General features: G+C 37.7%; 2 protein-coding genes across 2 annotated transcripts; both read left to right on the top strand.

The window, feature by feature from the left end:
- Positions 1-23,250: 23,250 nt before the first annotated feature.
- Positions 23,251-29,553, top strand: LOC145978121 (uncharacterized). The gene is made up of 4 exons (XM_083110560.1): positions 23,251-23,285; positions 24,553-24,970; positions 27,601-27,854; positions 29,381-29,553. Exons 1-4 carry the CDS (start codon positions 23,251-23,253, stop codon positions 29,550-29,552), a joined length of 879 nt encoding a protein of 292 aa, XP_082966686.1. The 3' UTR covers position 29,553.
- A 69,888-nt stretch (positions 29,554-99,441) lies between these two features.
- On the top strand, positions 99,442-225,920 carry LOC145978120 (homeobox protein HMX2-like). Its single transcript, XM_083110559.1, has 3 exons — positions 99,442-100,237; positions 218,049-218,152; positions 225,570-225,920. The coding sequence occupies exons 1-3, from the start codon at positions 99,754-99,756 to the stop codon at positions 225,918-225,920; spliced, it is 939 nt and encodes a 312-aa protein (XP_082966685.1). The 5' UTR covers positions 99,442-99,753.
- Positions 225,921-284,276: the final 58,356 nt, after the last annotated feature.

Genomic DNA, 284,276 nt, shown 5'->3' with positions numbered 1-284,276 from the left:
GAAGCTATGCGTCGCTTGTAGAACTGGTTTCCGCCGCCAATTAATATTCCGCTCAGGGTTGCCCCAAGGCACAGGACGCTTTAGCGCAGGTTTTTTTTATCTGTACTATGAAGAAGGGAGAGCTATCAGGGACGGGGCCTACAGTTTTCACCATTTGCTTTTATCACGGGGTAACGAACCTAGGGCCTTTGATTATTGATTTAGGTAGTAAATGTAGTACTGTGTGCTATTTAACATATTATTGAGCTTATTTTTTTACCGAACTTTGACTTTATGTCAAACATTTTCCCAGCTTATCTTTATTTTTACCAAAATAACACTATTTATACTATTCAGGAAAGACTTTAAGTTACATTTTCGACACACAAAGTGTGTGTTCTCAACTTCTATCTGTTTATTTCACAAGTTTAGGCTTATTATTACTCAAATAACACTATTTATACTATTCAGGCAACATTTTGTTATTAAATTTTGGACTCACAAAGACATATTTCGCAACTTTTAAGTTATTATTTTACAACTTTATGTTAATTGTTTACCAAAATAACACTATTTGTACTATTCAGGCAACATTTTTTATTAAATTTTGGACTCACAAAGACATATTTCTCAACTTTTAACTTATTATTTTACAACTTTATGTTAATTTTTTACCAAAATAACACTATTTGTACTATTCAGGCAACATTTTGTTATTAAATTTTGGACTCACAAAGACATTTTTTACAACTTTTTAACTTATTATTTTACAACTTTAAGTTAATTTTTTACCAAAATAACACTATTTGTACTATTCAGGCAACATTTTTTATTAAATTTTGGACTCGCAAAGATATTTTTACAACTTTTTAATTTATTATTTTACAACTTTAAGTTAATTTTTTACCAAAATAACACTATTTGTACTATTCAAGCAACATTTTTTATTAAATTTTGGACTCACAAAAACATTTTTCAACTTTTAACTTATTATTTTACAATTTTAAGTTAATTTTTACCAAAATAACACTATTTGTATTATTCAAGCAACATTTTTTATTAAATTTTGGACTCACAAAGACATTTTTTACAAAACTTTGACTTTATGTCAAATCTTTTACAACTTTAAGTTAATTTTTACCAAAATAACACTATTTATACTATTCAAGCAACATTTTTTATTAAATTTTGGACTCACAAAGACATTTTTTTCTACGTTTAACTTATTATTTTACAATTTTATACCTATTTTACCAAAATAACACTATTTATGCTATTCAGGAAAGACTTTTAGTTATATTTTCGACACACAAAGTGTGTGTTCTCAACTTTTATCTGTTTATTTCACAAGTTTAGGCTTATTTTTACCAAAATAACACTATTCAATCTGTTCAGGAAAGACTTTTAGTTACATTTTCGACACACTAAGTGTGTGTTTTCAACTTCTATTTGTTTATTTCACAAGTTTAGCCTAATATTACTCAAATAACACAATTTAATCCAGTCAGGAAGGATTTGTTATTATATTTTGGATGCACAAAGAGATGTTTTCAACTTTTTTACTGATTTTTTGCAGGGTATGTATTAATTTTTATTTATTTTGTTTTGTATTATATATACATTTACAAATTTTTAACTTAGAGTTTAGTATTTATTTAAATTTTTTCGAAAACACTAAAGAAAAAGTACTTTTAGCTAAAATGTAAGCCACAGAATATATTATTATTATTATTAGGGTTTACTGATTTTTACTATGCTATTTTTGGCTCTGTATTTCTATATGTATTTATTTAGGTCAGGTTACGCCTGCTACGTAGGAAAGTTTGTTTATTTTAGAGTTTGCTGAGTATTTTGTTACTCTTATACTAAGTTTTCTAAATATATCAGGTAGGGCTCCATCCATATACTTTTGCTTTTGCTGTTTGGAGATGTGATCAGCATCACTCTCCATCTGCTTTTTATTTTATGTACCCAATATTATTTTGAGGCTTAGTGAATTCTAGAGCCTATTTATGCAGGAGAGAGGGCTTGAAAATTTTGATCTCAGATAACCCACAACTATTTGTCAGTGTATTTTAAAGGATATTTTATATTTATTATGTGCCACTAGAATATCAAAGCTTGCTTAATTTTTATGTCTGTAACGCTGTTATTGTATTTCTAGCTAAGGTTTACTGGATAAAGTACACGAAATGTTTAACATTTCGACTATTTGCCTAATTTTAGTGTAACGAAAATTATTGTGTGTCTATAAAGACTGAAATGCCTTTACCGAAGGGTCCATAACTGGACGCTTACCAACATTGTTCCTTTTTTTAAAAAATATAACCATTTATCAATATATTGACAATTCACAGGACAAGACGAAGTTCACAGACGACTGACTACATATATGAACCATAGGTCCATTTGCTAAACTTTTTTTCTATGCTAGAAGAATAATTTAGCCTTATAAACTTTTTCAAGGTATTTTTTAAGTATTACTGGATTTTTTGGGTGCATCAACATTTGGGTTATTTCCATTTGGCTTATTATACGAGGCTACAATCACTATTTGAACACTGAAATCCTCTGATTGAAACTAAAAGCTTAGGCTGTAACTAGGGATTTAGTATGTATATCGACAATTTATAGGACAACACGAACTTTACAAAGGATTGTAGGTGATGTAGGCCCACACGCCAGAGCTTTGTTAACCTGCAAGAAGCATTTACAGCTAATGCTACGAGGAAATGAGGTTGATTTTTACTGTTTCACAAGAATGCTATTTTTTATACACCCAATATTTGCTTTTTCAAGTGACTACATGTACCAGAAGCACTTACAGGCCAACTCTAACTAGACTTCGACTTATTCTATATCAGGTGCTAAATTTATAAAGAACTATATTTCTGAGGAAGTACGCAAAAGCAGATTACCTGATTAAAGTATCTGAAAAACAGATTTTTCTATGCAAGTATATTTTTATTGACTGGATTATTTAACAGATCAAACAGGAAGACTGCAAAATTCATTAAATGTAGTTCTATAGTATAGGTGGTTTCAGAGATATAAAAAGAACAAATATAAGATTTAGCTTTTTTTGCTTATGAGGCTAATCGCGACGCTAAGGGTAAATGGCGAGGAAATGTAACGGAGGAGAAACAGTCCCAAAAGTTATGTTCTGCATGTAAGTTAATACCACAGAGATATTACAGTAGGTGTAGGTTCTACCACCAGAACATTTCTATTATAATAATACTGGTTATGCTGTACTGTTAGCTAAAGATGCTGATAATTGAGAAACTTAAAAGCTTATTTGCAAAATTTTAGATAAATAATAATCTGTTAGACTGTAAACATATTTTATATCCATTCTGCAAAAGATCCGATGACAAAATTTAAAAATTGTAATCGCCCAGACAGGGACTCGAACCCTGGACAGATAGGTTAAAAGCGTAACGCTATACCAACTAAGCTATCTGGGCACAAGGTATTATTTTCTTGAAAAGTTAGTTATGTTAAGAAATATATTGAAACACTTGAGAACACTCTTGGTCTGGTTCGACAGAGAAGGAGACAACATTTCCAAATTTTTACAGACTAGGTGTATTTTTCCACTATAGAGGCCTTCACTATATGTAATTCGAAACGCTAAAGTTCAGCTAGCTTCCAAAATTGAGGTAAAGATTGTGTTTGGCGAGATTAACAAGTTACAATTATATCCAGTTACGGACAAATAAAGCTAAAACTCTCAGATTTACTGTACTAGCCAAGTTTTAGTAACATTTTCCTTCACTATAGTACTAATACCAAAGAAATAGATATATTTTATTTATAATTTGACCAAATGTACTAGTATGTAATTCACAAAGTTAGGTAAAAAAACAGTATTTTTTAAATATTGTTGCTGCCTTCAAATTTTATGTTATTTAGCCACTAACAACTGGTTTACACTGTTTGACATCCTTTAAATAGCAAAAGAAGGAATTATTTGTTTAGTATTTATACTATTTTATATTTATTTAAGAAAACAATTCTACAGTTTAACTTAATTTTTAACAAATTGTTACTAATTTATATATCAAAGTTATGTTATTTAGAGTGTATGAAGGCGTATAAAGTTAATATTTGTACTTATCAGTGCAACTAACAATTATATTTTACACACAAAAGATAATGTATACAGTTAAATCACTTGAATCAGAGAATAATATTTTACAGTAATGGATTCATTCAGCACTAGTGAGTACTTTTATGCATCAGAAAGTTTTTTTTAAATTTTCTATTATGCATGCTATTTTGGGCTTTTCTTAAAATGTATTTCTAGGGCAAACTGGTTTAATTTTCTGCTTATAATGCAAAGTTGACATAGTTTTCGCACAATTCATTGTACATTTGTTATATTCTCTATTTACAATCCAAATATTATGCTTATTTAATGTATAACTAACTAACTCTCTAGCCTTCTTAAACCCGAATGTTCATGGCTGCAGCAACACATGCCTTTCATCTGTCCCTGTCCTGAGCAAGATCTATATACTCCTTTCCTTCCCTACCAATTTCCTTTAGGTCCATCTCTACATTATCCCTCCATCTTTGTTTTGGTCTTCCTATTGGTCTTTTACCATCAGGTTTCCCAACAAGAATTCTGTATACTCTTCTTTCCTCTCCCATTTGTACCACATGATCTACACACCAGAGTCTTCTTGATTTAATTATTCTAATAATATCTGGACATGAATACAAATTATGTACTTCTAAATTATGTAATTTTCTCTACTTATCTGCCTCGTCATCTGTTTTAGGCCCAAATATTTTCCTAAGGATTTTATTTTCAAATACTCTCAATTTATGTTTCTAGCTTATACTGTAGTTATTATATCTTTTTCTATCAGCTTATTTTGAAATTAATATTATTAGGTATAGTCTTTGATTTATAACTATATTGCTTTTTATCAATTTATCTAAGAGTACATGCAGGCAAACACATGTGTACACACTTTTATGTAAATAGATATGCCTTTTTTCAATATTTTAGTATGAAGATTGCACTTTAGCTATTTAAGCAAGGGTAGGAAAGGTAGGATTTCTGAGAATTTGTTGCAGGATTTTGTTGTCCAAGTATAGATGAGAACTGAGCTGGCAGACTGCTTTGAACCTTTTCATGATAGTTTGCATATGAACTGTATGGAAATTCAGCACTATTGACTGTGCATGCTTCTAAGTTTTGCTGTTATTTTACATCAAGTCTGTGAGACTGTAGACAGTTTTTCCCTTTTCAAGTAGTTTTTATTGATTGTATTTGTATATGTTTTGGGGACTTAGCAGTTTTATGTTATGAGGCAGTTTGTTGTAGAATATTTTTACCGGATTGTTTTGAGATATTGAGTGTCTGCTGTTTTACTTGTAATTATTTTTCTTCTTGTGTTGTGTATTTGACTATATTTTGTCCAAGTTCGTATGCTATGTCGTAGTATTTAGAATAATTGTTATTGACTTGTAGATGTAGGGAGAAATAAACCTTTGCAAGATGCTCTATACTTTAGTCTGAACATTATTCTTAGTGTTCACTTTTGAAGCCTTAGTATTCTGGTAGTATTATTAATGTAGAGGTAAATTAGGCTAAAATGTAGGCATTTTTCTGATAAATTATACTCACTTAGTTGTTTCAGCAGGTAGAAGTTGCATGATGGTTTACTGCTGATGATGTTAATTTGCTCTTCTTATGTACTACGCATGATGTAGCTTACTTGAGTAATTGGAATTTTCTACTGAAAAAAGGATTGCTTGTCTATTTTATTCCTATGTTGTTGAGTTTGTCCATAAGCAAGCCATGTTTTTTACTCTATCCTATGCCTTGAAAGAATCTAGATATATTGTGTTTGCAGTTTTATGTTTCTCTAAGGTTTCAGCTATGTAGTTTTTTAAACTGTGCTATGGGTGTGACTATTGATTTCTCTTTCTGGATGCCATGTTGGTTTCTGTGTATTCCTCTTGCTGCTTGAATTTGACTTAGGTTGTTTGCTTTTTTTCTTAGATCTTTATTTGTTTATTTGTTCAGTATTTTTTATTTTTGTGAATTTTAATTACTTTAATTTTACATTAACTAACACATTTTTCTTTAACAACAAAAGAATTTACTCTAGTATAAAAACTTCTACTAACAAAAATATACAATTATAACTTTTAATTTTAGAAAATTGTATTTTTAAAACTTTAACTTTGAAAAATTGATTTTTAATTACTTTAATTTTACATTAACTAACAAATTTTACATTAACAACAAAATAATTTGCCCTAGTATAAAAACTTCTACTAACAAAAATATACTATTATAACTTTTAATTTTAGAAAATTGTATTTTTAAAACTTTAACTTTGAAAAATTGAATTTTGACACACTTTGACTTTAACAATGTACTTTGAATTTTTTTTATGTAAAAGAATATTAAAAAAATTAAAAAATACTGAACAAATAAACAAATAAAGATCTAAGAAAAAAGCAAACAACCTAAGTCAAATTCAAGCAGCAAGAGGAATACACAGAAACCAACATGGCATCCAGAAAGAGAAATCAATAGTCACACCCATAGCACAGTTTAAAAAACTACATAGCTGAAACCTTAGAGAAACATAAAACTGCAAACACAATATATCTAGATTCTTTCAAGGCATAGGATAGAGTAAAAAACATGGCTTGCTTATGGACAAACTCAACAACATAGGAATAAAATAGACAAGCAATCCTTTTTTCAGTAGAAAATTCCAATTACTCAAGTAAGCTACATCATGCGTAGTACATAAGAAGAGCAAATTAACATCATCAGCAGTAAACCATCATGCAACTTCTACCTGCTGAAACAACTAAGTGAGTATAATTTATCAGAAAAATGCCTACATTTTAGCCTAATTTACCTCTACATTAATAATACTACCAGAATACTAAGGCTTCAAAAGTGAACACTAAGAATAATGTTCAGACTAAAGTATAGAGCATCTTGCAAAGGTTTATTTCTCCCTACATCTACAAGTCAATAACAATTATTCTAAATACTACGACATAGCATACGAACTTGGACAAAATATAGTCAAATACACAACACAAGAAGAAAAATAATTACAAGTAAAACAGCAGACACTCAATATCTCAAAACAATCCGGTAAAAATATTCTACAACAAACTGCCTCATAACATAAAACTGCTAAGTCCCCAAAACATATACAAATACAATCAATAAAAACTACTTGAAAAGGGAAAAACTGTCTACAGTCTCACAGACTTGATGTAAAATAACAGCAAAACTTAGAAGCATGCACAGTCAATAGTGCTGAATTTCCATACAGTTCATATGCAAACTATCATGAAAAGGTTCAAAGCAGTCTGCCAGCTCAGTTCTCATCTATACTTGGACAACAAAATCCTGCAACAAATTCTCAGAAATCCTACCTTTCCTACCCTTGCTTAAATAGCTAAAGTGCAATCTTCATACTAAAATATTGAAAAAAGGCATATCTATTTACATAAAAGTGTGTACACATGTGTTTGCCTGCATGTACTCTTAGATAAATTGATAAAAAAGCAATATAGTTATAAATCAAAGACTATACCTAATAATATTAATTTCAAAATAAGCTGATAGAAAAAGATATAATAACTACAGTATAAGCTAGAAACATAAATTGAGAGTATTTGAAAATAAAATCCTTAGGAAAATATTTGGGCCTAAAACAGATGACGAGGCAGATAAGTAGAGAAAATTACATAATTTAGAAGTACATAATTTGTATTCATGTCCAGATATTATTAGAATAATTAAATCAAGAAGACTCTGGTGTGTAGATCATGTGGTACAAATGGGAGAGGAAAGAAGAGTATACAGAATTCTTGTTGGGAAACCTGATGGTAAAAGACCAATAGGAAGACCAAAACAAAGATGGAGGGATAATGTAGAGATGGACCTAAAGGAAATTGGTAGGGAAGGAAAGGAGTATATAGATCTTGCTCAGGACAGGGACAGATGAAAGGCATGTGTTGCTGCAGCCATGAACATTCGGGTTTAAGAAGGCTAGAGAGTTAGTTAGTTATACATTAAATAAGCATAATATTTGGATTGTAAATAGAGAATATAACAAATGTACAATGAATTGTGCGAAAACTATGTCAACTTTGCATTATAAGCAGAAAATTAAACCAGTTTGCCCTAGAAATACATTTTAAGAAAAGCCCAAAATAGCATGCATAATAGAAAATTTAAAAAAAACTTTCTGATGCATAAAAGTACTCACTAGTGCTGAATGAATCCATTACTGTAAAATATTATTCTCTGATTCAAGTGATTTAACTGTATACATTATCTTTTGTGTGTAAAATATAATTGTTAGTTGCACTGATAAGTACAAATATTAACTTTATACGCCTTCATACACTCTAAATAACATAACTTTGATATATAAATTAGTAACAATTTGTTAAAAATTAAGTTAAACTGTAGAATTGTTTTCTTAAATAAATATAAAATAGTATAAATACTAAACAAATAATTCCTTCTTTTGCTATTTAAAGGATGTCAAACAGTGTAAACCAGTTGTTAGTGGCTAAATAACATAAAATTTGAAGGCAGCAACAATATTTAAAAAAATACTGTTTTTTACCTAACTTTGTGAATTACATACTAGTACATTTGGTCAAATTATAAATAAAATATATCTATTTCTTTGGTATTAGTACTATAGTGAAGGAAAATGTTACTAAAACTTGGCTAGTACAGTAAATCTGAGAGTTTTAGCTTTATTTGTCCGTAACTGGATATAATTGTAACTTGTTAATCTCGCCAAACACAATCTTTACCTCAATTTTGGAAGCTAGCTGAACTTTAGCGTTTCGAATTACATATAGTGAAGGCCTCTATAGTGGAAAAATACACCTAGTCTGTAAAAATTTGGAAATGTTGTCTCCTTCTCTGTCGAACCAGACCAAGAGTGTTCTCAAGTGTTTCAATATATTTCTTAACATAACTAACTTTTCAAGAAAATAATACCTTGTGCCCAGATAGCTTAGTTGGTATAGCGTTACGCTTTTAACCTATCTGTCCAGGGTTCGAGTCCCTGTCTGGGCGATTACAATTTTTAAATTTTGTCATCGGATCTTTTGCAGAATGGATATAAAATATGTTTACAGTCTAACAGATTATTATTTATCTAAAATTTTGCAAATAAGCTTTTAAGTTTCTCAATTATCAGCATCTTTAGCTAACAGTACAGCATAACCAGTATTATTATAATAGAAATGTTCTGGTGGTAGAACCTACACCTACTGTAATATCTCTGTGGTATTAACTTACATGCAGAACATAACTTTTGGGACTGTTTCTCCTCCGTTACATTTCCTCGCCATTTACCCTTAGCGTCGCGATTAGCCTCATAAGCAAAAAAAGCTAAATCTTATATTTGTTCTTTTTATATCTCTGAAACCACCTATACTATAGAACTACATTTAATGAATTTTGCAGTCTTCCTGTTTGATCTGTTAAATAATCCAGTCAATAAAAATATACTTGCATAGAAAAATCTGTTTTTCAGATACTTTAATCAGGTAATCTGCTTTTGCGTACTTCCTCAGAAATATAGTTCTTTATAAATTTAGCACCTGATATAGAATAAGTCGAAGTCTAGTTAGAGTTGGCCTGTAAGTGCTTCTGGTACATGTAGTCACTTGAAAAAGCAAATATTGGGTGTATAAAAAATAGCATTCTTGTGAAACAGTAAAAATCAACCTCATTTCCTCGTAGCATTAGCTGTAAATGCTTCTTGCAGGTTAACAAAGCTCTGGCGTGTGGGCCTACATCACCTACAATCCTTTGTAAAGTTCGTGTTGTCCTATAAATTGTCGATATACATACTAAATCCCTAGTTACAGCCTAAGCTTTTAGTTTCAATCAGAGGATTTCAGTGTTCAAATAGTGATTGTAGCCTCGTATAATAAGCCAAATGGAAATAACCCAAATGTTGATGCACCCAAAAAATCCAGTAATACTTAAAAAATACCTTGAAAAAGTTTATAAGGCTAAATTATTCTTCTAGCATAGAAAAAAAGTTTAGCAAATGGACCTATGGTTCATATATGTAGTCAGTCGTCTGTGAACTTCGTCTTGTCCTGTGAATTGTCAATATATTGATAAATGGTTATATTTTTTAAAAAAAGGAACAATGTTGGTAAGCGTCCAGTTATGGACCCTTCGGTAAAGGCATTTCAGTCTTTATAGACACACAATAATTTTCGTTACACTAAAAATTAGGCAAATAGTCGAAATGTTAAACATTTCGTGTACTTTATCCAGTAAACCTTAGCTAGAAATACAATAACAGCGTTACAGACATAAAAATTAAGCAAGCTTTGATATTCTAGTGGCACATAATAAATATAAAATATCCTTTAAAATACACTGACAAATAGTTGTGGGTTATCTGAGATCAAAATTTTCAAGCCCTCTCTCCTGCATAAATAGGCTCTAGAATTCACTAAGCCTCAAAATAATATTGGGTACATAAAATAAAAAGCAGATGGAGAGTGATGCTGATCACATCTCCAAACAGCAAAAGCAAAAGTATATGGATGGAGCCCTACCTGATATATTTAGAAAACTTAGTATAAGAGTAACAAAATACTCAGCAAACTCTAAAATAAACAAACTTTCCTACGTAGCAGGCGTAACCTGACCTAAATAAATACATATAGAAATACAGAGCCAAAAATAGCATAGTAAAAATCAGTAAACCCTAATAATAATAATAATATATTCTGTGGCTTACATTTTAGCTAAAAGTACTTTTTCTTTAGTGTTTTCGAAAAAATTTAAATAAATACTAAACTCTAAGTTAAAAATTTGTAAATGTATATATAATACAAAACAAAATAAATAAAAATTAATACATACCCTGCAAAAAATCAGTAAAAAAGTTGAAAACATCTCTTTGTGCATCCAAAATATAATAACAAATCCTTCCTGACTGGATTAAATTGTGTTATTTGAGTAATATTAGGCTAAACTTGTGAAATAAACAAATAGAAGTTGAAAACACACACTTAGTGTGTCGAAAATGTAACTAAAAGTCTTTCCTGAACAGATTGAATAGTGTTATTTTGGTAAAAATAAGCCTAAACTTGTGAAATAAACAGATAAAAGTTGAGAACACACACTTTGTGTGTCGAAAATATAACTAAAAGTCTTTCCTGAATAGCATAAATAGTGTTATTTTGGTAAAAATAGGTATAAAATTGTAAAATAATAAGTTAAACGTAGAAAAAAATGTCTTTGTGAGTCCAAAATTTAATAAAAAATGTTGCTTGAATAGTATAAATAGTGTTATTTTGGTAAAAATTAACTTAAAGTTGTAAAAGATTTGACATAAAGTCAAAGTTTTGTAAAAAATGTCTTTGTGAGTCCAAAATTTAATAAAAAATGTTGCTTGAATAATACAAATAGTGTTATTTTGGTAAAAATTAACTTAAAATTGTAAAATAATAAGTTAAAAGTTGAAAAATGTTTTTGTGAGTCCAAAATTTAATAAAAAATGTTGCTTGAATAGTACAAATAGTGTTATTTTGGTAAAAAATTAACTTAAAGTTGTAAAATAATAAATTAAAAAGTTGTAAAAATATCTTTGCGAGTCCAAAATTTAATAAAAAATGTTGCCTGAATAGTACAAATAGTGTTATTTTGGTAAAAAATTAACTTAAAGTTGTAAAATAATAAGTTAAAAAGTTGTAAAAAATGTCTTTGTGAGTCCAAAATTTAATAACAAAATGTTGCCTGAATAGTACAAATAGTGTTATTTTGGTAAAAAATTAACATAAAGTTGTAAAATAATAAGTTAAAAGTTGAGAAATATGTCTTTGTGAGTCCAAAATTTAATAAAAAATGTTGCCTGAATAGTACAAATAGTGTTATTTTGGTAAACAATTAACATAAAGTTGTAAAATAATAACTTAAAAGTTGCGAAATATGTCTTTGTGAGTCCAAAATTTAATAACAAAATGTTGCCTGAATAGTATAAATAGTGTTATTTGAGTAATAATAAGCCTAAACTTGTGAAATAAACAGATAGAAGTTGAGAACACACACTTTGTGTGTCGAAAATGTAACTTAAAGTCTTTCCTGAATAGTATAAATAGTGTTATTTTGGTAAAAATAAAGATAAGCTGGGAAAATGTTTGACATAAAGTCAAAGTTCGGTAAAAAAATAAGCTCAATAATATGTTAAATAGCACACAGTACTACATTTACTACCTAAATCAATAATCAAAGGGCCCTAGGTTCGTTACCCCGTGATAAAAGCAAATGGTGAAAACTGTAGGCCCCGTCCCTGATAGCTCTCCCTTCTTCATAGTACAGATAAAAAAAACCTGCGCTAAAGCGTCCTGTGCCTTGGGGCAACCCTGAGCGGAATATTAATTGGCGGCGGAAACCAGTTCTACAAGCGACGCATAGCTTCAAAAAATTTGACCCTTGCTGCGCATCCGCAGACTTCCTTTGTTGTCTGGATCAATCCCTTCGCATGCCCTACGGCGTTGCATAGCTTTCTCCTGTTCTTGCGTACTGGTTAACCTTGAAAAAACCGGTTCTGAAAATCTACCGACGCGTTCTCTGATTGGTCAATCGGGTTCCTTCTTTGTTCTGACGTAGTGACGTCATTTGACCTTGAACGCACACTCCCCAAATTCCTTTCTCGTCTACCTGCGCGGAATATTAATTCATTCTCTCTGTCTGGCATCAGAGCCGAGTCGAAATTCTGAGACAGTATTCTGTCTAGCGTGTGAAACCAACGTGTTTCATAATAACATACATTATTGCATAGTACTAATTATTACCGTTACATATCGCGGGTTCGAGTACCGGGACCGTCCCAAATCGTAATTGGACCTGTACCTACACCCATTACCACCGTTCATAGCGGTTCATAAACCATAGAAAACTTATTTTCAATATTATAAACATTAATATTATCGATTGATACATTACATACTTTGCAGTAATGAATATAAAACCATATGCATAGCGTTTAGTACCTCTAATTACCTTCTATATACATATTTTTCATAAAATAAATAAATATATATTCATAAAAAGTTATAAACATGCAAATACATAAATGTAAAGTATTCTAAGTACGTGCAAATAAATTCTAAGTACATGCAAATTAATTAAAACCCGTGCAAATTAGTTATAAGTACGTGCAAATTAAAGACCACCCACGCAGTGATTGAGCTTATCTCATTCAACCTCTACTGAGGTGTGGCGATGAGTGATGATACGCAGTGTTAAAGCAAAAAGATAAAAGGGGGAATTCGGTAAATATTTCGCGTAACTGACGTTCCTGGATAGTTTAAGGCACCGCGACAATAGCGCATACCTCCGAATGTATGCGGGTAGAGGAGGGCATTTCTTTTGTTTTGTTCGTTACAAAGTTATAGTGAATTTAAATGTGGGACGGACTTTTAGGAAACCCTGCATAGGTCTTCTATCCGTCCTATACTGAGCAAGATGCACCCGCTCGTGGTCATCCTTAACAATTTCTTGCAAGCCCATCTTAATATTATCATTCGGTCTCCTTCTTGACTTTCTTATATGTCTCTTACCACCAGGTTTCCCAACTCCCGTGTTTTTTTATCTCTTTTAGGTCCTAATATAATTCTTAAGATTTTATTTTGAGAAACCCTTTAATTATGTTCCTCTTTTAATGCCAGATACCATTATTCCATCGAAAAAAAACTATAGGCATAATTACTCTTTTGACAAGAAGATCATAGTTTCTGAATAGAAACTAAAATGCATTTCTCAAATAAAGTCAGTCTACTATGTATCAACTGGGTTAAGTGAGAGAACAGCCATGGGCATAAAATAAAGAAAATTGGAATTTCAAACTGTTAATCTTCTGAGGATTTTGATTGATTAAATTAGAAATTTTGGCTTTGTCAGCACTTAGGCTATTTTGCACCCGTCACATTATACGGGGTCCAGCCCCTTACCACAACTAACTAATATAGGATAATATTATTGTAATGTCAAAATATTCGTACTTGGGTTAAAAGCTGAGGCTATAAAGAGGTACTCAACGCACATAAGGGAAACTCACAGGAAGGAAAAATTACTATAGAGCTACCACAAGGAAAATAACCTTCGGCCAAAAGTCTCTGCGCACCATCGCCTTCATCGGTTATACTCGGGCCATAAGGAAGCATGCTTCACTCTGCCCCTCCCCTCCACACGGGAGTAAGATGCACAGGACTCGCGGGTCTGTACAGGTTTCTTGCTTGTGGTTCTACAGTACTTTTCCCATCAAAACTCTGGCGCCTGGACTCACAGCTAGTAAAATTCACTGTGGGGTTATGCGTTGTTCTTACGTGTGCCGAGTGTCTCCTTAGCTTTAGCTTTAAGCAATGGTACAGAGACTCTAAGAAAGTTCTATGGGTCTTAGTCTTGGTACTTCCCATGAACGTGTTGAAATCAGAACAGTATATTTTATAAGGACCCCGCTAACCCGCGATGCAAGGGCTTCTCAAAATGTTGGTTTATATTCTGTCATTACGTTCTTCTAACTTTGTTCTAACTATTGGTAATTTTCTATATTTAAATGATATGATTAAGAGAAAGTCTTGAACAATTAAGAACTTTGATTTACTAAGGAGCCCCTCTACATCGTGACGTGACCTCAACGAAGCTGGTATTGCCCCAATGTATACATGCATGCATCACAGTTTAGCTAACACTGAGAATAAATGCAATTAAATACGTCAAGAGTATATATCACCACTTGTTTGTGTAATTATATTCCCTAGAGCGGAGAGGACGATGGGAGCAGCATCTCTAATGTAATCTAACATGTAATATAAATTACATGAATATATATATATAAAATAAAATATATAATTATTAATATATATATAGTGTTGTAAGCCCGTTTTACCTGGGCTCTGAGGTCACAGGGAAGTTTCATTTAAACATTTAGGTAGAGCTTAATAATATCTGATGGCTGAACCTGCTCCGTTAGGAGGGTAGAGATATGGAAAGTTGGTGTAAAGGGTTATTCACGCTTGTTCATACCTGGTAGATGTGTGTGTTGTCTTGTCCTAATGCTTCTCGCAGACCGAATCGTGATAGTTCCAAGGTTCTATCCAGCGACCCTCAGTTCACCAAGCCAAGCGATCCCTTGCGCCTTGTAGCATGCTAGGCAGCGGTAACTCCGTGTTCCATCGTCGTAGTTAGCAGTGTAACGTGTTGTAAAGTAATCGGACTAGTTATCCATGTAGCGTCGATGAGTGTCAGAATCAAAAGAGAGCGAGCTCCGGGTAGGAGCTTGCTTTTATCATTCTAGGCGTCGAAAGGTTGTTAAACCTTTCAAACGCGGTAGATCCTGTTTAGATCCACGCGTTTGCCTTTCCAGTTCCTTGTTTTACGGAAGTTACAAGCTAGCGCATTCTTGGGATCACTCGCTGGTCGGACAAGTTCAGGAAATAAACAAGTGTGAATATTAACATGACGAGGTTTTCTCGGTTTAATGGTCTCCATATCTCTACATTCCCCTTGTTGAAATAATCGAACCACTCTGTGATGGTCGACTACCTCGTCCGGAGTAGATTATATTTAAAAATTAGGATTTATTAACAAATCAAACTCGTAGAAAGCCAATACAGTAAATCACTAGAAGAATCGCATCACCATAAAAAAAAATTGAAATCACCAGAATAGTCATATCATCGAAAATAACGTGGCACTAAACACTGTTGAGAAAAAAATATAAAAACACGTAGAATAAAAAAAAATTAAATTGTAGGTCATAGCCTCTTATAAACTCAAAAAGTACGAGCACAAATAACTAAGTTCTGAGGCATGGATAAAATAATTACTTAAGTGTGACACTGAACTAGTTTTGGTTGAGTGATGACAGCACAAGAATAATAAAAAAACAACACATGTCAGCACAGTGTGAAGAAACGCCGGCAACCGCACGCGGTTGTATTTACTGTTTGCTGAGTTCAAAGTACACTCGGCGGAACATACACGATGCTGGGCGGAGCCTTGAGGTATGTTACCTATGGCAACTCTGTAAACTGCATGCCGCCATAGGCTGGACGTTCTGTGCAGCTGAGGATAAAATAAAACACAAAAGAAAGAGACGTATCTCTAATCCAATATGGGTAGCACCCATGGGCACAAACTTTGGCACTGTAAATGACATATGTTTGTATTAATTGCGTGTGCCTTACGGTACTTGAAGTAGCTGAGCACCGGAACACTTGTAGCCGATGTAAGATAACAATAAGTATCATGTGTCGTCAGTAAACACAGGCAGTACGCACGGAGTGGGCGGGGCCTTAGCAGTCTGGAAGTCAAATTTGCGATGGCGCTTTGGGTCAACAAACGTCCTGGGTAAAGCGCTCCACATCTGGGTCGCGGCGTGGGAGATGGAAAAATCAGCCATGGGGTCCAGACGGGAACGGGTCCTTGTTGGTGCTGGAACTCCACAAGATCATCGTCGGTCTCTGCGATGAGCCTAGGTCTGTCGCTCGATGGTACAAGCCGGTGGTCGTCATGGGTCCGGTAACATCCGTGGCGATGAGAATGAAACAAGCGCAAAAAAGGGAAAAATTAGGAAAAAGCAAAAGGTAGTGGAGCAGAGTTACAATAAGTGATGACGGGTTATAAAATCGATTGAAAAAGGACTTTCAGTTAAAACTGGTGAATTATTTTGGGGGGGAGGGGAGGTAATATCTGATTTGAATGACGGCGAAGGGGCGTTATTACTTGTATGGTGTAGAGTTTTTAAGGGGACCTGTTTTTGATTAACAGGTTTACCTGAAGAAAAGTTCGCCGGGGCAACGGGGGGGGGGGGAAGTAGGTGGAATAATTCCATGTTGTAAGGAAAGTTCGCCGGGGGGGGAATGGGGGGGAATTAGAATAGTCGGCTTAGCCGGGAATGAAATGAGAAAAGAAAGGAGAATTCAGCGATAATAGAACGAACTAAGTGATTACGAGACATTTCCTTCTGTAATATGTGTAAATGTCGTTTATAAAAACAATTGCAAGAATTTTACGTGTATTGTGGACAAAGGTTTAAGCGCCTTCGATTCGCTGCTAATAAAAAAAATTGAAAAAGAAGTGAGAAAGAGTAAGTAATATATTTGTGTAATAGTTCATTGAAAAATAGAGTAGGTTGTAATTTCATGGGATATGAGCTATACCATGTTGTATGCTATCAATATTTGAACTATAAAATTAAAGGAGAGAGTGGGAACATTTGCCTATTTTATTATATGCTTTATTAACATATTTAGTGCATTGCAGCTTTCAAAGAAGCAGTTCGCGTTACACCTAAGCGTAAATAAAAAAAATTGCTATGGCCAAAAAGCCAAAAGTTCAAGCAAGTTCTACGCAGTTCATTTGTTCTTTAAATCATTGATCTTGTTCTATCTTAGTTCTTTCGTTCTTTATTTCGTTCTTTGTACTTTTTCTTCATTTGAGCGTATATGTACCAGCAAATGGGGAAAAAAATATTTGCTAGTTAGGATCATAAACACACTAAGTACTTATTAGTCAAATCAGCTAAGTGATATGTTCTGACTATTACTATGCGTTGAAACGCAAATTATAAAATAACATTAAAATATCAGTAAAATTAAATTATTAGGCAAGAGATGTATTATAAATGTTCCGACGATTGAGATAGCATTCTGTAATCCTGATCTTGTTAAAAATAAAAATTACCATGTTGTATTAAAAAATAAAAATGAGTTCGTTCTAACGCAGAAATGCAGTGCGAGCACTGGAAGTGGAAAGAGGGGGGAGGGGAGTCGATGAGCGTGAGAAAATGCTGGATCATGGGATGCTGGCATGTGCAATGTACGCAACGAGAAGCGAGGAGGCTAAAGCGAGTGACAACGGAATGGCGTGTTAATGAATGTTAGTGGGGTTATCATGGCACTAGTCGTAGCGGGCTTTGAGTCTAGAAATAGTAATAGTATCAGTCTTTTGTTTATTCCTGCCGGCGATGTAAGTTACTTCGTAGGAATTCTCATTAACTTTGCGAAGAATAGTTCCTTTATACTTATAAGAGGACGCAAAAGCTTTTGACACGCCTGGAGTTGAGGTGGCATCTAGAATCCATACATGTTGTCCTGGTGAGTACTGCATTTTCCTAGAAGTGCGGTCTACGTACTTTTTCTGCTGTTCGTAACGCTTGTTCAGGTTGTCATGTGCTGTCTTACGTATGGAAGTCAGGAGTTCAAGTCTCTGTGCGTTCGTCTGGGAAACATTGTCGGGGTTTGAAGGAAGGACAGCGTCTGCTAAGATCCTTGGGTTGTAGCCAAACAAAGTAAAATACGGGCTCTGGAGGGATCCAGAATGGATTGTAACGTTGTGGCTGAACGCTGCGCTAGCTAAATAGTCACACCATGAAGCTTTCTTTTCTAACACAAAGACTCTCATAACCTTTTTTAAGTAACTAAATGAACTCTCAACTAATCCATTCGTGAAATGGGCACAAGTATCTACATATTTTAGTTGTACGCCTGTAATATTAGCTAACTCTCGTAAGAGTAAACTTGAATTGGGTGTGGAACGATCTAAATAGATCGTTTCCGGGATGCCATGGACTAAAAAGACTTTCTCAACTAGGGCTGTTGCTATGTTTTGTGCATCGTGATTAGCCAAAGGAGCTATAATTACATACCTTGTACAACTATCAACTACCGATAGGAAATATTTGTATTTGTGCGTTTTTGAAGAGACTAAAGGATCACATACGTCAATATGAATTCGTTGCAAAGGATTTTGGGCTGGTTGAAATGTTTGCAGCGTATGCGGTTTAGAACCTTGTGGTTTCTTTAAAATCTGACAAGCGATGCAATGTCTAACCTTATCGTACACAAATTTCTTCATATTGGGGAAAAAGTAGCGCATAAGCATTAAATTATATGTCTTCTGAGCACCTTGGTGACTTCCATTCATTTTGTGTGCATGAATAAGGTCGAAAACTTGATTTCTTAATGCATGAGGAATACAAAGTCTATCCCTATTACCAGTTTTGATTTTATTAGTCCTGTATAAGACTCCATTTTTGAGTACATAAGAATACGAAAGCTTTTCTAGTTTAGGGTCACTAGCTTTATCTTTGTTTTCTAATACATCAATAATGTCTCTGAAATAGGGGTCTTTACGTTGTTCTGAACTAATATCAAAATCTGCTGCTTGTGCATGAAATACTTGATGAAAGAATAAGCCATCATCATCATCATCTTCTTTCTTGTCAAGATTAGTCTTTTCTATAGGGTTGTCTTTGGGAATGACAGGTGACTGAGTATTTACTGTATCATTGGGAAGGACAACTGGATGCTGGCTCATAAGGGAAGCAGATGGTGTAAAAAGTACAGGCTTATGGGTATTAGGTGTCGTAGTGGTAATGTTCAAATTGATATAAGTCTTGGATCGTGGACTTAACTGAACTGTGTTTGAAAGGGTAGCGTTTCCCTCATACACATTTACATTCTCAATTTGGGTAAATATGTCATGCGACAGCTGGTGAGTCTTCTACTTTGATCTTAAAATACTATAATTTGGAGTACGTCCTAAATGATAAATAGTTATTGTATTGTCTTTCAACGACATTTCGCACCTCTGCGTTCGTAAAAAGTCATTTCCTAAAAGGGGAGGGACATTAGTTGAATCTACTATTCTAAATGGGTGCGAATATTTACGCTTTCCAATTATGATAGGAAGAACTACAATTTCAGACACACTCAGTTTCGATCCGGACACACCTTGGATTGTGGATTGTACCTTGTATGTTTTTCTTTCAGTAGGGAGAAGGTGGGAAGGATAAATTGAGATTTGGGAACCCACGTCAATAAGTAAATCTACCTGTTTTCCTTGTATGCTACTATTAATAAAATATAGGCCATTTCTCTCAATTATAGGAACTTTATCTAATCTGGTATTATCTTCGATTTCGTTCCTGCAAGTCGAAGACGATTTCAGTTTAAACTACTCTCTCGTTGTGGCTTGTAAAAGCAGTTGTCGCTCTCGTGATTATAACGACCGCAAAACTTGCAGGCTGAGGTATTTGCATCGTCGCGATTAGCCTGATCTCGACGTTGAAACCTCTTGTTACTATTACTTCTGAATTGGCCTCGTGAGTTCGATCGAAAGTTACCTCTGTGATTAGCTCTCGAATTACCTCTGTAGGAAGAGTTAGTATTCCCCTTGTTGAAACCTCTGTTATGTGCGTTTTGATTAGCCATTTTCGCAAATTCCAGTACATTTGAGCAAAGATTGAAAAGAGAACTCGCGTTCATCTCTTCGGTTGAGTGCAGAGCTAAAGTCGAGATTTGTGACGAAAGTTTGTTTATTTCGTCACCAGAGGCGGCATTTGGAGCGTGTTTCTCTGTGGCTACGGCTGGTGGCGCCGCGCAGCGGACACTATCAGAACTCGGTACATGATACATTCCTTGATACACTGTGTGGGAATTATTTACGGAAGCGGGATTGGACTGTAGACTTTGGACTTGATGAGTCGATGGTGGGAAAAAAGGAGACGGACACTGGTTGTATGGTACAAACTGTTGACTCGGGTTCAATGGATTACTGGGGAGGGGGGAATAGACCTGTGCATGCGAACAGCTGTGAAGTGGTGACGGGGTGAGTGTCTGGGGTAAGCTTGCCTGAGCGATTGCCTGATCAATTTCCAATTTCTCTTCCAACATACGGGAATTAATTAATGACTGCTGGCGTTCGAAATTCTGTAGGTGGGCAATTAATTCTTCTGTTCTGGCAAAATGCTTGTTGGTTAAACAGCCAATGTATTTGGCTCGCAGTCCCGTGATGATGTAAGAGAGAGTTTGTTCTTCAGTGGCGTTCGGGAAGTATTGCTGGACTAATGCCTTTTTAGCAATAACATAGGTATGGATGGGTTCGGTTATCACTTGTTTTCTTTGGAGTATTATCTGTACAGGATCTGCTGACAGGTATGATCCCTTGAATAGCGTACTTAGCTTGTCTTTGATATGGGTGTATGTCAAGTCTACAAAATTGGGTTGTTTCTGTATGTCATGAAAATAAGTTAAAGCGGTGTCAGTCAAAAATAAAGGTAACATCTCTTTACGCTTAGCTTCCGTCCATCCTGCGGCGTGTGCTACATTTTGAAACTTGAGGAAAAATGAGTCAATGTGCTTAGGGTCATTTCCGCTAAATGGTGCCGGGTATAATGCAGTGGGGATTGGGGTGGCCATGTTAGTGGTGGAAATTTGTACAGCTACGTTACCAGAATTATTAACAGTGTTAGAGGAAGTTGAAACGGGAGCCGGGGTACTCGCCAAGGGTTGGGATCGGTTTCTGTCGGGTGTTGCTAGTCCAAGGACAAATTGAGGGTAATTTCTATTAGCAGACCTTAACCGTGTTAGTGGAGGGGAGGGAATTGGGGTTAAAGGTCGTGAATTTATTGGATTTGCCGTGATTGCGGTTGCTAACTCTATGATTTGGTCGAGGGAGGAATCTAGGTGTTCGTGCAACGCTATCTGTGACGTATTCATAAACGAAGGTTCGTCGTGCTGACCAAAGAACAAATGAAAGTATGGGTATACAGTTATTTATGTCATTAATATATCGCTGGTCAAATAAGTATAAGCAAGTGTTCTCATTCCTGTGTGAATGATGCTTGAATACATGTTATGCAGAAGAACTAGATTTTGTTGAAAAAGGGGGGGGGGCTCGGCATAAAAGAAAAAGAGGGGTTGTTTTCCATAGGGTAATACACAAAATTGTCACTGGGTCTGACGCATCTTAAGCGTACTGTGGGAGTATGAATTGGAGTTACTAAAAATTTACTTTAAAAATGCTCCCAAAGTGGGAGGGAGGGGTAGGAGGGAATAATTTAATGTAAAGCAATTCGTACAGGAGGGTACTTAATTGCAAAAAAAGGGCCTGAAGCACCTCCACCATGTTGTAAGCCCGTTTTACCTGGGCTCTGAGGTCACAGGGAAGTTTCATTTAAACATTTAGGTAGAGCTTAATAATATCTGATGGCTGAACCTGCTCCGTTAGGAGGGTAGAGATATGGAAAGTTGGTGTAAAGGGTTATTCACGCTTGTTCATACCTGGTAGATGTGTGTGTTGTCTTGTCCTAATGCTTCTCGCAGACCGAATCGTGATAGTTCCAAGGTTCTATCCAGCGACCCTCAGTTCACCAAGCCAAGCGATCCCTTGCGCCTTGTAGCATGCTAGGCAGCGGTAACTCCGTGTTCCATCGTCGTAGTTAGCAGTGTAACGTGTTGTAAAGTAATCGGACTAGTTATCCATGTAGCGTCGATGAGTGTCAGAATCAAAAGAGAGCGAGCTCCGGGTAGGAGCTTGCTTTTATCATTCTAGGCGTCGAAAGGTTGTTAAACCTTTCAAACGCGGTAGATCCTGTTTAGATCCACGCGTTTGCCTTTCCAGTTCCTTGTTTTACGGAAGTTACAAGCTAGCGCATTCTTGGGATCACTCGCTGGTCGGACAAGTTCAGGAAATAAACAAGTGTGAATATTAACATGACGAGGTTTTCTCGGTTTAATGGTCTCCATATCTCTACAATAGGAAAATATATTTAGAAAAAAAAATTGTTGGATTTGTGAACACTTCGAAATAAGTTCCGACGTCCTTGTGCAGAGGTTGTCAGGAGCTTTTTCGGCATTTTGTTGGAATTCTTGAAGCTCTGACTTGTAAAATAAAATGCACCACGTAGACAATTTGCTTAGCAATACTTATGCATCCCACTGCAACATTGTCCACGTAGAGTTCTTATTCTTCTTTGCCGAACTTCAAACAGCTAGTCAAACGATATTCGAGTTAACACACCATGTATCACACAAACCATTGCCTGCCAAGAGCCATTACAATTTCCGCATATCTTACCAGTTTACCACTGTTTACTCCACCTCGGCCATCTTCGTAACATATATGCATAAAGTTTAACTGAGGATTATTTTTGCAATTTTATTTCGATTGACAACTTTAACGTATCTATCTTTGTAGGAAATGCATATTATCACAATTGTACCACAGACAAAGAAGTATACTTCTTTGTCTGTGGTTGTACTGGGTGTACTAGGCATTGAAAATTTGCTGTAGTTTTTGTAATATTTAAGCAATCTCAATGAAACTTTCTGTACATGTATTTTAAGGAATAGAATTACATATGTGCATACGAATTTCACAATATGATAGCCGATAGGATCGTAGGTCCATATTTTCTGCATGACGCCATGAAAGGCAAACGCTACCTGGCAATGCTGCAAAAGTACGTTTGACCCATCGTATCTTGCTAGGGAAACATTGGTGAGCTTGTTTTATGCAAGACAGCGCGCCGACACACTTCAAACTTACCGTACGGGCCTGGTTGGACCACAATTTTCCGGGACGTTGGCTGGGACGACGACGATCTCACGAATGGCCTGCCAGAAGTCCAGACCTCACGCCCTGTTACTTTTTTCTGTGGGGCTGGGCAAAGGAGGAAATGTACAAGTCAAAACCCAGCAATGTGGAACAATTGGAGGCAGGGATTCGAGATGTTATCACAAACGTCCCAAAGGAATTCCTACAGAAGACTGTGGATTGCATCTCCGTTCGTTGGAGGGCTGGTGGATGCCACCAGGGCCTACATTGAATTCTGAGCTGGTACATATGCAATCCTATTCAAAACAACGTGTCCACCGCGAGACTCCAACATTTTGAAAGTTTATTTCATTTAAAGCCTCTTGTGATTTCAATAGGAGCAGAAGCAGAAAAAAACGTGGTAATGTTGTAAGTCACGCTACACAGTGTCGCTAAAACAATTTATTGTTACTAAAATGGCGATTCCATACGAGCGTTCACAGGTTGTGTAGTGGTAAACAAAATCCATTACTCAAGTTCAACGAAACTTTCGTCGTGTGTACAATAAGGACAGTCCGACATTTAAGAAATATAGAAGTGGTGTGATCAGTTTTTGGCGACCGACAGTGTTGTGAAAGGACACGGTTGTTGATTTGGTGTCTTAAGCCCATTTTATGCACAGTAAGGCTAATCGGGACTGGACCTACAGTTTTAAGTGGGATCCGAACCACTATGTTCCTCTTCTGGGTCTCGAACCCGGGACCCCTTGATTACAAGGCGACGATGCTACCACTGCGCCATCGGGGAGGCCCGTGAAAGGACACGGTCTGTTTGAAATCCCGGCATCCAGGAAAAGGTTTAGACATTCTTCGTGCCACCAAAGGCGCCCATGTGCAAGTGCACTGAACTTGATTTTGTGAGTTTTGTGAGTTAAACGGAAAACTTTATGGGTCACTTTATCATTTTCTAGTATAGTAATGATGGTATACAAATTTTCCTTTCCACTATATTTGTTTAAATTGTTGGAGTCTCATGTTGTACACACTGTAGGTACAGAAAACTTCATTGAGATTGCTTAAATATTACAAAAACTACAGCAAATTTTCAATGCCTAGTTACACCCTTTAGATTAACGGGAAATTAAAAGTGTTTTAATTTGTAATAAACGTATTATGTCATGAATTTGCTTTCAGGAGTGCAACATTGGAAGACTTGTACAAGCAGTACGAGAGTCTCTCGGATTCCTACCCTGACTACGATGGCGAGGTGACAGGATACGCAGTTCAAGCGACGCACCAGCCGTTCAACCCCTACTCGGTGGGAGGAGGGGGGTTCGGGAAACTCGGTGGCGGCGGTGGCAGCGGGTACGGGGCCAGCTCCTTCGGCGGGGGCGGAGGCCACTCGGGGGGAGGCTTCACGGGCTACAGCGGCGGCGGCGGCGGGGGAGGAGGCTACCACGGAGGAGGAGGAGGGGGCGGAGGCTACAGTGCAGGCGGCAGCTCCAAAGGGGAACTCAAGTTTAATCTGAAGGACCTGTTCGATCTTGCATTGACGGCCTTGGCCTTCTTATCCTTCGGAATGTTCGTGATGAATATGGCCATGCACTTGATGGTAGGCATAGAATAGTTACTTTACTCCTTTCATTTTCCATACATACTAATGTATAATCTGTAAAGAACGACATCCGTGGGATAAAAGGGGAGGACTCGAATTAAATACACAAGATAGGCCATACATTACAAGAGTCAATTGAAAACCTTAAAAGTAAACAAAATAAATAAATAAATAAAAGGCAGACTGTATACAGCTCTCATTTACATGAGGTATCAACTGTTAATTACAAAACGACCTCAAGTTGCAACACTGCTTAAGTGAGCTTCATATCGCAATTTTCTATGCACCAGTATAGAGGAGTGGTTTCTGTCAGACTAAAACGTATAGAAATTTCTCGACAAATGAAAATTCAGTGTCTCTGTGCATGCTCACCACACCAGTAAGTTTACTAATGGAGGAGAAAGGTCGACAATGGCCTCAGTTCGCAGGCTGGGAAATTCCTTCGCAGTGGCTCATAAGTGACTGCACGTGGATCCCAAAGACTTATTCTTCTTAAAGTATACACGCACTAACAGTCAACAATAGGTCTGTGCTAAAATGCAAGAAACTTGTGCAACCCTACAGAACAAAAAAAAAAAAATAATTAAGGTTTACATTTGACTCTCCCCTGTTAAAACACTCACAAAATTATTTTCCACAGGAATTAGCTTCAAATCAATCCTTTCATAAAAAATCGTAAAAGAAGCACTTAACAGGGAATTTTTAATCACATTGAAACGTCACGTTTATCATTGTGTTTATGTACTTGTAAGGACAGCAAACCTTTCAAGACAAATAATAAGTCTGTGCATTTATTTCCATGGTTGTTGTTCATTCATGATTTTTTTGCTCGATGTGTTTAGTCACATTTGTGCTTTCATTTACAAACACACTTTTCTGAAGAACAATACTTAGATAAGTGTGCCTTTTGTTTCTCTCTTCGTAACCTCTAAGGTGCTCATAAGTACCGAGAATTAAACTGTGGAAAGGCTACAGAAAAGTACAAGAAAGGATTTCTATTTAATGATGTTGGAACGCGTTGATACCATACCAAGAGGATATCGGGTACATAATTCATATCACGTGTTACACCTCTACATATTTTACAATAGCTATTAAATGTGTAATATGTTAATTGTAAAAAGAAACACTTTTGTCACAGTGTGTGACGTCATAATTTGTTTGACAGAATTTTGTAACCTGTTCCACTGGTTATTGACCAACCTTAAAATTTCAATTTTGGTTATGAAAACGGTCCAGTCAAGGTCAAGCCGCTCACCTACATTGTTGCCAATAAGCAACAATTTCAACGACGAAAACAACCGCATACGTACAACGCACGAAGTGTCGACCGAGCAACTTAGAAGTGTGGCAACCCTGGAGGGCCACGGGTGTGGAAGAGGCTAGGGGAAACCCCGACCTTGAGTGGACTGTTTTCGTGGAGAGAGCAATAGGTGATGTGATTTATTGATTCGGTGGTCGATATAAGTTGATTTGAAATGTGTGACTTTATTAGTGTAATCAAAGACACTTTATCTCGAACTAGAATTTCATTTTGTGAGTGCAGGTTGTGGCAAATAGCATCAGCGGTTTTATGGACTCCTGACTGTGTAAGATTGACATTTTTTATAAAAGACCTAATGCATCGCACTTCTGAGGTGGTCTCATGATAGGCTGGAACGTCTTGTTTTTTTCCACAAAAGGGAGTAAGCTTATTTATAGTAAGAAGACCTGAAACGTAACACATGTATTTACATAATATATTTTTATGGAGTAATTGGACACATTTCCTTATCCAACGCGTGTGCTTGAAACCATGCAAACTAGATCAGACTATTTTTTTTGATAGAGTAAGCAACCGGGATGACCCAATTTTTGTGTCCTGTGCACAAGGTTATGCTTTCCTCTGCTCTTTCCCGGATATCTATCTATGGTATATTTATATTCATATAAGATCGAAGTCAATGTAAAGAAGTACACGTAGCTTCTGAGAAATTCTATCGGTTGATCGAACGGCAGCTGTGCAAGAATATTACGCGTAGGATTATTGTGTCATGCGTGCGCATGCCCTCTGATTAAGTGGGGGAAAAGCCTTGATGAAAGTTCAGTCAGGGAAAGAAAAACCCTAATTATTGTATTGATGGGTACTAAACAGAGGCGCATATAATGTGTGTCCGGACCCACAGAAAATCACTATATTAGAAGAATTCCAGCATCAGTACACAGACGTTCTCTGCCCTCCCTCCCTTTATTTTCCTTCTCTGTGGTTCAGACTAATTCACATTGGTCATTTGAAGACAAGGGTTGTTAAAGGTGCAGGAATTTTAAATTAATTCAATTCCGGTCCAGGAGAGACCATCAGCAAGCGTAAATGGGTTCTGAACCTTAAAAGACCTTTTTATCTGTAAAGTCTTTCAATTCGGTCCAGGAACATTTTTTCCGGATGCATTTAAATCCGATTCAGAAACAATACGTAACTTGGACCGAATTTAAATTGTGCGAGAAAAAAGGTTCCGGTCCTGTTGCGGAACCCAATAGAAACCATTAGAATTTATGGGTTCCTCTACCTTTAACAACGCAGTTGAAGTCGCCAAGTAACTTCCCTGGGACGGACTACTTTCACTGCGTAAGGATTATGAATCTTTCAGACGCCGTATCCTTCAACGACGATGGTGATGACGGCGGTTCCAGGAGGGAAATCAATCCTCAACGAAAGAACGAAGAGAAGCGAGACTGAAGGCGACGACAATCTGAACCGAATGGCGTTCTACGTGCTGAACTCCATCGACGCTTTCCTCCAGCGCCACCACAACGAAGAGTGCTTCAGGAAGTCTCTCTGCACCGGAAACAGGTGGTCGAAATCAATCAAAGACTCACAGAAAATTTGGATTCCAGTCTTTAGGTAAGTTTGCGTTCCACACATCAATTACTTGCAATTATAAAAATGTAAAGTGGAAAGATAAGAAAACATTAGCCAGCATAATTATTAACTAGCCTTTTCTAAGATAGCTGCTGATAATGCGACGAGCATAATTTCTTTGAGCTTTTGCTGATTATTACCCTAAAAATTGTAACGACATCATTGAAATGAGCTGAAGCTACAATCAAGAAATACATTTCTCAAAAACGTTTGCAAACACTGTTTCAGATGAAGCTGTGATAAGCACGATCTGTTAGTAAGAAAGCCAGGGTGGATAAAAATAATGATTTTTATTTAAAAAAATATTTTTGATGATTTTTAAAATTGTATTCTTAAAATTTAAATCTTTCTTTATTTTTTTAAAACACGATTAAAATGGCTTGCATGGTTTTCGCACCATAGATAAAATAAAGACTTTTTCTGGTAAACGGCCCTGTAAAATATATGAACAGTTTGATAAAAGCAAATAAAAAAATATATGTAAATATACATCTTTCTCTTTCTGATACTGCTTATATTAACCTACTAGGGAAATGTTTGTTGAGTGTTTTAATAAAACTATAATAATTTCAGTAATTTTTCTTCCAGTGAAAATAAAACATTCTGGATGTTGTATAATTGTAACTTAAAATATTTTTATAGTCTTGATAGCTGAATTTTGGCAATTTTTAAAATGATAGTTTGCAAATATCAGTTGCCATGTTTATTTACAGTTTAATGATAATTACACTATTTACGGTTTAACATAATTAGTATTTTGTATTTTATTCTACACAAGATTTTTGCTATTTTTGCCCATAAAAATTATTGAATTTTAAATGAAGAGTGTGTTGACAGTTTACATATTACATTAGCTTTCGTTTGAGCTTCACATCATCAGTATACCTATATATTTTGTTTCCTTTCTTAGAGCCTAATAAATAAACACCATTACATGATTACGATATTAATGTACTTTCACAAAAAAAATATGATATCTACAAAATCCTTATGTACATTATTCTATCAATTATTCCATTAAAGTGATTCAAATAAGTGATTTTAAAAAAAATCACCTTATTTAGATCTTGATTCAAATCGCGATTTCAATCAATGTACCTTGCTAACAACCCTTAAATTATAACTCAGTTTTTCTTTGATATTCCTCAGTCGTTAGGGCGTCTGACTACCATGCGAGAAACCCGGGTTCGATCCCCGGCGGAGAGAACCGGGACTTTTTCAACCTGTTTAAGCGGCGCTCATCCAGCGTCATATAAAGTGGGTACCTGGAGGAAACTCTGGGGGATAATGCCGGCCAGGGGCGTGATGCTGATCACATCACCCCCAGATCGGCCGAGATCAAGAAAGTGTTGGGCCCTAACCCCACACCCCCTATACGCCTTCATGGCGTGGTGCAAAGCACAGGGGAGCACTTTACTTTTTTTATTCCTGAATTTATTGTATCGCAAATTATTTGTCCTCTTTACAGGAAATTAAGATGGATTTATCGTCGTTTATTCTCGTTTCAGCTTCGGCATTAGTTGGGTGGCAGGGCACTTGAATAAAGGAACCTCCCGTCTGCTAGAATACCTGAAAGCCTCTCTCCTTGGCCTGGGGAACGCCAACTGTGACATCGTATTTCCTAAATGTGAAGTCGATTACTTCTACAACCCTGAACACTTTCTGAATAACAATAAATGATCTGCGATAAATACGTTTCTACTTTTTTGTTTAAGTTTAAGTATATCCTCTGAAATTGACGAAGGCACAATTAGAAATAATATTCATGCTCTGACCGGGATTCGAACCTAGTGCCCTTGGCGTCGTAGCGTGAATGATGATGCCCGGGACACCTGAAATGAGTGAGTACATGCTTTCCACCGGGATTACAAAAATATTAACATTTGAGAGAGATGATCATAATGTTCAGAGCTAAGAGAAGGAAACAAAACTTTAGACTACCTAATAGCCTACCATTTTGAAAGAGCTATTTTAGCATCCGACCTGTCATTTCAATAAAAGCTGGTGCTTCAGAAAAGTATCCGGATTTTAATAGTCTGTTACACTTGCAAGTAAAATTATCGCCTTCACGTTGAACAGTGCAAGGGTTCAACATGCTAAGCATCCAGAGCCTGACGGGATCGGGGAGAAGCAACATTCCTAGGCGCTGAGTCTCAAGGGCCGCTGAACAAGGTTAATATTTACTACTAAGATACAAGAGTTTTGTTGTTCTACATTTCGAACACAATTGATATCATTTTTGTAATGATTTCCTTACATGGTCGGCAAGTTGCTATTTCAACTCAGATACGTGAAGGGTGTGACATTCTAACAAATCTACATTACTCTTTAATTATTGTCTTAGCACCTTCAAATATATAACTCTACCAATTCATGTAATTTCATCTTCCTTCGTGAAAGTTCCTCCCCCATCTCAATTTTCAGCTACAGAAACATGACATGACTTTAGGACCTTCCACAGTCTTTCAGAAAACTTTGTGAAATAAGAGGCACGTCCAGAAAGTAAGTTTCCCTGAGATTGTCAACAGAAAGCAATTGCAATGGAAATTTTTATTGGAACAGACACAGCAATTGTTCAACTATTTTTCAATATAAACCCCACCGGAATTGAGATATTTGTCGTACCGTGGGATAACACTTTTCTAACCTTGTGTCGTAGAAGTCTGCCGCCTGCGATCGGAACCAGTGTGTGTCAATCGTCTTCACCTCCTCGTCACTTTGCAAATGCTAACCGGACAGGAATTTTTTGAGGTGTAAGAAAATATGGTAATCGCTGGGAGCGAGATCCGGGATATAGGATGGATGGTCAAATACCTCCCAGCGGAACTCCTGCAGAAGGTCTGTTGTGCACTGAGCTGTATGTGGCCGAGTGTTATCGTGCAGCATGACAACACCGGCACTATCATCCCGTGCCGCTTGTTCTGATTGGCGCGTCGCAACTTCCGTAGTGTTTCACAGTAACGTTCACCGTCTCACCTCTGGTCAAGAACTCGATTAGCATAATGCCCTGTCTGTCCCAGAAAGCCGTGCACAATACTTTCCGCGCCGCCAAAGTCTGCTCGAATTTCGTCTTGTGTGGAGATCCAATGTGATGCCAATGCATAGACTGCTGCTTGGTTTCTGGAGTAAAGTGTGCCACCCACGTTTTATCGCTGTGATTATCCGGTTCAGAAACTCGTCATCATGGTACCGCTGCAGAAATGTCAATGCTGTTCCCATGCGTTTTACTTTTTGTTTGGGTGTCAGTTACTTTGGCACCCACCTGGCACACAATTTCCGGAATAACAGGTTCTTCGTAACGATTTCGTGCAACAAGGAGCGAGAAATCTGCAGAAAATTGCTGCGGAGTTCCGTAATCGTGAAGCGACGGTTCTCCACAATGCGCTGCCACACCTGCTCCACAAGGTTGTCCATAACAATGGAGGGCCGCCCACTGTGCTCCTCATCATGGACATTTGCCGACCTTCTGAAAATTGCCTGCACCAGCAACGCACCATCTGCTTGCTCATGATGTCTGTCTCATACACCTGAGACAGCTGACGACGGATTTCGAAGGTGCTATGCCTTGTGCGTTCAAAAACTTTATCACCGACAGAACTTCACATTCGGCGGGAGATGGAATAAAAGCCGCCATCTTCAACCGCTACTACGGTGCTACTGTGAGTTCTCGTGGAGTGCTGCCTGTTGCATACGATTGCCACGTCATTCATCTCTCACGCATGCGCACTAACCTTTCGCAACGCATGGCCTTCTATCTATTGGCCATTCGGGAAACTTACTTTCTGGATCCGCCTCATATATGGATTTACTGAAACAATTTTATTTTATTTTCAGAGAGCAAACTTTAGTCGACATTTAGATGCTTTTAGTTTAAATAAAATATTACTACATACTTTTTTTATAAACATTTTTTGCCTGTGGCGGGGTGACATCATGCTCACTATTTACTTTGTAGGATTATGGAACAATGAAAAGGCTGTGAGAATTATCATAAATACAATCTTCATACTAAAGTCTGTTTCAGAAATGATGTATGATACTTCAGAGCTTAAGATATAGAAACAATCAATTAGAACGAAATTGGAATTAATGCAGGGTGATTTTTTATACATGGAACCATTTGAATTAGCTATAATTTACGAACTACGTGTCATACACCTTTCAGACTTAAGTGGAATGTTCTACAGACTTGGGAGTTTAAACAACAATATGTTCAATGTCTGCCCCTTGCCTATCACGGACATGGTGCAACCTGACAACGAAATTGCTCTCCACTGCTGCTAATGTGTCCTCAGAAATATTGAATATTTCTGCTTCTACGGCCTTTTTCAGTTCTTGAATTGTTGTAGGGTTAGTCTGAAATACTCTGTCTTTAAGGTAAGCCCATTAAAATAGTCACAGGGGGTCATATCCGGTGACATTAGTGACCATTCAAACACCTTCCCGTGCATTTGGGGATAACGATTAGACAACACACGGTGATCAAACATCTCCTCAAGATAATCAAGAACTATTGTTGCCGTGTGAGGTCTCGCGTCATCTTGTAGAAACCAGCAGGTGGAAGGATCAACAACAACATTCAGCAACGGTTACATATGGGTGCACCATTATTCTGCACAGCTCATCTGAACTTGTGCGCCATCCTGTTTTGTGGAATGATAGGTGTGGTCGCAGCTACAATGCAACGATGCTTTCGAATATGGTTCTCACCACATTCCCCAAACACTCTTCTTCCTGAAAACACCAATATCAAATCTACATACTGCATTTTCTACTTTCTGTACACAAAACAAATGGTGCCATGTATATAAAATCACCCTGTAATTTTCTGGTGGTAATGAAACTAAATTAAGGGGAGATACCACACATAAAATCTCATTTCTACTATAAAAAGTAATAGGTTTGAAACAATATGTTATTTAACGTTTGAATTAATAATTGCAAATTCTGCATAGTTTTTCCTTTAACTTCATACATAATAAATAAATAAATTGAATAAAAATTAAATTAACCTTGTTTGTGTACTTTCACATGGAATGACTCTGTAGTAAGAAGGATGAATAAAGAAAATTTAATATCCACGCTCCCACCACTTTTAGCCTCAAATGATGAAACTTGAAGAAATGATCCATATAGAGTGACGTGTACAATGGCTTCATAATTATTATTTATGTTGTTTATGCATATGGTTTTATTAACCGCAATCCGTGCTTTTCCCATTCACTCACACATTACAGTCATAATGCAAATCAACAGAACAGAATATATCCTGACAATGTGTCTTCTTCCTCTTAACATTCTAATGTATCATTCCTCTACGGAGTATAATATATATTTAAAATGTACTTAACAAATAATTGTATAAAATTCTCTATGTCGCTGCATTATATAAGAACCGTTAACATCTAAAATGCAGGTATGTAAAATAAACTTACAACATCAGTAAACCATTGTAATAATCAGAGCGATTTCCTACATGTCCCTTGCATTGTATTCATGCACAACACTCAAAACTAAAGTCGAAATTTCTCCTCGATTCTCTTGATGTATGGCCTGTCGTTTTATATATTTGATCCTCTTGCCAGTCGCGAATTGCTTGTCCGAAGAGGGAAAAATTCTTGAAAAACATTCCGAGAATTGAACTCGTATCTTGTGTGCCAGTTAGGCACTATAACTGGATAAAATGCTCTCACACCATTCGAACCTTACTGTTGAATTGTGTAAACAATTAGTATCAATTCATTTTCTATGCAAAAGCTTAAGTTAATAGTAAATCTCATCCATTTGCAATATTTTACTTTTTATGAATTAAACTGGCCTCAGCGTAACACGCTATGTAACGAAAATTTTAGGTTCGAACAGTGCACCATGCTGTTTTTGTCCCATCATACATTTCATCAGTTCATCATTCATCCTCATCGACGAGATTAAACCAAGATGTAGAGAACCGACGTAAAATAACCTTTCTGGATACAAATGATAGAGTAGTGTCTAATTAATTAGTGTACTCATATTTTAGTTTCAGGTGGTCGAGAAGTAAGAAAGAATCACATGTTGGAGAACTTTGCTGTGCGTTCAACAATAAGAAAGAACGTTTAATACTACAAAGGCTGGAGGGGTGAAAATGACCCCTACCTTCAATGTTCTTTAATAACTATCCCGATACCTTATTTTTTCCTCGAAATTTCGTGACTTTTCATAATTCTTTGTCCTTTTTAAGATGGTATATTGAAATCTACAAAATAGGGCCAATCCATATGAAGTCATACCACATGGTTGCTTGACCATTTTTTTAAAAAAATATTTTTTGTGTGGTGTGAGCCTCATATGTTGACAGTTCAGAACCACTGATATTTTATTTTTACCATCACCGATTTGAAGATGGCGGGCATTCTTTTTATCATGGCGCGCGTCATTTTCTCCATTCGTAAGCATCAGCGGCAACTTTTTTATCTCAGATCTGGTAAGTCCTACGACAATGAGATAAAATATGTTATGTTACGCACATTATAGGCTACAATTATATTTCTGTGTATTTTTCTAAATATTATTCCTTCATAATAAATTTTAAGGTCAAAATTGTGTATTTTAATCGCTCAAAATGACATTTTCGGACATTTTTTTTGGTAGGAAGGCAGTTTGTTTGACACTTGAATTTTTTTATGCAAGTACCTGTGTACTAATAGAGTATGTCAAAATTATTTGAAGCTTGAGATTTTAATTATTTTTTTCTACAGGGTCATAAACATGTACTTTTTGTTAAAAAATTCCAAGTTCAGGGTTAAATATCTCTAATGGGCAGTTGTTTAAAAATCTGAAATTTGTTCACAATAGAGTACTCTATGATAAGTAACTTCAGTAAAAATTTTAAGTTTGATATTCAATTGGTTTAAGAGATACAAAACTCGTGAAAAATTCAATATTTTGCCTTAAATATGGTATGCCTAATTTAATTTCTTATTAACATTTTTGTTAACATTTTGAAAACCGTAATTTGGAATGTCAATGAACAATATTGCAATCCTGAAATGGATCTACAATAAAGTATATATATACGAGGGCGTGCTGAAAAGTAAAGCTTCCTATATTTTTCTTTTTCTTTGTTACCTTGTAAACGCATTTTTTATTTTGAGCAGCCATACATTGCACTTATAAGACTTTCCCGCTTCTCCATTGAATGTTTCAAACTTCTATCGCCAGGGGGTGCTGAACTATTGCGAGGAAAATGGCAGCATGTAACCATGCAATGTTGGTGAAGCGCCTGAATGGAGAAAATGACGCGCGCCATGATAAAAAAAAAATGCCCGCCATCTTCAAATCGGTGATGGTAAAAATAAAATAACAGTGGTTCTGAACTGTCAACATATTAGGCTCACACCACACAAAAAATAAACTTTTTAAAAAATGGTCAAGCAACCATGTTGTATGACTTCATATGGATTGACTCAATATGAATTATTTCTGTGAAATTTCACATTATACTCCTAGAACAACGGAAGGGGTCAATTTGACTCCTGTAAAGTTTCATTTATGTGTGCTGCAGTATCAGCGTTCGGTTGCGGTTCTGTCATGAGCATGTTCCCACTACATGTACATTGTCATATAGGTAGTGTTCTTGGACCGGGAAGAACGTCTTCGAACATGTCGCATCGTAGTGAAATATTCCGTATTCTGAAGTGTTCAGTTGTTGGTCATTATCATTTGTAATCAAAATGTATCACAAACCACCAAACACTTTGACTATAATACATAAAACACAGAAAATAATTTAAAATGAAATAAAATTCCCATTTCAAAATAATTTGGAATTTTAAAATGTATTTCTTATGAGAGGTCAAAATTACACTTTCCGCTGTTCTAGGGGTATTGGATGGATCCTCCGCCGTCCTAGTGTTAAAAGTGGTTAGCTTTCTTCGGAATTAGTAAATGCATAATGTCCTATTTTAATTGTTGTGGCGTACGCCGAGGTGGGCTGAAGAGGCTATGGCCACCTCCGAAATTCTGAAAGATGAACGTTTTCAAATAAAAACACTAAAAACTCAGGAAAAACAGAGTGGTAAATGCAAGCACCAAAAAATGCCCCAAGTTGCTATTTTCGAGTGTGGAATGTTCTAAATATACGAAATATCTTATTGTGTGTGCCGCCCACTACAAAGCAGCCAAAAAAAAGAAACAGTGAAAAAACACTGGGTTCTTATAAGAAGAATAAAAATGAGGGATATAGGACTTTATTAACTCAATTTTAAGACTTTTAGGTGCTTATAATAAATTAATAGGCCTAATTATTAATTAATAATAATTTTATGAAATAACTGGTTTTAGATGTAATTTGCATACAAAAGTTAGTATTTCTAATGAAATGAATACTATTCTTTGAATTTGTCCATGTAAAATCTGTATCATATTTTGAAATACTGCATCATATGCATTTGAATGTTCTCTGTTGTGAAGTTCTTCCAGTCGTCCGTGAGTAGGCGCTTGTACAGTCACGGACACTTTTGGGTTGTAACAGTCCCATTAACTTTGAATGTGATCGTTACATCCCAAAAGTGTCCATGGAGAACCTTCTCTCCACGCCTCAGGAGGTTATTGGTGCAAACATCATAAATGCAACTGCTCCTGATAACCAAGGCAGGCTTGGTTCTCCCCGAGGCGTAGTGGTAATGTCGTCGCTTTGTCACGAAGAGGTCGTAGGTTCCATATCCGTTGGAGGCACCTAATGCTTCTGATCGCACCTTAACACTAGAACAACGAGGAAATAAACCATCCTAGAACAACGGAGGGAGTCATTCTGGCTGCCATAAGGTTTTAAATGAAAGCTACAGCATGAAGAGAGAAAAACATTTTATTGTATTGTAGTACATTCCATTTTTATTTTTGCACTCTCTACACAGTCGTCTGGGCGTCTGCCTACCATGTTTGATCATCGGCGGAATTTTTCCACCTGTTCAATCGGCTCCGGTGCCTACCCAGCATCGTATAATGTGGTTACCTGGAGGAAACTCTGTGGGGTATAGGCGGCCAGAAGTGTGGTGTTGATCACATCACCCCAACTTCGGCCGTGTTCAAGAAAGTGTGCGGCCCTAATTCCACACCCCTATACGCCTTCACGGCGTGGTGCAAAGCACAGGGGAGTACTTTACTTTCTTTCTACACACACTCTACATTTTTCCCCAAACTTCCGTCAGCACTGCATGACGGTCTTTAGTCTTTCCTTTCGAGACGTCTTTTCATCGATACGCAAAGTATTTCGATTGTTCCTTGATGCGATCTCTTGACAAGAAGCTGACTCCCCAGCTATGAGACTACAGATCCTTGACTAATATTCCCCTTGCACAGTGAAAACCTCACAGAGAGATTGCAGCTTCCAGTTCCTCCAAAGTTAAGGTACATTCGTTTGTTCCAAGCTGACGTTTTGCATCTTAGTTCTGTACACCTCCGAATTAGACGCAACATGGCTTCATCAAAATGTAGGCGAAAAGCGTTTGAAACCTTCTCTTCACAAATACTTCTTTTGGTGAAGCTTGTAGGACCACCCTGTTCTTCAGTACATTCATGGCAGCTTTTCTGCCAGCCACGGGATCTTTACCTGTGACGATCTCCCAAACCGAAGTGTCTCTTCCAAACCATGTCTTCCTCACATCATGCCCTAGCAACTCCTGTTTCTTCTTCGGTATGTAGAGTGCATCACACATAAATTTGTCGTTGCGTAGAAACGAATTTTCGTTTCGTCTCCCTCTCTCTGAGCATCACGTGTTCTACCCTGCTCGAAAACCTTCGCTATTGTTGCCATATTGTCATTCCATTCCTGGACACACTCGCGCAAACATCATAGAAAACAATTGAATAGCGCTCCAGCTCGCGGTTCCCACCGTTCGGCAGGGACGGTAATGTGGCAATATAGCACGGCGTAGTGGTTGCTTCTTTTATGCAGTGCATGTTCATTGGCTAGCTAGTAACTAGTGTTGCCAACTGTAATAATGAAGCACTATTTCTGTCACGGAAGGGGAAAGGCAGGTAAAGTGGCGGTGAGTTTTGTTGGATTGGAAGCACCATATTTTTATTTTATACTAAGTATTTGACCGGTTTGACGTTGTGTGCGTGTATTGCGTGTGTGTATGTAAAAGTGTGTGTTTGCTAATTAACGTTAAATTCCATAATGCCTCCAGTTCTGTCGAAGTTGAAATCAAAAACCTTGCATAGCCAAGCTCGGGAAATTCTAAGCAACGTGCACGAGTTCATGAAGGAGGAAGCCAGTCATGGTGTTAGCATCCCAATAAAGCATTTTGGCAAGAGAGCAGCGAACAGCAGCAACAAATTGTTCATATTTCATAATTTTGGAATTATTCAAAATAAATAAATTATGTGGCTCCAACATCATTTCAACTCTGGCTCCGGCACGTGTTCTTGTAGAAATTGCATAGAGGAGGCTGTCATTTTTGCTGCTTAATGCGATACATATTGTTTTCTGTGTTAAAATTGCCATGCTTTGATGGGTGACCAAGTTCATAGCAGGGCCGGCGGAAGGGGAGGGCGAACCGTGCCATCGCCCAGAGCGGCAAAATTTGAAGAGAAGAAAAAAATAAGCCTATTGAAAACTGTGATCGAGCGAGATATTCTTTTGCGCTGAATAGTATTGAAATAGCATAAGAAGTCTCATTATTTATTTCATATTTTGATGTTTTAGTTAGGTATATATTGATTTTCAATTTTCCGTTGCTGCGTAATGACCGGGGGGGGGGGGGGGTCGAAATAGAGCGGCATCTGCCGCCACCTCCCAGGGAGAAAAAATGACTAGCGCCGGCCCTGGTTCATAACAAAAGAAAAAGCCGCGCAGCTTATCGTCTAGTGGCAGTATATGTACTTGTTATTATACCCGGGTTCGATACCCGGTGGAGGCACAAGTGGTTCGGATCCCACTTTAAACTGTAGGTCCAGTCCCGATTAGCCTTACAGTGCATAAAGTGGACTTAAAACAACTCAAACCAAACTCAATGTACTTGTTATTGTTGTGGAAGCCGGCATCCTTTGTAAATGTACAACAAAGGCAACCGATCACAGAGAGGAAATAATAATACTGCTTGAGGAGGAGTGTTATGGTGCAATTGTAGCGGTTTAACACGTTGGCATGCTATTATCTGCCGTTGCAGTTTCATACCAGTGTATACGGGTTTTGAGATTGAAAAGTTAGAACGCCACCAGTGCATTAATGCAATGAAAAATAATATATATATTTTTTTATTTTGTTTGAAATCACTCAAATAAGGAATCGTATGAAGAAGTCTTATTTGCAGCATTTTTGGTAATTTTACTTATGTGTTAGTTCATATTTTGCGAATTTTTAGTCCATATGTATGTAGCTACATACAAAGCCACTTGTTAGTACATATTAATCCTAGTCCTGGTATAATGCATGACGTTTAAAACTCAACGTTAGATAGACCTGAATTCTCTAATTTTATTGTTGTACGTAACAGCTGTGCATCGGCGGACTGCAGCGATTTTTCTATCTGCTCCATTAGCAACACTGCTTCTTTAGTTGTTTCGCGCATCGCACGGCAGAAATATCTGCGCTGGACCCTAAGAAGACGTTGTTGCCGCTGTCTCGATGGCCATGTCGTATAGGTACTCACCACTGCCTGCTCATCGGAAGATGGTGACAGAAAATAACACAATATTTTTTGGATCTGACCCCTGAATCTACCCTCGAGAACCCTCCTTCTTCCTCAGATTGCTCGAGAAACCGCCCAATTTGCTGCGAAGGCAACCCACGTGACGCGACATCATATCAAGTCGAGGACTGACTTGTGAATGAATAGTCGAAGAACAAAGGAATCCAATCGCGACAATTACATAAGTGGAAAACAAAGCTGCGACCAACAATTAGGTAACAATCGTTGCATGCAATCAAACATGCTACAGAGAGAGAGAGAGAGAGGGGGGGGCGGGGGCGAGAGCACCTGTCGAAAATAACAATAACATAAGTGTGCAATGAAACGTTATCCAATGGTTCTCTTATGGCGGTCAAAATGACCGCTCGTCGTCGTTCTGGGGTAATGACCTCCCACAGGCCCTATACCTTGTACCAGCTAACTGTGGAGCAAGGCCGCGCATAGCGTCAGAGAAGCGAGGAAAATCTATTGGCTAAAGCGAAGCAGTAGACGCTAATGGGAAGGCTGCTAACTTCAGTCGCTTTCCCCCCACTCCACGCAATTCCCTTCCTATGGTGGAGCCGTCTCGGAGTATAGTTTTGGGAAATTTTAAAAACAGATTATGACCATATATAAAATAATGAAAAGTCAAGTTCTTCCAGAATTTTTGCCCAGTAAAAAAAATGGGGAGGGGAAAGAAAATTGAAAGCGGTTCAAAACAACAGCTCCCGTCGTTCTAGTGTTAAACTGTAGGTCAGGTCCCGATTGCATAAAGTGTGCTCAAAAAGCTCAACCTCAAAACTCAAATCTCTCCTTGATGAACAGCCTCTGTACTGGAGCAGTTGTAGTTCCCGGCGCAAACCCTCCCCTTTCACCTAACTGTTCTGTTAAATATAAATAGGAGATGTGATTGGCCACTGACAGGGTTGCCTTTTCTACTCGTTACAGCAGGCACTCGAAACAGCCAATCAAACGGAGGTATTGTTGGAATTTTCCCGCGCTCTTACACTGTTGGAGGCTGGGAATAATACCGACCCTGTTTTGTAACTACATTTGTAACTAGAATTCCGTCCAAAAACACCCCGCATGTTTGTTTGGTATCCTACGCCTACTGTCCCTCTAATTGCCTGTGAAACTCAGCGTTTAACAACGCAGAACCCCCTCAATTAAAAACAATTAAGCCTTTAGGGGGCCTTCAGCCATTGGCATAGAGGGTTCGTATATGCGTATGTAAAAAATAAACGTAGGTACTCAGGGGTACAGAAACGAATACAATATATACAGGTAAAGGTAAAGTTGCCTGTGAATATAGCACAATGCTATCTAGGCACATTTAGCGTATGTGGGCCACACACATTGTCGATGTCGGCCATATTGGAGGTAATGTGATCAGCACCAAGCTGCGGCCGCCTTTACCCCCATCCCCCCGGGGATCATTTGATTTGAGGCTGGGTGGGCCCCAGAGCCGCTTTATGCGGGGAAAGCCTAAAAAATTCCGACCTTAGATAACCCACCCCGGGTTTCAATAATGACCAATTGTGTCCTGCCTAACTCCTTTACTTTTTATAGGGGTTGACTTTTGCACCCTCTAGGCCCTTATAATAAACTTTGTCAACGTAAGATCAAGAATTACGCACATATATTATATATGTGTGGGGGTGTATGTATGTATGTATGTATATATATATATATATATATATATATATATATATATATATGTGTGTGTGTGTGTGTGTGTGTGTGTGTGTGTGTGTGTAATATACATATGTATAGATGGGTGTGTGTGTGTTTAAAGGTAGGTAGGTAGAGAAGAGGGAAACTTTGGTAATATTTTGCGGGGGGGGGGGGGGCAAAATTTGAAGATCCGGCACTGGTCCTATAGCATTTTTTTTAAGGTCCTGCACATTCAACGCAAAGATTTCTAAATAGCATACGTCCAGGACGTAGCAAAAAAAGTAGGTATGGACCGTTCCCTGCTTATAAGTTTAACAAACCTCAAATTCTCCCTTCCATGTATCACACCAAACTCTCTATTTTAAATCTGTTATTTACTGATTTCAAGACGCAAATATATAACACTAATAAATATAATAATAATAACACGACAAATAATTGGGTGCACTATGCCCTCACGGGCCCCTATAAGTTGGTGCCACTGAAAGCATGCACATATACAATTCCAGCCCCTCCCGAGGAAGAAAATCCTGTGTACGCCTCTGTACAGAAGTAAGAAAGAATCACATGTTGGAGAAGTTTACTGTGCGTACAACAATAAGAAAGAACGTTTAAAAGTGTTCGGGATTCTAGTAAATGCATAATGTCCTATTTTAATTGTTGTGGATCTCGTCTCCTTCGAACCGTTACGAGCGGCTAGCAAACGCTTCATTTGCGGATGCTGTTAAGCTGGGGAAAACATCAGCCCCGGATACAATCTGTGCAGAGGACCCTTTGTCACGGTCGTTCCGCTAATGAAAAGCCTGTCAGAATCAAAGGTGGTGCCATTAGCGCTTCAGAACCGAGAAAACTAATATGGGGAAAAATGAAGGGCTGGGAAATTTCACACCTGGCCCCGGCGCCGGGCGAACAAAGATCCCCTCGCTCCAGCCTGGAGCCTCCATCGACCTGGCCATTCAGGAAATTGTGCGGTAAAGAAGAAAAATGTTTCTCGAATGGGGCTCTTTGCTCATTCCGGCATCCAAAAACCACTGAGAGGGGCATTAGGCAGCACGGAAGGGGATTTATGAGCTCTTTAGATCTTGTATGACGCTCTTCCTAGCACCACTTTCGCCGAAACGAGATAAGTGTAGACAACAGTCTTCATTTAAAGTTGGTCAATAAAAGAGTCTACAGAATGGAATACGAAAGCTTCACAAGATTAACGAAATGATGCTTGAGTGAAACAATGTAGAGAATTGAATTCGAATCAACCACAGTTCTTATAGGCGAGCACCAAAGAGCACACAACGATTACATAATATTAAAGGCTATGGCAGGTGGATCATATTTATAGTTAATTTTACACTTATAGTAATTATTATTGTGAACTAGAGTACCGCATGGCACAGCTTTCGCTCACTGATCCCACGCTCCGGCGTGCTGCGCTCGAATGTATAGGATCAAATATTTCAATGTGACAATAATCGTACAAATAGACAGGGTGACTTGTAATTAGATGTATTCCCTGAAAGGGGTTAAAGTAGAGGCAATTGCAATAAATTTGACTATATGACACACTGTCCGAAAATTAGTAGTTTTCGAGATAATCGAATTTCTAATGTTTTTTTTTTTTTAAAAATGACAATTTTCCACATAAAAAGATGAATTGAGATAAAAGCTGCTCATTGTATGGCACATATTTCAGCGTTTCTGATAGTTAACAAATAAGTGGTTCGTTGAAAAAAAAGTTTTGCCCAAATAACAATCACATGCAAGTAACGGGTAAGTCTAAACTTACAAGTGGTGATAAAAAAATACACTCTTAGTTTACTAGGCAACGTATTATTAACAAAAATGGTATGACACGAAGCGTACAAATTACTTAAATTACTTCTTTGAGTCATCAGCTATCCAACAAGGTACAAATGTTGCTAACATTCATATTTGTGTACAAGAAATAATACTTGATTCAACCAAAATTTATGTATTTTACACATATAATTTAATTTTAGCCACAATAATATGTGTTAATTATAGCATGAACATCATAAAATCAAATTTAAGCAATGTTTTTTTAGGGAACAACACTATTTTCGGAGAAAATGTGCCTTGTTTACCCCCCCCCCCCCTGGAAAAAAATACCATCCTTGCCCCCCTCTGAAAAAAATCCTGCGGACTTCCATGCTTGCACGTACTAACGGCCTTAGAGCGTCTACCGTTAGTTTTGACTGTTCGAGCGTTATTGGCTCGAGCGAAGAAGCTCTCGATTCCGTACGCTATCTAGCGTCGTTCGTGTACCAGTGTGTACCAGTGTATTAGTATTAGACGGTCGAGCGAAAAGTCCTGGATGCAACACTCTATTCTGAACACAGGAAATGTCGAGATACAAAAGTGTTAAGGGGCATACCGAAAAGTCTAGATGTCATTATAAGAGCAGAAAGCTGTTATCTTAGTGAATCAAATTGAAACATTCGTTCAGCAAAAATAAGTTGCGGAGAAGGGGGTGGGGGGTGGCGAAGACCCATAAAAGAGTATAAATACTTTCATAAACAAACAAAACAGGCCTGATGTAAGGTTGGTGAACACGCGTTCATATTTTATAACATAAAATTATAATAAATAAATAGAATTAATATGAAGTTCTGTCTCACATGTAAGGGTGACAGGAGTGTCGGAAATATTGGAGAGTAAGGCACAACTTGGTCTTTTAACAACATATCTTGACACAACCTCAATGTACCTCAACAAAAGGTCTTCTATTGCCAATTTACGCTGCTTCAATTGTTTATTGATTTGGTTTATTTTACTTCTCATTTCTGCCACGTTTGGCTAATCGCAAAGATGGGGATGAGAGATGATGTGATGAAGCCTTCAGTAGCTAATGCTTACGAAGACATCCTGTACCGTAGATAAATGCATATGCAACTCACATATCGATTTTGGAACAGACCTGCTGGAAATGAGCTGGATAGCTTGCCGAACTTTATCCACTGCTTCCATCAAAGATGATGGGCGACCAGTGCTTTGACCTTTTACAGGCAACGTTTCTTCAGAAATTGAGATCAACTCTTAATGGAATTCTTATCAGTTGGTCCAAACCCAAAGTAACTCCGAAAATTCGTTGAACTGTGATGACAGATGTCGTTTTCGCATATTGTACACCACAAAACCATTTTTTGTTGTATGATCAGCCTAATTTTGCACAAGCGTTTCGCATTAGACATTTCAAATGAAATTTCTGCAGTCTAGTGACAAACAGTACTCGTTACACGTCTCTCTATACACTATAGCTAGCCGGATCGCAAGAGAAGAAATAGGAGCAATCTTATCCGGACACCCTGCACCGATTAGGTGAAAACTGATACACCGTGATTATGAGCGGATCTGAAAAGTGCAAATTCGAGATATCAATTACTTATCACAACTATTTTATATTTCTTTAGAAACAACCTAAAACAACATTATGAACGAGATTTTAATTTTTTTTTGCTTCTTCGATCTTCCGCGAGGCCAGGAGCTCCCTGCTATGTTGCCAAGTTTTTGCAGTACAGGGCGTGGACCATTTGAAGCGAAATGAAGGCGCAGGAAGTTTGTATATTGGAACCAGTGAAAGAAACAGCCGAATGTTAGAGAGGCATGAATAAAAGAATATGAGATAAATCAGCTTACAAAAGTATATCGAGCGCTCGTTGTTCCGAAACAATATTTTTTGCAATACTCAAGGCAGTGCCGGATGATGATCTAGTGATTGGCAGTCCACCATTCCAATGTCTAAATCATAGCATGAGCCAGCACAATGGAACTTCCTAGATCTCCAGTTGAACACTCGCTCTGCATCATAAATATTGAAAATAACTTTTGACTTTTTATTAGAAATTTACAGTAAATTTACAACAGCAAGAACAATAGATCCAATCCATTTGTCACGAATGTTACATTTCACCTCCATTTTTTAACTTTAAAGGGAGTTACTTTTTCTCTGAATAGTAAGAGGCAGTGGCGGCGATTAGGGGGGACGAGGGGCAGCTACCCCTCCCTTTTTGCCACTTTTGCTCCCGCAGTATGCTAAACCATATGTATCAAGGGAAAGTAAACTGTTCTTGCCCCCCCCAGTTTTGGCACCTAGTCCCCCAGTTTTGGAACCCAATCGCGGCCACTGGCTGTCTAATATGTCAACGAACATAGATCCCGAACCTAAGTTTCAGATTCTCTTCATTAACCATTTTAATTTTATCATTTCTAAATATATATATATATATATATATATATATATAAAATTCCTTCACCCTTTAAACCCGTTTAATGATCACAAGCATAATGGTTGAGTGGAAGAAATGGCTTTGTATGGCCTTAACTCGCCATTTAAAACAAGACGTTAATAAATAAATATATCATAAACAAATTCAATTGTTTAATGTGGAAATTCAAATTTTCGTAGACGGCATGTATTTAGATAACAATTCTTTCCCTTTAATATTCCAACTTGGAGGTAACGTCCACACACTCTTCAAGCATAAGTAACACGGCCTTGTTATTGGATAATTTTAATACAAAAAGTCTCATAATAATTTTGCCAAAAAGTTTCATAATAATTTTGCAACAAAATGGATTAATTATAAAGATAAATGTCGAGAATGCTTTTATCCTTGGACCATAAGAATACTGCAATATTCAACAATAATTAGGCATTGTTGATAAACTACAGCTGTAGCTGTGCAACTACAAAAATAATCATTTTTTTTTTTTTAATGTGATGTACATGATATGGCAAGATAAGTATTAGGCTTAAAGTATTGATGATAGTACCGTAATACTTTAAGGATTACTTGGAAAAGCAATATGCATGCCGGCAGTTTATTCAGTTCCCCGCTAATGTGGAATGTGAGATATCTGCTGTTTAATTTGCAACGTGTTGGTTACTTCATGTCAAGAGAGAATTTTGCTCCTGTCGATGTAGGTAGATATCGTTGCCGCAAGAAACGAATAGAATGCCTAACTTTCATATTTCGTCAGTTGTTCTGTCTTTCTGAATGTAACTCAAGTTTCCCCATTGCTTAAAGAGGAAGGATTTCCGTTGCATCCGAGTTGAACTTTATCCTTTTGCTGATGAAAGACATTTTACCATGAAGGCATTTGAAGTTGACTTTGGATATCGCTTCGAGAAGTGTGAAATACATGTGAGGGAAATTTTAAGTGGGAATTTTACAAGATGGTAAATTTCTACCACGCGGAAAAAAATTAGGAAGTACTCTAAGTAACTTGATTATAACATTCAATAAACTAATCGAGTCGTATTTGGAATGAAGTATCATAAATTAGATGGATCAATGTAATGTCTACATGTTTAATAAGAAGATACTTTACTTCTTCAAAACTGTCGTAATTCATCTCATGACTGTGTCGTTAAATTGTTAATACAATCTGACAAGGCTGCTGATAACTCATGATCGTAACTGTATGTGTAAAATACTACTTATTTCTTCTATGCTCTTAATTGACTTATTACTCTTCATATTAGATTTTAAATCTAGCTTTTATGTAAAGTTATGTAAGAAAAATATACAAAATAATTAAATCTCAATGTAAAATGCGTATAATTATAAAGGTAATCTTAATATTTATATTATTTCCATGTGATACATTTTATTTGAACTTTATAATTATCTAAGCACCAAAATATTCACTATTCTCTTCGTATTATTATTATCTATATTATAATTATTATTATCGCAATACTTATTTAGTTATTATTGATCTGTAGCTCGTTTAATTGAATAATTTACTGGCTGTATGCCTAGTCAGCTCTTATTATAAATGTTCTCTTTATTTTAACGTTATTTAAATCTTATAAACTCATATTTCTGTCATTTATTTAGTTATTAAAATTATAACTTAAATTTAACAATTGAAATATTAAAATGTGTACTTGTTTAAACCCTATTTTGACTAACCACGCTAAATCATAGAGAATTTTAATTCTCATTTTCCTTACCGAATGTGTTTAACACATTTTATTCATAAAAAATACTAAAGTCTATTATTGACTTACACTATTTATCTTTTGTAGTTCACAAAAGATTATTTCCATCAGTTCTCTGCAGGCCTACAGAAATCTGAGGAAAATTCCTTGCGCGCAATTTATATTCATCACCATTCCCTTTGTTCACTATCCGTGAATACAATAATATAAATTATTATTATTTTTGCGCGTTACTGTACTTGTTGTTCATTATTATGAAACCTCGATGTCTACGTGTTATAACTAATGATTTTAGTGTGGTAATAACTAGTTTTACACTTCCGTGCAATTATTAAGGGCTTAACAATAATATTTCACATAATTTTACTGTTTGTTCGTTTAAAAAAAATATTTACAAGATATAAAATTTATTTAGTGCATCAGAGTACTGAAAAGCAAGTTATGTACAGGGTAAAAGGTATGTTCTCACTCATTCACTCCTGACTGTTCCTGTTCTTCAGTCTCATCATCACCATTTACATTCTCATCGCCGCTACCGTGTTCCGAAGCGTAGTACTTCTTCAATCTCTGGACCGAAATTGAGTCCACGACTGTCTGTCCTCGTTTTGTCTTATATTCCACTTTGTAAACATTGGGATTTTCTTTTGCTATAATTTTACAAGGTCCTTTATATACTCCCGAAAAGCATTTAGCGGTGTGTACACGATGACTACCATCGTATACTAGAACCAAATCTCCTGGCGTAAATTCAATGGACTGATGACGTTTATCGTAGTACTTTTTTGCTTGTCGGTGGCGTTTCTGTAGAGACTCATAAGCTGCTTCTCGTGCTTTTTCGAGAATCTTGAATCTCATCTCGTTGTTTACATTCACACTGGGCGTTAAATGTAGTCCGCTCTCCCAGACTAATCTAGGCATAAATCCATGAAGAAGAAAAAATGGACTGTTCTTCAAATTCTCCTGGTAATTAACATTGTACGACCACACGGCCGATTGCAAGTATAAAAGCCAATCTGTGTGTTTCGAGTTCACGAAGTTTTTCATAAGTCCCTGTAAAATAGCATGTGATCGTTCCAATAATCCAATTAAATTGTGATTAGCTGCTGGAGCGAATTTAAGTTGGATTCCACATTTCTCCGATAGTTCTTTAAATAAACTAGCTGTGAATGAAGTACCTCTGTCCGTATCTATACGAGAAGGACATCCAAAGCGTAGAATTACATTTTCAAAAAGGAAGTTAGCTGCTGTCTCACTTGAAGTATCTGCTACTGATTGAGCAATTAAAAATCGAGTACCATGATCGATTGCACTTAGTATGTATTTATGGCGGAGCAAACCACTTGGTGGATACGGTCCGCTAAAATCTAAAGCGATTCTATCGAATGGTTTCTGTGAGTTGAACGTTAAAAGTTCTCCATATGGTGCTCCTTTTATGCGTTTATTCTGCTGACAAATTACACACTCCTTGACCATTTTCTGAATATGGTTCTTCATGAATGGAAAGTAAATCCTATCCAACGCATTCTTGTATGTTTTAGTGAAGCCATAATGTGCTCCTCCAGCTGGTAAACTATGCAATGTCTCAATAACAGTGTTGCGAAGTGACTTCGGTATGCATAATAATTTCTTAGTCGTAGCTCCCAGTTTATGTTGTCTATAAAGAAGTCCATTTTCCATAACGTAATAGCAAGCTTGCCTCTGCAGGGAGGGGTTGGGTGGGTTGTTGTCCCCCTCGTCTTCTTTTCCTTCCAAAATATTAATGATGTTTCCAAAAAAAGAATCCTCTCGTTGGTGAATAGCAACATCAATTGTCTCATCTAACAATAACAATGTACGTGGCTCTGGAAGCTCCTCGTCTTCATCCTTTGGATCATGTTCTGTTTCCCTGCTGATAGCATCCGCCATATTTTGTGTAGTTTTACAGTGAATTGGCGTAAAATCGAACTCGGCCATCAACGTGTACCATCTAAATAATTTGTTTGAAAGTTGCGTTGAGGAGCGAATGAATGTGATTGCTTGGTTGTCGGTAAATAATTCGAAATGTCTCCCAAGTAAAAAGAATCTGAATGACTTAAATGCGTATATGATTGCCAACAATTCTTGCTCGATGGTTGAAAGTCGAGTTTCATGGTCTTTTAAAACTCTACTGCAGTAGGAAATAGGCTGAAAATCACCGTTCGCATTCGGTTGTAAAATCACCGCGCCAATAGCCTTACTGCTTGCATCCGTATATACCCTTACTTCTTTTGATGGATCATATGCCATTAATACAGGAGCTGTAAGTAAAGCTTCTTTCAACCTCTCAAACGCAGTTTGCTGTTCTTCCCCCCAGAGAAATTTCTTCTTTTTTCCTATCAATTTTTGCAAGGGAAGTGCCATCTCGGAATATGATTTTAAAAACTTCCTGACATAAGATGTTAATCCGAGAAATGTGCGAACTTGTTTCACAGTTGTCGGTGTCTTATATTTCTTGATAGAATCAATGATTTTGTCATTGATCCGATAGCCAAATTTTGAAATTTTATGTCCTAAAGCAATAACCTCAGTGTAGCCGAAGTGACATTTTTCTATCGCAAGTTTTAATCCCGCGGCCTGTAAACATTGTAACATTTTCTCCAGAGTTACGAGCATTTCTTCAAAGGTATTTCCGAAGCAAAATAAATCGTCCACATAATGGGCAAAGTGATTGGGATCCAAATTTGAGCAAGCAAGGTGAATGCAACGAGTCATCGCACTTGATGAACTGACGTGGCCCTGTGGCACGACGTTCATTTGATACTGTGACATTCCTGGTATTGTAAATGCTGTATATTTCTTACTATCCTCGGTGAGAGGAATATTAAAGAATCCGCTCTTCAAGTCTGCCGTACAGTAGTATTTCTTACCCCCCATATTGTATAATATTTCATTGATGTTATTCACACCCAGAGCGTCAAATACAGACGAAACATTCAATCTGCGATAATCCTGGCATAATCTATAACCCCCCTTTGCCTTCTTTACAAGGATAACTGGAGAGTTAAAGGGTGATTTTGTAGGAGAAATAACACCTTGCTTTAATAAAGTCTCAATCTGATCTTTAATTTCATCACGAAGGTGGACTGGAATCGGGTAGGATTTTAAGTGAAATTCTGTGTCATCTTTTAGTTGAATTCTATGTTTATAATTCGTGGCTCTACCTATATCATCCTTTGACCACGCAAAAACATGTGGATATTTCATTAAAACAGCCAAAAGTTGCTCTTTTTGCTGAGGTTCTAAATTCGGATTCACATCAAACCGACTAGGGTCCGCCCGTGCGTCACTGACGTTCCCTGACTCCTCCGTCGCAAAAACCTGTGCCTGTTCACCAATTTCATCCTTATTCTCATCATTATTGTTACTCATGATTGGCCTATCCCATGTTTCAGCTTTCCCGATAATAGTGCCTTTCTTAATTGTAACATTATAATTTAAAGGATTTGTGATCCAAATGAGATTCGAATCCGGATTAATAATTGCTCTGGCAACCATCAATCCCGTTTTCTCTTGAAACTGTAGGTTCGGTTCCAAGAGTGTCCTATCTTTGTCATATGAATTAGCCAATTTCAATGGAATGCACAAATGTGTCCTGGGTTTCACTTTTATCTTTTTAGCAGCTACAAATTCTGGTTGCAAAACATAATGTAACAAATGGGAAACTTTGATTGACACGTCAAAAGCTTTCTTATTCTCATTTTTAATTTGGTTTCTAGGAGGTGTGCCAAATCTATGCAATGTAAGCTTATTTTCCTCAAAATCTAACTTAGCCTTTTGTCCCTTCAAGAAATCATTTCCTAATATAGTAATTTGATTAAAATCCTTAACAATTCTAAATGGATGAACAAATGTTTGGTTATGTATAGAAAATGGTAGTAACACAATTTCCTTAACTGTCAGTTGACTATTAGTGACCCCTCTAATCGCAGTATTTATATTAAATCGCTTGGCATTGACTGGTATGTTCTTATCTCCCGTTACCGAAATTTGACTTCCACTATCCAGGATGAACTGTCGAATTTCCCCATCTACTTTCACATTGATGTAAATCAGATCTTCAGAAGGAAAAGTAGAGACCGTTAGAGTTTTCCCTGATAGCCCTGCACCTAGGCCCCCGTCATATGCAGGTCTTACTCGTTTAAAATTGCTTCTGTTATTACGAAAAGTAGAGTGATTTGCATTAACAACCTGATTAATATGGTTATTTGGATCTTCGCGTCCCTGTTGTTGCTCCAAAAATGTTCGCGGAGATGAAGATGAAAAATGCGAACACTGAAATCGAGGGTTACCGCCATTGCGCCATCGCCCCCTATGCGAGTTTTGCGACTGTGTGTCGAGATTATTATTGTGGTTGTTATGCCAAGTATTTCTATTCTGAGCTCTATGATTACTATTATGATAATAGGTTCTTCTATTGTTTCTATCTCTATGTTCATATTCTCTAACTGGATATGAGAATGATGACTCAGTGAATGAATGTTTTTTCCGATATTCTGCAAGTGCATTTACTTTAGCCTCAAGATTCTGAAATTGCGAAACTAAATCTGACTCATGAGACTGGAGTCCCGCGTTCGACTGTAATTGATCAAGGTCTTGTTGTAGTGCATTTAATCTTTCCTCGATCTCCCGATTAGCCTGAGAATAACTTATGTCAACATGACCATTGACCGTGCGCTGCAACGTGATAGCTTGCTGAGTCGGCATGTAGGCTCGACTCGATTCAGAACACGACAGAGCTTTCATTGTCTCACATTCAGTTTCTAGAATTTTACGTTTTTGCACAAGATATTTGAATTGTTCAACATTTTTCAGGTCTCGTAACATTTCATGCACTGAATCATATTCCCTGTTATAAACTTCTTTCATAAAGTTAGGTTGTAAACCCCCGCTTATTTGCTTAATTTGCTCACTAGTTTCCATGGCAGGATCTAATTTTAATAACAATAACTGTTTTTCTCTCACATATTTTGAAACAGGTTCATTTTCCTGATGGAAGCGTAATCTGATTTGTTCTTCTAATTGAAAAGTGTCCCCCGGTTCCGTAAATTCTTCCACAATTTTAGTTTTTAAAGTTACAAAATCTATATCCTGTGCTTCCTGAGTTCGACTCCAAGTATTGAACCATTCCAATGCTGAATCAGCCAAAAATGCCGGCAGCATTTGCCCTTTCTTTGAGTCATTCCACTCATTAAGAATAGCTAAACTTTCAAATTTGTCGATGAATTTTAATACATCCTCGTGAATGTTACCTTGAAACTGGATAGTTTCGAGAATGTCGGGGTGGATAAATCTAGATTGCGCCATGATTTTATGATTAGCCTATGCGCAGGAAAAATGCTTGATTAGCTTAAAATTAGCACTAAGTTGCTTGTTTTCTTTTCTCATCCCCCCGTGGCTTTGACAGGACATTATCAGCAATCCAATTGTTTACTCTCCCGGAAATTTGATAAGTTAGGTTCAACAATCGCGTAACAGAGTGACGACAGTACCGAACATATCTTTAAAATATTTAACCAACCTTTATGCAACATCCTAATGTCAATTCTCATGTTTTCACAAGCCAATCGCCGAATAACCTAGTTAAAACTCTACTCTTATTTATTTGGGCCTTACCGCGTAGCATATTGCTAGGCCTACCTTTTGCTTTCTTTTCTTGATCTTTGGTAACAATTGATAATTAACACAACATGAAGCGCTAACAAGTGAAAATTCCGGCGCCATATCTCCCGTACTTAATTTCAAAAGCTAAAAGGCTCTATTATTTTCATCGTATTTCGGGATGAAATAGATGAAAATCGCAGGATTTCACGTACTGCAGTGTTTTCGCATCGCATTTGCAAAAAAATGGATGAGAAGCCCTAAGCAGCCTCCACCACGTAACGCAACTCCCATGCTGCGTTTGGGATCGAACCTAGAACCCCTTAGATCGTATTGGGTGGTGTAATTATTCATCGTTCATCTCTCGTAATCTTATTACCCGCTTAGCCTAAAGTGTATGCGAGAGGTTACCTTCCAAAGGAATGGCAATGGAAATTAACTTATATTAAATATGGGTTTTATACTTTCCATGACTGGACCGATATGGATAGCGACAAGAAAAGGATAATACCTGACTCACAGATAGATGATTGCTGTTCCATGGATCGTCCTCTCAATAATGGTACTTGAAATGCATCTGACCTTCCTGTCAGACATCGAACCTATCACACACCATCGTCCAATAATCGTTCTCCACTTTTCTTCTCTCTCACAATCCGCAGTCCTTACTCTCTCTCGTATTCTCGCCAACTGCTCACACCTCCTGACAATTCCAACACTCTTGCCACATATGACTTCCAAGTCAATCACCCGACCTTTGCCTGATTACTTACTCAGCATTCCTTTCCCTGCTATCTGCTAATCTAAGACTTTACTTTGTACCCAATACCTTGGGTACGATACGCTATCATGAGGGCATATTTAAAGGATTGTACACTTTCATGACCTTTCATGTTGTTGGGCTTTTATCATCTGTACATATCGTTTTGTCTTTTCTTTGTTTCTGCTTGTTCTGAAGCATTTGAAAAATATCAGTAGAGGAAAGTGACCAAAGTCGGACCTCACCCCTTAAGTCGAACCCTCAGCTTATCTTCTAAAGGAAGCTCCGCAGACTAGCAACGTGTAGAATTATTATTCTGAATGACGTCACGAGCCGGTGGTCTCGTCAATTATTATTTCGTATTGATTAGTAGCGTATGGTGAATGGATTTATCTTTACCTGCTGAAGTGAAAATGTTTTGGCTGTCAGTAATGTCATCATATTTTGACTTCTACATTTGTAAGAGTTTGTGCCTCGTTACTATGTATGTACTATGTAAAAGTAGAGTAGATCTAACAACATATGTGGTTGTATAATAGTTTCGTAAAGTTAGTGACGATGGCGACGTTTCGAAACAATGGCCTTTTCCTAATTCGGACCCACACTTTTCACGAAACATTTTGAGTAAGGCTGATTGTCTTCGTTCACTTATAGGTTACAAATAATAGCAGGAAAAGGAAGAAGCAACAAGAAATGGTCCTGGTCCCATGAGTCGATGGCCAGAGCGATAGATTCAATGAAAACAAAGAAAATTGGCTGGAAGATAGCTGCTACTACGTTACTACGTTTGTTGTCCCTAAAGCAACAGTATATATCGAGTGAGATATATACTGGAATCTTGGAAAAGCATCCCAGACAAAAATGGCTGTCCGACTGTACTTACACCAGAGCCAAAGGAGGAATTTGTTAAGCATTGTTTAGTAATGGAGAGAACGTTGTTTGGTCTAACGCGTTCAGATTTAGGACGCATGGCATATTAACGGAAAGGAACAATATTGACCATTCTTTTAAGAGAGACAGTTTGGCTTCCTTGTTCCTGAATAGACACAGGAAACGTCTGTCTGTTCATCGGCCTACTGCTAGAGCAGAACAACTGCAAAACATTGTTTTGGGGGTTATCCACTACGTATAAGTACACAAACATAACTTTTTTTTAAAAAAAACATCATCATAATTGTACGAACTTCAGTTTGTTTTATATTTTCTACTTTAAATTATCATTCAATTGACATTTATAATATTTGTTTTACAAATACTAGTAGGGGGTCCGAATTTGGAGTAGTTTTTCAAAACGCTCATTTTTGCAACCTTTTGCTATAATTGAGAATCCTGGCAGTGCTTCCTAAAGTGGATTATGACCCAGCGAGTGCATCGGCAAGTTATTAAAGAGTATTTTAACAATGAAAGACGATTGTTAACTTTAATATTATGACATATATAATCGAAAAACCAATTAGGGGTCCGACGTTGGTTACTTTCCTCTACGCGTCTTCCTCCCCGATGGAGATGTAATCAAGGGATCCGGGTTCGATACAGGTGGAGACACATAGTGGTGATCCCACTTTTAACTGTAGGTCCCGATTAGCCTTTCTGTGCCTAATGTGGAATTAAAAACAAACTCAAAGAAACAAATACGTGTACTGTTAGTTCGTGGTTCACTGCATTGCAATTAGGGGAAGAAGATTTTAACAATTATTGAAAGGCGAAGACAACTTTGTTAAATAGGTATATTTTCTTCCTTATTATTTTAACGTAAGACGTGCTTGTCTGTAGACACAACCTCGACAAAATTACGTAAGTTGAATTTCTGAAGATATTATGAAAACATTACGGCACACCCTTAAATGCTAAAGTACAATAACTACTACCGAAACCTAGGAGTTTATAATAACATTTTCCATTTAACCGATAACGAGAAATATTTCGGATTTCGTTTAATCTGCCGTAATCTTTCTAATTGTTTTCTCGAAATTTATATTTCCTCCTATTTATATGCACATATAATTGATTTCAAATTATAAAATCTAACTGGTCCTCCATCTATCTTAGAAATAAAGTATTACTTCTTTCATTTACAGGTAACTCAACTCAACAAAGTTTTATTGGACTTACAGCTTTACAGGTGGCTGTTTATGCCCAGTTTCTTCTAAGTTCACTTCATGCTCACATGGGCTAATCGGTACTGGACCCACAGGCTAAAGGGCGCTCCCTACTGGGGGATCGAACAAGAGACCCATTGATTGAAGACCACGTGGCTTCTGTTTACAAGAAAATTTCCCCATGTTACAAAAATGAGTTTTTGCAAAAACATACACTGACGTGGCAGTTCTTATTAAACGCTGTGAATAAAAGTGGTACATTTAGATCCTGAAACACTAGCTTCCCTGCAAAGTGTTGTGTGTGTTGCCTAACTCTACGGCTGTGATGAAAGTTGTCGGAAATTTGCCAACATCCACTTATCGCCGTTGATTTAAGCAACCCACATAACGCCTTGCAGGATTTAGGTGCTCCATTTTTTTGTCGGTGACTGCATAAAAACTGATAAAATATTACTAATAATATTATTAAACAGAATGATTCATCCTTTTGAACCTGCAAAGTAATTTGTCAGGTTTGGTTGCATGATGTGGTGCTTGGATTTGTAGTTTTTGGTAATCCCAGGTTCAAAATTCAGAATATACCGTGATGGTTACGTTGTACATTTTATTAACGGATGCAGTCTACATAGTTGCCAGGTCTGCCGTACAGTGGCGCCAATTAGCCATTGCGGTGTTCCTGGCAGTTGGTTCTCCAGCGCAAGGCTGTAAGGTACACTCGAAATCGAATGAAACGTCCCCCCTTACGGTTATGCAACCCGGAATTTTATATCATCTAGTTTCGCCAGGAATAGCAGCTCGCGAGAAGTGTAGTGTTTCCAACTCTTGAATCTAGCCACAGATTCACGCGACCGGGTGGAGATCTTGCTTTCCTCTTGATTTGATTTTAACGGACAAGAAGTTTATTTTGAGAATGTCTCTGGTAATAATAACAAGTGTTATTAACATTTATGCTTGAGTTTTTTATTATTCTTTTACCACTTCCGAACGAATATGTGAAGATTTTTTTTTCATTTTGCAATAACGCTTTCGGCATTTTTCCTTCAGAGTTATTCTTTTTGTTTTTAAATTTTTGGCGACATCTGATTTGGAAAAAGTTCCACGAAGTTTGTTTTAAGTGTAAATGCATCTGGACATACAGTGTAGAGTGGGATTCGAACAACAAATATGAGCTTCCGTCGCGAATCGAACCAGCGCTCCTTTCATTATGTTTTCTTTCCACGTTTATTAAAATTTGCTTCCGATTGTCGTATATTTCAATTCGTATTCCCGTTTTTTTTTCATTTGCATTGTTCGAGCCGTGATAACTTTCTCTCTTAATCTGGTTATTCGAATACTTTTATACTTAATTTTTTTTCCTTTTCTCGATTTTCCCTTCGCACTCATTACAGATTTCGGTATCGCGCTTTTCTATATTTTCAGTAATTTAATTCTTTGACGATTTTTAATTTGCCCTTAGTCCGAATCAAGAAAATATGTTAGGAAATGTTTCCCGTGTAAATCTTATTGTATGGTGGTGTAAAATTGATGCCAGCTTTTTCTTGCGATAAGGGTTTTGAAAGTGCAAGGGTTTCATTTATTAACCATGGTGGGAAGGGGGGGGCGGAGGGGTGCCAGAAACCTTCCAGTCGGAATATGCCTGAAACGAAAAGTATAGATCGACCACAACGAAAAAAATCCTTGGGACGAAAAGTACCCGCGCAGATCTCCCTTCTTCCCTTCAGTTCGGGCCATAAGGAAGCATGGTCCACTCTCCCCCGCCCCTCCTCGCGGGAGTACGGTGCACAGGAGTCGTGGGTCTGCGCAGGTTGTTTTGCTTGTGGTTCCACTCTTCCATCAGCAGGTGAGTGCTGAGAAGGCTATGCTATCTGCGAGTGAGGGGGAGGGGGTGACGAGCAACACTGCCACAGCTAGTCGCTGTAAATGATTTCATTGTCTGTGCTGGGTGAAACCGGTTCTTGGTGCTCCTACACTTTTCCGATACATTTCTGCCAGCCTTTCTAGCGAAGCGAGGTCATATGTTCCAGATTCGAACTCTGGTCAGGCATGAATGTATCACTGAGTTTGTCCCGTCACAATTTTATAAATTGATAATTCATCCATATTATCGCGATTAACTCAAGAGGCAGAAGAGTGATGTAAAATAACCGAAATAGAAATTGATGCATTTCTGCCTGGTGCTAGTGTAACGACGAAGTTAACTCTTTATAAATGATGAAATAGGTAGCCCTTGCGCTCAAATACACTTATACCTTGGCACAAAAAAATCTAACTTATCGCTGATATCTCTTACTACATTTGGAATACAGCCAAGAGCGATGTAAAGCAATGCAATTACATTGTGAATGTTTCACATCCTATAGTCTTTCTTTTTCTCGTAGCGGGGTTGGGGGGTTCATTCATTACAAATATCTAGGAATGGATTTAGCAGCAATCCGTAATATACTTAAATATCATAACATGCTGCGTAGCCAGGGTTCTTGGGTCCTAGCCTCTGATAATGAGTTTTTCTTTTTCGTTGTTTCTTCAATCTTCATCAATTTCCCTGAAGCATCATTCATCCTCTGTCGCCATTGGCTATATGTAAAAGTTGACATAAAATTAGTAAATTTTGAAAAGAAAACACAAGGATCTGCTTTTCTCATAGCTCGCCAAACATGCACATTTCTGTATTTTATGCTTTCAGCGCTATCATTATTCTTGGTAGGCAATGGAATTGAAGCAACTCTCACAACTAACGTAAACTACATATCACTCAGGCATGACAATTCTCTCGGGCAAAGTGGATTTTTTTGGCACGTGGTAGCGCAATAACTATCTTCTGGCCTAGATTTAAATCCGTACTTTTTATTCCAGTTGAGTGATTGACTCACAATTTTGCCATTGAAGGTTTGGGTTGTATTTGGGTTATACGTATTGTGTTTTTGGTGCGCTAGGAAAAAGCAATCCCAAAGGTTCGCACTGAACAGAAAATTGTGTGCTTTTCCTCTCTCTCTCTCTCTCTCTCTCTCTCTCTTCCAACATCGTCCCTATCTCTCACCCCACGTCCCCACTATTTAGGTAAACTGTTGTTAGAAACATATTTTCCGAAGAATATCCACATTGAAAATAATATTCCCCAATTGTTTTGATAGGGCATTTCTATTGCTCCGAACGAATTATCTCCGTAAGAGGACTAGGGCCTCCCCTATGGCGCAATCGTAGAGTCGTCACCTTTAATCAAGGGGTCCCGGGTTCGATACCCGGTGGAGGAACATAGTGGTTCGGAACCCACTATAAACTGTAGGTCCAGTCCCAATTAGCCTTTCTGTGCACAAAGTGGACTTAAAAAAACAACAATTCAATTCAATTCAATTGAATTATCTTATCAATATTTTTAAATCTGCATGCACCTGCTTAATTTAATAGATTATACATTTATATTCATTGCGGGCAGAAATGTGCGAGAAAACAATGCATTTTTTTCAGGGAATGCATGAGTCAATAATAATGTATATTTTACGGTATTTACTCTATTATATTGCATTGATTCAATAGTATCCTTATTTCCTAAAGCAAGCGTGAGTTTCTTTGCACACACCACGCAGGCCCTGCTTGACGTAAATCTCAGATGCAGTAACTTCACGGTTGCCTTTTGCCACCACGCTTTGGCTTTAATTCGAGCCTCGGTGGGTGCTTCGTTCGAGGTCCTGCAGCAGTTTTACTCGTATCTATGCCTTGAGCATACCACTTGCAACGGAACCAATAAAATGAAACTTTCTGCACCGGAATGGGCTTGAAACTCTACATGCACCAATGATAAGGTGTTTTCAAGAGGCATGTGCCACGTGCAGCATGTCCCTTCGGTCCGAATGTTCCTTTACGATATCATTTCATCATGCCTTACTTTCGGAATTTACAAGAGATAAAATAGTCCGCATGTTCTTGTGCGGCGGATCTGCTGCACTACAGATTGCTACGACCCTTGGTGTGGACGATTCATGCGTCAGGCGTTGGATTCGGTGTTACGAGGAAAAAGGGGACCAAGGAATGAAGTGAAGACCCAACAAAGGCCGGCCGAGGAAGGCAACCAGGGAAGAAGATGCAGGCATCATTGAGATGAGCGAGGGCAATCCCTTCATGGCTACAACGAAGATTCGCCAAGAGTTGAAACTGGAGTGCCATGCTGCAACAGTTCGGCACCGTCGAGCGGCAAAGAAAGAAGCAATGATGCATTTCCATCACGAAGCACGGATCAGTTTTCTTTACAATATTTACCAGCTCCTCAAGAATTTTGGCAGAACGTAATTTTGAGCGACAAAAAAGTATTTTCGTCTGACGAAAATGGTCAGGTTTATGTTTGGAGGCGCAACAACACTCGCTACGGCCCCGAGAACATTTCTACCCATGCTAGGAGTGGCAGGATATGCGTGGCGGTGTGGGGATGGATCAGTTCGTCTGGAGTAGGTGGATTGGTGGAAGTGTCCTCGAGAATGAATTCGCAGGAATACATCGCAGTGCTGGAAAACCACACGCTTCCCAGCGTGCGAGAGACACACCTTGAAGATGAGATTTCGCACGTGACTTTCGATCAAGACAACAGCAGCGTCCATACATCGAAAGCGAACACCACTTGGTTTAATCAGCACCCAGGAATTTCAAGAGTAGATTGGCCAGCGAAGTCTCCCAATCGAAAACATTTTCACGTGTTTGATGTTTGGGAGAGTTTAAGGAGAAGACCAAACATCTGCTCGTGAAATCCTTGCCTCGTCGACTAGATGCAGTGCTTGAATCCAACGGCGGGTGGACACAGTATGGAAACCCCGCACGGTTTAACCGATGTTCTTTGCTACATCCCAGAACAAAACTAATTACACACATCTCCATATGCAACTTATGTTTCCAATTCTTTTTTATTGATACCTTGGTGCTCATGGTTACTTTTTCACACACCTGCACCATTATATTATATTCTATAATATTAATATTCACATTATTGACAGATATGATTCACATGAAATTCAAATGCGCAGCACACATGCACCCATTCCTAACACTTAACTATTAGTTACATTACACCTATCACGTTGTCACAGTTCTAAATCAGTGGTGCCCAGGGGGAGGGGCATTATGGCGCAGACTGTGATGGAAATTTGACTGAGTAAACAGGGAACAAGTTTAATTACGTTATCAATTAGCCATTGCTGTTATACAAATAGTAATTTGTAGATTGTCAGGGGAATTGTTACGGGTAATAAGTAATATTGGTGGGATGGGAGGCGATATCCAACTCTTACATATTAGGCCTTAGATTGATAGGGAAATTATGGTGGGCGATTAATGAAGTTAGTGGGATTTTCAGGTAGCTGGATTGATAATTATTTTGGGGGCAGGGAATCCCAACTCTTGTGTATTACTATTACGTCTTAGATTGCTTTTTTGGAGGGAGCAATATCAACAGGAAGTCTAAAATTGGCATGGAAATTTTGTTGGGAAGATTGAGTATTAAATTTGAGGTGGAGGGGAGGGGAATGAAGTTTTGATAAAGTGTTATGTCTTAGATTGTGAAGGGACTCGAACCCGGAACATTCGGTGTCTGGATCGTTAGTCCATCACTAACCGCGCTTGGCCGCAGAGAAGGTTATCTTTGGTGGCCAAGCGCGTTAAATGGTCCACTTCCGATACCACGAAATTTCCGGGTTCGAGTCACGGCTTCAGTATTGGTATCATGGTGTCAATTTAATCTAATCGTCACTCATCCTCATTAGCCGAAAGTGGCAGAAGAGCGACTTAAAATAACAAAAGGTACAAAAACAACTTTAACCCTCTAGTAATTTCTGATCAATAGATGCGTATTAGCTTTGATTGTTGACTCTTTGATGATAAGCTTACGATTATTATTGTTAATATGGATTGCCATCCATCAACAGAAGGACGGACCAATCGATCATTTAATTCATGTCGTTTTTTTTGGTATTTGTTGTCCCTTCGGATCAGCTTCGAAACCTAAGGAAATGATTAGATGTCTGTCTGAAGTTAGTGACAATGGTTCTTTAATTTCCCGTCGCTCTTTCAGCCGGCGCGGGAACCACCTTTATGGCAGTGATCCTCTGTTGCCGCGTTTACCTACGAAGGAACTCGTGGCCAAACAACGAATTAGGTCTACCGCTTGGGCAAGAAGCGGCAACTTCACAAAGCCCTCTTCTCCGAAGCAGCCAGCCGGGAAACAGAATTTTGTCAAAATAACCCTTCTGCTCTGTGAATGAACACCGGTTCTAACAGCGTTTCTATACTTAATTGGACATTATCCATTGTTTTTCTTTTTGATTGACTATATATTCTATCTATATATTTCGAGACATATCAAGAGATCACCTCTTCTCTCATCTTCAGGCGATCAATTTTTGCTATGTCTGTAGTGTGATTGGAACTATGACAGTCCGTGATTTTTTCCAAATCCGGTCCGCTAAGCCAGTCTTAGATGCCCATTCGAAATCGACAGCTATAGAGCAAAATATGTTTGAAGTGAAGAGTCTTATTGAATGAAACATAGCTCGACTCACCCTCACATTTGAATTTTTTTAGATAACTTGCTTGCACTTCGTATAGAAAGCACCACGAGACTGAAAATTCACACTATTTGGCATGGCAAATAGTCCTTATTCCAGCTTCGCTGAAAGTTCGATGTAGTTGTCAGTCATTAAGTTCAACGCTCTCTGCGCGTGTGTTGTGATGGGTTACCGTGTTCCAATTTTGTTTTAATTCCATTTCATGCTCAAAAAGGCTACCCGAAGTGGGACCTACAGTTGAAAGTGGGATCCGAACCACTAGGCAGTTGTGTCTCCACCAGGAATCGAACCTGGGACTCCGTGATTATAGGGGGTTAACGCGTTCATGGCTTTACAGTTTCGTGAATTCAAGAAAGCCAAGGTGAGAAAAATGTGAAGAAATATCTTCTACACGGAGCTAACTGTGTGTATGTATGTAAAACTTTCTAGCACATCCATTTTCCTACCTTCATTTTATCATCATTACGTTGATTTTTGCACCAGTGATTTTTCACTACGTTCTAGGTCACGCCACTTTGAGTCGTAAAGTATTGTCTGTAATTCAGTTTTAGTATAGTTTGTAGCCTCTCACCCAAGAATTTTTAAGGTGGGAGAAGGGAGAAGGGGGCTCAACTTCTGGAAAAAATAGTGCGAGTTCAATTGAGAATACGAAAATAGAGCGGAATGATTATATTGCTACAATATCTTCAGGAAAGTAAAGCGTAAAATTGAATTCTGCCTCTGAGTGAGTCCATGATATTGTTTATGTTTGAAGGTAATATATTAAACATGACTATCAGCATAACCGAACGCATATAATGAGATGATTTATTAGTGTTACCAGACTAAATGTGTGGAGTGCGGCCTGTTGCCTCGTTCATTACGGAATTCCACATGTAAAAATTGATCAGCTCTTATTGCTAGTAACCATTATAGGCTTAGACCAAATTCTGGCGTTTATATTTCAATTCACTTCCTCAACAAATCCTTTCTCGATTGACTAGATTTTAAGCGGAGCGTCATTCAGTTGTTTGTGAGTGTTCTTTTTGCAGAAGGAACATCAGCTCGCTCGCACCCACAGTGCCCCGCCCACTCGACGAGACGCGTGGTCTGTGCAGTGCAGAACAATGACAGTGTTGCCTCTCTATTCGATCTTTGTATTCTCTTTTGCCTGCCACTACACACACATTTCAGACAATTCTTCCCATACAACAAATGGAAAAGCAATCAGGCAACTGTTAAATGGCTCTTTTCTAGATTTTCTATTAACACTTTCCACGGCCAAGATATGTTAACTTGGTTCTGTTTCGTATTCCCACAATTTGGCTTCGTGCAGTAGGGCTTTATATTGCAAGCTAAAAAAAACAACGTAGGCAGGTATTTTAACATTTTAATTTTTATCCGTTTCATGATTGTGTGAAAGAATATGGTGGAAAAATACACTACTTGAGACAATATCACTAATAATAATTGGCCGCCGCTGTGCCCGAGCGTGGTAAGCCGTCGGCTTTTGATCTCGCTGCCGAAATTCCCGGGTTCGAGTCCCGGCCTGGGTATGATTGTTTATGAGTGTTCCTTCATGAATTTTATCATACACTAATCCTCATCGTTGCGACTAGCCAAAAGTAAAGTAAAAAAAGAGAAAGATATTAGTAATAATAAAAATTTGAATCTAGCTCCCCATGGTTCCTTTATGACTGTCCTTTTATCAATTTCATCGAGTCATCATTCATCCTCATTGTTGCGATTAGCCAATAAATGGTAGAGAAGCTGCGAAAAGTAAGATGTAAAATAATAACAGAATTTTCTCCACAGAAGGAAAAATAAATGCTCCAGAAAACATGCAATACAGGAAAAGAGTGTCCTGTAATGTGAGTCTGCAAACCAAATGTAAATCACGAATGAAGAAGTTACGTGAAGGTTTCGTCTTCTACGAAGCAATACAGGCTTGGATGGTGCAGTGGTAGCGTCGTCGCCTTGTAATCAAAGGGTCCTGGTGGAGGCACAAAGTGGTTCTGATCCCACTTTAAACTGTAGGTCCAGTCCCGATTAGTTATACTGTGCATTGTGGACTTAAAACACCAAATCAACAACCAACCAACCAATACGGGGTTGGAAACACTACGGTTATAGGTTTGGAAACACTGCTCCTCTCGGGAACTACTCTACCAGGCGAAACTAGACGATATAAAATTCCGGGTTGCATAACCGTAAGGGGGGGCGTTTCTTTCGAATTCCTGTGTACAAATGCCTTGCGCCCCTCTTCCAACTGAAAAAAGAGGCCCTCACAGATGGTAGAAACGTTGATGTTTCGTTGTGAGGCTTTGAACTGACATCTACCTGTACCAAGGCAAAAACAAAATCTCATCAGTTGGAGTTTTAGGACCAAGGACCAGGTCTGTAGTCGAGCTGATAGCCAAATTTATTTGTTTGTGTCAATTATTAAAATATATATATATACAGTATGTAACATTCTTATTCGTACACACGAATTTTCAAAGAAAATGCTTTAATATCTGAAAGGAAATACACTCTTTTGAAATTGTTTCTTTACAATTCAATAACTAATATCATTAGGAACATAAAATCTTACCCAAATTCTGTATAACCAATGACAATAATAAAATAAATGAAACTGAAAGAGAAACATGCCATTTTTTGTACAACTTTTCTATTCGTACACTTAATAATATAAAAGAGAAAAGTACATTCAGAGCAAATTGATTGACAGTTCTAATACTTTGATGCATATCCTTTGGCTTTAATTACTGCTTGACACCTGTTCTTCATATAATTAACCAGTTTCCGACATGTTTCAGAGCTTATTTTACTCCACTCGACTTGCACAACAGTTTTCAGCTCTTGTTTGGACTTGACGCCTGCTTTATGGACTCGCCTCTTCAAAATTGCTCATAAATGCTCAATGGGATTTACTCCCTCTGTCCCATAATTATAGTCCGGTATGCCAAAATGGTAGTACAGGAATTACAGACGAAGAGGCAGATGGAAAGCACATGGATGAAGAGAGGCACAGTACATCAGTCTTCAAGATTGTGAAGAGGAACGACGTGACCTTATCGCAACGAGCAAGAAATACCGCCCAGACGATTACCAAAAGGAGGCGTTGGGTTGCAACACACCGGTGTGGCACTGTATGGCAACCGGTCTAGCAAGGCACGCTGGAAATCGTTAGTAGAGCACTCCTTCAGTGAGTACGTGTGAGAAGAACAGCCATGAACACACAACCCATGATAGGAAGCGACAGGGGTAGCAAGAACCTCACGGACAGTAAACGACAAGCAGTGTACGATTTTTTCTTTGAAAACAGTACGGCTGGGGTAGTGAAGAATGATCACCAAACCATTAACTGTTACCAAAGATGTTTACCGGGACATGCTCATCAACAAGTTAATCCCAGCAATAGATGCACAATGGCCTCGTGGACTGCGCACATGGAGAATCCAGGTGTCCGTTCAGCAGGACAATGCGCGTCCGCATATCGTTCCCAATGACCGCGCCTGGATGGATGCTGCAGCGACCAGTGGAATCACTTTGGATCTCCTATGCCAACCGCCAAACAGTCCAGACATGAATGTTGTAGATCTGCGGTACTTCCGGGCAATTCAGTCTCTCCAGCATCAGGCAGCTCCACAAACTATTGTTGAGTTGATCGCCGCAGTTGAAAAATCTTTTCTGATCTGACACGCGACAAGCTCAACAACATCCTGTCTCATTGAAATTATGCGCCTCCAAAGGTGGGGACAACTACAGGATTCCCCATATGCAAAAAGCACACTTGAACCGCCGAAAAGTCCTGCCATCTCGCTTGGAGTGTCCTCGAAATATTTACGACGAGGCTAGAGCAGCACTGCAGCACTAGATCTAGCTCGTTGAGGGAATGACAACCTTCCTGGACCAACAATCTCTTTCGTCTTGATGTTTTATTTTGTCGAACTTCTTGGTCACTTTGTATTGATCCTGGATTGATTACTTTTTATTTAGGTTCTTTTCGATACTTGATCGGCCAATTTGTACTGATCCTTGAATTATAAAGTTGTATGACTCATTCCCGTGTTTCATTTTCTTCTTCTGTATACACCAATGTCACAGTTTGAATATCGGACAATTATTATGGGACAACAAACAAAGGTGTACCGGACAATAATTATGGGACAGAGGGAGTAAGTCTGGACTTTGAACTGGTGTTTGTAGTAGTTTGGGCACATTCCATATTAGCCAATTCATGTTAACTCGCGCCTTATGCTTACTGTCATTGTCTTGTTGGAATCTGTAGATAGGCGGCATGTCAATGTTTTAAGCACTCTGCTTTACATCGTTCTTCAATATGTCCAAATAGACATATGCATCCATGATACCATCAATAAACTGGATGGTACCAACACCTTTGGACGACATACAGCCCCAAATCATTAATGACCCACCACCGTGTTTAACTGTTGGACCTGTGTAAATGTGATCATTGTCATTAGGTATTTGATTTTCTCCAGACCCTATTTATCCCATCTGACACGTATATATTAATCTTGGACTCATCTGACCATATGACACTATCCAAAAATTCCTGGTCCTTGTGGATGTGCTCTTTCGCGAATGAAAGTCTATTCCTGCGATTCACCTAATTTACATACGGCATCTTTCGTGGTATTCTGCCATGATATCCATGCTTCCACAAGGCACGTCGGACAGTTTGATCGGACATCATCTTGCCACCAACATTTTCTACTAACGGTCGTAACTGAGGAACACTTAATCGGGTGTTTTCTCGCACTCTTTTTAATTGATTGATTGATTTGTTGTTTTAAGTCCACTTTACGCACATAAAGGCTAATCGGGACTGGATCTACAGTTTAAAGTGGGATCCGAACCACTTGTGCCTCCATCGGGTATCGAACCCGGGACCCCTTGATTACAAGGCAACGACGCTACCACTGCGCCATCGGGGAGGCCCACGCACTCTTTTTAAAATAAAGCGTTCATCACGTTTATTCAACCGTCTCTGTTTTGGTTTTCTTAGCACATTCTGTGTTGAACCTTCCTTTCTAAATTTGTTTACTATGTATTAAACTGTGGAGTGTGATTTATTGACTGTTTGTCCAATTTTTCTTAACGAATAACCTCTACGCCAGCATTCCGCTTGACGGGGAGCGCGCCTGCATGTTCAAACTTGTTACGAAGTTGCAAACTGCACGAAATCTCCCGAATAGTGGTGGCGCTGTATGCGAGGAAGATTGAAACTCTTGCCTGTACGAATAACAATGTTGCATGAAAAAGCGTGTTTTTCTCTTTTCACACAAATTATATGCTCTGTTTATGCACTTTGAACATACATTTTTATTGACATTTGTTGGTGAAACCTTCATTAAAATTAATTCCCAGGTACATATGAAAATGATTATATTTACTAGTAGATATGACATCTTTTCCTCGGAAATTCTATGTGTACGAATAACAATGTTACATACTGTATATATATATATATATATATATATATATATATATATATACGTATATTATATGCACAACACTATAAATGGGCATTTGCCTGCAGTGTGAAGTTTTATAATTAAATAAATACTCATTAGTAGTGCTCGGAAGTTGATGCCTCAAAATTTTAAAAATTATCTAGAAATAATTTTCACTTTGAAAATAAAAGCCTATTTCTTTTTCATAAATTTCAACGGAGTAGTTGAAATTGACATCACGTGATTTTTTCCAAAAAATGTTCACTAAAAAGTTACTTTATTTCGTTGATATTGTTTATGGGCCTCAAAGGCAACCCTTGGTAATTATAAGGACATATTTCGCAATGATGTTTTAAAGGTATTTCAATACATGAGAGGATATATTCAGTTGCTAAACTATAGTAACAATTTGAAATAATGAGTGTATGGGTAGTAGAAAATGAAAAAAAGATAACTTTGCTAGAATTTTGCACAGTTTAAGCATTGTTCCAAGTATCAACATTGTAATTGAAGAAAAGTAACAAATGTTACAATGATTTACTATAATTACTTAAAAATCATTATGTAATTTATCTTTCATGTATAATCCATAACAAAACATGAAAGTAGTGTCTAATTAGTTAACTTATGTGTACAAATGACAGAAAACACACATCAGTCCAGTTCCATTGAACTTTCATATATGGGCCTCTGAGGGACCCCTTGGTAATCCGTGTAACAAAAAATACCTTGGCATTGCTAGGGTTAATGAAACGAACTGATATCAAGTATAACATTGTTTTCAAGGCTCAGAAAAAGATGCTTTTTCATCAACTTCCTAGCCCCACTCTTCTACGGAGGCACGTGCCCTTCCTAAAAGGAAATACTAAATACGCAACTGTAAGTAATGACGTAGTTATATCCCAAGAAACAAAAAAATGTTCGAATAACATAATATGATAGAATCCTTCAATCCTTCGGTCATAACATTTTCCAGTCAGTCAAAGAGTAAGGCGAAGTTTAGCACAATTATGCTATAAATAGAATCTGGGATGTCTTGAATACATAACAATCATGCTAATAGCTACTTCATGACTTTGAAGGCTCGCAGAGAATAAAGCATGGAGATAGATTTAAATAAATTGACACAAGTGGTTGATAATAGGGGGGCAGGGCCTCCCCGATTTTGCAGTGGTAGCGTCGTCGCCTTGTAATCAAGGGGTCCCGGGTTCGATACCCGGTGGAGGCTCATAGTGGTTTGGATCCCACTTGAAACTCTAGGTCCATTCCCAATTAGCCTTCCTGTGCATAAAGTGGACTTAAACACAAAATCAATCAATCAATCAATCAATCAATCAATAGGGGCATTTGCCCCACCACTTTTGTCACTTTTGCCCCGCACTATATTAAACCTTATCTAAGAAGGGGAAGTAAACTGTCCTGTCCCCCCTTACCTACTTGCCACTTAGTTTTGGAACCCAATCGCCGCCACTGGTAAGAGGAGCAGAAGTACTACAACAGTGATTTCCTGTAGCCAAACTCACACGAACTAAAATGAAACTTGTTAAAAAAAATCGAAGAAGATATGCTGTCACGGGTGTTACCAAATTTGTGAACAGTCTTTGCAGGTGAAAAGATTGGAATAAGAACTCTGGTCCCTGAATGATCTTACACGTTGACATATACAGTCACCGCCAATAAAAATGGGACACCTGGATCCTGCAATACTCGCTTCCCTGCATGTGTGGTGGCAGAACTTGCCATTCAAAATTTCATATGAAAATCCACTCATCGCTGTAGAGTTAGGCAACACACAACGCGCTTCAGACAAGCGAGTATTCTCATTTGTCTAGGTGGACAAGAAAATATAAACACTATGATACGACACAAAGATCTTTATTCGTAGGAAGTTGACTCACCCTTGGCCTCAATTACAGCCTGCATCCGACGTGGGGTGAACAAATGCAGGTCATGCACAATGCTCAAGGGAATACGCATCCATTCCTAGTGCAATGTTGTATCTAGTTCAGAAAGTATGGTTGGAGTTGGAAACCTTACATGCAGTTTGGCCTACAAAATACTCCAAAAATGTTCAATTGTGTTAAGATAAGGCATTCTTTGTCAATGTTCCTTCATCAGTTTCATCATATCTTCACTCATTCTCATCTTCGCGATTAGCCAAAAGTGGCAGAGAACCGAAGTAAAATAAGCCAAACCAAAAACGATTACTTTTCTTTTAATTTTGGTGTTGGAAATTCCTTTTCTTGATCCTAAAAATTAATCTCCCGCCCCCATTTTTGCTAATCATGACACCGTCAAATATGTGATTTTTTTTTTTAAAAAAAATCCTCTATTGTAATTTCCCTATATTTAATTCACAAGTCTCTGGCAATGCTCAAATTTCATGATGAGAATTGCAACTCGCGAAACTTAAGAATTATTGTTTTAAAGTTTATCTGTAGGAGTTTATAACAATTAAAATTTCTTTTCAATACAATTATCCATACTCGTTTAACATATGTACCAAAATTAAGTATTATTTTCTGGTAGCAGTGTCTTCGTCTTCTTTCGTTTTCACTCATCTACATTATCTAAAGATTTAAGCAACACATTTTAACTATCGATGTAAGTGTAAATCTGTTTATTTGTGTGAAAAAAGTGGTTGAAAACATAAAACCTTCGTCATGCAAATCTTTCGGTGCGCGACAACTACTTGCAATGTTGTTGAGGGAGTTTGAAGCCTTAATTTTTGGCGAAATGGAAGATAATAGGTAAAAACATCGAATATCTTAGGAATTACTGGTCTGTACAAGGTCTGTCCCAAAATTATTGAGACTAATTTTGGAAAAATAGTGTTATTGAAGCTAATATTTTTCAAAGAAGGATCCTTGAGCGTTCATACAGCGGTTCCAGCGTTGCTTCCTTTCAGAGCACTCGTCGCGGCTGTTTGGAGCTTCTCAATCGTCCAAAAACGGTGTCCTTTCAGGCCGAATTGAGCCTCGGGAACAAAAAGAAGTCGGCGGAGGCCAAGTCTGGGATGTACGGTGATTGGGGAAGAGTTGCCATTTTTTCTTGGTCAGAAATTCCCTCACTTGCAGGGATGAGTGAGTTGACACATTGAGTGCCACCTGCACACTTATGCTTTCGACATAGTCTCGTCCCCATAGGCTTGTCTTAACATTTCAAGCGTGTCAGTATAGCTGCAGTCATCTTTGCTCCTGCAGAATGCTTATGCGGACCTTCTAAACAGGCGCGTGTCATCGATATGCAACATTGCATGTGTCAGCGTTTTTTATCCCCTCCCCAAAAAAAAAACCAAAAAAAAACCTACGAACCAGAAATTAAAATACTTTGTCTAGTTCAAGTTCTGGAACCCAGAGCGAGTACAGAGCGTCCGGACATGCCAAATCGCATCCCAGCGTACTTAACATTTCCACAACACTTCATCCCCTTCTAACATAGTTTACGTTTGAAATGCCCCATACGTCATCTAAACCACTGTTCTGGGCCCCAGAATTGTTTATCACAAATGGATAACTATACTAAATTATCATTAAATTCAAATAAACGCATAATTACTACACTCTATAAATATTCATATTTACTATTATCTCGATATAATGTATATTAATACTAATAAATTCATGCACAAGGCCTGTTCTGGGCACCAGAATGGGTCCACATGTTGAACTATTTGTATCACCTATATATTATGTATTATATATGTTCTGTTTTGTTTCCACATTACATGTATCTGTATATTATGATTGATAAATAAATAAATATGAAAATAATAGGATGGAAACCGACAAAATTCAAACAACTGACGTCCTGGTTTATTTAAAGGCACCAGGACTTAAGCGAGAGAATGCTAGAGCCATCGGCTAGAGCGGCGGAAGAGGTTTTCACGCCGGATGTGTTCCGGGTTCTCGCTGCCTAATTTGATGAGCATTTCTTGCCAACAGTCGGAGGAAATTTCGAAATTTGAAGCATTGTGAAGATTTTATGAACGAAAAAAGCTGCTGTGCAATATAAATATATTGATATGTAGGGTTTTATTGTAAAATTAAATGGTGTGACTCAGTTGTTAGCATATGCAGATGATGTAGACTTATTAGGGGATGATGTGAATACAATTAAGAATAATGCTAAAATATTTTTCAAAACTGCTAAAGAGATAGGTTTGGAAGTTAACAAAGAGAAAACTAAATATATGCTTACAGGCCGAACCCAAGTGTTAGGTAATAATCAAAATCTAATTATTGATAACAACTCGTTTGAATCAGTTTCCAAATTCAAATACTTAGGAGTAATATTAACAAATGAAAATTATATTAAAGAGGAAATAAAAAGTAGGCTTAATTCAGGAAATGCATGTTACTTCTCTCTTCATAAACTTTTGTCTTCTCGTTTAATATCTAAGAAACTAAAAGTTAAAATATTCAAAACAGTAATTTTGCCGGTAGTATTATATGGGTGTGAAACTTTGTCCCTTACATTGAAAGAGGAACATAAATTGAGAGTATTTGAAAATAAGGTCCTTAGGAAAATATTTGGACCTAAAAGGGATGAAGAGACAGGTGAGTGGAGAAGGTTACATAATTTAGAAGTACATAATTTGTATTCATGTCCAGATATTATTAGAATAATTAAATCAAGACGACTTAGGTGGGCAGGCCATGTGGCACGAATGGGAGAGGAAAGAGGAGTTCACAGGATTCTTGTTGGGAAATCTGAAGGAAAGAGACCTGTAGGAAAGCCAAGACGAAGATGAAGGGACAACGTTGAGATGGACCTAAAGGAAATCGGTAGGGATGGCAAGATAGGGAGAGATGGAAGGCCTATGTTGCTGCAGCCATGAACCTTCGGGTTTAAGAAGGCTAGAGAGTTAATTAGTTAGTTAGCGTTTTATTGTGCACAAAAGAAAAGAAATTGAAAATTTTCAGTTTTCAGTTGGGGGTTCGTGTGCTCTGTGAACCCCTTCAGGCGACGCCCCTGGAGGATGTGATCGCGTTTATCCAGACCAAAATTACATCTGATTTTGTGCGATTTCAATTTTCGTACTGAGTTTTGTTCTCTAGTTTGGACCAATACAAAATGTATCAATAATCAAATAATGACAAAATTAACGATTGAACTAGTCTAAGTTTACTTTCGGCAGGTAGTTGATCTTGCAAACGGTAGAGGTTTCTCAGAATAAAATATGCATCTTTAAATTGTGCGTTGATGTAAAAATCAATATTTGAACACGTTTTCACATTGCAGTTCATGACGATTATCCATGTATGATTGCTACATTTGAACCCGCCTGTTCATACAGTCAGGGGCGTATCCAGAAATAAAATTTATTTGGTGGGGGTCCAGCCAGGGGTGCCCATTCCGCAATGAATGTCATAAACCCCATAAAGTTTTAAATTAAGACAATATTACAGTATAACAGTGATATATATTAAGACAGTGATATAATAATAATAATTACTAGACACGCACACACTGACAAATAGTGTTTTTTACTGCCTGGTACACAATGCAATATATTGTTTCTAGAATTTCACCACTGACTTTACTTACTGTACCAAAACAGTTTCTCACGGTGGCTGAAGACAGGGCTACATTTATCATATGACTGGCAGAGTACGCACACATTCCTTTTGGGTATTGTTGATTTATTCATGATTGCACACCATAATACGAGTATCTGCCACTCACATCATAACCTTGACTCATGAATTTTCTCATGTCAAGACCAAATATGTGACATTGTTCAAGAAGAACTACCAGATTTTCAGCTGACATATCACTACCCAGTGTGATACACATGGGTGCTCATCCTCCCCCAAGACCAATGACGCATCCTCCCCAAAATCATGTCATGCGTCCCCCTCAAATCATATCATGTGTCCATCCCAAATCATATAATTCGCACCCTCAAACCAAATCGTAATCCCTACAAAGTATTTAATTAGGACAGCGTGTGTACCAAAAGTAACTGTTTTCTTAGCTTGTTCCAAATGATGCACCTGCTTTAAATTAAGCAGTATACCAACACTAAGCATTATATTTTAAGAAGTGATGTTATTTATGAATATCGAGAATATCACTTATGTCTTGTAATGCAGCCATAGTATAAAATTTATTTACATTCGCCTCAGTAAAGCGCCAAGCACACATCCCTGTAATATATTATTCCGAGCGAAGCGAGCAAGAAAATATTTTCATCCATTTCTTTGCAGGTTTTCAAGAATATTAATTTAATGGCGTGTCAATACTTTCTTAGGATACCGAGATCTGTAGTCTTTTCTAGCTTCACCTTTGGCACGTTCGTAGTAGAAAACGTGTGGATACCATATCGCTAAATACAGTCCCCACAATTTAATGTTGGAACTCTCTCTTCACTACAGAAATCCCTTGACAATCTAAGATTTAACACTTTATCAAGAGCATCATATCTCTCGATTTATATTTAATACTCAATCCTACCACCAAAATTTCCATGCCATTATCTAAGACCTAGAGTTGGATACTGCCCCCCGCCCCCCTCCCCCAACGTTTAATTCAGAATCCCCCGCAGAACTCACCTGTCAATTAAGGCCTAACATGTAACAATTGGATATTTCTCCTCCCTCCCCTTCGATAATGCCCTTAAACACTTTCTTTTCTTTATCTAATGCATTAAATATGGTGCATTTAAGGTGTAAAATTTTTACATATATTTTGGAAAAATATATAAATGTTGAATTTTACATTATTTGAAGGGAAAAATTCCCCCCCCCCCACCAAATCTTGATGGTGCAGCCTGCGTCATAATCCCCCCTGTAGGCACCTTTGGTGATACATAAGAACTTTTAGTGGATATTATTTTCAAAATCCACAAACCATACACACAGATAGAATTGTTCTGTGTTTGCTACATCATGTGTCTCATCGGGAAGTACTATGAACCAACCATAGTGTTTTCAAATTATTATTTTTTTTGGGGGGGGGGTCCGGATTTCCTGGACCCAACCCCTGGATACGCCCTTGCATACAGTGCGACTACATACGAGTCAAAAGAGAGACCTGCATCAGAAGACTCTTGACAAAAATGAAAACAAGCAGAAAGCGAAAGCACGTTGCGTGGAAGACAGAAGGTCATTGCGTACGGTAGAGTAAGCGTTGTCACGGAGGCAAGCGTGAAGGGCGAGAATTCCTGCGCAGATGCTGGGAATCGTGTGCATCTCTTCTACTTCCTGTCCCTTTGTTTTTTGTGTGACACGCTGCTTGCACTTCTCTGTGGTTGCACAGTTACGGGTGAAGGATGGAGGCACGCAGATCCACTCCAAGTGCTTCCACAAAGAAGTACTTTTGCCCTCTTAATATTAGCCAATTAACTAATGTGGTGTAAAATTAGTATAATTCGTAATGTGGAGTCTCACAACCCCATTACTAATTTTGTATGATCAATAAAAAATATGAATCTCTCTTGTAAACATATAGTAGCTATTAGTGGAAACAGAATGTAGGAAAGACTCTAGGTCAGGGTTGCTAAAGGTCCAGGAATTATAAATAAATTCAATTCCTGTCCGGGAGAGAAAATCAGCAAGTGTAAATGGGTTCCAGACCGAAAAGAACTTTTTCACGTTTAAAGTATTTCAATTCGGTCCAGGAACCTTTCTTACCGGATGAATAAATACGGTCCAGCAATCTTTTCTCCAGATCAATTTAAATACGATCCAGGAACCTTTTTTCAATTAAACAATACGCAACTTGGACCGAATTTTGCAGCGGAACCCAATAGAACCCATTAGAATTTATGAGTTGCTGGACCTTTCACAGCCCTGCTTTACGAGCGTAATTTTACAGACCACACTTGCTATGAAAATGTTTAATTTATAAATCCGGCTATTTTGTTTATTTATCTCCATTTTATTTTTTTTCTTCATCTCTACATGCTATTCCCATAGATCAGGATGATGCAACAACAAACAAAAATCAAACTTTCTTGTATTACCAAGGATATGAGAACAGAATTCTTGGTTTGGCCAAATTTTAATTTCAGTCACAGTAATTTATGATAATTATAATAAAGGTGTTGAAGGAACATAATTTCAGACTGAAGCAGGGGGAAAATATGCCTCCTTTGCTCCTCCTGGATAAAAATACCTTGCTTGCCCCTCCCTGGAAGAAATCCTGCGGACGTGAATGCTGCGGTACGTACACTTCGCAACACCTTATTTGTCCGCCCTGAAAAAATTCAGTGTGCTGAATTCGTAAATTTGGCACTTCAGGGCCAACTATGCAACAGTTCTTCTTCGAAGATGAAAACGCTCTTCTGATTTTTTTTCATTCTTTTACATCCCATGAATTTAGAAACCCTAAACCAGTAATACAGTACACAATAACAAAAATCATAAGTAGAAATACGAATGTTGAAAAATATTGACGAATCTTCATTATGAAATTGAAAATATGGAAATTTATGTGCAGTTTGAAACACTTAAATAGGTTCTCCTCCACCTAGAGTGAATTGCCATCACATTTATGCAAAGAGGCAAATTTTAAGCGAAATTTCAGCAAAAATATCTTGCACAATACCGGGCGATACTGCGAAGTGCGTCTTTCCCTTGATTTGTGAGAAAAAATAATAATTTCGGGAGACTAGCGCAAAGTCGTTTCCGCTCAGATCCAGGTGTTTTATAGAGTTCATCGGCAGAAATCTCATGGAGCTGTTGGATAGATGGTCGCCTTGTAATACTTTTTTCTTCGTCAAGAACGAAACATCGTAGGTTCAAATCCCAGCCTCTTATTTCTTTTTGTTATTTACAGATTACGAAGTGTTGTAATAATGTCATATAAGATTACGTTAAATCACTGTTAGTGTTTATGCATTCCTTAACGAATTCTTCAGTTTCATTTTATCTCTAGCAGAGTACTCATCACAAGTTCAACGATATTCAGTGATTCGCAGGATTTTAGGCAAGACATTTCTTTCATTCAGCTGCTATAAATTACGTTAACACACATTAAGAATGTATATGTCATATAACAGGATGTTGTAGATGAGAAAGAGTGCCAGAAGGGCGGATAAACACTAATAATGAAGGAGACAGTAAACACTTACCACACGAAAAGAAATAGTTTCATATTTCGCGACCTAGTGCCTCTACACTTTGTAACCCCGATCTCTTTCTTCTCCGATGACAATGAAACCTATCAAACTATTTATTTTCGTGTGGTAAGTGTTTACTGTATTCTTTATTATTAGTATATATATATATATATATATATATATACACACACATATACAAGCAGGATGTTTTTTGTTCATTGTGTTCTTCACTGCTGACCAGAATGCTAGAGCATTGAGGATAGCTGGGTAATGCTTGTAGGATTAAACATTATGGCCATTGAATAAATCGAGTAAATTTTCCTTGCTGAGGGATATCTCCACTTTACATACAGATAAATCAGGTTCATATTTCGAAAATGACTTGAAGACAGACCAATGCCGTTTTTCACCACGAAAATAGGTTTCTCAAAGTTTTTATTTATTAATATGCACTTGTAAGATTTTCCATTGTTTTAATTTCAGAAATATTTAATATTTCAGAAGTTGAATATTCCTTTCGTCTCTTTATTTCTGCAGTCTGTGGAGATAGTGATAGCTTGAAGATCTTTGGCAACAGGAGTCTGGTTCAACTGCCTCCTTTCGCTTTCTAGATCATACTTTCATCACACTTTCAACAATCTAGATCATACTTTCAACAACCAAGAAAAAACTTCGTGACTAAATGATTGCTTGTGCAAGACAAGGCATCTACATACCATTTACAAAATGTGACAAAGCTCCAATAGAAATGTTCATCATTCTTCCTTTTCAGAGATTTTTGCTCATTACGTTTCTACTTAAAAATTGCCATGAGGAGATTATGAGCATGACTTCATATGTGCATTGGCTTCTTCAAACTGACAGCTAATTTTAAGATGAGATACTTAGAGAAATGGTAGCTTGCTTGCTTCTGACGAGGGTGATCTTAGGTTCGATTCTTCATCAGGGCAGGACTTCTATCGGGAGTATAGCAATGGGCGTAAAGTTTATCCACCGTGCTTGGAAATTGAAGGTAGTCTCTGTATTTGACGAAGTGAAAGGAAAGATTAAGAGCTGCAGCATTTCCGAAAGCAATTTCGATGGTAGGAGGCAAATCATTTGCCATGTTGAATGCGCAGAATCAAGTTACGTAGAGCTAAGTCTGAGGGTGGTTGTTTTGAATCTTGCGAATTTAGTGGAAAATTTGTTACATCCTTTTGTTGAAATAAGACAAATATTTTGGACACAAAGCAGTGGCGGATTAACGATCATTTTCAGGTCTCTCGGTCGCAATAGCCGTTTACTTACGTTAATTTGCTATTAGTTTTAGTCGTACCAGAAGATGGAGGTGAGGGGATTAATAACAGTCATAACTTAGGAACGAACATAACATAACCAATCTTACTGAAGGCACATAGTGGTTCGTATTTCACTTTAAACTGTAGGCCCAGTCCCGATTAGCCTTTCTGTGCATAAAGTGGACTTAAAACCATAATTCAACAATCAATCAATCAATTCAACAATCTTAGAAATTTGAACTCATTAAACTCTCCCCACTACACAATGGAATTATGTGTGTGTAATGTGTATCTGTTATTATATCGAAATAATTTACAATATGTTAGGTTTGCAGTGAAGAGTGTAAACAATACATATCTTAAATAACATTACATACAACATCCTGAATACATATATTGTGTTAACAACTTATGAAGAATAGTTAAAAGTAAAAAAAAAAGTTTTACCCTTAATTCCTGGCATTAAACTAAATAGGGATTAAGCTCCAAAGAAATGTGCAGATAGGACATCCCTCGAATTAATGTTTACAGTGTTGAAATATCAACGGTCTGTATTTTCTTAACAAAAATAATATGGAGCTTTGAACTCGCGACCTTTCATGCTTGACGAAAAATAAAGATACCAGCGAACGTCTAACCAACTACTCAATTTTTTTTAGGAATGCCCCTATGCGGTAGTATCCCCGACAAACACAAACATACATATCCTAACGGGATTCGAACCAGGGACCCCTGGCGTCGTAGCGCGCTGCCACGGAGGCGGACATTCTATCAAAATTTGCTGACAATATGCCCTTAAAAACACCTTGCCCTTTATGAAAACATGTGTTCCGAGCACATTATCTCCACAAGTCGTGAAAAAATTATATTTTGATAAATGTTCGATATTATTTCAAATAAAATGTCGCATAAACTTCTCAGAAATTTGCCTCTTTCAGCTCAAACGTGATAGCCATTTCGTCCAGGTGGAGAAAAACCCTATTCAATGTTTCAAACCTATCTGATTTCAAGTCGAGCACGCAGAATCGTAAAAATTCTTCAAGATTCTTAATCCAATTTACCATTTCTATTTGAGTGTGTGTATAATATTATAGCTTTATAGTTTCTAAGATCATGGAATGTGTGAAATTGGAAACATCTCACATTAGCGTTTTTGGTCTAGTAGAAGGAACGACTCAAAGTTGGCTACTCTCATCTGGTGCTGAAGTGCAATGTTGGTAAATTTACGAATTCTTTCGGGGCTGTCAATTAAGAAGTTTCGAGGAGTACATCCTCTCTTGTGAGACTTTGGCTCTCACGTGTCTGCTGGGCGGATGTTGATTTTCTCCAGGCGAGAAACTGTTGGGCTCCTGCAATGACATTTAAACTTTGGTATGTACAGGTAGATGTTGGTGGAAAGCCTCACAACGCCGTTAACGTCTCTACCGTCTTTTTTTCTGTTGGAAGAGGGACGGAAGGCCTTGCTCCAGAGAACAAACTTCAATCGACTTGGTATATCGACTTCAAATACACTCGATAAATAAATGTCGATTGCATCTGTGTATAACAAGGTCTCACTTTCACGTACACATCAACGGATGTTGTCATACAACACGGATTAATTCTTCATTTTGAGTCTGTAAATACTAAAAAATACAAATCTAAGTCCATACAGTTTAAGAAACAACTTTGCGGACCCAAAATGAAGAATGGTACAGTTATAAATAATTAACAATAACAAATTCAGACGGAGCACATTATTGTAACCTTCTTGCAGGAGATATTCTCGCTGGGTTTTGCACCTAAACAGAAAAATAAGGTGAATTTTAGCAACAATGTAGGATTTAATAGGGTGTTCTTAAACCTAACAACAAAACTGTTACAGCTAACACATGGTACTTAGATCAACTTTAAACTTTTCCTAAAGATCATACGTACAACGTCTTTGGTATGTAGAGAAATATCACATAGTAAGGTATGGAAATATTTTGCAACTAATGCTAGCTTTTGTGGTGTATAGTTATCGTAACACACTACGAAGCTAAGGGCAAGGCTTGTATATTTCTTTGTGGTTGCCTTTGTAATTTGCAACTTCAATTTAACATAAGTAGGTAAACCATTAACGATTTAATTTCAGGTTCATTCACAAGCATGAGAATTGTGAAATAAAAATGGTGAGTGAACAAATATTAGAGTAAAGAGTTTCGTCATGTTTTCAGCTATGCACTGAAAGCCCTAATCACGGAGAGAAAATTGGCTATAGTACGCGTATCATAGACGAATGTCAGTAAAAATATAGGACTTTCCCCCAAAATCTTCTAGATGAACTGACGCAGCATTCCAGAGTTTCTGGATAAAATGAAGTTCTTGATGCCGTTGCATGTTGTTTCTCTCATCATCGGAGGACCTTTGATCCATCATGTTTGGATCTGAACGCAGGACGGTCTCTCCTGGTTGAACCCAAGAGAATCCTCGAGTCCTTCGTCTCGCCTGAGCAAGAGAGTCAGTTTCTCCCTACCCGTTCGTCCTTCACAGATTTCCAGAGTTGATTGATGACTTCGTGGAGTCTGTCGATTTCTGGATGCAAGGACCAGTCCTGTAGTTTTACGTGTCACTCGAATCATGCAAAACTTCCCTCCCTACTCGGTTTCTCCTGGAACCACTTTAATCACCGCATCAACACAATTTATTCTTTACAGTGCATATCTGTAGCCACGACGACTGGGAAGCAGGATATGATGTGCAAGATGTTTAGAGAACTGTCAATCGAAAGTATGTATACCAATGCAATGGAATTGTATGTTACATCAGTTCGAAATAGAGAACTCGACAAATGGTAAAATAACAAATGGAATAGAAGTAATTTTTAAATCCAGATACTCCAGGCAAATGCTGTGCGTTATTTCATGTGTGTTGTGGTTGTCTCTAGGTTACTTTCGACATTGATAATGTGGGATGGAATAATATGAAAAAAAAAATAATCTCCTATTGTAGTTTCATATCAAGGTTTTTGCAGCGCTTTAACATTAAGAACACAGATGCTATAGGCCATGTGTAAATCTACATTTTTGCTAGTTTCTTTATTACTGAAACAATTAAAAATTATTTAATTGGTGTTCACAATAGTTAAAAAAATACACAATGACGCTCTTGCAACAGAAATATTAACGGATATGTCTTATATATATACTACAATATATACTACATCACTGCTACTGTTGTTCAACGCCATTGGACTGCAAATCACCTGATGTTCTTTAATCCTCTGTGACGAAAACTTACGTGCTATAATGCTACCTGAGAGATTCCTTCCATGAAAGCTTTGTGCAAAGTTGAGTTGGGATGTGTTTCCAAAGTTACTATAATTGTTTTAAAAAATATACATCATAATTATCGTTAAATGTTTCGGCATTGTTGTGCAGCAAAATGCGTTCGACTTGTCGAAATGTTTAATAGACATGCTCGATTTTATAATTCACAATTGGGAAAATAATTTATTCGAGTGACAGCCTTAGGAGAAGGTAACTTGGAAACTGGATAACCGTAGCAGGCAGCTCCCCGCCTAAATGTGTTATTACGACTTTGTGGATCTCCTGTGCTTCAAATTGAATTCGTGTGAGCAATTAGTTAATTACAGGTCGTGCACATACCAGGTCACTCCTCTACATTCGTAACTTAGCACGGTCTTAGACATGAGTAATTTACTTGTGAAAGTAAGTCTAAAAACTGCGTGTTAACAAGGTGTGCCAGCCACAGGGAGGGGGGGATTATAGTCCAGTCTGCGAAATCGAATTTTTCGGGGAATTTATTCCTTACAATAAAATACAAAATTCGACATTTACATGTATTTTTTTTCTAAAATAGGTATTTGTTTAAAAAGATTACACCTTACGTCCACATTTAAAATAGCAATTTGTATACTACCAAGGGAATTGTAACGGGTAATATGTATTATCAAGGGGGGGGGGAGGATGGGAGATATGCCAATATCCAAACTTACACGCGGAATCTGGTAGGAGATTGAGGATTAAAGGTGGGGGGGGGGGGATATCGAGCTCTTGGAAATCATTGCTAAGTCTAAGATTATGCCGGAAATTTTAGTTAAGGGGTACTGAACTTTAATTTTGGGGATATACATCTCTTCTGCATTGCTATTACGTCTTACTCTGTTGCAGAAATTCTGGCGTGGGGGACTGAGACTTATTGGGGAGGGGGTAATATAAGCTCTTCAATACGAAAATTGATTATTAAATTTGGAGGGGGAGAGAGATGAAGTTCTTGATAAAAGTGTTAAATCAAAAATTGTTGAGGTATTGATGTAGTTTTGGAGAGTTCAAACATTATATTTTAGAGACTAAATTTAGCGATTTAGTATGCACACGTTTTCAGCGCCGCTAGTTTTCTAAGGAGGTAAAACTTATCGAGAATTTTCGTTTCATTCATAACTAAGCTCCTAATTTCATTAATTTTGCTTTACCAAAACGAGTGTTTGTCGTTTTAATGAGGTGATTGTGAAGAATTATAAAACAGTTACATTTAAAGATATGAACAATATTCTCGATATCAGTTCTTAAAATATGAGTTGGTGTTTTAAGTCCACAGTAAGGCAAATCTGTACTGGACCTACAGTTTAAATTGCGATCCGAACCACTATGTGCCTCCACCGGGTATCGAACCCGGGACCCCTTGATTACAAGGCGACAACGCCACCACTGCGCCAACGGGAGGCCTCTTAAAATATAATATGTAGTGTTTATATAGTGCTGAATTTAAAATCATTTTGTTGATGCTTCATAATGACAACTTGCATGGTACCCGATATGTTACGCTATACACAGGCCGAGAATCCAGAGACTAAACCCAGACGGACTCGAACTCAGTCGGAGTGCAAAGCACAGAGCCTTAGACCGCACGGCCAAGGAGGACGACACAATTTTACTTTAGCAAGTGAAATTTGCACTTAAGATAAAATCCACGCAATTATTGCTATGAATTACTAAAATAATTATATTTACCCCAAAGAGAGGGAGTGAGTTCTTTGAAGGAGGCACATTATTGAAAATTAAGAATTAATGACGATAATTATGAGAAAAGTAAACACACGTAAGGAACAGAAACAGGTAAGAAACGTGAACATGACCACTAGATAAGGCTAAAAACGCACAAATGAGAAAGAGGCTACAATACGTACTTTACATTGTGCCACTGCGCGTGTCGCACATTCATGTTTTTCACTTGTTTACTTGCCTGTAATTATCGTTATAAATAGTTAATTTACCCAGTTTTGTGCGGTATTGGGATGGCAAACAGTATTCCGGGCCAAAGCAGCATGAGGGTCCTTCATATTAGTGTACGTGTGAAAATTAAACTACTTTAGATTGAAAATCACCTATTTCCGGCCGAAGCAATAAAACTCTTTTATGTTCCCAAAACTTTGTACGAGATGTTTTCATTTGACGCAGCTGTGGAAGAAATGTGGATGATGACGTTAAAAGCCACAGATATTTGTCAAACGAGAGGCTGCAACAGGGGCAGGGAAGTTACAGATAAAGATGTTCCTCTATGAAAGAACTTTCTAAAGTCTAGAGAATCTTCTAAACACTTGCCGCAACTTAACCTTCTGCTCACAAACAAGATGAAGAAATGTAATAGCTGGTGTTCATGTTCTGTGAATTTATCTCGTGAACTTGTGAACAAAATAATATATGCTGTATATATTTTCACTCTTCACCTCAAAGAAATTACAATGCAAAATATAGTTTTACCTAATGCCAAGGGATATGGCAGCAGTGGCAGGGGGGCTAAACCCCTCCGGCCCCTGCCTCGCTGGGCCTGTATTTCTAATAACTGCGGAAGTAAATATCAGCTTAATGTACGTTGATTCAAACGATATTTTATTTAATTTCTATCAGACTATCAAAATATTTTTACCACATACATTAGGCTACCCTAACCTGACCAGACCAAACCTAAATCTAACGCAACTCCAGATTCCACTGGCGTCCCAATTTTAAATTTTGTACAGTTATTGAGTAATAGTGTATGTATGACATATCATTTTTTTTAAAAAAAAGAATCAAAAGACCCATTTTTTGAGAAAATGGCTACCAAGGATTTCTTTACATCATCTTCAATTTTGTTTTACCCTGGCTATTTCTCGTGCGAAAGAGTCCTTGAAGAAATTTCCAATACCGTCTGAATAGTTTCTAGAGGTGCGCTGATGGCCGAAATATTACAATTTAATGTTAACAAGATGTTGAAAAAATGATCAAAATTGCACATTTTTCATCCCTGTAATTTCCTAAATACAAGAGGTGTGGATCGACAATTTTGCATATTTTTCTATCTCAATATACCAAATCTCTAATAAATCAAAAAATGTAAGGTTGATGACACTCTTGTTTTTAAGCTATATGGAATGACCCAATAATTGAATGTCACATGAAAAAGCTAGTTTTGGTTAAAATACAACTCCAGCATGTTATTTGGTTTGCCCAGGTTGAATTTTTTATCATAATTTGTGTAACAACTTGTGTTAAATGCTCAAATGAAGTGTGTGTTTTAAAATCGTATTTTTCATTCACAAACACTGTCTAAATACGCATTTATGTAATTTACTTTGACATTTACATTTGAGATTAAGTAACCAATCTTTCCGTAAATTCTAAAATTTGATCAATTAAAATATGGACAGTTTAACAGGCTCTTGTATTCAAATAAAAATCAATTGTTACGTATTCATCCAAACTATTTCAGGTAGTCACGTAGACAGGAGTAGGGCTCAGGGGGCTGAAGCCCCCTCCGAAATCCTACAAATATCTAATTTAAACACTACACGGTGCGAATTAATCCTTAGCAGGGTGAAACATCGTGCATAAGATGTAATATACCTACGAGGCTCTGGCGTCTGTGTTTTGTCCTTATGTGTGCTGAGTGCCCCTTTGCAACCTCAGCTTTTTGTCGAAGTTAGAATATTTTAATATTTTAGTTAACGACATTGCAGTTAATTTAGGTAAGGTAAGGGGCTGGACCCCGTATAACGTGATGGGTGCAAAATAGCCTTTAAGTGCTGACGCATTCAAAAATTGCTATTTGGGAGGAGGGGTGGACAATTCAATTTGGGGACGGGGGGACGCATGACATGATTTGGGGGAATACGCACCCCTGGCGGGGTTCCTCCACCTCGTCCCCCCCTCTCCACGGATTGCGGTTGGTTGTTGCGGTTGCGGGCGCTACGCTAGTGATAAAGATTATGTATTGGACAAACTGTATCTTTTTATAATCAAAGAATAGAATTCATTCCGCTGAAAATAGTGTATTTTTGTATAGAAATTGCATCTAAAACTAGTTATTTCATAGCATTATTATTATTCATTACTGATTACAACTATTAATTTATTGTAAGCACCTAAAAGTGGCAGTGGCAGTGTGCGAATTAACGGGGAGATTCCAGGGAATTTTTTTCCTGTCAAAATACAATTATTTCTATCCCTGCCAGAGATGTTTTTATTCTCCTCAATGGAAATGGAATTTAAAGGATCCAATTTCTTAACAATGTAACAAACACAATTGAAAAAATCATTCGTGTCCATTAATGATCCTGTCATTGAAAACTTCACTGCCGAAAAGTATGCAGCCTTGTGGTTTAAAGAAGGACGCCATTCTGCAACTCATCAACCTCAACGAGCTGAAACAACAACAGCCAGAACACTGGACCATCCATATTCCACCATAGGCGCTGAATCCATGGGGCTTGGGGGGCTCGAGCTCCCCCAATGTTAACGAATAATTTTGCTTAAGAGGATCTAATGTATTATTTTGCTTCTCTTGTAAAGTTTACTCTGAATTGTGCCACATGAACTTAACTTTAAATACACAATTGAAATGTTCTAGACCATCAAGTTTGGGGGGGCTGAGAACTCTAAACCATTAACTTTGGAGGGGCTATGACCAGAGACAGCATAACACATGACTTATTACTATATACTAAGTATATAATTATGACTATTGTTAACATTTTTACCTAAAAGAGTTTCAAAAGAAGATGTGCAAGAACTAGGAGGGTGGATGGGACGTTCGGGTTACAAATGGCTCTCACATGACATTCAGAACGAGATCATTGATATATTAGGGAGATCTGTTTTGCGCTCCGTGATAGCAGATATTAAAAGTGGGGAATATTTTGCTATTTGACATTTTGTATTCGAACTGTAAATGAAAATTTTAATATTTTTGAGGAATTCATGGGCTTTTACGAGCTTCCGAACACTGAGGCCAAAACTTAAAGGCCTCGTCAAGCGGAAAGCGATCTTCCCACGCGGTTGTCCGCCGCGATCTCGAATGCCAAACAGAACGCGGACGGGTGTAGAGCGATCCAGTGGAGGGAGTTGATCGCACAAGATCTATAAGTTTTTCAACGTAGTCATCGGCCATTTTTCTGTTGTGATCGCCGCGGTCTCCGTGAAAAATTACAACCCGAAAACTGACTGCCGCGTTCTGGATCGTCTCGCCGAGTCTGCCAGCGTACTGTTTGACTGGATAGTAGTATATCTTAATCACACAGGGACCGCGTAAAGTAGCGCGATCTGCCTGCGCGGGAATATCGCTTTCTGTTTGACGAGGCCTTAAAAAAGAGAGGGAGTGAGTAATTCATTAATTTATTTCAGTGATCAGAGGCCCCCCCCCAATAATTTTGACAAGTCGGCGCCCCTGTATTCCACCAATGCACAACATTACCTTCTTTCCAAACCGTCCCCTTTGAACAAGTGGCATTGCTTCTTGCCTTAGCCGCAACCACTGCTTACCACAAGCAGAATATAGTAGAAAGATCCACTTTTTGTCACCTGTGACAATTCGACGCCTAAACCTGTCGTCCCGTGGATTTTGAAGCATTTGTTGACAGATGGAGACTCGTCGTTCAGCCTGTTGTGCTGTCACCTCGTAGAGAACATGTCGTCGAGAGACGAAACCCATTTGGTGAAGAGAGTGAACCACGGTGATTTGGGACGATCCAACCTGTCGTGCCATTTACCATGCACTGACGTGCTGTAGAAGGGAATCTGCGTCCATGGCGTCCGGTCTCCCAGATCGGGGCTTGTCTTCCACACTCATGCCCCCAGGCAAGAACCGCTTTAACCATTTCTGTGCTGTCCTAATATTCACTGTGCTCTCCTCTTTCACCACCCAAATTTCCCTCGCAGCACTCACCCCTTTTTACCAATAACGTCGTAACAAGATACGCATGGCCAATTTGTCGATCTCCATGACGTACCGCCGTAATTGCACTGTGCCTTGTCAAAATGAGTTGTGCCTGTGTGAATGTACGTGTACGTCACGTGTCCAGCGCGAGGTGCTCTATCTAGCTTTCCAGGCTTTTTCTCCGGCTTCACTGTTTCCCATGTAAAGAAACGAACTTTTGACTCAACTTGCTATTACTAGTTCGATAGCTCGTTTTGTGTACGAGTATCCGTTTCCCTATAAAGTAAATATACATTGTCAAAATTATCTGTAAATGTTATCTTAAGATTTAATGACTTATGTTAGAACCAGTGTTCTCTAAGGTTCTCTAGTTTAGTTACTGACTGATGACATATACAAATTTAAATTAAAAAACACCTCCCGAAATGAAATCACAACTACGCCACTGAATGGGTACCCTCCTCCGAAAAGAAAAAAACTTAATTGACACGGTGGATTAAAGTAGTATTTAAGTGTGTGTCGCCCTAATTTTTCAAACTCATTTCTTACTAAAAAATAATGTAATAGATTTTGGAATTTTGCTAAAACAAGATAAAGGAAAAGTAAAGATAAAGCGCTCCCCTGTGTTTATCACCACGCCATGAAAACGTATAGGGGGTGTGGAGGTAACGCCCCACACTTTCTTGATCCCGTCGTGAGTGGGGGTGATGTTATCAGCATCACACCCCTGACCGCCTTTGCCCCCCAGGTACCCCTGTCATTGGACGCTGGTTGGGCGCCGGGATCGCTTCCAACGTTAGAAAAGTTCCCGGATATGAACCGGCCGGGGATCGAACCCGGGACCTTGAGCATGGTAGTCAGAATTTGCTAAATACAAGAAAATTGTAAATCATTGTAAAAGTTCTGTAACTATGAGATTGTATAGTGTTGTCTTGAAAAAATGCAAATAAATTTTCTGTTTAAAAGTGGAAAGCTCTGTAAACGCGGGGGACACTCTTTTGGTTGCTGAAAAACTGGTGATTCAGAGGACAGTTGGGGAAATATCTTGCCGCGCTCTTAGGGGCGGCATTGGTTTACACCAAGGCGGATGTTTCTAACCCAGACTAAGAAAAGGCGCTTCTCTGCATCACCAAAAGACAAGGGTTACGTTTAGGTTTCGGCCTACAAGTTATATCGGGTGATTTGTCTGTTTTAAAAAAGTTTATGTACTTGTATATCGTCGGAAGTTTGAATAAACCTCTAAAGAAGAGATATTAATAATCTTTTATTCCAAATAACTCTAGGTAAATACAAACAAATTCTACACCACAGACTACTCAGGGGATTTGTCCTAGAAACCCATTGACGCCCTTTGAGAAGTCCGATAAGAGGTTGTATACGGACTCACCCAGCGGTTCTCAACCTTTTTCAGTCCGGGACCCACCTTCAAGGATATTGCACTTCATGTGACCCAAAAGCATGGGTTCCGGCAGAATTGCTTGTAGCGGTATGCATCATATTTTTTAATATCGAGTACGTTAAACAAATTACACATACTTCAATCTAGAAAAGTAAGTATGTAATTTAAAATACTAATTTACTCTAGTCTAACATCTAAATAAATACATATGCTGAAATTGAGAGATGCCGGTTAAAAGCAATGGTAGAGCGCGAATAATAGAAATGTAGAGTTTAGACTAAGATACGTACAACACGGCTTGAATTTAAATTGTTTAAACCATTATCTTAGTAATTTAAATGTAATAGGTTTTTAAGACACAGTAAATACATTTTCGAGACCGACTTCGACTCACCAAATGACCCCTCGGAACCCAGCAGTGGATCGCGCCCCATAGGTTGAGAAACGATGGACTAACCTAAAGCCCCAAAGGCAGAAGGTGCGTGTCAGGTGTATACTAAATGTGATCCTCCACAGATAATATTCCCGCTGATTCTACGTATCCACTTTTTTACGTCGGGTTCCTTCACTACTCCAGCAACAAAAAGGTGAAAATAATAATAATACGAACTGAAAATGTACAATCAATCAATACGAAGTTAATATTATCTCTTTTGATTAATATAATTACAGTCTGCTAAAAAAATATAAATCTTCTTTTTCATGTACATTATTACCTCTGAAGTTCCATGAAAATCAATGTATTTTTTTTAATCTTACATAGTCCCACTCTAAACTGTGTGTTACGTACATACAGAATATATGCGTATTAGGGCTGAGCCGATACCACCATTTGTCGATACCGATACCGATACTCTGACCTATTCCAACTGATGCCGATACCGATACTTGTATAACTCTAGTTTAAAATAACAGAGGGTAGTTACTGGGTCATAAAACTCATCACATTATATTCTATTGATGACATTAAATAACTCCCAATTTATTCTCATGTAGCATTATATCACTTAAAATGTCTTGCAACATTTTATGTGAACTTCTTTCTAGACCCAGAGGAAGAAAGAAAAGATGAAGAAGACGTTTTTGATATGTTGCAAGCGTTTTAAAGTGTTGCAGTTACACCGAAAAATCGGTGGATTATTACATGTGTCCCTACTTCAATATCATGTAAAAAATATTCCTGTCCTTTGGGTTAACCTGGAGAGGGAGGAAAAATATTTACAAATACAATCATTTATGCCTTGCTGCCATTATTCTCTGTGATTTGCAATAAAAACAAGTCGCTGCAGCGTGTTGGCATCTGCCAGCAGTCACACAAAAGACTTACACAGCACTTCCTCCCCACAGCAACATTCAACCCTTTCTAAAGAACTCCGAAATCAACCCAGCATGATAATAATGCTGGTTTTAAAAAGGTCTAGCTTCTTACTACACGAGTTGATACGCACATTCTGCTTTTAGGGCTTTATGTTAGTCCGTATATCGGACTTCTGAAGGACATCAGAGGGTTAGTAGGACAGAGCCCCTGCATGGTCTGTGGTGTAGGATTTGTTTTTTTTTTACGTATGTTGATTTGAAATAATATTAGTATCTCTTCTATAGAGCTTTATTCAAGCTTCCGACGATATACATAAACTTTTTAAACAGACAATTCACCCGATATAACTTGTACGCCGAAACCTATTAGTTATACCGCAGTTTAAAACCATGGTCTTTTGGTGATGCAGAAGAACGCCTTTTCAGCTTTGGGTTTAGAAATATCCGCCTTGGAATGCAAACACCCCAAAAGCCGCCCCTAAGAGTGCGGCAAGATATTTTACAAACTGTCCCCTGAATCACCAGCCTTTCAGCAACCAGGAGAGTGTCCCACACGTTTGCAGAGCCATCAATCACCCTTTTATACGGAAAATTTGTTTACATTTTTTCCAAGGCAACAACATAGCCCACGAAATATTCTTTCTATGTATGTATTTGTGTATAAATGTGTGTGTGTGTGTGTGTGTGTGTGTGTGTTCATGTAGAAACTTTATTACTTTTATTTTTAATTTCTTCTAAGTTATATTTTTTGATTGTGTTATTAAATAGCGTGAGCAATGTACGTAATTAATGGTTAATACAGGGCTTGAATGCTCGTATTCAAGCTGTATTGCTTCCATTTTTATTTTCATTTTACTTTCATTACTTTATTTTTCTTTTAATACTTTATTTTTCATTTATCTTTTTAATTTTTTAATTGTATACAATTAACTGTAAAGAAAAAAATGATCCCTGTAATTAATGGTTAAGTGAAAGAGAAGGCATTAATGCCTTAACTTCGCCATGTAAACAAAGTCGTAAATAAATAAATAATAGTTGTTTATACATTCATAGTTACAGAACTTTTACAACGATTAATAATTTTCTTGTATTTTAACAAAGTATCAAAATCCTTTAAATTATTTTTCAGAAAGAATTCATTTTAAAAACCCTTTACATATATGATATTAATAATAACGTATTTTTAAAGAAAGAAATTTAACATCTTTTAAAGAAAACGGAGTTGAACAGGCATGAAAAAGCTGTAGTCGACTTGGGGCGACACAGAGTATGCGAGCAAGGAATGGCAATGGATGGTTTCTTTCATTTCCACATAGCGTTGATCTCCACGCGTTACATGTCTTCAATGTCACCTTTGGGTCCTGCCTTTGATCTTGTCGTCTGCTTTCGGGAAGGGTACAGCATTTTACGGAAATCAAATAGGAACTTTCTGTGTCGGATACCCAAGTTTACAAGGATGGGTGAACTAACCTTTGAAAAGGAAGGAATATTGACAAATGACTGTTTCTCTTCCCCGCTCTAGCGCACTCAAAATGGTAGGCCTATCAGCGAAGAAAATTCAACCGATACTTTCCGATACCGATACCGATACCCATAGCGCATTTGATGTAATTTTTAGGTCCATTTGGAAACTGTACTCGTTACTGCTGACATATTTCACATATTTCTATTCTACTATTCGATAGTGATGCATGAAACACGGTCCAGGACTCAGGTTCCACAATGATAACACATCAACTAGTTACTTTTCATTGTGCAAGAATGATTTTGTTCTTTGGCTTATCGCGACGATGCGGGTGAGTGACGAGATGATGAAATTGACGAAGAGATACTCACAAAGAACACCTATGCCCAGGCCGGGATTTCGAACCCGGGACCTTTGGCACCGCAGCGCGTGATGAAAATTAGTCTGCTCGTTACACAAGAAAGGGTCGGAAGTTGATGACAAATCTTTCTTTTCTGAGTCTTGAAAACAGTTCGTTTCCCTTCAGTTAGAACCAGAAAACATTATTTGCATTTTTATGTCTTATTTGGCTCTCAGGTCATTTTCAGTAATTTTTTGCCGTATATATTACATTTATCTTCACTTTTGAGGACCCCCCTCCTCTGTTGTTGTTTCGTGATTGTAAATGCATTTTCTAGCGTAACTTACATATTTAAATTTCCTGACATGATCCTTTTAGCAAGTTCGACATTAATAGAAAATACTGTCATTGGTTGCGGTAAATTTATTTTTCGTCCAGCAAACTTAAAAATACTTTGTGTGAAGCCTACTTTGAGGTTCCCTTGGTGGCCTCTATTATCGCTCTAATATGTGGTTTTAAAGTAAAATTGTCACAATAGCTATTTAAAAAAAATATGTAATCTGATGTACTCGATACACAACCGTATTTTCAGATGATGGCCGACTAGTGTATCGTGGAAGGTCCACTCTAAAAGGAGATGAATGACTTATATAGAAAAATCTTGCTTTGTATTTTTTGTAACCTTGAACTACAAATAAAGAAAAACTACATTAGGGGAACTAAGGGGAAAATGGGCATGTGGGGAATAGAGGGACACTTAAGGTTATTGCGTCACAGCATATGCAGTGTGCGGTGACAAAAAAAAATCAATTGTAGGTTAGCAACATCGGTGGAGTCTTGATTGCCACTTACAACTGCATACTCATCTGAGCTGACGAAAACAAGCGTTCTGAACCAATTGAAAGGGAAGTCCTTCTCGAAATTGAGCTAAAAAATACAGATAATGTTATTTTTTTTCTACTAGAAGTTGAGATCTGAGCAGAATATTCATAAGATCTGTGTATCTACTAACAACAAAGCTAGAACAGTAGATCACACACTCCGAATTTCATCATTTTTGTCATCTTAACACAGTAGTACCTACTTACATAAAAGTTTGCAATTCGTGGGAAACTGAGCACAGCAATTCTGTGCAATATGGGCGCTTTAGAAAGATAAGCTTCTATCCCACGTAATCGTTTTCAAACCTCATAAATTGCCAAAAGAGAAGTGTATTACCCTTTACGATCCATAACAAATTCAAATCATATTTGCATAACAGATGCAGATGTTGTCACCTTTGTTCCTTTCGGTATCATAATCATTGTGTTGGTATACAGGAAGAAATACATTTCATCTGCCCTACTTGTAAGGAGGGTGAGGGAATTTAAGGACTGACGTTTATGATCGTGGGCGTGCCAAGACTCTCTGATTAAGGGGGTCCTTGGTGAAAGTTCTGTCGGAGAAAGAAAAACCTAATGTAATGTCAGTTTCATTGCATTGATGAGTATACAAGGGCGTGTATAGTGTGTGTCCCGACCCACAGAAAATTACTATATTAGAAGAATTCCAGCTTCCGTGTCACAAAAGTTCTCTGTTCCCCTCTCCTCTTATATTCCTTCTCTGTGGTTCAGAGTAATTTACACGTAAACATGATTTCGTACAGGAGATTGAAAACAACTACACATAATTTATTCATTTCCAATGTGTGGCCAATTTGTTCTGCAACCACACAGGTGTAACAACTAGGCTAATGAATAAAAGGTTTAAGTCTCAATAACAAGTCATTTGCTGGAGAACGAAGTAAGATAGTCCAATTACGTAGGACTATCTTACTGTTTTAAAGAAAATAATATTGTTTAATAACGGTAATAAGTTTTCTCTACTCTAATTTTCTAAGTGAGAGTATTATGAATGGGGCAACTACCCTCCCCTGCCCCCCATACGCACGCCATTGTTTATGATACTTATACATGCAGTGCTAACCTGTCACTAATTTTTACGTTTACATGTCCTTAAATAATCCATTAAACGTAACTACCCATATTCCCCACCAGTGTGCTCATGTGTGTCTTCACCAGGTATCAAACCAGGGACTAGTTTATTAGGTAGCGACGACGTTACCACTACGCTATCGAAGAGGCCTCTAACCGTCAAGAGAATGAAGTTCTCGATAAAGCATTAATTATTTCTTGTTTGAAAATTATGTAGAATTTCTTTTCTATTTTACGCATGGTTGATTGATTGATTTGGTGTTTTAAGTCCACTTTATGCACAGTACGGCTAATTGGGACTGGACCTACAGTTTAAAGTGGGATCCGAACCACTTGTGTCTCCACCGGGAATCAAATCCGGGACCCCTTATTTTACGCATGTGTCCGAATATTAAAGCATCTGCGGAGATGAAGATCGATAATCTTATTTTTTACTTTACATTGTATTTATTTATATTGTGAGTTTATAGTAATGATCATGCAATTCTGTTCAAAGTTTTTTTTATTTATGTTAGTAACTGATTATGCTCTGACATAATACAAAAAAATATAGGCATAGAATATAGTTTTCCGACATCTACGCTCTATTTTTTTATTTAGCATAGTTTTTCTGCCATTTTTGGCTAATCGCGACAATAAGGATGAGTGATGATGTGATGAAATTGATGGACACTCACAAAGAACATTCATGCCCAGATCAGAATTCTAACCCGGGAACACCTGGCGTCGTATCGCACTGTTTTAACCATTCCTCGGCGGAGATCGGCGACATCTAAGCTTGCATGAGCAAAGAGTAGGGCGTCTTTTCCTCATATGCCCAGTGGAAGTATCGGCCTACCTACCAATATGCCACTTCCAACTCCTTTCCCGACATTCACACTTATTTTCTCACATCGCACATTTTCAATCCAAACCAGAAACAAGAATGTTATTTTTGCCCTTTTAATATTTTTCATTGCCAAATCTCTTGCTCCAAATTCTCAAGGACCGGTCTGAGTCACCTGTCCTGAATCTTTCTTGGCCACGAGAGTTTGTACGTAATATTGTACTGTAATGTAATCACCATGGAACGAATTCACATGTAAATACATATTTATGTATGAAGCTGAAATTAGTTATCCTTGCGCCTCGTGACATGTGGACATACCATTATCCCCATATTTTAGAACATTTCTCAACATATACTCCATATTCGCGCAATAACTACATGTCCCCGTCTGACCGAAAGAGTTGGGTGAATTTCTTGCGAACAGGCACGTATCCAAGGGGATGGGGGGCTTAGGAGGCTCCTGCCCCCTTCGAAAGTTTTAGATTTACACCAAATAAAATGAGGTTTTTTGTTTCTTGTGGTGTGAAATAAAATAATGTGACGATAAATTAAGGAGAGAAATAATTATGAACGCAAGACGGAGAATGTTCTGTAACCTTGTTATTGATAATAGCACGTATCTAAGGTGGGGTACAAGGGGGCTCGACTCTTCCTCCAGAAAATTTTTCAGTTTACGCTAGCTAAAATTAGGTTTCTGACTTCTTGAATAATGTAATATTAATTTGAGAGAAAAAAATATCGAGCCAAGACGGAGAATGTTCTATAACCGTATAATTAATAGCACGTATCCATGGTAGGAATCAGGGAGCTCGAGCCCCCCCCCCCACCCCTTCAGGAAATTTTTGTTTACACTAGTTAAAATTAGGATTTTGGCTTTTTGAATAATGTGATGATAATTCGAGAGAACTAATTATCGAGAAAAGACGGAGAATGTTCTATAACCTTGTTATTGTTAACAGCGCGTATCCAAGGTGTGAATGAGGTAACTCGAGCTCCCCGCCCCCAGTAAATTTTTCAGTTTAGACTAGATAAAATTAGGTTTTTGGTTTCAATAATGTGACGATAATTTAAGGAGATAAATAATTATCGAGGCAAGATTGAGAAAGTTCTATAACCCTGTTGTGATAATATTGAACGTAAACTTTTCTTGCGCTTTCGGTGTTGTCGCAGCGAACATGAGCACTATGTAGAGACTTCATTTGGAAGCTGCACAATAAAGGTAGTACCACACGTAGGGCGATTAGTTGTAATTTTTAATCTCTGGAGAGTGCGAGAGGGAACGTTCTTGAATAAGAGAAGGAGTTGAAGTACTGGCAATATTAACGAATCGTTTGATCTGCGGAACGTTCTATAGAATATAATGAGGCTTCAATTTTTCGGTTGATCTGTACAACATAATCGGTTAATAAGACTTCAGAGGTAAGTTTGACAAGTCACACACTAACGTGATTAGTCATTGTCCTTTGGTTGCTTTATAAGATCTAGTGATTTGAAAATGAAAAGGACTAAATACCGTAAAGTAAAGAAGTCTACCACTAGTTCCAGTTCGGATCCAAAGCTGAAGACAATGACGACAGCGAAACTTCCGGAGCCTCAGTGTAGTTCGGGTCGAGGGCCGAAGAGATCGAAGATCTCTCTCTCTCTAAAGTGAATATTTCAGCAATACCGGGTATTGAGCTGTTTATTAAAAAAAGAAATAGGCTGCGCAGATAAACTGAAAATCAAAGTTTTGAGTGATGATTTAGTTTCGCCAGGACCAAATTTTGCTTATGCAGTCCGAGAATTTCATGGCATAAAATATACTTTTGTTTAAGCCTACTGGGTTTGAAATACACTCAAACACTAAACTACCATAAAGAGACTGCCGAAAATTTTATGAACGTCCAGAAAAGAAAGCAAGGAGATGTTGCATATGTAGATATTTTAGGCGGAAATTACAGGCTCTACCAGGACCCAAATCAGGGCTCTACCAACTGAGCCACCGAACCACTCTTGACTTCGACTGATTTTTCGTAAAATTGTCTACATAGTACATGTGCTGTGTATGTCAAATCGTAAGATGTTACCTGTATAGTGAACAAGCACAGAAAATAAAGGAGAAAGAAGAAAACTGAGGGGCACTCACACCGTCTGAGGAGAAATCTTTCTTCTGTGGTCAACAAGAGCTATACCACTTCGAGGTGACGATGACAGTGGCCTACTAAGTGAGATTTCACACCGTGTCGCCTGAGGATTTCACAAGTCGATAGTTGGTTTGTGCGGCCTATGTGACGCTACGGTGTGAAACGTTGCTGTTGATTGGCTCATTCCAAACGACATGTATCGCGTGTCCATTTTGGTCTGAAACCTTCCTAATTCTTAAAAATCCAAGTCACAAGGATGGAAAATTAGGGCTTTGTTAAGGTTAGGTGTGAAGGCAGGCAACAGCATCCTAAAGGATAATATCCAAACCTGCAGGAAGAACTCTTACTCCAGTCTACGATACGCGTACGAAATGACAAAAACTTCTGGTGAGTTGATTTTAAAAAAATGCGTCCGAAATAAAGAGTGGAGTGCACAGGGTTTTCGGAAGGGAGAGGGGTTATGCATACTATTTTTGGTGGTTAGTCCTCATTTTGCCATCTCTTCCTCTCTTTACGTTCTTTGGTAAAAATGGGGTTATGACCACAACAACTCTCCATTGGACACGTCACTGGAGATAAATGAGTAAGCATTTGATCATATTGGGAGATGAAACATTAGATGTGTTTGGAACAGAAGGGTTTTCACTGTTCATTAATTGTTTCGCGACTAGCTATATTCGAGAAGACTTCCTTTGTTTCGTGCCGATATATGACAAGAAGGCGGAAGCTATGACAGACAATTTTGAACACTTCTGAGTGCTAAGGCCTGAATATGAACAATTTGGTGGGTTGCGGCTTTTATAAGAGCTGCAAACATGGGAGGACAAAACCCATTAGTGGTGCTCAGGCTCGAATCAGAGAAATATTCGAGAGCTGTCTGCGTCCAGTTCGCAGCCCATAGTTTGAATCTCCTGTCGTCGAGTTGATTGTCCATCCCTTGTATGTATAACAGCTTCGTAAAAACACTCAAAGACACCATACATGTTTTGATTCCTGATGAGAAGAAATGGACAAACACACATACTCAGATGGTTCCGGCGCACAATGTTAATGCATGGAAATAGGAGAGTCGAGTGGTAAACAATGTTCCGATTTCACATTCTGATTAAAACGACGGGCTTAAACAGTGGCGATGATTTAGAGGATAATTGCTCTAATTTTTTTTTGCCTCCACACTATGGCCTCTTAATGCTAAGCCTGGTCTACCAAGAGAAAGTAAACTTTCCTTGCAAACCTACACCCCCCCCCTCGGTTTGGAACCCAATCGCCACCAGTGGCCTTAAACATACAATTGTGAAGATATATATATACCCCTTAGTGTTACCCACGGGACGAGACGGGACAGGCTTTTAAAAATTCGAGACGAGACGAGATTGACCATGTGTCATAAGACAAACGAATATTTTCGAGACGAGACAGCATTTCCACGAGGCTCCACGAGACGAGACAGGCCAAAGTCTCGTCTCGTGGGCAACACTAATACCCCTTTAAAAAATATGGTGTTCAGCCCCCACCCCGAAAGGAATTCCTGGATACGTGCCTGCTTGCGAATAACTGACAAATTTGAAATACACTCCCATTACTTCTTGCGATATTGATCGCAGTTTTAGTCAATATGAATCCATCTTAAGAGACAACAGAAGGAAATTCACGTTCGAACGCTTTCAAGAAAATTTTGTTATGCACTGTATTGGAAACAGAAAATGAGAACACATTTTGTGTTGTTTCAGAATTAATGTCAATGTAATCGTACTGTATTTTATGTAACTCTTGTAGTGCCGATTATTATTAAAAAGTTTTGTTGTTTTTTTACAATTTTAAGCCAGCCCCGTGTTCGAATCCTGGCCTGTTCATGGATGTTTGTGAGTGTCCATTCATCCATTTCATTTTATCACTCATACTCACCTTCGTAAATTAGCCAAAAGTGGCACAAAAGCGAAGTGAAATGAAGCAAGTCAAGTCAAATTTTACAATTTTAAGTCCACATTTAACTCTATGTTTTGATGAATATAACTAAAAATGTATTTAGCACACTTTTTCTACATATACTAAATCCTTTCTCTTGTAATCACATTCTCTTCTTCAATCGAGTTATGGCAACATATTTCCAATCTAACCGTATAGTGACTGTCATTTATAGGTTTCTTTTCTTGAGTGTTTTTACAATAATAAAAGAGGAGAACCAAAGTTATAAAAGGCCTTTAGAAAGCAGTGCTTTATTGCCATAGGAGGAACGGGTCTTCTCCCTCTTAGCGCTGCGAAGGGAGGAGGGCCTAAAACGCTTTGCTGACGACGGCAAACTCTCCATTTGCCAGCACCTTTCAAATTCTTGTATGTTATTTGCACAGTGTCGAGGGTTGGTCTTCAAGCTGTTTCCCGTAGCTAGTTAGGAGTTTGCGCAAAACCCACTTTAGCTCTTTTAGCCAATCAGGCGCGAGTGAAGGAAGGAGATTCATAAAGAAAGCGCCAGGTGATGGATGACGAAGAACTCCTATCTGGGAACTGCTGGCGTCAGGAACACCTGTTCGCGCACAAAGAGCATATAAATCACAGCATGCAAGGGAATTATGAGCTGTAATAGAGCGAGACCAAGTTCTGAATTCTCCTTTTGTTTGTAATTGGTTTAACAAAGCAAAGCTTTTTAGATGGTGTCCCTTTTGACCCCGGTTCCACGTCACGTTAACGAAAACTGCAAACAGTTCCCGAGGAATGTGTGTACGTTAAATATTTCGTCACCTCCCCTTCCCGAATCGTTTGGCCACTCTCCGCCGTGCCCCATGGAGGAAGGAGAATCCAGAATCCAATCTCGGTGTGCGTGATACACACCTCGTTGCACCTTGCCATTAGGAAGAAATGCGAATACCTCAGGAGAGGTGCTAATGCGGCAATATCTTCTTCCCGAAAATAGTGAAAGCCAGGAGATGGATTTTTAGGCCTGGCACGCGATAGAACAATCTAGGTCCATGGTTGGTTTCGGGAGAATGATACTTCTGGAATTGTAAAAGAAACGTTCTTCGTGAAGGGAGGGGCAATCCCTTCGTTCCTGCGTCGCGATTTAGTTTTTAGGAACATGGAACTCTCAGCCACGGTTAACTCCTTGGATAGATAAACACAGTGTATCGTAAAGTGATAGTGTTGTCAAGTCATGGCGTCTAGAAATATCAACGGAAATTACGAAAACTCCCCGAACGATTTCTTCATGGAGGATTCCGAAATCCCGGACAATCGGGAATCGAGCCCGGAGGTACTAGTGGAACCGCCAGAGCACAGTTTCCTCAACAAGAAGTTCTCCATCGAGAGCATTTTGGGCACGAACGCTTCCCACCGCCCCCCGGCGAAGGAGAGCGAGGAGGCCAGAGTGAGGAAAGTGTTGGACAGTCCGTTTGTCCGGCCGACGCCTCTGGCCGTGCGTCCGTCGGTGCTGTGTGCGGGGACGGAGTATCTGCCATCCGGGGACCTCCTCTCGATGACCAGCCTCATCGGCCAACTGCCGGTCCCTCACGCGTGCGGCGGGGGCCTCGAAATGCTTCAGTCTCCGGCAACGGCAGCCTACGTGCCATACCCTTCCCTCGCTTTCTACGGAGGCCTCTTCGGTGCCAAGACTACCACGCCTGTCTTTGGACTCCAAGGTAAGAAAACCCTCAAGCTTCAAATGAAAAAAGGAAACAAATCTGAGATATACTGTTGAGAAGTAAGCTATGTAATATAAACTAAGAATGTCAATGAATTTGCTTTAAGATCACACTATATTTATTGATTGATATAGGCAAATTCTGTGTTCTTAGCTTGTATTACAATGTATGTAACGTGTCACAAAATATGGTTCCAAACTGTTAACCCTAGCTTATCCAAAGGGGGGAGGCTGTCAGGCCCACCACTTCTATTTTTTCGATTTTTCAACTGTCAAAAGTTTATAAAAAAATGAAAAATAAATGCATTGTTATCCAAGGGGTTCCTAATATTTCTGTATTACTTTTTTTCACAGAAACATAAATGCAATGTAAATAGTGGGCAAAATGCACTAGATGGGCCCATCGGCACCATATTTGAATCTGCGTTATTCGAGACACTCATGCTAGTGAGAGTGTACAATTGGTTGGCAATCATGCTAATTTTGGTAATGATTATAATTAATGAACAACTACACCTCAATAAACAAAAAATCATTAATACAAATTATTATGGTTTTTGCGAGTTTTAGTGAATGGTAAAACATTTTCTTATTAATGATAATAATTTTTATAATTATTATAATTAATAAATAACTGCACATATATAATTAACAAAGGAAGCAGTGATTAAATAACAAAAAGATGTCTTGAATTTTATTGATTAAAAAATGTGGGCCTGTGAGATCCCCCTCCGGTCAGTATGTATTTCTTACGGCACGGCTAAACTAGGGTTAATATATATGGTATTAATATAACAACTTATGTAAGAATGTCACCATTACTCCATGTCAAGTAAGCAAATTAAATATTTATTTTAATCCCTACTGCATAACTTTTAGTTTCTCACGACGAAAAAAACAGAAAATATGATTTCATTCTTAAAAATTCTTAAAATTAAATGCACAAGTCGTCCCAAAACGCAACAAAAGTATCACGATATAATAAATATCAATAGTAGTTCTCAGTTCTGAGAAGGAGACATTTTTTTCAGTGTATTTGGGATATGTCTTCAATTCTACATAGCTTTTAAATGATGTTTCACTGTGCAAGCCGATAAAAAACCTGCAATTTTAACTTCAAGCGGCTACCTTTCACCCCGTGCTTGAACTTTTCAATTTTTTTTTTCAATATACTCGTATATGGAGTTAAATTGTGTAACTTATGGTGTTGCTTTTGGATTACACCCCCTCTCCACCTCCAATAGCGTGGAGAGTGCAAAATACTAATACGAAAGAAATTTTCAAGGAAACAAAAGCTGGTAACGTGGAAACAAATCTTTGAACACAGGATAACTTTAGTCACAGAAAAATCCGGGAACTATATCGCCATTATTACTATCAAAATCTTCTTGAACTTAGCTAATGTATTTTACCATAGTCTTCTTGTTAAGTGTCCAAGCACAAGACTGCTTTGCTCATGGTTTTCTTTTTTAATTCGAAAACTTTACTCCCCTTCCCCCTGATATTTCCCTGCTCACTTTTCTTTCTTCTTTGATATCGGCCAGTTGTTATTCAATTTCCTGAGACACCCTCCTCCTTCTCTGTAATTTTCATGTTTCTGGTTAAATTATTTGTATACTCGTAGAATATTTTACCAAGTAAATCAACTGAGTAGGTCATAAAAGTTTCTGAGTCACAACTTTTGGCGGAACAAACTGTTCGTAACAATCCAGAAGATTTGTAAAGGACAAGCAAGAGAGAAAGTCAGATATTCTGAACTTTAGCACGGGCGTCTGAATGGGGGTCGAACTGACCCGTCGACCCTTCAGAAAATTGGCATCGTTCAACTTGCAAATCAACCAGAAAACTTGTTACTTTTAATGTTAATAACATAAATAAAGTTCTATTGAAACAGAATAACGAAGTAAAAAATGCGTTGGATCGACAAAATTGAGTGTAAAATGTAGGAATAAGTGGTTTCACCGTCTAAAAATTCCAAGAAATTGTTTTAGCTGAGAGGTCACACAACAAACATTATATATCTCATTAATAACTTTTAAAGCTTTCTTCTTGAATGAGATGTGCAAATGTTAGTAACAAAATAATAGTGTAAAAGTTAGTAACAACATAGTAATGCATTTCAGTACATAAGCTGTATGAAATGTAATAAAATTATTTTAAAAAACAGTGGTGCTGGATATTCACTCATCTGGTGGATCGAGTGTAGAAAAGTCTCCCCGAGGATACGATAATAATAAATTTGGAAAAAAAACAATTGTTCATTTTCATTAGTTTAGTAGTCATTATTTGATAATTATAATCACAAACATGCTAATACTTATTAGTATGCTATTTCTTCTACTATTTTATTTCATGAGTGGCCTGACTCCCCCAACAAAAATTTCAGGCGACGGCCATGAATACTTGGCCTATAGAGATTGAGAAAGACTCCAGTAGAAAATAATAACTATTATTATAATTATTTGCTGTGAAAGGGAGAATGTATTTCTAATTAAGTAAATATTACCGTGGATGAAAACTATTATTTTTGTTGAATATAACGATAGCACAGAATAAATTTATTTCAACCATTACTATTTGACACTGATCACATTATTTTCCTTAATGTAGCTAATATATTTTGAGTTCTAGGAACACGAACAGTTTCTGATTCATGTCGCGATATATTGTGAGAACGATATAGCCTTTGTCCGTGTCATGATGTCGTCTCCACAATAGAACATATCTAAGAGAGTGATTATGTTGACGATGGGACAAGTGGAATACTTTTTAGTTGGCGTAAATTTAGTTTAAATTGAAATTATTTTTAATGTTTCCCTTATTTCTGCATTCCTTATATAATAGTATTGATTCAACGTTCATCTACTATTTTTATTTTGCGGAAGTATGCCTCGGGTTTGATCTTCAGAGAATATGATTTGTTCATCATACCAGATACGTCTCTCTTCGTCCTTCTTTAAGATTTTTGTATAGATATCATTTAAATTTGAATTCTTCTCCCTATTGGTAGCATTGTCGTCTTGTAACCAAGAGGATCTATGATCGATTCCCGGTGAAGGTACTTTCCACGGTGATTCTCATTCCACTATAAACTGTACGTGCAACTCAGATCACCCTATCTGAGGATAAAGAAAACTTAAAACAAGTTTGTTTTCTTCCATCTTTATAATTTGGGTCAAGTATAATTTTTTTACTGTGTTATCATTTGTAACATATGCAAGAACTTGTGAAATATTACTGAATGTTAAAGAAATTCAATTTGAATTCTGATATCTTTTAGTATTAATTGCATTGTACTGAATAAAATCTCGCACAAATAAGATCGGATGTATCCAACAGCACATATCTTCAGAAATTGTGCCACTGTTTTCAGGCGATTACGTGAAAATATCTGAACTTCTAACCAGTGACGCAGGAACGCGGGTTACAATGTACTGCATAATTTTTTGAAAGTTTACAATATCCCCTAAATCCGTAGATTCGAGTTGTGCTCCTTATAAAACCCTCAAAAAAATTGACAGAAGTAATGTGCTGCTGGAGAAGCTTTTATAAAGACTCGTGTGAAACGGTGGAATGAGATAAAGTTTAACTTAAGGAAATCCATCAAAGGCTTGTGCAACTTTGTGTAAGGGTGCACATTCTAAAGAAGTAACTAATCGGAAGATAAGATATAATCTATTTCCGAAGAGTATACCTCTGACTTTCACTTTCAAATTTTTTTAAATGAAACTAAATAATGTTCAAACTAAAACGATAGAGCTTTAGTTATATTTTTGAAACTAAGATAAATTTTAAAATTGAAAATTTTGTACAGGAAGTTTCAGGAAATATACTTCAGATTAAGTAAAATCAGGATAATTTTATGAACTCATTTTAACAGGTTAAAGAGTCAAACTGAACAACTAAAAATGTCACTGCATATTTTTGACAATTTTAGCGATATGGTCATTCGAACGTTGGGCGTCCGGAAGGGGGGGCAATGAAAATCAACCAAACATTATGTATTTCACACATATAATTTCATTCTAGCCACAATAATATGTGTTAATTATTGCATGAACATCATAAATTCAAATTTAAGCAATGTTTTTTAGGGAACAACACTATTTTTGGAGAAAATGTGCCTTCTTTGCCCCCCCCACCGGAAAAAATACCTTCCTTGCCCCTCCCTGGAAAAAATCCTGCGGACGTCCATGCGTTCTTCTATACAATTATGTTGAAATGTCAATTCGATTCGCCGAAGTCGGTAAGTCGTTATACTTTGCCGACTTTCAGCAACAACCAATAATAGGCAAAACGGGGTGAAATGGGGCATTCGACGTGAAAGTACTCCCGAACCTCAATTTTTATTAAAGTATTACACATATTTATGTTAAAATGTGTAAGATATTTTACATATTGTTCGTTTATTTTAACTTTTTGATCTCCTTTGTTTTGTGTTGGGTCCCACCCGTCACACCAAAAAACAAAAAAAAATCTCCTTTAACTGTTACATTTCCCCCTCAACTCCACTCTTTGTATTAAATAATTTATTTTTCATCATTTGACAATTTACTGAAATTAAAATAAACTTCTTATTAAGTGAAGAGACAGTGTTTCGTCTGTTTCGTATCAAATATTTGATATTTTTCATGAAATAAAACTGTCCCATAGCCTCTTTTTAGTAAAAGGTGGTCCTAAAGTGGGTCGCCAATACATTTAGGATCATTATGTACGCAAAAACGGGTGCGAGTATTTGAGAGGGCTTTTGTAACACTTCTTCTGTACACGAGACTGAAGTGCACTTCACAGGTTGACTAAATTACTGAGGATCAATTGACCCGAAGGGAATGAATCCACAGAACTCATACCGCGGGGAAACTCACTTCGTCCAGTGCTTGAGCTCGAGATGTTTTGAAGATAAGTAATAGGTTATTTCTAGTGGGGCAAAATTGCCTGATTTCCGGGTGTAAGAACTAAAATAAAACAATGTGTTCTTTATTTTAATCCAGAACAATACAAAGTGATCCAGATTTCCGAAAAATCTGCAAAAATCTGGAGATCGCTATTTGACCTCTAAATCCATACAAATGTGTAAGATTAGCAATTTTAAGAGAAAATGGACACATTTGGGTCCGCAGAATTGGCGCGAGGTCGATTTTGATTTTTGTGCAAAAAGTATAGTTTGTGACTTATTTCAATAAACATTTGGAAGCATATTAATACTACGCATGACGCTTGAAGGCTGAAATACACTCCATGAAATGACAAAATAATAATAATAATACGTATAATTATCAAAATAACATTCATAATGTGCCGTTAAGATGCATTTATGCAAAGTGTGTTGAAAAATAGCGGACTTGCGTTGGTTTCAACGATCATGGAGTCTAGTGCTAGTCCTGTATGTTGTTTTTCAGCACTTTGTCGAATTCACAGCTACTGCAGAAAAAAATAAGAAGAGCAGAGACTCGCGAACGTGCCAATACTTCCTAATGAAAATAAGCTACTGAAGACTGAAATTTACGGAAAATGAAGAGGAATTCTACAATCTAGTGATAGATTCATGAAGAAGGAGAGCAGGCTGGAATTAACTTTCAAACGAGACCGGAAAATGTTTATTATTATTATTATTATTATTATTATATTTTCATTTCTTATGACATGTGCTTCCCTTACTGTAGAAGTTACGGACAGTCCCTTCGATGGTTTAGATCGTATCTTAACAACAGACAACAAAGAGTATTCATAAACGCTGCCACGCCCCCCTCTCTCTCGCACCCTGCCATTGGAAACTGGTGTCCCACAGGGATCCATTCTAGCCCCTCTCCTCTATACCATTTTTACAGCCGACTTACCTACCGTAATCAATCACAGTAAAGTTCATTTTTACGCAGATGACACTCAACTACAAATTCCTTTTCCACCGAAATCGCCAGATGCAGCCTTTGCTTTGCTAAATGATGATTTATCCAACATAAATACCTGGTGTAAAAGTAACGGTCTAAAAATAAACCCACAAAAATCAACTTTCTGTCTTATTGGTTCCCGAAATAGTATCAAACTAGACACATCTAAAATACCTTATTCAACAAATGTGAAAAATCTAGGCGTCATTTTTTATGAACACCTTAACTGGGATATTCATGTACAAGAACAAATTAAAAAAGCTTACGCTGTGCTAAGATCGCTGTACAGCTTTAAAGAATGCCTAAAAACAGAGATTAAAATGAGACTAGTCCAATCTCTTATCTTTCCTCTACTGGACTACTGCGACGTAATTTTCGGACCAAATCTATCCGTTCGAAACAAAACCAAAATCCAGAAAGTCCAAAATTCATGTTTCCGTTTCGTGTACCATATAAGAAAATACGATCAAATCCTCCCAACCCTAAACGCAAACAAAATGTTGAACATGACCAGACGCCGAAAATTACATCTGTGTTGTTTTATTCATAATCTTTTACAAACCAAAACACCTAGAAACCTATTCCAGAAATTAAAATTCAGAAGGGAAATACATGAGGAAAATCGAAACTTGAACTTCCAAAGCACACACTAGTGCTTTTCTAATCATCATTTACGTATTCAGCTGCAAGAGCGTGGAATGAGCTTCCTCCTTCCACGACGTGCCTCACTAATCGCAACAAGTTCAAAGACAAACTAAAAACTCTCTTGTTAAGCACTCACGAATAATAGCTCTCACTTCTGAACCAACTTCCTAATAACAAGTATTTTCATCTACACTTTCCTTGTTTACTTTTCCCCTTACATGTTCCCAACCCTTAACAATATTTTGTCCTTTCTCGCATATTAAGAACATTTATATGTTTTTTACACATAACATTAATATTAATTTGTATTATTCTTAACCATATCACACCAAGCACAATTGTGTCAATTAATTGTGTATCCTTGAGTATTTGTTTTCAATCTTTTTATTATTATTATTATTTTAGTGGGTAGACGAGCCTTTGTTCTCAATTTTGTATTTGTTCTTTTTGTGTCTTATTTATGTTTCTCTCTTTCTTCTTTGTTTGTTATTGTACAAACATTTAGTAGGTAGAATGTATTTAGTATGTATATGTATCCATCGGGGTTAGGTGGTAGAACAGCCGCAGGCTGAACCTCGCCCTTTAATAAAGGAAAATTTAATTGAAGTATAACTATACATTTCCGAAAATCCTCAGACAAAGCCATGAAAACAATCGGTGAGCAGCCCTCTCAGAAAAACTTAAGTAATAAGCTGTTGAATAGTAAATATAACATATATTGGTAGGAGTATTTCACTCTTCCGTTTCATTATGTTGCTTACGTTATAATTAAATTTAATTAGAATTGAATTATTTGCATTTAATGAATTTAGAGATGCATTTGGAGACAGTTGTTGGTGCTGTGTTGACCCTGACAATTGACATTTTCATTAGTCCAGAGTTGACTGTATAGAATCATAGAAATATCTAAAAACAATTTATCTGTTAAAATTACATGACATTTTAATACACTTACTAATGCATAAAATTCAGGGAGGGTGTCGAGCAATGATTACGAGTCAAACTTGTCGCACCTTCAAAAGACGAATTCAAAGAATTAGAAATCTGGAAAATCACTTCTTACTTAAACCTTTGTCCATTTTAAGCGCATGTAATTCGACTTGAGGAATTCTCCAAGGACCAAGGTAAAGACAACGTGTTGTACCGCATTCGCTCCGCTGGCACTGCAACCATTTATATAAGAATCAAGTCAAATTTGTAAATATTATTACCTCAAATCAGTTCTTATTGAATGCTGTGTTATCAACTGTCTGTATGCGAAAAATCGTAGACTAAATCATAACACATTGCCGATTTCCAAAAAATAATTAAATAATACGAAATGTGCATTTGGATCATTTCATCAAATGATAATTTTGCATTAATAAGTCTTCTTTGCTGCAGTTAGGAATCAAAAATATTTTTATTGTAGAGCAACGAGAGGCACGCACTTGGGACTAAGATGAATATTTCTTCTATGGATGTACGGGTCAGAGTTCTTTGCACGCAAATTTTAAAGAGGAGTGTAAGTTAAGAAAATAACATTCCTCAAACATGGATGCAGGAAGTTCCAAAATCTATTCTCGCCCGGGCACAGAAATCTCTGGCTAGGAATTTGAATATACGTACATGTGTCTTTCTTACTGCAACTTTCCTATCAGATAAGGACGTTTTTCAAAAGATGGAAATGCCAAATTCCGTGGCGGTATAGTTAACGCAGCGCGCAAAACACCAGGGGCTCAGGGTTCGAATCCCGGCCTGAGCATGGGTGTTCTTTGTGGGTGTCCCTTCACCAATATCATCATATCATCATCTTCGCAGTTATGCAAAATTGAAAAAAAAGCGAAGTAAGCCAAATCAATCAAACTCAATCAATAGTTGGAAATATATTTAAGGTGTGTATATGTGTTGCGGTGTGTGTGTGTATGTGTGTGTGTGTGTGTACACATACACACGCACACACACCCTCGTATCCAGGAATTTCTTTCGGGGTGGGGCTGACCACCATATTTTTAAGGGGAATAGATAGAACCTCACAACTGTATGTTAAGACCAGTGGTGGCGACTGAGTTCCAAAACGGGGGGGCTGCAAGGAAAGTACTTTCTCTTGGTAGACAAGGCTTAGCATTAAGAGGCCTTAGTGTGGAGGCAAAGAAATGGAGAGTAGCTATCTACTAAATCGTCGCCACTGTTTAAGGCTGCCATTTTAATCAGAACGTGAAATCGGAACGTTTTCTAACACTCGACTCCTCTGTTTCCATGCAATAACCTTGTTTGTCGAAAGCATCTCAATATGTGTGTTTGTCCATTTCTTCTCATCAGGAATCAAAACATCTATGGTGTCTTGGAGTGTTTTTACCAAGCTGTTACACATTCACGGGATGGACAATCCACTCGACAACACGAGATGCAAAATGTGAGCTGAGAACTGAACGCAGACAGCTCGAATATTTCTCTCTCTGAATCAGGGACGGCGCCAGGGGTGGGCACGGGTGGACAAGCGCCCACCCAAAAATTCCTGTGCCCACCCGATTGCCCACCCAATCAAATTCAATAAGTACATATACTTGGAGATATATGAATAATTCGATAAATAAGTGTATTCTGGTGTTCATAACATATATATTTTATTGTGAATATTATCTATGCTAGAAATATTCACATATTATCAACCCATAAAAAGCCAATTTTGTCATTAGAAAGTGAAAGTAAATACTAGAGCTATTGAAACAAAAACTGTGATCAAATGAATACTTCCATGATTAAAAGCAGTTAGTAGGCTTAGGAGGCTCAAAATGATGCAGGGTATGATCAAGATTATACGAATTATCAGAATTTAGGTCGAACTTGAGGACTGCAGCTCCGGGCCTCCACATACGTATATAAATCCCGGCCTGGGTATGGTTAAAATAATCTCTAAATAAACAAATAAAATCATCATCTTAGCGTTACTTCCACCGTCAACACAATACATTATTTTGACTTTTTAATTATTATTATTAGAATAATTTAATCAAGAAGACTTAGATGGGCAGGCCATGTGACACGAATGGCACAGGAAAAAAATAGTTTACAGGATTCTTGTTGGGAAACCTGATGGTAAGAGACCAGTAGGAAAGCCAAGACGAGGATGGAGGGATAACGTTGAGATGGACCTAAAAGAAATCGGCAAGGATCGAAAAGATTGGATTGATCTTGCCCCGAATAGGGACAGATGGAAGGCTTCTGTTGCTGAAGCCATAAACCTAGAGAGTATAATATAGTTTTAATTAGCTCTGCATTAAAATTCCAGAAGTGTCCCTTTTTTATTTCATTACAATTTTTATATACTTCTTATCTTCAAATAGCAATATGGTATGCGAAATATCAACTTTATATTCATTTTACTAATAAGAAGGAATCACAATAATCACTACAATACTGCAGTGAATAAATTTTAATAAACCAGTTATGTATGGAAAAAGCTACAGAATTATTCAATTGCTAATGAGTGGCTTATCCTATTTAGAAATCTTCGTTCCATACATAAATTTTGCCACATGAATCAGCCGAAAATGTCAACAGAATCTGTAGATGCAGCTGAAGTAAAGAAAAAAAGTTATGTCACGAAGTATCCAGAAGACGATTTTATTAGTTTGTTTTTAAATCCACTTTTATGCTCAGATAGGCTAATCGGGACTAAACCTACAGTTTAACGTGGAACCAGTGTGCATTGTGCTTCCACCAGAGGAGGGGGGAGTCGAACACAGGACGTCTTCATTATAATGCGACAGCGTTATGCCTTTGGGGAAAAATATACAGAAAGAACTCGCACCAAACGTGGCATTTTATCACCATAGAAGGTGCGTCAATTTTAGGAGGGTGATTGTCTGAGGCAAATATTTGAGACTTTGGGAAAACAACATCATTGTTCACGGAATTAGCTGCCTTGACTTGATCCGCTAATGAAACGCTGTGCAATTGAAACTACCATCTCAACTTTCTAAGAGGTATGAACTAATGCAACTCCATTTTTGGAACAGTAAGTTGTGGTTGATTTGTTATATTTAACCTTTAAACAGCCGAGCCGGTTTTCGAAAGTAACCACTCTCTCGCCGCGGCCTTTGCACGCGATTTTTAAATTTTTACACTTATTTCAGAAAAACGTTATATCTCGGATACTATTTGAGCAAAAATATGTTCATGTAACCAACCATACGTGTATTACTTCTCCCGCATTAGTAACATGACAGTTCAGAAAATGAATAACAACTTAGATAATAATCTCTTCAATTCTGAACAGATTTTTCGATCTTACTTGTTTGTGTGTGATATTCTGTCAAAATAGCCTTTCAATAGCCTAGGAATACTTCATGGACAATGAACAAAGAATTTGATTTCCGTGTGTGTTTTAAATCATTTCTAATAAGACGTTCATTTTAATCCAAACATTTAGTGGCGGCGATTAGGAGAACCGGGAAGTGGGGGATGCAGTTCTCTCGCCAAATTTTGCCACATTTTACCCCCGCCTTTTTATGCTAAGCCTTTTCTACCAAGAAAAAGTATATTGTCCTTGCCCCTCAAATCTTGGCACCCAATCGCCGCTACTACAAACATTCAGATAGATTTCTCAGTTGTACAAACCTTGTAAGCTAAGAAAAGTGACCCATAAGGAGTAAGAATACTCTTTCAGTTAAAAACTCATACGATGAAAATACTATGCTCAGGAACATGCATTTAAATTACGAGAAACTGCACGATTGTCTACCATCGCACTTTCTATCATTGTCGCCGAATACATAAAATCAAGTATGTGCCTTGTATTTGCAACACAAGCTTAAATCTAATTCAAATTTATTTCACTGTATTAACATGCATACATTAGAATGTATGGCTGGGGTACGGCTGCGCATGTGTAAACACTTCCTTGTGTCCATCAGAGACAAAACGAAAGGAAATGGAACAAGATGCGAGAATGGATTAGAAAAGAATAAAGAGGAAAACAAGGAAAGGAAAAAGAAGTAAGAGGAAAATCGGGAGTGTAAGAGAGAGGGGGATACATACGTACACATACATGGTCTTACATTTATACTGCCCACCCTAATCTATCAATAAGGAGCTTCTGCCCACCCGGTCGAAAATTTTTGGCGCCGTCCCTGCTCTGAATCGAGCCTGAACACCACTAATATGTCTTGTCCTACGATGTTTGCATTTCTTAAAAATGCAAAAACCCACTAAATTGTTCATATTCAGGCCTTAGCACTCACAAGTGTTCAAAATCGCCCCCTGTCACAGCTTGTTATATATCGGCACGAAACAAAAGAAGTCTTCTGGATCGCAAAACAATTATTGCACTGTGAAAACCCTTCCGTTCCCAATACAGCTAACGTTTCATCTCCCAATATGATCAAATGCTTACTCATTTATCTCCAGTGACGTGCCCAAGGGAGGGTTGGTGGGGTCATAACCCCATTTGACCCAATATTCCTTAAAAAAAAGGAAGGTCAAAAACAGGAAAAGATGGCAAAATGAGAACTGACCACAAAAAAATAGCATGCGTAACCCCTTCATTATATCTTCATTATATTTTAGAACATTCAGCAGATAAAACGATTCGTTAATATTGCCAGTAGTTCGACTCCTTCTCTTATTCAAGAACGTTTCCTCTCGCGCTTTCCAGAGATAAAAACTACTCGTTGCGCTATCTTTGTTGTACAGCTTTAAAATGCTGCGACAACACCGAAAGAGCAAGAAAAGTTTACGTGCAATATTATCAACAACAGGGTTATAGAACATTCTCCATCTTGCCTTTTTAAGTATTTCTCTCCTTAAATTATCGTCACATTATTCAAGAAGCCAAAAACCTAATTTTATTTAGTGTATACTGAAAATTATCCTGGGAGAGTGGGGCTCTAGTCACCTGATCCCCAACTTGGATACGTGCTATTAACAATAACAGGGTTATAGAACATTCTTCACCTTGTCTCGATAATTATTTCTCTCAAATTATCATCACATTGTCCAAGATGCCAAGCACCTAATGTTATCTAGTGTAAACTGAAAAATTTCCTGTGGGGGGGAGGTAGGGGGTTCGAGCCACCTGATCCCCTTGGATAAGCGCTATTAACAATAACAAGGTTACAGAACAATCTCCGTCTTGTCTCGATAATTATTTCTTTCAAATTATCACATTATTCAAGAAGCCAAAAACCTAATTTCATCTAGCGTAAGCTGAAGGGGGTCTCGATCCACCTGATCCCCACCTAGGATACGGGCTATTAACAATAACAGGGTTGTATAACATTCACAGTCTTGACTTGATAATTATTCCTCTCGCCCTTTAACAAAGGAACATTGAATTGAATTGAATTGAATCATATTATTCAAGAAGCCAAGAACCTAATTTTATCTAGTGTAAACTGAAACATTTCCTGAATGGGGGGGGGGGCGGTTTGAGCCCCCTGTACCCCACCTTGGATACGTGCTATTATCAATAACAGGATTACAGAACATTCTCCGTCTTGCCTCGATAATTATTTCTCTCCATAAATTATCGTCACATTATTTTATTTCACACCACAAGAAACAAAAAACCTCATTTTATCTAGTGCAAACCGAAAACATTTGGGGAGCTCGAACCCCCTAACCCCCCCCCCCTCCTAGGATACGTGCGTACACACACAAATGCATGCAGGCATGCTCATCGATGAACTTGGACCTCACGAAGATAAACTCCGAGTTACGCCTATGATAAAATTAGAGAAATCTGAATTATATGTATTTATAACGATGGAACATGAAATGCTCAAATTTATGTAAGTTTCATAGTTATTAAATATCCCACAATTACATCTGTGATAATTGAATCGAAGAGATGAAACAGGGATGAAAATTTGATCGAGAATGAGCAGAAAATTAACTTTCGTTATTTAATTATTAGTTTTTCCCTAAGAGTTTATGGAAGTTATGAAACAAAGATCCGTGCTTCACCATCCATGGTGTCTGTGATGTGTCAATCGTCTCTGAATTAAAAGGAAAAAATGCATTTGAGACCTTCAATTGTCACGGGTGAGACATGCGGACTACAATTTTTACATTAAATTAACTATTGCACTGATAGCTAAGCAACCTTTTTCTTACAGTTTCCGTGCAATGAAACTTAGCACTATTGACTAAGCATAACTACCCTTAAAATACTTTCCCAGATTTGTAGCTATAAGAGAACAATTTGTTGTCACGCGTGGGACAGACGAAACACTGTCTCTTCACTTAATAAGAAGTTGATTTTAATTTCAGTGAATTGTCAAATGATGAAAAATAAATTATTTAATACAAAGAGTGGAGTTGAGGGGGAAATGTAACAGTTAAAGGAGATTTTTTTTTGTTTTTTGGTGTGACGGGTGGGACGCAACACAAAACAAAGGAGATCAAGAAGTTAAAATAAACGAACAATATGTAAAATACCTTACACATTTTAACATAAATATATGTAATACTTGAATAAAAATTGAGGTTCGGGAGTACTTTCACATCGAATGCCCCATTTCACCCCGTTTTGCCTATTATTGGTTGTTGCTGAAAGTCGGCAAAGTATAACGACTTACCGACTTCGGCGAATCGAATTGACATTTCAACATAATTGTATAGAAGAACGTTCGAATGACCATATCGCTAAAATTGTCAAAAATATGCAGAGACATATTTAGTTGTTTAGTTTAACTCTTTAACCTGTTAAAATGAGTTCATAAAAATATCCTGATTTCACTTATTCTGAAGTATATTTCCTGAAACTTCCTGTACAAAATTTTCAATTTTTAAAATTTATCTTAGTTTCAAAAATATAATTAAAGCTCTATAGTTTTACTTTGAACATTATTTAGTTTCTGAATATTCCATTTGAAAAATTCGAAAGTGAAAGTCAGAGGTTTACTCTTCGGAAATAGATTATATCTTATCTTCCGATTAGTTACATCTTTACAACGTGCACCCTTACACAAAGTTGCACAAGCCTTTGATGGATTTCCTTAAACTAAACTTTATCTCATTCCACCGTTTCACACGAGTCTTTATAAAAGCTTCTCCAGCAGCACATTACTTCTGTCAAATTTTTTCAGGGTTTACAAGGAGCACAACTCGAATCTATGGATTTAGGGGGTATTGTACCCCTTGAAAAAGTTATGCAGTACATTGTAATCCGCGTACCTGCGTCACTGGTTAGATGTTGAAATATTTTCATGAAACTGCCTGAAAACAATGGCACAATTTCTGAAGATATGTGCTGTTGGATACATCCGATCTTATTTGTGCGAGATTTTATTCAGTACAATGCAATTAATACTAAAAGATATCAGAATTCAAATTGAATTTCTTTAACATTCAATAATACAGGGTGTCCCACGAACGGCGTAACTGGGAATTAAGAGTGGCGTTACTTTGTAACCGAAACTTGTACATACATAACTCATACACCAAATGTTAGCCCTGTGCAAGTAGATATTTTCAAACATAGAAACAACAAACGGGGTGCAGTGTTGTTCATGCAGTGTTGCCAAATTTAAGTGAAAGTGTAAATTTATTTTTCCATAAAGCATGGAAACTTGCATGTCAAACATTCGTACGGAAATTTGGACGTCAATTTCCACCTTGGGTAGGTGGACTATTTCGCCATCTATAGTTCAGAGAAGAAAACCGATCGTTTTCGCGTATAGCCAATCCTGAAATGCCTCGTAAAGGCGGACCGGTCCAAATGGGTGTTTTTAAAAAATTATGAGGTACAGTGGCAACACTGTTGGTGTTTGAAGGCAACAAAAGGTGTGTTTAGTGATGGTCTATGACATGGAAATACTGGAAACAGGAAAAAAAAAAAATGAAAATTATGGTGAAAAAAGTGTTACTTACCTACTCCTGGCAACCATGCAATGTGCGTAACAGGCAGTGTAGCTTTACAAAAGAGGCATTCATCAACACGTTTTATCATGTTGGAAGCAACTTTATGCAAGGTTGATTGGTTTATATTGTTAATGGGTGTGCAAATGTTTATTTTTAGATCATCAAGTGTTCTTGGGTTATTAATGTAAACTGTTTGTTTCAAATAACCCCACAGAAAAAAATCTGGAGACGTCAGATCCGGGGAGCGACTGGGCCATAAGTTTTTGCTTATAATGTGATAGCCAAAAAACTCTGCCAACATGCTTAAAGTTTCATTAGACGTGTGACATGTTGGAGAGTCTTTTTGAAACCAACAATCACGTTCATCACGTTCCAACAGAGAAATAAACTGTGTGATAAGGTCACGATAAACTATTCCGTCAACTGTTGTGTTGAAAAAGAATGGACCGATTATTTTTCTCCGCGAAATCGCGCACCACACACCGATCTTTTGTGGATGAAGTGATTGTTCATGTAACAAATGGGGATTGTTACTTGACCAGTGTCGAGAATTTTGACTGTTGACATATCCATTTAAGTAGAACCATGCTTCATCCGTGAAAAAAACCTTATCCAAAATATTAACACCATTGTCTCTAATAAAATTTCTAAACCACTGACAGTATCTTACACGTGCACCTTTGTCTGCTTCCTTCAGTTCTTGCAACAGCCTGTACCTTATATGCACGTAGGTGCAATTGTTTTAACGCTCGGTGAGTTGTTGTTTTTGATACACCTGACTGTGCAGCAAGTTTACGAACATATTTCCTGGGAGATTGTGATATTCTCTGCTCCACATCCTGCAGCACACCTTGTGTCAAAACTGGTGGTTGTCTGTGGTAGGGTTTGTCATTAACTGATCCTGTTTCACGAAATCTGGAAACAAGTCGATATATCGTCGAATTTTCTGGAACACTGTTATTCAGATATTTCTCGCGAAACACAGTTTTTACACTAGCGTACGATTTTCAACAAAAATAATGTTCCACAACGAACACCCTCTCTTCCAAAGAGTACTTCATTTCACAGAACAATTCTAATCTTTCCCTACGAACAATGCGAAATGCACGGCTCAAACAGTTCTGAGTACACAACTAACTGATTCTTTTGTTCTCGTTCGGTGGGCGCTCTTATCTCATTGCATGGTTGCCAGGAGTAGGTAAGTAACACTTTTTTCACCATAATTTTCATTTTCATTTTCTTTTTTTCCTGTTTCCAGTATTTCCATGTCATAGACCATCACTAAACACACCTTTTGTTGCCTTCAAACACCAACAGTGTTGCCACTGTACCTCATAATTTTTTTAAAACACCCATTTGGACCGGTCCGCCTTTACGAGGCATTTCAGGATTGGCTATACGCGAAAACGATCGGTTTTCTTCTCTGAACTATTATAGATGGCGAAGTAGTCCACCTACCCAAGGTGGAAATTGACGTCCAAATTTCCGTACGAATGTTTGAATATCTACTTGCACAGGGCTAACATTTGGTGTATGACTTATGTATGTACAGGTTTCGGTTACAAAGTAACGGCACTCTTAATTCCCAGTTGCGCCGTTCGTGGGACACCCTGTATTTCACAAGTTCTTGCATATGTTACAAATGATAACACAGTGAAAAAATGATACTTGACCCAAGTTATAAAAATGGAAGAAAACAAACTTGGTTTAAGTTTTTTTTATCCTCAGATAGCATGATCTGAGTTGCACGTACAGTTTATAGTGGAATGAGAATATTTACAGAAGATACAATTTAACCTTCCAATGTCTCAATATACGCTGGATAAAACTCACACTATTACTAACTTCCTTATGCATACATATGTATTTCTGATACTATATAATTAGTGACTCGCCGGCCCCGTGGCGGAGTAGTTAGCACATCGCGCTACGATGCTAGGAGTCCCGAGTTCGAATCATGGCCAGGGCATGGATGTTTGTGAGTGTTCATTCAACAAGTTCATGTTTGTGAGTGTCCATTCAACAAGTTCATCATCATGTCATCACTCATCCCCATCTTCGCAAATTAGCCAAAAGTGGCACAAGAAGCGAAGTAAAATAAAGCAAATCAATCAATCAATCAATTAGTGACTCGAAACGAGTCCTGAGATCGATCCGTGTAGAGCAGTAGTTCTCACCTTTTTCAGTCCGGGGCTCACCTTGAGAGATATTATACTTCATGGGACTCATAGTGCAGGACGCCGGCAGAATTTCTTGTAGGAGTGTGCACCCAGTTTATGGACTAATCATATTTTTGCTAACATCGAGTACTTTATGAAGTCAAGCCATCTTTTACGCTTGTATAAAAAAATACACATACTTCATTCTAGGAAAGTAAAAATGTCATTTAAAAGACTAATTTACTCTGGTCTAACGTCTAACTAAACACACATGCTAAAATTAAGATATGTCGTTAAAAAGCAATGGTAGAGTGCGAATAACAGAAATGTAGAGTTTGGAGTTTGGTTGAAGGTAAACTGTAAAAACAATATATCTTGGTAATTTAAATGTAATAGGTTTTCAAGACACAGTAAATAAATTTTCGAGCCCGACTTCGAGACCCACCAAACGCCCCCTCGGGACCCAGCCCCATAGGTCGAGAGACGATGCTGTAGAGGAATATTGGTTCGAATTCCACTCTATTCTGCAGATCCAGTCCCAAGTATCTCACTTGAGCACAAAATGGACATAGAATAAACTCTGGTAATATTTTGAGTAGAGACTAAGACCAGAACGAGAAAAAAAACAAAAAACATTTACACCTCGAAACAATAACGAGAAAGACCTCATCACGGATACCATTCCTAGTTGAAATGAAGCATTGACGTTTCTGACACATTAAAATGAATAGATGTACACATTTGCTCGCAAATTTCACATTACTAACTTATTATTATCCATTTAATTAAATTTCAAACAAGTTCAGAACGAGGTTGGAGTTTCATCTGTTCTGGAATTAAGTTTTTAAACATAAGTTAGAAAACGTGTTTAAAATAAGAATAGTACATTTGTTAAGATTTCTTTAAAAAAAAATATGTAGGTGAATTTTGCATTTAAGAACAGGAAATACATGAGCTCTGTACCTCCACGCACACACGCACAAACACACGCACACATGTGCATGTATGTATCTATGTGTATATATTTACACCAGGGCCGCCGTTAGAGAACGCGAGGCTCTGTGCGAACTATATCCGCGAGGCCCCTGTATTATGAAAATTGAAAATATCGACATCATCCGTTTCTCGTAAAATTCTACGTTAAAACAAACATGGATATTAGTATTATGTACCGGTAATTATTATCTATTGTTATTCCGACGCACGTGTTCGTACTATCCCCCTTTACTACCAATGAAATCTAAAATTTGACACCCTGAAGTGGAAGGTGACATTAAGGCAAAAAACTTTCCTTAATGACTTTTGCTGATTGATACCTTGTTTCTTCGCTATAACCCCCCTCCCCAAATATATATCGCAGCCATGTACTGCAAATTTATTGTTTAAAACAGACGGCCACTCACCTGAACCTATAAGCAGAAGCAGAACTAATCTATCATCTGGTGCAGAAGATGAAATGCACTCTTCGTCTCAGTTTGATCCAACATTGCTATCTGATTCACAGAAGAGTTACACCTGAGTTTAGAAGCAGAAGCATAACTAATCTATCATCTGGTGCAGTTTGTTCCTGCAGTGCCACCTGACTCACAGAAGAGTTAAATTTAACACGTTGACTGCCATGAGACCGAAAAGTGGGTCTCAAGTATCGCCATTCGTGAAGCCGTGATACCCACTTTTTTGTCTCACCTCAGCAATTGATTCAGGCCACGATACCCCTATATGGGTTCCACTTGTCATTTGCTCTAACATGATGAAAGATATTGTTTTGGCTCCAGAATATTATACTATACTCGTAGCCTGGTCCCAGATAGCAACCCGCGATTACAACAATGGCGTACAAATGGCCGTAACATTGTAGTAATAAACCTAGTGTTCTGTGATTATTTATGATGACTTCATTTTGTTGATTTTCAATACAACAATCGACGCGTTTTTTAATGCATCGTTGTTTGACATTTGTTGTATTTCAGGCAAGAATTAAACAAAGAAGGAGAAGAATAAAGGAAAAAGAAATTAAGACTATATTCTGTCTGATTGAACGTGCAGATTGCATTTGGTGCAATATTTTATGGAGGATGCACTTCTGTTGTTGTATGTTTTCTTGTTCTGTTGACGTTGTATGAACAAGAAGCAGAAAATGTGCGACGAAGTTCGTCATTTGAAGAAACAGAAATTATACTTTTTAATAAAAATGTGAGAGACAGAAATTGGTCTCATGGCCCTCTGATCAAAATTCTCTTCTCCAGGCCACGATACCCAAAACTGGGTTACAAATTTCAATTGAATTTTCAACGGTTTTTTTTAGTTGTTTTGAAATTTCTTGTGCTTCACAGATCTAATGACACCAACTTGATCCATTTTCACAAATTGTTTTTACTTGGTCCCACGATGTCATTCATACAATCTGGCCTTGGCAGTCAACGTCACCACTACCACTGGCACACACGGCTGCGACTGTATCACCAACAACAACATTAATACTAAACCCCAAGATTTCGATATTATTTCCGTTTTATCGATTGTGGCGAAATTGAAGCAAACGGTATTTAGAGGTAGTAACAATTTTTCGAAGGCACCTCTCTGGCTTTTTAAAACGCGTCTCCCCTTCTTTCCTTTTTTTTAATAGCCTTTTGGAATCCTGATTAAAATTTATGAAATTTTTCCCATTTCCTAGACATTTCATTCCTTACAATAATTGCGATTCTACACATCCGGACGCACTACTGTCTCAAACAAGAATGACTTCATTGACTTGAAACTTGGCACTTTGGCATAGTTAATTGCAAACGCTCCTTTTCTGGTAGGGTTTGTGAGGAAATAAAAATAAAATATCTCCAGATCTTAATTTGCATTCATCTGCTGGGGAATATGCTGATCCAAGGGCCATTGCACCCACAGTTCTCTTCGGTTATCAGCCGAAAATAAACCCTCGAAGAACAGACAAACTGCTTCTTCATAACCGGGATTTTTTACTCCGATTGGTGTTTCTGAGACAGATTCCCCAGAATCGATATCTGATTCACAGGAAGCCATTTGATCTTGAAAACGATGTTTTTGTTTTTGTTAAAGCGGCTTCTTCCGGTGGTTTGTCGACTCGAACAAGTATTTGAAGAGTAGGTCTTGGAACAAGAAACATTTCTGATGCCTTTTTCAATCCTATATCTTTGTTTCTTACAGCGTTGATCGCCTTAATCATATCTTCAGTATTCCAGTTTCTTCTTTTGGGCTTGTTTTTTGAACCTAGCACTTTTCGTGGCATCTGAAAAGACAAAGTTGAAACCACTCCTGTAGTGTATATAATATGAGCCCTGTAAGCCTTGTTGTGTGTGTGATTTCTTACCTATACATGCACAAGACATACAAAATACGTAGGTTCAAATTAAACAATATAACTTTAATACATGGAAGCCATTCACGTACATCTTACACACGGTTACTATAACAACCAATCAATAACATGATATAAAATACAAATTCTTCTTCTTCCTCTTATCATGCGTCTATCATCTCCTCCTGGAGTCTCGTTTTGTTTTAAGTGCTGGTCTCACCTAAGTCTGTTCGACCATCCTTCTTCCCTCTGCATCCTTACGTCTCTTGCTAGTTCTTTTAGCTATAGTCAAGAACTGGTCCAGACCGAAAGGATCGTCTTCATCTTTCTCAGACTGAACAGGTCCGCTGCGTGCTGCTCCACGGTCCGTGCCACTGAATTCCTTGTCTGGGACAAAACTTTTTGTTTTCATTATTTTCTCCAAATCATCTCCATACACATCCTTGTTCAGATCTCTTGATGGTCTGCAAATATGTTGGCCCAGAGTTCGTGCATGCCACCAAGGTTTATCATACACGTTGTACGCTTCGTCATCTCCGTACCCACTGTCCATCCTCTTTGATTGGTTGAACAGCTTCTGGTGTCAAACTGGGTGTCGTCACTGGCCATGCTCTTAGCAATGTCAATCTGTTCACTAATGTCCCTCTCCCTGTTGTAAGCCCATAGTGTAATATTACTCATGAATGACGTATTGAGACTCAATAGACAGGTGACTCAGGAAGGTTATGCCATTGGCTGGGCTTCTGCGCTGGGCGAGCGAGAAGATTAGCGTGGCAGATCCTTGCCGACGGAGAGAGACTTTGGACGAACTGGACACAGGCTGGACAGACTGACAGTGGCGGATTAAGCTTCCTCGCCGCCCCTAGGCACAAACTTAATGTGCGCCCTTCTCAAAAGGAAAGTAGTAACTTATTTGCACTGACCCAGTACGTAAGTTCCTTCTGAATATGTGATTGAAAATGGTTCCCCAAGGTCCCAACAGATTTCTGCCTTGTTAAGAGTGCCAACTCGCAGTTTTTGTGTTCTTCATAATTTCCATGTGATGCTAGAATATTTGAAATGTTTTTCCAGTCTGAAATGCCGTGAGTTGCGATGTTTGTCTTGCCCTTGAACAACCTGCATGATGCACAATAAACGGGACCAGTGCTGCACGCATATACCACATAATTCCGCAAAATTGATTCTCCATTTACAAGTTTACGAAAAAAGCACTATTATTTAAAAATCTTGTCTTACCTGCTATGAGTCTTTGCGATTTAGAAAAATCGTTTTCAGCATTCTGATTAATTCCACGTCTTAGAAGAATGTCAATTGCAGACTCATTGAGACACCACTCGGCAGGATCGTCACTAACGAAATTTGCACTCTCACTGTCACAATCAGGAACTCCTACGAACTGAGGGGACGCTACCTCAGGTGCACTTTCTTCCTCTACTAAACCCACAATATTTTCGACATTTTTCGTTTCACAGAGTTCACTCGGTGTAGCCGCTTCCACTTCAATTTTTAAACTGCTTTCGGAAATCACTTGTTCCTTTCGCCTAAAAAACGTGTCCACTGTACCAAGCTTTTTCTGTAAGGTTGCTTCTCTTTCACGCTTTTCGTTTGCAAGTTTACGATAAGCCGCCCCACTTAACTTTGTTCGCTTCATGCTGCCTGCTGCATAAAAAAAAAACACCAAATCGCAAACGCACTAGCAACAAACTGAATGCACCAGCCAGAGAATCCAGTAAGACAAAAACTAGTTGCGGTCCACGCGAAAGCTGCACTCACTCACTCACTTATCAGCAGTGCGTATGTGTTTATTTTTTTTTAAGAATGGCATTGTTACAGATGCGAGTTTCATACAATCAGTCTTCTTTCCTGCCTGGCCATTAACAAACGCTTAGTGGAAGATCGAGGGGTATGTATTTACAAAAGCAAACCAACAAAGGCTGGGCGGCTTGCATTGTCATTGCAAGCGATAAAAGCCACAGCACGGGTTAAAAACAAATTGATTGGCGCCTGAAGGAGGCAGAGCAACGAAACATTTCTTGATAACACATAAATCCGATACATCAAGGTTTCTTTCGTATGAAGCGAAAGTGTTGCAAACCGTTGATTTGAAACATTGGTTTCATAGGCCTAAATTGTCACTGTGTACGTAAGACACTGTTTATTATTCTTGATATTCTGGAAAAAAACATTTGCCGCCCCCAAGAGTTGCCGCCCCTAGGCACGTGCCTAGTGGGCCTAGTTGGTAATCCGCCACTGCAGACTGAGTATACTGCATTACCGTCTATCACCCTTTTGGGGCCTGCATGGCCGGGTGTAATTTACCTAAAGTTAATAGAGTTATTTTGAGTTCTTAAAAGAGCAAGAAAAGGAATTTGTTTTGGTTTTAATTTTTTTTAGGTGGATTGCTCCGGGTCATGTTGGCTGTGGGGGTTTTTGGCGGGACTGCGGTTGGCTCAGACTCGTGTAGCCGTTACTTACTGGCTGGTGACAATCAAATGGGACGAACTGTACTAGTTTAACGGGGATATAATCCATAGAAATTTCTGTTGAGTTAACTAAATTTGGAAAGTATAAGTAATAATATTATTTGTAATAAAGAATATGTGTTAAAGAATATTAAGTTTAAATTGAATAATTTAAGTACCTAATATATGATCATTACGTTCCACTGCGCCGATAAGACAATCCTCGTCTCACTTCTTTAGTATTAAAGGGGAAACAAGAGACGTAGAGGATTATACTGTCTCTCTGGAGCCTCGATCTTTTACGTTCCTCATATCGCAGTTGGTCACATTCCCTTGATTCCTTATCTTTCTGGGTTAGTTTCTTCTCCAGCTGCGCTCTCAAACCTTCACTTTCCGGTATTTTTGTATTAATATCTGCCTTAAAATTTGGGGGCTCATATACCAAGCACGATGGGGGCTCATTTTACAACCCTCGCCAAATTGGAATTGGAACACGCATAACGAATCTTTGTTACTTGCAAAATTACATAGTATCTACACAAAAACAATCTTTTAAACATGCTTTATCCAATGCAATAATGCACTACGATGAGTTTAAATGAATAAGTACTGCAATTAAAAGCAAAACACTTACCTTTCAAAGTTTTTCAGATCGAGAAAACAAAGAGAACACGTTCATTCATAAACTATCAGCTACAACTGAACGAGAACTCTCTGGCATTACTAAACTAGCAGTTCAAATCGTCACCTCCAGGTTGAGCGCGCTCCATGAACAGATATTAGGGGGGCTCATAATACATGAATGGCTCATAATACCACCTTTACCTCTAGCATTCACGTGATGCCTCTCAGGGTATTTGGTAATATCTCTCTTCGTTCGTTGTTCAAACCAAATCAAAGTCATGTTTTCACTAAGAGAAAAAGTATATTTTACTTCTTAGCAAAATAAAAATACTTCTGTGCGAAGTTCCATTAGATTGGTTATACGTCAAAACATCGACGCAAAAACATCGACAACAAAAACATCGCCTACATTTCATCGACAGTACAAAACATCGACAGCACAAAACATCGACAGTACAAAACATCGACAGCACAAAATATCGACAGTACAAAACATCGACGGCAAAAACATCGACGGCAAAAACATCGACACGAAAAACATCGACGGCAAAAACATCGACACCAAAAACATCGACGGCAAAAACCGACGGCAAAAACATCGACACCAAAAACATCGACGGCAAAAACATCGACAACAAAAACATCGCCAACAAAAACATCGACACCAAAAACATCGACAACAAAAACATCGACGGCAAAAACATCGACGGCAAAAACATAGACACGAAAAACATCGACGGCAAAAACATCGACACCAAAAACCGACGGCAAAAACATCGACACCAAAAACATCGACACCAAAGACATCGACACCAAAGACATCGACACCAAAGGCATCGACACCAAAAACATCGACGGCAAAAACCGACGGCAAAAATATCGACAACAAAAACATCGACGGGAAAAACATCGACGGCAAAAATATCGACACGAAAAACATCGACGGCAAAAACATCGACACCAAAGACATCGACACCAAAAACATCGACGGCAAAAACCGACGGCAAAAACATCGACAACAAAAACATCGACGGCAAAAACATCGACGGCAAAAACATCTACAACAAAAACATCGACGGCAAAAACATCGACACCAAAAACATAGACAACAAAAACATCGACAACAAAAACATCGACAACAAAAACGTCGACACCAAAAACATCGACAACAAAATCATCGACGGCAAAAATATCGACACGAAAAACATCGACGGCAAAAACATCGACAACAAAAACCGACAACAAAAACATCGACGGCAAAATTATCGACACGAAAAACATCGACGGCAAAAACCGACAGCAAAAACATCGACACCAAAGATATCGACACCAAAAACATCGACGGCAAAAACATCGACAACAAAAACATCGCCAAAAAAACCCGACAAAAAACATCGACAACAAAAACATCGACAACAAAAACATCGACTGCAAAAACATCGACACCAAAGACATCGACACCAAAAACATCGACGGCAAAGACATCGACACCAAGGACATCGACACCAGAAACATCGACGGCAAAAACCGACGGCAAAAACAGACACCAAAAACATCGACGGCAAAAACATCGACACCAAAAACATCGACAGCAAAAACATCGACGGCAAAAACATCGACGGCAAAAACATCGACAACAAAAACATCGACACCATAAACATCGACGGCAAAAACATCGACAACAAAAACATCGACAACAAAAACATCGACACCAAAAACATCGACGGCAAAAACATCGACACCAAAAACATCGACGGCAAAAACATCAACACCAAAAACATCGACGGCAAAAACCGACTGCCAAAACATCGACAACAAAAACATCGACACCAAAAGCATCGACGGCAAAAACATCGACAACAAAAACATCGACACCAAAAGCATCGACGGCAAAAACATCGACAACAAAAACATCGACGGCAAAAATATCGACACCAAAAACATCGACGGCAAAAATATCGACACGAAAAACATCGTCGGCAAAAACATCGACGGCAAAAACATCGACGGCAAAAACATCGACAACAAAAACATCGACACCAAAAACATCGACTGCAAAAACATCAACAACAAAAACATCGACGGCAAAAATATCGACACGAAAAACATCGACGGCAAAAACATCGACACCAAAAACATCGACGGCAAAAACATCGCTATTTTTTGTCATTAAAGCAGTTAATTTATAATGCAATCATGTTTTATTATTATTGGAGGAAGGCGGAAAGTAGGAGGAGCAGAGTAGAAAGACTGGGGTGAGTAACAGAATGGAAAGTAGAGGGGCTCTAAAACTCCAACTCGCCCAGGTGAAATTTATATCTTGATTTGCTCCATGAATATGATTTTGTGTTGTGATAATAGCATCATGAAGCTATAGCTCTTCTTGGTTTCGACCAAACATGCCTACATTCGTCGATCTTTTTTTTTTAGATTTCTTATCAGCCATGGTTGTTGTGCAAGAGCGGCATTTTCATTGATTCGATTATTTCGCGCTGCACGCGCACCTCCTGACATCAAAACAATATTATTATTAGCACCTGATTCTTGCCTCAAAGCTCAAACAATGGAATCGTAAACAATGCGAAGTGTCATGTTTCCTTTTGCTTTGTAGCAAGCTGCTTTTAACTTCATAGACGGGATAGTTGTATGCTCGTTATATTGTGGATGTGGAAGACATGTTCTTTTATGACTATGGTACGAACAGACTGAGGGCACCTTTGCTTTACCTCCCCCGCCCACCTTCACACAGCAGACCCCTTGTGACAGCCACTTCTAAACATCGTCTCTCACAAACATCAGGGTTTATCCGCAACTGATATCAATTCTGCCAGTCACACCAGAAGGGTTTCAAGAATTTTTGTCACAAATGTAGATTGTGCATGAAGTGTTTTTAACAAACAACGTGTTTTATTTTTTAAAAATACACAGCCTTATATGAACTTAAGAAAATAAGGAGAATAATTTAGCTGTAATTTTTTGCTACTAGTTTGTGTTAGACATAAATATACAGGTTGTCGCCATGCACATAGGCGGCTCTAGAACTTGTTTCTGAAATGATGTCCTCCTGCATCCACATATTTATAGGAAATTTTCACTAACACGTATCAGTTCCTCTTTCGAAATTGCTTCAATTTATTTCTTCATATTTTCTTTCGATTCTTCTGATATATGGCTTCCGGTATAAAAGTTTGGCAGCTCGCCACGATGACGTTAGAAATATGTATGTTTCTTGTGCAAGGCATCGGAGAGATTTCTGAGGAGTATGTTTCATTCGTGTTCCAACGTCGTCTAGTTTATCCTCAGTAAGCACATGCCGTTTTACCTTAACAAGAGCAGACCCTATTTTCCTAAATTTGTTCACAAGTAACAGATCACTCTGTCTGTGTGAAACAGGAACATGTGGGAATTCTGCTGCAAAACGCCTTCTGACTTCCTACAAGAATTCGTAATGACATAAGAGTCGTATATAAAAATTCGTTGTTTAAAATTGTACGGATAGCGTGGCATTATTAGACTGCAGAGAGAACTGGCAATACATAAAATAAAACAAAACAATCTAAAACACTTGTTAACAATTTAACACTTCACAAACACGTGCAAACTGGACAACAGCTGTTTGGATACTGAAGCACGGACGTGTCCAATGTCAAGGTCAGCGTACAGTTGTGGGTTTAAATGCCGGCAGATGTGCTCTTACTTTCCGACGCGCTAGCCACCGCCCAACGGCTACCTCGGCCGTGAAAGGCAGTGTATACGTATATCCTTATCGCTAAAAATTCCGAGAGAGAGAAATACGACGTTATGAAATCAAGGAGTTAACAAACTATGAATGAGAAATATTAAAATTAAGCTCCACACCCAGGTAGTCTGGCAATAAGACTGTTGCCTTGTAACCAAGTGTACCCGTGTTCGATCCCTGGTGGGGGTACATTTCATTAAGTGGCTCGAATTCCACTATAAAATACTGCAATTTGTGCAAAAGTCAGCACGCTTGGGCAAGTTAATGCTCTTCGGAGTCTTAGGAGTATGCCTACATTCCCCAAGCGTGCTGATTTTTGCACCGTATTGCAGTATTTAGTTGGTTGGATTTATATTAACCTCATTTCTGAGGTTAGAAAATAATTTGTGCACTGTCATAGTAGCCCATTTCGATTCCAGCATGTGAAAGCAGAAGAGCTACATGTGAAGATAATATTAAAATTATGATTTATTAATTTCTAAATTAAGGGAAGGCTTTACTAATTGTTAACTGGATTTGGCCGTTTGAATTCAGAAAGTTCTGAATTTATGAACTACGGAAAGCTGAAACGTTCAAAATTGCCTTTAACGAACTTTATAAGCTTTGTGTTATTCATTAACAGTTAAATGCAGTGGAGGCGATTGGGTTACAAAACTTTGGGTGGGGGGGGGGGGGGCAAGAACAATTTACTTTCTCTTCGTACATACGGTTTAGCATAATGCGGGGGCAAAAGCGGCAAAAGGTGTGTGTGTGTGGGGGGGGATCTGCACCCCCGTGCCAACCTAATCGCCGCCACTGCACTAATCGAGAATCAAAAAGTTGTTCCATCCCTTAAAAATAATATCCAGGACTATTTTGTTAAATAACTGTTACATTTGAGGGAATAAATACAGCACTCAACCTCTAGTTACCAATCCCATTACGAAGGTAACCCATGATTTGCTGCAAAGTAGAAAAATGTTCTTTCACATTTAACTAGTGGCGGAGATTATGGAAGCGTGGGGGGACATACATTTTGCCACATTTTCTCTCGCACTATGCTAAACCTTATGTACCAAGGGAAAGTAAACTGTCCTTGTCCTCCCCCACCCCCCAGTTTTGGAAACCAATCGCCGCCACATTTAGACATCATTTTGCCACGTATTATCTATTTTTTTGTTTGACGAGGAATTTCTCTATCCAAGTTCATGGGCGTAATTTGAAATCTAACTTTAGGTGGTCACAATCGAACTTGCAGCTTAAGTTTTTTGGGGAGGATTAAAAAGTTTTCTAGGCCATAAAAATAGCGTCCAAGATTATTTTTATTTTGTGAAACAACTGTCACATTTGTGAAATCATAAAAATTGCTCCTCTGGCCCGAAGAGGTCGATAAAAGTACCATTGACTTGTAAGTTTTAATAAACCTGAAAATTTTAGACGGCCAATGGTCCCCTTGCTTCCGCCATTCTCATTTGCAAAAGCAGTCCTCTTCTATTGCCTTTACTTCAGTTACTTTTGTGTTTGAGACTATTTCCTGATGTCAAATATTTACAGAAAGAATTTATGACTGTCGTAGCATTCGCACAGCAAGCCCATCTTGTTACAGATAGGATCCTTAAAGGAATAGGTTTCTATCCTGCATCTCTTAAGATGCTTTCGAAGATACCATGCCTTGTTGGACTACTTGCAATTAAGCTATATATGTATTGCATTATTAAAAAAAGATCACACTGTTTAAATTATATGTGACTTTAAATTAATCTCTCAGGTTCAGATTCAAAACAACTACACATATATATACACAATATATACTGAGCTTGAGCCTCGAAATCTCTTGGCTACAGTTAAACATGGAAGTGGTGGCGTTATTGTCTGGGGCTGTATGTCAGCCTCAGGTGTTGGAGAACTCGTCTTTATTGAGGGAACTATGGATAGATTTGTCTATTTGGATATTCTGAAGAACAATTTGCAGCAGAGTATCGATCATTTGGGTCATGGGAATGATTTTTACTTCCAGCAGGACAACGACCCTAAACATACAGCTGAGATTGTCAACCTTTGGTTGTTATATAATACTCCCCACACACTCAAAACTCCACCTCAGTCCCCCGACCTTAACACCATTGAACATCTTTGGAGCCATTTGGAAACCAGACTCCGAAAACATATCATAATAAGCAAGAATAGACTGAAAGAGGTAATTTTGCATGAGCGGCACAATATTACATCTGAAATAACCACGCCTCTTGTTCATTCTATGCAAAAGAGACTGACAGCTGTTCTCCATAACAGAGGAATGCATACTAAATTCTGACGACATGGTATTTGTTTCTTTCTTTTCTTCAAAGTGAACTTTTATGTTGGTGTATGAATACTTTTGTCCAGCCAAAGAAGCGGGTATTGAGAATGTATTGTATTTTATTTTTCTACAAGCAGCATCTGATATTTATTTTTGTTGTCAATATATTGTTTGATGCATACATGGTACAGCATTAACAATTTTGACTTCTTTATTGTTTTCCTAGCTGTTGCAATTCGTCCTTTCGTCCTTTCAGTTGGACTGTATGATTACTTTTGTCCATCACTGTATATTAAGAGCCCGGTCTCTGGCACCGTGAGCAATCAACAAGGTAATTATTCTCGTGTGACCCACGAAGGGTTAATCGGAACTGAACCTATAGTTTAAATAATCCATACCACTGTGCAACTTTCCTCCACCGGGGATCGAACCTCGGACCCCTTGAATCAAATACAACAGCAGTACTGATACACAGTGAAGGCGCTTCGTCGTGCGACACCCGGGGAAAATGTCTGGAGAGGAAGGGGGCAAGGCAATATTGCAAGGGGGCAGTGTCTCTCAAAAGTGTCTCTCAAAAGTTTTAGGACAACGACATTTTAAACTAGGCAACCCAATTTACACAAGCCGTTGGTGGGTTGCGTGCAGAGTTAGGCTCAATTTCAGGGTTGCCACATGCACAATAGATATTTATAAAATACGCGAAAGAAATATAAACAAGTATTATTGTATAAAATTATTAAAAATATCACTATTATATCGCAAGTGACAAAATTCTTTCTGAAAGAAAAAAATAGGTTTTCTAGTATTTCATCGCTGATGAGTCTACAGTAAGGAAAAGAGGTGAGAGGAAACGAAAGGTTACAAAGGAGAGGAGAAAGAGAAAGCGAAAGGAGAAGAGGAAAAGTAGAGGAGAGAAGAAAGATAGGATAGACGAGGAGAGGAGATGTAGTGAGGAGAATGGAAAAAGATTCGAGGAGAGATGAGGAAAAAAAGAACAAAAAATAGAAAAGAGGAGGAAAACGAGAGGATAGGAGAGGAGGAGACGAGCAGAGGGAAGTGGAGAGTAGAGTAAAGGAGAGAAAAATAGAAAATCGAAAAAAGAGAGTGCAGTGGAGTCGGAAATCTAAGACAGGAAAGGAGATAAGATGAGTGGAGAAGAGTGGGATGGAGATAAGATGCGAGAAAAGTAGGGAAGGCGATATGAGATAAAAGCAGAACAGAAAGAGGGGAGAGAAGAAGGAGAAGGAACTGGAGAGAAGAGGTAGTTGCAGAAAATATCGTCTGAGCGTCAAGAATGGATGCATTGGTCAAATTATCGACATGAAACATTCAATAACATTTTGAAATGTATTGGAGAATATATTGGATCGGTGCGAAATGCCTTTTGGCTGAGTTCAGAGCAAATTAAAATCTTCCATGTAAGATCTTTGAATTTACCTGCGATTACACCACTAAAAAAATGAACGTAATTTTTAATATTTATAAGAATTATTCAATTTTTCTCCACTTCTCGGTTCGTTGAAATTGAGATTTTGTAATTCAATATTTCCCCTCCGCCATAGTTAATTCCAAACTGAATCATTCCGTTTCACACGGCGTGGACAATGAACACAATGGGATATGTCTAAAAGTTACGAAAATTTTCTGCCACCGGAAGGGTTTGAACCTACAACCATCAGATTGACAATCCTGAACGGTAACCACTACCCTACAAGCTTTCGCTCCTTAAACCAGGTAGAAGGAGCTGACCAATGTGAAATGTAGATGTAACTCTTCTGCATGTAACATGCAAACAAGTATTGTTTGTAAGAAAGAAAACGAAAGTAGTACGACTCGGCGAAAACATTTAATGGAGAATTGGTGAGAACTTTTCATTCGATATTTGCGGAGGTATCCTTGCATTGAACTCGTGTGGGAAAAGGGGTAAAATTAGCATGTCCTGAATTGCCACACATATAAATAGTTATTTCATTAACATTTGTCAATGTCTTTGAAGCAGTACACAATTATCGTTAGAGTGTCATAATTCACGATCTTATATATAAAAATATCCCGTTGAACGTGTGTCAATTCATTTATTTGTTTATATTTTTCTTATAAATTCCATATGCAGAACAATGTAGCCACTATATACTGGTATTACAAATAATGTTACCATGCTCTTGTTTAATGGAAGGGATTCTTTTTTAAGGAACATCTAGTATGGAGGATCGAACATGGGACCGCAATGCTTTCAAGAACTCTAACCAATACACTACGCCCTTTGTTTTCTTGGAGCCACAGTTCCTAATTATTCTGTCGCCTCAATATTGTAAACGTTATCTGCAAAAAAAAAGATAAATACTCAGATATAGCTCTGTACTTCTAGAATTACTTTATACACATGCATTTGAAATTTAACTCTGAATTTATTTCTTCGTATTAGTATATCTAAGCTTGTGAATATATTTTATTTGTAATTTTATAACGGTTTCATGAACATCTACTAAATAGTTCCTTATAACTTGGAATATGGTGAATAGATATGAAATGTCTTGAAATTAATTTTCAACCACTAGATTTTGGCAAGATTTCCAATCATTCATTGCTTAAACAAACGTTTTAAAACTATGTGGAATTTTCATTCTGGGATAAGTTTTTTTACTTGCTACATGTATGGGAACTACACTCTGTCCCACTTATCTCTGGAGCAGGTGAACTAAAGCAAGTATCTGAGCAGCGATGAACACGTGAGAGGAATGGGATTGCGTGGAGGGAGGAAAACCACTGCAGTTACCAGCCTTCCCAGCAGCGCGCACTGATTCTCGCTCTGTCCTCTCGATCCCCTCTTCCCTCTCTCCACTTCTCTTCCGCTATGCGCGGCTTTGCTCCAGAGATTCTGGGACAGGGTACAGTTAATTGTTTCTCAAAAGGTATCATCTATCTCTGTATGCCACACATTTAATTCTTACTCACATGGAAAAAAAAATGTCAATTTGTATTCAGGGGTAGTTTCACAGTTACACACTATTTTGGCCTTGATGAGAAGTTTAGTGTAAGTAGGCATTTTGTTTATAATTTTGAAATTGAGGTCGTCTAAGGTTGAAATCCTCATATTTAGGGCTTGAACTCGTCACCTAAGAGGTTGAAGATCGTCCTCTACGTTGTGCTTGACCTTCTTTATTTTTCTATTCATAATTCATCCTCATCGTCGCGATTAGCCAAAGGTAAAATAAGAAAAGTCCTCCTCCGTGACCGTGCGGTCTAAGGAGCTGTGCTTTGGACTCCGACTGCAGGACGGCATGGATTCAAGTCCGCCTATGCTCACTCTCTAGGTTCTCGGCCTGTGTATGGGACCGGTGGCAACCCACCATCGTGAGGATGGGGAGCTACGAGTGAGTAGAATAACCCGGTCTCGGAAATCTCCTATGGGGCATGTTCCTTTGTAAACAAAAAATAATCGATCAGACAATTCGATTATCGAAGGCGATAAAATAACCTCCGGTTGACCAAGTTGCCAATATAAATGAATGGAACACAGATTGTCTTCGAGCTTACATTGTTAAAAAGGAGCGGATACACGTATTACTATCACAATAATTATTCAATACGGTTTTTTGTTTGTCAGGAATTATCACTTAAACTATTGCATGTTGAGCTGGTGCCTACCTAGCCGCCTCTGATAAATCTACCATTCTTCAGATTCTCTTTAAAATTCGACTCTGGTCACTTGTAACGTGCTGGGTGCAGACACTGTGCATCGAAGCACAGTGTTTTGCGATAAGAAGCGGCCTTGAATAGCGTGAGTGAGTCACTTTGATCGCGAGCAAGCTAGACTACCAAGCTTGTCTGCCTTTGAAAACCAAGTCATTTTTTTCACGGTTTCCGAACGCGATTGCTATTGTAGAAGTATATATTCTCTCAAAAGAGCAAGAAAGGAAATTCGACCAATGTTCTCCCGTCGTCTAAAACCAAATATTATCTTTTAAACGAAAAGTTCACGATTGTCAATACACGGTTTAACCTATCTGAGCATAAGGTGAATGTAAATACTAAATTTAATAGAAAGGTTCTCCAAAATTTCTCTTCCACTGTCTACGTAAGGTCAGTACCTAGGGGAGGGTCCATGTGGGCCATGCTCCCCCCTCGAACCCTAAAATATTTAAATGTGAACCTATAAATAAATAAATACGAAAATAACATCGTCGATTTTTGAAATGTGTAAAAATTTCAATTTTGCTCTTGCATAAATGAATCTGTTTCTTGCTCAAAAGTCTTCAAGCTGCAATATTGGGTGGTTTTAGTTTCATAATCATTGATGCAAGGCTACCAGACGTCCGATTCACCGATTTAGTCAGGACAGTGCGTTACTTTCAATCCCTGTCCCGACTTTCTCGAACTGCAATCGTGATGCGAAAATGTCTCTTTATTATTGTTTTTTTTGTTAACTCACAATTAGACATGTTCTTTATTGTATGAATAATTCTCTAAGTACGCAACATAGAATTATCATGACTTTTTAATGGCGCTCGCACTATTTGAACTATTTTGTAATATCTGTCTGTCTGTCTGTCTCTCTCTCTGGTCTACGTCAATGACAGAAATGCAACTAATATTCTTATTTATTTTTAACCCAATTAAAGGAAAGTGTAAGCATTTAAAAGAAATAAGAAAGATCATTACTGTTGCTCTTCCTTAGAAATTGTTGTTCTTCCAGGAAGAAAAATTAGAAGGATTTAGTCCAGCACCTTAACACAGTGTCCCACGAGTCTCTCTTGACTAATACTGTCAAATGTGACATGATTTTATGAATACAATTTTCCGCCTGTTTACGTATAACGTTGCACAGATTTGGTAGTTCGCACACGGTGTAATTATTTCGTGTTACCTTACGCAACAGCAAATACATTTCATAAGACTGTTCTGGACACAAGATTTGCATCAGTAAACAAGCATTTTGTCTGTTACAGTATCACAGGAAAAGAACATCGTCCTGTAATGTTCAAGCCTCTAGATATTTTTCATTAGTAATGTCTAATCACAATAATAAGTTAGAAGAAATAACTCGCATTTTCACAAATACCAATATTCTCGTTTTTAACCACTTCGAAAATTATTTCGCGAAGATATCGGTTATACTACAAGAAAGCAAATCAAAATTAAAGTAAAAGTTCAACTACACGTATACCAAACGACATTTACAATATTGGAGGGACAGAATGCTTTAAAAAAATGTTGTTTCATTCGAAGGTAAAGGCGTGGTGTAGTCCTTCTTCTACCTTGTTTAAGGAGCGAAAGCTTGTAGGGTAGTAGCTACCGTTCAGGATTGTCAATCTGATGGTCGTAGGTTCAAACCCCTCCGGTGGCAGAACATTTTCGTAAGTTTTAGACATATCCCATTGTGTTCATTGTCCACGCCGTGTGAAACGGAATGATTCAGTTTGGAATTAACTATGGGGGAGGGGAAATATTGAATTACAAAATCTCAATTTCAACGAACCTCCTCTTTTCTATTTTTTGTTCTTTTTTTCCTCATCTCTCCTCGAATCTTTTTCCATTCTCCTCACTACATCTCCTCTCCTCGTCTATCCTATCTTTCTTCTCTCCTCTACTTTTCCTCTTCTCCTTTCGCTTTCTCTTTCTCCTCTCCTTTGTAACCTTTCGTTTCCTCTCACCTCTTTTCCTTACTGTAGACTCATCAGCGATGAAATACTAGAAAACCTATTTTTTTCTTTCAGAAAGAATTTTGTCACTTGCGATATAATAGTGATATTTTTAATAATTTTATACAATAATACTTGTTTATATTTCTTTCGCGTATTTTATAAATATCTATTGTGCATGTGGCAACCCTGAAATTGAGCCTAACTCTGCACGCAACCCACCAACGGCTTGTGTAAATTGGGTTGCCTAGTTTAAAATGTCGTTGTCCTAAAACTTTTGAGAGACACTGTACCAGTGCATGTACCAAAAGAAAGTCACTACAGAAAAGTCAAGTTGTATATTGGTCCTTTCGGTCTCCTGCGTCTAATAAACAAGGAATAACAATAGTCGGTGGTCTTTTCATCTTTCACACGGAGGAGCCTTCCTTTCCCTTTCCCCCGACCACAAACGCTGCCGGCGAGAAGTGATAAATGGTTACCAGAAACTAAACAATCACGTTCACTGCGCAATCTCATTGTTTGTAATTTTATCAATAATAATAATAATAATAATAATAATAATAATAATAATAATAATAATAATAATAATAATAATAATAGCGTCTTTATTGAGAGGGCGTGTCTCGGCCTCGCGGACCGTTCTTACAACAATGACCATTATACATTGGTAGCACGGTAGAACTGTAAGTTGGAAACTTGAGTTCGCTCATTACACATTGTTCGTTTCACTGAAACACTCTATAATTTAGGGTAGCCAATCTCAAAATATTCGGGATTAGATCTGAATTCATTAGTGTGGAAAACTTTGTCGAAAACTGATTTTCCCGTCGATGTTTTTGGTGTCGATGTTTTTCCCGTCGATGTTTTTGATGTCGACGTTTTTGATGTCGACGTTTTTGCCGTCGATGTTTTTGATGTCGATGTTTTCCCGTCGATGTTTTTGCCGTCGATGTTTTTACCGTCGATGTTTTTGATGTCGATGTTTTTGCCGTCGATGTTTTTGCCGTCGATGCTTTTACCGTCGATGCTTTTACCGTCGATGTTTTTGCCGTCGATGTTTTTGTTGTCGATGTTTTTTGCCGTCGATGTTTTTACCGTCGATGTTTTTACCCTCGTTTTTTTGCCGTCGATGTTTTTACCGTCGATGTTTTTGCGGTCGATGTTTTTACCGTCGATGTTTTTGCCGTCGATGTTTTTACCGTTGATGTTTTTGTTGTCGATGTTTTTGCCGTCGATGTTTTTACCGTCGATGTTTTTACCGTCGATGTTTTTGTTGTCGATGTTTTTACCGTCGATGTTTTTACCGTCGATGTTTTTGCCGTCGATGTTTTTACCGTCGATGTTTTTGCCGTCGATGTTTTTGCCGTCGATGTTTCTACCGTCGATGTTTTTGCCGTCGATGTTTTGCCGTCGATGTTTTTGCCGTCGATGTTTTTGCCGTCGATGTTTTTGATGTCGATGTTTTTGCCGTCGATGTTTTTGTCGTCGATGTTTTTGCCGTCGATGTTTTGTACTGTCGATGTTTTGTGCTGTCGATGTTTTGTGCTGTCGATGTTTTTGCCGTCGATGTTTTGTCGGCGATGTTTTGTCAGCGATGATTTGACGCTACACCCATTAGATTTTACGAAAATAACACAGTATTTTCGAGAAAAAATATACCAATAAAGAATTTAAATAACTCAACAATCGTTAACGATAGAAATGTCAAATAACATTTATTTGGAAGAGAAAATCATAGAATTTTTTTTTAACCAAAGAAGAAGAAAAAAATTTCACCTTAGTGGCGCGACAAACATCAAGGCGGTACTCAACCTCCATCCAAGTGTTCTTCAACATTTGATGAGTGACGGAGCCACATGCATCGACAATTCTTTCACGGAGATCATTGAGGTCTTGCACAGGTATTTGGTAAACCATAGTCTTCACATAACCCCAAAGGAAAAAGTCCAAAGGAGAGAAGTCTGGTGACCGTGGTGGCCATTTAATGGGTCCACCCCTCCCAATCCAATTACCAGCGAAATTGTTATTAAGGAAGTTAGTAACACAACGGGCTTAATGTGGGGGGGGGGGGGAGGGCATCCTGCTGAAACATGTACCCATGAGGTATACGAGGTACAGTATACAGTTGCAACATTTGCAGGTAACTTGCACCTGTAACTGTAGCTTCCTCAAAGAAAAAGGCCCAATTACTATATCTTGTGTCAAACCACACCACACATTCAACTCTGGACTGTCGCGTTCATGTTCAATAACTGCATGGGGATTCTGCTCACCCCATATTCTACAGTTATGCCTATGCACTTTTCCGGAAATGTGGAAGGTAGCCTCATCTGAAAATGTTACGCGTGTCAGGAATTCATTGTCATCATCAATGCGTGAATGCACTTCACTAGCAGAATCAAACCTAGCGGGTTTATCAGTGCACTTTAGTTTCTGAACAAGCGGTAACTTGTAGGCTCTAAGCCTTAACCTTTTATGTACGATATCATGCACAGTAGAAGGTGGAATTTGAAGTTGAGAACTAGCACGTTTCACAGATTTACGCGGGCTTCTCTGGAAAGCTTCCTGAACTGTAACCACTTTATCCTCGCTCACACGCTTCCGACCACTACCTTTCTTCCTCAACGAAGACCCTGTTTCCAGCAATTGTTTATGCCATTTAACAATGTAATGACGTTCTGGTGCTTCCTGTCCATATTGTTGCCGGAATCTTCTTTGTACCGTTACAGGAGACTTCAATTCTGCAAACCAAAAGCAGCACTCAACTTTCTGACGAACAGTAAACGGCGCCATTGTACAGACTACTCACGAACAAAGTCGTGCATGCGCTTAATTATTTTACGATTTTTTCCCTTCTGGTGGTAAAAAAAAATCCTTTCTTTCCTCTTCCAAATAAACGTTATTTGACATTTCTATCGTTAACGAGTGTTGAGTTATTTAAATTATTTATTGGTATATTTTTTCTCGGACACACTGTATTACAATTCAGCTTTATCACTCTTTTAAAACTCAAAGCCCGAACTAAAAGTCAAGACAAAACACAATCGTAATTCCCATGGCAGCAGCTCATACAAGATATGTACATACAGGTCAGTCACTATTATGATATTATCAGTGATAGGTTTAAATATTAAATAGCATAAGAATTACAAAATGAATAACAGAGATTAAGATAATAACAATAACCATTTGTACAACGAGAAAGGTAATTATAAACAATAATTATTTGTACAAGAGGAAAGGACGTGTCAATTGCCCCTCTCCGAAGACAAACAAAATCGACGACGAACTGGAAAACTTTCAACAGTCTAGAAGATTTTGGTTTCAATCTCTGGATAACAGTTTATAGTTTGCAGGTTCTGGGGATAAAACTAGACGCTCGAAGAAGGAATCAATTTTTGTACAGCATGGGACTTCTGATATATCATAAATAAACGATGACACTTAATACAACTATAGAGACCAGATTAAATAAACATTGAGTAGCTTATTCCAATATGCTCTCGTTTTATAACGTGTCATAAACACCAACTCATAGAAAACGTTTCCAGTTCCAGGCCTATGGATCGTAAAGATTTCAAATTACATTGCTGCTTCGTTCCATTGTCAGTAATTAACTGGAATCAATCTTCTTTTCATATCATCTGGTGAAGGGGTTCATTTGTCATGGATAGCTTTAAATTTCGGGACGCTTATCTGCTTGTTTACGGAATTATCCTCTTCTAGCTCCTTTTCAATCGACACTCCATCCACTATTAAATATAATATTCTATGTATAAGACTGATCTCAGTTTCATACTTTCACAGAAACTAATAAACTAAAAGTAGATCTTACGGTTAATCATTAACAATGAAGATTTGCACTAGAATGGTGCTGTCAGTAGTTTTAGAGCACTGAGTTACGCTTGCCAACAACTCAAGTTCTGAATTCTAGTCCTAGCTCACTGAACTTTTATACTGAACGGCCTGCCTTAATTTACACATAAATTCTGATTTGTTACGAATATCCGCAATATATCTTTGTCACCAGACTGCAAAATCTCTCTTCTTGCTACCAGTTCCACCCAAGACTGCCTAACATAAAAAAAAAAATCTATACTAGGCGAGGGGTAAAATCCCGCACCTGATTCAGATCAGATCTGTTGTCCCAACAGAAGTTCCTCGTTAATTCCACACTACACTCTTGTTCAGCGCTGGAATACATTTTTAACAATGTCGGTCTGCACGCCACTACTCGTCATTTGAGTCCTGGGAGAATTATTGCTATCTCTCGGTGGAGATAAACGTTGTCTTGGTGAGGAGAAACCAATATGATATGGTATATCGTAAGGATTACCTCTGGATGCTGGATAATCTGCTAGTGGTCTAAACTAACGCTGCTGATGGTATTATGACGGTACCATAATGAGTACCATCATAACATGAAAAATAAAATAATTCTGTCACTTGAAATCTACGATTTAAGTTCGTATTTGGTTGTTTATATTTGTATAAAATTAATTTACATCACTTTGGCTTTGTTTTAACTGAAGTACGTATGTAAACTTCAAGCATTTAAAATATTTTTATATCTCAGCGATGTAATTTGGTTGGTGATGTATCAAGAAAATGCTTACCGTAGATTGCCAATTTATGCAAAATCGCACATATGTTTGGTTTCAACCGGATTTTACTTGATCATTCATAAGTATATGGATACGAACATGTATTTAATATGTATTACTAACATGTACAATCCATTTGAAATAAGTTTTGGTAGAATTTCGACGATAAAATTACGATTTTTTACATTGAGCGCCTTGAAGAGTAATCCTAAAGTTTTAAAGTTGTGAAACATAGCCAACTCACATAAAGGGAAAAATCTAAGTTGTGCGTAAATAACCTTTTTCCCACCAAAATTGTAAAACTTAAATAACTGTAAATGGTAAAAACAAAATACGTAAACAAGTAATAGAGTATTGTAATATCTGTTTTATTGTATCTAATTTATTTTACAAGCATTTTCATGTATTATATCTGTACAATTCTATAATTGTCACTTGAAAAATAATAACAAGTTTGTATTCTGTGCGTAAAGTTGTAACAGTGTGAGTTTGGATACACTGCTTGATCTCTAAGATCGCGGACTCGCAGGATGGAGTCGCTAAATTTGACAAGGACTTAAATTGGATCTATTTTTCTAAAAAGAACAAGATTTGTCCGTGAAATGTGATAATCCTGCTACAAAAAGAATAGTATCTTCAGAAAGGCCGTGAAGAACCTTAAAAGTGAAAAGAACATGAAAATAGTGAACTGTCTCAAAGACGTAAATTGACAGCCATCTTGTCTTCATAACGAAGCTTCAGATAAGTATTGTCGACATGCATGTAGCTACAAAAAATGCAAGGCCTAGTTTGTTAATATGAAAGAATTGTCTACTCTGAATTTGAAGATTCTACTGAACTTATAAATATACATAATTGTCTTTGTTTCTACTTCGTGATAATCGAGCATTTCGTGCAAATTGTCTCGTAAAAATCTTTGCAAGATTGGAAGTATTAATACGTGGTAATAAATTGACTTGATATTGTGCTTAATGTGAAGAAAAACCTGAAGTATGTAAAAATGATATCGTAACGCAAAATCTTGCTTCATGATATATATGAGTATGTACTAAATTTATGTGAGAACAATTTTTACGCAGTTGTTAATTTTGTTTAAATATACTGTTCGTTAATATTTGAATTTTTGGTAATTTTCCTTTATTACTTCGAAAGTTAATACAGTAATTGGGTCAGTAAGTTAATACATAGAAATTTGACTTGAACTTCTTGGCAACGTATAATGTAAAATTAAAAAAACAATTTTCTTGATTCCTTTTTAAAAAATAACCACGACTGTGTAATTCTTTGCCGAGGAAAGAGCGTCGTATTTAGGTTATAGTATCGATATCCATTTCTTGAGCCTGAACTGCAAATTTGGTTGCTGTTGTTTTTATATTAAGTATAAATCGCTCAGCCCAAATTTATACCCTGATTCTTTTGGATCTACTAGATTTTACTCTCAGGAGACAAAGAACTCAATTGCACGAGTGAACAAATCCGGATTAACGGAACCTTGTTGAGAAATGGGGGAATCGTCTAGTTCGCCCCTTCCGACAAAATTACGTACGCCCAATAAGAGCTACAGATATAACACTCTCATTCACACAGGATATCATCCATTGACACCTTAGCTATAGAACTATCAGGATTTTACTATTTGCTTCATTCTAAAAGGTACTCAATATTAATAGCAATTTATTCGTAAATAATTTCTTTGTAGAATAACATGAATGACTCGACGAAAATAAATATATATACACACACACACACACACACACACACACACACACACACACACACACACACACACACACACACACACACACACACACACACACACACACACACACACACACACACACACACACATATATATATATATATATATATATATATATATATATATATATATATATACACACACACACACACACGTTGTATATATAAAAACATTTGATCGACAAATACTTTCTGCTTTCCGTTTCACTTTGTAAAATGTCTGCAACTTTTCAGTTAGATCAGTAACAATAAATTCCGAAGTCTCAAATACATAACTTTTAACAAATCGACCAACATATTTTATGTAGCCGATAAAATTCATGTGCTAACAATGACTGGACCTCAGATATAAGTTAAATCCTCCCATTTCCTTATTTTGTAGTTATTATTTTTTATTTGCTGCCAATAATAATTAGAATTCTATTCTGCCAAAATTTATGATCTACACATTCACGCACTCAATCATGCACTCAGTTCTTCCTACAGAACACATAATTATAAAAGGACACATATACACTCTCATGGAATACATTCCGTCAATCATACTTATACTCCATGCAATCGCCGAAAGAAGTCACTAATATAAATTGTACTAATTGTTGCATGTTATTCAGCCAGGTCGGAGAGAGAGAAAATAAATCAATAGCCACAAATGTGTTTTAGTTCGTAGCGAAAGGGACTAATTAAGCTTAACTTGTTAACTTAGAAGAAATTATTAAGATTCTTAACGACAAGCATCACATTTTAACGACATTACCAAAAAAACTTGATTAAACAAAAACCCGTAGTGACCTTTTTCCTTCCCCGTTGCGTTGGTTGGCAAAATCCAGATCAAGGTGGAAGATAGGTAGCTCAAACGAACTTTCGTCAGCTACATAAGCCCTGCCAATCATGCAACGAAGGGGGGGTAAAAGGTCGGGCTATTGTTCCACAAATTGCTTGGTGAAGTTCAACTCTCTCCGGCTGGTATCTATACGTATCTGGGGTGTAAGGGGTGACCTTCCACGTAGTACACCCAAATGTCAACCTCACTTCCACGTCAGTACACCCTGGACTACAGACTAACGAGGCTCTGGCGACTGGCCCCATGGCCAGTATAATTTTGTTTGTGTTGTTCTGTTCTTTTGTCCTTATGTGTACCGAGTGCCCCTTTACAGCCTCAGCTTTTAACGAAAGTCAGAACATTTTAATATTTTATGATTTTAGTTCTGCAACGATAGAGTTGTTATTTGTAACGATAAGGGGCTGGACCCCGTATAAGTGACGGGTGCAAAATAGCCTTAGTGCTGACACACCCACAATTTTAAATTCAAATTCAAATATGCAAATACGTATCTCTGTTGGTGACTGGAATGTGTAGTTACCAGCGCTGCCCGATCCCGAAGAATATATTTACGCATGCGCAAGGCCGACTCTTGGCGGAAGCAAGCGCCCTCTGTCGAGAAGGCTGCGCAACTTGGCAACTGTTACGTAAGAATTAGTGACGTATTTTGGCGAGTTGAATACTTCAGTCACTTACATTAAGAGGATAGTGAAGTTGTGGCGGGGTGATATTTATGTATATATATCCACCGTCACAGAATGTTTTGGGGATCCTTCGTGAACGAGTGAGAAGAAGGAGACCAGACATGTGGAAGAATGACTCATGCATTCTTCATCAGGACAACGTGCCAATTCACAACGCGCTATCTGTGAAGAAGTTTTTGGTAAAACACAACATTCCAGTGTTGGAATATCTACCGTACTCGCCGGACCTATCCCCGTGCGACTTTATCTCTTCCCAAAAGTCAAGTCTGCACTAAAAGGAACCCTGTTCGAGTCTGTGGACGCTGTGAAAGCCAAAGCGACGCGACTCTCGAACAGTATATCAGAAAATGACTCGCAACACTGCTTCTAACTGTGGGTGATCCTCGTGGAGCGGGGTAGGGATCGGGGAGGGAATACATTGAAGGGTACAATATTTCGATTGTCTGATTATTTTCAATAAAAGAGTTACAGCATGAGTCCAGAAACTTTATTGCCACACCTCGTATTGCTCTACTCTACAAGGTAGCTGTCCGATGATTATATTAACTACTTCCTGCTCGATGTAATGATTACTTAGATTTTTATAGGCAGAGTAAAAGGACCAAATATATACCTCCATATTATTTTCATTCTGCTTATTGTACCGCCTAGTCCTCACAGACGCCAATTCCCTCTCTTACGCTTCTCTTGATGCACAACGCTTCTTCAACTCTCTGCAGAAATCAGAGTAAGTGCGAAAATCGTTCTTGTGGGAATAAAACAAGTGATAGGCCTTTCCAGTTAACAAACGTGGAATGATTTTAAGCCTATAATGTTGAGGAATCTGTAGAATGTCAAGGTTAGTATTTAATTCCCTTAAATATATTTCAGCTGAAGTAGCGATAATATTGCCGCAGAATTTTCTCATGGAATTTATATCTGACATCCTGGAAGTTAAACCAGTGTGTACAATGCGTGAAGGAGTTTTTCTTCTGTTCCTTCTGCTGCGAGAAGTTGATTCACCGTCTGAAGAGCTAGATTCGTTCATCTTCTTATAACTCTTCTTCCATTCGGGTTTTCTTTTCTGGTTTGTGGCTTCATCTGAACAGGTGTGATAAAATGTCGATCTTCCAGAACCTTAATCTGCACGGTGGATTTGAGGATGATCAGAGTTCGTCTGTTTCCCTTCAATATTTTTAAGTTACTTTTCAGATTCTCCAAGTTGATCGTAACGATGAGGATAAATTTGTATTTGTGTTTTTGTTATTTAGCGTCGCTTTTCTTCAATTTTTGGCTAATCGCGACGAACAGGATGAGTGATGATTAGTTTCAATTGTTGAATGGACACTCGCAGAGAACAGCTATCGCCACGCTGGGACTTGAACCGGGTAACTTGGGAAGCGAAATCGAAAGTCGACAACTTAACGTCCTCGGCTACCGAGCCGGTTAATGAATTAGATGATTGAGAAGTAAACGATGGCCTGTCGGGAAACATTCAAATAACAATACTTCTTCCAAGTGATATATCCTAGGAACTTAATTCTTGCGGGATAACGAGGCTCTGGCATGTGGGCCAACGATCTGTGTATTACTCTGTAGGGTTTGTACTCTTTGTCCTATCCACAGGGATTTGTGATCATCCCATCATCCAATTTCATCTACTCACGATTCATTTTCATCGTTGCGATTAGCCAAGTGGTAAATTATACGTAAAATAAAGCAAGAGCAATACAAATTCAAAACAAAAATTATGGAACGAACATGCTGTTACATCCCCCTGTATTTTAGGCACGTCGCACTCATCAGCCAACAGTCAGAGATTGCTTTTATTACATTATTATCATTCGATCGAAAAGTAATCTCTGACTGTTGGCTGATAAGTGCGAAGTGCCTAAAATACAGGAAAACGTAACAGCATGTTTAGCAGTGTGCAAATAGAAAATAAGGCTTGTGAAGCAACACAAACATGGCCTCCCCGATGGTGTAATGGTAGCGCCGTTGCTTGTAATAAAGGGGTCCCGGGTTCGATACTCGGTGGAAGCACATGGCACAGTGGTTCGCATCCCACTTTAAACTGTAGGCCGTTCTGTGCATAAAGTGGGCTGTAAATCCACCAATTCAATCAAGCAACACAAATATGAAATATTAAATGTACGTCACAAACATCCATACCCAGGCTGGGATTCGAACCTGGGACCCCTGGCGTAGTAGCGCGATGTGCTAACCACTCTGACGCGGAGGCCGGCTATTATATCTACGTTAAAAGAGTTTCTGCAGCATGTTTAAGTTGAGTCAAACAAATTTCATAATGTGTCAGTATTCTCTCAGCATGTATCCAAATACTAATACAGGTCTCTCTCTCTCTCTCCCTCTCCCTCTCAAAGAGAGAGAGGAAGAGAGAGCTAAGGCATAACTCCCGACTGCCAGCCTCACTTCCATCTTGCCGAGGCGGGAGATCATCGAACCTGTTACGAGGTGACGTGTGGTCAGCACGACGAACCCCAGTAATTTTTGTAAGTTTCCATGACCGGATTACGTTACTCATTCGTAGCTCCTCAATTTTCTCACAATATTGGGTAGCCATTAGTCCCATACGCAGTCCGAAACCTCAGAAGGAAAGTTGTTACGCTTCACCCTGAAGACTCGAACCTGCGCGTTCCGTAGCTGGAGCCAAAGCATGACGTCATAGACCGAACGGCCACGGTGTGGGACTAAATATGTACTAAGTATTAAAAGCAAAAGCACTTTCTGCGCATTGCAACATGCCCTGAATGATAATAGAGATTATGATTCACAATCTCGGCCATTTATAAAGGTGTGGTTCCGGTCCCCTGCTTTACACCAAAATACTATTCTTTTTAGACCCGTGGTGAACCTTAAAGTAGTTTTCGTGCGAGGACGTTCTGAGAAAATCCCACTGGAGACCAACCACCCCGGGAACAGAGTCCGCGCCTCCAGCGTGACAATCAGACTATTTACCGACTGGGCCAACGAGGCTTTTTACAGCACATATAAAATAAATTAAAGCCAGCAAAATAGTATTATATTTGTATGATATATTTAAATATATAGACTTGTTTATAAAATATTATATTGATAATACAAAAATCATTCATAAAATTTTCCTCGCTTTGGTAAGTATTCGTTACATTGAATAGCTTCTTTAGGCATTATTTACATTTACTGTTCTAACTTTATGACGAAAAGGTTGAAATGATGTGCAAGGGCAAAAGGTCTGTCTTGTAAGTCGTACATTACAAAGGGGTCCTGGGTTCGATACCCGGAGGAGGTGCATGGCACAGTGGTTCGGATCCCACTTTAAACTGTAGGTCCAGTCCCTATTAGCCTTTCTGTGCATAAAGTGGACTTAAAACTAAACGAACTCTCTAACCTTCTTAAACCCGATGGTTCAACACAGGCCTTCCATCTGTCCCTATCCTGAGCAAGATCTAATGTTATATACTCTTTTCCATCCCTACAGATTTCCTTTAGGTCCATCTCAACGTTGTCCCTCCATCTTCGTCTTGGCCTTCCTACAGGTCTCTCACCATCAGGTTTCCCAACAAGAATCCTGTAAACTCTTCTTTCCTCTCACATTCGTGCCACATGGCCAGCCCACCTAAGTCTTCTTGATTTAATCATTCTAATAATATCTGGACATGAATACAAATTATGTAGTTCTAAATTATGTAACCTTCTCCACTCACCTGTCTCCCCATCCCTTTTAGGCCCGAATATTTTCCTAAGGATTTTATTTTTAAATACTTAAAAAAACAATTAAATTCAATTCGTACATTGCATTTTCAGCACTATTTCTCAACAAACGCACATAAAATAAAGTTTCACAGTACAAATATTAATTAGTGTTGGCTACCCACGAGATGTTCAAAGTATTTGAAAGTTGCACACGTGATGATGCAGAAGGCGAGTGTGGAAGTAAGTCCTAAGTTTGAAGGAATAAATTGAATCAATCCTGCTGCGGAAGTGGCGGATCCAGAAATTACTTTTGGGAGGGGCGAATTTCAGAGTCGGGTACCCCACCGAACCAATTGCACTGTTAGTCCATTCTTCCTTCCAATCCTGGATGATCTGTGAATTAATTCTGCAATGGTAGGTGCATATCTCCTACCAATTAATTTGTAAATTCTCTCTTCTTGGCCTTCCTTGCACCAGTATATGGCGGTTCTGTGTGTGATTATTTGGTCTTCATTTGTGATGATGTTAGTTTAGTTTTGTTTGTATATTTTAGGTAGTCTTCTCAGATTGGTCCGTCGATAGAATCTATCGCGTTGTAGATTATGAATGTGTATGGGTTTGTAAGCGACATAGGGAGTCTGAATGTGTTCGAACCTATTGCTACCAATTTATTTATTACAGGCTCAGCTTTTGAAGTTACGTAATCCATGTCATCGTTGCATTTCTTGTAATTTCACACCTAGATATTTAGCTTCCTTTACTCTTCTAAGAGTTTTCTCTGAGTTCTATCTGTGGGTGTTTATTAGCATTCAGCTTACCCTTTAGGATTATAAAGTGTGTCTTCTGGGTGGCAATCGTCAATTTCGCCGTAGCTGAGAAGTCTTCGAGAGAGTTTATCGCAATACTGGTCTATCTTTCCAACTCTGTTCTTGTATTACCTTCCATAACAATTATTACGTGATCTGCAAAGTCTATTGTGCTTTTGAATATTTCATAATTTCTTAAGAGATGGCTCCAAGTTTAGATTCAACAATTCGAGACCTAGAATGGATCCTTGCGTTGTTGATTTTGAGGCCGTGAAGTTCGACGTCTGATGTGCTATCCATCTGACATGGTTTGTGGGCAATCTATGTCACTCAAGGTCCTGAAGAAATGGGGCCAACTAGCGTAGGTGCAGGTAGATGTCAGTTCAAAGTCTCACAACGCCGTCAACGTCTCTACTATCTGCGAGGGCCTCTTTTTTTCAGTTGGAAGATGGACGCAAGGCCATTTGTACCTTACAGTCTTGCGCCGGAGAACTTGCGCCGACTTGATATATCGCTTGCAAATACACTCGATATAAATGGCGATTGCATCTGTGTATAACAAGATATCGCTTTCATGTCCAAGCGATCTCTTGCAACACCATTCTTCCTTTTGAGTGTGCAAATACTGTCATACACAAATCTAAGGTAATGAAAATTGAATAAAGCACTTGAAATACCTATCACTCAACCTAATCTACAAGCTTAAGGAATTACATCGAAGACCCAAAAGGAAGAGCCATTAGTGGTCTAACATTACATACCTACTATTTGAATACCTACATACTAGCTATGAAGACTCACTTCATTACATATCTGCATTTCCTGAAAAGACATGGAAAAATCTCAAGCATTACTGTAATTGTACTGTTTCAAGCTGGTTAAGTTCATCCCACCATAACAACAGTGGATGCTGAGCAAACGTAGGATCTTCCCAACCCAGCAATGTTCCAGAACTGACGAACTCGTACTAGCTCGGAAAACGTCACACCTAGTGTAGAGAGCCAACGCAGAAGCGGGATCAATCATTGTCCTAGGTGGAACTTCCACGTCTCCTACCAAACGGTAGGATAAAACCTTATCGGGAGAGATCCTACACATTTTCTTGCCATGAGAATCCATGAGATATAGGGTGGAAACGTAACATGTAAAGTACTTTTATTTTTTCTTAAAAAAAAGATTTAAAAAAACTGCCTTGGTCAGGAACTATAGTGTGTTTAATATGGAAACAAGGCATAATCGTGTTATAGCAAGAATCCAAGTAACTTCAGGAAAATCCTGTGTGTTATATTTTGTTATTACATAATATAATACACAGGATATAACTAGTAGATAAAATAGCATATAAAGAGAATAACTAGCATTCATTCTGCAATCTAATCTATCAAGCTGTGTACAGCAGCGGTGATGGGACTCTATGAGTTGACTAGTTCGCCATTTAACTGAAATCTGGTTGGCAGGCTTTGGCCCTCTAAGACCTCTTGGCCACAGGGTTTATCTATTTTACAGACACACATATTTGAACATATATAGCATTAATAAGTGTTCCGAGTTCGAATGCCGGCCTCGGAATGGGTGTTCTTTGTCACTGTCCAATCATCCCATCTTCGCGAGTAGCCAAAAGTGGCAGAAAAGCGAAGTAAGATAAGCCAAATCAATGTAGTAGCATTAATAACACAAACACTCCGGTTCGGTGACCGAGTGTGTTTAGTGGCCGACTTTTGATCTTGCCATAGGAGGTCCCATGTTCTAATCTCATTCTGGGCAGGGGTGTCCTCGTAAGTGTCCTTTCCATAATTTAATCACATCACCACTAAATTCGCATCGTCGTTATTAGCCAGAAATTACAGAAAAGCGACTGGAAATAATGAAATTCAAAAACTTACGTACTATCCTGCAGCTGGCAGCATCTCTCCACTTTTGAATGGAAATCTGGTATTACAGAAATGTTACCTTAAGTAAAAGTTCAATAGAATCCTTAAACGTGTTGGGTCTTCAAGTGTTGGATGTTGTTTCATAGCTACTATAACGAGCTTCAACAATGAACAATAACTATTGCATGTTAAACATTGTTGTGCTGTTTTGTGTTAGGTCACGTTAAGTTACAAAGTAATATAGACTGTAAAAGAATAAGTTTCGAACCTAAAGAAAGTAAATATTGAAACTAAACCTGAAGTTAGTAAATCTCTGTACTTTTCCAATTTTACTTTTTTTTTAATTTATCGATTTTGAAATGTAATTTTATCCGTACTGGTAAAGAGGTTTGTCAGCAGCTTGTTTGAAGTTTTTTTTCGATGATTTAAGCTCTCATTACGTAAAACAAAGCTAGTGAATATGTGATGGACAATTTCCTCGCCTACTTATGCATAGCACTATACCTCTACCGGGTATCGAACCCGGAAACCATTTATTACAAGGCCCTTGAAGTCACTGTTATTTTCTTGATTGTTAACTTCTGTAAAGAATTTCTAACATTAAATTTGGATTTGGATTTTAAAATTTTGGGTGCGTCAGCACTAAGGCTATTTTGCACCCGTCACACTATACGGGGTCCAGCCCCTTACCATTACACACAACAACTCTAACGTTGCTGAAATAAAATCATAAAATATTAAAATGTTCTGACTTTCGTTAAAAGCCGAGACTGCAAAGAACACTCAGCACAAATAAGGACCAAACACAGGACAACACAAACAAAATTATACTGGCCATGGAGCCAGTCGCCAGAGCCTCGTTAGTCTTCAGTCCAGGGTGCACTAACGTGGAAGTGAGGTTGACATTTGGGTGTACTACGTGGAAGGTCACCCCTTACACCCCTTCTAACATTAAAATTACATAACAAAATGCTCTGTTTGTTGTAGTATGTTGTTGAAGGATAGTTTTCTTTGAAACATAGTTAATGTAAATAAAAGTATTGTTTCTTTCTAAAGAGCGTAATTTTTCATTTAGTAGGAAATTGCTCGTCCGCCATTTTGAAATTCGTCTTTTGGGAGTTTCCTTTTGTCCGATTTCTTCTGATTTTGGGTATGTTATTATTCAGCAATTTTGTTGAGGTCTCAATGCAAATAGCCTGGACTACAATAAGATAGGTGAACCAAAGGTGGCCCCAGTTAAGCTTGTATGGCAGTTTACAAATCTCTAATGAGATATAAATTTGTGAAATTAAAAGAAATAACAACATGTACCAAATGGATATTTTGTAACATTGCTTGTAACTTTTATTTTTTAAAAAAACTACAAATTCGTTACATCTGTTCCCAAGGTGGCCCACCACGGCTTATGGTTGGTTGGCTTAGAAAATGATGGTGCTTTTGCTCAAGATTATTCATGTTTATTCACGATTCTTCATTTTATTAGAGAAAATTGTTGGTGTCAAACTTTTGATTGTTGACATGTATTATATACAGTAACGTCGAATAGCCGACCTCCGTGGAAGACTGTTCTGCACAGTCCCTATGACGCCAGGGATTCCACAATAACCTAAATCAAATGCCTGCTGGCAGTCCGAAACAGTTCGTTTTCTGCATGGTGTACCTGAGGGAGACTGCATACATTAATGGAATGCCTTTTGTTAGCTGTTGCTAACATGATTTTTCTTAACGTGAACCGCCTTGAGAATACGAGCTACTTTTGGCTCACCTACCTTAACACTTATTTTGTTCTATTAAATATATGGCTGCACGCAACAAATTCAAACTTCATTGTTTCGAACATGTGTAATTATTTCCAACAAAACATCGCCTCGCATTTACAACGTACATGAGTGTGCGTCAAAAAATATCAGAAAAATGCTCAATTTGCAAATCGGTTTCAATAGTGAAATAGGTATATTAAAGTAAAAGTTTATGTTGTTGTCTCCAGACGAATTAGATAAACAATACATTTACAAGGATTTCCAACCATTAAGGTTCATCATAAAATCAATATCTCTGAATATTTAAAAGCAGTAAGGTGGAAGTAGTGATCTAGTCGGAAAATGAGGTATTAAAACGTAATGCTTTAGTTTTAATAAATAAGCGCTTAGGAAAGACTTGGACAAAAAAATCTAAACAATCTGCTGCGCGATACATTAGTTCAAGTTGAAAATTCATATTTTTCCGAGAATACCCTACTTACCTTTGTCATACGTAAGCGATTATCAGAGTAAATTTCTTTTCCGCAATTTGCACAGTTGAGATAAAGGAAATGTTCAGTGCAGAAAGAATAACAGTTGGAAAGCTTCTTTATCCATATTGCTTCATATTAATATACATAATGTTTGTTCCATGGCAACAATAAATAACACAAAACATTGTCAAAAGAGTAACAATCCTAAGTAATTGGTTCAATTGGCAAGTAAATACATTTCCATTTGAATTGCCATAATTTATTTCTAATCACTGTACGGTACAGCCAAATGATGGTTGTTCTACATCTAATAATAATTTTATTATTTTATTTTATTCCAATTAAGCCATGCAATATTTCTTTGTTAATCGTCGCGATTAGCTAAAAGAAGCTGAAAGATAAAAGATAAAGTTTTCCCCTGTGCATAGCACCACGCCATGAAGGCGTATAGGGGGTGTGAGGGTAACGCCCCACACTTTCTTGATCCGGTCGTGAGTGGGGGTGATGTGATCAGCATCACGCCCATGACCGCCTTTACCGCCCAGGGTTTCCCCCAGGTACGGTTATTCGACCGTTAGAAAAGTTCCCGGATTTGAACCGGCCGGGGATCGAACTCGGAACCTTGCGCATGGTAGTCAGACGCGTTACCGACTGAGCCACCGCGGCCACCTTAGCTAAAAGAAGCTACATACAATAAACTAAATCAATCAAATCAAATCACTCTTTTTCTCTCCCTCTCTCTCTCCTCTCTCTCGTTGCCTTGCATCCTTCTTTTCATTTTCCTCTTTGTCGCCGTATGTTTTATCTCTCTTTCTCTCTGTCTAAGGAATAATTAAACAGTACAATTCAAAGCTATAACAACGTGTTTCTAATTTATTCTACGTACGTAAAAATTGTTTATGATATGTACCAAAAGTTTTCATAATATTTAAACATGTTTGATTGATAGATTTGGTTTATTTTCTGCCACTTTTGGCTAATCGTGAAGATGAGGATGAGTGATGATGTTATTAAATTGATGAAGTGAGACAAGGATCACCCATGCCCAGGCTGCGATTCGAACCCGGCATCTCTGGGTTCTCCAAAGGGAATAGACTATTGCAGGTCCCGTCGTGGTGGAATTTGTTCCCGCGTCGTGTTTTATGTATCGTTCACGATATGCAGTAAAACTGACGAAGACACAATAATAATTAATAGTATACAGTTTTTATTGTGTATAGACGAAGTAGATGGCATTAAGGGGATAGACTACGGCCGCCATCTTGAAAATTCGTCCCATTCATTTACATGTTAAATTGCTACTGTGATTGTGTAGCTCTGAAATGGAATTTCGACATTCTGCTTGCAGGACATTGTTCTTCGTACTTGTCCGTGTGTGTACTCGTACCTATATTATAGATTGTATAATTACATTAAGCGCAAAATAATAATAAATCGCAAAATACAGCTCTCACGTCTTTCCACTTAATTTTCTTATTTCACAAGAAGAATATTAAAAAAACGACTACGTAGATCACAAGAGGAAACATTTATGCTGCGATTGCTATACTTTTGTTATTGGCAAGATTGCGTATTATTTTGCAATTACATTAACATTCCAAGCCTGCAACGTATTTTTATCACGGCAAATTGTGCTGCCATCTGCGACACCGCCTGGAACTTCCAGCGGGCGGAGGGATATTCGAGTTGGACAGCTTCTGCTAGCTAAACGTTTTTCGAGTCTCGCGAGTGTTGTGTTGTCAACATAAAATAAGAATATACGTCACCGCCAAGAAAGAAGAGAGGATTGTTTGTATTAGCAAGAAAAAAGAGGAGAGCAATTAACTTGAAAATTTGGCGAGATAACAAAAGCAGTATAACAGTCTTTTATCACTTTCCTAATGCAGATAATATAAGAAAGTATAATTGTCACGCCAACAATTCCGGCCGCAAATTCATAGATCCGCGAAATCTATGTTCGCCATACCCTCGAAATAGCCGGAGGGGAATGGACTGTACCGTTCCTCGACCCTCCCTCAGAGAGCTGTGTTGTCACCGCCAAAAGGGTAGTGATGGGTCGTTCGTGAACGAGTCGTTCAAAAGTAACGACTCTCTCTTGTGAGCGGTGAACGACTCGTTCACCAGAATTGAACGACACGTTCAAAGAGTCGTATGTGTGCCACGACTCCTCCGCCCGCCAAGCAACTATTATTCCATTATTCCCTCTCCTTTCCACGAATTTTGCGAGGAAGGCGCATGCGCAAGTGTATACTCGCCTGGCGGCCGGAATTTTTTAAAGAAAGCAAGTCGATTCTGCGGGCAGCAAATGGGGACTGGAGAGGAGAGGGAGGGGGGGGTCCTCTCTGTTCCTTTTCCCTACCCCTAGTTGAGTAAAGCTGGCTGAAACGTGCCGTGTACGATGAGAGGGGAAGGAGCATGCTCGCGAGTCGACTCTTTCCTTCGTTCAAAGAGTCGTGGCACACTTTAGCGACTCTTTGAACGAAGGAAAGAGTCGACTCGCGGGATCGCGACTCGCGAGTGTTGTTTGCAGAGAGAGAGAGAGCGCGCAACCTCAGCCCATGACGGGCAGCGAAGAACAGCCAACAAATTTGTCCTGTAGTTTCAAGTTCGGCCAAACCATTAGCGCTAAAATTACAAGAAATTAAATGTTAGTAAAAAATATTAGGGGAGTCTTGTAAAGATTTTGGGAAGGTGTTAGGCACAGACCTCTTGATTACAATATTCCGATTAGCCTATTTTGAGTTGTTATTGTTTAAGTCCACTTTATGTGCAGATAGGATAGTCGGGACTGGACCTACAGTTTAAAGTGGGATCCGAACCTCCACTTTGTATTGAACACGGTACCCCTTGATTACCGGCGACGTTATAACTACGCCATCGGGGAGACCCGATTAGCCTATTGGAGCATAAAAGTGGACTTATAACAATTTTTGCCAAGCAAACCATTTTAATACATGACAGCGTTAACCACTATGCTATTAAAGTGAATCAGAAAAGGGAGGCAGTAATTTATAATTTGCAACACAAAATACTTAGTGTCGAAAGCGATTGTTACTTTTAATTATTTTCTAAAGCGCCGGCCTCCATGGTGGAGTGGTTAGTACACCTCATTACTCATCCTGATCTTCGCGATTACCCAAAAAAAGTGACAGAAAAGCGAAGTAAAATAAACCAAATCAATCAACCAATCATTATTTTCTAAAGCAAGATCAAAGACAATAAACACCTTTTGTTTTATGTTACTCCAAATCCAAAAATGACGTAATACAAGCAGCAAGCACAAGTTCAAATGATAAACCTTTAGTGAAAATAACAAACATGTATTAAAACAAAAATTATAACTTACATTTTTTTATATTCAGTTAAGAATTACCTAATAGAACAAACCACATGATAATGAATTAATTATAAATGGACTCGTGAAATGAAGGTCTTTTTATATTTGAATACTACATTATGTTCTGTTTTTCTGATTTTTTAATAAAGAACCTGAGAGACAAACACACGCTCACACACGCAGTTATACATAATTTCTTATAATCCGATCTATAATAGATATTCAATTTGTTATAACATTAATTTAATATATTTTGTGTAATACAAGGAACAAATTTGAAATTATGCGGGGAACGGTGGGGATTTCCCCTCTAACGATCATATCATGCAATTTCCCTCTCTTTCTCTCTGTATGCATGTGTACATACATATACTTATATATTATACACGTGAGATTAGAAGATTAAAATTTAAATCACATTGAAATGATAACGTTATTAGAGACGAATCACAAATTTACACCAATAGAAACTAGTGTTGCCCACGAGACGAGACTTTGGCCTGTCTCGTCTCGTGTAAATGCTGTGAAATGCTGTCTCGTCTCGAAAATATTCGTTTGTCAAAGGGACACATGATCAATCTCGTCTCGTCTCGAATTTTTAAAAGCCTGTGTCCCGTCTCGTCCCGTGGGCAACACTAATAGAAACACAGCATTATATACAAAATAAAAGTAAAACACAAATGAAAAGCAAAGATAAATATGAAAATTCAGTGCGCAAAATCATTACAAAACAAAAATGCAATCAATAAAATTAATATTGACAAAACTAACTCAAGTATTCTATAATGTATGCCGGCGTGGTTAGCACATCAAGGGTCTCGAGAAATATAGTTTAAGGGATGTAAGGGATGATCCTTCCACGTAGTACACCCAATTGTCAACCTCACTTCCACATAGTACACCCTGGACTGCATTTTGCAGACTAACGAGGCTCTGGCGTCTATACCTACGGCCAGTATAATTTTCGTAGGAATGTGTGTGTGTGTGTGTTGTCCTGTGTTTTGTCCTTATGTGTGCAGAGTGCCTTTACAGCCTCAGCTTTTAACCGGTCAGATTATTTTAATATTTTAGTTACTACAGGACATTACAGTTATGTTATTTTAGTTCTGGTAAGGGGCTGGATCCCGTATAAAGTGAAGGGTGCAAAATAGCCTAAGTGACGCACACAAAATTTTAAATTCATATTCAATCATAGCCTTTAGTATAAAACAGAGATGGGATGGGGAGGGCCGGCCCCCGTGGCGGAGTGGTTAGCACATCGCGGCACGAGGGCAGGGAATCCTGAGGCCGATATTCGGTGGAAACACATAGCGGCTCGGGATACCACTTTTGCCCAGGCTTTGCTCTTCTGCCACTTTGGCTAATCGCGAACATGAAAATCAGTGATGATATAATGAAATTGATGAAGTGACACTCAATTCCGAGATTCCTCTTAGCGCACTGTTCTAACCACTCCTCCACAGAGGCGACTGAAATTGTTGGAAGTGAATCAGTTTCACAAGTAGCAGGACATTACAAAATCTCAATGAAAACAGGGCCAACCCTTCCAAAGTTGGTGAGATGATGAGAGACACTCTGTGTAAAATGTACTGTCCGAGAATCTCGTCTCATTGGAGTAACGATACCGATTTATGCTTTGAAATCGATAAGCGAACAAGACCAGACAGGTGTTTTTAACTTGAAATCAAATCGCGAACAAGACATGCATTCTCATTCACGAGTTGAAACGATGTGCCAAGTCATCTTGTCTCACCACGATACTCGATCGAGTTGCTCTTTCGCTTCGTGCACATGTAAACCTTTTAATTTACACGTTCAATTTTATTTATCCAAGAAAACAAATCTGTTAACATGAGAATGAACAGAAGAAATAAGCTACTAGTTATTTTCCCATTAAGGAACAAACAAATTTTAAAATGCTATAATTTCTTATAAATTAGCATGCAGTAATTATATTTTATAATTTATTAATTCAGTTTTAATATTTTAACTGCCTAACACGCTTTGTTGTATTTTATGCATCTTTTATACCTAATTACTTAGTATTGACAGCGAGGATGAATGAATTTTACGTACAGATAAGCTAATCGGGACTGGATCTACAGTTTAAAGTGGGATCCACCAGGTATTGTTACAAGGCAACGACGGAGGATGGATGGTGATTAGAGTAATTGACAAGAGGTTAAATACAGATTACCACTCATCTCTGGGCTGGGGTTCGAACCCGGAACTTTCGGTGTCAATAGGCTTACTTTGAGGAGGGCGACACCACTTATCTGTCACTCCAAGATTATTTCAAGCTGGCCAACATAGAAACCAAGAAACAAAGAACATGCACCATGGAGTATGTTTTATTTATGTTATTCAGCCATCCTTTCATTCCTTGTTAAATCCTGGTAAGGAAATCGCTTCCTGTCTCGGATTCGATCCTCTGTGGAGGCACCTTGCCCAGTGATTTAGACCCCCAGTTTAAAATGTAGCTTCAATCCCGAGCATAAAGTGAAATTTAAACATTGTCTGACAAAATCGATTTCATATGACGTGAAATATTTCATTAACATTAACGTGTAAATATTTTACTAATGAAAACAGCATTAAAGAATAAATATAGAAGTTTAATCATAAATCTCATCGTACATGATACTGCAAAAAAGCTTTTATTGAATGACTGCAGAATTAGGAACAACTACGTAAGATGGACATGGGTCATGTTCACGAGTGATATAAACAGCTGTTGGCCATCTGCGGTGAGCCTACGTGTTAAGGTGTTTTACTAGTAGAAAGCAACATTAAAAAAAAATACATACGTATAATTTGGCCCGCTTTATAGAAATTCGATCATACATTATGATATTGGCAGAAACTTATATTGAATGACTGTAGAACAACAAAAACATGGATATGGGATGTACATGGATAATGTTCAAGAGCGATATATATTTCTTAAACACAGCTGTTAGCCATCCGCGGAGAGCGAGCGGGTGGATCCTACTTTAAACTGTAGATCCAGTCTGCTGGCGAGACTGCCGCCGCCGCGCCTTGTGTAAGAGAGCTCGCGACTCGCGAGCGAACGATGAGTGAGGAGAAGAGTCGCTAAGGCGAGCGAGTCGTTAAGTTGCTTAATGACTCTTCGTGCCGACTCGCGAGTCGTGAACGATGAGGGAGGAGAAGAGTCGCTAAGGTGCTTAATGACTCTTCGTGCCGACTCGCGAGTCGTGAACGAATGATGGGGAAAGAGTCGTGGGACTGTGCTGTGACTCTTCGTGCTGTTTCAAGAGTCGAGAACGAGCGATGCTCGTGGAAATGCAAGCATGTGTCGCAGCGCAGATCTGGAGTGCATTTTGTTGCGATATTAAAACCAGTGATCGAATGCAAAAAAGGAAGAATATGTAAATGCACGTTATTACTAATAAAAGGTTGATATAATTATATAGCATTTCTGTGTATGCTATCGTACTGCATAATTTGCATTATCCGCAGCATGAAATGTAAACTGAAACAAGATACAAATATAGAAAATCTCACTCATGAGGCAGAGTAATGAAAACAAGTATGTGTATAAAAAAAAGTATAAATTTTGTTTGTGTGTGTGTGTGTTTACTGTTTACACATATATGTATATCCACACACATACAGAATCGTATTTGTATTTTTCTTATTTTATGCCGCTTTTCTTCAAATTTTAAGTAATCGCGACGATGAGGATGATGCGTGATGATATAGATGAAGGGACACTCGTAAAGAATATCCTTGCCCAGACCGGGACTAGATCCCGGGAACTTCTGTGGCAAGATCAAATGTCGATTACTTCAGAATCTTGGCCATCTAGTCGGCTACACGCACACACACATACACAAAAATGCAATACAATTTATTGATCTTGAAGGACGTACGTTGTGTTCGTTTACTTAAATACAATCATCTGCTTCAACACCACCTACCCCCTTCCCCCTCTTCAGGCATGTGTTTCGAGAAAAATAAGCTTGGCGACTCTTTTGAACGACTCATTTGAACGACTCTTCTCAGTGAGCGAGCGCTCATGAGTCGACTCGCACAAATGAACGGCTTGAACCCATCACTACAAAAGGGCAAGGTCGAATTTCAGAATCCTTCTTTGGAATGAATGGTCGATTACCAGAGCCAGGCCAGGAAGGAACTTTCTTCTGTTGGGAGCAGGACTATCTTTTCCATTGAAAAGGAAATATTACGTGTAAATGTACTGAACTCGTGTATTTTATGTTTGTCCAAGCTTTTGTTACATATTTATGCTGGTTGATCACATGACATAATAATAATGATGATAATAATTGACCTCCATGGTGGAGGTAAGACAGAAATTGTCGTAGGTTCGAATCCCAAGCAAATATGCATGTGTATTTGTTCCATCGCTTCATCGTTCATCATCATCGTCGCAAATATCACAAAAGTTACAAAAGCGACGTAAGCAAAATAGAAATAGAAATAACAATAACGTTTTCATTATTTTATTTACATCCGGATATCTGCTTATTTTTTCTTGTTTCCTTGAATATTTGAGAAATATTCATTATCACTAAATTCTATGAAACTATTGGCTGCGTAAGGTCCCTCTCAAGAATAATAGCGAGTAAATTCTGTTTAACTCAATGTGGGGTTTGAGAAATGAAAAATAATGAAAATTAAAAATAAAATATTATTTAGAAGCGGAAATGACTGAGTGAAAATAATGGAAAGTAGTTTACCTGCTGATAAAACTTTTGGGGGCCACGAACAAATCAACTGGATTTTACTGGATAAAAAAAATGCTATGGTCCTAATAGGTGGAACACTGACTATCATGGTCCTATGGAATGGAGGGGGCAAGGGGGGCCACGCCCTCCTGGAAAATGAATGTCGACCTAAAACTTATATATTTCACACATAATTTCATTTCAATTACAGTAATTCATGTTCATTATTATAAATTAGTTGAGGAAACAATAATTTCGGACTGAAATACTGTTTTTCGAGGGGGCATCACTATTATGGGGAAAAAATGTGCCTCCTTTGTTCCCACCTGGAAAGAAAAGTACCTTGTTTGCCCCTCCCTGGAAAGAATCCTGGGGACCCCCATGCTGACTAGTGGTGCGATTATACCCAAATGACAGTCTGGCCTAGCTCTACTAACATGTAACGCATCATCATCTTTTATGTGAACGACAGAATTAAATTTTATAGAATCTCATAGACAGTAGAATGACAATGAGAATGAAGATGCGAATGATTCTATTTCGATAAAAAGGGGCCAAAATGTGATTGGATTCAATGAATTAAATGTAAGAAATTGCTCCACGAAATTTGCAGAAAGGACCATTTATATTATAAAAAATTCTAAACGAAAGCATTTTTTTTGCTTCAATGCTTCTTGTATTACTATATATTTAATTTACATTGTATACTGAGTCTTATACGTTGTAATACAAAGTGTTCAATTTCCTTTCTCTCTCTTTGTGATATTGCAAACTTCATATGTTGTTCCACTATCCCCTTGTCGAAGATAAATGTAAGTTTTGACGCATTTAGTTTCATTGCATTTCTTAACCTTTTCACATTGAGCCGAATACAATTGTAATACAATTAATTATTACTTTCCTAGTTTACAGTAACTAAACACGCACTATATTGAGTGTGATAATATTTGTTTTTCCCATTTCCCATTTCATTTTAAACAAACATAAATATGTCATCTTACCCAGAGTTACCTTGTATGTTGTTTGTATATGTGTGTGTTGATCAGTATGCGTCTATTTGCGTAATATTATGTTTTTAGTTTCACCTCATGTCCTCCCTGTACCCCTTAGGACTGGAAAAGCAAACGATTCGCCAACAACCGGAAACGATCTATGTACCTGAAAGATCATAATAAAGTGAAAATGCACAAAATCAAATGATCCCTCAAGTGCCGGATGAGGAACTCCCTTTAGTACGTACAAAGGGGTGCTTCGAATAGTGGATAAGAACCCATGGAGCCATGTGGTTAGCACATCGCGCTACAACGACAGGGTTCCCTGGTTCGAATCCTGGCCTGGGCATGGATATTTGTGAGTGTATATTCATCAATTTCATCATATCATCACCACTCATCCCCATCTTCGCAAATTAGCCAAAAGTGGCACAAAAAGCGAAGTAAAATATAGCAAATCAAACCAAACAGCCAGTGCGGGGGGGGGTTATAACCCGGCTACCATTCTCCTCATAAGGGGATACAAATATTGGGAGGGCCAGTTGTCCCGAGGTAACAGGGCCCTAGGTTGGACTCGTAATACATGAAATATCATCTGCATAGAAGACACAACATGAGATTTGGAACATGGAAGATCGTCACTATTACTGGAAAGGATAGTGAAGTAGAAGCGATGCACAAAATATAAATTTTAGATGACTGGGATTAGAAAAAAGGAAGAAGAAGAAGAAATTGAGTAAAGCCCTCCCTGCATTGTGCAATAATCTCTGAACAAGTCGTTGAAAATCTATCGAAAGAAAGTGACGTCAAATGAAACGTAATTTTTCTCCTACTGCTCTGTGTATGAATCAATGCTTCGTTTCTCTGTAACAATTGAAACTAGAAGTAACGTGTTCTATTTGCTTGTGTATGATAATAACAACAGTAGATTATTATTATTTTCTTCAGCCACTCTAGAAATCAGTATTGACAAGAGATTCTCTCCCCGCAGGAAATAAAAATTCTGGGTACACACTTTACTACAGAGAGATATCTGTATATGCTAAAGTCGAAGATTTTGCGCATGAAATGAAAAATTTCGCTATCGAAGAGTTTTACTCATATTACTGCAGTTCAGTTACATTTTCCTTGTAGTTTAACGACCAATTCATATGCTCGATTTGTAGAATTACCGTTCTGTCTCAGTTTCCGTTCGTTCGTTCGTGTGTGTGTGAGGGGGACATGTGTATAAATTGATAATCGCGTTTCTATATCACGCTGATGCCACCTGATTTGCGTGAAAATTTAACCGCTAATTTGGCCACGACAACTGAAACAAAGCCCACCAAAAATGTTTCAACCACCATTGAGCCCAACCAAAGAAAAATTACTGGTAACGTCACTGCTTATCTCAATGAAGGGGTGGGGTTAGCACATCGCGCTGCAACGCCAGGGGTCCCGAGTTCGAATCCTGGCTTGGGCTTGGACGTTTGTGATGTCTATTCATCAATCTCATCATACCATCACTCATCCCCATCTTCGCAAATTAGCCAAAAGTGGCACAAGAAGCGAAGTAAAATAAATCAAATCAAAATATTATTATTTTTTTCAATGAGGGGGCGGGCGGTTGGTCCTATTTTCTCGAGGAACAACCGCCCCCTGGAGATAAGCAGTGGCGTCACCAGTAATTTCTCTTGGGCTGGGTTCAAGGATAGTTGAAACATTATTCGGTAGGTTCTGGGCTATCATAGCTTCCTCAGCCGAAATCGAAATTTAAAAAGATGATTTCTCATTTTGTTGATTTTCTTACAAACTGTAGTTCAGTAAAACGTGATAGGAGCTTGACTTGCGTAGGAACATTTTGAACAGGTGAAGAAAGCTGGGAGGGAAGTGACGGATTCTGTAGTGATCGTTGGAAGATAGACCTTGCTAGGATATTGCGTCACGCCACTGATTGACAGAGATTTCTGACCCCGGGGAGGGGGGAATAGAATCTGGTGTCTCGTGAACTTATTTCAGCATACTTTTATTTATGCCGAAATTATTTTTCATGGGAAAGAAATATTTGAATTGACTTACCTATTAAAAGGTTTCAACTCCTAGTACAGCGATCGAGACCATTTATCTTATTATTTGCAAATAAAAAATGATATTGATTTAACACAATATACGAGTTTCTCGCAGCGCCGCCATATTTGCGAGCCGACTTGCAAACAAAAAGTAGGAAAGTAACGCGTTGCATAAAAGACAGAATGAGTGAAAGAGTAAAATCAGATATATTCCACTTTCTGAGGTTGTATTATTTAATATTACTAGTATTATTTTACTGTTCTTGGTTATTGAAATACTGTTAATTTATAATGTTCGTAAAAATAACACTATTTCCTGGTGAGATATTTTGATTTTGCCTTGACGTTGTATTTATTTGTGCCTTTAATATATTTCTATATCTATTTTCTCCAGATTGAAACATAATTTCTATTACGATTTTTAATAGCGATATGAATGATTAATTCATATGTAGTCCCAGGTAGTCAAATGTTGCTTTCGGTGTGAACTGTCTGGCCTTTTATACCCAATGGGAGTCGCAAATGTCAGTGTTGGCCAAGCATCGTGAGGATTGAAAAGGAGAAGCCTTCGCCAAGAAAGCCAAATAACAGCGACAATTAGTTTGATTTATTTATTTATTTGGTTTATTTTCCATCGTTTTTCTGCCACTTTTGGCTAATCGCGAAGATGAGAATGAGTGACATATTATGAAATTGATAAAAGGACACTCACAAAAAACATCCATACCCAAGACTGGATTTCGAACCCGGGAATCCTGGCGTCGTAGCGCGTTGTGCTAACCATTCGACCACGAAGGTCGGCACGGCACGATAAAGACAATTGGACTCGTTGCGCTGAGCAGGTGTTATCCAAAGCCACTCGGCAGGTATTGAACCTCAGACGACATTTTCACCAAGGAGTTTATTATTCCAAAACTGGGTGGTGCAGAACTGACTTCTGTTCTAAAAGCTCTAGGTTCGAATTATGCCCATGGTTTGGATATTTTAGTGCATTTGTTCTATTCCCTGCTTCATCGGCTCAACATTTAACCTCGCCGTGAAAAGCGACGAAGTTTTTGGTTCACTAGTTGCTCAGATAGGCAAATCGGAACTGGCGTACACTGTATAATGTGTTCCCACCTGGGATCGAACCCGGTCCCCTTGATCACAAGGCGAGAGCGTTATCCACTACGCTATGGAGGAGGCCTGAAATGCAGATTTTGGAATTTATTGGTAACAACACGGAATAACCATCACCAAAACAATCGCATAGGAAATTCCAACCCAACCTGAGTCGCTGGTCAACCTAGCCTCGGGGACAGACAGAAATCAAAACAAAAGCAGTCGAAGGGTGTTGGTTGAATGCAAGGTAGATAGAGATTAGGTAAAGCCATCCGAAGATTGCCGATCTTGCACGAACGCGTGACGTCACCAGAGAGGGAGTGAGCTCGGCTGAAGCAGACGGCCCCTAGCATTTATATGGGAGATTCAGAGAGCGAAAGTATATTATTACTTTTAGGAGGGGAAAATTATTAATTGTCATCCTCCAAGATGGTATTAAGGCATCCTTTTAATGATTAGTAACATAATTGAAAACGCGCTACTTTTAAAAGGGGACAAATTACATGTGAAAAAATGTATTTTGAAAATCCATATTCCTGAAACTTTCTGACCGATGAGCTACAAAGAAAGTTGCGTGTTCTCCTTTAGAATTTTCATTTTACAAATCGTAATATAATTTTAACAAAAACGTGACATGCTAAAGAAGAATGAAAGAGTTTTAAAAAGTAATTGATTAATTGACTTAGTTTATTTTACTTCGCTTATCTGTCACATATGGCTAATCGCAAAGATGAGGATGCGTGATGATATGATGAAATTGAAGAAAGGAAAGTAGACCCATGCCCGGGCGGGGATTCGAACCTGGGGGCCCTTGGCATCGTAAAGTGTTGTGCTAACCACTTCGCCACGGAGGTCAGCATTACAAGGAAATAAACAGAAAATGACGATCATATGGCATTTACGTTTTAATATGCGAGAAACATTTGCGAGGAGGTTATTGAAGTAACAAATAATTATTACTAGACGTTGTGATGAAAATTATTAATATATCTGAAATATCGAGAGTTGACCTTGCAGTCTCTAAATGTACTTTTAGGGTTACGTAAAACCTTTACTCAAAATTGCTAGTGTAAATTTATAAGCTATTAAAATTTAAAACTTATTCCTGTTCGAAAAAAGAAACTGCCAAGTCAAATTAATATTTCGTATCAATACATATATTTTTCTTTCATGAGGCCAGGACAGTATTTGGAGGAGACTGTGGCTTGGGAAGGCTATAGCCCCGGATCTCGAACTGCAAAGGGGCTTCCAGTGGGAAAACATCGTCCAGAAGAAGGGGCGAAATGATTCTTTTTAAATGGCTCAAGAATACAAAGATATAAGTGGACATTTGACAAGCTTAGTCTAAAACTTACAACTGAAATCGTACATACGCGCGTGTGTGTGTGTGTGTGTGTGGGGGGGGGGTGGCTACGTGAGGTAACACAGTGGAATATGATTCACAATACTAAAATTAAAATAAATATGTGGGAACAATAGAAATCAAAATATGTTGTAGCTAGTGACTGCGCAATAGAAAAGATGGAAGGGTAAATCATATTTTCCCGGGGCAATCATGTTTATTATTCCGTTACAAACGACACAAAAATGCATATTTTGGCTAAAAGAGCATTCATTCATTTATTTATTTTTGTCGTTATACTGGGGGCAGATAAGAGAGAGAGAGAGAGAGAGAGAGAAATTCTCCTGCCCCCCCCCCCCTTGTAGTGTGGTCACTGTCTATAGCTATGCTGGAGAAGATTGCACCAATTAATACGTTATTAAATAAAACAGATACTTTTAAAACTTTTAATCAAATTATTTGTGAACTATGTTTAAATTTAGAGAGAGCACATACCTATTTAATTTAATTTGGATGAGTTAACTTCTGAAGCCTGGCATTTCCGAGCCTTCTTCCGGTGTAACTGCACTGCCCTTTGAGCCCTAGCTGCTGCGTTCAGGTGGCGGAACGAGCAGAATACTAATTAAAACAAATATGTGACAAATATATATAAAAAAAAACAACGTGTTGAAGCTATTGACGGTGCCAAAGAAAAGACAGAAGAGAAACGTGGAGAGTGCAGTGATATTTTACGGGAAGTAGTCACGTTTATTACACCCTTACATTTACATACAATATTAAAATGTTCTGCTTTTAGATCTCGCACAATGCCTTTTTCACAAAAATGGGCAATCCCGCATTTTTTATAACAATCTTGTCTTTTCGTTTACTTACGCAATTACCGACTGGAAAGGCTGTGATATTTTAGATTTCTTCCGTTAGTTTTCTGATAATAGTTTTCACAACTTTCCATAGCATTTAGGCATGAATTCAGTTGAGAAGAACAAAATAATCTTATTTTAAAACATAGAGCAAAAAGAAATCCAACGCGCTTAAGTTAAAACTCTCTTACATTGGAAGCCTGGAGAGAACAAAACAGGGGTTCCTTCGTAACACGATTTCTTGAAAACCATTTTACACATTTGAATCAACTTTGTGATAAATTGATTAGAACGGATTCATCTTAACAGTAAAAGTTGTAAATTTTCCCCTGTTACTATATTTTAGAAGATATTCGTTGTCAAATATCTCAATATTTGCATAAGGAACCAGCCTTTTCCGCGCCGAGCTTCTCGATGATGACGTCATGTATCCACGGACAACTGCGCATACGATCTGCGCCGCCGAACGAGCACCCCCTGGGTTGAATGTTCTGCGAGGAAGGAATTTACAGTCTCGGAAGGATGGGGAGGGGAGCTTGAACGAGGGTCGGCGCGTGTTTCTTATTTTGTGGGTGAAAGTTTTATTTTTGCGTATACTATTTTTCGCTATTTGTAAGTAAAATACAGAGTGAGTAACTTATATTTTAGAAAAGGAATCAAATGGCAACATTGTACACAGATAACACTGTATAACACTTCCTTATAGTAGTTTGGGAACATTCAACTACACCTTTCATTTTTTTTCCGCTAAATTAAATTGAAATGTAGAACAACCTTCGCATCTTGTCTAGTCTAACGCATAACATACGGCCAAAGTACATCTACGTTTCGTGTGCTGCACTAAGAATGGGTAAATTGTAGAGGAAGAACTGCAGCGACGGAGGAAAATGCAAATGAAACGGGGAACTATATTCCATCGCGGAATAAGCCATACTCTTGCGTTGGGCCCGCTCGCGAAACTATCGTTGGTGGCTGCTAGTAATTCGGAAGTTTCACCACCAGATGTCTCAGACGTAAGGGTGGCAAACTCGTCTCCTTGATCCATCGCGTTAAGTAAATTTAATATGGAGTTTACAAGCTGTTCAAAACGTCACAGTAACTATACCGGGTGTTTCATAAATAATTGAGGAGTTACAAAAATTTATTGCAAGTAAAGTATTGAACTTACGTTAATAAAACCAGTCCAGAAGGAACGAGGAACTCAAATATTTTTTCACATACAAATGTTCAATGTGTGCACCACGGGTGACACGCACACATCGACTCGTCAGTCTACTTCTTGCCACACTCTCATCAACATGGGCCTGTCGATAGTGTCTATCGCTGCGATGATATTATCCCTTAGGGCTGCGATAGCACGCGGCATCGGTCAATACCCTGTCTTTCATGATACCACACAAAAAGAAGTCACACGGTGTATGGTCGTGTGATCTTGAGCATAGGCGTAGCAACATATCGCGGAACCCTGGGCGAGATTAGAATGCGAGGCCCCAATCCGTTCTTTAAATTTGAAATCTCAAAGTGAATAGATACAAAATCATCAGGCATATGTCAGCAAAGGTATTATGAAATACAGGAGCATCCTTTTTTCGGGTTGGCATCCGCTCACCATGGCACCTGAATTTTCAAATTCAGTGCTAAAAAATTGGGGGGAAATGGGTCCAATTAAGGTCATTGCGTCACGGCGTATGCTGTGTGCCGTGAAAAAGTCAACTGTGGGTTGACAACATTGGTGGAGTCTTGATTGTTACGTTTAAATGCGTTCCCATCTGAACTGGCGAAAATAGACGTCCTGGACCTGTTTAAATAGAAGTGCTTTTCGAAATTGCATCAAAAATACAGCTGATGTTATGTTTTACTACTTCGAGTTAAGATCTGAGTAGAATATTACTTGAGATAATGACATATGAATATAGTAACAACAAAGCTAGAACAGTACTATGAATTGCATCATGGTGGTGTGGCTCGTCTAACGCAGTAGTACCAACTTACATAAAACGTTAACATTAGTGGGGAAATGAGCACATCAATTCGGTGTAATATGGGCACTTCAGAAAAGTTTCTAATCCATATAATATTTTTGAAACCTCAGAAAATTGCCAAAAAGAAGTGTATTATTCATTACCCTTCACGATCCATAACAAATTCATATCATATTCCTTTGACGGATGCACCTAACGACGACAGTAAGTCTCCTGTATGCAAACGTTGGTATCGCGGTGAGGAGTGGATTTGTTGTCACATTGGAAGAATTACAATTCATCTGCCCTACTTGTAAGGAGGATGAGGAAATTTGAGGATTTCAGAACATGTTTATGATCATAGGCGTGTAAACCTTCGGGTTCAGTGGGAAGCAATTAAAGTAAGAGGCACACTAATTAATTAATTAAATAATGTCAAGGATAACTGCACTCAAGCCATAAGGAATAATAATAATAATATCATAATAAATATTGTCTCAGGGATCGTGTTTATGCAGTTGGACCTTTAAAGCGAGGTAAATTTGTTTATACAGTTACATTATTCAATCCTGTAAATTACGTAACACAAGAAAATAGGTTTGAAATCTATATAATTAAATAAAATCAATTCACGTTATACAAACTGCCCTCTCACACACAAACCACACACTCACTCACACATTCATCGGCAGATAACACAATATTAATCCTACTACAAATACTTTTATTTTCCTGGAATAATATTGTTGTTTAGCTTTCAGTTAAATACTTTGGTCAGCAACTTTTCTTACTCAAAGCAATGTGATTTTTAAAGACTGATAATTGCATTTACAATTACTCAAATGATTATTACTTATTTAGGGTTTGGATCAATTATAAAATTACTTTCTCAGTTTACAAATGAATCATTACGGCGAAATGTTAGTATGCGAAGTAGAGAATGTTTATGTCTATTTGGCTACGGAATATTTATTTATTACTAAACACAACAGGCGAATGCCCAATTACAGTGTTCTACATTTCTTATTTATCTTTACACTCAGTATTTCAGATCTTTACCACCATGTACAGTGGGATCCATGAGTATTATCGTGCAAATTGTCCATGACTATTTTCATTAAGTTTTCTCTTATATTCTGTGTGTTTTTAAGCAATGGATTTTTATGTATGCTGATGCAGAAGTTGTGAACAGCTTGTTTTGAGTTTTCTTTTAATTCTTGAAGTTCTTATTGGACCATATAAAGTGCACGAACATGGTGGTGGACAATTTGCACGGTAATACTCATGGATCCCACTGTACAATATATATAAGATACTGATATAATATATTATAAATTACATAAAATATGGAAATAAAATAAACAAGGATAAATCAAGGATAGAAGTTATTTACATTAAAGAAATATATTAATTATGTGTGTAATAAATGACCTGTAAATAATTGACACACTAGAAAGTACGTACATAAATGTAATTGAGTATAAACTACGAAAGAAATATATGTATTTACAAATATTGCGTTTATGTTTACATTGTTGACATTTATTCATCCATTCCTTGAATAACATTTTTGAATGTCCCAATAGGCATGTTAAATATGTCTAATTTTGGTTCCCTTTCGGAACATCTGTTGTACAGTTCACACATTCTCCTGATAGGTGATTTATTTATGATGTTCGATCTTCTGTTACTACAGTAAAAGAGGCCCCCTTTGGATCGTGTCTTGGAAATAGGAACACGTATGTGTATTTGTTCTAGAAGATGTTGCACTTGAATATTATTGTTCATAATTTTGTATAAGAAACAGAGCAATTGCATCTTCCTTCTTTTGCTGAGAGAAGGCAGGTTGTGGTGTTTACAGAGGGAAGTGTATGATTCGTATCGGGGATATATGCCTGTTTCTTTATAAGTAGCGTACCTTACGAATTTAGACTGCAGCATTTCTATTTTATGCGTGTACTTTTTGTCCTGAGGAGCCCATATTTCTGTTGCATATTCTACTTTGCTTCGGACTAAAGCGTTAAATATTATTTTCATTATTTCTTTGTTCATAAACTCTTTACTCATTCTAATTGCGTACCCTAGGTTCCTGTGTGCCTCATTTACGACCCTTTCAACATGTGTTGCAAATGTAAGTTTTGAATCAAATGTAACTCCTAGATCTCTCATCTCGTTAACCCTTTTAATTTTTGTGTTATTTATTTTGTAATTGAATTCAATTTGCTTTCTGTTGCGCGAGTATGTCATCGTGCAGCATTTTTCTACGTTCAGATTAAGATCATTTATTTCGCACCATTTTGTTACTGTATTGATTTCATTTTGTAAGGATTTGCAGTCATCAATATTACAAATAGTCCTACCGAATTTTGAGTCATCCGCGTATAAGAGTCTGAACGAGTCACACAGGTACTTTGGTAAGTCATTGATTAGAATTAAAAATAACAGAGGTCCGAGATTCGAACCCTGGGGGACTCCTGAGAAAACTGCGAACTCTTCTGTTAAAATTCCATTATAAGATACGTTCTGCTTACGGTCTTTTAGATAAGAAGCAAAGAAATTTAGTGCTGGTTTGGAGAGGTCGTAACACGAGAGTTTACTCAACAAAATATCGTGGTTTACTCTATCGAAGGCTTTGGATATATCTGTATAGATGACATCTACTTGCTTTCTTTCTTCTAGATTAGTTGCAACGAAATGACTTAGGAGGGATAGGTTCGTAACAGTGGATCTACCCGGGACGAAGCCGTGTTGGTTTGCAGATATTACTGGGGATATGTGTGACAACAATCTTTGATAAATAATACTTTCGAAAACTTTTGCGGGCGCAGACAATAAAGATATGGGCCTATGCTCTTCAATGTTACCGGTGCCACTATTTTTGGGTACGGGACGCACTGTAGATGTTTTCCATTTCCTGGGAAACACAGACGTAGCTAGGGAAAGATTGAATATTTTCATTAAGGGTAGGGCTAATAAGCTAGCACAACCTTTTAACACGTAGGGCGGAATGCCGTCAGGGCCACAGGATTTCTTTGGTTTTAACTTTTTTATTGCCTTTTCAACATCATCAATACTGACTGCGTTTAGTACAAATGCTTCACCTACGTCTATCTTTTCGTGGTCTTCGATTAAATTGCAGTCGTAATTCGCGGGCGTGCTCTTATAGGTGGAAAGGAAATGCTGAACGAAGGCGTTCGCAATTGCCTCGTCATCGTCTAGTGTAGTGTCATTGTATTTGAGGAGCATGGACGTATTTTTCCTCCCTTTATTTTGGACGAAGGACCAAAAGTGTCTAAAATCGAGTTTTATATAATTTTCTGTTTCTGCTATGTAATTCCTGTAAGCTTTTTCAATTTGCCTTTTGGTTATTTTGCGGAGAGTTTCAAACTGTGCACGATGAAAGTTGGTATTACCAATTCCACGTTTCCATTTCTTATGGTGGTGGGATTTGCTTTTAATGTTTTTAATTATGCCACTGGTGAACCAACTAGGATATCGTGATGTTATGGATTTCTTTCTGTACGGGACGGTGATTTCGAAAACTTTATCAAGATTTTCGTAAAAGATATCAAGCGCGTCATTTACATTCTTTTGGTTGGATATTTCTTCCCAGTTGACGGTAGCAATTTCACGGTACATTACTTCAAAGTTTGCTTTTTGGAAATTACGCATGCTAATTGTTTTCCCTTTATTTGCTTTAACATGTTTCGTAACAAAGAATTCGATGCTAAGTTGGGGGTGATGTTCATCCTCCGGTACTAACGTTTCAGTTTCTTTACAGACCGACACGTTTTGGACGTTAGTCAGAACTAAATCTAGCGTTTTGTTGTTGGTGTTTAACACATTGTTTACACTACTTAAATTGTAGTAAGACATAAAGTTGGAGAGAGTTTTAGATTTTTGCGAGCCTTTGCTGAAATCATAATTAGAACCTGTTACTTCCGGCAAGTTAAAATCACCTACGAGGAGTATGCGTGAACCGGGAAGACATACAGAATAAATCGCTTCATAAAACGCTTCATAAATTGAAATAGTACACAAGGGTGGGAAATATACTATGCATATATACAGAGACATAATATCGTTAATTACAGTTTTTTCGAGGACACATTCAATTGGTAGGTCAGCTAATTCTATGGTGGTTGATCTGAATTTGTTTTGTATTCCTAAAATAACCCCCCCTCCATCCTTTTTTCCCAAGGTTTTCATTTTCCGGTCACATCTAGTTACGCCATATCTGTCATCAAACAGTTCACAATCCAATATTTAGAATCTCGCGCTGATATTCTGGATCGATCTCCGACGTTCATAAAAATGCTTTTCTTACCTTACGGCTGGACTTGGGTCATTGCTACCTGAAATGTCATCTCAGACGAACACTCGATTAACGGGATCACTTTCACTTCCAGAAATTAATGTACAGTTGTCAACCAGCATTCCTTTCATTCTTCCTTTCTCTGGTGTAATCTTAATTGAAGCCAGGATCTTTCGTTCGCACAACAATGAATTGGCATCTCAACAATGGATTGTCATCTCAACAATGGATTGACATCTCAACAATGGATCGACATCTCCACAATGGATTGACATCTCAACAATGGATAGTCATCTCAACAATGGATTGGCATCTCCATTCGCTATCAATAATGATTCAAGCCTTGTGTAACACTAGATCACTCGTTCTCTTTAGGTGGTTCAGACTTCTGCAACAGTCTCGTATGCTGATGCTATGCAATTATCGGGCTATAATTTATCACGGCGGTAATCAAATTCTCGTGACGACAGATGGATTTTTGTCGCAGACGTAGGCACGATCGGAAGGGGCGCTTTATCGTTCTACTCGCCCATAATGTGGCTGTTCAACCTGTCGAAAACGAACAAATACACTTTCGCGAAATCAACTAGCGCGGATGCGCTCCGAACGAATATTCAACTAGCAATGTGTTTCTTTCAGCCTCGCGCGGAGACTATATTGCCTGCATTCGATGTTCGCATGTCTACCCTCTATGATTAAGTCCTTTTCTACTTTCTCCCCAGAAAAACTTGTTATCCGCCATCTACCCCTGTATTGTTGAAGTGCACCCTTGACGAGATTAGGTGATTGACCCGTTCTTTGTCCATCAGCACGGAGAAGTGGCACGGCTCAACAGGAAATGCTACCTTCTCAAACGTCCATTTGTTATTTTCCGTGATTTTGATACTCAATTACGGCCTTATCCTTCACTCGATTGTTATTAAACTTCGGAATCTTGACTTTTGGAATGTGTTTTACTATGGTCTTGAATTTCTGCTCAATCGGTCTACTAGATCAAAAGTTCCTTTTTTTCGTTAATGTCCATAAGAACATATACAACTGCTGTTTCCCGGACGATTCGTTGTGGCCAAATGCAACATTAAACATCATCCACTTGAATCTTGCCTTAGTTTAATTTATATTAAGTGTAGAATTATACTGAATACGTTTGTTAATTGGATTAATTTAATCTATAATTATTTTAATCAGATTTGTTAATCTGTTAGGCGTGATTTTCCGTTATAGGCGTGCGCAGGCCCTCTGATTAAGTGGGGCAAAACCTTGATGAAAGTTCAGTCGGAGAAAGAAAAACCTCATTCCATCTTACTGTTTTATTGTATTGATGGGTACTAAATAGGAGCGTATATAGTGTGTGTCCGGACCCACAGAAAATCACTCTATTAGAAGAATTTCAGCATCAGTACACAGAAGTTCTCTGCCCTTCCCCCTTTTTTTCCTTCTCTGTGGTTCAGACTAATTCACATATAAACATGATTTCGTACAGTACATTCAAAACAACTACATATAAATTCTTCATTCCAATGTGTGACCAATTTATTCTGTAACCACATAGGTGTAACACAACTAGGCTAACGAATAAAAAAAATTTCTGGAGAACGAAGTGAGATAGTCCAATCCATTCACTCCAAGACAGAGAAACGTGAAAACCCTCTACATCCCAGGTTCTAATGTAAAATCTTCAATAATAAAATTGTTACGGGCAAAACTAAATAACAACAAAACAACACGGAATCGCTCCCCGTGACACACCTGCCACTCTAATTAAACATTACATGAATTATAAGACGGCCAGGATAAGTGCCTGTAGTCGGAGTTACCGAGAATAAACCTAGGAGGATTTGTTTTCAAGCACCTGAAATGACGTGACATAGTACTACGGTGGTTCAGAATATACACATATATTAAACACAGATAAATAAACAGTACATCATGCCCTCTCTCTCTCTCTCTCTCTCATTCATTCATACATTCCATGGCATATTGGGACAATATGACAATTACAAATGTTAGAGTAATTAATACTTTGACTATACTCATGCTATTTCTTGGCTTACATTGACTTTTACAATAAATAATTGTTCTTGTGCGAACCCTTTTATCTTTTCTGGAGGTACAAATATATTTCAATGAACTATGGTTTGGCTGATAACATATACTTTGATTTATAACGTTGATTAGTCCGCCGGAATAAGGATGTCTAGTTATGCCATAGCACTGAGTTAAGTTATGAAATGATTTGATTTACCCAGATTCGCGGTAGATTGGTGTCCTCTCTCTCACACACGCATATGATTGGATCTTACCTTCTCTGCATTCCCTCTGACTTGTGTAGGGTGAAAGTGGTCCTACAGTTTTGGAAAGCGTCCACACTCTGGCGTTGTACTTCGCGGTTATCATGGTTGGCGAAAGTGGATCACTCGGCACTTCCATATGGCATCATCGGATCCGGGCTTCACTCGTTCACTTCGCTGGCACGTCCATGACGGTACACGTACACTGTCGGCTCCATACGAAAACTAGCGCAGTAATAGGCCAGTCCTTCGCTGTCACTCGTACGTAGAGTACCTGGCTTGGGTGTTGAGACCCACATACGTAATGAGCCATTCGCGGTTTCACATGGACACACATGGATATTAAATGTTATTAACTTTAGTATTGACTGTTATGCACTTCGGTATTAACTTTGTTATCAATTGTTATTAACTTCTACTAACTTAGGACCTTGTTCCGGACGATTGACACAGGTGGACGTGTCTGGTGTTATTGTCACATAACCACACGTATGTGAACGGATGCGTTGACGGCGAGGGGGAAACGACCCCCTGGGTCTACTCTGCTCTACTCCATGGCTCTAAACACTCACTCGAGTCAAAAGACAAATCCAGACCACGGGTCTGATCGCGTCTCGTAGCTAGGTCGAGCGTAGCTCACACTCCGGTGTCGATTCTAGGCAAACTGTGTTCTCGCTATTCCGAATCCTAACTTTTATTCCAGATTTGAACGTGGTGACGCTCTAGCCTCTGTGTATATGTGCCTATTTATTGTTTTTGGTGCTTTGACCGTTGTCCTCCTATCCTGGTCAAAGCTCTGGCCGGTCCTTGACCTCTGCTAGCAGCCCCTCGTGCAGAGATTAGTCCAAGTCGTCTGGTATTGTGTCGGGCACGTTCAGCTAGGGCTATCTCAACAGGGTATCGTTTCCATTGTATCCAGCGATGGATCTTTAATAATTCATAACTCCTGTAGTTCTGTTCTGATTAGGCTGAAATTCTTAAATCTGTACTTTCATGATGTGGTCTTCCGCTGGTTAAAATCTCATCCCATTCGGTCCATTGGTTTAGAAGTTCCTCTTTTCCTGCTATTCTCCATATGAATGCATGTAAATCCGGATTCGGGCGAAAAACGGTGGTTGAGCAAGCTAGCGTTGGCTAGATACTTTTATTCGCGACGGATTTTAATATTACCAATTGTAATTAATTCTTAATAACGGGTAATTGCCCGTTACTCAATATTTGACCGTTTTAAAATCATTTAATAAACCATGACAAATATTGCCTGAATCTTCGTCCCAATTAATATTTTATTTCTTTGAATTTTGTAGGAAGTTCTGTGATAACCATAATATGTATTTTGTTTTTATATACTGTGTTATGTAATATTACATAAAGAAATAACAATGCATAATAAACATTCTTTGTTGTTTCTTGAACTTTGTGAAATGTTCAGTGATAACGATAATATGATTTTTAGTTATTTATTTTTATATTTATATACTGTAATAATGTAATAATAATATGTAATAAAAAACATATATAACACATAAAATAAATAAATTGTATTACATATTGTGTCTTTATTCACTTGTAGCTTCAAATTTTGTAAATTTTGCATTGTTATATGGATAACATAATAAATATAATACATAAAACAAATACATAGTAGTACAGCAGGTCCAAATGGAAACTTTCTACTTCTTCTTGTCCTTATGCTACTTAGCAAAGTGATTCGGAGAGCATGAACCAGGTTCATATGGCAAAACTTTCTACCCATCAAATGATAATGGTGTGTCTTCTTCATTTTCCGAAACGGATTCCGAAGATACGTCAGATTTTGTTACTTCTTTCCATATATGGTCATAAGGGGTGCCACTGTTTCACACACCTGCTGGTTATTACGGAAGGCAACAATAGAACCTTCACGGTAGAGCGTCCCAGAAAGAATTTCCCTTTTCCCTGCCTCAAACCAGATACCCACGTTTACAAAGAAAACAATACACTACGAACACATCATACGTGATGTGCTTGGTCTGTACGACCATTCTGTCAACACATCATACGTGATGTGCCTGGGGCTGAAAGGGTTAAACCCGCCGTAGTTACTTGGAACTTTCGTCAGCTTGAAAATACTTTATTTTTTAAAGATAATAATATTGTTCAATAACGGCAATTAGATTTCTCTACATTAAATTTCTAAGTGAGAGTTTTGGGACTAGTAACTGCTCCTTCTCCCTCCCCTTGTGGGGACGCCTATGTTTATGATATGCATTCATTTAGTGCTATCACGTGACTAATTGTTACGTGGATATTTCCTTAATTGCATTCCCTATCAGTGGGGTTAATTTGGGTTTTGCAGACTTTTATTTGTGCAGTTTCTGTTCCTTTACAGAAGGAGATTTTTACTCGATGTGTACTACCAGATAAAGTGCAACGACTTCATGCTTTATTGCAAGAGTTTATACCTTCATGTTGCAATATAAAACTTATTTTTATTTAAATAAATCTCTTAATTATTAGCAATTTTGCCTTAAGGAGGTCATAATTCCCCTTTCCAATATATGTTTCTTAATATTTCGAGTTTGATATGGAAATTTATATTACCTTTTTTTAAAAAAAATAAGGAGCAGATCTATGTGTTTTTTAATGTTTGTGTGTTTTATGTATCGATAAATAAACATGTCATTATAATCTTTTCAATTGTTGCTAGCCCAATTTTAAAATCTGCGGCGATATGCTAGAGTTGGCCACATATTAGAATTATTGCATAGTTTTTCATGCTGTTATCAATTGAGACTTCGTTAGGAAGGTCACATTGCCCCGTAGTTATCGGTTATGCCTGTATAAATGTTGCTCGAAATTCACCTGTCATTCTAATGACAGCCTTCCTTTGTGATGGCGTTATTTTGTCACACGTGTTGCATATTTTACGTAGTCTACTCAGATTGGTCCGCCGAAAGAAACAATCACGCTGTAGATTATGAGGTTTATATGCGACATGGAGAGTCTGAATGTTCGTGGTACCTATTTCGGCCAATTTATTTATTATAGGTTCAGCTTTCGAAGTTACGTAGTCTTTGTTGCATTTCTCGTATTTAGCTTCCTTTACTCTCCTAAGATTTTAACTCTGAGTTTTATTTGTGGGTGTTTATTACGATTCAGCTTACCCTTTAAAGTGGTAAAGTGGGTCTCCTGGGTGGCTTTGATTGATTGATTGATTGATTTGCTTTATTTTACTTCGCTTTTTGTGCAACTTTTGGCTAATTTGCGAAGATGGGAATGAGTGATGATATGATGGAATTGATGAATGGACACTCACAAACATCCATGCCCAGGCCGAAATTCAAACCCAGGACCCCTGGCGTCGAAGCACGATGTGCTAAGCACTACGCCACGGGAGCCGGCTGGGTCTTTTGGGTGGAAATCGTCAATTTCGTCGCATAACACAAGTCCTCGAGAAAGTTTATCGCAATATTGGACTTCCTTTCCAATTCTGTTCTTGATTTACCTATTACAATTAATACTTCATCTGCATAGTCTATTGTGCTTTTGATCTCCGAAGCATTTCCAAAATTTTCGAGAGCTGGCTCCAAGTTTAGATTCCCCAATTCGGGACCTAGAATGGATCCTTATGTTGTTGATTTTGAGACCGTGAAGTTAGGACATCTGATATGCTCTCCTGTCGGTGCAATAGATCTCCATAATTCTATCAATGGTTCCAGGGCAATCTATGTCTCCTAAGGTCCTGAAAAGATGAGACTAACTAGCATTGGGGCAGGTAGGTGTCAGTTGAAAGCCTCACAACGCCGTCAACGTCTCTACCATCTGTGAGGGCTCTCTCTTCAGTTGGAAGAGGGACGCAAGGCTATTTGCATCTTACAGCCTTGCGCCGGAAAGCCAACTGCAAACTGCAAATATCGATTACAAATACACTCGATATAAATGGCGATTGCATATGTGTATAACAAGATCTCGCTTTTATGTACGTACACAGCGATTCTTGTAATACAACATGAAATAATTCTTCCTTTTGAGTCTGCAAATACTGACATGTATAAATCTAATAATAAAAATTGCATAAAGCACTTGAAATACCTATGACTCAACCTAATCTACAAGCTACGCAAACCCAAAAGGAAGAGCATTAGTGTCCTTATATTACATACCAACTGGACCTCCTCCATGGCGCAGTGGTAGCGTCATTCCTTTGTAATCAAGGGGTCCCGAGTTCGACACCCGGTGGAAGCACAAGTGGTTCGGATCCCACTTTAAACTGTAGGTCCAGTCCGATTAGCCTTATTGTGCATAAAGTGGACTTAAAACAACAACTCAATTATTGTCAACAACAACTCAATTACATACCAACTATCTGCATAGCTACATACTGACTACCAAGACTTACTTCATTACATACCTACAATTTCCTGAAGTGACATGGGAAAATCTCAGGGTTTACTGTTATTACTATAATTGTACTGTGTAAGCTGGCCACCCCAGTATAACAACAGTGGTGGATGCTGAGCAAAGGTAGAGACTTCCCGATCCAGCAATATTCCAGAGTTGACGAACTCGTACTAGCTCGGAAAACGTCATGTACTCTCACACCTAGAGAGAGCCAACGCAGAAGCGGGCTCAATCGTTGTCCTAGGTGGAACTTCCACGACGTCTCCTACCAAACAGGTAGGGAAAACCATTATCGGGAGCGGTCCGACAGTATTACTTACCATCCGAGTAACAGGAATCCATGATATATGGGGTAGAAATGTAACGTGCTTTTAATTTTTAGTAAAACTGCCCTGTTCAGCAACTTTAGTGTATTTAATCGTGTTAGAGCGAGAATCCGAGTTACTTCAGGCAAATCCTGTGTGTTAATACATCTATCAACTACTATTAGCTACTGTGAACAATGAAATAGCAGATAGAGAGATTAACTAGCATTTACCCTGTAATCTAATCTAGCAAGCTACACATCAGCGGCGATGGCACTTTAAGACCCGTTTGCTACAGGGTTTGTCTATTTTATAGACATATTTGAACATAGTGAATGTCTCGTCATCTTCATATTTGCGAGTAGCCAAAAGTGGCAGAAAAGCAAAGTAAAATAAGCTAAATCAATAAACCATTGTAACATTAATAATATAAACACGCCCGCAGCTCGGTGGTCGAGCATATTAAGTGATCGAATTTGTATCTAGCCACCGAAGTTATCGGGTTCGAATCTCGATCTGGGCATGGGTGTCCTTGTAAATATTATTCCATTAATTTAATCACATCATCACTCATCCCAGAGGTTGTCAGAAATTTCCGAAAAGCGACTGAAAATAATAAAATTCAAAAACTCACGTACTATCCTGCAGCTGCCAGCAGCTCTACACTTTTGAATGAAAATCCTGAAAAGATTAATAAAGAACTTTTACCTTAAGTAAAAGTAGAATAGAATTCTTATACGCGTCGGGGTCGTCGGTTTTTAAATGTAGTTCCGTGGCTACTATAACGAGTTTCAACAATGAATTACTGTTGAATGTTAAACATTGTTGCGCACAAATATAAAAATCTAAAGTTCAAATCACCAACCCTGAGACCTTCTGTAAACGAAACCACGTGCATGCAAAAAGCATTGCAAACTCATAGAAGTAAAATAATCCACACGAATTCAGGATTCATTACGTAAGGTAAAACAATGGCCAATTTGTAGTATGGGATACGCTGCCGCAAATGACGTCTCACTTTAAACCCAATGCTCTTTCTTTTGTACTTATTGCTTCACCTTTATGGTTAACTCTTTGTACCAATAATCATTTCCCATAAATTTGGCTTCTTTCTTGCAAGCAAATTGAATATATTTTACTTGCTTTTTTTTTTAGACAAAATTATATAACATGGTAATGTATGTTTCTAAGGTTTGATATAGATAGGAGTGTATTTGAAATTTGTTTGTAGATTTTATGTAAATTGTTCTTATGTAAATAAAATATATAATGGGCATAAACAGCCATATGCAGTGCTGTATGTCCAATAAATATATTGATCAGTGGCGTCTCCTGACCCTGAACTTCAGGCGTTGGCAAAGAAGGAATGTTAACCCCTTCCCCTCTCATTTCTGTGAACCAATATTACAAATTTTCTCCGTACCTTTTTGGTGTAATTTTATAAATATTTAGAAAAACATTAAATTACGTAAATTATTTTAAATGAAGTAAATACTTCATTTAAAGTATTAATATATTTGAAGGGAAAGGAGAAAATTAATGTTCAATACTTCGCCATACAATTAATTTTTAAAGCACGAGTTTGCAACCAGAGGGATTGGTGGAACTCCCATCACCCCTACAAAAAAACACCGTGGACATAAGAATGACCCTTCATTGAAAAATCGCTAAAATGCACATTCCCGGTTTTTCCCTTTACCCTTCATTTATCCTTCCAAAGAGTAAATTGTGAAAAATCAACTGTTCATTACTTACAGTTACTTGAATTCCAGCTCTATTCTTCTTTCTTTAGAGATAAATGCGCTGATCACCGCTTCACAAAATTGGGATTTATCCCCTTTTCGCAGCTTAGAAAGTAATCCTTTCTCGATGGAGATAATTTAAATTCGTCATCCGGTTCTGAGTTTGAGTAGATCGGCAGAATGTGCGGATCCTCTTCAGTGACGAGAACGATCTCTCGACAGATGACGTCGTGGAAGGAATTGTTGCGATCAACACTACTAATTTATATATTTCCGTAAACCCACCCACTAGATTCGTGTCCAGTAGATAATTTACAATCTCAATTGGTGTTTTCTCTGATCCTTCAGTGGAAGCATACCAAACAAAGTTCATTCTGTAGTTTGGTTAAATTAAACAGACTGCCATAAATTTCCTGCAATTTATGTACACAAGATGGTGAGGAAAGTTTTCTCTTTTATTCAAGTAGCCCCGTTTTGTGGGATTTAGTAAATCAAAATATTGCAATTTTTCAAATGATGCGAATCTAATTGTTATCTGGTTGCTGATATTATCAATGATTTCAAAGTAAAGCCTCCGGCAGTGATCTTTCTGTGATTCGTTGTTCAGTCGCCTCCTTTTCATTTCAACAAGCTCTTCCTCTTCTCACTTTCCTTTTTCAGCTGTCGTTGAAATTCAGTTATTTTATTACTGCAATACAAAATATCAACATTTTTAGACTGCAATATACTGAATAATACGTCTGAAAAGGCAAGCAAGTTGGATAAAGCCTTTTTTAAAAATATATTTTCGAAATCCTTCAGGAAGCTAGAAAATCCTCTTGGAGTCATTGCAGTCAAATGATCGAAGTCTTCACTTTCACTAACATGTTCAAAAAACATAAGCAGTGCTTCTCTGTTGTCATTGACTGTCCACACTAGCAGTTCCATCTGGTAGGAGCTAATGACGGGAGCTTTCTGGACATGAAAGCAGAAAGTTCGTGTAACCCCTTTGGAGAATGAGGTTTAAGTGATTTAAGACCACAAAAGAACACCTTAAAAAAAAAAAAAGCTTTCGGATAATTTTCCAAAACATTACTTTGAAGGCCATTCAAATGTACACTCATTACAGAATATCCATCGTATGTCTGGGCAATTAATTTATCCCCACACTTATATTTATCCATTATTTCAGTCACGTGACTAAAAAGAGCTCCTGCACTTTTATCAGCGCTCATGTCATGAAATCCAAGAAATCTTTCAATGACTTTTTTCTGTGAGACCGAAAAAGACGTAACACTGTTGACACCTGAGATTTTTTGGTAATGTCTGATGTTTCATTGACCATGATAGCCACAGAGTCTGTGTTTTGAATTTCATTGTAGATTTCATCTCTCAGAACATCCGAAACTGAATTTATTAAATCATTTTGAATGCCTGCCGAAGTACCGCGAAAAACTGTAGAATTTAATAAATGTTCTTTTAATGAGGGATCAAACTCGGCACTTGCAATAAGGAATTCCATGTAATTGCCCTTATTTAGAGATGCTGCATTTTCCTCGTGGCTTCGGAATGGCAGTTCATGCTTTGCTAAATAGCAGACGGCGTTAATCAACCTCTTTAATATTTCCCTGTTCTCTTTTACTTTTTCATTGTGTAGCTCTATTTCAGCTTTTCGTTGAGTATCCAAAAGAACGTCAATTCTAGTAGGGGTGGCAACAGAACTACTAAATTTAAAGAAACTTTAAAGATGCAATTCAGACTCGCTATGTTTTTTCACTGCAGTATTAAGATGATTCAAATCCGCATACCCTTGATAATTCCCAACATCTTTTTTAGGCTAGAATAATAAACATGTCCAACAGTAAAATTTATTCACCACATCACACCCGCAAAGCCAGTCTGAAATTTCATAGAGTTCTTTTCGAAAATGTCTCTCAAAACTTTTTCCAGCACCACTTTTTCCTTTAACACATGTTGACATCGTGTGATTCGGACATGGGCGACCATTGTCAATCACTTGTTTCTTCTCTGAATACGAAAGCGAAGAAAATGAATTATTTAAGTACTTTTGCACATCACTTTCACTATTCTCCATCTTAAAATAATCACATCACTTCACACCACACGTTTAAAAAATAATGCACAACAATTACGAGCAAAACAACGCGGAACGCGGGATGAATGAAAGCCAAAGCGTTGGAAACAAATACAACGCCTTGAGAAGATAACCATGGTGGTGGGTGGTAGGGTGCACATGCGCGGTCATCCTATGTTTTGGCAGTGGTAAGACGTTGTATTTCCTCTCCAACGTCCTGGCAGTCCGGGACCGATCTGCCTGCCTGACAACAAATGCGCGCTGCGCCGCGTTCGAAAACTATCGAGCGCTCGAGACTGACAATTGAAGAAAAACGCTCAAAATCGTAATTTATAAAAGTACAGATACTTTCTTCTTTATTTCATTTTCCTTTGGCCGTTGACACACGACTTACACACCCAGAGAAATCGCCACTGATATTGATGATGATGATCAAAACAAGACAAAAAAAGTTCGTAAATTTATTGCGGTTGGAAACTTTGACAAGCATCCTAATAACGATTTTTGTTCCGCCAAATATAGTGCACTTCGTAAAATGACTTGGTGACATGGCAAGGCAATATAAGCATGAGCGTCCGGAAGGGGGGGCAAGGGGGGGCCACGGCCCCCCCCCCTGGAAAATGAATGTGTACCTAAAAATTATATATTTCACACATAGTTTCATTTCAATCACAGTAATTTATGTTAATTATTATAAATTCGCTGAAGAAACATGATAATTTCAGACTGAAATAGTGTTTTTTGAGAGGGCATCACTATTTTGGAGGAAAATATGTGTCCTTTGCCCCCTCCCTGGAAAAAAATACCTTGCTTGCCCCTCCCTGGAAAAAATCCTGCGGACGTCCATGAATATAAGTGTGAACATTTTGTAGGAATATGCATTGTAACTTTTAATGAGCTTAGAGATTTGTCTACATAATGATATTTTATAACATTGGTTATTTTCTAAAAATAATCATGTGAACAGCAAGGAAGTAGTGCCACTTTCAACATGGTGAGTTCTATGCGTGCGGGAAGGTCTCCGTGTTCAGTGATACATCGAATCGGTGAAACGGTTTGTTTACAGAAGGTCTCAGGGTTGGTGATTTACACTTTAGAAGTAGACCTTTAGAAAATAATCTAGTATATAAGACAAGAAGTTTCTAACTTAAGTATTGCAACTGAACGTGAACTTGATAAATGTTTGTACTCAGCTATTTTTACTTTCATTAACGTAGCCATTTTGACTCTGTTTGCTCATTACTTTTATGGGTTCACTTTGAATTTCAAAACGTAGAAAATAATTCTGAATCTCATTTTAATGTACACATCTCAATGTTCATCTCCCAGATGGCTCGGTGATAGCGTCGTCGCCTTGTAATCAAGGGGTCTAGGGTTCGATACTCTGTGGAGTCACATAGTGGTTCTGATCCCACTTTAAATTGTAGGTCCAGTGTCGATTAGCTTTTCTGTGTATAAATGGACTCAAAACAACAATTCTTTCTAGTTCTCATGTTACATTTGTGCGACTTTTTATACTTAACATCATTAGCCTACTACCAAAATTCTTTAATTTACTGCCTTGCGTGCAAATAAATACACTGGTGTCCAAAATTAAGGTGACAAAGGGAAAAAGTGGGAAAAGTCGCAAATACGTGCATGAAAATGGACAACACTTTCGGGAAATATGCAACACGTCGCAACACTTCTATCGAAACACTCCAGGGAAGGATAGTGCGTGACGTCATTGCACAATTGTGGAAAGGGAACAGCTGCGCCGCAGGTGAGCAATTTGCAGACGGCAGAAACCTCGTCGGTAGACAGCTGTAGGTGGGCGAACGAGCATGATGGCTCATCACCAACGTCTGGACGATGCAATGCGATGGTGAGCAATCGGTCGAATGGAAGCAGGGTAGTCACAGGCCGTCGTGGCAGGGTGGTTGAATGTGTCACGCCAAGTGGTCTCCAGAATGTGGAACCAGTTCCAGACGACAGGAACCATAACAGACGACCAGGGCAAGGGAGGCCACGACGGACAACACCAGCCGATGAACGTTATTTGACAATTACGGCCCGTCGCTATAGAAACGGGACTACAACTCAGCTCTCCCAGGACCTGTATGCTGCGACTGGAGCCTCAATGTCGCGTCAAACTGTGTACAGACGACTCAATGCGGCAGGACTCTTTGCAAGACGATAGTGGTGTGCATCCCCCTCACCCCCCTCACCGACGCGAACGATACATGTGGTGTCGCGAACACGGACAATGGACCCAAGAACAGTGGTCATCTGTGCTCTTCACAGATAAATCGCTCTTCAGTATCCACAGTGACTCGCGGCGAATGTGTGCATGGCGAGAGCCTGGGACGCGTTTTCATCGCATCCACGAGGTTGACCAATACCGCGATGGTGGCATCATGGTCTGGGGAGGGATAATGAGTGGTGAACGTACACCCCTGTATGTGCTAAACCACGGCACACTCACTGCCCAGAGGTACAGGGATGACATTCTGGAACCAATAGTGCGACTTTTTCGAGGGGCTGTTGGCCCAGAATTCTTGTTCATGGACGATAATGCCCGTCCACATCGTGCTCAACTTGTGGATGAGTTCCTGGAAGGTGAGGATATTCGACGGATTCCATGGCCCGCACGTTCACCCGACCTAAATCCGATCGAACATGTGTGGGATGCATTGGGGAGGCGGCTTGCAGCACGTCCTATCCCTTCACAAACCTCAACGAGCTTCGATGTGGTATCTTGGAAGAATGGGATGCCTTGCCCCAGGAACTTATTGACACCCTCATGAACAGCATGGGAAACCGTTGTGCGGCATGTATTGCTGTTCGTGGTGACCATATTCCTTATTAAGGGGCAGTGCCTGGTCACCAGAATGCCCAGGATGGAATTAAATCGTTGTATTCCTTTGTATGAGTTTTGTACCCAATCCAATAATACAGGGTTTTTTTCCTTAAATGCTCTTTCTTTTATGAAAAACTAAATATGCTAACCAAGGCCGTAATTTATTTTATTAAAAACATTCATTTGGTGCATCCTCACTCTTCTTTATTGTTTTCTGTCTCCTCTATCACCCACAACCCCGTTCTATACATCATTTTGTTGTTCTCTTGCATTTTTCATTTGTCACCTTAATTTTGGACACGAGTCCAAAGGTAAAGGTAAAATAGTATTTAGTCCTGGGGAAGGAGAATGCATGAAATTGCAAATGTTTAGACACTTTGTTTTCGACGCAGTGAGAACGGTGGAGGCCACGGACGCTCCAGGATTAATCATCTACGGGTGCTGAGGGGTGCGGAATTAAATTTAGGAAACGAAAACAAGTATAGCATGAAACTTGCATGTACAGTGTCTCTCAAATGTCTTAGGACAACGACATTTTAAACTAGGCAACCCAATTTATGCAAGGCGTTGGTGGGTTGCGTGTAGAGTTAGGCTCAATTTCAGGGTTGCCACATGTACAATAGATATTTATGAAACACGCGAAAGAAATAAAAATAAGTATATTATTGTATAAAATTATAAAAATATCACTATTATATCCAGTGCTGGATCTACAAACCTTGGTCCCCCCCGCAAAATATTACCAAAGGCCCCCTCTATTTACATACCTTCACACAATGTGCGTATGTGTAATTCTTGGTGTCATGTTGACGAAATCACATACAAGGACCTACAGGGTGATGCAAAAGTCCCTTGACACCCACTATAAAAAGTAAAGGAATTAGGATGCGTAAAATTGGTCATGACAGAAACAGGTTAGCCTAGGGAGAACAACATTGGTGTGTTCCAAGCAGACGTCCGCCATATTGGTGGCCACCATATTGAATTGAATTCAAAAATTTTAAATGGGAAGGGGGTGATTTGTATATATATATATGAATATGACACTGTTTTCTCACACCTGCAAAATGACACATTTGTTACAATCATGCAGTCATAACTTTTTCCTGATTAAAAAGAGGTTGAAGAAATCTTATCCACTACGTTTCTCGTGAAATTCTAGCCTGATTTGAATCTAGTCTGACTGCCACGCGGGAAATCTTGGGTGGGTGATCTAAGGTTGTAATTTTTCCGGCTTTGTTCCCGCATCGAAAATATGTGGGGCCCTACCCCCACATACCCTAAATGTGCTTTCTTGGCTGTATGCATACGGAACGATAACTTTACATTTACCTGTGTATATTGTATTCGTAATATATTAGTCTAAGAAGCTTGTTAGTATGATAAAAATATGCACCAGTGAAACAGAAAGTAAAATTCGTGTGGGTATTAATGTGTCTGACAAATTTACAATTCATGATGGGTTAAAACAAGGAGATGCATTATCTCCATTGCTCTTTAATTTTGCCTTAGAATATGCTGTTAGGAAGGTAAAAGAAACTAACGAAGGACTAAAATTAAATGGTGTAACTCAGTTGTTACCATATGCAGATGATGTAGACTTATTAGGGGATGATATAAATACAATTAAGAATAATGCTAAAATATTTTGCAAAACTGCTAAATAGATAGATTTGGAAGTTGACAAAGAGAAAACTAAATATATGCTTACAGTCCGAAACCAAGTGTTAGGTAATAATCAAAACCTAATTATTGATAACAACTCGTTTGAACCAGTTTCCAAATTCAAATACTTAGGAGTAATATTAACAAGTGAAAATGATATTAAAGAGGAAATAAAAAGTAGGCTTAATTCAGGAAATGCATGTTTCTTCTCTCTTCATAAACTTTTGTCTTCTCGTTTAATATCTAAGAAACTAAAAGTTAAAATATACAAAACAGTAATTTTGCCTGTAGTATTATATGTGTGTGAAACTTGGTCCCTTACAATGAAAGAGGAACACAAATTGAGAGTATTTGAAAATAAGATCCTTAGGAAAATCTTTGGACCTGAAAGGGATGAGGAGACAGGTGAGTGGAGAAGGTTACATAATTTAGAACTACATAATTTGTATTCATCTCCAGATATTATTAGAATAATTAAATGAAGAAGACTTAGGTGGGCAGGCCATGTGGCACGAATGTGAGAGGAAAGATGAGTTTACAGGATTCTTGTTGGGAAACCTCATGGTGAGAGACCTGTAGGAAGGCCAAGACGAAGATGGAGGGACAACGTTGAGATGGACCTAAAGGAAATCAGTAGGGATGGAAAAGAGTATATAGATCTTGCTCAAGATAGGGACAGATGGAAGGCTGCAGCCATGAACCTTCGGGTTTAAGAAGGCTAGAGAGTTAGTTAGTTAGTTAGTTAATATTGTATTCGTTTCTGTATCCCTGATTAACTACGTTTACTTTTTACATACGCGAACCCTCTACTATGTCAATGGCTGAGGGCCCTCTAAAAGTTTACTTGTCTCAGGGCCCCCGGCACTGCGGGGTTTTGCGGCTTGTGGATCCGGCACTGATTGTATAGCAAATGACAAAATTCTGGTTTTCTAGTATTTGATCGCTGAAGAGTCTACAGAAAAGAAAAGAGGCGAGAGGAAACGAAAGGTGACGAAGAAGAGGAGAAAGAGAAAGCGAAAGGATAAGAGGAAAAGTAGAGGTGAGAAGAAAGAGAGGATAGACGAGAAGAGGAAAAGTAGTGAGAAGAAAGGGAAAAAATCGAGGAGAGATGAGGAAATCGCAGCAAAGAAGAGATGAGGGGAGTGGAGAGTAGAGTAAAAGAGAGAAAAAGAGAAGAACGAAAGGAAGAGGAGAAGAGTGCAGTGGAGTCGGAAATCGAAGACAGGTGAGGAGATAGAAGTAGTGGAGAAGAGTGGGATGGAGACAAGATGCGAGAAAAGTATGGAAGGCGATATAAGATAAAAGCAGAGGAGAAAGAGGAGAAAGACGAAGTATAAGGACATGAGAAGAACAGATGGAACTGGAGACGAGAGAAGAGGTAGTTGCAGAAAATATCGTCTCGGCGTCAAGAATTGATGCATTGATCAAATTATCGACATGAAACATTCAACAACATTTTTAAATGTATTGGAGAATGTATTAGATCGGTGCGAAATGCTTTTGGCTGAGTACAGAACAAAAATGGATCTTCCACGTAAGATCTTTTATTTTACCTGCGATTATATCACTAAAAACATGAATGGAATTATAATATTTATAACAATTATCCAATTTTTCTCCACCTCTCGGTTCGTTGAAAGGGAGATTTTGTTATTTAATATTTTCCCTCCACCCATCGTTAATTCCAAACTGAATCATTCCGTTTCACAAGGCTTGGACAATGAACAAAATGGGATATGTCTAAAACTTACGAACATTTTATACCACTGGAGGGGATTGAAACTACGACCACCAGGTTGGCAATCCTTAACGTTATCCACTACCCTACAAACTTTTGCTCCTGAAAACAGGTAGAAGGAGTTGCCCAATGGGAAATGTAGATGCAACTCTCCCCCTACATGTAATGTGCAAAGAATACTTGTTTGTAACAAAGAAAACGAAGGTACGCGTAGTACGAATCGGCGAAAACATTTAATGATGAAAACTTTTCAGTCAATATTTTTGGAGGTAATCTTTGCATTGAAGTCGAGTGGGGAAATTGGTAAAATTAGTATGTCCTGAATTGTCACAAATATAAATAGTTATTTCATTAATATTTGTCAATGTCTTTGAAGCAGTACATAATTATCGTTAGAGTATCATAATTCACGATCTTATACATGAAAATATCCATTTGAACGTGTGTCAATTCATTTTTCTTATATATATATATATGAATTCCAGATGCAGAATAATGTAACCACTTTACTCTGCTATTTCAAATAATGTCACCATTCTCTTCATTAATAAAAAGGAGAATTATTAAAAAAAAGAGAACACCTCGTAAGGAGAATCAAACCTGGGACCACTAGAAGCCCAATCGAAAACTAAAATTGCTTTCTTGTAGTATAGCAGCTATCTTCGAGAAATAATTTTCGAAGTGATGAACAAAAACGAGAATATTGGTAGTTGTGAAAATGCGAGTTATTTCTTCTAACTTATTATTGTGATTAGACATTATTAATAGAAAATATCTATAGGCTTGAACATTGCAGGACGATGTTCTCTTCCTGTGATCCTGCAACAGACGAAATGCTTCTTTACTGACGCAGCATCGTGTACAGAACTCGTGTCTCAAACTTTTATCTCATTGTACCCTATAGTCGTAAGTAAACGTGTAATGTACCACCACCATATGTTTTCTTCGAATAGTGTGCTCTGGGGATTTTTTTGGCTACTTGATTGGTGGGGAGTTTTTTATATGTTGGAGGCGTCTATCTGCAATAGAGCAAAATGGCATCGGGCTGTATGTAGAAAGATGGTAAACAAATAAACATTAGAATCCTACAATTATTATTTTATTTGGTGTTGCTACGTTTACTATCTTTATGACTAGTCACAAAAATAAAAATGTGAAACACACGTATGCTACGAAGTAGATAGAAAAACTTTAATTTTCATATATTTTTTCCACAGTAATTGAACAAATTAGAAATAAAAATAAGTTTGTAAACAAACTGTCAAGCACAATTTTGGAGTTTTGCTGTAAATTCTCATAGTTTCTAGTAACAAGGATGTGCCTGCATAGTCTGACACAGTTTTTTGATGTCTGGTTGTGCACTTGAAACTTTTGAGAGGAGATTCGGCCCCAAATTTATCTATGTTGGTACTAGTCGTATATAATCCTGTGTACGCTACTGAAGGTAGCATTAAGGCCGTACTAAAGGCAATTTTGTTGTAATTTTTCGATAACAGATGGCAGCACGGTTGGCCATGGCAACCGAAGGCCATATTGCCAGATCTCCGCGTAAATATAACCAAGGTAGATACATACAGGTTGGTCGATTAGGGTACTCGATGTGAGATGACGCCATATTGGTTAGAGATGAGTTAGTCGATTAAAAAAATAGTAGTAAATCAGGGAAATTGATAATCATGAGATTTTAGTTATATGTTCTTCTTACAGAAATAAGCAATATATCATCAGTAGAAGGTAGTAATAGTGGAAATATTAATATAAAATCCGTTGTTTTATATTAAGTATTTGTTTTAATATTTAGAATGCAGAGAAGAAAATGCAATAATAATTGTAGTTAAACATTAATATAAAATCCATTGTTTTTATGTTCAGTATTTATTTAAATATTCAGAACGCAGAGAAGAAAATACAATAATAAGTGCAGTTAATTCAAACACGAAACGGACCAAGTAAGAACAGTAATTGAAATAATTGAAAACATTTTGTGAATTCGTTTGAAGCAAATGCTGCGTTGACTCAGGTACGTATCAAAGGGGGGGGCTCAGGGGGCTAGAGCCCCCCGAAAGTTTTCGGTTTACACTAGATAAAATGAGGCTTTTTTGTTTCTTGTGTTTGTGAAATAAAATAATGTGACGAAAATTTAAGGAGAGAAATAATTATCGATGCAAGGTAAATTTTTCTACAACCCTGTAATTGATAATAGCACGTGTCCAACGTGGGGATAAGGGGTGTCGACCCCCCACCCAGAAAATGTTTCAGTTTACACTAGATAAAGTAGGTTTTTGGCTTCTTGAATAATGTGACGATAATTTAAGGAGAGTAATAAGTATCTAGGCAAGACAGAAAATGTTCTATAACCCTGTTATTGATAATAGCATGTATCCAAGATGGGGATCTGGTGGGGGTGGAGAGGTCGAGTCCCTTCCAAGGGAAATCTTTCAGTTTACACTAGATAAATTAGGTTTTTGGTTTCTTGAAAGATGCGACGATAATTTAAGGAAAGAAATAATTATCGGGGCAAGATAGAGAATGTTCCATAACCATTTTAATGATAATAGCACGTATCCAAGGTGGAGATCAGGGGGTCGAGCCTCCGCAGGATATTTATCAGTTTACACTGGATAAATTAGTTTTTTGGCTTCTTTAATAATGTGACGATAATTTAAGGAGAGTAATTATCGAGGCAAGACGGAGAATGTTCTAAAACCCTTTTATTGACAATATTGCACGTAGACGTTTCTTGCGCTTTCATTGTTGTTGTCGCAGCGAGAGCGATCATTGTGTAAAGATTTGTCATCATTTGGAAGCTGCACAACAAAGCGTGCCACGAGTAGGACGATTCCTTGTATTATTATTAATTCTTTGGAAAGCGGGAAAGGAAACGTTCTTAAATAAGAGGTGGAGTCGAACTACTGGTAATATTAATTTAACGTTTTATCTGCGGAACATTCTAGAATATAATGAAGACATAAATACCCGGTTTCAATTTCCCGGTTGATCAGTAGAACAGAATCTGTTAGTAATTCGAAAATGAAGAGGACTAGTGACACAATTTCCCGTAAACTACCGAAGTCTACTTCTAGTTCCAGTTCGTGTCCAAAGTTAAAGATATGGACGTCTGTGGAACTCTAGGAGACTCAGTGTAGTGCTAGTTCGGAGCATGAGCCGAAGAGATAGAAGGTCTAAAGTGAATATTTCAGGAGTACCAGATATTTGGGCTGTTTATTAAGACTTAAATAAGTTGCACAGATCAACTGTAATTTTCTTTGTGCCCGAACCAAATTTCGTGTATGCAGTCCGAGACTTTTGTGGGGTAAAAAGGACTTTTATTTAAGCCAACTGGGTTCGACACACACTCAAACACTTAACCACTACAAAGGGACAGCCGAAAATTATATGAATGTCGAGAAGAGAAAGCAGGAAGATGTTGCATATGTAGAGATTTTAGCGGAATTTTCAGGCTCTGCCAGGACCCGAAACCAGTTTCTCTGGCATGTCGTGCCGTTGCTCTACTGGCATACCTAGGATTTTCGAAGGGGGTGGGGGTTATGTATACTTTTTTCGATAGTCAGTCCTCATTTTGCCATCTTTGTCTGCCTTTGACGTTCATTTTTTTAAAGAAATACTGGGCCAAAGGAGGATTATGACCCCCATCACGCCATTGGAGATAAATGAGTGAGCATTTTATCATATTGGAAGTCGAAACATTAGATGTGTTGGGAACGAAGGGGTATTCACTGTGCATTAATTGTTTCTCGATCCAGCTAGGTTCGAGAAGACTTCCTTTGTTTCGTGCCGATATATGACAAGACTGCGGAAGCTGTGACGGACAATTTTGAACACTTGCGAGTGCTTAGGCCTGAATATGAACAATTTGGTGGGTTTCAGCTTTTGTAAGAGCTGCATACATGGGAAGACAAGACACATTAGTGGTGTTCTGGCTCGAATCAGGGAGAACTATTTGAGAACTGTGTACGTCCACTTCGCAGCCCACAGTTTGAATCTCACATCGTGGAGTGGATTGTCCATCCATTGTGTAACAGCTTCGTGAAGACACTCAAAGACACCAAAGATGTTTTGATTCCTGATGAGGAGAAACGGACAAACACGTTGTGATAAAAATGGCAGCCTTAAACGGTGGCTACTATTTAGGGGACAGTTGCTCCCCATTTTTTTTTTGCCTCCGCAGAGCGAAGCAGTACACGGTGCTGGGAAGGCTTGTAACTACAGCAGCTTTCCGCCGTTCCACGCAATCCTGTTCCCTCTCACGTGTTCATTGGTAGAGCCGTCTCGCGTCACTACGTGCGCAGAGATTTGCTCTCGTTCGCTTGCTCCTGCGAAGTTCTTTTCTTGTGTATGGAGTGACCGTTCAAAATATTCTTGGGTAGAACGCAACGCAACACACCATGCTTTCATTGTTGAAATGCCATTTGCAAGATATTATTTTCCGCACCCTGTATTAGACGAGAACGAGTGATGAATGATGAATCTTATGAAGGGTCACATACAAAGAATACCTATGCCGGGATTCGAACCAGAGACTCCTAGCGTCGTAACGGGCTGTTCTAACCACTCCAACACGGAGACCAGCAGTTATAATTGAAGATTAAAATTGGTAAACGCTGTAAGTGCCACAATAATTCAAACACCGTTTTCCACGTTAAACTGTGAAATGTGCCATGCTTTATAATGTGATAAATGTGAAATGTGGCTGGTAGCCCTCTAAGTAGTTCAAGGGGCGTGTAAAGAGGTCACTAGTGTGCACGTTCTTACGGGCTGATGTGCGGAACGATGCGATTTCCCAACACTTTAGCTTTTGGCACTTACAACGTTTACCACTTTTAGTCCTCAATTATATATGAAACTTAATGCTAAGTTGTTGGTGGTCATTTGTGATGAAATGAATAGTGCACTTGCATTTCATGTTCTGAACCATGTCTTACAAGATATAACTAATCTAGAATAAAGTAATTGTAATAGTAACTAAATTAGATAGTTTTTAAGCTACAGTAATTATAACTGAATTAATTTCTCAAGTGATTAACTTTGAATTACTTTTGAAAAGTAACTTTCCAAACACTGTCGATTTCTTAGAGTTCAGCGTTACTCAGATAAGAATTGTGAGATAAGTTTTCTAAGATACAATATGGTAATAATTACCATTAGAATAAAATTCAAATCATTCAAAAATCATTGCATGAAGGGACTACTAAAACTATATATTCGGGATATATGTATAAATTCACATTAACATTTTTCTTTCAATGTAACTTCATTCTCCTTCTTGCCCATCCTGCAAAAAAACATTATGTCGTTCTCTCATAGATGCGTATGCTTCTTGCTGTCTTGAAATCATCATCCCATTCAGAAAGCAATGAATATCCTAAGATTTTGGGCAAATACCCTTCAAAATTGGAACTAGCAAAAATTTCAAGGAATGTGTGCTATAACTTGACAGATAAGACAAACAAGTTATACCCATTATTTTTAGTTTCTCAAATATGCGGTTCCGAATTGCTGACTACTTGCAACCAGATATTAAGAAGTCTTGCAACATCATTTCTTGAGTATATTTTGGACTCTTGATATCTTGTAAACCATCACCATTCAACCATGTATATGCAAATTGTGTACAGTTCAAACAATCCATAGAAGCATATCCACAAACTTCCACGGTGTTGGGTTGCCATTGTTAGTCAAATCTGTTGTCCTTTTTACAAATTCTTAGAAGACACATCAAATACGTATATTCTCAAATGTTCATCTGCAAGAGGAAAATATAAAAATATTGTTAATATGGTGTAGGAGACTATAAACTTAACAAAGATGAAAAAAAATAATTTTCGTTACATTGTTACAACCACAGACAAATTGAGTTAATAATAAAATGAAAACAACTTAGAGATATTGTGTAAGTGGATGTGAATATAAATGATCTAAACTGCACCATAATGGTTAAGGATGTGGTCCTTTTATAACAGAATTATGAAAGGTTTGATTTACGATATCAGCTCACTTCAGTGACTCAGATATATCTTTACAGTGCATGTTAAATATGACCATAGAGTGCGCAGACCCTCTGATTAGGAGGGGGCAAAAGCCTTGAAAGTTCAGTCGAGAAAGAAAAACTTCACTTTATCTCAGTGTTTTAGTTCTATTGCATTGATGGGTATATATGTGTGTGTGTATATATATATATATGACATATTATTTATATACATTACATAATAAATTCATCCGCCCCATAACAAATCAACAGCAAAAATGATATAAATTGTCTCTGAAATATGCGCGCTCCTTTTCCTCCAAACCAAGCTGTTACAGGAGCAACTGTCTGAAGTGCTTAATTGTTCTTAGGTTTCTGGTAATTTACAATGCACTACAGAAAACAAATTGCGAGCGAAGCGAACAAGAATATTTCACGATCCAAATATTTGCAAGGTGAAAACAGTATTGATTTAATATGTCGCAAAAAGAATCACGGGACGCCATGGCGTTCTCTGTTACAATTTTTCTCATTCAGATTCTTCAGCGTCCAGGGACAACTCCCGCCGTCCCCTAGCTATGACCATGAACTTGACAAGATTGTAAGAAAAGCAGATATTGCGAGCGAACCGAGCAAAAAAAAACAAAAACGAAATGTATTTTTGTTTGATAAAATTTGAAGTTAAGGGGGTAATTGCCCCTCTGTGTCACCCTACAAGTGCTCCTGGACGTCTGGAAATAATGGTGATAGAAAGACGTGAAAACTAATTCCATTTTGAGTATCCTATTGTCCTGCTACTCTTACTTTCTGCTAGTTTTACTTTCTCTTACTTCAATGTTTGCCCTCCTAGGTTTGTCCAAGGTTGGGAAAAGGCGATGCCCTCTGCCCCCTTGTGGTTGCGCCACTGCAACCCCTTCCCCGTAGTTGCTTTGAATTTTCACCGGCTTGAAATACTTAATTTTCTCCAATAATATCGTTTAATAAGTCGTAAGATTCCTCTACACTAAATTTCTAGTTGAAAGTATAATAATGTAGGGGCATGGAACGTCTAGAAGGGGGCAAGGATTACCACACCTCCCTCTTCGAAAACGAATATCAACCTAAAAGTATATATTTCACACGTATAATTTGATTTCAGTCATAGTATTTTACATTAATTATTATGTAATGGAGGGACGCAAGTATGCAATAATTTCAAATTCAAGTTGTGTTTTTGAGGGGCAGCACTATTATCGGGGAAAAATATCTTGCCCCACGGAAAAATATCTTGCTTGTCCCTATGTGGAAAAAATCTGCAAACATCCATGCGCAAGCTTATGAATATGACTTGGGCTTCAGTAGGTTATTGAATCAAATATTCGTAACATAATCTGGACAAATTATGATATCTCTGAAAATCAATCAATCTTACCCACAAATAAATGATTGACCTTTCACTTGTAAAATATGTGTACTTCTAATCTTTACTAATCTATACTAATTTGTAAATTCTCAGTAAACACGCAAACTATTGTTTGGTAGACTGTTAGGACTTTTCTCTTTCAGCTGTTAAAGTGTACATTTTCACTTTAAATACATAAAGCTTGAACTTATTGGAAATGCTGCACTACCATTACAAAGCGTTCAAAATTATGAAAGAACGAGAAAACCGAAGTGTTTTATATAGCTTACGAAACCGGTTTTCTGACTTGATTCTGTGAAAGAAGATAACAGAACGTTGTCCAGAACTTGCACAAAATTAGGGGATCTCACATTACATCTATTCCAATCCAACCTAACAGCTTAACCTACTTCATGTATTTATCATTTGCGAGCTTTATGAACTGTGTTCAAGTTTCAAAAACATAAAAGAGAAAAATCTTGTTGAAAACAGGTCAGAAACGACTCGTTTTAACCTTGTACAAGGACAAAGTGAAACTACAATGAACGACTGATTTGTAATACAAATTCCGATGTACGTACATTTGAATAGCACCAGTGAAATACGAAAGTAATCTCACAGGAACGATAGTAGAGCATTTTGTGCAATATCGATTTAATGCCAGAATATAATCTATATCAAGGTATTTCATGTTCTAGTAATAATCACAAAACTGTAATATCTGCATTATGCCTAATTTAATATAACATTCTCTTCTGTGCAAAGAATTATGAACTTTGTTTGTAAGGAAAAATCCGTGCTGCGTTGTAAAGGTAAAGACGTTGAAGTGACATTCTCACAGAAATTATATCGGAAGGAATTTCCTCAACATATAAATAAATCATACATTCTGCATCACTCTTGCATATTGCAAACGTTTTGCTTTTGATGGATTAAGCAACAAGCATTTAAATATAAGACTTACCTTTCAGTTTCTTCCGATGTTTCCTTCTTCCAACATTTACTGGGATTCGTTATTCTCTGGTAACTTGGTAAAACTTTCATAATTTCGAAGCACTCGCATTGATCATATCGTTAGAAATCACAGAGTGAAATCTCGGCAACAGTTTTTGCTAAAATCTGCACCACGGACTAAATTGCGACGAAACGCCACTTCAAATATTTTGATGATAAACACTACTCTCTGAAGGTACGAAATGTTTTCATTTTTTCACATAGAATTTCAGATGCTTCCGGGATGAAAATGTGATCTTTGTTTCACCACGAAATCTTCCATACTAGTCATAAAAGAAAAAAATGCACCAGTATTGACAAAACTACCACCTCAGCGCCAACTGTACGCAGAAGTTTGAATATGACAGACACCTTTCATTTTCTGTTATTTACTTACATACCTTCAATCGTAACAAAATTATAAGGATCACAAGTTCTAGTGAATAAAACAATCTTTTATATCGAAAAATTTCTTCCTTACAGAATCTATATTAGTTGTACGATTATATTTTGAAATTTGGTCCTATGCTTTAACATGGCTTTAGAACCCCCTTAAAGTTTAGGTGCAACCTATATTAACTTAATCGGCTATAATTTAACAGGTAACCAATTTTGTCTAAGGTATAGGAGTTGGGGGCACCAGTGTACTTTTGCATTACAAAAACTCAAAACAATGTACAGCTGGTTGTGGAGTAGAGTTCAGATTTATCCCGAAGTGTCTATTTTGTTCCTCTGAAGAGATTAGTAGGCTTCAAGCACAGAAGCCGACTTCCGTGGCAGAGTGGTTAGCACATCACACTACGACGTTCGAATCCCGGGCTGGCCATGGGTGTTCTTTGTGTTTTTTTTTCTCATCGTCGCGATTAGCCAAAAGCGACATAAAATTGACACTAGATAACAAAAATCAAATCAAATTCCAGCACAGAAGATCTTTTCAGGGTTCAAGATTCATTACTAGGGAACTGAATTTAAGATGCAGCACCTTTCCAAAAAAATTCTGTATTTCATGGTAATAATTAGGGAACGGATTTTTAGCTGTTTTCATACCAATCGCTTGAGACATGCATTTTAGGACATGAAATCAAGTAAATTGAACACACTTTGTTGCAAATGTTTGCACCTTCTTGAGAGATTAGCACATTTATTCCCTTTGTAATCGCACTTTGATACTTCTGCAACTTTTATCCTTTCATGTTTTGTTACAAAATTGGAGAAGCAATTAAATTATTTTCACTCTTCTTGAGCAGCATCCTATAGTATCATTTTGTAGAGAAGAACGAGAACTACAAAATGGTATAATAGTGCCTAAGATAATGTAGCAAAACCCGCAAGAGAAAACACGAACTTCAACAAAACCTATTTGGCAGAAACACAGTTCTCTATGCAGTCCGCGCGCATTGTATACAGAAGGCTCAGAAGAAGAGAGCATTGAATAAAGGCATTTTATCGGCACTTTTTTAGAATCTTTTTGAAAACATTTTCAGAATCTTTTTTTTCCATTTCCGACATAATTTTGCACGTTAAGAGCCTTTTCCTACTCATTACATGAAATTCAACTATGCCCAAATTTGCCTATTTCGATTAGTAGTGCCTATAATAGCCTGAAGGGCCTAAAACGATGATCCGTCATTCTTCCTCATCGTTGCAATTAATATACGGACCCAGGAAATTGATGTAAAATATACCTGGAAGTGAATAGAATAGAAAATTGGATTACAGACATAATTTCTCCATGCCTTGTAGAAAAACCTGTTTCAAGATGATATCGAAGACAATAATATTTGCACAGAGACCGCTGGTACGCAGCAAAGCTCAAGAGAAGCTAGAAAGAAAAGCGACAACTTAATCAACAAATGGTCAAATTCAAACAAACTATTCTTGTTAATTCAGTTATTTACTGTGTATGTAAGGCCTATTTTGGAATACAGTACAACAACTTGGGAACTTTGCATGTAATAATAATAATATAAAAATCATGCTTGAAAATGTACAGAAGAGATTTGTTTCATTTTTGTACTTTAAATTCAGACTCTTAGGTTTTATTATGAATATTATAATTTGTTGGACAAATTAAATATTTCTTGCCTCTTGGAAAGAAGTAATATTAACGATTACAATTATATTTCCAAATTAATTAATGGAAATCTTGATGTACCATATTTACTATCTAAAATTACACCAAAGACGCGTCACTATGCACTCCGAAATAACTGCTCTGCAATTCCTGCATTTCTAATTTTAGACATGAGTCTAATAACCTTTTATTATGAAAATAACGTGTGTAATTTTACATTTTATTATATATATTGTGTAGCTATATGTCATATATTATCATAAACCGCTGTATTAGACATACGAGTATATGCTGTTTTTCAGCAGTACAATCCAAGACTTAAATAAAAAAAAATGTATACGAATTTCCGTAAATTATGCGAAGTGCAAATTGCACGAAGTTATTATTAGAAGCCACTAAATCAATTGCTTATTGCACAAGCTTCAGTTCCTCCTGCGGTAGCGTGTGGATGAATGTACGTTTACACGCTTTCTACCTAAGTAAAAATACAAAATTCTAGAAGAATGTTTGAAATTCCTAGTCCCCTTCACTGCCAATAGAAACGTTCTCTCTGTTTATTCTGGCCGCCATAAAGCCTGGCGTTTCTAAGATTTCCTAATGGGAAACGCAACTTGCAGCGACATGTGAGAAGAATAAAGCAACCAAGGGACTTGCCAGCGAGCTCTCTGCTAAAGACATGATCAAACGCTGTTTAGCTGGCTGACGACGACTCTTTGTTACCTTGTCACTCTTAAACATTACAAAACTGGGCTTTGAAAAGAAAACAAACATTTTGTCAAGGTGTTAACGACGAGAGCGAAGCCCGTGTGATTTGCTCGTGTCAACAGTTTGAGGCAGGAAAGGAGACTTAAGTGAGGTTCGTTTCCAGAAATCGCTCTTAACTGTTGTTGCCGTCAATTTGCCCCACGGTCCTGCAGGAAGATGTCCACAAAAGCCCGGGTCCTGTGTGCGGATCTCGTTAACGGACCTCATTGGCCTTCTACGCCTCGTTCTCCCCTCCTAATTGGTTGAGCTAAATGAGAATAAATTTGCACTTTGGGCAGTAACCACGTAGCCTAAGCTCTCCTATTCAAGTTGTGAAATTTCGTGTTTATTTTCGAAACGCTCAATTGGTATTGTGGGTAGCTTAAAGCTAATTTTCACGTTGTGAAGCAATTATTTTCTATTTCAATGCCAATTCTTGCTCATACGATGAGCTCTGCAATTGGATGAAGTTTCTAATGATTTGCAAATTTCTCTTTAGTTTCAACAAAAATAGTTTAAAGAAACAAAATATTTCAGTGCTTTATTTAATCCTCCATCTCCTTCATTGCCTCATATATGCTCCTTTGAAATTTACTTGTTATGGTGTGCACAACAGGCATCTGTACCTTATACAATGCATCTAACCTTGTACAATGCATCTGACTTTTCACAATGCATCCGACTCTTTACAATGCCTCTGACTTTTTTCAATGCATCTGACTTTTCACAATACCTCTGACTTTTTACATTGCATCTAACGTTTTACAATGCATCTGAATTTTTACAATGCATCTGACTCTTCACAATGCATCTGACTTTTTACAATACCTTTGACTCTTCACAATGCATCTGACTCTTTACAATACCTCTGTCTCTTCACAATGCATCTGACTTTTTACAATACCTTTGACTCTTCACAATGCATCTGACTCTTTACAATACCTCTGACTATTTACAATGCATCTGATTTTTTACAATGCATCTGACCTTTTACAATGTCTCTGGCTTTTTACAATCCTTCTGACTTTTTACAATGCTTCTGATCTTTTACAATGCATCTGACCTTTTACAATGTCTCTGACTTTTTACAATGCTTCTGACTTTTAACAATGTATCTGACCTTTAAAATGCATCTGATTTTTTACAATGCATCTGACTTTTTACAATGCGTCTGACCTTTTACAATGCATCTGACTTTTTACAATTCACTGACCTTTTACAATGCGCAGAACATTTATTGCAGTTGGAAATTTAAATTTAAAATACATGCAAAATTGACAAGAATATAAAATGTACATATGCAATTCCTACACAATACTGTACAATACCAAAGCTGATATGGAATAAAATTTAAAAAGGTAAAGTCGTCCTGCGGTCATTACAACCTGCCATCAAGGCGGATGGGGAGGTAGCGTCCCCAACATCCATTATTTTGGAGGCGATATGATCTATATTAAACAAAATACAAATAACTGTTCTCAATCTATCTACAGTATATGTTGTCAATTTAATCATGTTGGAATTTAGAAAAAATGTGTATGTGCCCTTCTTTAATTACTTTTTATGTAAGCCATACATTCTTCATAGAAGAGCCATATCTGCAAATTTTGTACTGGGAGGAATTGCAGACTTGCTTTCTTAATCGGAGTTCGGATTGGGAACAAAAATAATTCCTTCGAAAAGAGAGAGAAATAATATAACTTGTTCTTAATTGTTCAAATAGAAAAGTGAGGTGATGTATTGTTCTTCTGCTTAGAAGTGAAGTCATCTCTAGCCTACAAGTTATTATTTATAAGGTGGCAGTTTTGGATATGGGGCATTCCATTTGAAAGTGCCCCTAAACCTCAATCTTTACAATGAAATGCAATCCTGTAACTTTATCCTATCTTGTGAGTGAGCTATCTAAAATTGTCATTTGCATAATAATTCAAGAATTATACGTACATAACTAAGTTAGATTGTAGAAGGTACTTAAAATATTGTTAGTTTATTTTACCATTTTGATTTACTTTGTGTTTTCTATTGTGTCCCACCTGTTACACCAAAAAACAATTAATTTCTCCTATAACTGTTACATTTCCGCCTCAACTCCACTAGAATATTCAAAGGTCAATTACCTTCTCTTATGGTCATAAAAAAATATTTTTCATCATGTGCCAATTCACAGAAATCAAAATAAATTTCTTATTAATTAAAGAGGCAGTGTTTCGTCTCGTTCAACCGTGACACAAAATTGTTCACTTATAAGCTATAAATCTGGGAAAGTATTTTAAAGGTAGTAATGTTTAATCAACAGTGTTAAGTTTCACATTTCATTGCATTGAAACTGTAAGAAGAATTTTGCTTAACCGTCTGTAGAATAGTTACTTTGATATCAAAAATGTAGTTCACGTGTCACATCAGTGTCAATGCCCCATATGCATCTATATTCTAAAAACTACATAATTCTTAATATTTGACAATATTTTTCACTTTTTACTTTGCATATACCATCCGACCACTACATATTATCATGAACATATAACACGCCTCCCACTTCCGAACATTTCAAATAGCCAGAAGAGAAGGGTTGTTTGGATGATCGCAATTAACTTATTTCCCCTCTTCGTTCCTACAAACTGGTTAGAAACAGCTAAAACAAACTCATTGAGAAACTCCTGCAGAATTCCGCTCGTAACAAACTCTCCAACCGTATGCAAATTATATTAATGAACACTCCTATTTCGGAAGGATTAAAATTTATATCATCCATTTATTGTAAATTTCTACATAACCGTTATTAGTATTCCGTCTTGCATTCCGCTGTTTAAACTTCCTCTTTCTTGTTTTTCTTCTTTTCTGCCTTCTGTTCTAATGCATTCGTCCAGGAGAATTAAGCCTTGAGTCTTGCTCGTTCCACCCTCTGCGCCAATCCTTGTGGGCTGGGTTCTGAAAAAAAATCTTCTACTGTGTAACATTGCTTCCTTGCTTCCACAAAATAACCCTACCCTCGATAGCACAGCGTAAATCATTGTCACCTTGTGCACCGGATTAATACTGAATATAAATTTGTGCTAACCAAACAGGCAATATAAGCCGTGTCGGATCTAGAAGTCTTGCCCCCCCCCCCCCGCAAAATATTACCTACCACCCCACACACACAACCAACTAAATTCAATATAACTTTAAAACAATAGGCAGCAAAATTACAGTTCTTGTGCCTTTGAAATGCTTATCTTTTACTAAAGACACTGGCATAACATGACAATTTTAGTTCTGCTACTGTACACAGCAGAACGAAATTTCGGTCGGATAAAATTTGATTAGAATTGTACCTAGGTAGGTACTAATCTGATCACCGTGCGGTACAATTTGGATCAACATTGAGTGAAGAAACAGTATCCTTAATATATACTACACGTGCAACTTCTATGGCGTAGGCCTACAGGAGCAAGTTAAAAACAAACGGCATATTCTGTTAGTTTAATAACTCTGTTTGACTACTCATCGTTACATAATTCCAAATGTAGGAAACGTATGTATAGCTATGCCTAAAGTATGTAGCACTCCACTTTCTTCCATAACATTGTAAAGTAATGTGAAATATCGTTCAGTGTCTGTTCTAATCCCTGAGCACGAGATCTTGATAAGCCTTGCGGTTTTCTTAACGTCAGTGTGGGATGTTTTCTCATAAATGACCGAAACCAATCTATTCCAGCAATATTGTTCTCGCCCTAAGGGTGGGTCACATTATTTCCTACTGCAAAACGGTACGCAGCTACCCGCACTTCCTTCGGTGTCAATCCCAATCCTCACCCTTCCAAATACATCAGTCTCTCCACAATTGCGTCTTCCATCTGCTTGGAGAAAACTGTTGGATGGCCAATATCAATCCTGGAAGGCGAAGGAACACCGGCTGCTTCTTGACGTGCCATCGTTACTTTGTTTTGGAGGGTGGCAAATGGAACATGATAAAGTTGCGATGCTCCGCGTCCCTCTAGAATACTCTGCACGGCATTTTCGAGAACACTCGACGAATACTGTTGATAATACCCTCTTCGGTGTTCGTTTGCGAGGCATCTGTAACAAATAAATTGAGCAACGCATTGATTTCGTGAAGTAATGTGTTGCACGCGTTACAGTAATGGAACTCAAACTGTATACCTCGCTCATCGAAATTGTACCATTTCCGCCGATCGAATATGTACCACTCTGTACATGGAAACACATAGATATTTCTGTAGTTCCCTTATCTCTCACCACATGGCTACACATGTCACATGCTACAGCCACCACATGCTTGTCCACGTTTGACCTGAATTTCGCTGTCCTACGTTCAAGCATAAACACTGGGCACGCAAAATGACAGGCAGACATTTATATACAAAGTACTTATTCTATCTACAACGTACTCAAATTGCCATACAAAATTACGTCTGGTTCTCCGGGTTTTCCGTAGAATTTCTCCATGTTCCTGCACAACACACCTGACACCCCACGCAACAACTCTCACTCCTCAAATCAGAGTTGCCAGTAACAGGAAGCAAAATATTCTACTTTTTAGAACGGGTTATCGAAATAGTAGTACCTATATCGAAAATGTACCACCACCCTACCCTATATAAATACCAGCGGTGGCTCAAGGGGTAGAGTCGCCGTGCCATGGTACTACTCTCAGAAGAAACGCATACGTCGCCAAGTAAAGTTAAATGAATACATTGATAGTTTACAGACAAGAAGATTCGAATCTTGCAATCGGTCAAGCTGACGTGACGACCGTCCCAACCTCCTCACTGCATCGCCAGCTGTTTCGTTCTTACCCTCGGGAGGCAACAGTCCGTGCCGCCCAAGAGCTGGCCTAACCAAGTTGACACACTTGCAGAGAGTTGAAGAAGTCTCAGCGAGGAACATTTCCACCATGAGCCGAGAACAAAGTGGCAGGGGGCGGGGCTAACCCATAAGAAACCGTGCCCGTCTTCGCCTGGCCCATCGAGGAATCTCTCGCAGTGTTGACACGACACAGTTGCCACCTTCAGAAAAAAGTCGCTAAATACGACTGGTTTGTAAGACCGTTGGGGAAGTAATTTCTGCCTACTTTTGGAGAAATTAACCTAATATTTTTCCAAAGTTAAATGAACATTTTTGATAATAGATAGATGCACCAAGAGGGCCATCCAGACTTTTTTAAAAATATAAATTAAAAAAATCATATGATGATGCGAGTTTCCTTTCTTTTCATAACAAAGATATTTTCGACATCCAGTTAGAATACGTGTGCATGGAGGAGGAGAAGGTGATAGGATTTGTTTTTCCTTTCCTCTTGTAATTGTTATATTTTTAGGGAAGTGTCGTGTAGTGTATAAAGATAGGTAAGTGAGTGAAGATGAATCGGATTAGTACGTTATTACTTAAACACATGTTGTTTTCCACGTTACCAAACAAGGATAAACATCTTGGCCAGTGGCGCAACCTCAAGGAGGGGGCGGGCGGGCATTGCGGTTTTTTTTTCTATTTACTTGATCACGTTGGCACTACCCACATAGTTGCTGCCGGCCGCCACTGATAAATACCATGTTTTCTCACACCTGGAAAATGATACATATATTACAAAGATGCAGTCCTAACTCTTCCTGATTAAAGATAGCTTCAAGAAACCTTCAGCACTACGTTTCTCGTGAAATTCTAGCCTGATTTGATTGTAGTCTGACTGCCACGCGGAACAGCCGGGGTGGGTGATCTAAAGTCGGAATTTTTCCGGCTTTGTCCCAGCATAAAGCGGCTCAAATTAAATGGTACCCGGGAGAGAAGGGGGTGGGGAATGGCGGCCGCAGCGTGGTGCTGATCACATCACCTCCAAGATAATCGACATCGAAAATATATGGGCCCCTATCCCCACATTCCCTAAATGTGTCTTCATGGCACGGTGCTATGTGCACATGGAATTTAACTTTTGATTTACCTGTATATATTGTATTCGTTCCTGTACCCCTGAGTAACTAAGTTTGTTTCTTACATACGCATATAAGAACCCTTTACTGTGTGAATGGCTTAGGGCCCCTAAATGTTTACTTATCTCCGGGCTTCCAGCACTGCGGGGTTCTGCGGTTTGTATATCCGGCACTGAATATAAGCACAATTATTACAAAGTTTTAAATAGAATATATAAACCTCGCAGCTTAATGTAAATTGATACAGTGCAGTAACATTAAAAAGTCACACGGAACTTGAAACAAAAACAAATATCACAATGCTTTAAAGATTTTATTTAAACACTTATATAGTTCTTGTAACGGCCGTTTGCATTTAATGAGTCTTCAAATAAATTTAATCCAGCACCAAGAACACATTGTTTGTTCTTTTAAACTTTTTCATTCGCTTTTCCTTTGTATTATGCCCCACCCGTGATACAAAAATCAATTAATATCTTCTTCTCCTGTTACATTTTACCTGCAAGTCTACTAGAATATTCAAAGGTCAATGGACATTTCCACTCTAACCTAAAATGATTTTAACTGTATCACTGCATGCCATTCATTTTATATGAACGTTGTGCAAAATAGTTTGTGTTAATTCGAAATAGTTTGCGAGAAAATGGCCGTAGAAGTTGTGCTAAATTGATGCTGTACGTCACGAAAACCGAAATGCCTCTGATTGGATATTCCAGTTATGACATTCTCGTTCGGCAGTGAAGTCGGTCGTCTGCTTAGCGGTCTAGAAATCCATGTACGAAGGCGTTCGTTGCTCCTCGTGTTTGTAACGCTGAATATTGAAGGGGAATCTCTGTGATTATCAAAATTAACTTTTCGATTATGACATGCGAGAGATGTACGAAAGCCAATTCCGGCAATCTAACATGTGCAGATGCATTCACGGTAGCTCCATATTTTGCACAACTGATATTGGATGGATCAGAGATAAGAGGTGCGGAAGCAGCGAGTTAAATTTTGCAAGGGAAATTTGACACGGTGTTTACTTTCATCGACAACTTATTCAAGATCATTTGATTATTCTGTTGAAAGAATTTTCTCAGTAGTAATCATTCCTAATTTTCAGTTATTATTAGTAGCGCTGGTATTACTGCAGTGCAATAAGTTTACCTGGAGAAAAATGTCAGTGCCTTTTTGCACGACGGTATAAACCAGCGTTGTTTTTTTCTTGCGTAGCTGAAAATAAATGTATGTAATGCAAATGAGCGTCGGGAAGGGCGGGGGTTCGAACCGGTCCGTTGACCAGCTCCTAGAAGTTGGCATCGTTCATTTCAAGTTACAAAAAACAGAAAGTATATTATTTTTTATTGTAAATAATAATGACAGAAATAAATTTCAGTTACATAATCTTCCAAACATGGGCGTTTCCAGAATTTTTTTCCTGGAGCTCGGGAAATGATAAAACTTGAATAGTAGAAATAATAACAATAATAAAAATTGATAATAATAAAACTGTTATTTTACAATGATAAATATTATATACTAATAAAAATAAACAGATAAGTGAATATCTAGTACAAAGTTAATTCATATATTTTTTGTTCGCATTTCACTCGGTATACTAAAATTCACAGTTATTGTATTTGTTATTAACTATTGCATACATCATTCGCGAAAATACTGTAAAAGGTAAGGGAAAATTTTACATTGTGACCTCTCCCATAAAACTATATTTTTTTGGAATATTGAAAACTGTGGAACCATTTATTTCTTGGATTAAATGGTAGAAGATGGAGATACAACTTGATTCCTATATTTTCCTTTATCTTTTTTTATCTAACACACTTTCTGTTCAAATACATCTTTATTTCTCCTATTAACAATAAAAATATCAAGTTTTCTTCCTTTTTTTACTTGAAATGAACGATGACTCCCCTCCTGCAGGATCCATATTTTTATTTCTTAATCCAAGAAATAGGTTTTTCAAGTTTTCAAAATTCCAATAATTAGATTTCTAATGTGATTGTGTGACAGTCACGTTTATCGTCGACCTGCCTCATTATTATTATTATTATTCTAATCCATAGCGGTGAAAAATATGTTTAATCAAGGTATTGAGTGTTTTTATTTGTATGTATATATATATATATATATATATATATATATATATATATATATATATATATATATATATATATATATATTTGATCTGCCAAGCCAACGGGAGAAAGAAAGGGAGTCGCGAGTCTGACGGGCGAGCACCAGAAAGGTCACGTTTTTTGTCTGAAACTTAGGAAATTCGACCTTAACGACTACCATTTAAATATCTCGGGTTCGAGCGGCCGGACTGAAGTGAAACTTTTACCAGCGCAGCAACATGTATGCAAGTACGGATGTGTGGAGATTCGTCGCAATCAAGCAAGAATTACGGATGCCAGATCGAATTTGTTATAATCGATCAGTTGATTGCAGTTGAGCTGTGGGAGCCGGGGAGACGGCGGCCTAATCCGAAGGTACCATACCAGAAGCACGGCCTGTCCAGGCTGGGAGACAATGGAGCGAAGTGGAATGACCTCTCCGGAAGCGTCCCTTCAACGACCGCCAAGCGTCCTTTTTCGAAATCCGGATAAAACGAAGGACCTGCCATTTTCGACACACAGTTTACCGCGATTCTTGTAGCGAAAGCACCTCCGTGCTATATCTCCGTATACCGTGGACTTAGTTTTGTTTCGCGAACATCAGTGTGTGGCAGGCAGTAAATCGATACGAGTGTGCTTACCTCAATCGCTGGAGGAAGTCGAAGCGAGACTGTGTTTCCGTTATAATCTTACGCAGTTTATAGTTTTTGTGAAACAAGGAACATCAAAAATCATGGCCGGTTAAAAAGGAAAGAGAGGAGAGGGGTCACCCTCGGTTCGTCCCGATGCCAGACGAGACACCACGACTAATGCCTACATCATGCGGAAAACCCGAGCTACGCCGCCTGATGCCTACCAGCCGCCCCAGAGAGGGAGAGAGATGTCGAACGCTGCCATGTCGACGTCGCGGCGCTTGAGATCGTCCGACGGTGATGGAGAAGACACCGACGACCCATGAACGACCGTCCACAGACTAGATACGACGTCTGAATCACGCCTGACCACGGAGATGCTCACCGACCCCGAGAGGAAGAGGAAGAGACGCCGAGGCCCTTGACGTCCCCGAGCGACGCCGACGACAAATCGTCACCGATCCGCCGAGGAACAAGATGCATGAACGCTCTTCACCTCCTCGTCGTCGCGACCGAGGAAGAATAGGAAAACCTTTCGTGTGTATTCTAAGTGATTTCAATCGCCTGCGAGGACACCAGGATGCGCCGTGGAACCAGAGAGATGGTAACGTATTCATCTGTATGAATGTCAACACGTACCGGCTCGTTTGATATTTAGAGAATAACCTAGAAATTCGTCGATGTTTTTGAAAACGCCCACGCAACTCGACACTTCGTATCTGACTCCCGTTGCGCTTAATTTTGTATTTAATTGTCTCAGGTCAATTTTACTCATTTCTTGTGATTTTTTTAATGTTCTTAAGTTCACTGTTGTTTGTGCTCCTTTTTTAATTTGATTGAAGTGCGTACTGCTAGGGTAAAGCGCCGCCTGCTTAATTGTTTTATCTATTTGAGGTTTGTTCAGTTTAATATGTGTCAGCGCTGTGTCGCTGCTAGCTACGTCAGGTAGTATTTGCCTGGTAACATTAATTGCTCGTCGCGGCGAAGTGTTGAAGTCCCGCCCGCTAGAGAGTATATGTTTGCGTCACTCAACGATGGTTATTGATATGTTTAGGTCCACGTGAGGTCAAGTAAAAGGAAAAACGTCCGCCCACGTGAGCGTAATTGCCGTTGAGATGCTTTGTTTATTCTGGACAAATAATGTATTGCACCGCACCGACCTATTATTAAACGTAAACTTAAGTAAGGTCTGGCTAGTGATTTGAAGTAGCACAGGAACAAATTCACAAATGACCTGATTAGACAAAAGTCAATGTAAAAGTAAATGCGAATGCAATAATTAGGGCTCGTCGTCAAAAAACCTGTACATTTTATGTACTATTTTTGTTGATGAACCCGTAGATTGAATCTGTGAGAGAATGTGTGTGAATGCAAGAGGGGGGGACCTGTACTAAATTGATTTTTGTTTGTTATGAATTTAATATCCTTTTTATTTTTTATGTTAATTTGGCCAATATCATTTCATACGTATGTCGCTACCCATGATTTTCAGGTATGCAGCTAGCCTCTTCCCGGCTACAGGTAAAAGTGTGGTAATCGAAAGTATATGTGTTTTCTTTTTGATATGGCTAATCGCTATGCACTGTTGGTCACCGTCCCTATACACGAACTCAACCTGGACCGTTAAGCACTTTCACTTGTCCGAGGGAGATTTTGCCATCTCTATCTAGGTAGTGGTAGCTTTCGTTTTCCCGGGCAAGGGAGGGCGTTTACAATTGGTCGCACTATATGACTAAATTTTACTCCTAACTTAATATTTTTCTTGAACAAGACGTGTGAATGTAAGTAACAAAATATAGTACTTTGCACTTCAGTACACTAACTGTATTTGAAATGTAAATAAATAAATAGTTACGATGCATATTCGCTCATCTGGTGGACCGAATAGAACAGCCTGACCAAGGAAGGATGTCATAAAATTATTATATTTTATTTTATTTATTTATTTATTTTATTAGTTTATAATAGTTATTGTTGTGCGATAACAATCATAACTATTATTATTATTTTTAATGTTTTAACTTTTATTAGAGCCTGAACCCCCTCCTCCGTACAAAATTTCTGGATACGCCCATGGTAATGCACTACAATGTAATAAAATAGAACAGTATTTTTAGTAACTAGCACTTTTACATACGCAGCTTTCACAGACCAATTTCATTATTCTTGTAGCTTATCATTCATGTGGTCTCGCCATGTAAATCGCACCTAAAGAAGTCGTCTGTTTTTTGTTCTTTCTTTCATTCGTGGGTACATTGAGAATATCATATTGGAGCATGGTACTCGTATTTGTGCATAATAGTGAAATCTTTATTTTCCACTTGTAACTCGCAAGATGGAAACTTCTCTCGGCACAAGGCAAAAAAAATCTTATTTGTAATGTTATCTCAGCGGAGAAAACTGTAGTAAAGCACTGACTTAGTGCTTGCTTAGTGGTAACGACCATTTTCTTATCTAGTAGTTACGTATCTTTTCCAATCCATTATCTCATACCAAACACAGACACGTCCTAACACCAAATGTAGCCAACGCGAAGTGCAGACGACAGAACGAGCCGAACGACGACGTCACAACATGGCGTAGGTGTGTTTTGAGCGCAACGCTCGGCTCGAAAATTAGAAACTCGATTTTCTACCTAAAAACGAACGCACATGAACGTGGGAAATTGCAGGGGTTATTTGTCGATGGTGTAGATTTAAAAAAAAGACATTTATAAAAAGTAGTGGAAATGCCCATTGCCTTATCTTATTTTCTTAAATAATTTTCTTTTCGTAATTTGAAAATTCACAAATTAAAATAAGTTTCTTATTAAAAGTAAAGAGGCAGTGTTTTATCTATCCCACCCGTGACACAAAATTGTTCACTTGGAGTTATAAGTCTAGAAAAGTACGTATTTTAAGGGTAATTATGTTTAATTAACAGTGTTTGTTTAGTTTCAAGATTCATTGGACAGAAACTGCAAGAAAAATATCGCATAAAACGAAGTTACATTAATGTAAAAAATGTAGTCTGTGCGTCCCACCCGTGACAATGGAATGCTCCTGAACCATATGAGCAAAAATAAATTTAAAAAAAAAAATAAAAAATAAATAAATGAATACCTAATTTTCCTGTAGATGCAAGCGATTGCTTGAAATGCCTTTGATATTTCAACATTATCCAAATTCGTAAAATTTTAGCACTTTTCAGCTATATTTTTTGTAAAAATTCGCATTTTTTAAGAGTGGAAAATTTTATGCAGAATGTGTTTTAAAACTTTCCTGATCAGACATTATTTAAAGACAAAGATTCATACCGGGTGGTTCAAAAGTCCCGGAACGGTCACATATCGTGAGATATACACATCGAGTCGGAAAACGGAAAAAAATACCTGTTTAATAAGTGAAAGACAGCTATTCAATGATATCACACTTGATTCCCCACCCCCGCCCCTTGGGGCAACTGTGAAATTTTAAATGGAAACCCCCATTTTGTATTGTAGAATCGGAAAGAAGACTTCATTCCAAGTCCAACGAGCTATCAACCAACCATCTTTCTAGCTCAATTAGGAACGGGGATATGGCGATTCGGAATCTGAAGGGGGTGCAGATTCCGAATCTGCAATCGCTTCCACTCTAGCTCAATTAGGGGCAGAGCGTCCCTTTGAATTTTATTATTATTATTATTATTTATTATTATTATTATTATTATTTTCGAAAATTTAAAATCGCCATATCTCAGTTCCTAATTGAGCTAGGAGGATGGTTTATAGCTCGTTGGAGTCGGAATGAAGTCCTCTTTCAGATTCTATAATACAAAATGGGGATTTCCATTTAAAATTTCACAGTTGCCCCGGGGGGCGGGGGTGGGCAATCAAGTGTGATATCATTGATTAGCTAGCTATCTTTCACTTATTAAGCACGTATTTTTTCGTTTTCCGATTCGATGTGTATTTCTCACGATATGTGACCGTTCCGGAACTTTTGGACCACCCTGTATATACATATCAATTGGAAAACCCACGTGTAAAAGGAAAATTTATTGACCATCAACAAAATAGCAGTACCTACACTTTTCAGTTAAAAACTTTCAATATTATACAAACTGAACTGTATAACCTATTCAAGAATACTATTCTTTTGAATTATGGAGATCAAAAGAATATCTCTACGCTATTGTTGGTGTTAAACACAATTTCGGTTGCTACAATATCCAATATCTATAAAGCCCCAATCCCACCACTCACTCACTCACTGACATAAATGTTCTCCATGAAGGAAGCCCCGGAGGCGAAGAATGCCAGATTACGACCCCCCACATAGGCGCCGACTCCATGGGGCTTGGGGGGGGCTTGAGCCCCCCTAAAGTTTACGATGTGGGGGCAGAGCTCCCCAAATAATTTGCTTAAGAGGATCTAATGTATTACTTTGCTTCTCTTGTAAAGTTTACTCTGAATTGTGCCACATGAACTTAACTTTAAATACACATTTGAAATGTTCTAGACCATCAACTTTGGTTGGCTGAAACCGCTAAACCATCAGCTTTGGGTGCGGACCATGACCAGAGACAGCAAAACACATGAGGGAGGTTATCTAAGTGTCCCCCTCCGATTTCCATAACGTGGCAGGTGTATAAGGGGACCCAAAGGAAGAAATATGTGTTTCTTTTGTTTCGGCTAAAAAACGGGTTTTAGGGGCAACCCCCCCCCCCTCAAATGTCAAGATGAGGACAAATTGAAGTGGGGATCTGACCCCTGTGTCCCCCTCCGATTCCAATAAAACTTAGCAGGTGTATAGAGGGACCCAAAGGAAGAAATGCGCGTTTTTTTTGTTTCGGCTAAAAAACGGCTTTTGGGGTCAAACCCCCCCTCAAATCTCAAGATGAGGACAAATTGAAGTGGGGATCTGACCCTTGTGTCCCCCTCCGATTTCTATGAAACTTGGCAGGTGTATAGAGGAGCCCAAAGGAAGAAATACGTGTTTTTTGTTTCTGCTAACCACGTTCCGTTACCCTGCTCTGGTCCGTCTATTGTTATGCCCTTCCCTATCCGGGAACAACGGTGCCTATGAATTCAGCATCTCTTTACAATTGCACTGCGTTTGGTACCGACAATCCTACAGTTCTGTGCTGTGTGTGTTCCAATTATATGTGCGTGTTCTTCCTATGTCAGATATACGTGGTTTCGGGGTCAGATCCCCACTTCAATTTCTCCTCATCTCGACATTTGAGGGGGGTTTTGCCCTCTAAAAGCGTTTTTGAGCTGAAACAAAAACAGTATTTTTTCTTTTGGGCCCCTCTATACACCTGCCAAGTTTCATGGAAATCGGAGGGGGACACTTAGATAACCTCCCTTGCAAGTATATACAAGTAATTATGAGTATTGTTAACAAACATTTTTACTAAAGAGTTTCAAAAGACGATGTGCATGAACTAGGGGAGTGGATGGGACGTTCGGGCTACAAATGGCTCTCACATGACATTCAGAACGAGATCATTGATATATTAGGGAGATCTGTTTTGCGCTCCGTGGTAGCAGATATTAAAAGTCGAGAATGTGAACAATTGACATTCTGCATTCGAACTGTGAATGAAAATTTTGATATTTTTGAGGAATTCATGGGCTTTTACGAGATTCCGAACACTGAGGCCAAAACTTTAAGAAAGGGAGGGAGTGAGTCATTCGTTAATTTATTTCAGTGATCAGAGCCCCCCCAATAATTTTGACAAGTCGGCGCCCCTGACCCCCCGAGAAAATTAAAAAAATCTCTCATTTTGAATTTTTGCAGCACACATTGTTTCCTTCAATCTTAATTGTCTGGCTACATTATTCCTCACAGATCAACAACAGATGAATCAACTCCTGGCTAGAAAAGGTGCCTCAAACAAGACTGACATCTACGTAAGGAGTTTCAGTCCAGATACAATTACGTTTATATTGGTAAACTCAAGGCGAAAATATTTGCATCGTGTTTTAATTAAATGTTTTAGGTATAATAACAAACAATTATTTAGAGTTTGCGGTGCATGTTGTTCACCATGGAAACCGAGGTTGCTAGGGAACTTAAAGAAAGTTTATTTTCACCCCGAAAACTACTGTAAGTGAATTATACCAGACATTTCGTAATTCAAAATACGAGCGTCAGAATTTATTACAGAGGCAAGGTAGGAATTTGAGGGGAATGACGGAAAACAATTATTTTTCAATTATGTTTAAAAATGTAAAAAATACAAAGGACGTAAATATTGCATTTCCAATGTAGTGTCGCTATTCAATTCGTTTATGCAAACATCCAACTAACTATCGTCAAACGGTTATTACTTACTCAGTTTTACTCAGTTTATAATTAAGAAATTAGACGATACTATTTTGAATATTTGTACCTTATTAGAGCCCATGCACACATAAAGTTACTTTCTTAACTTTTCAAATTAGCGAACTTATACACTTGTTCCCCTTCATCCAATACAACATGCAGCCATTTTACCCTATCTATAATATGATTACGCCCACACCGTGGCCAAAGGTCACGCATGCGAGCGTACAGGACGTGGACAAAGGCCACATCGAAAGTACGCAAGTCTGTCTTCTATAATTGGAAAAGAACGTCCAAGGTAATACTTCTTGTAAAGTAAGTTAAGAGTGGTAAATTAATAGGAAGGCAGTTGAAACTTAAGCAATTATGTAAATGTGAAATATGTAAATAATTTGCTTCCCGAACTTAAAACACTAAAATTACATTTCAAATATTTTTACTGTTAGGTTGGTTGCATACATAAAGATAATTCTAGTAACCTAAAAACTTTCGGCGCTTCTAACATTAGTAAAAAATACATATTTTTCATACTGACGAGTGCACTAAATGGTATACGAGTACCTTCATCTGCTGTACGTCCACCTAATAACGTACATGCAAAATTTCTTCTTAATTTAAAGGGGTAAGAAAAATATATCAGCAGTGAGACATAGGGACATGAAAGGAAGGAAATCTTAGAAAAAAGAGAAATGGGGCCATTACATCAAGGCGGACATAGGAAGAAAGAATAAATTACATAATAATTGTAAACTGTTGTTTGAAAACCACGACATTAACAAGTGCCTTTTCAGTAAGTGACGCATGATTGGAGATCGCGGCTGTTTTCTAGATTGGAGCAGAAAGAGGTCATTAGAAAATAAGTGGAATAAACGCTCGCGCGCACTTGTATGTGTTGGAAAGCAGCAGTGACGGCGATTGGGATCCAAAACTAGCGGTTTGCTCCTCGCCCCCCTCCTAACCGCTGCCATGGAAAGAGGAGAAGAAAAGTAATGAAAACAGAGAAAATTGGCGTAGAGAAAGATAAATAGGAAGACGTGGAATAGCAAAGAGATACAGAGGCATAGAAGAAATCGGAAGCGGAGAGAGAGAGAGAGAGAGAGAGAGAGACACTCACCCTAATTTATTGATTTATGACTCCTGTCCACCCCTTTAAAATTTTCTGGGATCGTCCCTGTGTAGGACGCCACATTCATTTTTATTTTGACAACTATTAACTATATTTTTCTACATTTGTTATTTATCCATTTTTATTTATTTGAAAGGCATGAAAATGGTATTGGAAAAATGTCGCTTCCACTTTAAACAAAGTAACTGAGACATTCATAAGGTAAGATTCTCACGCAGCACCGACACAATTTTGACTCTGTATCGGCGATTAGGGGAGGCACTTGCCCCCACATTTTGCCAATTTTTACCCCCGCACTATGGCCTCTTAATGCCAAGCCTTGTCTATTAAGATAAATTAAACTGTCTTTGTCCCCCCCGTTATTAGTTTTGTTACCCAATCACCGCTACTGTTTGCACTTAATGAATCTCCAAATAAATTTAATCCAACACTGAGGATTATGCATTTTAAAAATACGCATACGCAAGTGAGAAGCAGTGACGGTGCAAGGACAGTTTACTTTCCCTTCGTAGATAAGTTTGGGGGCAAAAGTAGGAAAAAGTTGGGGGTAACGGCCCTCCCACGCCCCCTTAATTCTGGTAAAAATTGTCGTAGTATTTGAGATGCCCTTGAAATAAACAGTAGTTCTAAATATTTTATACGAATACTTGTTATACCCAGCTCCCAGTATTAACCTCAAGCCCATAGGAATGTGCATGTTTGCTTAAGTGAGAAGATAATTTAGTAAGACGAATGCCCAATCTTTCAGCTCCCAAGCCGACTGGACGCCGCATACGAAAGCCTGGGATCGACCGGAAGCCTCGCCAAGCCTACAGCGCTAAGCAACTGGAGAGGCTGGAGACGGAGTTCAAGGTACGTTGAGCGTCCATCTACACTTCTCGTGACTCGTGAGTCCCAGAACATGTCTAGTCGTCGTCTCATGCCCCGGGGGTTCCTCACTGTAGTCTTGACCTGTAGTTGTTCGTTCCTTCGTTAATTTTGTTTAATCAGAATTTCATCTTTAACGATACAATTGCCACAAGGAGCATTCAATGTTGTGTCCAAATTGATTTTCAAAACATGTGTAAACTATCAGTTGCGTTTCTTTCTTAGAACAACATGAACATTTCTTCTGCTGTGGGATTAAGTCAGTACTTGAGAAAACCAAGTAAATGAAGCTTCAGTAACATTTACTGTAATGTTTAGCTTTGTGTGAAATGATAATTAATTAACTAGAAATATATAGATTTTTATAATTGTTGTTTCTAACTCAATGGTTAAATTTTGTTCTAGTAATTGTACTTGTACACTTTGTTGTTTACTACGACATTCTGAATTCTGTTCCGGCCCGCTTCTGTCCATTTCAAGGTATGTTTTAAACCTCAGAAATGTATGAAAGTATGGGGCCAATACCGTATGAAGCAAATGAAGTAATTCAAGCATAGACGTGCGCAGAATCTCCATTAGGGAAAGGGATTTTATGAGCTTTCAGCCTGGGAAAGATAAACCTCATCCATCTCACTGTTGTATTGTAATTGGCACGAAATAGGGGTGCATATAGACGAAAATCACATATGTTGAGTTCAACATGATCTCACCATCCTGTAGCGTTCGAATTTTAAAAAAAAGAGCTGAGAAAGAGATAGGTCTCTCCTATTTTGGGATTGATTATGATTCACCCAGCGTCGTATAAAGTGGGTACCTGGAGGAAACTCTGGGGGGTAAAGGCGGTTAGGGGCGTGGTGCTGATCACATCTTATTTTTTAAACTTTTATTATTTGAGTTGACCCATTCTTATTGAAATGAATCATATACTCTTTTTCTGATCGAATTTTCTTCTTTATTTTAGTATCCGGGATTCGCAGATAGCCTAGATTATACACCCCTGATCACGTATACACAAACGTAAAGCCTGAATCACACGAGACTAGATTTCCTGCTATATTTGCCAGTTGGACTTGCGCTATTGGTGTCGTACTTTGTCACCTGGTAGTTTTGCCTCACACGATACCCATTACCGTACTTGTTGATAGACTTTTGTTCCCACATGGCATTGTGCAGAGCAACCAATGTAAAAAGATTAACAAGTGACTTGACGAAGAACATAGCAGGAGAATGGCTACAGCTGGTATTTCCTTTCAATTGCCGAAATTTAAGATTTGGGAAGAAAAGAGAAAAGTATGGGCTAGAAATTGGCTCTAAAGAACGGTAATGAAGGTATACTTAACGTGCTTCTTAATGAACTGGGGTACATTCATGAGATTCGCAGGATTCATTTATAAAAGTAAATATTGTTCTTTAAGTAAATGAAACATGTACATAATACAGTGGTAACAATTAAGATTTTATTTATCGGCTAATCACATCTGTCGTGTAGAAATCTCTTTAATAAGCATAACTTTTTAAATATTAATAAACTCGAATGCATCTTATTTCCTGCTACTTTCTTTATTGAGCAACGAACTATAAAAATTGAACAGCCAACACTCAAAAAGAACACAATCCAATTTTATGGATTTTACCTTGTCAAGTTCGCAGATTGTTTGCATATGACCAAACGTTCACTGTGATTGGTTGCTACCACAGCATCGAGTATAGAAGAAAGTTGCGATTAGTACACGGCCTAGTTGTCAAAACCAGCCTTGCAGTCAACCTGGCAGGCATAATTTCTATCTTGGTAGCCAGTTCAGGGCCAACAAGGGCATTGCAGTAGGAAATCCAGTTCCGTGTGATTCAGCCTTTACTTTTCTTTCACTTGGTAGTGCTTGTTCCACTCAGTGAAGGCACCAGATGAAAGTAACCATACGATTCGTTTAAAAAAAGGCATTAGCTCCTTATATTCGTGGGAACTGCCTAAGTTGCGTTGTTTGTAGTGGCCAGGAACGGGTGGGAGGGGGTGGCCAAACATTCACCCAAAAATTCCTCTGCCCACCCGATTGCCCACCTGGTAAATTCAAGAAGGATTAATAAGTATTTGAGAAAATACGAATGCCTCAATAAAAATATAATTTTGTCTTGACTCGGTGCATAATTTTCACATGAATATTGTCGATACTAGAAAGGCTCACACATCATCCTACAATAAGTTTAGCTGTTTATGGATTTAATTTAGTTTACCAATTAATTAGCGAAAATTGTAACGAAATTCAGTGACAGATGATACCTATTATGTATAATTTTATTCCTTACTTAAAACTTGAGGGGTGTAAGGGGTACCTTCCACGTAGGCGCCCAAACGTCAACCTCACTTCCACCCTGGACTAAAGACTAACGAGGCTCTGGCGACTGGCCCCATGGCCAGTATAATTTTGTTTGTGTTGTCCTGTGTTTTGTCCTTATTTGTGCTGAGTGTTCTTTGCAGCCTCGGCTTTTAACAACAGTCAGAACATTTTAATGTTTTATGATTTTAATTAAGCAACGTTAGAGTTGTTACGTGTAACGGTAAGGGTCTGGACCCCGTATAGTGTGACGGGTTCAAAATAGCCTTAGTGCTGACGCACCCAAAAATTTTAAAATCAAATCAAAATCAAATCAAATCAAAACTTGAAACATGAAACTAGATTGATTGATTTGCTTTATTTTACTTCACTTTTTGTGCCACTTTTAGCTAATTGCGAAGATGGAGATGAGGGATGATATGATTAAATTGATGAATGGACACTCACAATTATCCATTTCCAGACCAGGATTCGAATCCGGGACCCATGGCGTCGTAGCGCGATGTGCTAACCACTCTGCCACGAAACTTTCAAGCAACTAGGGAGGGAGGGGGTGAGGAGTGCATTTTATCCTATGTATTTGGACTATCCCACTTCGTTCTCTAGCAAATGTCTTGTCAAAACTCCAACATACTTTATTCTTTAGTTGTGTTTGCAACAGTCGTGCAATGCAAGACGATGATGATAAGGATGGGAACATCCAAGTAGGATAAAAGAGCAGGAGGATGAAAGAGAAAAAGGGGTGGATTCCAAATTGGGTGGTGGTAATCACAATTATAGTTAACAGTTTGTTTGCCATAAAAACGTAATTCGCATAGTGCTCTTAAAGAAAAACGAACTTACGCGCAATTACTTATATGGTTCCAAATTTCAACTGGCAGGCACCAAACCCTAGCTTCGCCGAATCTTCCCTCATCGACAATTTCTCTAAGGCGACTTAGGCATGGAAAAATCCCTCATGCGGCGCCGTCAATTCAAGCCCGAAAATAGGCCTACCCGTCGGCAATAAACAAGTAAAAATCTACTTCAGGAACACAGAGGAAAAATAATGGAAGCAACGAAACAAAAATATATGTCTCTGTCACTGCAACACTAGTGGTGGTGTCCGGGTCAAACCCCGGAATGTAGAATTGCACGAACATCCCGCCAGAGAAAAAAAATATTGAGAACACACTGCGAGATTCGAACTCGCGACCTACGATTACGCCAACTACGCTAACATCCGATTTCAATAATAACCTTAGTAATTTCAAGCTCAAGGAGAAAAGTAAACATTTTGTTATGCAAACATTTGTAAAGATTAATATGTAATTTGGACTTTTATTTTGAAAGATTATGCAAAGCACTGTTTTAAAGAAAAGAATGATGTGAATTTGACTTGTATTGTTGTCACGCTCCCGATGAGATGGGAAGCACATTGTTTCTCTTAGTGGAGTATTCGGGACTTTATTTTTGGGGATAGCAAGAAAGATAGATGGAAATAAAAGCAAATGTCATTAATATACATATGTGTCCATTGTTGTCATTTCTGTTAATCAACCCATTGTTGTTCGATGGGTCTTGTCTTTTAAAAGAAATAGCATCTTTCAAGCTTAAAGGGGGTTGTTCAAAAAGTAAAGAACATGGTGAATTTTGCCAATTTCGACGTTATTTTGTACTTTGAAACCATTTATGATCTGGCTTTGCTCATACATTCTCGCATTGAGGTTTTCGTAAAATAACTTTACTAATTTGGGATTACATGCGCCATTGTGCATATGTTTGTCATGCCCGAACATATGGTTTTTCAATCGCCCGTTCCTGAGATGGCGTTACGGAAGATTCTACCTTGAAAGAGTCTCTACCTGCTCAACCACCGGCTAGCTTTTCTGGCCTAAAAGGAATTATATGCGAAAATGAGAGAAATTGAGGCGCATCCTGAAGGAGAGGGGAAAATGAATAATTACTGGTGGCACGTAGAAGAAATGATGACGCGCTGACGTCTTTCGAACTGGCCACGTTTTCATTTGTTCGTTTTTCTTTAAGAGCACTATGCGAATTACGTTTTTATGGCAAACAAACTGTTAACTATCATTGTGATTACCACCACCCAATCTGGAATCCACCCCTTTCTCTCTTTCATCCTCCTGCTCTCTTATCCTACTCGGATGTTCCCATCCTCATCATCATCGTCCTGCATTGCACGACTCTTTCAAACACTACTAAAGAATAAAGTATGTGGGAGTTTTGACAAGACATTTGCTAGAGATCGAAGTATACAAAGTAGAAATACAAAGTACATAGGATAAAATGCATTTCTCACCCCCTCCCTCCTTAGTTGGTTGATAGTACCATGGGCTTCAAAATACTTCGTTTTTCTTTAAGAGCACTATGCTAATTACATTTCTTTCTCTGGCGGGATCTTCGATTAGTTGAGTATTTGGGACTTTATTTTTGGGGATAGTTTTTTTACTATGAAAATCTGTACATGTTAGCAGTAAACTAAACTATTTCCTTGCGGTTGAAACATTAGTTTTAACCTAGGGCATTTTCTATTATGATAACATTTACACGTAACTTACAAACACTTACTACATATATTTACATTCTAAAAATCCAAAAATCGTACAAACTCTTGACCAAATTTCCATTGCCAAGTTCAAACTTAAAGTCCATCTAACAACCTACGTACAAGTTTCTTGTTAACACTGTAATACATGTAAAATATCAACACTATGAGCAAATTATTTATATAGTTCACAAGTTTGTACGCTTTTCGACAGGAAAATCTTTGATGACTGAACCATTGACGGACGCAAACATAAATAATGTCAGAGTCTGCATAAGCATCCGATTCCAGAAGTACGTCAACATGAGATTCATCTGCTGAAACCCCTCTCACCCTCTGAAACAATGACAATAGTCTCGTTAAAATAAAAACCCTCTCAGCTCATTACCCAACTTGTTCTTCTTGTTCCACTTGCACTCTCGAAACTCCTTTATTGTAAGAGAAAGAGTATTTTGTGCGAGTCAGAAGACGTATTTTTTTTAAAAAAGCACACAGAATTTTGATTTTGTCTTTACCATACAAAATCGGTTAATTTTTACTTGTTTCCATACAATACTTCACAGCATTGTATGCATTCGCTACAATCAGAAAATATTGGTGTTATTCAGGAAGACCTTGAAAGAACTATTTTCTGAAATCTGTAAATTGTATTTTCATTAACGTCTGAAGTATCTTTTATGCATTGCCATTTGCATGTGTTCTTCAGAGAGCTCTAATAGTCTCTGCATTATCATCTATATTTACAGAACTACAAATACAAATCGGCATGCCCGCTCAGTGGCGTATGTGTGATTTCATTTCGGGATTTCGAAAGAGCAAAGTTTCCATAACAAATGACCACTTCGAGTAGTGTAACACCCGGAATATAGCTCGATTTCTAGATGCATAAGATTTGCCAATATTTCGTTCATGCAAGAACAGGAGGAAAGTCTGACATCACAGCAGACACTGATGCAAAAGAAGATGCATCCCATGGAATGTTAAATATACGTCTGACTTAAAGTTGGCAGCCATTGCTTCCAAATTCTTTTGGTTTTGGGGACTAGATGAAAAAAAGTTTGTACCATGAGTCCATTAATGACTTAAAATGCAGAGTTTCTGAATAAACATTTATAGAGCGTCCTAGATTGACAACGTCATGAACTTGAATTTTGTTAAGGTTCGGCTTTCATTTACTTGGAAAGTAAATATGAATTCCATATCTACGCCTGAAATTACACTAATGGACACACTGCGCATTTCACCGTTTTATACCCATCAATACGATAAAACAGTGAGATGGATGAGAGTAGTTTCTTTCAACGACTAAACTTTCATCACGGCTTTTGCCCTCATCCCCTCCTAATCCGAGGGTCTGCACACGCCTATGCCCGGTTGTCTATGTGTCAGGAGCTGATCAAATTATCGGAGACTTTCTAGATTATACCAACGGTATCCCCAGGATAGAAGGGCATGACTCGTCGCACCCCACTCAAGAGACATCTTGGTCAAGGGCAGCTTTTCGTCTTCTGATGCCAGCGCGGAATGCTTTCGTAGTTAGGATAAACCTGTTAGGTTTAAATCTGTTAGCATTAATATACTACATTTAGCCTAACTACTAAAGTATTTAGCCTGACGTCAAACGACGAAATACGGCTTTTGACCAAGAGGTCTGTTGAGTTGCGTGTGATAGTGAGACCCCCAGAGCAGCGGGAGTGAGATGGGCTTTAATATGAGCTTTAATATATTTGATACGTACATGTACCTTATTCAGGTTTCATATCTGACAATATTTGTATTTCAGTTACTTCCGCATTCCTTCGTTTCCGTACAGGATCCGGCAACTAATCCTGACGGTTTATAATTACAAACAAAATCAAAACTCTTTCGTGCAACGAAGTCAATTTAATATATGTTGTACACCCAAAGGCGAAAGAAACAGTAGACGAGTTGTCCACCACCATTTTTTTTCGGTCTGTATTACACAATGTGATGACAATGAATTGAAATAATGACGTCAATAAGCAGAGAACAATGCCTGCTTTGAACCAACATAGTTTCATTCCTTAAAACAACACAGGACATATAATACAGAAGTAATGAAAATACTGCTGGACAATTAGCCTACCATTATCTTTGCCGTTGACTGACTCCCCTAAACAGAGACCCGAAATCGTTCGGATGTTCTCGGGATTTCGAACCTTACGATGCCCACCAGCTGTTCTTTCCATTGCTGATGCCGTCTCCTTGAAGTTCCTTATCCACAGTAAAATGGTATTCCGACTGGGAACATGCAGATTACAGTGAATGTCGTTCTCTCGAGCAACTTCCGTTCAGTGTTGATTTTAAAACCGTCAGTTCCAGTTGCCACCCGTCACAAGTGGCTATTCACTGCATGAAACTGCAGAAGAAGTTTATACCAAGTAGTAACTAGGAGAGTTTGCTATAAAACTATGTATCTAATCATCCAATAAATTACTATTCACTGCTAGTGATCATTTTTACTTGTAGATTCCGACTGATGTAAACTTTGTTTGCTTTCTAGGCGGACAAATACCTGAGCGTCAGTAAACGCATGGAACTCTCGAAGGCCCTGAATCTGACGGAAGTCCAAATCAAAACCTGGTTCCAGAACAGGAGGACCAAGTGGAAGAAACAGTTGACGTCGAGGCTGAAAATAGCGCAGCGGCAGGGATTCATCCCCACCCCGTACTTCACGGCTGCCACCCAACAGTACTCGGCGCTCTTCAGTTCCCCGTACTACAACCTGACGACTTCTCCCCTCGGACACGTCTTTGCCAACTCTTCCCTCGAGAGTCTGTCCTCGTCCGCGTCCTCGTCCGCCGCCATCGCCAGCCAACAGCTCGCAGCCACGCCTCCAAGTTCGGCGGTGTGACTGATTTCTCTGATAAATTAGTTTGCCCTCTCATACCTGTACAGTGCTTTTTTCAATAAATATCGTATTTTCAACGAGCCAATTGATTGTTATTAATTTACAAATTTTCACTAAACGCATGGCCATGAAATTAGGCGGGTGGCAGAAGTTCGCGCTGTTGCCACGTCGGAGCACAACCCCGTGTGTTCGGAGGTTTAAGAGAATGAAAGATCCCGTCGTAGAGTTGGTCTTTAAAATCCGTGTGATAAAAACTGACAGTATTTGCTCGAAAGGTCGGGGATGACACAAAAGTTCCCCGGAGAGAGGTCGGTCTGATGCTCGAAAAGCAGCCCGGTTGACGTTGCCACACAGTGCGCGGGAACCAGCAACTTTCGTCCCACTCTTGCTTTGCTTTTCCCACATGTGGCACGAGCGCAATTCTGCCCAGCCACTTATTTCATTGGCGTGCGTTTAAATCACGTATTGTTCACAGCACGTGACCAAAATTATGACACCCTTGGGAAGTAAGTAGCTGCTACAAGCAGTGGCGGCGATTGGGTTCCAAAACCGGTGGTGGTCAAGGTGGCAAAACTGGGGGCAAAGACAGTATATTTCCCTTTGTACATATATAAGATTTAGCATAGTGCGGGGACAAAAGTGGCGAAAAGTGGGGGGGCAGCCCCCCTTGCTCCCCCAATGGCCGCAATTGGCTGCAGGTAAGAGTTACTCTTTTCAAACGGAAATTAACAGTTACTCTTAAAGTTGCCTTTCTTTATGTTTTCGGATTGAAGGGATCAATAATAATAACTGCTCTTTCAGTTATGTAGAAAATATATTTTTCCCCAACATTTTGAGCGAGCCAAACTGCCCACCCGTTCCGTTTCAGCCGCCGACGCTGAATACTATTTGTTTTAGAGCATATAGGAGTGTACAATCTACAAGAATCATCCTAACCGTACTATACCTTTTTGATTCAACAGCAATAAATAACAATAATTTAAAAAATGAATTTTATACTTTGGTTGATTTGATTTGATTAGGTGTTTTAAATCCACTTTCTGCACAGTAAGGCTAATCGGGACTGGACCTACAGTTTAAAGTGGGATCCGAACCACTATGTGCCTCCACCGGGTATCAAACTTTTATACTTTGGTTATGACGTATTTTTTATATGGAAGGGGTTAATTTGAATTTGCTTTTCATATTTGAACATATGGGGTTCCATTTTAATTAAAAAGAAATTAGTCTTACCGAGAGGGCACGGTTTGGGAAATTGAGTTAGGACGGGAATTCGTCTAGTGGTATTAGGTATTGATATGCCAATGTACTAGCGTGCACTAGCCACCCATTTCCGATAATAGAAACACTTCAAAGTTCCGAAGCTCTCCACATGAGACGAAGACATTATCCAATTGCCAATCAGCCTGGTGGTCGGGTGGTGTCTACCTGCAATTTTTGCAGTGAGCAGGTCCGTAGTCAGCCCTGCTGTACGTTCGTGAAGATATAGGTATGTGAATTGGCTGAGTTCGCGGGCAATTCGAATACCTAGATGGAGAGCAGATTGAAACTGCGAATGTGTTTGAATATCTGGACAGGGTCATATCAAAGGATAGTGGAGCCAGTGCCGATGTCAAGAGCCGCATCCAAGAAGCAAATGCCGCCTTCGTAGAGTTGTACCCAGTATGGAGGGCTCGTGACATCTAAGTTAAAACCAAACTTAAAACCTTCCACAGTAACTTAAAATCAGTGCTTCTTTATGGCTGCGAAAACTAGAAAGTAACTGATGAGATCTCCAGAAGTTCCACGTCTTCATAAATCGCTGCCTCAGAAGATTTCTGCAAATCTACTGGCCTGACGTCATCATTAACAAGGTCCTCCTATAGCAAACGCAAGAGGAGCACATTAATATGCAAATAAGACGACGGAAATGGAGCTGGATGGGCCGTAGCCTGAGGAAGGCGAATGCGGTGGAAAGGGAAGCCCTCAGATGGAACCCCCAAGGCAGTAGACGACAAGTTAGGACAAGGATGAGCTGGAGAAGGAGAATGGAGGAAGAGATGAGGGAGATGGGACAGTTTTGGGCAGATCTTCACACGATAGCCAAGAATAGGACCCGGTGGCGAAACTTTGTTGCAGCCATTTTCTCCAGTGGGAGATTTACGACATAAGTAAGTCAAGAGTTCGCTGGCGACGAATACGGTCTTCTCGTGTTCTTTGTGTGTGTGTGTGTGTGTGTGTGTATGTGTGTGTTTGTCCATTATCGATTGAAATTGAAGATTCGATGGTAGCCTACAAGATGAACAAGATGAATTCACAAATTCAAAATACCTTGCAGTTTGTGTTCCGTGATGTGAAAACGAGGCCTACGTCCCTAGAATTCCAGAAGTGGTTCCACGATATGTTACGAGTTCCGGCGCAACAAGTACACAGTTTTGAAAAATATTATTTTCGAAAGTGCTTGTAAGTTTAATTTGTGACAAAGGTTGTGGGTGAACGTCTACTGAATGATTTCGATGCAGAAGTATCCTACTGTGATCAAAACGGAGGGTATAAAGTTGAAGTAGAAAGGACACATAAGAGACATGTTATCGTCCGCATCCACGTCGTCCCTATGGAATTAGGTGAAGCCGTTATTCTCAGTGTTTGTTGAGGTGCTTTTGTTGGTCAGCCTTCAAGAAGAAACATGTTCCGTCGATCACATTTATGCCATACTCACCAGACATGTCCTGATAAAAATGATTTTACGCAAACCCATACCCTCTGGTGACAAATATTGGGTGACATATCTTGGACAGTAGAGAACCTGCCAACATGTAGGACACGTTTTTGCTAACTGGCCTACACGTCGGTGCCAAGAGAACCGTCCACACAGAGTTCCAGTCAACTTGAACATAGAGAATGAAATGTTGGCATACGAATCCACAGTGCTTCCTGTACCGACAAAACTACACGAACCAGCAATATCAACAGAAGAAGAAGACAACAAAGGAAACTGCAACCTTACCAACGAAGAAAAATCAGGTACACTCACCTCAATTAGTACTCTGGCAGTTTGTTTCTTTATACATCATTTTTGCAAAATATACAATTCAACTTACAAGTAGGGCCTCCCCGATGGCGCAGAATGGTAGCGTCGTTGCCTTGTAATCAAGGGGTCCCGGGTTCGATACCCGGTGCAAGAACATAGTGGTTCGGATACCACTTTAAACTGTAGGTTCAGTCCCGATTAGCCTTACTGTGCATAAAGTGGACGTAAAACACCAAATCAGTCAAAAATCAACTTACAAGTGTATCAAGTTTTATACGCTGTATAAAACAGACCTTATTGCTAACTTCGTTGACCCTGTACGTACAAGTCATCAAGATAGTCAGTGAACCCAACTACAGGAAGTGAAGTTTTCGAGCAAATCCCTCTACCAAACAGAATAATCCACTCGTCATACCCTCTCCCTCCTTCAAGGAAACAGAGTTCCAAGTAGTTACATCACTACGCAAATCACGTTCTACATAGATCTACATCAAGGTTATGGGCAGTGGCGGAGGAGTCCATGGTGTTACGTAGAAAGAAGGAAAAGAATGAACACGTAAGTTCCATGTTAGTTACAGATGATATTAGAGTATCCCAGAACCAGATATTAAAAATAACAGTAAACCAAATACTTCTGATAATTTAACGAAAGTAAAATGTCCAGCTGTAAATAAACTTACTCCCGATATGTTTAGTGACAAACGTAATTAATGTTTTCTAGAGGGAATATATCAGAGAAGTTTCGTTAGGAAGTAATCTTGAGGAGGAACGTAAAAATACAATATAGTAATAAGACGTAAAATTCCCAATGGAAATTACTGAAATAGTGCAATTATCTCCAAACCTCCAATTAAGGTTTGCGTTAAAGTGTGGATAATGATAATAACGGAAACATTTACATTATCAAGTACAAACTTAAATAACATGCAAGTACACTCAACGGCAAGAGTAGGAGAATTGTCCACCACCATTCTCCTCCAGTCTGTTTTCCACAAATTGATGATCAATCATGAATTGAAACATAAACGTCAATTGGCAGAAGAAAACATCTGCTTCGCATCAACTGACTTCCATTTCTTAAAAACAACACGGGCTGTGGAATAGAAAGTAATTAAAATAGTGATGGACATTTTGACTACTATTATCTTTGCCGTTGACCAGATCCGTACCCAGGATTTTTTTGAAGGGGGGGGGGGGGCAAGCCTGAAACCGAGAATAGATTTTCGCACCTCCTGCACCGAATTTGCACCCCCCCCCTTACCTAGATGTAGACATTGAAGAAATGTGGCTAACAAAAGGGCAGTTGGTTTGGTTGGGCATCCCACATTATCTTCATTCAAGCAGTGTGTTTTATTGTTTAAATCTGTAAACTCGGTTGCAAATTAAAGATAACTCGGTGGAGGAACCAAAAATGAGAGATTTTATGAAGACATTAGTTTCCTATTATATTAGCATGTAAGCATATTAACATGTATTTCCAATGAAAGGAGGTGAGAAATGGAAGAGAAATAACAGGACGGTCTAATTTCTGTGTTCTAGGGGCCTAGGGTGACAATGACAACCCCCTTCGCAGCTAGGGCTCCATTTCTTACTAGTCCAATTTGATATAATTTTAAAATCTTATCTATGACTGTAGAAGTACGTTTTAACCACATGCTGTTACCAGCCCTAAAGAGGGGAGATAGATAGATAGAGAGAGAGAGAGAGAGAGAGAGAGAGAGAGAGAGAGAGAGAGAGAGAGAGAGAGAGAGAGAGAAAGTTAGAACAAGAGATGTAAGCAACATTCACAGGCAGACAGACATCATTCTTTGTTCTTCCTTCTTTGTACGTGTTTGTGATATTATTCTTAGAAAAGTATGTGTGAAGTCAAAACGAATTGCTTATCTTTGTTGTTATAACACAAACTCTTACCCTCCGAAAATATTGATGGGGGGAAATTTTTAATAGAACAAGATCGTTAGTGGGAAGGTGGGAGATAAGGAGATAACCCTTCCGCCATGGGAATTAGTACCATGAACGTGACCACTAACGCTATGAAATGATCATTATAATGAAGAACATGTATGAATGTGAATTAACAAAAAAAAGGAAATTTTCTCATCAAGACTGCAGTTCTAAAAAGTCAGAACAGGGAGTAAAAATGGTGAACTGTCCCGACCAAATTGGAACATTTACGGTAGTAGCTTCACATAAATGGTTATAAAACTTAAATTACTAAATATAGTAGACTGCAAACTTCTAGTGTCTGACTTTCTCCAAAAAGAACACATTCATTTATGAAGGAAGAAAATCGAAATTCTTACAAAATCTTAAAAATCGTCTATGTTATTTTTGTAGGTTTTTATAGGTTCGCATTAAAAAATTTCATGGCTCGAGGGGGGCGCATGGCCCCCTTGCCCCCTCCCGTTGGGTACGAGCCTGCCGTTGACTGTACTTCAATAGTCTATAGACATATAGTTTTCTTCCACGAGGTCGCAATTACTCACTTCTCCCTGTGAATGTATAAAATTTATGACAATTTCACTCCTTTAGCAATAGCAATTCGCAAGCACTTAGAATTAAGTAATGTGGTGCCACATCTCACTCGTAGGTTCGGTGTTCCTTTGTAACGTTTACGCTTCATCAGGGAGAATGCACGAGAATATTTGTTTTACTGTTATAGGGCCACAATTAACAACCCACACCTTACATAAAATAATCATGGAGTATTTCAATTGCGTAATTCGAACGAAAGACTGACCCCTGGATACACTTTTTCACGTACATTATACAATTTAACACATGGACTGCAATTATGTGATGCTTGGATGCTCCAGGTTAAACACATATCACAACAAATAGTGCGTCGAGAATAGATAGGTTTTATATTGCACCCCGTTTCAATGATCACATAATTAATGTTCAGAATGTTCCTGTATGCTTTAGTGATCACAGTGTTCCTGTTCTCAAAATAAATATAGATATCATATAACCCCGTCAATGTAGAAGATATTGGCTTTTAAATTGCACACTATTACAAAATGATAGTTACATACAGATGATTAGAAAAACTAGGAACGAACTGAAAGCCAAAAGACATTAATAGAGTGGTGGGAAACACGCATTAAGCTCAAATTTCGATATGTAGAGAGGTTAGCCGAAATCAACGAAATATGCATAATTTCCTATATGCTGTTTTGAATTATCTCCATCGTTTAGCACTTCAAGGCAATTTTAATCGGAGTTATGAAATCAAAGCGCAGCTACTAGTTATACACAGGAAACGGAAATCAGCAGCAGTGATCAAGTGAAAGATTCTCCCTATGGACCCCGATGAGCAAGCCACATTAAGTTATATTCTTCAAGAGCATCGACACACCAGGAACTATGTCATTCACAAGTTAGTTATAACCAACCCCACAGTACACACGATAGCTTTTTTAATAATTATAAAAATCTTGGTCACGCCTTCAAATCGAAAGACATAGAATGTGACTTTTTAAATCACATTACCACAACATTAACTGAAAATGACCGAACAGAGCTTACCAAACTGACTTTAAATAATAAAAAAACAAAAACAAACGAGATACATATTGCAGTTTTCAAAGCGCCAAAGAATGAAACTACTGCCGATAATGATCTGCCATCCGAATTCTATCAGTGTTCCCGGTATTTGATAGGAGACGAATTAACTCAATGGTTAATGAAGTGCTGTCATCCTGGACAATTGGACAGTCTAGTATAGTGGAACCACACGCAAAAAAACCTGCGCAGAAGCACATCACGCCGGCGGGTGCGGGAAAGGGTGGGGGGAAGCAACATTCGCGCTGGCTCACGTCAGCGTTGCCAGGCCTATTGATTTCTCGGGAGAATTCCTTGATAAACTATTGCTACGGAACCTCCAACGACCAGCTTAAAAACACGTTTCCTGCTCATCTTACTTCAACATGGAAGGGACATGTGGAGTGGAACTCCACTCAGCCGTGAAAAGTGCTGTTTGAACTGTGAAATTATGTCAAACGCTACTCAATTGTGCTAGGACGTTATTTTATTACTTTTACTACATTACTATTTTTAGATGGCTGTATTTTATCCCACCCTAAACTCTATTTCTATTTTAGTTATTTTCCGTCGCTTTTGTGCTTCTACGGGTAAGTACGACAATATGGATGAATGAAAAACTGATGAAATGGATGATGTGACAAAAACACAGTGAAACGTCCTTGCCTTACGAGGTAGAAACACTGACTTCGTAGCGTGGGCAAATTATGTTATACATGTATGTGTTTGTGGGTGTGTGGGTGTATTTCTAGCAGATGGGGAGGATGGGTGGCACCCTAGCATAAGCGTTGCTATCTTGAATTATTGAGGAAGACATGCTGTCTAATTCACCAAATATATTTCACATACGTAATGCATTTTCTCATTATGGTGCAGGACGCGTGCCCACTCCTATCGATAGCTGTACACCGAACAGAACACCAGAAGGCAAATTGTTTGTTATTGTTAGCATTCGACTTGAAAGATTGTGGAAAATCGCCGACATAGAAAGGCGGCACGTTAGCTTCATCTGTGAACACAACTTTCTACCATTTTCTGTCATAAAATTTCCTAGCGATAATAGAGGCATCGCAAACCCCTTCTGTCGGTGCTGAGAAAGGACAAATTTTAGGGTGTTTTCCACGCACCCTCTAACCGGAAAATGCGGAAGAGATGAAAGATGTTGGTCGGTTCCCTCGGGCGGTTTACTTTCTCTTGTTTGAAACATGTCCACTCCTCAAATGGAGGGAGATCTTCGGTATATTTTCGCCAAACACAGGGTGCTGGGTTTAGCACCATTGTTACAAAAGTATCTGTGGCGTTTACACCGTAAACAATGCGCGCCACTCCCCTTGCCCCCCCCCAGGTGCGCACGACTATGCCGCCCGTCCGCCCCCAAGAACGTCGTTCATCCGCTACTATTAGATAATCGGATTTTGTAGCAGATCTTCTGGTTTCCCAAGGAACAATCTCCCGAATTTTTCAAATCTGACCTGGCAACACTGCCCCGAACACCGATAACGGCAGGGAAGATGCGCGAACGCTTTGGACGGAAGGTTTTTTTCCTTGTGGTCGAGCTATAGCACGGGAGTCATAGTATTATTTCCAAAAAAGACAAGTCCATAGTTATTCACAGATTTTATGCCTATATCAATTTTGAATATAGATATAAGACTCATAAGTAGATGTATAAATATTCGCCTAAATAAATATATGGAAAACTAATTGGAAACATACAATTCGTATCAAAACATACACCAATTACTGCAAACGATAAAGGACGTCATAATTACCAAACAAAACAGGCAAACTACAGAAGCACTTTTAACTCTAAATTTGTCACAAGCGTATGACAGGGTGAGTCACGAATATATCTTTCAAAGTTTTAGAAGCTTATGGATTCTGAGACACAAATAGTCCGTGACTCACTCACCCAAACATAATTGGCCACGGACATGGTCAAATCTGTCAGCAAAACACCTCTCCAGTGCCGGACAATCAATTTGGTAAAGTAGTCCGCCCAGTGGGGACGATACAACCTGCCCGACCTGTCATTTGTTCCACGAGACAAGGTAAGCCTTTTATTCTTTAATAGCAAGTATTCAATAGTTGGTAAGCCTGAAAACATCCAAAGTTTTTCACTGCATTCCTTGCAAGGGCTCAAATGTGAGGATGATTCCCGTTAACCCCCGAGGTAATGACCAGCTGCTGGGAAGGGGAGGGCCAAGCAATGACTCATTTTTCCGTGTCGCTCTCGCGAATGTCAGATCGCTAGTTCCGAAAATGGACGAACTGCGGCTTGTTGTAAAAGAGGGAGACTTCGATTTGATTGTCATTACAGAAAGCTGGATAAAGGACGGAACACCACTATCTCTAATTAATATACAGGGTTATGAAACGCTAACAAAAAATAGAACCAAGAAAAACTGTGGCGGAATTGTAGTTTTTCATAAATCTAACTTAACTGTTCGAACAATAGAGACGAAAGTAAATACTGAAGGCATCGAAACGTTAACTTTGATTCTGAAGTACATGAATAAACAGTTTGGTGTATGTTCCATATACAGACCGCCAAATGTCCCATACACAAAACTTACATTGTTCGAAGAATTAATGTCCGAAATCTATCCACTAGTTGATAATCTCTTCCTCTTAGGAGATGTAAACTGCGATTATCTCACCCCGAATAAACCAGAAACACGGCTTTTAAGATCGATTTTTGATTCATTTGGTCTAACGCAAATAGTTAATAAACCAACCCGTATCACCGAAAAAAGTAAAACGCTGCTTGACATCATAGCTGTCGACAATACAGAATTACTGTTTAAAACTGACGTCACTGTCCCAATCGGTAAATCAGACCACTGCGTTGCGTACGCTGATTTCTTGTTGCAGAAGCCGGAACCTCAAGCGAGTTACGTTTATTGTAGAAATTTTAATACCTTCAACGAAGAAAGTTTTGCAAAAGATATAACTGATGTAGATTGGTCGAAGCTTTACTCACTTGATGATGTTAATAATAAAGTGGAGTTTTTGACCTCAAATATACAAAATGTTTTTGACACGCACGCACCTCTAAAAATCGTAAAGCACACTAAGAAAAATGCACCGTGGATCACCAGTAATGTTAAATTGTTGATGAGAATCAGAGATAACGCGCTACGAAAGTTCAAACGTTCGAACAATCCAAGCGACTGGCAACAATATAAAGAACTCCGGAACTTTACAACAACTGTCATAAGACAAGAAAAGAAATGTTATCTTACCTTCAAATTTGGCGGGAAAAATTTAAACCGGAGAGAAACATGGAATGAGTTGAAACAATTGGGTATTGTTAACAATAAAAAGTCTCACGATAATACATTCTCGCTCATAAGTACCACTGAAGATTTGGATGCTGTTAATGACCATTTTGGTAAAATTTGCAATGAATCTGAAATTCCTCCTCCACTTAAGGCTCAGCAAATAAATCATTTCGAGAACAAAACCTGTTCCATCGCTGAACAATATTTTAGCTTTACTGAGGTAACTGAAAAAGATGTACATAGAACTATTTATAGTATACGCTCAAATAGTTTTGGAGTAGATGGTATCAGCACTAAAATGCTCAAACTTTCTTTGCCTTATGTTTTATCTCCGCTAACGCACGTCATTAACTCCTCTCTTTCCAGTGGCGTCTTTCCTGAAATGTGGAAAGAAGCACGAATCCTGCCACTTCAGAAAAAGCAGATCGCCACTTCTTACAATGACTTTAGGCCTATCAGTCTTTTGCCTGTGCTATCTAAAGTACTCGAGAAAATAGTGCATTCTCAGATGTTAAGCTACGTTAACACGAATAATTTACTGCCCCCGCTGCAGTCCGGATTTCGTGAGAAACACAGCACAGCCACCGCTCTTGCTAAAGTTGTGGATGATATTCTCTATGCCATTGATAAACAGCAAGTCACTATTTTAGTACTTCTGGATCTCAGTAAGGCTTTTGACACTGTGCAGCATGATTTATTATTAGCCAAACTTAAATATTACAAGTTTTCTCCTTCAACATTAAACTGGTTTCAAACATATCTATTTAACAGACGCCAAAGGGTCGTATTACATAATTCACCATCTAAAGTGTCTCAACCTATAACGCTGAAAGCAGGCGTGCCGCAAGGATCGATATTAGGCCCCCTCCTCTTCACCCTTTACACTGCAGATTTGCAGCAAGTCATAAAATTCTTCACTCCACATTTTTACGCAGACGATACCCAGTTATATTTCTCAGATCATTACGCTTCGTTGGAACATAAGCTTCAGTCACTAAATTCTGACTTAAACATCGTCAGTAACTGGTGTGTATCTAACGGTCTTAAAATAAATCCAGAAAAATCCACTTTCATGATCATTGGTTCTAATTATTCAAGGTCATTAATTAAAAACATTAAGATCGAGCTCAAAATGAACAATTTGCCCATTGTCAGGAATAACACTGCTAAAAATCTTGGTCTGATTTTTGACGAAATTTTTGATTGGACAGAACATGTAAAGACGCAATGTAGGAAAGCTTATGGAACACTTAGGAATCTGAATCGTTTCCGTGACTTCCTCCCTGCGGAATGCAAGCTAAGACTCACCCAAGCATTAATCTACCCTTTGTTCGACTATTGTGATAATGTTTACGGCCCTCAACTCTCGCAAAAGCTCAGTAAAAAAATACAAATGGTGCAAAATGCGTGCTTCCGATACATTTTTCAAGCCAAAAGATCCGATCATATTCTTCCATTCTTAAATAATAATCAGGTTCTTACCATGGCAAACAGAAGGAAGTTGCACTATCTCTGTTTTATACGCCGCATACTGACAGAAGGTAAACCACAGTACCTGTTTGAGAAGATGCATTCCCGTAGGGAAATCCATCAGTATGTTACCCGTAAGCGGAACAACTTCGATTTACCCCATCACTCTACCACGGCCTACAAATCATCTTTCTCCTTTTCGGCTCCCAAAGCATGGAATGCATTGCCTGCAAATATCGCTAGTGTAAACAACCCATTATATTTCAAAGGAAAAATAAAAGATCTGCTGTTAATGGAACAATGGCAGAGTCGGGGCACATACTAAAGGTATCAAGTCACTCACTATAAGGAATTGTATTATTGTATTATTATTATTATTGTCTTTTTGTATTTCTAGTTACACTTTTTTTTGTATGCAACTAATTCCTATGTATTTTTTCTTTCTTAATTTTTATTTTATTTTTTATTTGTATTATTATTATTATTTTTTACGTTTAGCTTACTGCTCCATAAGCTTATAATAATCACATATGTATTATCATATTGACAAGGGTTAGGTGGCAGAGCAGCCCTTGGCTGAACCTCGCCCGCTGAATAAAGAAAATTTATTATTATTATTATTATTATACAGGATCTTCACCATCTGAAACAGTGCATTGTTGATCCTTGTGCCGGCATTCAAATGTAAGAATTTGATATTACTTCATGTCAAATATTTCTATTCTTGCACCATCAAACATTAACAAATATGCATTTACGTGTACATGTGTGTGTGTGCCTATATATATATCAGTGGCGTAGCATGGACATTTCGGGTGGGAACGCCAAGTCCGAAGGAAGGGTCGGCCCTTTCTTGCTTAATAATTTACTTATGGTATTAGTCGCCACAGGTATTATTTATTTGCCTAAAGTCAGCTGGGTTTTCAGACCTACTATAACGGCTGGGGATACGTAGGGCTGACCCCCCGACTATTCCAATACTGGTTGAAGATCTCCGCCACAAATGTTTTGAACTCTGGTGTTTTATACCTTTTTTAATACCTTTCTGCATGACGCAAGTCATTAAAAACCTACCTGAATCACAAGCGCCTCTGCACAACAGTAGACGTCATTGTTGTGGGTGATCCAACTACTGATTGATTTGGTTTATTTTATTTCGCTTTTCTACCACTTTTGGTTAATTGCGAATATGAATATGAGTGATGATATTGATGAAGGGACACTGACAAAGAACACCCGTACTCACGCAGGGATTCGAACCAGGGACCTCTGTCGTCTTGGCGCACTGTGAAAAGCAGAGTGGATGATCCAAATATCGTACACTCTACTGACGTAACAGTGCCGATTAGTAATTCAGACCACTGTTTATTACATCTTGAGAATGCTGATAAACATTTTAAAATAATTTTGTCCAGAGACCATTCGATGTTAAGTTTTCAAATGAATGCTAAACATTTCCATTGACACAATATTAAGTAGTTAGATAATAACGAAAAAATACAATAAAAAAAAATAATAGTTTTGCGGGTTAAGTGGTAGAGCAGCCACAGGCTGAATTTCTACCACGAGGACTTCACCAACTTATTTGACAACAACTGTGTTGATCTTTTAGTTTCTAATGCACATCGCTGTTTGTACGATAAATTAAACAATGCAGTGGCCATTAAGAAACAGTATATTTGAGATTGGTAAAGTTACGTCAGTCAATATTGCGTATTGTAGCATCACAGCACGAGTTGCATGAGCGCGAAGAGCGAAGAACCGGGTAGGAATTCTGCCGCTGTCGTCTGCTTCAGAAGGCAGGAAGGGTCACATGAACCAATCACGGTAGACCTCTCGTACGCTGGCGTAAGAGAACCCATTTACGCGCGTGCTGTAGAAATGGAAGCTTTCCCTCCATAAAGGCAGCAAGGAATATAGGAGTCCTGTACGCCGAACCTGCTCGGCGTCCGGCCGGGAAAGGCATTGAAAAGAGATGCTAGAACGAGTGTTGAGAGTGGAGCGTTGCAAGCGGATCGCGAAAAATAGCTATTATAATGCCATGAAGGTCAAACATTTATGAAATTAGTCACGTTTTACTTTATAATCACAGCATTTAAGCTTTTTTGAAATTTTAAATCTGGGAACGCCGGGCGTACGGGCGTACTATAACGCTACGCCACTGATATATATATATATATACAGTTAAACAAACACAGAACGAGAACCTTATCAGAAACTATGACAATAAAACAAAAACAACCTGGAACATAATCAAGGGGGAAACAAAAGGCAAAAAAATAATATATACTTAAAATTGTATTTAGAATTTAGTACTCATTAATTGTATCTTTACAGTTCTTATTTGATTTCAAATTGTCCATACGTTTTTCTTTCATCTTTCTTAATTATTTACTATTATTATTATTATTATTTTTGATTTATTTTCTTTATTTCTTATTGGATATATATACAGTTTGTAACTGTAGACTGTATTCTGACAAGGGTTAGGTGGGAGAACAGCGTACGCTGAACCTCACCCGCTCAATAAAGATATATTATTATTATTATTATTATTATTATTATTATTATTATTATTATGTGTTAATCAAGGTTCAGCATAAGTGGATCCACTACTTGGATCTAACACTGGCAGTTGGTGGACAGCACATAGAACACATGCGTTAGATGAATATGGCACTCTGTATCTTATAAAGAAACAGATTTAGGATTAAAGTTACACAAAAATAAATCATACCAACGTGTTTCTCTTGAAATTCTAGCCTATTTTCATACATCGCGTGCCCACCTTTCCATTTTAAATACTAAAATTGAACCCAAGATGGTGGATTTCGAGATGGCCACTCTTTTAGTCACATACCTTATTCAGTGTTCCCCCTTCCCTGTATCATGCCTGGGTCAGTTTCACTGTCCGCTTTCACCCGTATTTCATGGGTTTTTCCATACTTATAGACCACCCTGTACACATTAACGTACACATAGATAAAACTACAGCTAGGAACATTTGGACTACATATTTTCAGTGTTACGATATTTTGTTGATTCTGCAATTTTAATATAATTAACTTAACAGCAACTTAGTGGTTTTAATTCTGCAATACACAATGAAATAGGCCAGCAAATAATGGAAAATTATAATGATATGACAGAAATAAAAGCAATAACATGTGTGTATATAAAGCCATAACCAGGTACATTTTGACTACAGGTTTACAGTTGCAAAATTTTGTGAAACATTTACACAATGAATAGGTATTTATACGTAATGAACATACACCCACATATTTATTGATCTCTATCATTCAAATTTTGTTACATATTGGATACCTGCGTTTTTAGATATTTCTTGAATATTAAAAAAAATGTGCAAAAAAATTTAGCTATTTACAATGTTTTACTTGTACAATATATCACCTATTACCAGTGGTGTCACCTGCGGTTCACATACGGGTGTTCACTATAACATTTTTATACTGAATGGAGATTTATTCCTCTCCCTTGTAACTTCATATTCAATTGAAAAAGTAAGTATAACAGTTCAACTTATTTTAAACTATTTTCCAAAAAAATCACGCTATATTTGAAGTAATACAAGATTTTTTTATTCAATTAACACCCTTTTAATTATGCAATTTACAATTAGTAATGGCTAGTGCAAACTAATTTGTATTACATGCAATCCCAGGTATGTACAATGCAAGACTACCATACTTCGCAATCTACTTTCTATTACACCGACAGTTAACCAACGACATTTATCCAGTTCAGAAAAAAATATTTTGTGTATGTAAGATATTTGGGTATTATACCTCGCCCCGCCCACAATAACTCGGTTGGGATGCTTATGATTGAAGTTTGGGAGTACTTACCTCTTGTACAATGCAGAGGTCTGGTTGGTGAGGGCCCATCCTTTTTACTTCTGTTTGTTCTACTTCGCTCATTCGCAAAAATGAAGATTCTTTCAAACTCCTAACAGTATTCATAGTGTACAAAACACAACACTACACACACACACACACGGCACACACACACACACACATGTACGTCTGGAAACCAATTCACATAAATGCACCCAACCTCTTGCCAATAGATATCGCGCTCTCAACAGTCGACACCACTCTAACCACGTTTTGCCGGTTGCCGCCAAAGAGCATAGGCTTTTTTATTGCCCCGCAAAATGAAGGGAACTTGACCTTTCCAAAAATAACGTGTCCCCTAGCAGTTCTCCTACAGCAACAGTGTTGCCAACAATTGAAAGGCAGAAGTTGCTAAATCTTCAACATGCGCTAAAAGTTGCTGAATCAAATTTACAGGTGAAAAATGCAAAATACATTTTTAAAAAGTGCTGTAATGAACAACTTACATCAGGTTTATTCCAACCAATAAATTAAATTTCAATGTTTCTGCATTTATATGTAGATTAAAAAATTACTTAATTTCAAATGAGATAATTTTATGCATATTTCATTTTAACTTTCTAACTTGAAAGAAGAAAGTATTATGTGTAGCAAAAATGCATCTCTAGTATTCTGAAAGTTATATTTTGTTCTTCACAATAAGCATATTCTAATAACGTAGGGAATAGTAAGAAGTATATACTAACATCAATTGATAACTGTTTTCGGTAACAGCTATTTAGGCCTAGGACTCCATACTATTCTGATTATAGTTACCAGAAAAATGCGCGTTCAATTGATGTAAATAAAGTCCGCACTTTCCTTTGCAATTTAAATTGGTGAGAGTTCTTTTTTTTTTGCATTAAAAACGTCAATTACATAGTCTAAATGGCCCTTAGACGCACTTGCGCAAATCATATAAACCTTGAAAGATATGTAACTCATGCAGACTAGTTTCTAAAGAAATGTCGCTCGTCACTATTCCGTGAACTTTAGTGCCAACTGGAATTTAAAATCCGCCAGGTTTTTTTTTATTCTCACTAATGTTTGCAACTATGTAGCGCAGACCGTCTCGAGTCCCCCTAGACATGCCCTGTATATGCTGCACTCTGGTGCCGAATGCAAGAAGTAATGCCGCTTGAATCAGGGCTCGCAGTACCATATGATCGCACAGCCCAGTGAACATTTTCGCGGTATAGTAGCCAACAGCCCGTTAGCTGTTAGTTTGATGCGACACCTACAGCAATTGTGTTCAACGCAATCTGTGGAACACCGTGGGAGTCAGTGTTACCAACTATCTAAAAAAGTTATCAGACGTGAAAGATGTCAACTCCGAGTAAATTGTGTGTATATATTCGAACATCAAAAAAGTATTTTTTCGAATAAATATGTGTGTGTGTGTGTGTGTGTGTGCATTTAATATGTACGTAATTTAAAACATATACATGAGTGTTCACGTGCTCATGCGACCATTATCACGTGACGTGCCTGCCTATTACTTGTGTATCTAAACTTCATGTAGGGTTTTTGATGTATTCTGATACACTGTACAGGTTTGTAAGGTAGGTTTTCATTGCCTGCATTTGTTTATTTTGGGGAGTGATAGATTTAATGACATTTGGCAGTTTATTATAAAAAGTTATTCTAGCATTTACAGGTGATAAATTTGACATCTTAAGTCTACTATGTTCCTGGAAGTAATTTTTATTTCATCTTGTGTTGCAGTTATAGATTTGGTTCTTTTTGGTGCATTTTCAGTATTTATACAACATATAAAATTACTTTATATATATAGAGAGAGTATATAGTCATGATTTGATTTTCCTCAAATACTTCTTTGCAAGCACTACTGAAAATTCTGTCTACTGTTTTCAGTAGATCAATGGGTGTTTCAAAACATCTACTGTTTTCAGTAGATGAACTGTAATGCTACTGTCTTCTACTGTTTTTTTGTAGGATACTGTTTTCAGTAGATGAACTGTAATGCTACTGTCATTTACTGTTTTTAGTAGGCTACTGTTTTCAGTAGCTGAACTGTACTGCTAATGTTTTCTACTGTATTTAGTAGCCCAACTGTTTCTACTGTTTTCAGTAGATGAACTGTACTGCTAATATTTTCCGCTGTTTTTGGTAATCCAACTGTTTCCTCTATCTTAAGTAGTTAAACCACATTGAACTGTACTCTTAACTTTATCAGTAATATAATTGTACAACTAACATCTTTTATTGTGTTCAGTATATTGCTGTCTGAAAACAGTAGTCTTGTCAGTAATGAAAATTTTCTTATCTATACAACTGAAAATGCAATGGACAAATCATATAAACAACTAAAATAATCATATGGTAAAGCATGTGGAACTTGCTACTTAGGAATGTGTTCACACAACATAGAAATGAAATATAGTGAAGAAGGTTTTGAGTGTTTAACTTCATTGTGGTTAACGCAATTGTAGAAAATTTTAAAACGTACTCTTTTATACATAAGTTGACATATTGTTCTTCCTATATTCACATGAAAACAGCAAAAAATTAGTTTAAATGAACACCTGACCCTCAATGCTTGAAAAATCAAAACAAGCGAACTCTGTTGACTACGTTGATCAAGAAATTGATCCTTTCTGCAATTGCATAGCACAGATATAATAATAACCATGGAAATTCCATGCTGAAAAAACTCAACTGATATGATCATGTATTCAAACTACTTGCTGCTTTAAGGTTGAAATATTTCTTAAGAAAGAATTGTAGTAACTTATTCATTAAGATATATCTGACTTCAGTAGTATTCATTAGAAAAAAAGTAGAAATTCAGTTCTATGTACTGTTTTTCCAATTCACTTCAAAATCACTGAAAATATGGTATCATGAATTAATTTGTCTATTCTTGGAGTCATAGTTAAATATGGTGGAAATTCATTAATATGTCAAATTCATAAATTAATTTCTTTAATATGGAATAAAGAAGAAATCCCTCAACAGTGGAAAGAATCCATAATTGTTCCTGTGTTTAAAAAAGGTGATAAAATGAACTGCAATAATTACCGTGGAATTTCTCTACTCTCAACAACATACAAAATATTGTCTAACATTTGAATTTGAATTTGAATTTTATTTTTCTTCCGTTGACCCTTGTTTAAAAGGGCATGGAAAACGTCAAGATACATAATGAAATAATAATTAGTTAAGTACATCATAACAAAAAGAAGAAACATTGTGTAGTACATTACATCACTACACCAAAGTAAAAATGAAAAAATACACTTCATTACACTACAATAAAAATAAGAAACACATTATCATTGTTGCATGATTGAAATAAGAATACAATTAAAATACATATTTTTTTGTACATTGGCCTTGTATTGTCTTGTTCCATGAATTCTACAATACTGTAGAGAGCTCTATCTGTCAAATATTTTTTTATTGTTTGTATTTGTTATCTTTTGGAGATATCAGTTTTATGTCATGAGTCAGCTGGTTGTAGAATATTTTTCCGGCATTCATTGGTGATTGTTTTGAGATATTGAGTCTGTGTTGGTTCTGGTAATAATTATCTTTCCCCCTTGTATTGTGGTTGTGTAATTGGTTATTTTTAGTCATGCTTCCAGTATTTAAAACAAACGTTATAGCCTTATAGATGTATAGGGAGTATATTGTCATTATTTGTTTTTCCCTGAATAACTCTTTGCAAGATTCCCTACAGCCTAGTTTGTACATTATTCTAAGTGCTCTCTTTTGAAGTCTCAGTATTCTGACAGTATTATTATAAAATGATCCACCCCAAGCTATTATGCCATATTCAACATAGGGGTAAATTAGTCCATAATATATGCATTTGTTAATTTCTGTTAAATTATATTCAGCCATTTGTTTTAGCAGGTATAGATTAGATGATAATTTACTGCAGATGTTGTTAATTTGTTCTTCCCACGTTATTTTTTTGATCTAGTGTTATTCCCAAAAACTTTACTGAAGATACAGTTTCTATGAGCACATTGTCTATGCATAGTGTTTTGCATCCATGTTTCGGATTGTATTGAATATCATAAATTTTGTTTTATTGTTGTTTATTATTAATCCATGTGAAGTTAAGTATTGTGCCAGTTGGTTTATGGTGATAAAAGTGTTTATTTCAAGCTTCCTAGGGTCGATACCTCTGGCAAGAACAGTTGTGTCATCTGCATAGGTGACAATTTTTGTGTTTGGGTATTCTGGTACATTGTTTATGTACAAAATAAAGAGCAGGGGCCCCAGGGTTGATCCTTGGGGTACCCCCATTAACACTTTCCTACTTTGTGATTTAAAGTTAGTGACTATACCATGCATGTTGTAGCTTATTTGAGTAATTTGCATTCTGTCTTGTAGATAAGATTGTATAAGTTCATAAGCTATCCCTCTTATTCCTATATTGCTTAGTTTGACCATAAGCAGGTCATGTCTTACCCTATCAAATGCCTTGGAAAGATCTAGATATATTGTGTTTGCAGCTTCGTGTTTCTCTAATGTTTCGGTTATATAATCGATTAACTGTGCTAGAGCTATGTTTATTGATTTCCCTTTCTGGAATCCATGCTTGTTTCTGTTTATTATGTTATATTTGTTACAAAACTTTATAATATAATTTGATAAAATTTTTTCCAATATCTTTGAAAAAGCAGATGTTAGGGAGATAGGTCTGTAGTTCTCAATGTCTGTTGCAGCTCCTTTTTTGAATATGGGTATCACTGTGCTGTGTTTTAGAACTTAGGGGAATGTACCAACTTTTATTGAATTGTTGACTGCATACAGCAGGGGTTCTAAAATAGATTCTGAGCAGGATTTAATAAGTTCAGCTGACCATTCATCAGGTCCGTGTGATTTTTTGTTTTTTAAACCTTGTATAACTTTTTTTAACTCATTAGCACTTACTTCTGGGATATATATACTGTTTGGCCGATATTTCTCAATTGGGATCTCGAGTGTTTTGTCATTATTTTCATTCTCTCTGTTTGTGTTGGTTAAGTTTATAAAATATTCGTTGAATAAGTTACATATGATATTCGGGTCAATTACTTCAGTGTCATCCTTGATGACTTTTATGTTTGCCTTATCATTGTTTGTGTATGATACACGGTGATTGTTTACTATTTTCCAAATGGCTTTTTGTTTATTAACAGATTTTTTATTTGTTTACTGAAAATATTAGATTTTTGATTCTTTATGGCTTTCTTGAATAGTTTTTTTTACATTTTTGTACTTTTCCTGGTGCTTAGTGTCTTTTGAAATTCTAAATTTTTCATATTCTATTTTCATATTACTTTTCAAAAGTATAATTTCTTCTGTTAGTGGCACTTTCTTCTTATTAGGGTATATTCTTTTTGTTGTTTTGGGACAAGCTACATTTAAATAATATGTTAAGTGGCTTATTAGCAATTCCCAGATATCATTCGTGTCAGTTAGTTGGTAAAGGTCTATCCAATTTTCCTGATATAAGAGGTATTTAAGATAATCTATATTTTGCTCACATGTATCCCTACATTCTATTGTGTAACTTTTTGAGTATTCTAACCTTTTCCCTTGTATTGTAATTTTTTGAGACGTGTGGTCAGAGATAAGAGTATGTAGGACTTCAGCTTTAATGTGATTTGATTGTATGTTTGTTATTACATGGTCAATCAGGGTTTCTGTACTTTCTGTTATTCGAGTTGGTTCTTGAATTATTTGAGTTAGGTTGTTTGACTTCAAGGTATCCAAGTATTGAGCACAGTTTGTGTCTTGTTTTAGAAGATCTGTGTTTATATCTTCAACTATTAATAGTTTGATGTTGTCCAGAGCATTTACAAAGAGATTTATGTCATTGTTTGGTGATCTGTATACTGCTATAATCTTAAATGTATCTAATCCTATATTAAGCTCTACACCACTAACTTCTAGTATATTTTCCATACAGTATTTGTCATGACAAAATATTTATTAATATTATAAACAAACTTGCCAAAAGTATTAACATTGACATGTTGGTTTTTGGTTTGAGTATTAATGGTTGGGAAGTTTTTCCACTGTATTACCCCAATGCTGGGAAATAGATTTGGTTGGAAGATTGTTGGCAAAGTTTTTTCATTGTAGTTGGGCCAACGTTGGGAAATAGTGTGGTTGGGAGATGGTTGGCAAAGTTTTTCCATTGTAGTTGGGCCAACGTTGGGAAATTGATTTGGTTGGGAGATGGTTGGCAAAGTTTTTCCATTCTAGTTGGGCCAACGTTGGGAAATAGTTGGTTGGGAGATTGATGGCAAGGCGGACATCGCCAACAGTTCACCAACTGTTGGCACAAAAAATTTGTAACCATTTACCAACATTGGCCCAACCTTTGTGTGCTACATGGGCAAGGTCTAACACTTTTTTGATATTTTGTACACTATTTTTTATGAAGATCGCAGTGCCACCACTTTTTTTAATTTACCTGTGATAACAAGAGTAACACCATATGCTAATGAAATTATATGAAATTATCAATGTGGATTTAAACATAACAGATCAACTACAGATCAAATTTTTCACATCAGACAGACACTTGAAAAAAGTGGGAATATAATCAAAATGTCCATCAGCTATTCATTGATTTCAAAAAAGCATATGATTCGGTCAAAAGAGATCAATTATATAATATATTAGTAGAGTTTGGAATACCTAAGAAGCTTGTTAGTATGATAAAAATATGCACCAGTGAAACAGAAAGTAAAATTTGTGTGGGTATTAATATGTCTGACAAATTTACAATTCATGATGGGTTAAAACAAGGAGATGCATTATCTCCATTGCTCTTTAATTTTGCCTTAGAATATGCTGTTAGGAAGGTAAAAGAAACTAAAGAAGGACTAAAATTAAATGGTGTGACTCAGTTGTTAGCATATGCAGATGATGTAGACTTACTGGGGGATGATGTGAATACAATTAAGAATAATACTAAAATATTTTTCAAAACTGCTAAAGAGATAGCTTTGGAAGTTAACCAAGAGAAAACTAAATATATGCTTACAGGCCGAAACCAAGTGTTAGGTAATAATCAAAATCTAATTATTGATAACAACTCGTTTGAACCAGTTTCCAAATTCAAATACTTAGGAGTAATATTAACAAATTAAAATTATATTAAAGAGGAAATAAGAAGTAGGCTTAATTCAGGAAATGCATGTTACTTCTCTCTCCATAAACTTTTGTCTTCTCGTTTAATATCTAAGAAACTAAAAGTTAAAATATACAAAACAGTAATTTTGCCTGTAGTATTATATGGGTGTGAAACTTGGTCCCTTACATTGAAAGAGGAACACAAATTGAGAGTATTTGAAAATAAGATCCTTAGGAAAATCTTTGGACCTGAAAGGGATGAGGAGACAGGTGAGTGGAGAAGGTTACATAATTTAGAACTACATAATTTGTATTCATGTCCAGATATTATTAGAATAATTAAATCAAGAAGACTTATGTGGGCAGGCCATGTGGCACGAATGGGAGAGGAAAGAGGAGTTTACAGGATTCTTGTTGGGAAACCTGATGGTAAGAGACCTGTAGGAAGGCCAAGACAAGGATGGAGGGACAACGTTGAGATGGACCTAAGGGAAATCGTTAGGGATGGAAAAGAGTATATAGATCTTGCTGCAGCCATGAACCTTCAGGTTTAAGAAGGCTAGAGAGTTAGTTAGTTAGTTAGTTAGTTATTATTGGAGTCAATAAATGATTTTATAATATATTGTAGCAAATATTATGCATTATTATTCACATTGTTTTTTCAGTACAGTAGCTGTACAGTAGATCTACAATAGGTACATTTCACAGTACACAGTAGAAGACATTTGAAAATAGTAGAATTTGTCTACTGAAAACAGTAGAAATTGATAATCATAATCATAATCTTTATTCATCCGTTGACCCATTTTTTCATGGGTCAACGGATTTTCGTCCAGATACAGTACATGAAAATATAAGGTATGATATACAAGCAATTACAGTATAAGAACAAAAGATTTTTACATGCTGCACATATGTGATAAAAAAAAATTGTACATTACATTCACAATATTAAAAACAATGATAAGCATATACTCGTACATCTTTATTGTATAAAGTACATGCATGACTTTTTTTAAAAATTACAATTACATTGTTCCTTCTATGGTATTATTACATTTCTTTGTCTACTTTATATTTGTACCCAATCTAATTTATGGTTCATTAATATCGTACAGAGCTCTGTCTGTGATGTATTTTTTGATTAACTGCATTTTTCTTTAAGGGAGCGATAGTTTTTAGCCAAGGGGGGAGGTTGTTGTGGAATTTTATACCTGCAGAATGTGGTGATCTTTCTGTCAGAGTTAATATGTTAATCTGGATATGGAAGTTTTGTCTTTGTCTTGTATTATGTCCATGAATTTCTTCATTTCTTAATTGTGTCTTGTCATTAAGTACATAGATAATAGATTTATAAACATAGAGCGAGTATACAGTCATAATTTTGTTATAGTGAGAGGCAATTCTGCATGTTGATCTGGATGGTATTTTGCATATAAGTCTAACAGCCCTCTTGTGTAGTGTGAACACTCTTTTTGTATGTATGGTATGTGAGCTGTCCCTCCCCAAGCTGAAATACAGTATTCTAAGTGAGGATAAATAAGACCATAATACAGGTTCATATTGATTTCCTTAATATTATATTGTGAAAGGATTTTCAAAAGATAAAGAATTTTTGTGAGTTTATCACAGATATAGTCAATATTACATGCCAAATTTAATTTATCATTGATGATCAATCCTAGGAATTTTACTTGGTTAGCATACTCTATTTCATTTTCATCTAAATAAACCGTCAAGTTATCAAAGTTCTTCTTGTTGCCAGGGTTAAAAATCATGAAATTAGTTTTTTGATGGTTTACATTTAGGCTATTTGTGTTCAAGTACTGTGTTATTTGATTAATTGAGATTTAAAATTGGATTTCTAATTATTCTTTTGTTTTTGCCCTACATATTAAGTTAGTGTCATCTGCATAGGTGATAGTTTGAGTCATGTTGTTCTTCGGTATGTCATTGATGTAAAGGATGAATAATAATGGACCAAGTACAGATCTTTGAGGGACACCTACCTTTGACGATTTAAAGGTTTAGTAAAAGGTTTTGATAGATGAATTACACTGGGGAACAGTGAAATTGCGGCACAGTGTTTGAGAGCTAATTTAGGGCGATTTCATGTTGCTGAATAATGATATAATAATATATTTCCTGAATTGGCTCTAATTTATGAAATAAATGCAACTAAATCAAAATGGCGGAAACATAAGACATACATATAAATGAACTTCCAACAACAATTTAATATTTCTTTTTGTGATTAAAATAATTATTATAAAAATAATTTTATATAGGCCTATGATCATAATAATTAAGAAAATATGTATACAATGAAGTAACAAACTATGTGAAACGTTTTCTATACGATTTCCTGCTGTATTGCTTTTTAGGACAATCCCTCTGTAAGCTCCAACAGTAGTCGGCCAACATGTGGCGATCCCACCGTCCCTAGTACCTTTCTTCCATTACCCTTACATCCTGAAATCTTTCTCCCTGTTCTTCACTAAAATCACCAAGGTTCTCTGGGAATCTGTCAATGTAGCTATGTAGAAAATGTATCTTCACACTCATATTAGCTCCCAATTTCTAAAAATTTTTCAACGTATTTCCAACTATATCGCGGTAGTTTTTTGCTCTGTGATTCCCCCCAAAGTTTTTTACGATGGACACAAAGCTCAGCCAGGCCTCAGATTAGATGTAAGACATGTAAGTTGTAAAATTGGCATAATTTATAAGTGTACGAATTTGTGGTCCGTCAAAGATTCCTGCCTTCAATTTTTCTATACTTAGTCCTGGAAAAGTGTGGCATATATATTTGAAACAATCAACACTTATATCTAAGGCCTTGACAAACTGTTTTATCAACCCAAGTTTAATATGCAGTGGCGGAAGTATGATTTTGTCCCTATCTATCAGCGGTTCACGAATGATATTAGCTTTTCCCACTGTAATATTTTCCCTTGGGGGCCAAACTTTTATCTTCCAATGCTTTTCTCTAGCACGACTATCCCACAAACATAGGAGATATACAAGGTGTACAACTTTGCTTCCGCCGTTTTCCGACAGGTGGCAACAACAGGAAGTAGCGGTCGAAAGAAGCAGATCGCAGACGTCACGCAGTTAGCTTGGACCTCTGTCAAGATAACCCCATTCAAACATTAGTCGAGTGGTGTGTGCATCGTGAAGTTGTTCGCGATTGAAAATGTCAGTGTACGAGCCAAATTCTCGCCATTTGCGGGAGGTTCTACTTTTTTGTTTCAATATGAAGAAAACTGCGGCTGAGGCTCATCGAATGCTCTCCACTACGTATGGTGAGGACGCTATAAGTGAGAGAACCTGTCGTGAATGGTTTCAACGCTTCAAGAACGGTGACTTTAACGTCGAAGACCGGCATAGTGGTGGAAGACAGAAAGTTTTCGAAGATGCAGAATTGGAGACATTGCTGAGTCAAGACTCGCGTCAAACTCAAGAAGAATTGGCATGGGTATGATTCAGAAAGAAAGAACTTGGGTCCCGTATGAGCTGAAACCAAGAGACGTTGAACGGCGTTTGTGTGTTTGTGAACAGTTGCTTCAGAGGCAAAAACGAAAGGGATTTCTGCATCTGATTGTGACCGGGGACGAAAAATGGGTTCATTATGATAACCCAAAATGCAAAAAATCATGGGGATATCCTGGCCATGCTTCCACGTCGATGGCCAAACCGAATATTCATGGCTCCAAGATCATGCTCTGCATTTGGTGGGACCAGCTCGGCGTCGTGTACTATGAGCTGTTAAAACCAAGTGAAACAATCACAGGTGCTCGTTATCAAACGCAATTAATGCGTTTGAGCCGAGCATTGAAGGACAATCGGCCGCAATACAACGAGAGGCACGACAAAGTGATTTTGCAGCATGACAACGCACGACCCGACGTTGCCAAAGTGGTGAAAACGTACTTGGAAACATTAAGATGGGACGTCCTACCCCACCCGCCTTATTCTCCAGACATCGCTCCCTCTGATTATCACCTGTTTAGATCAATGGCTCATGAACTGGCTGACCAACACTTCCGATCTTATGAAGAAGTCAAAAAATGGATCGATTCGTGGAATCGCATCCAAAGATGAACAATTTTTTAGACGCGGCATTCGTACGCTGCCCGAAAGATGGGAGAAAGTAGTGGCCAGCGATGGACAATACTTTGAATAATGCCTGGGTAAGCAATGTTTTTCATTACAGCGTCATATTTTTGGGGAAAAACGGCGGAAGCAAAGTTGTACACCTGGTATTGCCTATAGCAATGCTTCATAAGTTGCCTAGCAACAATTTAAAAATATATTAATAAGTTTCTTAATGGGAATTTCAGCCCATTATCAAATTTTGATATTACCGAGAAAAGCGTGGAGTAATTTTACCTCCTACATTTTCCATGGTGTGTTTATTTTTTTAACTGGAGTCAATTCAACTGAACCAATCATACAATTGGCAATCAAAGCTGTTTTGTGTGCTGAAACTGTTATTAAACTTTATGCCACAAAATAAAATCTTTTTTTTTGTTCCCCAGTGTTATCTATGTGGTCAATTTGAGTGCATTGTATTCTATCGGAAAGAAATGACTTAATTAGGTTAAATATGCCACCTCGGATACCTAAACTATATAGTTTATGCATAAGTGTGTTGTGGTTGAGAGAGTCAAATGCTTTGGACAGATCTAGGGATACTGTGCTCAGAATTTCGTTGTCCTCCAAGGCTTCAGTGATTATTTTTATAAATTGTACAGTTGCAGAATTAGTTGATTTGTCTTTTTGAAAACCGTGCTGATATTTATTTATAATATTAAATTTGGAGCAAAAGTCATGAATTTTATTGGAAATTATTTTTTCGAGAACTTTGGAGAAGGGTGAAGTAATTATATTGGTCTGTAATTTAAGGGGTTTGTTTTAGGCCCCTTTTTGTATATCGGTTTTATGACACTCTTTTTTAAGATCTTTGGGAATATACCATTTCTTAATGATGAGTTTGTAGCAAATTGTAGATGCAGGAGTAGACAGGGTGTACATTTTTTTACTAGATGGTTAGACCAACCATCAATATCACATGATTTCTTGTTATTTAGGGAATTGATAGCTTTTTCAAGGTCAAATCTTCCAGTATCATAGAGTTTTGAACGGAATTAGTGTGTCGTCCCAAATTTTCACTGTGTTTTGTTTGCAAACTAGTGTTTGGGTTATCATTCACAAGAGAGTTATTGAATATTGTTGCTATCATTTCTGGGTCTTTAACCTCAGTTCCATTTATAGCTAGTGAGATATTTTCTTTATCTTTATTATTATTTCTCCCTCTTTGCTTGTTTAGTATATCCCATATGATTTTAGATTTATTGCTATTGCTCTTCATTTTTTGTTATAAGTGCTGAGCTTTCTCAGATTTAATTAATTTTTCATATTCCTTTTTCTTACTTTTTCTTTTTTTTTTTCCATTCATATTGGAGGTTATGCGTAGAGCTGACAACTCTGCACTGTAAAAAGACATGTCAAGAAACAGCAATATAAGGCCATGGATGTTCCCAAGGTAAAATATTCCGGAGGTAAAATAGTCCCCCATTCGGATCTCTGGGTGGGGACTACTTTGGGAGGTACCTGGACTAAGGATAAGATCTACATTAGTAATAAGGATATTAAATTAGGCACCTGGAATGTTCTGAGCCTTTACCGGCCTGGGACATTTCAGTGTACAGTTAATGGGATAGTTAAGTATAAATTAGATGTAGTAGCTGTCCAGGAAGTTAGGTGGCCAGGAGAGAGGAATTGTAAAACTAAAAATTATACTTTTTTCTATGGTGGTACTGCCCGACCCTGTGGCCGAGTGGTTAGCACATCGTGCTGCAACGCCAAGGGTCCCGGGTTCGAATCCCGGTCGGGCTTGGTTGTTTGTGAATGTCCATTCATCAATTTCAACATTTCCTCACTCATCCCCATCTTCGCAAATTAGCCAAGAGGCACAAAACGCGAAGTAAAATTAACTAAATCAATCAATCAATCAATCTATGGTGGTACTGAAAATCATAAATTTGGAACAGGCTTTTTCATAAATAATAGAATTATTTTGGCTCTTAAAACAGTAGATTTTATTAATGATAGGATATCATATGCAGTATTACAGGGTAGGTGGTGTAAATTTATTTTATTAAACATACATACTCCAACGGAAGATAAAGATGATAAAACTAAAGATGATTTTTATACAGAGTTAGAACAGGTCTTTGATAAATTTTCTCAGTATGATATGAAAATTCTGTTACTAACTAACTAACTCCCTAGCCTTCTTAAACCCGAAGGTTCATGGCTGCAGCAATACAGGCCTTCCATCTGTCCCTATCTTGAGCAAGATCTATATACTCTTTTCCATCCCTACCGATTTCCTTTAGGTCCATCTCAACGTTGTCCCTCCATCTTCGTCTTGGCCTTCCTACAGGTTTCTTACCATCAGGTTTCCCAACAAGAATCCTGTAAACTCCTCTTTCCTCTCCCATTCGTGCCACATGGCCTGCCCACATAAGTCTTCTTGATTTAATTATTCTAATAATATCTGGACATGAATACAAATTATGTAGTTCTAAATTATGTAACCTTCTCCACTCACCTGTCTCCTCATCCCTTTTAGGTCCAAAGATTTTCCTAAGGATCTTATTTTCAAATACTCTCAATTTATGTTCCCCTTTCAATGTAAGGGACCAAGTTTCACATCCATATAATACTACAGGGAAAATTAATGTTTTGTATATTTTAACTTTTAGTTTCTTAGATATTAAACGAGAAGACAAAAGTTTATGAAGAGAGAAGTAACATGCATTTCCTGAATTAAGCCTACTTCTTATTTCCTCTTTAATATAATTTTAATTTGTTAATATTACTCCTAAGTATTTGAATTTGGAAACTGGTTCAAACGAGTTGTTATCAATAATTAGATTTTGACTATTACCTAACACTTGGTTTCGGCCTGTAAGAATATATTTAGTTTTCTCTTTGTTAACTTCCAAAGCTATCTCTTTAGCAGTTTTGAAAAATATTTTAGTATTATTCTTAATTGTATTCACATCATCCCCCAGTAAGTCTACATCATCTGCATATGCTAACAACTGAGTCACATAATTTAATTTTAGTCCTTCTTTAGTTTCTTTTATATTCCTAACAGCATATTCTAAGGCAAAATTAAAGAGCAATGGAGATAATGCATCTCCTTGTTTTAACCCATCATGAATTGTAAATTTGTCAGACATATTAATACCCACACAAATTTTACTTTCTGTTTCACTGGTGCATATTTTTATCATACTAACAAGCTTCTTAGGTATTCCAAACTCTACTAATATATTATATAATTGATCTCTTTTGACCGAATCACATGCTTTTTTGAAATCAATGAATAGCTGATGGACATTTTGATTATATTCCCACTTTTTTTCAAGTGTCTGTCTGATGTGAAAAATTTGATCTGTAGTTGATGTGTTATGTTTAAATCCACATTGATAATCTCCTATAATTTCATTAGCATATGGGGTTAGTCTTGTTAAAAGAATGTTAGATAATATTTTATATGTTGTTGAGAGTAGAGTAATTCCACGGTAATTATTGCAGTTCATTTTATCACCTTTTTTAAACACAGGAACAATTATGGATTCTTTCCACTGTTGAGGGATTTCTTCTTTATTCCATATTAAACAAATTAATTTATGAATTTGACATATTAATGAATTTCCACCATATTTAATTAACTCAGCTGGTATTAAATCAATGCCAGGTGCTTTGTTATTATTTAGCCTTTTAATGGCATCTTTAACTTCAGTCAAGTTAGGTTCTGGAACTAAAGGTTCTGCTGTGTGGACTTCATTTACTTCTGATTTATCTCCTACATGAACTTTTAAAAGGTCATTAAAGTAGTAGAAAATTCTGTTAGGTGACTGTACTGCACAGATTGACAAAGAAGAGACATTTAAACCCACGATTGGTAAACAAAGTCTTCATGAATTAAGTAATGATAATGGTATAAGATTGATTACTTTTGCAACCTCAAAGAATGTAATTGTGAAAAGTACCACTTTTAAACATAAAGATATCCATAAATATAACTGGTCTTCTCCAGATGGTAAAACTCATAATCAGATAGATCATATTCTCGTTGATAAGAGAAGGCATACTAGTATAATTGACATTCGTACACATAGAGGTGCTAACTGTGCCAGTGACCATTATTTAGTAATTGCTAAATTAAGAGAAAGACTCGCAGTGATAAATCATAAGCAACAAAATCTAAAAGTTATAAAATTTAATACAGAAAAAAATGCTGATGAAAAAATTAAGAAAGATTACCAAATTAAACTGTCAAATAGATTTGATATTTTGCAGGATTTAAATGATGATGAAAATATAAATGAAACAGATGTAAATAAGAATTGGGAGCACATACATAATGCAATAGAATCAGCAGCTAAAGAAAGTATAGGATACCATAAACTAAGAAAAAGTAAGCCATGGTTTGATAATGAAAGTCATAATCTAATAGAAATAAGGAATCAGGCTAGATTTAGGTGGTTAAATAACTCTGATGATACAAATCTAAACAATTATAATAGAATAAAGCGAGAAGTTAACCGCACGTTTAGAATTAAAAAAAGAGATTACTTGAAAAGCAAAATTAACGAAATTGAAACAAACAGCAAAAACAAAAATATCAGAGATTTATATAAAGGTGTAAATGAATTTAGAAAGGGGTGGCAACCTAAAGTAAACTTGACGGTGATTTTCTAGCTGACCCAAGCGATATTCTAAGTAGATGGAAGAACTACTTTAATGACCTTTTAAATGTTCATGTAGGAGATAAATCAGAAGTAAATGAAGTGCACACAGCAGAACCTTTACTTCCAAAACCTAACTTGACTGAAGTTAAAGATGCCATTAAAAGGCTAAATAATAACAAAGCACCTGGCATTGATTTAATACCAGCTGAGTTAATTAAATATGGTGGAAATTCATTAATATGTCAAATTCATAAATTAATTTGTTTAATATGGAATAAAGAGGAAATCCCTCAACAGTGGAAAGAATCCATAATTGTTCCTGTGTTTAAAAAAGGTGATAAAATGAACTGCAAAAATTACCGTGGAATTTCTCTACTCTCAACAACATATAAAATATTATCTAACATTCTTTTAACAAGACTAACCCCATATGCTAATGAAATTATAGGTGATTATCAATGTGGATTTAAACGTAACAGATCAACTACAGATCAAATTTTTCACATCAGACAGACACTTGAAAAAAGTGGGAATATAATCGAAATGTCCATCAGCTATTCATTGATTTCAAAAAAGCATATGATTCGGTCAAAAGAGATCAATTATATAATATATTAGTAGAGTTTGGAATACCTAAGAAGCTTGTTAGTATGATAAAAATATGCACCAGTGAAACAGAAAGTAAAATTCGTGTGGGTATTAAAATGTCTGACAAATTTACAATTCATGATGGGTTAAAACAAGGAGATGCATTATCTCCATTGCACTTTAATTTTGCCTTAGAATATGCTGTTAGGAAGGTAAAAGAGACTAAAGAAGGACTAAAATTAAATGGTGTGACTCAGTTGTTAGCATATGCAGATGATGTAGACTTACTGGGGGATGATGTGAATACAATTAAGAATAATGCTAAAATATTTTTCAAAACTGCTAAAGAGATAGCTTTGGAAGTTAACAAAGAGAAAACTAAATATATGCTTACAGGCCGAAACCAAGTGTTAGGTAATAATCAAAATCTAATTATTGATAACAACTCGTTTGAACCAGTTTCCAAATTCAAATACTTAGGAGTAATATTAACAAATGAAAATAATATTAAAGAGGAAATAAAAAGTAGGCTTAATTCAGGAAATGCATGTTACTTCTCTCTCCATAAACTTTTGTCTTCTCGTTTAATATCTAAGAAACTAAAAGTTAAAATATACAAAACAGTAATTTTCCCTGTAGTATTATATGGGTGTGAAACTTGGTCCCTTACATTGAAAGTGGAACACAAATTGAGAGTATTTGAAAATAAGATCCTTAGGAAAATCTTTGGACCTAAAAGGGATGAGGAGACAGGTGAGTGGAGAAGGTTACATAATTTAGAGCTACATAATTTGTATTCATGTCCAGATATTATTAGAATAATTAAATCAAGAAGACTTAGGTGGGCAGGCCATGTGGCACGAATGGGAGAGGAAAGAGGAGTTTACAGGATTCTTGTTGGGAAACCTGATGGTGAGAGACCTGTAGGAAGGCCAAGACGAAGATGGAGGGACAACGTTGAGATGGACCTAAAGGAAATCGGTAGAGATGGAAAAGAGTATATAGATCTTGCTCAAGATAGGGACAGATGGAAGGCCTGTGTTGCTGCAGCCATGAACCTTCGGGTTTAAGAAGGCTAGAGAGTTAGTTAGTTACTTAGTTTCTCTTACTTTTATACATGTCATTATAAATTTTCTCTTTGGTAGCTATTAATTTATGATAGATGCTTTTTAGTTCAATTTTTTTCTGCAGAATTTTGTTTGAGACCCAATCTTTGTTCATTTTATTGAAATATATATTTCTTTTTAATAGGACATGCAACATTTAGGTAATATACTAGTGTGTTTATTAAATTTTTCCCAATTTTTTCCGTAGTATCTGACTGGTACACTTCTGTCCATTCTTCTTTTTTTTAGAAGATAGGATAAATATCTGATATTATCTTCATTAATATTTCTGCATTCTATTGCATATCTTTTTGTTATATTATGGTTTGTGGGCAGGTTTACTTGCATTAGTTGTGCGGTGTGGTCAGATATTAAATTGTGAATCACTTCTGTTTTTATTCAGAAGGCATGTTAGTGCTAATATCATCTATAAGGGTTTCAGTAGTGAGTGTTATCCTGGTGTTTTCTTTTTTTACAATTTGATTAAGCCTATGTTATTTAAGAAGATCTATGTACTCTTTACTTCTTGTATTGTTTTGAAGGAGATCAATATTTATGTCACCTAGAATGATGACATTGCAATTTGACAGTGTAACCATTTGTAATACAACATCTAATTTTGAAAGAAAATCATTGATGTTACAGCTTGGGGATCTATATAATGTTATTATTGTAAAAATGTGATTATTTATATTAACTTCAATTCCAGCTGCTTCAAATATCATTTCATTGCATAATGGTTGAAGCCACTTAATCTGTTTAGTCCTTAGTCCTTGTCAGGCTAGATTTTGTATAAATGGCAGAGAGAGAGAGAGAGAGAGAGAGAGAGAGAGAGAGAGAGAGAGAGAGAGAGAGAGAGAGAGGAGAGAAAGGAGCCTCCACTTTTGTGTTCCTCCCTGGTAAATTTTGACACCAAGCTATATTCTTCTAGTGTATAAAATTGTGATTCATCTTCGGTGAGACCAAATTCAGTTAATGTCAGAATATCGGCTTGGAATTCATGCAAGATAATTCAATGAGATCTACTTTGTTTGTGGCAGATTGTACATTATTGTGCATAATTGTCAGAAGAGAGTTATTTGTAATTTGTTTTGGAATTTTTTTTATCTACTTTACTTGCAGTCTTCAGTCTGGGTGTATCAATACTGTTTACACGTGATGGGGAGGTATTTGGTGTGGATTGCAAACGATTCAGATTGTTGACTGGGTTATTTTCTAAATTTACGAATATTTTCTCTTACAATAAAAAATCATCAATAAGTTTTTTTCGGAACACGCCTTTGTCTTGTTGATATACGTGGAGTATTTGAACTTTCGGAATTCGGTTGGTAGATAATATTACGCTGCACATCATTTTCGTTGTTGTTCTGTTTACTGTCTTCTTCAATCTCAGCACTTTTTTGTAATACATTTGCATTCCAAGTAGCATGTGCTTCATTACATGCAATGAGGCGTTTTTATATTGTCTGGGATTTTTGTCCACTTTCTGTCCATGCAAGAGGGATGGGCACACTAACTTCATCATTTCTGTTTATAATTCCCATTCACCGATCACACAAATATTTCTTCCCCTTATTATTTAGATGCAAACCATCCCTCTTATGCATCTGCCTGTTTATATTGTCAACATATATCAATGATACATTATTATAGCGTTTGTAGAGTTTCTTAACACGACCATTTGCCGATTTTACTTCTGCATTGACACTAGATGTCTCCTTCAAATCATATCTGTGGGGCACGTTTACCACCACCACACTTGTGTGTGTTAGTTTTTTAAAGTTTTCGTCAAGTGCACTTATTGCTTTCTGACTCTCATTTCTTGACACATCATTTGTACCAGCAACTATTTCCGAAAGGACGAATCAAACAGGAAGATTTAGCTATGGGTGGCTAGAACTTTCTGGGTTAATTATTGTATGGTTCAGAAAAGATATTCCCATGTGTTTCAAATTCCAAGAACAGAATTCTATTGCTTGTCCCTTTTTCGGCGTGGGAATGAATGACATAACGGTTCTTCTCACATGCACTCAACCCTCCCGCTAATGACCTGCCCTGCAAAGGAGGGGAAATGCCACTTTCTGAAAATTCGGAGAAACATCGAAGCGGTTGGTTCATCTGTTGATTTGGTGGATAATTCATATCTGTCAGATAGTTTGAAGTAGGATTTGTGGTCCGAGAGTTGATACTCTTCTGTAAACGTGAGAAGATAGAATCACCAAAAGTTTTTGATTTCGTTTTCCTACATCGCGAGTGAAATGTCGAAAAAGAAGCTGCCAGATTGTCTTCCTCTGGAAACAATGGATCAGGATCGACTGATCGACCAAATATCCAACATATTGGCATTCTAAAAGAGAGTCTGACTACCACACAAGATCCTGGGTTCAATTCCCAGGGTGGTTGATCTCATGTATATGAAGAATAAACCACGTTTCAACTAAGGAAGGAAACTAGGTATGTAGCAATTGTTTTAACAGCCTTCTGCATGCTCTATAAGTATTATGTTACATAATTTGGATATCTTTCTGACTTTCTGTGATTTTTCTTCATTTAGCCTCCACCTGCAAATGTGGAAGCTGCTGCTGCTTAGGTGGCTAGGTTGGCTAGACACAAATATAATTAATCCCTAGTCATACAGCGAATAATACTTATAATATAATCATGAGTTATGGAGAAGCAAATTACTTATCAAGCATTTTCTGTTTCTATTTGTTGTGCAGTGGTTAACAAGGTACATTACGATGCCAGGGGTCCTGGGTTCGAATCCCGGACTGGGCGTGTGTGTTCTTTATGATGGTCCTCTCATCAATTTCACATCACTCATTGTCATCTTCACAATTAGCCAAAAAGTGTCAGAAAAGAGAAGTAAAATAAACCAAATCAATCATTTATATATTTCTATATTACGCTGCTTTTCTACCTCTTGGGTTAAATGTGACGATGAGGATGAATGATGAGCCGAAGGAATGGCGATGGGACAGACATGATGCAACCATACCTGTCCAATGTCCGAACCTTGGACCTCTGGTTTCGTAGCGTGTTATACTCAGTGGAATTCTTAGGAAGAAAAACTGTAAAAGTAGGGTGAAAAGAAGCAAAGTTGTACGATGCATAAAAAGCCATGTTTAGTTCTTCTAAAACCTTCCAATTATCGAGTTCGTGTTTGAAGTCCACTTAGTATGCACAGTAAGGCTAATCGGGGATCCGAACCACTATGTGCCTCAAGGCAGCGACGCAACCACAGCGTCATCGAGGAGGCCGAGAAAACTTACAATTAGTCAGTAAAATTAATATTGAGGGACAATGCCTGCGAAGAGCTATTTCATTCGGTTCTTTCATCACATCGAGTCCCATTGTTTCGAGAGCAGAATTTGCTTCCATATCGCTTTCAAGTATACTTCCCAAATTGTCCTCACGATGTTGGAACAGCACAGAAATTTTGGAACTAATACAATCAGGCACATACCCAGGGAAGGGGCTTGGGAGCTGCGGTCCTTTCCCAAAATCCTACAAATATCTGATTTGAATAATGTGTAGTAGTAATTAAATTTACTTCATTAACAGGATTAAACATCTTGTATATGGTTAGTTGCAATATACCAAGAAATTCATCTTCAGCGCATTTACTCCTCCCCACAAACTTTTCGCCTTTAGATGGTAGCTGCCGATAAAGGATAAGCCCCTTCCGAAATCAAATTCTGGCTACCGGCCTGACCACCAGGTATCGAACCTTGAACCTTTCAATTGATTGATTAATTGAACTGGTGTTGTAAGTCCACTTTATGCACAGTAAGGCTAATCGGGACTGGACCTACAGTTTAAAGTGAGATCCGAACTACTATGTGCCTCCATCGGGAATCGAACCTGCCTAACCAAAGACGAGAGCGTAATCATTTGAGCATGTGAGAACTTTGTTTTATCCAGTGCCATCATATATTCAGCTTTCCACACACAAATAAGATTAATTTTAAGAAATTAGACGTGTGCATAAAATTTCTTATCGTCACCATTCTCCAAGTGAATAATCAGATACCATAGAAGACTCGGGCCCACCCTATAGAATTGTGCTTAACGCGGTCCTCTTGGACTAAGAGATACCGGATTCGATTCCGGTATAAACTGTATACATGATATGCCTAGCTTGAACTCACTACGCACTCATTTCATATTTGAACTGTTGTCAATACTTGTAACCTGATTCCAGCACTTTATATCTAAAACCACGGAAAAGGGTTTTATCTACTTCTCAATTTTTTCCCAGCAAATTTACAAATCTAAAGACTAATAACATTGTTCTTGGTGTATCAGCCATTAAGCTAATCAGTTCATTCTGCATTTAGTTTTCCCAATAATGGCTGTGGATTTTGCAAGAGTATATCCGTAGACTGTTGGGGGCTACAGAAGAAAATTATGTTCCTTTCCAATTTATTGATTGATTGAGTTGGTGTTTTAAGTCAACTTTATACACAGTAAGACTAATCGGGACTGGTTCTACAGTGTAAAGTGGGATTTGAACCACTATGAGCATCCACCAGGTATCGAACCCGGAACCCCTTGATTACAAGGCGACGATGCTACAATGTGCCACCGAGGAGGTCTTGCTCCTTTTCTTTCAAGACTATATATATATATATACACACACACATACATACATAGCTATATAATGTATGTATACAATATAGGTCTATATGGTGTATAAATAGTTTGTTAATTTATAATAGTTCGATAGAAAAAAATCTTTTGTTTGGGCCCTCCCAAACTGATCAACCTAGCTACGTCCCTGATTGACTATCAAAATTGCTACCTGACTAAATGCTTATTCTTATCGAAACTGTCCTTGTATCAGTTCGCACATACTTCTTTCTTTTTTGTACGTACTTACAATTGTAACTCAATAACACTTAACAAATTTCAAACATTACTGTCACAATCATAGCCAGCCAGATTCATGAATCGTAGTCACTTTTGAACTGCTGACCCATTCATAAGAACGATTCTTGTGATTCATAGGATCATAACAAAATCACGGATTCAAGCTGCTCCTGTTTTCGAAGATTCTTGAAAAACTATTTCATGGGGTGGGACTAAAATACTTATATTATCCACTGGGTATCTTTCGAAACACAAAGTGAAGCTTGAAAAGTTCTACTTATCTGATTTTCCTTTCCTAAACTGGATAAAACAGGGAGGTCAATACACTTAGTCACAGATTCCAGCAGGGGAAATGTATCCCAAATTGTACATTATCCTTAGTGCCCTCTTGTGTAGCTATAATATTCTCTCTGTGTATTTCTTTTTGGATGCCCCTCCCCAAGCTATTATACCGTATTCTATGTAGGTATATATTAACCCGTAGTATATACATTTATTGATTTCAGTTAAATTCAGGGGCGGCGCCAGAAATTTTCGACCGGGTAGGCAGAAGATAGATTAGGGTGGGCAGTATAAATGTAAATGTATAAATGTAAGACCATATGTAGTATATGTGTATGTAAGACGTATATGTATCCCCCTCTCTCTTACACTCCCGATTTTCCTCTTACTTCTTTTCCCTTTCCTTTTCTTGTTTTTCTCTTTATTCTTTTCCAATCTATTCTCGCAACTTGTTCCATTTCCTTTCGCGTTGTCTCTGATGGACACAATTATTTCAACGAAGTGTTTACACATGCGCAGCCATACATTCTAATCAGTCACATTCTTTCATGCATGTTAATACAGTGAAATAAATGTGAATTAGGTTTAAGCTTGTGTTGCAAATACAAGGCACATACTTGATTTTATGTATTCGGCGACAATGATAGAAAGTCCGATGGTAGACAATCGTGAAGTTTCTCGTAATTTAAATGCATGTTCCTGAGCATACTATTTTCATCGTATGAGTTTTTGACTGAGTTTTCTTACTCCTTGGGGGTCACTTTTCTTAGCTTACAAGGTATGTACAACTGACAAATCTATCTGAATGTTTGTAGTAGCGGCGATTGGGTGCCAACATTTGAGGGAAAAGGACAATATACTTTTTCTTGGTAGAAAAGGCTTAGCATAAAGAGGCCATAGTGGAGGGGGGGGGGCAAAAAGTGGCAAAACGTGGCGGGGGAACTGCATCCCCCACTTCCCGCTCCTCCTAATCGCCGCCACTCCCGTTCCTCCTTTGTTCATTGTCCATGAAGTATTCCTAAGCTAATGAAAGGCTATTTTGACAAAATATCACTCATAAGTAATAAACAAGTAAGATTGAAAATTTTGTTCAGAATTGAAGAGATTATTAGCTAAGTTGCTATTTGTTTTCTCAACTGTCATGTTACTAATGCAGGAGAAGCAATACACGTATGGTTACATGAACATCTTTTTTGAGGTGACAAAATTATTTAGGACACAAGGAATTCATCGAAGTTGATCACCGTGCCAGTAACAATTCATTTATTTTTCATAGATGATAGATGACTTGGGTTGTATGGTGTGACCATTTCGAACACACTAGAATGTAAACCTCTATCCTGTGCAGCATACCCTGGAAACTTTATTCTTTCAGGGCAACGAGTCCCTAGCACTTGGAACCACCGTCAAAGTAATAATTTATGAGGTTGTATTTTGAGTGTCAGCATGTGTTTGTTTTCGCCCCTTCGTTACTTTCATCTAATCACCATTGAACCTTATCGTCGTCATTATCAAAATTAGCAGAAAAATGACTTTAAATAAAACAAATCAACCACAGCTTACTCTTCCAAAAATGGAGTTTCATTAGCCCATAGCTCTTAGAAAGTTAAAGTGGTAGTTTCAATTGCACAGCGTTTCATTAGTGGATCAAGGCAGCTAATTCCGTGAACAATGACATTGTTTTCCGAAAGTCTCAAATATTTGTCTCAGGCAATCACCCTCTTAAAATGGATGCATCTTCTGTGGTGATAAAATGCCACGTTTGGTGCGAGTTCTTTCTGTATATTTTTCCCCAATGGCATAACGCTGTCGCATTATAATGAAGAAGTCCTGTGTTCGACTCACTCCTCCTCTGGTGGAAGCACAATGCACACTGGTTCGGACTACACGTTAAACTGTAGGTTTAGTCCCGATTAGCCTATCTGAGCATAAAAGTGGGCTTAAAAACAAACTAACAAAATTGTCTTCTGGATACTTTGTGACATAACTTTTTTTCTTTACTTCAGCTGCGTGTACAGATTCTGTTGATGTTTTCGGTTGATTAATGTGGCCAAATTTATGTGTGGAGCGAGGATTTCTAAATAGGATAAGCCACTCATTAGTAGATAATTGAATAATTCTGTAGCTTTTTTCATACATAACTGGTTTACTAAAATTTATTCACTTCAGTATTGTAGTGATTATTGTGATTCCTTCTTATTAGTAGAATGAATATAAAGTTGGTATTTCCCATAGCATATTGATATTTGAAGGTAACAGGTATATAAAAATTGTAATAAAATAAGAAAAGGGACACTTCTGGAATTTCAATGCAGAGCTAATTAAAACTATATTATACTCTCTAGCATACTTAACCCTCCAGTACTCGCGCGGGTGACCATTGTCACCCAGCCCATTTGTTTTTGTTACCGCCAAGCAGTGTGATGGAAGGGAGTGATAGAGGCTTCAGTACCTTCCCCCTACATTTCCAGCTACCTGACTAGTGCGAGTTTGTATGTTCTAGTGAGGAGTGGCCCGTGTTATTGCGCTTGAAAGTCAGTTGGGTGACACTTGTCCCCCGCGCGATTAACGGCGTTATGAATGCACCAAAGCGTCCACGACTCTGTAATAACTCTCTTATTTTGGACGTACTGCTTGGTGAGAGTTCCGATGAGGATGATGTTGTGGAGAATGATAGTGACGTTGGCGGAGATGACCATTTAGATGTCTTTGACACAGAAGAAGCAGATGAGCCACAAACGGACCAAGTGAAAAATGCCGAAAATGACCTGCCGCCAAATGCGTAAGAAGAATCCAGTGATGAAGAGGACATCCCATTTGCAAATTTATACATTTTAAGAGACCAGTTTAAGAATGTAATGAAGTGGAAGAACTATCCTCTCAGCCCAGAAATGTACGAACCATAGCTGACAACATTATTTTGCGGCTCCCAGAACCAACTGGACAGGGTAGGGAAGAACGCAGTGCCCTTGATTGCTTTGTACTTTTTAACGTTGTTGGAACTATAGTTACATCAACCAACATTTATATTGACCATATAAAGGAGCATTTTAGCCGAGAGCGGGACGCCAAACACACGAATGTTGTTGAAATTCGTGCTTTCATAGGCCTTTTGCTACTAATTGGCTGTTTTGGCAGTAAAAGGAAAAAACTAAGCAATGTGGGACAACTTTGCAGGGACTGGTGTGGAAGTCTGTTATCTTGTTAGTGAGAATAGATTTCATTTCCTCATGCGATGTCTTCGTTTTGATGACATCGGAGATCGTCAGCAGCGAAGAGAAATTGATCGGCTTGCGCCTATCAGAGAAGTCCTAGAACTTGTAGGGCAAAACTTGTGGTCAACGCCTCAATCATTTACAAGTTCAACAAAGCTGCAGCTAAACCACCTGCAAGACTAGAATTCCTGAAGAGTTTGGCGTTGGAACTCATAAAACCTCTGATTGAGAGTCTCATCCAGCATGTTTTCATCCCTGCACATCTGAAGAGAAGAGGAAAGGCCCTTCTTGTAACCCAAGAAACTCCTCAGCCTGAGCGCAGACAAGAAGGTAACAGTAGAGGTCGCTGCTATCTGTGTGGGAGGGCGAGAGACAAAACAAGCAGAAAACAATGTGAAAAATTTGGACGTCATATCTGTAGTGATCATTCATCAATTCTTGGTCATTGAAATTTTCAACCTACAATATGCATAAAAAATTATTACGAGTAACAAACATTGTTGTGACTATACTCTTTCTATATGTAAAATGCAGGGTACGCTTTAGCGATTTATTTTGCCCTGTAATAAAGGCCAAATTATGTTAATATATATGTTTATTGATTCTCAATAAAGCAGTCTTTCAGATGAGCAAGTAGTTCTACAATGTTACCCTGCATTAAAAAAAAGTTACGGTAGCCTAAAGTTTAAGATATTTTTTCCATGCAAAATTTGTTAAAAAACGATTTGGTATTTTTTTTCTTTACAACACCTGTTTCATATCAAAATAATTCAAAAAATATTTTAAGTGTCCCTAGAATAGATTGTAAATATAACAAAACAAAAAAATTCACCATACTATAATTAGTCTTTTCGAAATAAATAAAATACCTTATGGGTGACAACTGTCACCCGTGCGAGTATCCGTGTTACGGGATGCCGCGCAAGTACTCGAGGGTTAAACCCAAAGGTTTATGGCTGCAGCAACACAAGCCTTCAATCTGTCCCTATTTGGGGCAAGATCAATCCAATCTTTCCCATCCTTGCCGATTTCTTTTAGGTCCATCTCAACGTTATCCCTCCATCCTTGTCTTGCCCTTCCCACTGGTCTCATACCATCAGGTTTCCCAACAAGAATCCTGTCAACTATTCTTTCCTCTGCCATTCGTGTCACATGGCCTGCCAATCTAAGTCTTCGTGATTAAATTATTCTAATAATAATTTAAAAAGTCGAAATAAACAATAGGGTTCCCAGAGGAAGTAAAGCTAAGATGATGTTTTTATTCGTTTACTTGGAGATTATTTTAACCATACCCAGGCTGGGATTTATATACGTATGTGGAGGCCCTGAGCTGCAGTCCTCAAGTTCAACCTAAATTCTGATCTAATCTTGATCTTACCCTGCATAATTTTGAGCCTCCTAAGCCTACTAACTGCTTTTAATCATGGAAGTATTCATTTGATCACAGTTTTTGTTTCAATAGCTCTAGTAGTTGCTTTCACTTTCTAATGACAAAATTGGCTTTATATGGGTTGATAATATGTGAACATTTCTAGCATAGATAATATTCACAAGTAAAATATCGAAACATTCATATAGCTATCTCCAAGTATATGTACTTATTGAATTTGATTGGGTGGGCAATTGGGTGGGCAAAGGAATTTTTGGGTGGGCGCTTGCCCACCCGTGCCCACCCCTGTCGCCGTCCCTGGTTAAATTATTTTCAGCTAGTCATTTCAGGAGATAAATATGTGATGATACGTGGGTAAATCAAATATAAACGGGAATTTATTTCTTACTTGCAGGGAAAGTGTGGTGGAGTCCTGTGGCCTTGAGGTGATGATAGTGGGTGTATCTGGAGTCTGTTACTTCCCTGGAGTCCTTGTCAACTTTTAACATCAGTCAGTAGCACAATTAGTGAGCAGGAGGTACACCGGTCCATTGCACAACACATCATTATCAAATTTCTTACAAACGAAGGGGTAAAACCAAGTGAAATTTTGACCAGACTTCGAGCACAGTTTGGTGAGTCCACCCTTTCAAAGACCCGTGTGTATGAATGGCACAACATGGTTTTGGGAGGATGGGAAACTGTGGAAAATGAAAGACATCAACGGTGGCCAAGGAAAAGCATCACTCAACATTCAGGCTGTTCAGAGGTGTCATTTTTATTAATTATCTTCATGAAAGAAGAACAGTAAATGCTGCTTACTATTGTCAACACCTGGAAAGTGTTAAGGCTGCTTATCGGACCAAAGGACGTGGTACACCCATCAGAAGTGTTCTGCTGCTTCATGACAATGCCAGACCTCACACAGCTGGTGCAACACGTGACAAACTGGACGAAATTCATTGGACACCACTTGAACATCCTCCATACAATCCAGACTTATCCCCTTGTGATTATCACTTGTTTGGACCCCTGAAAGAAGCACTCGGAGGCAAGTGTTTTCAGGATGACGCAGAAGTGGAAGAGTTCGCGTTCAACTGGCTGCACACACGACCAAGAACTTTCTTGGACAAAAGGATTGCCAAACTCCCTATCCGCTGGCAAAAGTGCATTTCAGTTCAAGGGAGCTATGTAGAAAAGTAATTACTTTGTTTTGTATTTGTATTTTGTTTCAATAAATGATGAAAAATAAATTCCCTTTTATATTTGATTCACCCTAGTAGATGTTGCTATTTTCATCCCATGATAATCTTTTATCTAATGTGATCCCCAAGAATTTCACTTTCAGGTTCTATGTGTGTTCCGTCAATGCATGTTGGAACAAAATTAACGACTTCCCAAAACAGTAAAAGGATGGCATAGGAAGCAATAGTAAATTCTTGTTACAAAACAAAGTTCATGCATCCAGTGACTACCAATAAAATATATCATCAATAAAATGATAATAAGTGGTTTTGCGGTGTAGATTAAACAGAGCAACTTCCACATTCCAAACCTCACTCTCAACAGGATTATTTCCAAATAAAATGAAAGAATCCAAGATAAATCCCATGTACAAACAAAACAAGACAAATAAGAAAAACAAGATTAACAAAACATTGAAAATTACAGACCAGTTTAATTAATCTCATCTTGCTTTGTGTGTATATAACGAGTGTGCACACTTCAAACTTGAGTTGAGTTGAGTTAAGTTGATTTGGTGTTTTAAGTCCACTTTATGCACAGTAAGGCTAATCGGGACTGGACCTACAGTTTAAAGTGGGATCCGAACCACTTGCGCCTCCATCGGGTATCGAACCCGGGACCCCTTGATTGCAAGGCGACGACGATACCACTGCGCCATCGGGGAGGCTGCTTCAAATTTGAAATGTAAATGTGCTGCAAAGTATCCAGTTATGTGACATTAAATTAATTATGTTTCAGCATTAGAAAGATCCAAGACGATGAGCAAATTTCCCATCATATTTGTAATCATAAGAAAACTACAGTCACTAAAAATACAACATAATAACATAATAGATTGAGGTAATCATAAAACTGAAAATTAGTCTCATTTTTTGACTTGCTGCTGATAATTTTGAACCCTGCTCTCATTGGAAAAATACTACTAATAATACAAGTCATGTGATCATAATTATGCAACAGTTTTAACATACTGATGATAAAGACTAATGTGTATTAGCCACAATATTGAGATTCTACAAGAACATCGTTTCAATAATAATAATAAAATTTTATTGTCATTAGGCCAAGTACAGCAATAGACTAAGTCAAGAGTTAAGATATGCACATAATAGTGTGAAACCTATAGGCTATGCAAAGCTAATTAAATTATGTACCAAAACTAAATCATATATCTACTAGACATTCAAGAAACTCATTAATATCATAAAATGGGTGCAAAACTAACCAGTTGTACAATTTGTTTTTAAAACTCTGTAACGATTCATTATGCAAGTAGAATGGAATTTTGTTGAAAAGTTTTTGGCCAATTACTTCATAACTATTTAATGACTTAGACAATCTATGATGAGATAAGTTCTCTGTTATACCTTGTATTGTAATTATGTACATTTTGTTTATATTTCAATTCAGGCAACCTATTTTATCAGACAGACACTTGAAAAAAGTGGGAATATAATAAAAATTCTGATTTCCCCCTACCTCATTGTACATATTGCAACATTATGCAAACGTGTAAACTTTTTTTTACACATTACAATATTATATATATATTGTTATGTGTTATGTGTTAATAATGATTTATGTGTGTGTGTGTGTGGTGTTTATATTGTGTAGTAGTTGTGGTGTGTTTGTGTTTATATTGTGTTATAGTTGTGATGTGTTTGTGTGTCTTGTGTAGTAGTTGTGCTGTCTAATGTGTTTGTGTTCGTCTTGTGTAGTAATTGTGCTGTCTAATGTGTTTGTGTTTGTCTTGTGTAGTAGTTCCTCCATTCATATTGGGGGTTAGGCGTAGAGCTGACAACTCTGCACTGTAAAAAGGCATGTCAAGAAACAGAAATATAAGGCCATGGATGTTCCCAAGGTAAAATATTCCGGAGGTAAAATAGTCCCCCATTCGGATCTCCGGGTGGGGACTACTTTGGGAGGTCCCTTGACTAAACGTTAGGAATAAGGATATTAAATTAGGCACCTGGAATGTTCTGAGCCTTTATCGGCCTGGGGCATTTCAGTGTACAGTTAATGAGATAGTGAAGTATAAATTAGATGCAGTAGCTGTCCAGGAAGTTAGGTGGCCAGGAGAAGGGAATTGTAAAACTAAAAATTATACTTTTTTCTATGGTGGTACTGAAAATCATAATTTTGGAACAGGCTTTTTCATAAGTAATAGAATTATCTCGGCTCTTAAAACAGTAGAATTTATTAATGATAGGATATCATATGCAGTTTTACAGGGTAGGTGGTGTAAAATTATTTTAATAAACGGAAGATAAAGATGATAATACTAAAGATAATTTTTATGTTAGAACAGGTCTTTGATAAATTTTCTCAGTATGATATGAAAATTCTGTTAGGTGACTAATGCACAGATTGGCAAAGAAGAGACATTTAAACCCACGATTGGTAAAGAAAGTCTTCATGAATTAAGTAATGATAATGGTATAAGATTGATTACTTTTGCAACCTCAAAGAATTTAATTGTGAAAAGTACCACTTTTAAACATAAAGATATCCATAAATATACCTGGTCTTCTCCAGATGGTAAAACTCATAATCAGATAGATCATATTCTCATTGATAAGAGAAGGCATACTAGTATAATTGACGTTCATACACATAGAGGTGCTGACTGTACCAGTGACCATTATTTAGTAATTGCTAAATTAAGAGAAAGACTCTCGCAGGGATAAATTATAAGCAACAAAATCTAAAAGTTATAAATTTTGATACAGGAAAGTTTACTGATGAAAGAATTAAGAAAGATTACCAAATTAAACTGTCAAATAGATTTGATGTTTTGCAGGATTTAAATGATGATGAAAATATAAATGAAACAGACGTAAATAAGAATTGGGAGCACATACGTAATGCAATAGAATCAGCAGCTGAAGAAAGTATAGGATACCATAAACCAAGAAGAAGTAAGCCATGGTTTGATAATGAAAGTCATAATCTAATAGAAATAAGAAATCAGGCTAGACTTAGGTGGCTAAATAACTCGGATGATACAAATCTAAGCAATTATAATAAAATAAAGCAAGAAGTTAACCGCACGTTTAGAAGTAAAAAAAGAGATTACTTGAAAAGCAAAATTAACGAAATTGAAACAAACAGCAAAAATAAAAATATCAGAGATTTATATAAAGGTGTAAATGAATTTAGAAAGGGGTGGCAACCTAAAGTAAACGTAATAAAAGATAAAGACGGTGATTTTCTAGCTGACCCAAGCGATATTCTAAATAGATGGAAGAACTACTTTAATGACCTTTTAAATGTCCATGTAGGAGATAAATCAGAAGTTAATGAAGTACACACAGCAGAACCTTTAGTTCCAGAACCTAACTTGACTGAAGTTAGAGATGCTATTAAAAGGCTAAAGAATAACAAAGCACCTGGCATTGATTTAATACCAGCTGAGTTAATTAAATATGGTGGAAATTCATTAATATGTCAAATTCATAAATTAATTTGTTTAATATGGAATAAAGAAGAAATCCCTCAACAGTGGAAAGAATCCATAATTGTTCCTGTGTTTAAAAAAGGTGATAAAATGAACTGCAGTAATTACCGTGGAATTTCTCTACTCTCAACAACATACAAAATATTGTCTAACATTCTTTTAACAAGACTAACCACATATGCTAATGAAATTATAGGTGATTATCAATGTGGATTTAAACATAACAGATCAACTACAGATCAAATTTTTCACATCAGACAGACACTTGAAAAAAAGTGGGAATATAATCAAAATGTCCATCAGCTATTCATTGATTTCAAAAAAGCATATGATTCGGTCAAAAGAGATAAATTATATAATATATTAGTAGTGTTTGGAATACCTAAGAAGCTTGTTAGTATGATAAAAATATGCACCAGTGAAACAGAAAGTAAAATTTGTGTGGGTATTAATATGTCTGACAAATTTACAATTCATGATGGGTTAAAACAAGGAGATGCATTATCTCCATTGAACTTTAATTTTGCCTTAGAATATGCTGTTAGGAAGGTAAAAGAAACTAAAGAAGGACTAAAATTAAATGGTACGACTCAGTTGTTAGCATATGCAGATGATGTAGACTTACTGGGGGATGATGTGAATACAATTAAGAATAATACTAAAATATTTTTCAAAACTGCTAAAGAGATAGCTTTGGAAGTTAACAAAGAGAAAACTAAATATATGCTTACAGGCCGAAACCAAGTGTTAGGTAATAATCAAAATCTAATTATTGATAACAACTCGTTTGAACCAGTTTCCAAATTCAAATACTTAGGAGTAATATTAACAAATTAAAATTATATTAAAGAGAAAATAAAAAGTAGGCTTAATTCAGGAAATGCATGTTACTTCTCTCTTCATAAACTTTTCTCTTCTCGTTTAATATCTAAGAAACTAAAAGTTAAAATATACAAAACAGTAATTTTGCCTGTAGTATTATATGGGTGTGAAACTTGGTCCCTTACATTGAAAGTGGAACATAAATTGAGAGTATTTGAAAATAAGATCCTTAGGAAAATCTTTGGACCTAAAAGGGATGAGGAGACAGGTGAGTGGAGAAGGTTACATAATTTAGAACTACATAATTTGTACTCATGTCCAGATATTATTAGAATAATTAAATCAAGAAGACTTATGTGGGCAGGCCATGTGGCACGAATGGGAGAGGAAAGAGGAGTTCACAGGATTCTTGTTGGGAAACCAGATGGTAAGAGACCTGTAGGAAGGCCAAGACGAAGATGGAGGGACAACGTTGAGATGGACCTAAAGGAAATCGGTAGGGATGGAAAAGAGTATATAGATCTTGCTCAAGATAGGGACAGATGGAAGTGTTGCTGCAGCCATGAACCTTCGGGTTTAAGAAGGCTAGAGAGTTAGTTAGTTAGTCTAAAAAAAATATTGAGACTGACATGTATAACCAAATCACATTGTTTCTTAATAACAAAAAAGTTAGTATAAGCTAAAATATTTTTCCATAAATGAATTATATCTGTCTATTTTTTCTCACAAGACAGCCGCTGTGATCTAGTCATTGTCAACATCCGTGGTGGAGTGGTTAACACAGTGCACTACAATGCCAGAGATCGGGGTTCGAATCCTGGTTCACATATGGATAGGGTGTTTGTCCCAATGAGAATCCATATAATTGAGAAAATTGATAGGTGTGAAACTTTAGAAAAACTTTAGAGAAACAGGAGATACTACCACTTAGGGGTATTCCTCTTACCCCAAAAAAGTTGGTATGGCACTTGACCGCCACACAGGAAACCCAAGTTCGATTCCCGAGGTAGGTGATGTAAGGTCGGAATTTTTCTGAACTTGTCCCCGCAGAAAGCAGTTCCTGGGCTCACCAAGCCTCAAATCAATGGGTACATGGGAGCAACTTTGCAAGGTAAAGGCAGCCTAAGCATGTAGCTGGTCACATCACTTCCAAAATGGCCAAGATCGAGAATATGCAGGGCCCTACCCCCACATCTTTGAAATGTGCTTTCATGGTACGGTGATCTATTCACAGCGAACTTTACCTTTTTACCTTACCTATCTTTTCTTATATATGTTTCCATATTTACATATCTTTTATTTATCACATATTTATAAAACATAATACTCATTTACATATTACAACGTGCATTACAGCATAAACTAATTACACACTAAATACTTTTCATTGGGTTTTCTTCAATTTTTTATCACAATTAATATGAATTTTACAATGATATGCTCCTAATAATAAAACAAAACTATATGTTAATACATTTTTATTTATATATTTCTGTTTATCAATACAATGTTGTAAATAAAGTTAGAGAAAAATAGAGCATAGTAGTTTGATATGCTCCATTCACTTTTTGAATCAAACTCTGCACCTTGAACAAATGAGTGCCATCATTGTGATGTTCATTTGCAAATTGCCAAAAGCGGAGTAACAACAAAATACAGGAAAACAATAAAAGGAGGAAGTGGTGACAACAATGACACTTATCAAATGAAAGCAATTGTAATAATACTACTGTTGATAAATCTTCTCTGTGAATGTTCGAGCACATGAAACATATCAACTATGATAAGCAGGTTCAAATCCCCTGTACTGCCGGCTGTCATGTTGGCCTATGCATCAATTCATGGTAAATCATAGAGTCCTACTAAGAAAAAATACAATTTTCTGACATATTATTGTTAATAATAGGTCATACAGGTACTTACAGGACGTAAGGAAGTAAATAAGACTACATTACTGAAGATGAAATTTTGGCCTCCGGGTACGCCAAACAAAATCTCTGCTGGTTTGCTAGTAAAGCATACGCTTGTACCGCCGGCAGTACATGTGGCTAGCTGTCAACTCACCAAAGAAATTTCTAAGAATTGTGATGGGGAAAGACCAAAGGAACTATGTAGAAGCTGTTCAAGGATCTAAGTGTTCTGCCACTTGCATGCTTGTATATTTTTCACCCACTCTAGTATGGAGAAGGAAACTACTGAGCCAATCCATGACAAAGTGCTCCTACCACTTTAAAAAGTAAAGTTAGTCCAAATACTATTTAAACAGCATTAAACTTAATCTTAAAGTCTATATTTTGATGAACTAATCTAAAAATGTTTTGAATTTTCAATTATGCTTTAATTTTAAGTAAGTCTTTAGTAACGTGCATCAAGGGGCTTTTATGTACCAAAAAGTGGTTAGTTGGAAACATTATCAGGAAACAGCTGCTCAGCTGCCATTCCTGCCACTACAATACATGACCTGTCTAAAAATATCCGACCTTTTCTTCTCCCATGGAAAATAACTGTGGTAGGTTGGCTACACTGCATGTGCATGCATGTTGCTGGGTGTGTTAGACCCGTCAGTCAATGAGAGGCAGCTGGCGAGTGTGTCTCTGTGTAACGTCACATTTTCTTGTTGGCTGGGATACACGGAACATGTGGAGCAGAGATACTGCATCAAGTTTTGCCAGAAGCTTGGCAACACGAAAACTAAAACAGTTCACAAAGTTCAAGAGGCATTTGGCAATGATGTCATGAGAGTTACTCAAATAATAAAGAACTGGTACAACTGCTTCAAAAATGGCCACACATCTTTATTATTTGAGTAACTCCCATGACATCATTGCCAAATGCCTCTTGAACTTTGTGATCAGCATTCTGGGAGGCCATCAACAAGGCAGAATGCAGAAAACATTGAGAAAGTGAGGTCCATGATAATGGAAGATTGTCGTTTGACAATCAGGGTATTGCTGATGACATTGGTATTAGCAAATATTCTGTGCATTCAATATTACGGGAGAATTTAGGCATGCACAAGATAGCAGCAAAACATTTGCCCAGCGAGAACTTTGAAGTGACATCGCACAAGAAATGCTGGAGACTGTCAACAGGGATGCAGAGTTTCTCAACACCAAGATAACTGGAGATAATGATGATGGTCATGGCTCCATGTGACTTCTGGTTGTTCCCAAAGCTAAAATCTCCACTTAAAGGCTTCCGTTTAGACAGTCAAGAGGACATTATGCGCAACACGACCGCAAAGTTGAGAGACATTTCAAGAGAGGTATTTCAGGAGTGCTTCCAGCAATGGAAGGCTCATTGGGCTAAGCATGTGAAATTCCAAGGGACCAACTTTGAAGGGAATTAGGACATGAACCATATTAGGCTAGTGACTTTCTTTTTCCGGCATAATGTTAAATATGTTGAATTAGAGCTCTTTGAAATGATTGATCTGTCTATGTCACACCCAGAACCAAATTTCTTTTGAAATTTCATTTAAATGAAAACGAGTAATCAGTTTAAAACCAAATTGCATTAGAATCAGTTTTATAACTTCCCCTACCTGACTAAAGGCCTATCCCTTCTTTTCAGTTAGTTTTAACTGTGAAATAAGGGTTCTGGGTGTGACTTAACTTTCTTCAGGTTGATTCAATAAAATAATTTAAACTGACAGTTATGTGAAGCACAGTATGCCTAACCTCAAAATTTAGACTAGCCTAGATAACAATTTTATTATCCCCAGCAGAATCAAAGCTAGTTATATACACATTCTTAATGGAATTCTACTTACAGTTATATTTAAGTAAAAGTCTCACCTTTTGTAGCATTTAATTACATGAAAACTGACTTTTTTACCTCACTGTGAGCATTAATTTGGCATATGCATATTTTATATTCAAAACTACAGTATCACATGTCACTGAAAATGGTGTCATTGATACCTCATATCACCTTGATTAGAAAGAGAAATTGTCAAGTGTGATATGAACTAAATACAGAAACTAGTCATTCATAAAATACTCATGTGTCAGTCTTGAATATTGTAGATGCTTTTTTCTGATTCTGAATAAGAGTCAGATGCTGATGAATCTTACCTCAAGTTCCCAGGTACTGCAGGCAGGTATCTATATGATCGTGGAATTGCTTGGTCACAAAACTAACAGGAAGAAGAAATGGATTTGTGTTTGCCAGTCAAGAATCTCTACCAAAAAAAAATTGGTAAAAGTAATATTTCTCGAACCATTTGGAAAATATTGTCAAAAGGAATGGAATATTTCTGCTAGAGATAAAAAATATAATTTATCCTCTGGAATGAATGGGATAAATGGAGTTCTGTATACTTCGAAGCAGATTTCCTCATAAGTGCTGTAGTACTTAGGAGCTACTCCCCCTCCCCCTCCCCAACAGCCCTTGAGGATCTGCCAGCCTAACTCCCACATGCCTCAGCAGAGGTGAGCGATTATTCAACCAGTTACGGGATGAAGTGTGGGAAGCATGACGAACCCCCATTCATTGTTGTAGGTTCCCATGATCAGGTTATGCTATTCATTCTTAGCTCCTAAATTTCCTCACGATTGTGGGTGGCCTGTCCCATACATTGGCTGAAATCTCAGAAGAAAGTTATTACCAATTAGGATCGAACCAGCATGCTTTCCTAGCTCAAGCCCAAAACCTGATGCCTTAACCACATGGCCACATTGTGGGACTCTAAGGAGCTACTAATTTGATATTTAACAGTTGGGCTGAAAAGTTCGTAGGCTGACTCATAGATGGCATTACTAGAATTAAATACATGTGATTTTTACTTAGTACTAACCTTCAAAAGACACATGTATAAATTTCACAGCTGCCGGATAATTAGTTCGTGAGATATAGCATTGTGAGTGAAGCAGCTTTTGTTATTGTGAAAAAATGGATAAAAAAGAATTTCGTGTGTTAATATAAAGCATTGCTTTTGGGCGAAAAAAAATACTGTTGAAGCCAAGGCTTGGCTTGATAAACATTATTCGGACTCTGCACCAGGAAAATCAACTGTTGAGAAGTGGTTTGCTAAATTTAAACGAGGCGAAATGAGCATCGAAGACGATGCACGCAGTGGACGCTCCAAAGAGGCTGTTACCGACGAAAACATCAAAAAAGTCCACAAAATAATTTTAAATGATCGTAAAGTGAAGTTGATCGAGATAGCTGAGATTATTGCATAGCATTGTTGGAGCATTTAAAGGATGAAATCACGAAAAAATGGCCCCATTTGAAGAAGAAAAAAGTGCTGTTTCATCAAGACAATGCACCGTGTCACAAATCAATGAAAACGATGGCAAAATTATATGAATTAGACTACGAATTGCTTCCCCATCCACCATATTCTCCAGATCTGGCCCCCAGTGACTTTTTCCTGTTTGCAGACCTTAAAAGAATGCTCGCTGGAAAGAAATTTAGCACTGATGAAGAGGTAATCGCCGAAACTGAGGCCTATTTTGAGGCTAAAGAGAAATCGTACTATAAAAATGGCATCGAAAAATTGTATGACCGCTATAATCGTTGTATCGCCCTCAAAGGCAACTATATTGAATAATAAAATCGAATTTTGTCAAAAAAATATTTTTTACTATGTTAGCCTACGAACTTTTCAGCCCAACTGTTACATGTCTTGGAATAACTTTAAAATACAGATTAACAGCAAAGAGTAATTCAAGTAAAAAAGGAATATAAATATATCAAGACATATTTTAAATGATGTGAATTTAATCATGTCTTATGCTTTGTTATTCACTGAACACAATTACGTACTTTTGAGAATGAAACATTATTTTTTAACTTCCCTCAAAAAAATATTTTGATTATATTGTGAGTTTAAGCAAAACAAATACACCAATCCAAAATTTATCTTAACTAAGTATTTACACACAGCTGATCAACGTGAATTTAGTCCTTAGTTATTGTTTCACATTCATTCTTCAAAACCATGGGTCCCTCTATTCAGTATATGCCACAAATAAAAAATCTGCAATTCTCTTGTCTATTGATCGTAATAAATCATCGGTGATTTTAACCCTCAAACACAGTTGTGACATCCGCGGGACCACAGTATATAAATAGAACACCACAGAAGCAGATAATGCAACCTTTACCTTCACGCTTTCACAGCACACTGAAGTTGAGGAAGGTGCTGAAAGAGAGGTATCCTCAAGGTCAAAACTACTGACGGGGTAACAAGCAAAAGGAACACTCCGGTCCATGGGACGTCACAACTGTAGTTGAGGTTAAGTTATTTGTAAGGGCAAAGTCAATTAGCCTTAAGCCAATATCATTTGATTCAGTGTGTAGACTGTGACTTCCAATATTTCTGCACTCCATATCCTTCCCTACTTTAACATTTAGGTCTCCCATAATAATCTTGATGTCATGATTAGGTACTCTTTGATATTCAACTTCCATCTTGGTATAAAATGCATTCTTAACATTTTCTTCCTTCTCTTCCATGGGTGCATGCACACAAATAAAAGTCGTGTTAAAGAATTTTCCCTTGATCCTCAGACAACACACATGTTCATCTACTGCTTCAAAGTTGATAAAAAGGTGTTTTAACTTTTTCAGCACACAGCAAAACAAATTCCAAAGATATTTGCTTCCATGCTGCCACTGTAGAAGATCACATAGTCATCATTTTCAAAGATGTCACTTCCTTTCCATCACATTTCTCGGAGCGCTGCAATATGTACTCTATATTTATGAAGTTCATTTGTTAGATTTTTTAGTGAACCAGCCCATGTATGTAGACTTCTTACATTCCAAGTAGTTAGTATCCAATCATGTACCTTATTCATTGCTTTTTTTCCTTTTCCATAATGACTTCCATCATTGCTCTATTGATTTCTGAACAAGGTGCTTTTGATAGGGAAGGGCTGTCAACCCTATGCCCAACCCACACTCTGGAGGACAGAATTTTCTATCAGAGGTATTTTACCCTAGGAGGACTGTCTTCACAAGGCCTACAGAGTTCCTCCCACCCATTTGGTTTTCTGTCAGGGTATCCTTCCCTTAGCCTTTGGGGATCTCTCCCATCACTGCAAGGCAGTAGGGGCATAGCTTATTTGATGGCGACACTTTCTCGCCATGTCACAGTGCTGTCAATGGGCTTTTCTGAGGATGGTCCTGCCAGAGATCATCCTTCCCAGACACTGATGCCTCAGTCTGAGACTGCTTATTTGGCTATGCCTTGTTCGGAGCTGGTGGCCATTTGCTATCCGCTACCTGTGACCTGCCCAGTGGCTGACGCTCACCTCGGAAGAAAGCTCCATGAGAAGCTTCTGCCACTGGGAAACTTGTATATTAGTTTATACCCAATGGCATAGTGGTAATGTCACCACCTTGTAATCACAGGGACCCCTGTTTGATACCCAGTGGAGGTCCATAGTGGTTCGGATCTCACTTTAAACTGTAGGTTCAATCCCAACTAGAATATCTATGCATAAAAGGGGACTTAAAGATTCAACTTTAAACTTAAGTTTGAACAAATTGTTACTTCTTTTTTTTTAATCCACAATGTATTATCAGAAGATACATGTTTCCCACAGTTGCATGTAATTCTTTGCAGCAAATTAAAATATATTTAGGACTTCTTCAATATTATTGTGCAATTTGTACAACAAGCAATTGAATGGACTTTGGGAAGAAACAGCATGAAGTCGGGCAAACAGATTCACACATGTTAAGGAAAGTGTACGAGAATCATTGTTACAACAAGAAATTTGCAAAATGTTATACCTACACATTCCTCATATGATCATGGTAATTATACCTTGACTCAATTTGGGTAAGATCATCACACAATGCTTCCCACCATGTTTTAAAAGCAGGATCTGATCTGTTTGCCTGAAATATGCTGGCAGAGAGTGATTTTGAGCAATGAATTGTAGGGGAAGTTGTTCGTTGAATATCATCTATTCTTTCAGCTTAAGAGAATGGTTCTGAAAATAAAAATGTTTGCACTTCATGTTTGTGCATCAAAATTACTCTTGACACAGAAATACATACACAAAAAAATCAACTGAATTTCAAGAAAATAAAAATATTTCCAGCTGTTATCTGTTGAATTCACCAAGACTATTGTTATAAATGAAGGAGTTGTTAAATTGAAATTCTCTGTCATCAGTGTATCTTATTTATAAGTTCAAAGAAACACAAATGGTTTACTGTGAATAGAACATGTGAGAGAACGAGATAGTGAAAGAGTGTTACATAGGTGACGATTTCTTCAGATATTTAGGGGGGCTCAAAGCTGAGCAAAGTATAAATACAGGATTCTTTTCTTTCCGTTTGCAGGTGAGAGGAGATTTCTTTAACAACAGTTGGGACCTAAGAATAAACACACTTGAGTAAAAACTTATTATGCTGCAACTTCAATTAGTTTGCGGCAACTCAAGGGGGATGCTCTGCTCTGGAGCCCTGCTCAATGACCTATGTCACCCCACCCTTACACACACATTTTATTAAACATTGGTTACACACAGGTATAAATATGTAATGCTGCAACTTTCAGCCACAGCAATGCAGTATAAAGTAGAATGCACATGTTTATAGGTATGTTTGTATTAAAAAAATACTGATTATATAAAACAGTGGCATATTCAAAACAGAATATTTTCAACTTGTAATTGACATTTCCGAAGGAAAACAAAGGTACCTATTTTCCAACGGACTGGCCCATTCAAGAGCATGAAGACTACAGTATTCCCATGTTTCTTCCTCTACACTTGTACATAATCATAATATACCATGCATTTCCCTTAATTCTCTGTGGGTTTGAAAGAAGATATACTGAAATAGAGTAAATGCACAAGCATGCTGGACATTATAGACATTCAAACTGAGTAATAGTTCCACATTGTTGATGTGACCATTTCAGAGCGGAATCATGTGTAATTTCCCACCTGTTCTGAAAATTTGAACTGGTTTAATTCAACAATTCCTATTTAGGGGATATATTTATTGTATATTAATTAGATATAATAGAAATAAAACACCAACGCAGGCAGGCCAATGAAACAAAAACATCCTACAACTTTAAATTTTCCGACATTTTCTATGTATATATTTGGTCTAGGAATTAATTCGTGCAGTTGTTCCGCACACATTGAAGCTGTAGTTCAAACACAAAATACATAAATACCTTAAGAAAAATATTGTCCATCGCGAGCCACCACTTTCGCCCATCTGTCAGGCAAGTGACGGATTCCGTGGTGAAAGAAGTCCTCATCCTTTGAAGCGATCCAGTCAGAGACCCATTTTTCGATATCTTCTGAAGAAGTGAACCGCTGTCCAATCAAATCGTTATTCATGCAATCGAACAAGTAGTAGTCCGAAGGAGCAACGTCTGGTGAATACGGCGGGTGGGGTAAAACTTCCCATCCGACATTTTCTAAATAGGTTTTGACCAGTTTTGCGACATGTGGGCGAGCGTTATCATGTTGAAAAATAAGTTTATCATGTCTGTTCTCCCATTCTGGTCGTTTCCTGGCCAGAGCTTGCTTCAAACGCATTAATTGTCGTCGATAACGTTCTCCATTAATAGTTTCACCCGGTTGCAGCAGCTCATAGTACACCACACCTTTCATATCCCACCATATGCACAGCATAACCTTTGCACAGTGAATATCTCGTTTTGGTTGTGATGGACCTAGTTCACCTGGCTTCACCCAGGCCTTTTTTCGTTTCGGGTTCTCGTAATGGATCCGCTTCTCATCGCCAGTAACAATGCGATGCAAAAACCCCTTTCTTTTCTGTCTTTGAAGCAGCAATTCGCAAATGGTTTTTCGTCTTTCAACGTCTATGTCTTTCAATTCATGTGGAACCCAATGTGACATCTTTTGAATCATTCCCATGGCTTTGAGGCGTTTGGAAACTGTTGTTTGATCAACGCCTAATGCTTCTGCAAGTTCTTCCTGCGTTTGACACGAATCCTGATCGAGCAATGCTCTCAATTCTTCGTCTTCAAATTTTTTTGGCTGTCCAGGTCGCTCTTGGTCTTCCAGGCCGAAATCACCACTTCTAAACCGTGCAAACCACTTCTGACACGTTCGCTCAGCTAGCGCATGGTCACCATATACTTCCACCAAAATACGATGACTTTCGGTAGCACTTTTCTGCATGTTAAAGTAATGAAGCAGAACACCCTGCAAAAACACTTTATCTGGCACGAACTGCGCCATGTTCAGTTGACTACAAAATGCTGTTGTTGACGCGTCAATCAACTGCCCTATACTACGAATGAAGCACGCTGACAGGAGTTTTTAACGCATGTGTGGCTACACGGAACTGTGGGACGATACGCTCGTTAC

The sequence above is a fragment of the Lepisma saccharinum genome, chromosome 24 (genome assembly GCF_977018435.1).
Source record: "Lepisma saccharinum chromosome 24, izLepSacc3.1, whole genome shotgun sequence".
Lineage (NCBI taxonomy): Eukaryota > Metazoa > Arthropoda > Insecta > Zygentoma > Lepismatidae > Lepisma > Lepisma saccharinum.
The sequence above is the reverse complement of the archived record's forward strand: the minus strand, read 5'-3'. Positions and strand labels throughout refer to the sequence as shown.

Bases quoted from the DNA above. Each gene is read 5' to 3' on its own strand.
- LOC145978121 (XM_083110560.1), top strand. From the start codon at position 23,251: ATGAAAGGCAAACGCTACCTGGCAATGCTGCAAAA. The intron at 24,971-27,600 runs GTAGGCATAGAA...TGAATCTTTCAG, and splicing joins ATATGGCCATGCACTTGATG to ACGCCGTATCCTTCAACGAC. The intron at 27,855-29,380 runs GTAAGTTTGCGT...TTCTCGTTTCAG, and splicing joins ATTTGGATTCCAGTCTTTAG to CTTCGGCATTAGTTGGGTGG.
- LOC145978120 (XM_083110559.1), top strand. From the start codon at position 99,754: ATGGCGTCTAGAAATATCAACGGAAATTACGAAAACTCCCCGAACGAT. The intron at 100,238-218,048 runs GTAAGAAAACCC...CCAATCTTTCAG, and splicing joins GCCTGTCTTTGGACTCCAAG to CTCCCAAGCCGACTGGACGC. The intron at 218,153-225,569 runs GTACGTTGAGCG...TTTGCTTTCTAG, and splicing joins GGCTGGAGACGGAGTTCAAG to GCGGACAAATACCTGAGCGT.